The 288,358-nt window shown below is 37.7% G+C and overlaps 2 protein-coding genes and 1 long non-coding RNA gene across 5 annotated transcripts; 2 read left to right on the top strand and 1 right to left on the bottom strand.

Annotated features, from left to right (window-relative positions):
* The first annotated feature begins 28,725 nt into the window (after positions 1 to 28,725).
* On the top strand, positions 28,726 to 46,827 carry LOC145990266 (uncharacterized). The gene is made up of 5 exons (XR_014441956.1): positions 28,726 to 28,748; positions 32,134 to 32,279; positions 34,847 to 34,967; positions 35,516 to 35,657; positions 46,720 to 46,827. It is a non-coding gene; the product is annotated as an uncharacterized LOC145990266 (long non-coding RNA).
* Positions 46,828 to 104,283: 57,456 nt separating this feature from the next.
* Positions 104,284 to 221,368, top strand: LOC145990510 (uncharacterized). Its single transcript, XM_083126206.1, has 18 exons — positions 104,284 to 104,541; positions 119,157 to 119,424; positions 138,931 to 139,065; positions 139,568 to 139,746; positions 140,833 to 140,949; positions 151,430 to 151,580; positions 152,501 to 152,601; positions 153,695 to 153,804; positions 156,039 to 156,461; positions 158,913 to 158,916; positions 168,609 to 168,912; positions 210,762 to 210,890; positions 211,938 to 212,116; positions 214,685 to 214,801; positions 216,164 to 216,314; positions 217,196 to 217,296; positions 218,850 to 218,959; positions 220,219 to 221,368. The coding sequence occupies exons 2-18, from the start codon at positions 119,253 to 119,255 to the stop codon at positions 220,709 to 220,711; spliced, it is 2,976 nt and encodes a 991-aa protein (XP_082982332.1). The 5' UTR covers positions 104,284 to 104,541; positions 119,157 to 119,252; the 3' UTR covers positions 220,712 to 221,368.
* An 11,533-nt stretch (positions 221,369 to 232,901) lies between these two features.
* On the bottom strand, positions 232,902 to 279,918 carry LOC145990265 (multiple inositol polyphosphate phosphatase 1-like). Of its 3 annotated transcripts, XM_083125940.1 has the most exons (9): positions 279,813 to 279,918; positions 271,930 to 272,170; positions 253,790 to 253,927; positions 251,478 to 251,656; positions 250,616 to 250,726; positions 246,537 to 246,684; positions 243,174 to 243,274; positions 235,322 to 235,431; positions 232,902 to 233,336 (listed from the first exon to the last, which is right to left on the bottom strand). In XM_083125940.1, the coding sequence occupies exons 1-9, from the start codon at positions 279,876 to 279,878 to the stop codon at positions 232,988 to 232,990; spliced, it is 1,443 nt and encodes a 480-aa protein (XP_082982066.1). In that variant the 5' UTR covers positions 279,879 to 279,918; the 3' UTR covers positions 232,902 to 232,987. The 3 variants fall into 3 exon arrangements, with proteins under 3 accessions (XP_082982066.1, XP_082982069.1, XP_082982068.1); XM_083125943.1 differs by lacking the exons at positions 271,930 to 272,170; positions 279,813 to 279,918 and adding an exon at positions 255,648 to 255,685; XM_083125942.1 differs by lacking the exons at positions 271,930 to 272,170; positions 279,813 to 279,918 and adding an exon at positions 255,429 to 255,630.
* Positions 279,919 to 288,358: the final 8,440 nt, after the last annotated feature.

Below are 288,358 nucleotides of genomic sequence, written 5' to 3'. Positions count from 1 at the left end.
CCAAATCAATCAATCAAATCAATGGGCAGAATACCACGAAAGAGGCCGCATGTAAATAAGGTGAATCGCAGGAATATACTTTTATTCGCTAAAGAGTACATCCACAAGGGCCAGGAATTTTGGGATAGTGTCATATGGTCAGACGAGTCCAAGATTAATATATACGGGTCAGATGGGATAAATAGGGTCTGGAGAAAATGAAATAAAGACAATGATCACATTAACACAGTTGCGTACCTTGCGTACCCAGAATGCACGCCGCTGGATTTTATGTTCCTAATGATAATAGTTATTGAATTGTAAAGAAACAATTTCAAAAGAGTATATTTCCTTTCAGATATTAAAGCATTTTCTTTGAAAATCCGTTTTGTCGAATAAGAATGTTACATACTGTATATAGTATATATACGAATATATAATTATTATGATATGGATATTCATAATGTTATTAAATATAAAAGTTAACTAATTAGTAAATATTAAAAAAACATTATTATTAAATACACATAAAGGAGATAATTCGTAACTTTTATACATATATATCAGATATTTGTAAAGCAGCAAACTTAATTTCTTTACTAACTGGTTAAAGATGTCAATAAATTACGAAATAGTTTTATTATGTATAAGCTGTATAAGCTTCTGTTTAGTTTTTGCCCTGTATTAATATAAAACTATTAGAATTTATAATTGTATTGACTTGCATTCATGTTTTACTTTTCTTGTACGCATATCGTTAATGTATAAAGTAGATCTATTGAAAGAGAGAGAGAGAGAGAAAGCATTCTGCACTCACAACCACACTATTTTGTGTGTGTTTTCGATATTATCCTTAGTAAAGTAAAATCAAAACTAATTGCTTATATTTTGTTGTTATAACATAAACTCTCCTCCCCCCAAAAAAAATTTGGTGGGGGGATTTTTTATATGAAGATTATTGGTGGAGGGAATCTCCCAGCAACCCCTGGATTTCACACTATACTGTAATGGAAAAGATGTTTACGGTAGCCACGAAACTACAGTATTACGAATATCTAGATCGCAGTGAAAGCAAACCACACAAAGATTCACGTGAATGCTCTAGAAGGAAGCAGTAGTATTTTTTAAAAAAAATTTGGAACATCATAGGTCCCTGGTTCGAATCCCGGCCTGGACATGGATGTTTGTGAGTGACCATTCACCAATTTCATCATATCATCATTCATCCCGATCTTCTCAAATAAGCAAAAAGTGGCACAAAAAGCGAAGTATATAAAGCAAATCAATCAACAAAGGAACGAGACCACCTCTCCATCGTTCGACAAGAGTTTGTGTAATCCCCAGACACAGGGCGATATTGTCTCGAACCCTTGAAAATATCGCTCACATGCACAAGATCGGATTCACGAATCTCTTGACCTAAATCGCTCTAAGTGGCAGCTTACAAATGGTTAGTGGTTATGCACAAAAATAGAAATTCGAAATTAGGTTTCTGTCCGAAATTAGGATTCTCAGGGACCGAGAGCGAGTGAAACACCCTGTATTTCATATACAGTTTTCATTCATTCTCTCATCTGATCATCGTCTAGGTCAACGTGACGGTACAAACATTTTATGTTAAATAAAGAAATATAAGTAAATATCAACATGACTTAACGGTGTTCCAATGGAAGTTAAGAAAATTACAACATGGCTTAAATGGCCAGAATTAAGATATTGAAAACAGTTTTACCTTGTCATCCCAACTGACAATACTAACAGCGACCAGCCTCCAATGCATCACAATATCCATCGAAAAAATATTATCTGATGCTACGCGATGGCCCTCGTAGATACACATTGCACGTTGGTTCGGTTTCCACTTTAAACTGTAGGTCCAGTCCCGATTAGCCTTTCTGTGCATAAAGCGGTGTTATGAACTAACCCAAAAATAAGTAATAAGTCCATGTGATGAAAATTGAAATGTATTTTTTATAAGAATATTTTTTCATTCTACCACAATCTCCCTAAGATACAACTCCATTTATTTTCTTTCACCTTGCGTCGACTAATTGCGCAAGGTAGAAAATGGAAACCGTACGTTCCTTGCCTCGTACCGCTTGCACCGTTACCAAGTCATCCGAAACCAGCTTGTTCCACCCCTTTTGGCGCGGAGAAGCTCTCGCACATTGTTGCAACATATATCCGCATATGTTTTGGTATGGAGGGCGGTATGCAGCGGTGAGGGATGAAACTAACACTTATCTCCAGCAACTCAACAATGAGTCGTTCTTTGTTACCCCAGTAAGTAGCGAACAAGTACGTAAAGTAATAAACAAAATGAAATCAAAAGCGTGCAGTAATGATGGCATAAACCTAACTGTTCTGCAATATTGCATCCCCTTTTGCTTAGAAGCTCTTACGCACATTACTAATTTTTCCCTTTCAAAAGGTTGGTTCCCTCAAGAGTGGAAGAAATGCGAAGTAACACCTATACCTAAAAAACCCAACCCCACTGAAATTAACGATCTAAGGCTTATTAGCATTCTCTCCTTTTTTTTTTTTTACATACTTAGTTGCGTCCTCTTCTACCTGCCGGTGTCGAGGGGTTACAGAGAGTTCTCCAGACGTTTCTGTCCATCGCCTTTTCCTGTGCCCCATTCCATCTTACGCTTCGTTTCTCCAAAATCTCTTTGACACTCATTTTCCATGTCTTTCTTGGTCTTCCTTTTGGTCTTGTTCCTTGTGGACGTGCTTCCCATATCTGCTTTGGCAGTCTCGTCTCACTCATTCTGCTCAAATGGCCGAACCATCTGAGTTGATTACGTTCAACTGTTTCTTGTAGTGGCTGAGCATTTAAAGATTGCCGAATGGTTTGATTTCTTATCCGATCTTTCCTGGTTTTCCCACTTATTCTTCGAAGGTACCTCATTTCCATTGTTTGTACACTTTGCAGGTGTTTTCCAGTGATTGTCCAATTTTCAATGCTATATGTAAGTGTTGGTATATAAATTGTTTCATATACAGTGAATTTTGTTTCGGTAGATATTTCTTTTCTGCCTATAAATCCTCGGTTTATCATTTGATATAGCTTTCCTGTCTTCATGATTCTATCTCTTATTTCTTCCTCTTCTTTTCCTTGACTGTTTATAATTACTCCAAGATACTTGAAATTTGTCACTTGCTCTAAAGGTTTGTTATTCAGTTTTATCTTATGGTTTGTCTTTTCTCTGCTAATTATCATTGTTTTAGTTTTCTCTGTATTTATTTCCATATTCTTTTTCTTTAATTCTTCATTAAGAATATTTAGGTTATATTGTAAACTAGCCTGTGTATTAGCTATTAGTATAATATCAGCAGCGTATATGAGCTCTGTTAGTTTAATTGATTTCATATTCCAGTATCCTACATGAAATTGTTTCATTTCTATATGGCATTCCTTTATTACTTCATCTAATAAAATTATAAATAGATATGGTGATAGTATATCTCCCTGTTTGACTCCTGTTGTTATTTCAAATTCCTCTGACTGGTGGTTTCTCGTCCTCACGTAGCATCTGCATCCTTTGTACCAACTTTGGATTGCTTTTATTAGATTTTTATCCACTCCTTTCTTCTCTAAAGATTTCCATATCTCATTCCAAGGAACTCTGTCAAAAGCCTTTTGTAGATCTACAAAACATACATGTGCCTTTTTATTGTATTCTATTGTCTTGTCTGTTATTTGTTTGAGGGTGAAAATATGGTCTTGTACACTTCTTGCTGGTCTAAAGCCTGCTTGACTTTCTTCTAATTGCTCTTCGACATATTTTCTGAGTCTATTCTCCAGGATTCTTGAATATATCTTCCCTGGCACACTGAGCAATGAGATTCCCCGATGGTTTCTGCATTCACTATTATCCCCTTTCTTGAAGATTGGGATTATTACTGATATCTCCCATTCCTTCGGTACAGTTTTCTTTTCCCATATAACATTCAGTAGGTTCAAAAACAGTTGCTCTCCAGCATTTCCCATGTATTTAAGCATTTCTGGTGTTAAACCATCATGTCCACTAGCCTTAACTAACTTCATTTTCTTTAATGCTGCTTTTAATTCTTCTACTTTGATATAGTTTATTTCCTCTTCTTCATCCTCCATTTCTGTATCTTCTGTTCTTTCGTTTCCTGTTTAAACCTCCGTCCTGTTAGTTTGTGTTTCATCCTTCAGCAATTCTTCAAAGTATTCAATCCATCTTTGCATGATTTCTTCTGGTTTTGTTCTTAGTTTACCATCTTTTCCTTTTATGTATTTTAATGGGCTTTCTTTATCTTTTCTCATGGTCTTTAAAACTTTGTAGAATAGTTTTTGATTTTCTCGGCTGTTCTCTTCCATACTTTCCCCAAATTTTCTCCACGAGTTCTTTTTAGCCTCTAACACTTTCTTTTTAACTATATCCCTCTGCCTGCTATACTCTTCGAAGCTTTCTAAATCATTAACTGATAGGTACTTTTTCCACAGCATTTTCTTGAGCGTGACTTCTTCTTTCAGCTCATCTGTCCACCATGCCGTTCTTTTCATTTTGTTTCCAATGTATGTTGTCCCGCAGCTTTCCTCTGCAGACTGTAGCAAAATCTTCTTAAATTCATCCCACAATTTATCTACATCTCTTTCTTCCTTTTCATGTTTCTCTTGTATCTTTGCTTCTATTAGTTGCTGATATTTTTCTTTAACTTTTGTATCTTTTAATTTGTATGCCTTTATTCTTTTCCCTACTTCTTTGTACTACTCTTTCCTAATAGTTTATGGTCACTTCCAATTTCCGCCCCTCTCTTGACTCTGGCATCTCTTATCTTTCTCATCGTATTTCTCTCTACTATGAAATAGTCAATTATAGATTTTTCCCTTCTTGTTGGTTCTTCCCTAGTGTATTTATGGATTTCTTTATGTGGGAATTTATTATTTACCACTACCATGTCATTTGTTACACATAATTCTAAGATTCGTGTACCATTATCATTTAATGTCTCTTCTCCATGTTGTCCTATTACCTGTCTCCATTCTTCCGTATTGTTTCCTACTCTTCCATTTAGATCTCCAACTATCAGTACTTCTTCCTTTCTTTCATCTATGATTTTTTGTAGTGAATCATAGAACATGTTTTTATTCTCTACTGCATCATATCTTCATTTGGACCATAAACTATTATCATTGTTATATTTGTAGCATGCACGCCGACTACGTGGGTGCTCCGGGGCTAGAGCACCCACATAAATAATCTTGCGGGTGCGCCGCACCCACAAGATTTTTAGTTTGGTAAAAACAAAATAAAATAAATATTTCTCACTTGCCATTATCAAAAAATAATAAGCAATTAAACATTGAGATGGAAGTTAAAATTTCTAACCTCTAAAACATATTGTTTTAAATGTGTTTGTGCAAAGACAACCAAGCAACACATTCCCCCCCTTCCTTGCCTGTCTCTGGCCAAGTCAAAGGCAGTCCCCACAATAACAATAGACGTGTATCGTATTGTGAATAGAATCCCGTCTTCTCGGCTTGCTTTGATGTTTCCTTACAAGTGACACACTACAATATGCCCACTCCATTCGTCAACAATTGTTTTAAAATAACTACTTTCCGATATTGAGCACTAATAAAGAATAAACCGAATGGTGATTCTTCGTGAATTAATATAATTGGTAAGACACTCGCCAAAGAGGCTAGCAGTGTTTCAATCGCTACAAGAAGACAACGAAGATGGTGTTGTAAAAAAACATTCTTAGACTGACTTTGCGACCATTCGGTCCCACAAGGTGGTGTGTGAGGGTAAAATCACTACAATCGTTGGAAAGTAATTATGACGTTCTCTTGAAATTTTTGGAAGATCTGTCAAAAGAAAAAAGTGAAGTCGGTGGGAAGGCTAGTGGATATTTTTCAAACCTACATCAATTCAGATTTCTTATTTTCCTGAAAATGTTAATTTCAGTTTTCGGCAGGATTGAACAACTTCATTCTTCTTTTCAGAAGAAATCATTGTCATACCGAGAAATCAAAACTTTGGTAGAAACTTTGTCTGGAAGTTTAGCTTTACAAAGGATTATATTTTTTGAGTTGTGGAATGAAACCATGAGGAAAGGGAAGGAATTGAACATTGATAAACCAGTTTTGCCTAGAAAAAGCAAGATGCTAGAACGCTACGACGAAGGTAGTGATCCTTATACGTATCAAACGCCGGAGGAAATGTACAGACAAATATTTTTTGAAATAATTGATGTGGCTGTGGATTTGTTAAAACGTAGATTTCAAACAAAGGTTTTGGAACTTATTTCACAACTTGAAGCTTTTGCTATCGGTCAAATTGGTGCTGATCGAATTCTAATTCTGCAGTTCTATGGGACAGACTCTGATAAAGACAAGCTAACATTGCACAGGGACATGTTTCTATATGTGTGCAGAACGAACAAAGAAAAAGTGGCCAACTTGTCAGACGTTACAAATATTTTAAGTAGAGGAAACAGTAGTTGGTCGTATGCGTGAAATGCTCACAGAAATTGTGAAGTTTGTACGGGTGATTTTAACTATACCTGTTATTTCTTGTACCTCTGAGCGGTCATTTTCAGCACTTAGACGATTGAAAACGTTTTTGCAGTCAACAATGACCCAAAAAAGATTGGATGATTTGGCAATTTTGCAAGTTCATAAAGAAATGACTAAAAATATTGACATTACCAAAATTGCAAACAAATTCATAAGTGCAAATGACGTAAGAAGGAATGTGTTTTATATTGAAAGTTAACATGTTATTATTATTATTATTATTTGGTACATAAAATTAGTCATTTTGTAGTTTCTGTTTATAACAATATCCTTACATAGTTCTTTCTGCAATACAATTAAAATTATTTTCATTTATGAGGTTTTTTCATTTTAATTTGTATGAATGTGGTATTTTCTTTTAGTAACGTGTTGATAATATCATTGCCTCTTGCAATCATTGTGCATGTAACTTGTTTAAAGTATAAAATACTTGATAATTACAGATCTAACCGCCATTGATATGCACCCACAGAAATTTTGGAAAGTCGGCGACCTTGATTTGTAGTGTTAGTCGTGCTAGCCAGAGCAAGAGATAAGCGAGGTATACCGGTGTGAGTCGGAGGACGTACTGTCCCAGGCACTGGCATAGTGCAGCTTTGATTGCCTAGGTGGCAGCACCTTACACAACATCCCCCTTCTTTTTTGAAGCTATGTTTGTTTGCATATGCTACATAAATCTTACATCTTATTACAAAACATTTTAAACAAAGTTTATGTCTCTTAACTCAAATTGAAGAACAGTAATGTTTTAACCAAAACATAAAAAATACACATTTAACTATTTTATCCACAACCATTAACAAAGAACGAATAATATCAAATAATATCTTAACCTACGTAATCCTTCATCCATCCTGGAGGGTTTCTTTCCCTTCGAGGATGCATATACACCGAACTTTCAGCTTCTAACTTATTTTCTTTATTATTATTTCGTCCTGGTGTAGTTGGATTTACTCTGGGCTGAGCCCTTTCAGGAAATGTAATATCATCCCTGTCCATTACCTGAGGAGCAGGGATGAGGAGCCATCTGTTTCGACGATAAGTACCTGTATTCGTTTGTATTAAGTATGATCTAGGATATTTCAATTTAGTTTTAAGTGTACCATATTGTTTTAAATCCTTGACCCAGATCCTCTCACCTACCTTTAGGTCTCTTAAATGTCTAACTCTGTGCCTTTTGTTGTAATTGTCAGCTTGTTTGTTCTTTAAATTCTTATTCTTGTACAAAATTTGGCTACGATTCAACACTTCAGGTAGTAATTTTACAGGTAACATCGGTAAATCTGATCTTAATTTCCTGTTCAGAAATAATTCTGCAGGAGAATAACCATTCGCTAATGGAGTATTTCTATAGGCAAGCAAACCTTTATATATGTCATCATTCTTCATTAACAAATGTTTAGCAATTTTAACAGTAGCTTCTACTTGTCCTTGAGACTGACTATGATATGGCGAACCTGTCTGATGAATAAAGTTATACTCCTTAGCAAAACAGCGAAATTTGTACTGAAACTGCGGTCCATTATCAGATCTAATTACATTACAAACACCATATCTAGCAAACATTTGCTTCAATTTTGTGATTATCACATCTTCAGTCATTTGTTTCAACGGAAATATCTCAAAAAACTTTGAGTAGTAATCTGTGGCAATAAGGTAACATACACCTTTACATTTAAACAAATCTACTCCCACCTGTTGCCACGGTCCATCAGGTAAACTTTCTCTTAAAAATGGTTCTTTACAGTTACCTCTCATTTCAATACATTGAGAGCAGTTTTTCACTAAATCATCAAGTTGTGAACTAAGTCCTATCCACCATACTGACATCTGTGCTCGACGTCTACATTTCGTTATACCCTGTTGACCTTGGTGTATGAATTTTAAAACCTCCTCTTGTAGCAAACCTGGTATTACAATACGAGAACCTTTTAACAATATACCATGTAGTATTGAGAAATCTAATTTATATTGATAGTAAGGTAACAGTTCAACTGCAATTTTACTTTTCTCAGGCCAACCATTCAAAGTATAGTACTTAAGTTTCTTGCATATGTTATCATTTACTTGACACTGTTTAATTTTGTCTAAGTAATAATCTTTCACAGGACAGTGTTGAATAACAAAATTTACAAAAGCATGAACTTCTTCACCTAATTCATCTCTCTCCCAGCCATCAATAGGATTTCTGGACAGAAAATCTGCTAATATAAGTTCACGGCCTGGTACATAATTAACTGTATAGTCATACCTCATTAACCTTATTCTAAATCTTTGTAATCTTGGAGTTAACTCATCAATGTTCTTAGAACCCAAAATCTGAATTAATGGTTTATGATCAGTTTCCAAATTCACTTTTAGACCTGAAACATATTCTGCAAATTTTTCCATAACCCACGTTAAAGCTAAAGCTTCCTTTTCAATCTGTGCATACCTTTGTTCTGTAGGTGTTAATTTTCTAGAAACATAAGCAACGATTTCTCTTTTTGCACCTTTCATTTGAAATAACACAGCACCTATGCCATATGAAGATGAATCTGCACTAACAATGCGCTGTTTAATAGGATCAAAATATGCTAATGTTGGGGCTGTAGTTAGAGCTTGCTGTAGCATTTTGTAACTACATTCTTGTTCCGTGCCCCAATTAAATTCTACACCATCTTTAAGCAAACCAGTTAAAGGTGCTAAAATATCGGATTTATTTGGAATAAATTTTCCTGCATAGTTAACCATACCCAAGTATGTTTGAAGCTCTGATTTGCAAGTAGGTCTTTCCATGTTTACAATAGATTTTACCCTCTCCGGGTCTATCGAAATACCTTTCTCAGACAGGATATGACCCAAATACTTAACTTTAGTTACACCAAAAATACTTTTGCTTTTGTTAATTAAGTAATACCTTCTGCTTTCAGTTTATTTAAGACTCTTTTAAGAGCTTCATCATGTTCTTCTATAGTACTCCCAAAGCACAATATATCATCTACATGAAAAATTACATTTTTTTCACCTTGCAATAACATGGAAATTTGTGTTGTGAAACACTCCGGAGCACAAGAAATCCCAAATGGCATTCGCAAAAATTTAAATCTTCCAAATGGACAAATGAAGGTAGTTAACAGTTGACTGTTTTCATCTAACTTTACTTGATAAAACGAGGTATTTAAATCAATTTTACTGAAATTTCTTAATTGTGCAAGAGTTGATTCTACTTTTGGCATAGGTAAATGTGGCCTTAACACCCACTCATTTAACTTTGTATAATCACAACATAGTCTAACCTCATTACCTTTAGGCACACACACAATAGGACTAACCCAGTCTGTTACTACTTCCACTGGTTCAATTATTTTCAGTTTTCTCAAACGGTTAATCTCTACTTCTAGTTTTTTCAACATTGGTATGGGTACTACTCTTGGTACAACCTGTACATATGGTTTTGCATTAGGTTTCATAGTAATAGAAACTGTTTTCTTAAATTCTCCAATGTTTTGAAACAATTTACAATATTCTGGTGAATTAATATCAACTTTTGTGAAAGATCGTAGGTCTTTTTGCAGATTATTTACATTCAGCATTTCCAAAGCAGTGACTGCATTTCGACCAAGCAATGGTTTTTGCAACCCTTCTACTACATATACCCTTGTACAAAATTCCTTGCCTTTAAAGCATAATGTAAAATTCGTAGTACCTAACACCTTTAATTATGTACCATCGGGTCCTTTAAGGCCCGATTGTTTTGCATTTAAATTACACATGTTTGGAAATAACACTTTATCAGGTACACATACACAATCAGCACCTTTATCGATCAAAAAATTAACATTATCGCCAAGTTCCTTAATGAAAATTGAACGACACCAACTGAATTCTGAATTAGAAGTAGATTCTTTAATATTTCCTACAAAATTATCTTCCACACTCGATTTTTCGTTAGTGTTTTGTTCATTCACATTACCAAATTCAAAATGATTGATTGTTTTCGTGTTTCTCTTCCTACAAACTCGAAAAAAATGTCCTACTTTTTTACAGTACCTGCACGCCACTGTTCTAGCTGGGCAATCCTTTAATTTCGGGTGAAATGGTCCTCCACAGAAGGGACAATACTTCGGTTTCTCTAAGTTTGTGTTGTACTTACTCCGAGCTGGTGGTCGAGAATTACCTCCCCTATACGTTGCGCTTCCGGTGCCGGTTCTACTAGCGTAGTCCTTCCCGGTCGTCTGTTCGCGTCGTCTGGTCACTTGTTGTACCTGTCCTTGGTCGGCAATTTCATGTGAATCCTTCTGTTGTTGTTCGTATTGCTTAACCCAATTAACTGCCTCGGAAAGCGTCAATTCTCGCTGCATCTGTAGTTTGTCGGACACACGTTTATCAGCTACACCGACGACGATCCTGTCCCGAATCATGTCGTCCTTGAGATTATCAAACTCGCAATGTTCAGCCAGTCTATGCAGATCCGTGATAAACACGTCAGCTGGTTCCCTCACATTTTGCACTCTGGTATTAAACTTATATCGTTCAAAACTTACGTTACGATGTGGCAGAAACACAGAATCGAACTTGTTCATCAAGTCGCTCACTGAACGTGGTTCCGGGAAACGCAACAAATATTCCTACTTTGTGAACCCATTACGTATAGAAGTAGGTTGAATTTTTCGTTCTCACTTTTGTTAACCAAGCCCGAAACACCTAGATAACGTTCGAACCTTTTTCTCCATAATGGCCACAGTTCTGGTCGAACAAAGTCAAATTGTTCAGGATGATTCACATTCACTAGCGAATGCAAAACGTTGCCGGTTACCGACGAATCACTATTGTTATGCATGTTTAATACTCACGTACCTTGTTTTCGGTTCTCAAAAAAGCCTAGTAGAGCCACGATACCAGGATCCCATGTTCGCTATTCCGTTCTTCCGTTCGACTGAATTCGGATCCCACCGCTGCCACCATGTAGTGTTAGTCGTGCTAGCCAGAGCAAGAGATAAGCGAGGTATACCGGTGTGGGTCGGAGGACGTACTGTCCCAGGCACTGGCATAGTGCAGCTTTGATTGCCTAGGTGGCAGCACCTTACACAACAATATTTTCTTCTTCTTCTTTAATGTTAACAGTCATTATTCTCTCACTTATGAATTCCCAATCTATTATATTGTTTTTCTTTTCTTCGTGGATCAGAAGTGCTACCCCTCCTCTAGCTCTTTCCATTCTCGGCACTCCACTATATATCAGTACATATCCGTCATCTAACTCAATTTCTCCATTTCCTTTTTCTTGGTTTCAGTTAGGGCTAAATATTTTACTTTGGTGTTCTTCATTTCTTTTACTATTTCAACTTCTTTTCCATTAAGGCCTCTGATGTTCCAAGTTCCAAAAGTCGTATACCTTAGTCCTCGCCAATTGTCTTTCCTGTAGATCCGTCCGGCCAACTCTCTGTCTTTTCTTTTAATCATCTTTATTTAAGAAGTGTAGGTGATTGGCCTGCAGCTTCCTAGCATAGTGAAGGGGCTACCTTCTTATTGCTACTATGCCAGCAATGGGGTTTGGATGTTTCTCTCCTTTTCTTTTGTGGGCTCTATGATCCAACCTCCACTTCCTTGGAGGACCTGGGATTTTCGGATAGGGGTTTACTCCCTTAGAAGGATCGGCTTCTCTATGCCTAAGAGTTCCTTCCACCCTTTGGTTTTCTGTTGGGGTGACCTTCCCCTAGCCTTTGGAGATCCCTCTCCTCCCTGCAAGGCAGCAGGGGCAGTGCTTATTTAATGGCGGCACTTTCTCGCCATGTCGTAGTGCTGTTATAGGGCTTTTCTGGGATTTTATGAGGATGATCTTGCCATAATCCTTCCTCCCCAGACCTCAACAGCACTACCGCCTCGGTCCGAGACTGCTTATTTGGTATTTCCTTATTCGCAGCATACCACCATATCTGATGGCCGTTCGCTATCCGCCACCTGCGACCCGCCCAGTAGCTGAGGCTCGCCCTGGGTAGCATTCTATGCACAATGTCGAAAATACTTGAAAAGTAATTTATGAACAAATACTTCCACATATTCTGGTTTTAAAAGTACTTGCACTGCGCTGGTAGATATCGTAGGCAATACAATAAGTAAAGGGATAGATGAAAATAAAGTTACACTTTTAGTCTTGTTGGATTATTCAAGAGCGTTCGAGTCGATCAATCATGAATTGTTATTGGCCAAACTGTATCACTATGGCGTTACCGGAAACGCGTTAAATTGGTTTCGTTCATATAGGCAATAGAAAACAACGTGTGAAATATCGGAAACCGGAAGTTACTTACTCTAAATGGTTGGCTGTTCAACAAGGTGTCCCCCAAGGAAGTATATTAGGTCCACTATATATGATTTACGTATAGCTGATTTCAACCGTGCTGTCCAATATTGCCACTACCATCAGTATGCTGACGATTCTCAAATCTATTTTCAGTGTAATACACAAGACTACGATAATACGATGACCAAACTCGAATTGGATCTAGATGTTATAACAAATTGGTCACGGGGAAACTCCCTTAAATTAAATCCAACAAAATCTAGGTTCATGATCGTAGGAACTCATGGTACACTTAAAAAGTTTCACAAAAACACACCTTCTCCCCCAACTCTCGACAGTATACCGCTAAGCGAAGTGGATACAAGCAAAAACTTAGGGATTGTGTTCGATAGACACTTAAATTGGGAGGCACAAGTAGAACTAACTTACTGTGAAAAACTGTATGGGGAAACTTAAATCCTTGTATCATTTAGAACATACTCTGGACGCTAATGTTAAAGATCGCCTTATGCAAGCACTCGTCCTATCCATTAGACTATTGCGCTCCAGTGTACAGTAATATATCCCAGGGCCTAATATAAACTTCAAAAAATTCAGAACTGTTGTATACGTTTCATATTTAACCTAAAAAGAAAATAACATGTATCCCTCAAGAAACTTTCTTGACTAAACATTAACAATAGAAGAAAATACTTAATACTCACCTTGATGCACAAAATACTTAAGAGTGGCTCCCTAAAATACTTATTCGATTAGATCTGTTCTCGTAGAACATCGGTCGAACATAATATCAGCAAGAAGCACAATCTAAAAATCCCCAAACATAAAACCGCTACCTATCTATAACAAGTCCTTCATTGTTAGAGGAATCAGGAAATGGAACAAACTGCCTGCACCATTGACTAACATTATTTGAAAAAGTTTTAAGAAAAACTAAAGAACTTACTATTGTCCCAAAAACTACATTAACCTTCATTTGTTAACAATTCCACCTGCACTTACACATCATACAATGCATACCTAACACCTCTCCCCCATCGCCAGTGGCGTAACAACATATCACGAGGCCCTGGGCAAGATTAGAATGCGAGGCCCCCATCTGTTCTTACATTTGAAATCTCAATTTGATTCGATACAAAATCTTCAGGGATATTTCAGCAAATTGTCATATTTAAATAATAATAAATTACTGACGAAAATGATATTTCATAATTTCATTCACCCTAAAAAAAGTCTTTCTTTTCCGGGAGCTGAAATCTGAAGCTGTATGAACGAAGGATGATATTATCCATGCCCTCCTTGAGTTGAAAACAACGCAAGCATTTGAATGCCTCACACCTTGCTTCGTGAAAGTTGGAGGCGCTTTATTGTAAACATATTGCAATCGGGAGTGCACAAAATCAAAATAAAGAAGAAAAGACAAGGAATTTTATTCAATAAAAGAATAAATAGGTAAAAATGTCGAAGCAAGTTATCATGAATTTTTGCGTAAATGTTTCACATGAGAAATACAACAATATCTCTTATTTTTCTTACTGGCCACTTCGACTTAGGGGCCGCCCCTGATTTGACGTCTTCATTCAAATTATAACGTTTAACTAGAATTTAAGGCCAGATAAAAACATAATGTTTTAATTTCACTGCTCACAAAAAATAGCCTTTTCCATCTTTTTTCTCGCTTTTATTATTACATTTTTTGTAACAATCCCATGGGTAAGGGACGTAAAGTTTTCGTTATACGATAACACCGAAAACTTGAGGTAAGCAAAATAAAGTGTTAAAAATGTATTTGAGTAGGTAAAGGAAGCAAGTTTTCGGTGTTTCGGAATAATAATACCAAATTTTACACTTTAACTCGAAAAACGCCGCGAAATATGCAATATAAACTGAGGATAACACTTCTTCTGAAAGAAGAACTATCTGAAGCGGAATTCTGTCAGTTGTAGCGTAGTTGGTGATATTTCGATTCAAAAGATATTATCATGCTTCATTTATTTCAGTTTGGCGCAGACATGACTGACAGTATTTAACCTCGTCCTGAAATACAGGGAGGTTATTTCAGTCGTTTACCGCGAGACCGTCGACAGCTCAGCGGCCCCTTCATGCAACAGGTACCGGCAAATTGTGTTACAGGAAGTCCGTAACAGAAACAGCTTGTTTTGTAATGTTTCCACTTTTCACAATTACAGTTACAATTACAATTGAAATAAGCACGTACCTTGTCGCAAGGATGCTGGAAAAGGTGTCCTCCCAAATACAAATATTTCTGGCATCTTATTTCTGACATCTAATCTTAGATTAGACATCGCTACTTTATCCTCAGTTGACAGGAAGACAGTATCCCGGCGCATAAAGCAAACCGAAAGCGTAAAATGATATTTAAAAGTAATAATAATAATGATCACTAACCTTGTGTGTTATAAGAGATATTGAAAATGACCTCCTTCAACAGCAATACAACACGTTTCTTAGGTTCAAGAGATCCTGTCTCTCGTAATTGCCTGACCACTTTTCTGCATAGGGTGACCAGACATACTCTTTTTAAGAGTATTATACTCTTTTAGAGGTTCATATACTCTATACTCTTTTCAATTTGCAAAAATCCCCAAATATACTCTTTTCCTTGCTATTTAATTTCATTCATTATTTTACGCGTAAAAATGCCTTAAAATCCACAGAACGGAAAACGTCAAGATGTCAACAAACTGAAGTATTTACTCCTTGACTCAAGAATTTCCTATGAACAATTTCAAGAGTCATTTTCATATTCCATCAACAAGCAAAACATATTTCAAATTCATTGGAATTTAATGATAATGATTAGGGCTGAGCCGATAGCACTTTGAACCGATACTCTTGCCGATTCCCACCGATACAGATACTTGAAAATTGCAAAAATTAAAATTTGTTCAAAATATTGATCAATATTGGTGTGTAAATATTCTCCTCCAATTATATGCATTAACATACCAAAGAATTTGCTTTAGAATATTCAAAAATTGCATCGGAATATTAAAATAGATATTATGTAGTCACAAAATATAGTTTTATGTGCAAAATTAGTGTAAAATAAAAAGGAAGTTTTAATTTTGCATAATTTCCAGGATAATTAGACTGTCAACAAGTCGAGCGGGATTTTTGAGGACCCCGTGAAAGAGCAAAATGCATTGGCACCATCAACCTATAGACTATACTCTTTTTGGTCAACAAATATCTGGTCACCCTGCAAGAGTTCGTTTTCAAGTAATTATCGTACATAACAACTCTTTGTTCAAGACTATATTTGTTTAGCGGAATAACTAATGAATGAATAACAAATTAACATACAATAAAGCACTGGCACTGAATAGCACAGTAACTCAATAACACAGTATAAACAACACGCGTACTGATAAACGCAAACAGAAGTGAACATGAGGGTAGACTCACTACGTCTGGTAGCCGACAGTGTTGCTAACCATTTTCCGGCAATGTCCCTACAGACGTAGTCAAAATGTCCGTACAACTGACCAAATGTCCCTACGCCAAGTAAAGCGACTAAAAAAACAACACCTCATGAGCATGCAAAACAGAAGATAAAATATACACATTTACTTACCAAATCTTTCTGCTCGGTGCTACCACAATTAATGAAGGAGCTAATTTACAATACAGGACCCCTCCCCGATATTTGTAATATTTCGCATACTAACTATTTTTTTCCCGATCCCGGTCCCGACTTTTCGGGATCCCGCACACCCCTAATGAATAACGTTTGAGTCATTTACTATTTATTATGTTATTTGCAGTCATACATGCTGCTACTGTGAAGAGATAGATGTTGGTTGGTGATATATGCTGTATTTCCTGCAGTCTTTAACAATTCTGGTCCCATTTTATTTCTCTTTTTTATTTTTGTATCACTTAACATTGAAAATATTCTTTCCGTTCCCGCGTTAGAATCTGGCAAAGTTAGCACTTTTTTCGCGAGAGGGGAAATATTTTCAAAAAAGAACTTGCCTTGAAAGTTCTTGGTAATCGATAACATGTTCCAAAATTCTGATGGAGTTAGTTAATTAGTTAGTTATTTTTTCTCCTCCTCGCTAAAGTATTCAGATAAACTAATCCATTCATTCCAAACCGAGCACGAAGAAAGTGCAACTGACTGGCGAGTAAACTTTTTTCAATCTTGGAAAATAGCATTTTATTGTGCAAAGGTGCAAAGTTTACTCGCCAGTCAGTTGCACTTTCTTCGTGCAATAAAATGCTATTTTCCAAGATTGAAAAAAGTCCCTACGTTTTCCCCCATTTGGCAAATTTGTCCCTACGCGGGTGAAATATAGTGAAAAGTCCCTATGTGTAGGGACATGTCCCTACCGTTGGCATCACTGCCGACAGGTGTCGCATTCGTGCAGTATGAAGCGCCCTCTCGGGGCTGACAACTCCCCCGATAAGCTGCCGGCACTCTCGCGACAGCTGAGGATAAAGTAGCGATGTCTGATCTAAGATTAGATGTCAGAAATAAGGTGCCAGAAATATTTGTATTTGGGAGGACACCTTATCCAGCATCCTTGCGACAAAATACGTGCTTATTTCAGTTGTAATTGTAACTGTATTGTGAAAAGTGGAAACATTACAAAACAAGCTGTTTCTGTTACGGACTTCCTGTAACGATATTTGCCGGTACCTGTTGCATGAAGCGGCCGCTGAGCGGCCGACGGTTTTGCGGTAAACGACTGAAATAACCTCCCTGTAGAATTCCCTCAGGGGGTGGGATTTTCCCTGAAGGAAAATTTCGTATGAATGGGGAACTTTTCAGAGAGAAGTACCTGTCGTGTTTCGGAAAAGAAGGAGGCATGTATGTGTGTGTTTACACTGTACACGAAACGGTTACAGAGGGCTTTTTTGGCATTTTGGGGGAAAAGTGATGTGTATGATTGTGTTCAAAGATTTGGGTGATATCATATAATAAACATTTCATATTTAGTGGCTAACTAGATGAAATTTGGTCATTTCTGACAAAGGTAAGCCATATTTTTTTTGTCATTAAAACTAAAATTTGTCCCAACAATGTGAAAATCTTAAGGATAGAAGGAACAGTAAAAATGCATGTAAAAATAAAACCGATTTTAAATTAATATCACCGGATTGCAATAAAAAATAACATTGAAATTAAGGGGAAAATAAAATGAAATCTTCACGTCCCTACCCATGGGACGTAAGGTCCCTTCAGTTGCGAGGCCCCGGGCGGTCGCCCCCTATGCCCTTCACTTGCTACGCCACTGCCCTCCGCACACACACAATGAACTACTGAAGACTTATTACTTATCTTTACTTCACAGTATATATACTAATCAAGTCAATGTGTCATTTTATTATTGTACAGGGTGCGGCAAAACACCCTCCCTAATTTAAAGGTTGAATAAAAACAGAGGGATCAAAATAAAGAAGCTGTGTTACCATGAATGAAATCTACACAGTGGGGAATTTATGGTTACATGTTCACACTTTCATTTTTTAAACAATATATCGTTCAAGTGGTGTGCTTCGTTGTCAAGTCATTTCCGAACGCGGAAGGACGCTGGAGGGAGAGACATTTCCCCGCCATGTTTGCGGCAAAGCTGTTTGTCATCTGCAAGGAAATACCCACCACGCAGCGTTCGTTACACCTGCCCCAAGTGCACGTTTGTTGTTAGTACTGTGTAAAATGTCGGTAACATTGCATAAAAATGCTATGAAAAAGCCAACTCTAGTTCACCTGTGTTTATTTACTTGAACCAGCTACATGGAATCAGTTTGTTTTCGTATTTATTAGTGGTTCGGATTCTGCTTGAAATATTAACATCCAGTAAGTAACCTACGTTTCCCGCTCGGGGTGGGAGGAAGTGGTCATCAACGACCTTGATTACAGATTGACTGACAATTCCAAGACTCAGCCATTATCTCCTATGTTTCCTTTTAACGTTTGTTCAAGCGCAGTAATTTGAAATATTATTGTTCAAAAACAGTAATTTCACTCCTTGCATTAACAATTTGGGATATGCAGGCCTCAGTGACGGAGTGGTTAGCACAGCGCACTCCGATGCTAGTGATCCCGGATTTGAATCTCGGCCTGAGCATGACTGATCTTAACGAGTAGCCAAATATAGCAGAGCAACGAAGTAAAATAAACCAAATAAATAAATCAATTTGAGATACTTTCATATATCATTAACATATTTTAACCAAGCAGTGCTTTTATCTGACAGTACGCAAAACCTACTACCGGCACGTTTCTCATGCATAGGATAACAATTAAGGCCGTACTAAAGGTGATTTTGCGGTAATTATTCGATAACAGATGGCAGCACCATTTGTCATGGCAACCAAGTGCCATGTTGCCAGATCTACGCGCATAATCAAGATAAGCACATACAGGTTTGTCGATCAGGGTATTTACTGATGAAAGATGACAGGTTGATTAGTGGAATTTAGACAAAATTCGTAGGTGTGCAGCAATGTTATTGATTTTTATGAGATCAGTTAGATACTCTTATCAGAAAAAAAGGAGGAGTGTATCAGCAATGGAAAGTAGTAAAAGTTCAAAATAATCCAAAATATTAACAAAAAATAAAAACAATCGTGTGGTTAGTTCATACACCAAACAGAGCAAGTAAGAATAATACAATTACGTTTGAAGCAACTGCTGCTGCATTGACTACGAGGTAATAGGCGTGTTTCACCTATATCACAAACTGTTAAATTATGACTTCGAGCAGCCATGAGTGAGGCCAGTTCTTGTAAGCATACGGAATTCAAGCGGCGGACAGAAGATACTAGCACAGACATTCGTGATTTAAAACAAACGTGCAGTTCATGGAGATGTAATGAACGCTACGTGGTCGATATTTCCTTGCAAACGACAAATAAAATTGGCTGCAAACATGGCGATTGTGCGCATCCTGACGTCACATGAAACCAACCTATTGAAGATACTTACAGATAATCCATTTTGTACAACAGTACTTGACGACAATTCTCGCTTTTATCAGAAATCTTTACCATATTTTCTTCATAAATTTCATGCAGGAAGTTCCGTCTTCAATATATCAATATTTCTCATAGTTACTCTCTAGTAATTCTCCAGTCCTTTGTCTTATAAGTAATTAAAGATTGTGTTCTTGGACTTAATATTTCTGGAGTTATGTTTCATTCTTAAAACAATTTACAGAAAAACAACAATTTTGGAAAAAATTAAAACATAAAGAGTCTAGGGTCTACAATAGAAGTCAGTAAGACGTGTTTGTTCTAGGAATTTCTTCGCTTGCGTTTGATGGTGATCGTTAGTATTACCTCAAAATTTTCTTGGATGGACATTTCAGGTTTGGATGAATTCCCGCAGAGAAGGAGGCCGGGGAGCACTTGCTCCCCTGAGATATCTGGAAAAACTTCATTTAATTCGAATTGTGAAATTGTAGCGTAAAAACATCATCGAGGGGTGCCACGAAAGACTGAAAATTGGGAGGCATCTTATAAAATAATATCTCTAAAAGAAAGTGCAAAGAACAAAGAACTGTTCATTAGCAAAGTGATTGATGTTCATGGAAAGGAAGCAAGGCGAGTTCAGTTTGCAGTTCGATAAGCGGACTCAGGTCTGAAGTTCAACACCATGGTATATTAAATTGAATTCCAATTCTTTGATTTGTAAAACAATAGTAATAATAATAAAACGTAAAATGTGAGCTTTTATAACTGAAGGGCAAGATAAGAAATCTTACTCTGCCCCACCCCAAGAGCTCGAAGTGGGAATTCCTATCTGGGGAGGATGCTTCACCCAGTTTGGGGAAAGGTGAGCTGAAGTTTGTATGGACAGCATGGAGAACATGCAGTGGGTGGTGGGATGCCGAAAAAAATATCCTAGAAGGGGAAGATTTATGAGTATTTTCTTAATTGTAGGATGTCATCACTCCACGTTCTCCCTACTCTGAGCACTACTGCCTCCCTGAGAAAAAATCCTTTAAGCAGCCTTGGCTGATATCCAGTCCTTGGAAGTAACGAATTAATTACATTAACAAGTGACAAGATTTTCAATTAACACTAGTTACTTTTTGAAATTAGTAACTGTAACTCTGTTAATCCTCCAAATAACTAGTAACTACATTTAAATTAAGTGTTAGTTTTTCTTCTTTACTTTTTGCATGGAAAAGAATTTTCTTCAGCCGCAAATTCGCAATATTGTCAAGCAAATGCTGAACTGAAAGAAGGATGATTATTAAAATTGTAATAATAATAATAATAATAATGTTTTTTTTAAATGTTTTTGTTTTAAGTACACTTTATTCAAAGAAAGGCTAATTGGTAACTATATCTACAATTTAATGTTCTTATATTTCCATCACCAAAAACCAACAACTTCACGTGTCCCTACCTTATTTATATTAGTACACCTACGACATGAGTACATACATGCAATCTCCAACAATTATCTTGGGAATACACAACTTCTTGGTTGATCAGCATTCCTACAAAAATATATTTTTCCAAACAAAAATAAAAGCCTGATCTTCATTTTTAAGTAATAGAGAATTAGTTTAAACTTTATTACCCATATATTTTTATGTACAAACATATATTAACTAAATTATAATTTTATGAGACTTAAGATGGTCATCGGTGAAAAGTGTTATCGTTGTTGTGAAACATATTTAACTAGTTTTCTCAAATACAATACAATAGTTTTAGTTTAAAAAGTCAAATGTACGTAGCTACAACAAATTCTGCTTACCGAGACTACTAAAATTAGATACTTAGGATATCATCAAAATTTACGCTAATATTTTGTTTCAATGTATCTTGGTACCTTTTCTCCTCGTAACCTGTAAATCATTATCTGGTTCTCTGAGAGGTATGCTTCTTGCTGTGCGAGACTCTTCCAATTCAGGACGAACTGAATATCCTAGGTTTTGGTTAAAAATATCCCTTAAAATTGCAACTAACAAATATCTCAATGATTATTTGCCATTCATTAGTACACAAGGCAAACAAATCGCACCACAGGTACTGTTTTTTCTTTAAGTTGCTCTAAAATTTAATTCACACTTTCTGTCTAATACATCATCATTTCTTGTGCAGATTATGGACTCTTGATGTCTAGTAAATAATCACCAATGCACCAAGTACTCTGTTATGTAAATTACACACAATCCTCATTGACGATTTGTATTTCGTAGTGTCTTCAAGCCGCGATGGTGGACACCTGCCATTGTCAATCAATTTTGTCGTCCTCGTTTACAAAAGTTCAACTCCCAAATGCTTATCTGAAAAAGAAGAATAAAAATGAAGTTAACATCGTGTATGAGACAACTTATAATGTATTTTAAAAAATGTTTACATTATATTGTTACAACCTTAGACAAGTTAAATATTAATAATGAAATACAAAACTTACGCATCTTCTGTAAATAGATGTAAAAATAATGGGTCTAAATGGTACTACAGTGGTTGACGATATCGTCTTGTAATTAAAGGGTTACTGGTTTGCTTCACGATAGGAGTTCACTTCAGTGCCTCAGATCAAACTTTATAATGTTTGTTAAACATTAATTTGTACCTAACAAGAACATGAAGTAATAAATAATAGCAGCACTTATTGTTACATTCATAGATAGATTGATGTTAAAAGTCCACTTTATGCAAGGCTAGTCGGGACTGGACCTACAGTTTAAAGTGGAATCCGAACCACCATGTGCCTCCACCGGATATCGAACCCAGTCTTCTTGATTACAAATTGACGACGCTACTGCTGCGCCATCGGGGAGGACTTTACATTCACAGAAAATACAAAATAATCGTTGGATATATTTTCATATTATGTGGCAAGTACAACCAACGCTTTATGGAGTCAGGTTCGTTCAGGTTCGAACCCTGGTTTCATTGTGTTTATACTCATCATTAATTTCATAAATTAATGATTCATCTTCATTGTCGAAAGACGTAGAAGATGGAGGTAAAATAACGAAAAAAATAATGAAATGGAAATTCAGTTCTTACTGTTCTTTTTGTAATTGTATTAATATATTTTAGCAACGCTTCACTCGAGTTTGCAAAATCACAAGCTTATGTACATGGTTATTTAGAACAAGAAGTTGGAAATACAAAATTGTTTGACAATAATTATTTGATGTTGTAGTCAAGATACATACTCACACCTAACTGTAATTCAAAGCAAACTGTAAGTACACAGACTTCTTAAATTCAATAGGATATTGAATTAAATGTATATGATCAAAACAAAATATGATTTCTAGGATGCTCTATGCTATCCACAATTATGTGATTGCCCTTGTACTTTTGTCGTATGCTGATTGAACTCGAACGCCAGACCTGATTATTAAATGTTGTTGGTGATTAGTCTGTGCGTCCTTCCTATCAAACATGTCCAATATGATATAGCCGTCCTGTGCGACGCAACTTTGTATCTTCATATCACAATGTAAGTTATTGTGCTGATTATGTTACCGTGTTCCTAAATTATACATTTACGTTCGTGTTGCTGATACTGTTTTATTCCTGACTCCATTTCTTGTGTAATTGAAGAACTGAAAGAACCCGAAACTAAACAATGGCGACGAGGATCTTGGAACATACTTACTTCTCGTAATTCTACACATTTCTCGTTATTGTTCTTCAAGTTGTCTGTTGGAGGTAAGAATCTCTATATACAATACAGAGGTTGTCTCAATTTTCCGAATTCTGCAGGGAGCAGGAAAGTATTAAGCAATATTTTGATAGATTCGAGCATTTCTGCAAAGGTTCAGACATTCCAGATGAAAAGGCTAAGCATATTCTATTAGCAGCAATAGGGCACAGAACGTATGCTGATTTATATAATATCATACAACCAAAATCTATATCAGAACTCAGTCTTGCCCAAATTCAACAAATGTTGATCCGCCATTATGAGCCCAAGAAAAATCTCGTGCTTGAAAGGCATAAGTTCTTTCTTATTAAACAGAAAGAAAATCAGAACATTCCGGATTTCATTGTGCAAATCAAAGAACAAGCTTCAAAATGTGATTTTGGTGATCTCATCGACTCAATGTGTCGCGACGTATTTATTCTTGGTATGAGAAGTGTGCGCGTTAGAAACAGACTGTTATCAGATCCTGATTTGACCTTGAAAAAAGCAATAGATACGGCCATGTATCTCGATGAGCTAGAATTAAATGAGGGAATTATTAATCAAAGTCGCTCAAAGAATGCTGTGGAATATTCTGAAACTCCAACTGAAGTCACTTCGCAAATACAAAACAGGTACAAGGGCAATCTTGGAATGAACATCAGACAAAATAGAGCTGATGCAAGGAATATTAATAACAAATCAAACAATGATTCTGGTAAACCGTGTGGTAATTGTAATTCTTTTCATCCTAACGGGAAATGCCCAGCTTTCGGGGCTACTTGCAGATATTGTAAAAAGAAAAATCATTTCTTGACTGCCTGCAAGAAGAGAGAATTTAACAATTCTAGTAAAAGCAAATTGGTTTCTGGCACTAACATTGTGCTTAACACGGGTATCAATGAAAGATCTATTGATATCCAAGATAATTCGAAACTTTCCATTGTACCTAACAATCACAGCAATTTCAAACATATGGTCCGAGAATCATCCATTGATTTTTCAGATTTTAATGTGCCGTGCATACCCATAGATCACAAATTTGCAGATGATCAAGAAGAAATATCTAAGAGCGAATTTGTTGATTACAGCGCCGCTAGTGTCCAATGTAATGCTCTGTGTCCAAAAATTTTCACTACCTTCATCACTAAAGAGAGTGAATCTGTTTGGCAAACACAGGGATCGTTGTTTGTCGACTTACAAGTCAACAATTCTAAGATTCCATTCCTAGTGGATACAGGTTCTGTTTATACTTTAATTGATAGCAGAAAATTTGAGTCTTCATTGCGAGGTTGCACTATATGCAATTTTCCTATCGTCTTGAAAGCAGCAAATGGCAACAATCTTGGTGTATTAGGAAAAGTTAATGTTGAAGTTATATTTCGAGGAATGAAACATAACTTAGATATGATTGTTGTAAAGACAAAATTGAATCGTTCGATTATGGGTTTGTCTTGGATTGATGTTTTCATGCCTGAATGGCGAAACATCTTTGTTTCACATACTCTTCAGACGGTTTCAAATACTCTTGAATCGTCATCAATAAAGGAACTGGTTGCGAATCTAAAGAAAGATTTCCCTATACCTTTTGATGGTGACATGTCCAAGTCGATCAAGCGTTTTGAGATAGATTTGCCATTAAAGGACGATGCTACACCAGTATTCAAGAGATATTACGACGTCCCGTACTCGCTTAAGGAACCAGTCAAGGATGAATTACAGAAGTTGGTTAGTGACGGAGTCATTGAACCGATCAAATCATCATCGTGGGCTTCTCCTCTTGTTGTTGTTCGTAAGAAAAACGGTGAATTAAGATTATGTGTATCCTACAAGAACACTGTTAATCCGCAACTCAGGAAGATGGGACATCCGTTACCTAGAATAGAGGATCTTTTCAACAAGATGGTTGGTTGTAGTTGGTTCGTTTCATTTGACCTTCGAAGGGCTTACCTTCAGTTACGCCTATCTCTGCAGGCTCAGAAGGTCCTTGTCTTCAACACGGAATTCGGGTTATTCAGACAGTTGAAGCTTCCCTTCGGAGTAAACTCTGCCAGTGCCATTTTCCAAGCCACGATGGAGCAGATATTGATGGGTGTAGACAAGGTTTCCATTTTCCAAGACGACATTTTAGTGGGAGGAGTTACTCTTGAGGAGTGCTATGATAACGCACGAAAGGTGCTAAATCTTTTCTCCGATTATGGCGTCCGCATAAATGAACAAAAGTCTGTGTTCTTTGTACAAAATGTGAAGTATCTGGGACATTCTCTTTCACAGGAGGGAATTCGTCCTCTGAAAGTAAACATTGATAAAATAATTCAATGTAAGCCACCCACTAATGTCGGCGAATTGAAGTCATTTCTCGGTATGGTCACGTATTACGCTTCGTAACTGCCAAACCTAGCTGACTATGTTGCCAGTTTATATGATTTGTTGAAGAATGGGGTGCGCTGGTCATGGACAGATGTTCATCAGAAGGAATTCCAGGATGTTAAGGATCTGCTATCTAAGGACTTAGTACGCACAGTATATGATCCTAGTAAGGACTTATACCTGATGTCGGATGCATCTCCTACAGCTACGGGAGCAGCCATAATGCACAAAATAAACGGAGTCCTAAAGCTTATCATGTGTATGGCCGGTACATTATCCGCTGCGGAAAGGAACTACACTCAATTGGAAAGGGAATCACTTGCATTAGTCCGTGGAGTCAAATACTTTCACAAGTATCTCATTGGACGATATTTTGTTGCATTCACCGACTCGAAACCTTTATATCACCTGTTGGATCCTAGAAGTAACCTGCCTGCTTTAGCCATCAGCAGAATCAACAGATGGAAGTTAGTATTGGAAGAATATGACTTCAAAACTGTTTACACGCCGCATGTTGAGTTGGCTGATGCTCTATCTAGAATTTGTGTTGCAGATGATCCAGTTCGTGATTATTATGATGATTTCGCATGTCAGTTGACAGCTGAGCCGGTTGTCCTTAATCTTATTGAATCTTCGGTGTTGACGCGCATTTCGCTGGAATCACAACGTGATCCTGAGCTTTCTAAAGTCTTCGAATATGTTCAAGGGAGATGGCCACAATTCATCGGGAGAACAAAAGGTCATCCTCTCAGAAAATTATTCGACAGGCGATATGATGTCCACATACAGAAGGGATGTGTTTTCGTGGGCGAAAGACTGGTCGTACCTGAATCTTGTATCCAAAGTGTCCTATCTCTGTTGCACAAATTCCACCAGGGAACATGCAAAATGAAGGAAATGGCTCGTTCATCGTTCTTCTGGAACACGATGAATGAAGATATTGAAAGGGTTACATCTTCGTGTGACACATGTTTGCGATACAATAACAGGCCCAATGTACCAGGTACCGCATTCGAAACGTGGCCTATTGCATCGCAGCCTTTTGAGCGTGTTCATCTTGATTTCTCCCATTTCTCAGACATGGATTTCTTGTTGCTAGTTGACGCTTACTCTCATTGGATATCTGTGTGGAGAGTGAAGAATATGCGATTTGACACCATGATTGGTTACTTAGAGGAATTTTCCTCATGCTTTGGATATCCGAAAACATATGTTACAGATAATGGCCAACCATTTGCATCTTCAGACTTCAATTCTTATTGCTCAAAGAAGAACATCAAGCTTCTTCACTCAGCTCCGTACACCCCTCAATCAAATGGTCTAGCTGAAAGGAATGTTGGGGTGGTGAAGAACTTACTACAAAAGAACTTTTCGAATCGTTCATACATCATGTTGAGAGAGATGGACAAGTTCGTTCTTGAGCTTTTAGGCAGATTAAGGAATACTCCAGTGCACGGATGTAGTCCAGCAGAATGTTTGCTCAAGTTTCGGCCAAGAACGGACATTTCCGCTTTTGACGCACCAAATGGTTTCGACAATCAGCCTATTAGTCCCGTTCCGTTTATGCCGGGGGAAAAGGTGCTTGTTGAACAACGCAAGAAACAATTCAGCCATGGATCCAAATACAAAATCGGAGAAATTGTTAAATTGATGGGCCGGAAGATGGCGAAGGTGATTGTGGAAAATGACACGATTGTTGTTCATCTCTCGAAGATCAAGAAGTATCCCGACAAGGTCGGAAAAGACATCCTTGTCCGAAAAAACCCAGTGCTTGTTGGAGAGGAAGATTATCTCCCAGTGCCTGCTTATCAGGATCCAGTGGTACCTCCGAATGCGGCCTGCGACATCAACCGGTTAGGAGATCACAAAGACCAAGACGACCACCTAACCGATATGGGCAAACTACATGAAACGGGAGTCTCTTCAACCTAAGGGGGGGGGGGGGGGGAGTGTCGTATGCTGATTGAACTCGAACGCCAGACCTGATTATTAAATGTTGTTGGTGATTAGTCTGTGCGTCCTTCCTGTCAAACATGTCCAATATGATATAGCCGTCCTGTGCGACGCAACTTTGTATCTTCATATCACAATGTAAGTTATTGTGCTGATTATGTTACCGTGTTCCTAAATTATACATTTACGTTCGTGTTGCTGATACTGTTTTATTCCTGACTCCATTTCTTGTGTAATTGAAGAACTGAAAGAACCCGAAACTCAACAACTTTCACAATATGAGAGCTAATAATCTTTACTAATATACAAGTATACTAATTTGTAAATTTTCCATGAACATGCAAGCTATGGATTGGTAGATGGTGAGACTTTAGTTTCTTAGCTGTCGTACTTTTACAATTTAAGAACAAACCATATAGCATGAAATTATGATAAACTTTACTTTCTGGCCATAATAAAGGATATTCAGTTCCTTCTTTAATAACATAGCCCTACTTATTATGTTTCAGTTCTATAGTATTCTGGTAAATGTTACGTCAAATAAATATAATATCCAACAATGAAGTTTTACGACTTCATTAAATTTTAATAGCCTATTTCACAAATATATTGTGGATAATATTGTACCTCTTTACTCAATACAAACAATGGATATCATATTATATATACTATCCCTTTGTAGAATATCTCTATCAAAAACAGCAAAATCTTTTTCATTGTTGCGATATAGTTAATGAACTATATAAAAAATATGTACCTCAAAGTAGCATTTAAGGTGTATGGAAAGTGAAAATTTACTATTTAAAGAATAATGATTCATACCTTTGCCCGATTCATTGTGATGGCTTGCAACAATGTACGTACACAATGTTCACATGTTAACCGTTTCTTAGAGCTTGTCTTGTCTTGTAAATGTCTCAAAGAATGGCAGAATTAACTGGCAAATTCAATTAACAAGGGAAAAGAAAGTAAGTATGGCTTACATAATAATTATTCTTAATTGACCGCCCAGAAAGAATTGTAAGTCCTCAATTTGTAAACGTAGCAACATTGCACTTGAGTGCCAGCTGAGGGTAGCCAACTTTGAGTCGGTCATTAAACTAGACGAAAAAAGCTGCTGTGAAAAATTTCTAATTTCGCACATTCCATGATCTTAGAAACTATACACCGCTAATATAACACACACACTCAAACAGAAATAGTAAATTGGATTCTTGAGGAATTTTTACGATTCTGCGTGCTCGACTTGAAATTAGATAAGTTTGAAACACTGAATAGGACTTTTCTCCACCTAAAGGAAATTGCCATCAAGTTTGAGCAGAAAGAGGCAAATTTATGAGGAATTTATGCGACATTTTATTCACAATACCCTGCATGATATCAAACAGTTCTCAAAAAAATATGATTTTCACGACTTGAGGAGAAAAATGTGCTTGGAACACAAGAAAGTGGATGCTTTCACACACGTCAACATGTTTTTAATTGCATGTTCTCAGTAGGTTTTTGTAGAGCAGTTGGTTAGAACGTGGTATCCTTGTTTTTCGTCAAGCATGAAAGGTCGCGGGTTCAAATCCAACCCTCTCCTCTATTTTTTCCTAGATGAAACCACGCCGTTGGTATTAGAACACTGTAAAAGTTAATCCGATGCACACTTCGAGAGATGTCCCTTCTGCGCATTTTTTCTCCTTAACACACACATTATGACCAATTCACATATCGCATGTATTCGGAATGTTGTATGTAATGTTATTTAAGATATGTATTGTATTGTTCTGCACACCTAAAGTGTTCATTATTTCGTTTCAATATACTAACACACACACTGAGAGAATTATGTTAAGCAGTAATGTAGTGCAGTACTGTAACGAAGGGGGATGTTTAAGGATGGCTAAGATTGGTTATGTTATGTCCGTTCCTTCTGACTGATGTTAATACTCTCACCTCCATCTTCCGATGCGTCTTAAACTTATGGCAAATCACCAATTCACGTAAGGAAATGCCTATTGCGACCAAGACTCATGCGATATGCAAAGCAGAGAATGATCGTTAATTCGCCACTGCTTTGTATCCAAAACACTTGTCTTATTTCAACGAAGTATTTGAATTAACAATATTTCCACTAAATTCGCAATATTCAGAACCACCCCCTCAGACCAGACCCTCTACCTATCTTGATTCTGCGCATTCCACGTGACACATGATTGCCTCCTACCATCGAAATAGCTTTAGCAAATGCGGCACCTCTTAATGTTTCCTTTCACCTCGTGAAATGCACAGACCAAAGTTAATTTCCAAGCATGGTGGATAAACTTGACGCCCAACGCTATACTCTTGAAAAAGAAAAGTCATTCCTCCATTAGTGTTGCCCACGAGACGAGACTTTGGCCTGTCTCGTCTCGTGGAAATGCTGTCTCGTCTCGAAAATATTCGTTTGTCTCGGGACACATGATCAATCTCGTCTCGTCTCGAATTTTTAAAAGCCTGTACCGTCTCGTCCCGTGGGCAACACTTCCATAGAGAATCGAACCTACGATCACCCTCTTTATGGTTGGTTGATTTGGTGATTTAAGTCCACTTTATGCACAGTAAGGCTAATCGGGACTGGACCTACAGTATAAAGTGGGATCCGAACCACTATGTGCCTCCACCGGGTATCGAACCCGGTACCCCACCCTCTTTATGAACAATCACGCTATCTCTACTCCAAGTAGATCACGATAAACTTAGCTACCAGTTTAAAGAAGCCAATACATACATGATGTCATGTCTATAATTTCCTCCAGGTGGACAGGTTCTGTTCAGTGTTTCAAACTGTACATGAATTTCCCTACCTTCAATTTCAGAACGAAGAACCGTAAAAATAAATTCAGCACTCTCATATCTACTTACGAGTTTTGTTTAATTAATTATGTATTGTATTACTAGTTTAGGGTTTCTGCCATCATGGAATGTGAAAAAATGAAAATTCACAAGAACCTTTTTTATTTAGAAAGAAGAACTGTTGCAAGTTGGCTCTGAAGTGCTATGTTGCAAAATTTACGAATTCAGGACTGAATTTTTTCAGGGCGTACAATAAGGTGTCGCGAAGAGTACATAGGGATGCACAAGTATTACTTGGTAAATTGTCCATGGCTATTTTTATTAATTTCGCTTGAATCCTATGAGTTTTTAAGGAATATATGTTTATGTATACTGGTGTAGGTTGTGAGCAGCCTGTCTGATACTTTGTTTAAATTCTTGAAGCTCTCATTGGCTAAAACATAAAATAAGCATGGTAATGGACAATTTGCTTGGTAATGCTTATGCAGCCCACTGCACGTCATTTCTCACAACAAACAGTGTCACTAATTCTTGGTTCCCTTGGAGATAGGTCGGGGTTGATCTGAACTCTGTTACTCTTAGAAGGCAACAATACTTGCATGTTGTTTCTATAGAACTTATCATCTTAAAATAAAAGCTGTTTTGTCATGAAACTAAAAAAAAAATAGATCTCAAAATTCAATCAACGAAAAATACATGTAAGTAAGGGTTATATAATAATAATAGAAATTGAACAGGTTTGTTTTTTGTTCACTCAGTAAACTTCAAGTATTCGAAATTTCATTTGCATCAGGAATTTTATTTTGTTATAATGAGGGGGTGCATGGTAAATGCCGTCACAGAAACATGACACGACTATAAAATTCAATCACTAAATCAATACATATTATTATTAATAAGGGACAGCCACTTTGACTGAGCTAATTAGTGATGAACTAAATATCTGTTGATTTTCATTTTCTTTAACAGCAACACATAATATTAGTACCTCCATGAATATTTCCATAAAGATATAAATTAAGACATGTTTGTTAGGCTTGTAAAGGAAGAACATAAACTTATTACATAAATTTTTCGAGCGCTGTATACTGTGTGAAAGTACGTTTTTACTACTCTTTGCTTTAAGCTTCGTTAATTTTGACAATGACGTCAAATCTATTAACATTACTTACACATAAAAACAAGACAAACTTTTGATGAAATGAATATTAAAATATTTATTTAATTAGTTGCTGCCATCAACAGAGATAAACTCCTATTACAGAAGGTAGTTTCACAAATACATTTAGCCTATCAATTATCATAACATAGGATGAATTTCAACATAGTAGTAAAAAGATGTCCTCTGTAATCAAGACAACGGATACGATTCTTGGCGAAGACACAGTGCATTGGTTCGATCCTTACTTCACAGTTCAACTAGCGTATTTGAGGATAAAGAAACAAACTCTTAATTAGCTTTACATATCAGTTGTTACTGGAAGGGCAGGGAACGAATTGAATTGTACACGAAATTCCATTTCTATTTCACAGGCATTGTCACACTTCACCAACCGAGAAATGCTGGATGATGTAACTAAATTCGACTTCCTATCCGAGCTAAGAGGTCAAAGAAGGCAACATGGAGGAAGACATCCCAGCGACAGCACCTGCCAAGAGGAGTGCCTTGTTAGAAGCAGGTAAACTATGATATCAATGAAAATGTTAGCTGCAGTCGCTCTTCTCCTCCACGCAATCCCTTTCCCTCTCACGCGTTTATTGATCGAGCCCTCTTGAGTTACTACTTGCGCAGAGACTTGCTTTCGTTCGCTCACGCACCAGGGATTCCCGAGATACTTTTGGGTGCGAATATTCACTTGCATTACTACGAATGCATGATGGCCTCAACAGTAGAATGGTGCTTCTAGCTATGAAAATAAAGATCTAGATATGACACCAAGGTGGGAAGCACTAACCTCCTCTAAATTCGTGATAAATCGCACACAAACAACTAACTTTTAGGGTAAGCGGGGGAAATTGGGTGGGTGGGTTAACTGGGTGGTATCATGTTATTTTATTTCTATTAACCCATCCGCTTACCTAGTCGTCGAATCGACGGCCTGACTGGACGTTTCCTTCCTGTACCTAGTCGTCGAATCGACGGGTTCCTGATTTTCATCACGTAGTTCCTTTTTCATTCAATAGATGGCAGAGGTTGTATGATCTTTCAAATCTATGACGTGTATGTTTGTGCTGCTAAGTTTTTCATACCATTTCAAGCGTGTTTTGTTCAGTAATTTCTCATGTAAACAAACCTTCAATTGTTACGTCTTGCAAACATGTTGCTTAAGAATGTTGTAGATGATTCTGCAATTGAAAAGTTGCTTTTCGATAGCGATGAAGAGGAAAATGTGGATTTTGGAACGGGAGATGAACACGGGGGTTCATTTTATGTTATTGAAATTGAAGAATGTAGTGAAAGTGAGGAAGAGGTGGCTGTGGCAGGAAAAATATAAAAGGTTGAGGAATGGAAATGGAATGCAAAGATGTGTGTGATCAAATTTATTAGGTGAGTTTCTAATTATCTTTCAAGTAAACTGCATATGTGCATACTTATTACTATACTTCCACTTCAATATATAAAATTTTCACTTAAATTGCTTGGATAGTTTAAACAATATTTGACATCTTGTCTTGCTGTGCAACCTTCACGGGAGATAGCCAAATTTAAATGGTATTTCATGGCAAAAAAATTGGCATTTAAATGGTAAGCGGATAGGTTAATTTCCTGTATTGTCATAAAACAATAACTAGTACATAGAATGATAGCCTCATTCACTGGGCACTAATTGTATTATTTTCAGCATTTTGCTTCAATTCTCTAGCGAGTAAAAAATAATTGTTTCGACTACTGAACTTTTCTGACTTTAAAAGTGAAAAACTATGTTTGTCCTGCCTTAACTAAATGAAAGACTGATCTTTTGTCAAGTGGGAATTGTTTGATTTTTAGCCTTAAAACAAGTAAATATACTCCAAGGAGTATGAAGCATTTTTAAAAATCTTAATACATGCACTTTAAAGGAGGGGTTTAAGAAGGGGAGCAAACTACCTCCCAATTACCCACATGTTTTTCAAAGTTTTGAGATATTCTAAAAAATTCTAAGTTGTACCAAAAAATTTAGTGTATGTATTATCATTTACCTACATATATAAACTGTAAGCAGTAGGTTTTTCAAAGCCCTAGAATACTGAGATAATATTGTTTTATTTAGTTTTAAGAAAATTGCGAAGTTTTCATAAAAAAAATGTAATTTAAAAATATACATTTAATTTTTTTCTTCTATTAAAACTGAGTGTAAAATGTAGTTTTTACTTTCTTTTTTTAACACCCTTTTTTCCACAGACTGTAGCACTAATATCGGTAACACTTTACTATAGGTGAGACGGATTTCTTCAAATTTACAGGAGAAAGTACTTACGAAAAACATTTTCTGTAGCGTTGTTGAAGTTCGGGAATGTAGTTTTGATCCATTTTAATGCGAATGCATGTGGTTTTCTACGAAAATCTATTTCCGACGCGCTATTGCTGCTGCCGCCATTTGCTTTCTGCACGAGAGCACAATGTTCCGTGTGTTAGATAACTTAAACCCCGTAGTCAGTGTTTCAAACCACGCCGTGTTATCGCCACAAGATGACGTGTCGAGGATGCGTCGTGAAGTTGTTGCCGGGTGTGGAAGATGCCGTGGAATTTGTAATTCAACACGGAATCTTGAAGAAAGAAGTGGAATGCAGAACGTGGAAAGTTAAAATTCAAAAGAATTCCTTGTATTTTCTTTTATCGATAAAAACCGATGTTGTCCGTATATGCTAAATTGAACGAAATGAGTGCTAATGGAACCTAACCCAACAGGCCTAACCCCGTGATGGTTCGTGGGGCTATCGTCAATGGTTTTTGAAGCTACCCGTGGATGGTTTGTGCGGCTACCCGTGGATGGTTTTTAGTGTTGCCCACGGGACGAGACGGGACAGGCTTTTAAAAATTCGAGACGAGACGAGATTGACCATGTGCCATAAGACAAACGAATATTTTTGAGACGAGACAGCATTTCCAAGAGACTCCACGAGACGAGACAGGCCAAAGTCTCGTCTCGTGGGCAACACTAAGGGTTTTTGGGGCTAACGTCAATGGTTTCATAATAACTCTTTATGTCAAAAATTGAACTTTAAAAAATTTCGTGAAGTGTTTATATTTTATTTTTAAATTTAGGTATTTTTCGGTGAACAAGGTTGCAACACTGCATGCACACTCCAAATCGACAAAACACTGGCACAACGCGCGATGAACGGGTAAGCTATCGCCATATTGTGTGTGGAAATAAGGAAGAACAGTAAGTATTCGTTAATGTAACAAATAGACATTATTTTCGTTAGAAATTCATTATTTCACATAAAGAAATGTTCCGCAATGCAGAATAGTACGTTAGCAATGTAAAAAAGTGCGAAATAAATGATTTATAGGTGTCTCACCTATAGTAAAGTAGTGCCCTAATATCTTGTTAGTTCTTAGGTATACCTCGAAATTACCCTCATGGGGGTAATTGGGTTGTAAATTACTTTCTAATTTTTTTAATGCATAAAATAAGGAGGTAAAAAAATTAAAGTGTGTTTAAGAGATGGTAATTGAATGTTCTCAAGATAATAAATTGGGTCCAACGTCTTAAAACAAGTATCACAGCTTCGTTTTAAAAACATACCTCCCAATTCCCCCCGCTTACCCTATATCTAAAGCGGGGTTCACTGTAGCGCGGGACCTCGGGCGAGTGCCTGAGTTGCCCCTCTGGTCTCACTGATGTTACTTCTATTTACATTTGGCTTCAGTTGTTACTAAATAACATTACAGTATTTGGTTGTATGTGTTTCACCTTGTACTTTTCAGAGGCATGGACGACTGACTCATGAACGACAGTCAATGGACACTGTGACGACAGTCAGTGGGCACCGTGACAGTCAGTTGGCACTGTGAAGACAGTCAGACTCCAAGTGTTGCATGTTGCGAGAAGAAAAGTCATAAATGGTTGGTAAGTACAATTTACTCCATATTCTCTCTAAAATTGCAAATTTAGTTTACTGTTGATTTTGCAGCAAGCTTAGTGTTAACATGTTCAATAATTTTGTGAAATACAGCAGATTAGATATGGTGTATTAAAAAGAATTAAAAGACATGCTGAGGACATCAACAGAAATTTTTTTCATTGCTTGCATTTGTTTCGTTGACAAGTAATTCTCTTCGCTATATTTTAAACGTTTATGTACGAAATGCAAAATTTTAATACAACGACCCAACAAATTTCTCATATAATATTATAGAGACATTTTTGTTGAGACATCCCTTGACTTATGGAATCAGTCATGCAAATTCCTCTAATTTTGAAAACCCGCTACGCTACGATATACCAAATGGTAACAAGAAAAAAATACATATGTTTAGAATTCATTGTAGAGCATTCAATTGAATAGTTGTGCGGTTTTCTTTCGAAATATGCCCGACCCTGTGGCCGAGTGGTAGGCGGCCCCTGTGGCGGAGTGGTTAACACATCGCGCTACGACGCCAGGGGTCCCGGGTTCGATTCCCGGCTCGGCCATGGATGTTTGTGATTGTCTGTCCTGAAAAGTCTTGAAATTGAAATATGAATGAAATGATATGAGTGAATGAAGTGTGATGGGGGAAGCTTCCGCATAGGGGCTTTCCTTTAAAAAAAAAAAAAAAAAAAAAAAAAAAGTGGTTAGCACATTGCGCTGCAACGCCAAGGGTCCCGGGTTCGAATCCCGGTCGGGCTTGGTTGTTTGTGAATGTCCATTCATCAATTTCATCATTTCATCACTCATCCCCATCTTCGCAAATTAGCCAAGAGGCACAAAACGCGAAGTAAAATAAACTAAATCAATCAATCTTTCGAAATATCTTCATTTATCGCAAACTGTGTTCCAAGTAGCTACAGCTTGAGTACGAGTGAGAACAGTCACAGATGTTTAAATGGATCCTTGAATAATTTGTTTTTGAAATTTTGGGGTTTTTAAACTAAAAGTTAATCGTTGATCTCGAGTTCAGCCTGAACGTTATCGCGTGTGGAATCTGAGTTGGCGCATGTTTTATCTTTTTAAATTACTGAGGCAAGAGATAAGTTGCATCACTTTTCTACCTCAAGAGTAAAAGATGAACGTTTTATTTACAGTTACACTTCTAAAGTAATGGTTAATTTAGCTTCATTTTGAAATTTCTTCCTACGATATCAACGCATGTCGTCGTTTCAATGAGCACGACAGAGCGAGGCATCTCTTATTAGACAAAGGAACAAATGCAACGTTTGAGAGAATGGAGAGGGGCCCCATTAATTTCATGTGGGAAGAGATGTCCCAACTTATTTTGTTTCTAATTTAAGCCCCTATCACACGGAACTGGATTTCTAGTAGGAATGCCCTAGTTGGCGCTGAACTGACTTTCTAAGCCTCGCGACAGGCTAACTTTGCAGCAGGTCTCATGTATTAATCCACGCGGGAACGGGGCTGAGCATCTCCCGTGCAGGTCTTGCCCCAACCGCCGAACTGTTCATATCACAGACAGTGAGATAATCGACAGTATTGCAGCGGAACTATATTATGCGCACACGTTTGGGGCCTAAATATGAGAAAGTTGCTGCAAACTTAACCTGTCGCGGGGCTTAGGTAGAAATCATGGCCGCCTAGATGACTGCTTGACTGGTTTTGAGGAATAGGACATGTTCTAATTGCTACTAACTTTCTTCGACTAGATTCTGTGCAACAGCCAATCAGAGCAAAGTTTGGCCATGTGAAAATAATCTGTGAGTTTGCAAAGTAGCGTTTTTTTGTCTGTGGTTTCCGAGTGCATACAGCACGAAAGGTATGTCGAGTTACACCGTCTATGGTGAGTGTTTACAATTGAAAAAGTTAAAATATTATTCCATACGTGTTTAGTAAACGTTGTAAAGTATGTATTTTATCAGCGCCATTCTTCTCTACCTAAAACCATTTAATACGAAGCGATATTCCTCTCGGTTAAATAGTTATCGTATTTTAAAAGTGTGAAGTGATACGTTGTTTACATCTCGCGCGGCCGCCATTATGGGAACGAAAGACTATCAACAAGTACGGTGTAACAAGTACCGTGTGAGGCGAAAACTAGCAAATGGGTAGCTAGTCCAGCGTCAACTAGAACAGTGTTCCGCAACACTAGTGTGCCGTCACAAGGTGAAAGGTGTGACGCGAACTTTTACCTAATATTGTAATATTGTAAGAAATTAATTGTCGATTTTAAGTAAGAAGGTGCTTGTTTATTCTTGCTGATAACTGTTATATTTTCATAGAAATTAAATGTAATTTATTTACTCAATATTGTTATAGTTTGCTCATCTTATATGTATTCTCGCCTGTAATATTGGGCCGGTTTGGTGGGTTACAGGCGGCAAGCTTTGTGTTCACCGCAAAGAAAGCCGCGTAAGACTTTTAGCAAGCCTTTTAGCGGCCCGCACCAATCATACCAAGCGAGTTATTTGTTTGTAACACTGCATCTTTTGTGTACGGCTGGCTGTTTTGTGCCTGTTTGTCGGCGCTTCTTAAACTTTATTGCTCTTTTCCTTCGCCGAAGGACCTATACATTGTCAGACAACAATTACAGTATTTCAGTTCAGTTCTATCACAGCTGTGCTCTGCAGTAGTGCGAATATTGGATTGCTACACCAGTCTTACTATTTTCTTTTTTCGATATGGATAAGTTCCTTGTACGGAGTGGTCCGTCCTCGAGTGCAAGTAGTGAAACCATCGAACCCGAAAAAAAGAAACAGAAAGTAGTTCACCGGCAATATAGTGATAACTATTTATCTTACGCGTTTTTTTGGTGTGGTGACAAAACATGCCCAATCCCTGAGTGTGTTGTGTGTGGTGAAAAACTCAGTAATGCTGCTATGGTTCCCAGTAAATTGAAGCGTTTAGTATTCTTGAAGCAGACTTTCAAAAAATATTTTGGAGAGAGCGTTGAAGATTTTGACTGGGTTCGTGATCCATTCAGTATGGATTCGAAATATCTTCCGAAAAATTTACGCTTACAAGAGAAACTGGCAGATTTGAAAGCAGACAGAACATTGAAATTAAAATTTTTCGAAGTGCCTTTGGATACATTTTGGTTGTCAATAAGCAGTGAATACCCGGCTATCTCCGAGATAGCAGTTAATGTGTTATTACCATTTTCAACTACTTATTTGTGTGAACTGGGCTTCTCGACGTTGACTGCAATTAAAACATCAAAGAGAGAGAGATTCAAATCCATCGATGAAGAAATGAGGCTTGCTTTGTCAACGATTCCGCCACGAATCAGCCGTCTGTGTGCAGCTAAGCAGGCTCAAGTATCACATTGAAGGTTTGAGTAGAGTTATTTACTTTAAAATTCGTATTAGAAATGTGTAGTGAATTAAAGTTAATAAATTGTTAATAAATGCATGTCTATTCATGTTTTATAATAATAATAATAACAATGATAATAATAATAATTGATTACATAACGACGTAATATTTCGTAATTATATAAAGATTCATATGATTTTGAGGGGACAGACATTTTGGTGTGCCGTGTTGAGTCTAGGTCCATCTGGGGTGTGCCGTGAGTAAAAAAAGGTTGCGGAACACTGAACTAGAACATTCCTACTGGATATCCAGTTCCGTGTGATTCAGACTTTACTGTAAAAGAATAATTGTAATAATTTTTAAGAATGAATAAATGAAGATATTTCATAAAATTTTAGTAAAATCTAAGAAATTCCAGACGAAAGGTAAGGAATCATATATTAAAGGGAAATCTGCATGATGAAGAATACTAGTTGAGCCAATAAGTGATGAATAGGGAAAGGATTTTAAGGTGCAAAATCATGGTCGGGAAGGGAAAAAAGAACGTTCTGAAAATATTTTCAAATAGGCGATGATAAAACGCCTTTATTCAGAGCTTTCGTTTGTCTGCGGCTTCTGAATATAATGCGCGTGGACCGCATAGAGAACTGTGGTTCTGCCGAAAAGGTTTTATCGAAATTTGTTGGTTTTGCTACATTATCTTGGGACCTATTGGGGCTGCAATGATTATATTATACCATTTTATAGCTCTCGTTCTACTATAAAAAAGGAGACTATATGATTTTATGTAGCTGCTCAAGAAGTGAAAATCGTTCATTTTTTTGTCCAATTTTTAACAAAATATAAAAGAAAATTAAGGAAATAGGTGATGAAGCGTCAAAGAGGAGGTAAAAAGGGGAGGTGGCAAAATGGATAGTTTTAAGAAATTCTCAAATTTCAAACTGCTGATTTACATTATTTTTCAGTCTTCCACAAACATGGATAAAATGAATGCTATCTATCTCTTGCAGGTTAATAAAAAAAACTGCCACACACGTTGTCTAAATTTAGAAAACCCTCCCCCGACAAGAGGCCAGTTATTGGGCCAAGGAAAAACTGGAGTACATTTCTTAAGGGTCGACTAGGGGTTAGGGGAAAAGAGTAGGGTGGGGAGGGTTAAAAGGGGCGAGGAACCAGCACTGCGGAGGGGTGAATGGTACGTGGGGGATGTAACCCAGGCCAGGAGGGACGTAGGCAGCAGCGGGTTGCTGAAAATGCAGTCGTTGGTGAAAACTTCATACTTCCACCCTTTGACGGGCCGCGTTTGAATGGGCGTTCCGGAGATCTTGGTCTCGGTACCGGGGTGGTGTGATGGGCTAGTGGGCGTGGGTAAAAGCTTCTCCTCTGTTGGCGTTTGTGAGAGGCGGGCGAGGCAACCCCTTCTCCCTTCGTAGTTGTAATTCCGTAGGGGAAGGGTTGTAGGCAGGGATTTTAGTGGTTACATGGAAACTCGCATGACTCGCTTCTCTACACTTCACACTGCTCAGTCTTCTGTCGCCTGGAAGCAGTTCTATCTCCTTTCCATTATTTTTTTTCTCTTTTCAGTATTCATCCAGTTACTCATGGCCCACAATCAGAAAGCCATTCAAAAGATGGCAACAGTCTCAGACCACTCTATTCTATATAATTTACTGCCCCCTTTTTTACTTCCTCAGTCGAATAACAACAAACAAGGTGAATGATAGGATAGACACAATACAATGGCGACAACTTATATGGGTCTCTGGGGCTCGAGCCCAAAAAATAATGTGCCTGTTTAATATTTCATTTTAGAAATAAAGTCCTCGCTCTTAAAAGAACATGTTTTTCAACATACACTTAAATAAATCTCACAACTTATTTACTTATTAGTGTTATGAAAATACTTAATAATGTGTTACGTCTCCAATGTGATGCTATTCCGTGTCCTATATCATTTATGCATCCGTCGGGCCTCCCCCATGGCGCAGTGGTAGCGCTATTGCCTTGTAATCTAGGGGTCTCGGGTTCGATACCCGGTGGAGGTACAAGTGGTTCGGATCCCACTTTAAACTGTAGGTCCAGTCCCGATTAGCCTTACTGTGCATAATGTGGACTTAAAACAGCAACTCAAACCAAACCAAACCAATGTATCCGTCGTTATATTGTTAAGAAAGTAAGGTAGGAAATGGCTTACAACTAGGATGAGAATCGATAAACACAAATCCCAAATTGTCAGGCAAAAGAGCACTGCATCTATTGCACACAATCTCTCTAATGAATGAGGGGTTAGAGCTTTAAGGTGATGTGATGCAATATGATTAGTTGTTGCAGATGCATTGTCCTTCAACTACAGTGCACTCTGATTGGCTGTTACAAACTAACGCACCATGTGATATATAACGCACTCTTTTTTTCTTTTTATTTATAGCAAAGAGTGATAAAGTTGATGGACATGGGTTGAAAGGAGGAATAGAGACTCAAAATCCAACCAGAATATGTAGATATTAAACTGATTTTTCATCACTTTCTCATTTTAGGTACTCAAGTAGGCAATTATTTTCGAAATAGACAGTATGCGAAAACACCAACTGTAAAATTCACGTATTCCTTTCAGAATGACCTGAAACTATTTTTAAATGTAAAAGCCTACATTTTCCTAGCAAAGGATCAAGAGCGGCATTTCAGGGCAAAACCTCAGCCTAATTACGACATATACTATCCCATAAAAATAAAGCAAATCTACGAGCTCAGCCCATGGCGCCACTGCACTCATACCTTGCACAGAATCCGAACCTAAGAACTCTGTCTTCAGAACGCATTACACTAACCACTCCATCGCCACAGTCAATGGCCCAGAACATATTGTGTAGAAATCCACTTCAAAAGCGACACGTTGTTTCTGCCACGTGCAGTTTTCAAGCAAGAGACGGTATTCAAAACTATTTACAATCTAGATGTCAAAATCTTCTAAAAAGCACAGACAAACATTTAAATTCTATAAATATTCCCTTTATAGCTAAAGATTCAAGTTTTGGAATCAGTATGACTAACATCTTATTGCATGACCTTTACAGTCATTCAACTTTAAAATTTTTAGAGGACACAAAAAAACTTTAAAATATTAAACACTACTATAACAGATAACCTCGAGGGGTGATTTTCTTCCGGAGGCTCCCTCTTCTCCGACTTTCCTTGTACTTCGTAGCCACGCCCATATCGAAAGCCATCTAGTGGCAAACGTATGTAACAATTCTTTAATAAAGGGCCTCCCAGATGGCGCAGTGGTAGCGTCGTCGCCTTTTAATCAAGGGGTCCCAGACTCGATACCCGGTGGAGGCACATAGTAGGTCCAGTCCCGATTAGCCTTACTGTGCACAAAGTGGACTTGAAACACCAACTCAACCAACCAATTATTTAATAAAGCTACACAGTTAGGTAAAGTGAGCTAAGTATGTAGTACGGCTATTTCTCAAAAAAGGTTACAGACAGAGATAACCGAGAATTCTATACTATAGTTTTTGTTTTTTTTAAATGGGGCAAATGACGTACTTTTTTGTTATTTTACGTCGTATTTTTCTTTTCTGAGGTTATTGCGACGATGAAGATGAAGTACATACGGACACAAACTCAACACACATGCCTTCCTCAGGATTCAAATCTAGTCTATGCAAATGGTGTAGCCATCCAAAAGCAACTAGCTGACCACTGAATGTGGACATGAGTCACTGAACCGCGAACACTAATGTCAATTCCATTTTCTTTATTTTCTCTACTCGCTTTACCTTCTTTATTGTGGCATTGTTCTTATTTATAAGATATGTGTGTGTATGTATCAAGATGTGTTCACTAATGCATTGCTTATAATCGAAGTTTGTGGTACGTCACACGTATATCTCTGCATGTTGATCATTATGAACTGCTAAAATATCTTACTGGGGCAAACCCTCACTAAAAAAGGACATCGTACTGAATGAAAGAGCAACATTAGCATGTCCATTTTCATTTTCTGTTTACATTTGACATTAATTCATTCTCAAACTATTTTCATCTTCCCTCGACTTGAACCTGTTCCAAATTTCACACATACATAATACATGGATGCATTGGGTAAAACCACGCCCGTGGTAAGACACTTCATGACTTTTTCAAAAAGAAAAAGTTTTGTTTATAAAGTACAATTTAAAATTTTACTTTCATGACAATATAATATTTATCTCTCGAAAAATAAAGTGAGCAGACTTATGCATTCTTCGTAATTTCCTTGCCGAATTACAGTGTCATTCCCCATGCCAGAATCTTGTGCAATCAATTACGTTTTCCCTGATTTATTTACAAATTTCATTTTGTTGATTCCACGGGGTGGAAACACATGATAAATTTTCATTTGTCCTGAGCTATAAAACGATTTAGAGCACAAAAAAACCTGAACAGTAGACCTTACTCTTTCGCATATTCCCCATGCTTTAAACGACTTCAACACAACGTATCCTACTTAGACTAGTTCCTGAAAGTCCCACCAGATGGCATATCAGTTAATTTTAATCGCGAGTAATATCTGTCTTGGAAGTGTTGCCCATTTTATGTTACTGAAAGGCCGCGTTGACCCAGTCAGTTAAAGTCGGTCCCTCTAGCGTCCAAAATGTTTGAAAGAAGCATGTAGGAAGCCCATCCACACCAGGGGCGGAGAAAGGCTTTGCCGCTTTCACCGCTTTATATACCTCTTAGAATGTGAAATCCTCATCAAGCTTAGTTCTATCATCATTGGAAAGTACTTCCGTAACTGCATCAACAACAGAATCATAATTTCAATTGGCAGGTTGGTGCTGCGAAAACATCCTAACAAAATGCTCATATATTGTATACGTTGTATGTCCTTAGGTGCTATGATTTTATTACCCGCTCCATCTGCGAGTTCAGTAATGAGTTTCCGTTGTGCATTTTGTCGTTCTTGTATCACGTGACTAATCGACACAGCTTCTTCAGGGTCAAACTGAGGGAGTCTACTTCGAATTTTTGCACCCATTTGTGGGCGGTCATGTTTAAGAATATTGCTTGCATACGTTTAATTTCCGTATGAACCGGTCGTCCTGCCGATGCTTCTTCTATTAATTCACGATAATAAAAGTGATATTTATTATTCCAGTCACGAGACCTCTCTTTACAAAATGATATACAGAAACGTTTAACTGCCGGTTTTAGAATTTCATCCCACCAACGAAAGATGTCAGTATGTCGAAGGCGATGCGCCTCCTGAAGTCTCCCCTGCTCATGAAATGCTCGTTTAAATTCATCATCAGACAGGATGTACGTATTCAGTTTCCAATACCCATATCCCCTAGGCACTAAGGGAAGATCAATGTTAATTGCCATTATCACTGCCAGGTGTCCGAAAAACATGTAGGGGTGAGAGAAATCGAAGTAACTTTCTGACTCAGTGCCGGGGTAACATAGAACCGGTCCAGGCGGGACGCACAATCGTCTCTAATATAAGTATACCCCTGCTTATCAAAATATTTCTCTGTCCAAAAGTCCACCAATTTAAAACCAGACACCAATTTTTGGAGGGAATTAGATGTTGCATAACCAGGACGTTGATCTTGTGGAAGCAAGACGCAATAGAAGTCGCCGCCACAAATGATATGTTCCTTTACACCTTGCAGTTTAGCCGCCACATCTGTCGCAAAAAAAAAAAAAATGTTCCTCTGTGGTCTCTGATTTGTACCTGATGGGACATATATATTGCATATCCAAACATTTGCCACTTTCGCACATATAATTCTCCCGTTAGGGTGACACACAACGTTAGTGATTGGCACAGTGTTTTTCACGAGAAGGGCAGTACCCGTTGCCTGACAATTTGCATTATTATACACTACTATAGATGGGGGCAGCTCAAAATTTTTCACTTGAACTTCCTGGAGGAGGGCTATATCGAGAGACGACTGGATAAAAAAAAGTCACCCAACGCCTCTTGTTTATTCCTGTTTTGGAGTTTGTTAATGTTAATCGTGCCTATTCGGAGTTGTAAACATATCTATTGTAATCGTCCTACATGTTATCAGGGACGCTGTATCCCCCTTATTGCCAAGGCTCTCCTTGTAACCATTATACCCGACATTTACACCACAATAAAATAAGACCGATAGATGAAAAAAGTACCACATCAAGGAAATGGAACAGAGTGGTACAAATCGTTGATCTTTTTCAAAAAAAAAAAAAAAAAAAAAGGAACTTATATAAAAAAATGACTCGATCACTCTATCATACCTATCAGTCCCCTATCAAAAGCCCTTCGTATAACCACAATCATTAAAAATTACTTAACCTCCTCAACATTACTACTCTGTCCACGAAATCAGTTTGGGGAAAATTTAGTACTACGAGTATTAGCACTGTTACCTTTAGGTACATTGCCTAAATTTGTTTCTAAGTAACCTGTTTATAATCTAGATTAGTGTTGTCAGTATCTACTCCACTCTCTCGAGGAAATATTGTAGAATGTACACCTGCAGTATTTTTCTTCTTTTTTTCTATGACGCACACGACAAATAACTTTGGATCCTACACTAGAGGTGGTCACTCCTTCCTTTCTTCTGTTAGTGCAGATACCCGTGGATGTTGACTCAGGGCTCCCCAGGTACCTGTGGATGTTGAGGCAGAGCTCCCCCGGTTTTTTTCTTCTTGCTTATTGGCGGGACGAATCGTGGTCTGGATCGCTTGTCCTTTTCTGAGAAGTTGTGTCCCTCCAAATCTTGACCAGAATAAGTTACCCAGTACCTGTCTCCTTGTATGGTAATGTGCAAAGGGATTGCTTTCCGCAGGGCCATTTTAAACACAATGCGCCCCGTTCGTGTTCTATAAATATGTTCTTCTGAATACTTCTCTTCCTTTACGTTCAGCACTTCACCGTATTCACTAATTACATTACGAATCGCAACGTGGCTTAATTCGTCTGGCACTACATGCACACTTACAAAAACACTCTGCTGGTCTGCCCATTCCACATCTATTTTATGCAGTCCGTCTGCATCATAATAGGGCACTTCAGGCTCCATAATCATTTATTAATCGTTCACCCACAACTCTCGTTACAAATTTCACAAATACACAGTTTCGATAGTAATCAATTTCAAAGCTTTGAACTTGGTTCGATGTCACACCTTACGTGTTACGAAACCACTTATGTAAATCCAGCGAAGTAGGTCTAGATTTTACACTACGAAAAATAAATTTCAGCGTATTTTGTCTCTGTACCGGCATGTTTGTATTCCTTCTAGTCTTTCTCAATTAGCATGTACGTACTCCAAAACAGTGCTTGCTCAATTCAACTCAAGAGTATTTTGCCTTACCTGCCACACGGAAAACAGCGAACGCGAAAACACGATCTGCACGCGGCCGCGTGTGCAGCTAGACTACAATCCACTCGGCTACAGGGTCCGGCAGTAGCTATTGCAGTTATCAAGTTTCCTAACCTTTTGCCAGAATTAGACACGCATACTTAGTAGGCGAGCCAAGTAGTAAACCTATGGAAACTTAGGTTGTACCCAGCATCAAAGGGAATATAGTATATATATTTTTTACTATAGATATGTACGGTTGTATATATCTCCAGCCTCTATGCCCTAGAACACTATTTTGTGATTAGAAACTACTTCCTTACAGTTGATTGCTGATTTCAATACACGCTGAATGTAATTTAATACACTTCAATTGTTATTCTTTCAGAATTCTTTCTCACAACAGAAGTCATCCTCGAAAGCCGAAATCTGGACTTACAACAAGATGTTCTTATCAAGACAACAAGAAGTGTGACGTACTTGTCAAGACAACGAGATGTCAAATAAATGCTTTTAAAATACCTAAGTGTTTATGCTTTACTTTCCACATTTATCACCTTGAGCTCTTGAATACTGTAACATATGTGAAGCTCATCTCACTGTGAATTGGCTTGGAAAAGTGTGGCCACCTTCACGATTAGTTGTCCAGGATTTGAAGACAAACAGCTAAGACCAATAAGAAGAGAAGCTTATTCGCTTTCTGTTTGTCGAAAAGCATAATTGATTTGGCCATTAAATAAACTCAGATATCTGAAGCTATATAGGTATAATCTAGTTGCACGTGTGTGCGTTTTCTTAATCTGTGAATTGATTACAAATCGCCCAAATATTCACTTTTATAGGTTAGTATCCATATTAAGACCATACTTAAGGCAATTTTGTGGTAAATTTTCGATAACAGATGGCAGTACCGTTTGCCATGGTAACAGAGTGCCATGTTGCCAGATCTCCGCGTAATCAAGGTAGATAAATACAGGTTGGTCGATTAGGGTTCTCGATGTGAGATGACGCCATATTGGTTAGAGCTGAGTTAGTGGATTAAAAAGAAATAGTAGTAAATCAGGGAAATTTATAATAATCATAAGATTTTAGTTATATGTTCTTATTAGAGAAATAAGTAACATATCATCAGTCGAAGGTAGTAATAGTCGAAATATTAATATAAAATACGTTGTTTTATATTAAGTATTTATTGTAATATTTAGAACGCAGAGAAGAAAGTACAATAATAAGTGTAGTTAATTCAAACGAAACGTGCCAAGTGAGGACAGTAATTGAAATAATTGAAAACATTTTGTGAATTCGTTTGAAGCAAATGCTGCGTTGACTGTACACTTCATTTTGTATGACAGTAGCCTACTTTCTACCTTTGGTCGAAGATTTTATACTCTGTTCCGATTATTTCTATACTGCAGAAAGGCTGCACATAGCGGCAGAGAAGATGGAAAGGGGGGGGGGGGGTGAGAAGAGCGAAGAGCGAAGCAGTACACGATGCTGCGAAAGCTGGTAACTACATCCGCTTTCCCCCGTTCCACGCAATCCCGTTGCGCAGATACTTATTTTAAGTGACCGTTCAAAATATTCTTTGCGTAGAACCCAACGCAACGCAACGCAACGCACAGTGCTTTCATTGCTGAAACGTCATTGCAAGGTATTATTTTCCGCACCCTGTATTAGTAAAATGAAGTTAAAGATAAAATAGATTTTCAATTTTTTGAATTATATACATTGTTGAAAAATGAAAAAGATTACTAATGTTAATTTTTCCACAAGGCCGTAAGTTTCAGTTTCTTAATGTATTTTTCTTGCAGAATTCCAATTTATACAAAAAAGTGTTCCATTTTCTCATGATGACGATAAAACCAAATAATCTTAGTTTATAATATTTTCGGGTATATTAAAATATGCAAAATTTCTTATTCGCAATATTGGAAGAAAACTGAAGATGAAAATTAATGTTCAAATTACTATACCATAAGAAAATTATTTATTTGAGAACTTTGAATTGATGTTTTAAGTCCTTTCTATGCACAGATAGGCTAATCAGGACTGGACCTACAGTTTGAAGTGGGATCCGAACCACTGTGCAATGTGCCTCCACCATGTATCTTGAGTACAAGGCGACGACGTTACCACTACGCCATCGGGGAAGCCTTTTTTTGAAAACCGGAAATAAAGGTAAACAAGCAGCAGAGTGATTATTTGTATATATACTACTTAAGTACAATTTTACACGTTGCCTCCGCACAATGTCCAAAGTCCTGTTTCACAGTTCTTCACGAATTATACTGGTTTGTTCTGCAGCTGTCTTTGGAAGTAAAAGTAACATTTTCGACTTTCGAATAACAGTAACTGTAAACTACCGTGCGTCCATTTCGATCTGCAGCCGAGAGATCGGGAGAAACGTGGCGGGCGGCGCTGACGGAGGTGCCGACATTTGCGGCCTGTAATGCCCGCATATTTTTATGGACATATGCAGACATTTATATAAATATTGCAAAACTAGCACTAACCTGTGTTATAAGAGTTGTTCAAAGTGATGTCCACACATTCCTGGCATCGTTTGATGAAATTTTGATTCACACGCAAAAGTTCTTCTTCCGTAATTCTTCCTAGTTCTGCCCTTATATTGTCTTTTAGTTCGTCGATGCTATGAGGGTTATTTCGGTAGACTATTTTTCAAGGTTCCCCACAAATAATAGTCACGTACGGTAAGATCTGGCGAACGTGAAGGCCATAAACCTCTTGAAATTATTCTGTCATCAAACACCTCCCTTATAGCGTCCAAAGAATCAGCGGCGGTATGGGCTGTGGCCGAATCTTGTTGAAAATACCCATATTGTCTCTCATTATCTGATAACAACTGAAAAAACGGCGCGAGTATTTGTGTGCGGTACCTCTCTGAATTTATTGTGTCTTCAAAAAATATAGGCCCTATTATTCTTTTGGCAGCACACCACACACCAATTTTTGCATCGTGTAACGGAACTTCGTGTATTATTCGGGGATTTTCAGTGCTCCAGTATCTATTGTTCTGTGAACAAACATGACCACGCAAGTGAAACCATGCCTCATCCGAAAAAAATATTAACTGTGGATCAACAATACCATCTACAATATTCTGCAAAACCCAATTACAGAAATTTACTCTACTTACGTTGTCAGGGGGCCGTAATTCTTGCACTATAGAAACTCTGTACGGTTTTAATTTTAGTAGCTTAGTGGCTGTATGTGCTGATGATTTTGACACGCCCATCTCCTGTGAAACACGGCGTAGAGGTTTGTTTGGAGAACGTTCTAACGCTGCACCAATTTCATCGAGTTTTGCTTCGGTTAGAATCCGTCGTTTTTGCTTAGGTGTTTTAAAATTTAACGATCCAGTTTATCGTAATTTAAGGACAAGACGTCTAACCGTATCTCTATGTGGAGGTGAAACGCCTGGGAATTTCTGTAGCCTACAAATTGCCTACACACGTCTCGACACGAGTCTGTTTTCACGTAAGTGTCATACATAAAAATTCTTTGTTCTAACGTGAACCTTGCGGCTGGCATTCCAATCGTCTGACTGACACAACACACATACACACTGCAATAACACAAACAAATAACGGCAAGTAACCAAGAATAACACTCTTACGCACAGTACGAAATTAACACGCTCTTGGTTTACATCTGCCTGCCACTATATTCACAGCTCCGTAGTCGCGAAGGAACAAAAAACTTGAGCTAGGAGATTTCGGATTGCAAGGAAGCTCACGAACACCATTAGCTTTTAACGGTTCGTCTGCAGCGTAATCTTGATACAGTGTTGCACATTCGAAACCTCCAAACGATCCCCATCGACACAAAACTCTTTCAAGGATATAAACTTAAGCAGGACGTTACTGGTCAAAACTATGATTAAAATGTTTTACAGAGTATTATCTGTGGCTCTTAATATAATTTCTAAAGCGTATTTATTTGTGTATATAAGGGTGGAACTTGGAAGAATTACAGAAGAACTTTTGCGTGTTATAACACAGGTTAGTGCTCGTTTTGCAAGATGTCCACAAAAATAAGCGGGCATTACAGGCCTCAAATGTCGGCATCTCCGTCAGCGCCGCCCGCCACGTTTCTCCCGATCTCTCGGCTGCAGATCGAAATGGACGCACTGTACTTACGTTATGAAATTAGTACCTGAATCTCAGTTATTTTTTCACTTAACTAGTAACTAAATTGAAAGTTAGTTGTACACTCCTGTTTACATAAAGTGTCACTCTTTATAAGGTCGAACAGTTAGTTGAAGTATGTTCCACTTGATCTGAACAGAAGAGTACAATTACTATTTTCTCGCAAAGAAATGAATTTTCTTCTGTTCAATTTTTACAATTTGTTGATTCATATGCTCGCCTGAAAGAATGGATGAATTAGTGATTATTGAAATCGTGAGACCATGAGAACTATCTTATTTATTGCCAAGAACAAGAATATATCTATTCCAAGTGTATTTTAATTAGAATAATTTCGACATAGGGCTATATAATCTCCAACAATCCTCATTGGTATACCACAGTTCAACAGTAATTCTGAATAATATATTGTTTGCTCAACAAAAATGCACTAACATTATTTTTTCATCTTTAAGTAAAATATGTGGATTTTATTGCCTCTGTATTTACATAAAATATATTAACTTACTAGTTATAATTATATGGTTGATGCATTTAGTTTATTTTACTACGTTTTCTGCCATTTTGGTCTAATCGCGAAGATGAGAATGGATAATTTGATGAAACTTATGAAGGATCGCATATACAGACACCCATGCCGGGATTCGAACCAGAGACTCCTAGCGCCGTAACGCGCTGTGCTAACCACTCCAACACGGAGACCAGTAGTTATAATTATATATGAAACTTAATACTAAGTTGTTGGTGGTCGGTCATCTGTGATGAAATGAATAGCGCGCTTGCATTTCATGTTTTGAACCATGTCTTACGAGATATAACTAATAATAAAATAATTGTAATTGTAACTAAATTAGATACTTTTTAAAGCAATAGTAGGCTAATTATAACTGAATTAATTTTTCGAGTGATTAACTTTGAATTATTTTTGAAAAGTAAATTTCCAAACACTGTTGATATCTTAGGCCATGTCCGAAAGGTGCAACTAAGATACAATATGGTAATAATTACCATTAGAATAAGATTCAAATCATTCATAAAGTGACTACTAGAACTATACATTTGGAATATACTAATAAATTCAAATTAACGTCTATGTTTCAATGTAGCTTCACTTTCCTTCTTTCTCATCCTGAAAAAAAGCAGTATGTCGTTCTCTCAGAGACCCGTATGCTTCTTGCTGCCGTGGAATCATCATCGCATTCAGAAAGCAATGAATATCCTAAGATTTTGGGCAAATACTCTTAACAATTGGAACTAGAAAAAATTTCAAGGAATGTGTGCTACAACTTGACAGACAAGACAAACAAGTTATACCATTCCCATTATTTTCAGTGTCTCGAATATACCGTTCTCAATTGCTGACTACTTGCAACCAGATATTAAGAAGTCTTGTAATATAATTTCTTGAGTATAGTTTGGACTCTCGATTTCTTGTAAACCATCAACATTCAACCATGTATCTGCAAAATGTGTAAAGTTCAAACAATCCACACAGACGATGTTGATTCCATAGAAGCATATCCACAAAGTTCCACGGTAATGGATTAACATTGTTAGTCAAATCTGTTGTCCCTTTTACAAATTTCAAGGTATTCTTAGAAGAAACATCAAATACGTAGATTCTCAAATGTTCATCTGCAAAAGGAACATATAAAAATATTGTTAATATGGTGTATGAGACTATGAACTGAACAAAGATAAGAAAAACACATTTACGTACAGTATTGGACACAGCTGGCTTGTAACGATCCTATTGAAGAAGCACTGAAGCAAGCCTTCCATGTATGACGACCAAGCGCCTTGTGACTAGACAACCCAAACAGCATTGCAATTCTGCGGCTTGTATACCAGTCACGGGTATACATCTCTGTAAATTGAGTAGTGATGCCAAAGAGAAATACGAGATGAAGATTGTCGATCGTAATGTCTCGTGTTCTCGACATAGAATAATACTCGGTCCACGTTACGTTCCATTATTTAATGTTGTTTGGGAACGAACCTGACAGACTGGGTTTATATTTTCACTCCTTGAATTACAGTAAATTCCATATTTTACAATTACATTAATGCTTTGAACGAAAATAATGCCCAGAAAAACATCGAACACACATGCACGCGAAAACAAACGCACAAAGCTAAGTTTTAACTTCCAAGTGAATGTCCAAATAACAGTAAATGGAGAAGCACGATGTGCGAAACATGGGATTTTTCACAGAAAGAATGCGTCTATTTGTGACATACGTGGTTTCTATTAATAGACAATGAAACAATTATGAGAGAAATTAACATGCATTTTCGTCTTCAGGTGCTGAGGAAGGAAACAGACTGACTGGAAAAAAGAAAGCATGGTGCTATTGATAGGCTGTTGGTTAGCGTACAGAGCTTTCATCAGTGAGGTCCAGGTTCGATCCCCACCAAGGACATTTTTTTTTATTCTTTTCTATTAGTGAAGAAGTATGCAATATTGTTTTCTAGGCATTTTGACGAAAGGATACGCATCAAACTTGTTCGTTTAATCTGTATTTTCATTCTTCTAATAAGTTCTCTATCGCAATGGGATATAGAGATTCTCTATCTAGGCGATGGATATCTTCTCAATGGTTACGTAGCTGCGATTCTCCAGTCCCTTACACCCACTTGTCTTATTTATTTACTTCATTTCATATCTAACGAAAACACACAGATATAGTTAGAACAAGAAACACACCTCGTGTCGAAGGTTCCAGACTCGAGTTCTGGCTTTGTTTTTGCGAGGGTGATTATTCTTGTGTGTCTATTTATCATCTTTGTCAAAAAAAATATTCCTCATTATTGCCGTGATTAACCTAGGGAGAGACCAAAGCGACTGAAATAACAAAAGTACAGAAAATGCAAGACACATCTGCCTAGGCATGTTATACCTTGGGAATTAGCAATCTGAAAATTAACTTGCGTTTCAGTCGACTACTTGCGAAAGAGTTTCGTATTGTCTCGTTTGGAGTGTTGGTTATCGTGTCAGACTAGCATGCGGGCAACCCGAGTTCGAGCCCAGCGAAAGGCAAGTTTTTTTTTTGTCTAATTTCATCCAACCTTATTTATAAAACTGAAGTTTCTGCAAAACCTTTTGAATTGCATGCCACTTCGTATGTTGGTAATCTGAAAGCATGAAAGATGAAAATTTGATGTTTCGAAGCGACGATGTATTGTGTATGTGTTGAAAAAACGCAGTTATTTATTAGTGAAAAACATGCAGCCACGTGATCATTGAGAACGCTTCCTAGTTGTCAGTGCTAATATGGCAGTAACTACAGTCTGTCAACACACACCAACTTTCACGTTTCCCGTAAAATGATTACCTTTTCACGTTTCAAAATCATGAGTGCTGTCTAAAGCAATACTTTGATACTTGCGTTTGCATGTTCGAATCTAAAGTAATACGAAACTTTTTTCCCAACAAATGACATTCAAACCATTAATAACTGTTTGAAATGTGATACTGATATCATATATGGAAAGAATAAAAATGGAGAATTTCGCTTAATACAACTTATAAATAGGGAGCGGAAGTTGATGAAATGTCATCTTTTTTCTGACATCTCGGACGCGATGCCCATTAAATATACACAATATTACACTTCATCTAGAACCCAAAAAAGGTAATTTTAAAGTGCATTTTTTGGCATTTGTTGCCATTTGTCAGGTTTTAGGTCATTTTCCCGGATTTTCGGCATTTACCCGTCATTTTTTGCAATATTCGGTATATTGTTTCATCATATTTTGTCACTTCTTTAATTTTGGTAATATTCTTGAATCTTTTCACCAAGGTATATATATCTCACAGGATTGCAATTTACGAGCAAAAGAAATGCTGAACTGGTGACAGTCTTTGTTGTGTCGGGGGAAACCACCAGGTGCCCGTCTGGGGCAAACTCAGATTTAAGATCAGATAAGGAGAGGCTTGAAATACCATAGCTAGACCCAGTAGCCTACACAGGATTTCATCAAGGGGGGTGTTATTTCGAAAACTTACTACAAATTCGCATTACCATTGTTTTATTATACTTTAATTAATTAATAATAATAATTAATTAATAATTCTTATAATTAATTAATTAATTAGTTTAATTACTATTAATAATTACTACTAATGCAGCTGCTATTTATGAAAGAAATAGAACAAAATTACATTTTTTTTGTTTCTTGGTTACAAAATAATTGTCTAGTCAACGGTTTTTTGTATATGATAAATGAGACATTTTAAGAGTGAAGAAAATCCATAAAAACAAGCAAATATATTAAATTTTTTGAAATAATCGAAATATGAAACTCATTCAAGGAGCCGCGCTGGTCTAGTCTGACAACTTCGTGGGATATCCGGGTTCGATTTTCGGAATTGGTTGGAATTTATCCAGCCTTGTCTCCGTACCCAGCCTCATAGCAGTGGGTACCTGAGAACAACTCTGGGAGATGAAGGCTGCCGGAGCATGGTGCTGATCACATCACCTGCAAAATAGTTCGAGATCGAGAATCTTTGGGGCCCACCTCACCACAACATGTGCCTTCATGGCACGGTGCTATATGCACGGGGGAATTTACATTTATGGAACTCACCCAGGATGATGATGAGGCGCGAGAATAAATGTTGCTAAATTCCACTGAGTCTATGTTTTCGTTGAAAAGTACGTTTATAGACATTCCAACACATTTATCACTTCTAGGTGATTCACAAAGCACTTCAACATTATTTAATGATGTGGATGTAGACTCAGCATCACTTGAGAGTTCACGAGGGGAAGTACCGGGAAGAACGTTGCAATATGGTCGGCACACAGCGACGAAGCAAGGAATTTTCACAATTCTCGCGAAAGTCACTGCGCGATTTTTTGCAAAAAAAAATAATTAAAAATGCAAAATTGAACTTTGTGGCCGCTTAGATTGTGTTTGGAATGTTGTGTTTTTCTTCATGCTGCATGGGAATAATAATTCAAATTATTATTATTATTATTACTGTCGCAGACCTTTGACTGTGATAAATTAGCCATTTTAATTTTTTTTCTACAGCATTTTCCATAATATTTCAAAAGCTCAAAGGGGAGGGTTTAAACCCGGTAACCCCCCCCCTTGCGTACTCCACTGGCTAGACCCCGTTTGCACTGAAAATCCTCGTTGCATATTTTAATTGAATGTGCATGTGCTATCAGTTGGTGCCCTTTTTTATAAAAGAAAGATTGCATTTTGTTTAATTTCATTTTCATTTCAATTTTTAAACTGAAACTAACAAATTTGATGGTCATTTCTTGCATTTTACATCATTTTTTCCCCCATTTTTTAGGATATTCTATAGGTCATATACCTATATTTTTTAGGTCTTCAACTTCCGCTCCCTACTTATAAATATATTAAATTATTTGGATACCTGATGTGAAACGTACGATGCACGATCAGAGAACCTGAATGTTGCATTGAAAACTGCAGAGAACAATGACTGACTTATGAACAGTGAAAGGTTTATCCATGCTCCAATGGGATTTTATTTTCTAACTATAAATAAACAAGGGAGAAGGTCACAGGTTGGTATGATGAACTAAATTGTAATCTAAAAGTTTTAATTGAAGAAACAAAACACGTTCGCGGTTAAAAATAGGGCATTCAATTTCAGGCACATTACACTAACTGAAAGACTATTTTCAAAATTAATAATATTTGGATAACCGGCAAATCCAAACTTGATGTTAACCACGTAATGCACTTGATAATCAAAGAAACATAATTTTTCTTGAGCATGCCCTTTATTTTTGTGTCTTGATTGTTGAAATAACACGTTGAAACGAACAGTAGTATGTTTTAGAGTGTGTTTAGAATCTCTTGTGTACTGCATGTAAATACTGAAGTCATTTTAGTATCCTAATCAAATAACAATTATTCAGTGTAATCCTTTAAAAGGAAAGCCTTTGTTTCTTTGAAGCTGTTCATGACAGAAATTCAATTGCAAGACAAGTTACCAAATTAGCAATAGTTCTCTTACATATTTGTGGTATGTGCTTGTCTGCCTTATACCGGATGATGAAGGAAGCAGATATAAAAGATAGACAATTACTGTTCTTGGGTAGCTCGTCCTGCTTTTGTCAGAAAACCTGATCAGCATACTGAACCAAGCCATCACACGAGATACGACTTCAATAATATAATCCCGTTTCTGTGGCCAAATACCTCCAAAAAAAGGCAATAAAATTGTCAGTGTGAGGAGACGGAGAAATAATTTCCTTTTATCTTACATTATACTCTGTCTGTATGCCTAGTGTGGTTTGTCTGTCCCAAAGCTGAAGACAAACCTCTGTCTGTTGTAACGCGTGGCATGTTTTCTTCCAGTTTACAAATCACGTAAAATACCTTCGTTCCCTTCAGTGTGCTGGTTCTGCAGGCTCAAGGTCATGTCGACTGATAACGAGATAGACCACGTGACTCCGGGGCCAACTGTCAGCACCGAAGACAAGCTTCAGTAACTTTTGCGAGGTTCCTTCTAGTCCTTGACAGAGCGCATGCACCGTAATTATGTGCAGAAAACCCATGTTTTCTGTGTATAAAATTTACGTATGTTTGGATTGTGTGCTCAAATGTTGCAGTAAACATAACTCCGTGACACACAACAACAATTACAAGCGCTTCAAAGAATTGAAACTTAGAAAGCGTTACTCATAAGACGATTAGATTGTCCGACTGACAGAAGACCAGGTGGTGGGTTGGTAGCGTGTAAGTTTGACACACAGGAGATACTGGGTTCAATTCCCCTTTGATTCCTCCAATTTTTTTTCTTAACTCGAGCGACTATATATTTGAATGTATTTATTGCGAACATTCTTATTTTATTTGCTGTGCAAATTGTTGAATTTTGTTTTCCAAACGATTACGATAATTTCTTGTGAATAGTATTATATGTATTTCTGGATCATTTTCTCGAAATAAATGTATACTTTTCGCCAGGCATAATGTTTGTAAAATGATGAGATATGTGGAAAAAAATAATTTTCACAAATAAAATTTAAAACGGTAAGGTAAAGATTTCCACCCAAAAATAAAGTAAAAATGTATTTAACTTTTACTCAAATAAATTATTAAATAAAATGCAATAATTAGTTGCTCGAGTTATATAAAAAAACATAGGGCAATAGAACGGGAATCGAACTCAAAGCCTTCTGTACATGAAACTTATCCGCTAGCACGGGGCCACTTGACCACTTGAAAAGCATGTAATAGCTTCGCCTCATCAAGGCACTTGGAACTCATCGAAACCTTCAAGCGCTTTTCCTCGATTTTTTCCTTCTTTTTAAGTCCACTTTATGCACAGTAAGAAAACTGGATCTATAGTTTAAAGTGGGATTTTAACCACTTGGAACCACTAAACCGCGTATCAAACTTTTCCTCTGGAATTGTTGGCTAGCGTGCGATATTACCAATACTCAGTTCGGGCATGGATGTGGGTGTTTGTCCCAATGAGAATACAGATAATAGAGGAAATTGACATGTGTCATAACTGAGAAAAAGGTGAAGAACGAGGATACTATTAATTTTGAAAATACTCTTTCAGTTAGTGTAATGTGTCTGAAATTGAATGCCCTATTTTTAACCGCGAACGTGTTTTGTTTCTTCAATTAAAACTTTTAGATTACAATTTAGTTCATCATACCCAACTGTGACCTTCTCCCTTGTTTATTTATAGTTAGAAAATAAAATCCCATTGGAGCATGGAAAAACCTTTCACTGTTCATAAGTCAGTCATTGTTCTCTGCAGTTTTCAATGCAACATTCAGGCTCTCTGATCGTGCATCGTACGTTTCACATCAGGTATCCACATAATTTAATATATTTATAAGTAGGGAGCGGAAATTGATGACCTAAAAAATATAGGTATATGACCTATAGAATATCCTAAAGAATGGGGAAAAAATAACGTAAAATGCAAGAAATGACCATCAAATTTGTTAGTTTCAGTTTAAAAATTGAAATGAAAATGAAATTAAACAAAATGCAATCTTGCTTTAAAAAAAAGGGCACCAAATGATAGCACATGCACATTCAATTAAAATATGCAACGAGGATTTTCAGTGCAAACGGGGTCTAGCTATGGTATTTCAAGCCTCTCCTTATCTGATCTAAATCTGAGTTTGCCCCAGACGGGCACCTGGTGGTTTCCCCCGACACAACAAAGACTGTCACCAGTTCAGCATTTCTTTTGCTCGTAAATTGCAATCCTGCGAGATATATATACCTTGGTGAAAAGATTCAAGAATATTACCAAAATTAAAAAAGTGACAAAATATGATGAAACAATATACCGAATATTGCAAAAAATGACGGGTAAATGCCGAAAATCCGGGAAAATGACCTAAAACCTGACAAATGGCAACAAATGCCAAAAAATGCACTTTAAAATTACCTTTTTTGGGTTCTAGATGAAGTGTAATATTGTGTATATTTAATGGGCATCGTGTCCGAGATGTCAGAAAAAAGATGACATTTCATCAACTTCCGCTCCCTATTTATATTATTATATATTAAGGGAAATTCTCCATTTTTATTCTTTCCATATATGATATCAGTATCACATTTCAAACAGTTATTAATGGTTTGAATGTCATTTGTTGGGAAAAAAGTTTCGTATTACTTTAGATTCGAACATGCAAACGTAAGTATCAAAGTATTGCTTTAGACAGCACTCATGATTTTGAAACGTGGAAAGGTAATCATTTTACGGGAAACGTGAAAGTTGGTGTGTGTTGACAGACTGTAGTTACTGCCATATTAGCACTGACAACTAGGAAGCGTTCTCAATGATCACGTGGCTGCATGTTTTTCACTAATAAATAACTGCGTTTTTTCAACACATACACAAATACATCGTCGCTTCGAAACATCAAATTTTCATCTTTCATGCTTTCAGATTACCAATATACGAAGTGGCATGCAATTCAAAAGGTTTTGCAGAAACTTCAGTTTTATAAATAAGGTTGGATGAAATTAGACAAAAAAAAAACTTGCCTTTCGCTGGGCTCGAACTCGGGTTGCCCGCATGCTAGTCCGACAGGATAACCAACACTCCAAACGAGACAATACGAAATTCTTTCGCAAGTAGTCGACTGAAAGGCAAGTTAATTTTCAGATTGGTAATTCCCAAGGTATAACATGCCTAGGCAGATGTGTCTTGCATTTTCTGTACTTTTGTTATTTCAGTCGCTTTGGTCTCTCCCTAGGTTAATCACGGCAATAATGAGGAATATTTTTTTTTGACAAAGATGATAAATAGACACACAAGAATAATCACCCTCGCAAAAACAAAGCCAGAACTCGAGTCTGGAACCCTCGACACGAGGTGTGTTTCTTGTTCTAACTATATCTGTGTGTTTTCGTTAGATATGAAATGAAGTAAATAAATAAGACAAGTGGGTGTAAGGGACTGGAGAATCGCAGCTACGTAACCATTGAGAAGATATCCATCGCCTAGATAGAGAATCTCTATATCCCATTGCGATAGAGAACTTATTAGAAGAATGAAAATACAGATTAAACGAACAAGTTTGATGCGTATCCTTTCGCCAAAATGCCTAGAAAACAATATTGCATACTTCTTCACTAATAGAAAAGAATAAAAAAAAATGTCCTTGGTGGGGATCGAACCTGGACCTCACTGATGAAAGCTCTGTACGCTAACCAACAGCCTATCAATAGCAAGCACCATGCTTTCTTTTTTCCAGTCAGTCTGTTTCCTTCCTCAGCACCTGAAGACGAAAATGCATGTTAATTTCTCTCATAATTGTTTCATTGTCTATTAATAGAAACCACGTATGTCACAAATAGACGCATTCTTTCTGTGAAAATCCCATGTTTCGCACATCGTGCTTCTCCATTTACTGTTATTTGGACATTCACTTGGAAGTTAAAACTTAGCTTTGTGTGTTTGTTTAGACGTGCATGTGTGTGAGAAGAATGGTGTGAACGTGTGTTCGATGTTTTTCTGGGCATTATTTTCGTTCAAAGCATTAATATAATTGTAAAATATGGAATTTACTGTAATGCAAGGATTGAAAATATAAACCTAGTCCGTCAGGTTTATTCCCAAACAACATTAAATAATGGAACGTAACGTGGACTGAGTATTATTCCATGTCGAGAACACGAGACATTACGATCGACAATCTTCATCTCGTATTTCTCTTTGGCATCACTACTCAATTTACAGAGATGTATACCCGTGACTGGTATACAAGCCGCAAAATTGCAATGCTGTTTCGGTTGTCTAGTCACAAGGCGCTTGGTGGTCAGACATGGAAGGCTTGCTTCACTGCTTCTTCAATAGGGTCGTTACAAGCCAGCTGTGTCCAAGACTGTACATTACATTGTTACAACCTCAGACAAGTTGAGTTAATAATAAAATGAAAACAACTGAGGGATGATGTATAAGTGGATGTGAATATAATTGATATAAACGGCACCATAATGGTTAACGAAGTGGTCCTGTTATAACAGAATTATTAAAGGTTTGATTCACGGTATCAGTTCACTTCAGTGACTCAGGTCTACTTTTACAGTGCATGTTAAATATGACTCGGACTTCAGTAGCTTATTGAATCAAATATTCGTAACATAATCAGGACAAATTATTATCTCTCCGAAAATCAATCAATCTTACACACAAATAAATGATTGGCCTTGCACTTGTAAAATATGTGAACTAGTAAGCTTTACTAATCTATACTAATTTGAAAATTCTCAGTAACCCGCGATAGCTCGCGCCTTCGTGTGTCACGCGATAACTCGCGTCTTAGATTTTTTCTAACAACTTGTTTTTTTTTTCAGTTATCACTTAATATTTGCAAAATATATTTTATCAAACATGTTTTATTAAACATTGAAATCATTTTACATTGTTACAGCATTCTTCTTTATGAATATTTAAAACATTAATGCAAATAAGCACATTAAAATACAATTTATTATTGACATAAATTCAAATTCAAAATGTTTTATAATTGAGGATGTTTCTAATCAGATTCAGAGTCAACTTCTTTTGCAGCACATTCACGGCAAACATAAACAGTTGTTTCTGTATGTTCTTTACATATTGGGGAGGAACACTTACTACATGAATGATATGTGAATCGATTCTTTCTTTTGGGACAATAGGCACATCGGGACTTTTCCTCTGATTCAAGAGCTCTCTCAGTTTTCAGCAGACTTTCAATGCTTGCAATACTTTTTATTTTCTCCTTCAGACGAAGTGATACATTTGGAACTGACATCCGTCTCATCATATGTGGTTTTGTAAGCATCATACTAAGTTGCGTAACAAATTTTCTACGAGCCAACAAGTCGAATGTATTTGTTTTGTAAATTATCTGAGCATTTATTACTCCAATGTTGAGAAGGCTGAAAAATATTGTGAGAGGCCAGCGATGGCTTATTCTTGAAACAGAATATTCAGATTTCAGACGATCTACAACATCCACTCCTCCTTTTGTGAGATTGTAGAAAGTAATCACTTCTGGCTTTTTTGCCTCTCCCGAGTCAGGATCAATGCCGTCGTCATTATGCATGGTGGAAATCACCATAACATTTTTTTTCTGTTTCTTCTTTGGCACATAAGAGCAGAGGAGACAATTATTAGATGGTTTCTCTCCAAACGCAAACATGCTGCTGTTTCCAAGCCTTTCCTTGACAGATAAAAATTCCGGTGGAATTTCTCTTTTATTTAATCGAAGAGTTCCTACTAGTGGCAACCTGTGGTTGGTGTACAGTTCATTAGCTAGAGGTATGGAGGTAAAATAATTGTCCATGGTCACGTTCCTTCCGCTGTTGTCAATTGGACGTATTAACCGCAAGACCACGTTTTGTGCATCATTGGGAACTTGGTAATGCCCAGATCGTTGTTTTCCTGCATAAATTTCCATATTTAGAGTGTAGAATGTTCTAGCATCACAGAGTGCATATATTTTTATGCCATATTTTGCAGGTTTATTTGCAATGTATTGTCTGAACTTGCATCGTCCTTTGAATGCTTCTAACATCTCATCAATGGTAGTGTAAGCACTTGGCCTGTAAATATTCATGCAGACACTAACAAAGTCATCAAATATTTCTCTAATTGGAGATAGGTTGTCTTCTTGCTTCCTTTGTGCTCGTGTAGTGAAATCATCAAACCTAACAGCTTGGAGAAGAGTGTGAAATCTTCGTTTGCTCATTGACGCGATGAAAAGTCTGGTGCAGTTCCATCTGTGGCCCACAACTCATCTGTATTTAGGTGCTGTGACTTCTTTACTCCAGCAAGATATAGTACTCCTAGGAATGCTGAAATTTCTTCAAAATCAGTTAGAGGGCAGTCCCGTGTATTACGTGAGTAGGAAGGTGCCATTTCCTTGAGCTTTACGTTTGTGTATTGGACAATACGTGTGATTAGAGAATCCGGAAAGAACAGTTTCCAACAGTCTAGAATTGACTTCAAATTCTTGGCCCCACCTATCACACCTGGTAACTGTGTGACAATATTCTGTCTGGCGATTTTACTTGGTGGGGCTTTTTGCTTGAACCATATTGCTAAACCATCTTTGCCTCGATACGTATCACGATTCACATGTCTTGAAACTGTCACAGAATCATCAGAATCACTAACTGACTGTTCTGTCTCGGTATGCACTTCCTCATGTTCTGATGGACCGTCTGTATCGGTTTCCCAACCTGTGTCTTGAGGTCCAATGTCCACTTCATCTGTGTCTTCTTCTTCCAGCCACATCATGTACTGTTTAGTTTGTTTCTCAGACATTTTACTGCTATTCTCTTCAATAACACAATGCCAAAAACAACAATCATCAGATTGGAAGAACCAATGCACCTTTCCACTACACTGTACACAGACTGAATAATAAATGAAAGCGGTATTTCCCAAAGGAAAACTGTTGTACAATCATTCGCTGGAAATGTGACGCGATAACTCGCATGTTAGAAAAAAATCTAACAATGCGCTCGGCTAGGATCAAAGCCGCTAGTATAAGGTTTCGCTTTCAATTTCAATAACATTTGCTATAGTGTTGACAAGTAGAGACATGGAAGAAGGCATTTTAGCCTTAACGCATTGTTACCTCCAGTAACAATCTAGAAATAACAAAAGTTTTGCAATTGTTAGATTTTATCTAATAGCGCGAGCGATCGCGAACATGTAAACTATTGTTTGGTAGACGGTTAAGATTTTTACTCTTTTAGCTGTTAGGGTGTACTTGTACACTTTAAATACATAAAGCACGAACATATATTTAAAATTATGCACTACCATTACAAGGCGTTCAAATTTATGAAAGAACGAGAAAACCGAAGACTTTTATACAGGTTACGAAACCGGTTTGTTGACCTGATTCTGTGAAAGAAGATAGCAGAACGTTGTCCAGAACTTGTACAAAATTCGGGGATCTCACATAAAATATTTTCCAATCCAATCCAACCTAACTTAATACTTAATGCATTTAACATTTGCGAGCTTTATGAACTTAGTTCAAGTTTTAAAAAACCTAAAGGAGAAAAATCTTATTCAAAACAGGTCAGAAGCGACTCATTCCAACCATGTACAGTGGGATCCATGAGTATTATCGTGCAAGTTGTCCATCACCATGTTCGTGCACTTGATTTGACCAAATAAGAGCTTCATGAATTAAAAGAAAACTCAAAACAAGAAGTTGATAACTTCTACACCAGCATACATACAATTCCATCGCTTAAAATCACATAGGATATAAGAAAAAATTAATGAAAATAGTCATTGACAATTTGCACGGTAATACTCATGGATCCCACTGTACAAGGGCAAAGTTAAACTATAATGAACTACTGATTTGTAGTACAAATTCCGATGTACGTACATTTGAATAGCACCAGTGAAATACGAAAATATCGATTTAATGCCAGAACATAATTAATATCAAGGTATTTCATGCTCTAGTAATAATCACAAAACTGTAATTATCTGCATTATGCCTAATTTAAAATAACATTCTCTTCTGATGTTACAATTGCAAAGAATTATCATCTTCGTTTGTAAGGGAAAATGCGTGCTGCGTTGAAAAGGCAGACAAGTTGAAGCGAGATTCTCACAGAAATTATATCGGATGGTATTTCCTCAACATATAAATAAATCATACATTCTGCATCACTCTTGCATATTGCAAACGTTTTGCTTTTGATGGATTAAGCAACAAGCATTTAAACATGATTTACCTTTCAGTTTGAGTATTTTCCGATGTTCCCTTCTTCCAGCATGTACTGGATTCGTTATTCTCTGGTAACTTGGTTTAACTTTCACGATTTCGAAGCGCTCGCATTGATCATATTTAATCATATCGGTAGAAAACATGGAGTGAAATCTCAGTAACAGTGTTGTCTAAAATCTCCACGTCGGAGTGTATTGCGACGAAACACCACTTCAAAAATTCTAATGATAACCACTACTTTCTGAAGGAACGAAATGTTTTCATTTTTTCACATAGTATTTCAGATACTTGAGGGAAGAGCATGTGATCTTTGTTTCACCACGAAATCTTCCATACTAGTCATAAAAGAAAGAAAATGCACCGGTATTAACAAAACTACCACTTCAGCGCCATCTGTACGCAGCAGTTTGAACATGACGGAGACCTTATATTTTCTGTTATTTACTTAAATTCCTTCACGCGTAACAAAATTATAAGGTTCACATGTTCTAGCGAATAAAACAATCTTTTATATCGGAAAATGTCTTCCTTACCGAATGTATATTAGTTGTGCGGTTATTTTTAGAAATTTGGGTCTATGCTTTAGCATGGCTTTAGAACCCCCTTAATAACGGTTTGTGTTAATGAATGAAATATAAATAATCAAGTACGAGCGTGCAATTATAAAGATGAATTTAACTTTGAATGTTATCATTTTTATCGTCGAACTTATCAACGCCTTTCTACCAAATAAAACAATAATAAAAGAAATGCTACTTGCAAGTATGATAAAAAAACACCAGTTCAATCCATTTGGTCTCACTGCAGAACATGGGCTCCTTTTTTCCTCTAAATAGATGAACAAAATTTATATCCCCTGAAAGTACGTACTTTCTGCTTCCATTTTCCAGTGTTACTTTTCCGATTACTATTATATTATTGCGCGTAAAAAATGTTTTTCCTGCTACTAAAAGCAATGCATTTCTCCATTCGTTCGCGTCCATATTGTTTACGCACAGTTGCTGTCACTTGTTTCAGGGTCTTCCTCTCCGCAGAAGAGTTTTGCTACCTTGTGTTCCGACATCAGACGAGGAATGCCTACGAGGTTAGGTTAGGACTGTTAGGTTTGGTTCCATTAGCATAAATAAAATGAAAAATTATTCTTTGGGATAAGGGAACTAAACCAAGCTTGCCTAAAATAAAAATGTTTTTCCCGTGACGTCAGAACACAAGGTCGCTCAAGTGTTGTGCGATAAGTGAGACCCTTCGTTTCCCTGAATTCGAGTTGATTTGTCGCTCCGGATTCCACCCACACACGCACAGTTTCTTTCATTATTTCAGACGAGGAATGCTTAAAAGGTTAGGTTAGGCCTGTTAGGTTGGGTTCCAATAGCATAAATACAATGAAAAATGTTTTTCCGGCTACTAATAGCAATGCATTTCTCTATTCGTTCGCGTCCATATTGTTTACGCACAGTTACTTTCATTATTTCGACGAGGAATGCCTACAAGGTTAGGTTAGGTTTCATTAGGATAAATACAATGACAAATTATTATTCAGGCTAAGAGAACAAAACCTACCTAGCTACCTAACAACGTAGGCATTTTTTGCTTTCACTAGATTTGTGCAGGAATGTGCGCCACCATGTCACTTTTTCCTTCCAAGAACGCCCAACCTGGATACGTATTTCTCGTTGTTTTTTGTTTTTTTTTAAAAAAATCCACACCTTCAAACTTACTTTTCCCGCTCAATAACTACAAAACATTAACAAAAAAAATTTTGAACCGCGTTCCTCCTAAACAGCCCATATTCTGCAGTCTTACCATCCACATTTGTACTAAAAGTCATAGAGAAATGCGATATATGAACTTTCCTGAAATGAAATGTTCTCTCCACCGCTCTGTACTGTTTGTTTAGTTCATTAATTTTGGCACGATTTATTCTCGCCATGACGGCGCATTCTAATCAACAATCGGAAAATTCTGTGCCGTGAATTGTATCTTCTGTTCCTTCTCGGAAAATTCTAGGATAAACGTGAGTGCATGTTAGACCTAAACAACCTAATATTGCACAAAGTATACCATCGTAAACAAGGTTCAAATCTCCCGCCCGCCCGGTTGAATTCCGAATGTAAACAAGAACCCGCCACAATCATGGCTGCCCGATCCCACAATGCAACAGTTTGTGACGTAGGTAAAACACACATATAGAAGGAATAGAGAGAGCGCATGCGTGTTTTCCGGGCGAGGGGAATGAAGCCGTGAGGGGAAGGGGGTGAGGTAAAACCGCCATCTTGGGATGCGCCACAATGACAGCTGATATAGTGGTGGGAGTAGGGATTTGAGCGTGGAATATTCGTTTGTAGTGCATAATATTTGTACATCTCAGTGTCACTGCGAGTAGATAATAAATAAGAAGCTACGCCTCTGTGCGCAGCTTTCGGATGAAACAATAGAAGTAGCAAGAAATGTTAAAAAAAATAAAGAAGGAATTGAGAGGTCGCCAGATAAACATGCTTACAGCATATTTACGTTTACTATACACGCATTTCTGTTGTGATTTTATTAGTGGTATTGTTATTAACGGTATGTATAAGTAGAGGTTATCCCAGCCGGTGGATGTTGCTGTTTAATATTCATAATTAATTTGCATTCAGTTAGAATTTATTTGCATGTATTTAGAATAAATTTACATATCATTAGAATAATTTACATTTATGTATATACATATTTATAACTTTTATGAATATATAATGATTATATGTGATGAAAAATATGTATATAGAAGGTAATTAGAGGTACTAAATGTTATGCATTTGATTTTATGTTTATTACTGCAAAGTATGTAATGTATAAAACGATAATATTAATGTTTATAGTATTCAAAATAAGTTTTTATGGTTTATGAAACGCTATGAATGTTGGTAATGGGTAATGGTAAAGGTCCAATTACGAATTGGGACGGTTCAAGTACTCGAACCCCCGATATGTAATGGTAATAATCATAGTGTACTATGTAATAATGTTATTATGGTATGAAAGACGATGGTTCGACACGCTAGACCGGCTAGACAGAAGACGGTGAACTCCGCGCAGGTAGACGAGGAAGGAATTTGGGGGATGTGCGGTCAAGGTCAAATGACGTCAGAACGCCAGAACAAAGAAGAACCCGATTGACCAATCAGAACCGGTTTTTCCAAGGTCAATTAGAAGGCAAAAATAAGAGAAAGGTATGCAATGCCGTAGGGCAGGGGAGGGATTGAACCATACACCAAAGGATGTCTGGGACTGCGCGGTCAAGGTCAAATCACTGAAGCTATGCGTCACTTGTAGAACCGGTTTCCGCCGCCAATTAATATTCCGCTCAGGGTTGCCCCAAGGCACAGAATGCTGTAGCGTGGGTTTTAGGGTAAAACACTTGCATGTCAGAACGGATTTCTGTCAAAGTGGTCCAAGGTTACCGAGAACACAAGAAAAAAGGATTTTGAGATACCCAATTAGATTGGAGCGAGAACTTTGCTTTGAACAATGATAACGAAGCGTAAGGGTTTTTTATCTGTACTAGGAAGAAGGGAGAGCTATCTGGAACGGGGCCTAAAGTTTTCACTATTTGCATTTATCACGGGGTGTCGAACCTAGGACCCTTTGATTAATGATTTAGTTAGTAAATTTATGTTACTGAGTGTTCTTAACATAATATTGAGTTTACTTTTACCAAACTTTGACTTCATGTCAAATATTTTACAAGTTTTTATATATTTTTACTCAAATAATGATGATGTTTTAGAATTACAAAGAATTTTTTCAACTTTTAACTTATTATTTTACAAGTTTATGCTTATTTTTACCAAAATAACGCAATTTAATCTATTCAGGAAACATTTTTATGATGTTTTAGGCTCTCAGAGATATTTTTTCAACTTTTAACTTGTTATTTTACAAGTTTATGCTTATTTTTACCAAAATAACGCAATTTCATCTATTCAGGAAACAATTTTTATTATATTTTAGACTTACAAAGAATTTTTTCAACTTTTAACTTATTATTTTACAAGTTTATGGTTTCTTATAAATCAAATAAAACAATTTCAACTATTCAGGCAACATTTTTAGTATGTTTTAGACTCGCAGAGATATTTTTTCAACTTTTAACTTATTATTTTAGAAGTTTATGTTTATTTTAACCAAAATAAAGCAGTTTCATCAATTCAGGAAACATTTTTATTATGTTTTAGACTCACAGAGATATTTTTCAACTTATTATTTTACAAGTTTAGACCTATTTTTACTCAAATAACACAATTTCATCTATTTAGGCAACATTTTTTTATTATATTTTAGACTCACAAAGAAATTTTTCAACATTTAACTTTAACTTATTATTTTACAAGTTTATGTACCTAAAGTTTTCACTATTTACTTATATCACGGGGTGTTGAACTAACAGGATGTTTGTTTAACTAGTGAATCTCTGTTACTGTGTGATTTTTAATATAATATTGAAGGTTTTTTTTTTTTTACCAAACTTTGACTTTATGTCAAACATTTTCCCGTGCATATCCTTATTTTTACTCAAATAACACGATTTGAACGTGTTTCTTATTACATTTGGATGCACAAAGTGTGTCTTGTCAAGCTTTGTCTATTTATTTTACAAACTTATACCTATTTTTACTCAAATAACACAATTTAACCCATTCCGGCAATATCTTTTATTATATTTTGGTCGCACAAAGGTTGTTTTCTCAAATTTTACTTTTTATTTTACAAGTGTTTGTATTATTTTGTATTTATTGCGTTTTGTATCCCACATTTACTAATTTTTAAATTAGAGTTTTGTTTTTTATTTAAATCTTTTCAAAAACACTGAAGAGAAAGTAGTTTTGGCTAAAAGTTATTTTATAGTTTACGGTTTTCAGATTTTTACTATGCTATTTTTAGTTTTGTATTTCTATATGTATTTATTTAGCTCATGTTATGCCTGCTACGTAGGAAAGTTTGTTTATTTTAGAGTTTGCTGAGTATTTTGTTACTCTTATACTAGGTAAAAGTTTTCTAAATATATGCAGTAGGGCTCTATATATTTTGGAGATGATGCGATCAGCACCACTCTCCATCTGTTTCTTATCTCAGGCACCCAATATTATTACGGCTTAGTGAATTCTAGAGCCTATTTATGCAGGAGAGAGGGCTTGAAAATTTCGATCTCAGATAATCCATAACTATCTGTCGGAGTATTTTAAGGATATTTTATATTTATTATGTGCCACTAGAATATCAAAGCTTGCTTAATTTTTATGTCTGTAACGCTGTTATTGTATTTTTAGCTAAGACTTACTGGATAAAGTACAGGAAATGTTTAACATTTCGACTATTTGCCTTTATACGAGACCAAACCTTTACTGTAACGAAAATTATTATGTGTCTATGAGGACTGAAACTCTTTTACCGATGTGTCCATATCTGGACGCTTACTAATATTGTTTCTTTTTTTCCCTTAAATATAACAATTTAACAATATAATAACAATACGAAGTTAACAGACGGCTTAGGGGGCCTAGGTCCATTTTCCAAACTTTTCATACTATCCAAGAAGAATTATTTAGCCTTATATCCCTTTTCAGGGTACTTTTGAAGTATTACTGGCTTTTTTGAGTGACTGAAGAATTACTTTTTATGAGTCAATACCTGGGTTATTTGCATTTGTTATATTATACGAGGTTTATTTTTTACTCTAAGATCACTATATGTCTCCGAGGACTAAAATACACTTACTGAAGATAAAAGCTTAGGCTATAACTAGGGACTTAGCATGTAAGTATATCTACAATTTATAGGACAACATAGAACTTACAGAGGATTGTAGGTGACTTAGGACCACACGCCAGAGCCTTGTTAACCTGCAAGAAGCACTTACAGTTAATTCTACGGGGAAATGAGGTTGATTTTTTACTGTTTCACAAGAATTCTATCTTTTATATACCCAATATTTGCTTTTTCACGTAACCACATGTACCAGAAGCACTTACAGGCCAACTCTAAATAGACTTCGATTTATTCTATATCAGGTGCTAAATTTATAAAGAACTATGATTGTCTATATTTCTGAGAAAGTACGCAGATTACCCGATTAAAGTATCTGAAAAACAGATTTTTCTCTGTAAGTATATATTTATTCATTGGATTATTTAACAGATCAAACAGGAAGACTGCAAAATGCATTAAATGTAGTTCTATAGTTTAGGTGGTTTCAGAGATATAAAAAGAACAAATATAAGATTTCGCTTTTTTTGCTTCTGACTCTAATCGCGACGCCAAGGGTAAATGGCGAGGAAACGTAACGGAGGAGAAACAGTCCCAAAAGTTATGGGCTGCATATAAGTTAATACCACAGAGATATTACAGTAGGTGTAGGTTCTACCACCAGAACATTTCTATCATAAAAATACTTGTTATGCTGTACTGTTAGCTAAAGATGCTGATACTTGAGAAACTTAAAAGCTTATTTGCCAAATTTGAAGATAAATAATAATCTGTTAGACTGTAAACATATTTTATATCCATTCTGCACAAGATCCGATGACAAAATTTAAAAATTGTAATCGCCCAGACAGGGACTCGAACCCTGGACAGATAGGTTAAAAACCTAATGCTATACCAACTAAACTATCTGGGCACAAGGTATTATTTTCTTGAAAAGTTAGTTATGTTAAGAAATATATTGAAACACTTGAGAACACCCTCGGTCGTGTTCGACAGAGGAGACAACATTTCCAAATTTTTACAGACTTGGTGTATTTCACCACTATAGAGGCCTTCACTATATGTAATTCGAAACGCTAAAGTTCAACTAGCTTTCAAAATTGAGGTAAAGATTGTGTTTGGCGAGATTAACAAGTTATACTTATATTCAGTTACGGACAAATAAAGCTAAAACTCTCAGATGTACTGTACTAGCCAAGTTTTAGTAACATTTTCGTTCACTATAGTACAAATACCAAAGAAATAGGTATATTTTATTTATAATTTGACAAAATGTACTAGAATATAATTCACAAAGTTAGGTAAAAAACAGTTTTTAAAAAAAATATATTGTTACTGCCTTCAAATTTTATGTTTTTTATGTTATTTAGCCACTAAGAACTAGTTTACACTGTTTGGCATCCTTTAATCAGCAAACGAAGGAATTATTTGTTTAGTATTTTTACTACCTTATATTTATTTAAGAAAACAAAGCTAATTATTTTTAGTTTAACTTAACTTTTAACAAATTGTTACTACGTAATTTATATATCAAAGTTTTGTTATTTAGACTGTATGAAGGTGTATAAAGTTAATATTTGTACCTTTTAGTGCAACTAACAATTATATTTTACACACAAAAGATAATATTTACAGGTAAATTACTTGAATCAGAGACTAATATTTTATAGTACTTGAATTACTTAGCTCTCCTAGTCAGTACTTTAATGCATCAGAAAATTTCTTAATTTTCTATTACGCATGCTATTTTGCGCTTTTCTTAAAATTTATGTCTAAGGCAAATTGGTTTAATTTTCTGCTTATAATGCAAAGTTCGCAGAATGCAATGTACATTTGTTATATTCACTACTTACAAACCAAAAACTTATGCCTATTTAAGGTATAACTAACTAACTATCTCGCTAGCCTTCTTAAACCCGAAGGTTCATTGCTAGAGCAACACATGCCTTTCATCTGCCCCTGTCCTGAGCAAGATCTATATACTCTTTTCCATCCCTACCAATTTCCTTTTTGTCCATCTCTACATTATCCCTCCATCTTTGTTTTGGTCTTCCTATTGGTCTCTTACCATCACGTTTCCCATCAAGATTCCTGTAAACTCTTTTTTCCTCTCCCATTTGTACCATATGATCTATCCACCTAAGTCTTCTTGATTTAATCATTCTAATAATATCTGGACATGAATACAAATTATGTACTTCTAAATTATGTAACCTTCTCCACTCATCTATCTCCTCATCCCTTTTAGGCCCAAATATTTTCCTAAGGATCTTATTTTCAAATACTCTCAATTTATGTTCCTCTTTCAATGTAAGTGAGCAAGTTTATTTACTGTATTTAACTTCTATTTCTTGTAATTAACAAACGAATCTAATTACTATGATATGTTAAATAGCTTATACTGTAGTTACTATATATTTTTCTATCAGCCTATTTTCAAATTAATATTATTTTAGTCTTTGATTTATAACTATATTGCTACTTTTATCAAATTATCTAAGAGTACACACAGACAAACATATGTGTACACATTTTTACGTACATAGATATATGTCTTTTTCAATATTTTAGTATGAAGATTGCACTTTAGCTATTCAAGCAAGGATAGGAAAGGTAGGATTTGTGAGAATTTGTTGCAGGGTTTTGTTGTCCAAGTGTAGATGAGAACTGAGCTGGGAGACTGTTTTGAGCCTTTCCATGAGAGTTGCATGTGAACTGTATGTAAATTGCACACTATTGACTGTGAATGCTTCTAAGTTTTGCTGTTATTTTCCTTCAATTCTGTGAGACTGTAGAGAGTTTTCTCTTTTCAAGTAGTGTTCTTATTGATTGTATTTGTATATGTTTTGAGACTTAGCAGTTTTATGTTATGAGGCAGTTTGTTGTAGACTATTTGTATCTGATTGTTTTGAGTGCTTGATGTTCTACTTGTAATTATCTTTTCTTCTTGTGTTGTGTATTTGACTATACATTGCCCAAGTTCGTAGTATTTAAAATAATTGTTATTGACTTGTAGATGTATGGAGTTCTCCTTGAAAAATCCTTTGCAAGATGCCATATACTTTAGTCTGAACATTATTCTTAGTGTTCACTTTTGAAGCCTTATTATTGTGGTAGTATTATTAATGTAGAGGTAAATTAATCTGTAATATATGCATTATCTCATAAATTATACTTACTTAGTTGTTTCAGCAGGTATAATTTGCATGACGGTTTAGTGATGCTGAAGCTAATTTGCTCTTCTTATGTACTACGTATGATGTAGCTTACTTGAGTAATTGGAATTTCTATGATGTTGAGTTTCTCCATAAGCAAGCAATGCTTTTTACTCTATCTGATATCTTTATCTGATAACTGATAATTCAAGCAGCAAGAGTAATATACAGAAATCAACATAGCATCCAGAAAGAGAAATCAACAGTCACATCCATAGCACAGTTAATGAACTACATAGCTGAAACCTTAGAGAAACATAAAACTGCAAATACAATATATCTAGATCCTTCCAAGGCATAATTATCAATTATCAGATAAATATATGACATAGAGTAAAAAACATAATAATTGTCGTAACAGTAAAGGTTTGGTCTCGTATAAGGGCAAATAGACGAAATGTTAAACATTTCCTGTACTTTATCCAGTAAGCCTTAGCTAAAAATACAATAACAGCGTTACAGACATAAAAATTAAGCAAGCTTTGATATTCTAGTGGTACATAATAAATATAAAATATCCTTAAAATACTCCGACACATAGTGAAGGGTTATCTGAGATCGAAATTTTCAAGCCCTCTCTCCTGCATAAATAGGCTCTAGAATTCACTAAGCCTCAATAATATTGGGTGCCTGAGATAAGGAACAGATGGAGAGCTCCAATATATATAGAGCCCTACTGCATATATTTAGAAAACTTTTACCTAGTATAAGAGTAACAAAATACTCAGCAAACTCTAAAATAAATAAACTTTCCTACGTAGCAGGCATAACATGAGCTAAATAAATACATATAGAAATACAAAACTAAAAATAGCATAGTAAAAATCTGAAAACCGTAAACTATAAAATAACTTTTAGCCAAAACTACTTTCTCTTCAGTGTTTTTGAAAAGATTTAAATAAAAAACAAAACTCTAATTTAAAAATTAGTAAATGTGGGATACAAAACGCAATAAATACAAAATAATACAAACACTTGTAAAATAAAAGTAAAATTTGAGAAAACACCCTTTGTGCGTCCAAAATATAATAAAAGATATTGCCTGAATGGGTTAAATTGTGTTATTTGAGTAAAAATAGGTATAAAATTGTAAAATAAATAGACAAAGCTTGTCAAGACACACTTTGTGCATCCAAATGTAATAAGAAACACGTTCAAATCGTGTTATTTGAGTAAAAATAAGGATATGCTGGGAAAATGTTTCACATATAGTCAATGTTTGGTAAAAAAAACACTTCAAAATTATATTAAAAATCACACAGTAACAGAGATTCACTAGTTAAACAAACATCCTGTTGGTTATAAACCAATAATCAAATTGCCCGAGGTTCAACGTAAATAGTGAAAACTTTAGGTACATAAACTTGTAAAATAATAAGTTAAAGTTAAAAGCTGAAAAATTTCTTTTTGAGTCTAAAATATAATTTAAAAATGTTGCCTAAATAGATGAAATTGTGTTATTTGAGTAAAAATGGGTCTAAACTTGTAAAATAATAAGTTGAAAAATATATCTGTGAGTCTAAAACATAATAAAAATGTTTCCTGAATAGATGAAACTGCGTTTTTTTGGTTAAAATAAACATAAACTTTTAAAATAATAAGTTAAAAGTTGAAAAAATATCTCTGTGAGTCTAAAACATCATAAAAAGTTTCCTGAATAGATTGAATTGCGTTATTTTGATAAAAATAAGCATAAACTTGTAAAATAATAAGTTAAAAGTAGAAAAAATTCTTTGTAAGTCTAAAACATCATAAAAAAGTTGCCTGAATAGATGAAAGTGTGTTATTTGAGTAAAAATATATAAAAACTTGTAAAATATTTGATATGAAGTCAAAGTTTGGTAAAAAATAAACTCAATATTATGTTAAGAACACTCAGTAACATAAATTTACTAACTAAATCATTAATCAAAGGGTCCTAGGTTCGACACCCCGTGATAAATGCAAATAGTGAAAACTTTAGGCCCCGTCCTAGTACAGATAAAAAAAACCTTACGCTTCGTTATCCTTGTTTAAATTAAAGTTCTCGCTCCAATCTAATTGGGTATCTCAAAATCCTTTTTCTTGTGTTCTCGGTAACCTTGGGCTACTTTGACAGAAACCCGTTCTGACATGTGTAACGCTTGTGTAGGGCGGTGCTAACTGATCCGAATTTGTCTAATAATAATGTAATGGAAGCGCGTGGTAAGGATTACCCTTGTCAGCACCTACACCTAGACAAGAGATACAAAACACAAACTAACGCGACGTTCCTGCTACGTGATTGTTCCCAAACACTAACCAGACAACAGAAAGGTCGCGTCAGGTTCCATTATTCGCTGGAATCCAAGAGAACGGGCGTAATCCTAAAGATTCCGTTCTTTTTCCTTTTTTTAAACAAATAGAGGAAATAAGGTAGAGGCTATATTCCCAGATGTCAATTATATTATAATTGGTCACTTATCCTAATGCATCAAAAGGCCGTTAAAGCTTGTAAACACAAAGGTACACTTGCACAAGTAGACATATAACATATAACAAACGAACTGTTGCGTGTCAATCTACTCAAGGCGTCGCAAAGAAAAAGGACTAATCGCGACGTCTCAACATATACCGTTGATTAATTGACACAATCCAAAAGGAAAGGGGAACAATTGTTAATATGAGGCACCATTCTCTTTCCCCATGTAACTGTCTAATCGAATACGTTCAAAAATGGCTATTCAACAGGGAAAAATTCTAATCAAACAAAGAACAAACCGATTTTTCATATCTTTAACAATTTCTGTTTGATTTATTTCTCAACAACAAAAGTAGTGTAAAATACCCTATTACTGGGGCGAGAAAGTATGAGCCCCCCTCAGGCAGATTTGGCTACACTTAAAACTAGCTCAAGATGTGCATATGAGCTTATTGCTCAAGTGTGGTACTCTGTCTAACCCAAGACTTTTGTAAAAATGCCCTCGGGAATTTCCCGTGAAAGTATGACCCCCCTCAGATTGATTTGCCTACACTTACAAAAGCTGAATCTGTGAGATTGTTGTCCATAAGCTTGTTAAAAATATGGCCTTCTTGATATTGTTTTTGCTACACTTAAAACTAAGCCAAGATGCTCATAAGAGCTTATTGCTTTTAGTGTAACACTCTGTAAAGTGTAATCTTATTAGCTACATCTACACCCACGCACACCCACAACCAACCACACCCACACATATTTACTTCCGGTCACTTCCGGTCCACTTCCGGTCACTTCCGGTCCACTTCCGGTTCACTTGTGGCCTACTTCTGGTTTATTTCTATTGCATCATGTTGTGCAACAAATTATTATCCAATATTATGCAATAAATTATTAGGCATGTGTTGTTTTCTGATTGGTTGGTTATGACATAATGTGATGATGTGGTATATTCTGATTGGCTTATTGTTTCATATGTTTTCAATGCGGTCCGTGCTTAGGCAATATAAAGAGATTTTGTATTACATATCAGCTAGTATTGTGAGAGTGGCTGAGGAGTAAGGGTATGTTGTTGCAGTGCTCCTCATTTTTTTTTAAAAAAAACACAAAAATATAGCAGATTTGTATAAATTGAATTATAGGTTTGTTTGATTTAATATACAGAATTTTTTATTATTCATATCAAACATATTTCTAATATATTGAACAAAGGGTTTATATCTGTCCCAGTTTGTTATACATGACACATGGTATTAGGTTATTGCCTTTCTAAGACATGCCTGTGTAGACATGTATTTGTGGTGGCTTAGTGCGTCTGTAGATTAATACTTATTCTACCTTTGTGCATGTAGGCTATCAGCTTTATACAACCTGTCATAGTTTTATTAAGTATAGAGTTTTGATTTGAACCCCAAGAAATTTTATATAATCAACCAACAACAAAAATACCAAAGCCAAAAATATTAAAACACTAAGTATACACACTAGGTATACAAACCACACTGCTGAACCCAACTGATATGTTTTATTAAGTATAGAATTTTGATTTGAACCCCAAGAAATTTTATATAATAAACCAACAACAAAAATGCCAAATCAAAAATATTGTAATCAATGCAATAAGAATATATCCAGCCCTAATTGGGCTAAGCACCAAAGGAATTGTAATCCAGACAAATGCAGAACACCCACAAAAATATGCCCCAAATGCCATAGAAAATATAGCCTGGAATACTTCACATATAAACATATGGGTACTTGTTCTGCACAGTCATCAATATTGCCCCCACAACCATCTACATCTGATCTGAAAAGGAAGCTTGAAACACCTGTTAATGCTAGACCGGCAAAGCAGCCACGCTATGAACCCATCCATAGCAGTTTTGCTGGCCAACTAAGGGATCACCGTTTTGTATCAGAGCCAAGATGTGACATTAAGAATTTTTTGAACAGTGTAAATCCTGATGTGCAGGCAATTCTAAATGCACAAAATGGCTCTTATAAGCTGTCCCTCAAATTGTTTACACAATATAAGAAACCAAATGGCACAAAATTTACACAGCCCCACATAGAAACTGTAGCTATATATTCAAATACAAATTTAGACAAAATAATAAGCAGTTTGATAGATCAATTGAATATTAAACACTCTGAATTTGCTGCAAAAGAATCAGGATGGAGCCTATGCGGAACTCCACACAAGCTCTATGTTAATATTTCTGAATTCAGCCCATTACAAGGATCTACATATCTGCCATTACCTGCCAATATTAAAAATAAGAAAGCCGTGGTTAACATAGAAAATAAAAAGTTGAGAAATGTTTTCTGTGGTGTATTTTAGCTGCTTTGTATCCAGTTTTAAGGAATCCTGAGAGAATAAACAACATGAACATGATTTTGATGATGCTATGGAGGGCTTAGAATATCCAATGTCTGTTCAGAATATTGATAAATTTGAAAAAAAAAGGCCAGGGATATCAATGGCAAACAATTATCTATTAATGTTTTTATTTGTTCTACTGGCCGTGGCAATTGCTTGATAGCACCTCTCAGAATCAGTACACTTAATAATGATTCTGCTGTTCCGATTGATCTGCTCCTAATTGAAGAGGATGGCACATATCATTACACTCTGATACACAGTCTTGAAGCTTTAGTCAGAAAACAACAAGGCAAATCCAATACAATATTCAAGTTGTGCAGAAGATGTTTGACTGTATTTGATGGTCAAAAAATAATAAATGGGGTTCGGGAAAAAATGCAGAAATTGGTAAAAACAAGTTAATTGAACATTTAAAATACTGTGGCAACCATAAACCTGTTCATATGGTGATGCCTAGTCCAAGTGAAAATGCCAAATTCAAAAAATTTGAAGCCTTGTTGGAACACCCAGCATATATAGTCTGTGGTTTTGAATCAAACCTCAAACCCCTTGCATTATGCAGCCCAGATCCTGATGAATCTTCAATTACATCATACCAGTTACATGAGCCTTCTAGTTTTTATTATGTTGTTGTACAGACGGAATCAAATGAAATGTACTTCCCTTTTCCTACCAACTCAGAAGCGAGTTGGAAACTCTTCATTGCTCGTGCATAGATAAGAAAGTGGGGGAGGGCAGTAGGAGACAAGCAAGACTACTAGAAGGAAAGGCTGGGGTCAGACACGCCTCTTTTCGCGACTGCTGCGGGTGTGACGTCATGGGCGGACAAAACCCAGCTGAGTCTTTACCCCATACGGAAAGAAACGTGGAAAGGCTGATCTGTTTTGTTCTTTTCGCTCCATTTTTCTTGTATTTCTCGATTGTTGGGTTCAGGGTGCGAAATCCTGGAGGGGACGAGGGGGATTTCCCCCCACCAACAATCTTGGCCACAAAAAAAAAACCACCAAAAATTTCCCGTGGGAAAGAGTTTTTGTTATAACAATGAAAAGATAAGCAATTACTTTAAATTTCAAATATACTTTACTAAGAATAATATTGAAAACACACACAAATTAGTGTAGTTGTGAGTGTTGAATGCTTTCTGTCTCAAGAGATCATTAACAAATCTACATCAATATGTATGAAAGTAACAAATTAATTTCTAATTAATAATCACAATAATTATTTTAATTGAGTAATTTATTTTTACTTTTAATAACATTACAAATAAGCACATCGTATAATTCACCATATGTTTCTGGGGAGGGGGGTTGTAGGTTACGAACTTTCTCCCCCTCACCAGTTTTCAATGATTTCGCACCCTGGTGGCTTGTGAGGTGTTGCAGTTCACAATGCCTTCAGTGAGGTGTTGCGACGTGTCGTGATCTCCGATGAAAAAAATAAAAACAGCGGGCGACAATATATAACTGAACACATCGCATCTAACGAGACTTGTTAGTGGATTGCAATACCAGTAGTCTCATTACACAACATCAGGCTACCATACACTTCAAAATACACAACTTGCTATTTATATACGAGTGATGCTTAAATGACAACGTAGTTCAACTTCCGTCCTCCATTGTTCTATTATTTATTCAGTCAAATTTTCATCACAATCCCCCCCCCCCAAAGTTAAGTGGACTCAACCAGCTTTCACATACCCGCCTGTAGGCACCCCTGTTCGACATTCCACTGATTATATATACGTATAAGTATATAAAGTGACCCTCGACTTTCTTCAGTTCTATGTCTCAAGTTTTCGTTCAGTGAAAAGTTTTTTAAAGTGTGTGTTACATAATACACACGGAACTTCCTCACATTCCTCCCTGTGTAGTTCAAAGATTCATAAGACTCAGAATTGTAATCTGAATAAGGAAATTTAATTAAGAAATAAATACCAATAGTCGAAGCAAAGTTACCAAATTTGAAGAAGTTAAGTGAAAACAGCTCCTCTCTCACTCCTAAAAGAGAGCAATAGACGAGATTGTTTTCTTTTACATATAGACCGTGTTAAAAATGTAAACATAAACATTGGTGAGGTCTTGCCCGGTCCCCCCGAAACTTCCGGTTTAGGCGAGTTCCCGTTGTTTCCAGTGCAGATTCACCGGCATATGAAGTAAGAAATGGGCGATTGTTTTCATCAGTTGTGCGACAATAGTCAAGAAAGGTATTTGTTAAAGTTCTATTATGAAGGAGTTGGCGTCTAGAATCCGTCAGAACTATTAAAATATGATCGGGTCTTTGTGGCCGCCAGTTGTATAGCTAAGTATCTCATGTACACGCATGACGAACTCAAAACGTACGAAAGTTTAGATATCTTTTGTAAATGGAAAAGTGAGGGAAAGATAATTCTATAAAACTAGTGTTATGATTATATTATAAAGTATGCTTAAGTGAATCTTTGCCAACATATCTGCAGAAGTAATGACATGACACATAACAAATGCTAGTAAATATATGTGCTTTCAACGTCGCCTTTCCGCCTGAGGGATTTAGAGAAACCCTATGATATGGCATACCACTTTTACTTGCACGAATTTACTTCAAACAACAAGGGAGTTTTCAGACCGAAGCGACAAGCGATATCGGGATTTCGCACAGAAGCATTCGATCTAAAACAAACCATTCACCAGTCACGCTTGCGCAAATAACAGGCCGGCCCAACACAATGCACGGCATTGATAAACCGGTCCATTCCGAGCGACAGGCGACACCTAAAATTTTCCGCTTTAATTCAGAAGGTGTTGTTTATTTTTGAATGTTGTTTCCCAAGAAAAAACATATCGCTGCAGTCTGAAAGCTTCCTTTCGAACCAATTCATCACGAGAAAATGCACCTGTCGCTTGGACTGGACTGTTGTTTTCTCAGTACCATGCATTATGTCGTCTCGGTCTGTTGTACTCGTATGCAAGGTGAATTGTTTCCTTTAGAGTAAACGGGCTGTTGCTTGTCGCTTCGGTATGTAATCTCCGTGCCACTTAAAAGTGAATCATCAGTGATCAATGAAATTTTTCGAACCGAAGCGACACGACAAGCTGCACGTGTCGCTCAGATTTCCAATGGTGTGTATTGTGCAGCCTGAGACTTGATTTCCCATGAGCTGTAAATGCTTATTTATAGACTAAATGGGTCTGTGTCGCTTGTCACTTCGGTACGAACCACTGCTGTAGCATGTCGCTTTGGTTTGAAACCTCACTAAGAGGTGTGCTTTTCACCACAACACAATACGCCGATAAACGATCAACATGTTAGTAACAAAATGCAAGTTGTACAAATCCTTTCCGGGTACCAATCCTTTCTTCGTTCTGCTTGTATCCACAGGTTTCGTCTCTCTACGTCCTTCGGAAACCTACGAAGTGATACTGACTCAATAAATTTGTTCCCAATCGAACTGTACAACCATACCACATGCTACACAGCTGACACCCTATTTCCTTGTAAAAGTATCTCCACTTTGCCCTTTCATATTAACGTCCATAGCACCGTAAGCGTGACCGGATGTTCGAGGGGGACCAGACGAGTGCGCATGCTCCGCAGTAGCTCCGCCTTTAACACCGTCTATTCAACTTATCCATAATTTTGGCTTTCTGCCTTTCTTTATTTAACAAAATTATTTTACGCATTCAACATATATATTTTTCTTTCTGCCCTAACAAAATGCATTACTAGGTGTATTAACCGCAATTTTACATGAAACTAATGTTTCACAGAGGAATGTGACGACATATAAACTACCGATAAAATGTGTGCGTAAATGTCTGTGTAATCCAACTGTAAGGACATACGTTATATCGGATCCTAAGTAAGTCTGTGTATTCACTCCCAATTAGCTTCTGGGCATAATTACGGCTCTTTTTTGTTCATAATTACTGCTTTGATTCGGCTGCGAATAAAGGCCTGCACAAGACCTGGAGCAGACCCGTTCGCGAGACATCGCTCCTGAAATGCCATGCAACCTGCGCAACACCCTCGCTTGAGCAGCTTGTATGCCCACCTGCACAGATCGTTCCTGGCAGGCATTGTAGACCCGGCGGGTACCCGCAGTCTTACGATACCTAGTAGGTCTCAGTTCTTTCTTTCCATCAACTGCAGACCCCTCCCTCTACATGACGTAGTTGCTTCGAGTAGAAACTGCACCGGGCCCACACCGTTCTACAGTGTTGCCAACTGCAATAGATTTTCACTACTTAAAAAAGGGAACTCGAAGCTTCGTAAGCCACATCACCAATGAAATGAGATTTACGAATGTTGCTACCCCCCCCCCACCCACACACACATTGAAATAGGTTTTCCGTGGCACAGGATCCATAAGTATATGTCGTAAACAACCAATATACGTATATATAGTGATATAGGACAGGACTGAAACATGTCACGTTCGACGCTGAGGTCGCGAGTCGAACAACACACTGTTCTACTGCGAACACCAGGGCCGTAGCCAGCCAGGGCCATTGCCGTTACCCTCGTTTGGGGGGTAGGGCCAAGTACTTGGATAAACGTGCCAACAAGAACAATCACAATAATAGTAATAAAGTAGCATGAAAGGCATTATAATCCTCATAAATCACGCAAAAAGGGGGTAGAAGTCTGTTCTCACGCGCATTTGTGTTGAAACAGAGGATTAGAAATATTTTTTTTTCAACACGTCAATTTCACATTAGCTAATAATGGAAAACAAGCACACAAACTGTTTTTGGAAGAAAGAAAGTGCATGATAAATGCATTCCGAATGTACAGACATATGGCATGTAAAATTTCCATCTACAATATTTTCTTTTCACATGGAGCGACGTATTACATAATCAATTCATCCAACTCGTAACAAACCAACATTAATAGCAAATAATATCACGGGCCGCCATAGCATTCTCTGTTTTAAAACTTTTCTCACTTAGATCGTTCGGCGCTCAGGGCCGACTCCCGCTACCCCTTTGCTACGGCATTGAACTTGATGAGACTGGATAATATTTTATAATATATTTCTACTTTCATAAAATTTGAAATCAAGGGGTTGCAATTACCCCTCCATTCCCCCTCTGCAGGTGCCCTTGGCCGTCTGGAAGGAAAATGCAAGAAAAATATGAAAATTAATTCCATCTTGAGTACCCTTGAGCCCTGCTACTCTTAAATTCTGCTAGTCTGTTTTTTCTTGTACTTTAATGTTTGACCCCCACCCTGACCCTTCCGCTAGACTTAATTTCCGTCCAAGGTTGTGAGCAATGCACCCTACCCCCTCTGGTTGCGCCACTGCGTGCCTGGTTAAGGCACCATGCAATGAAAAGCAATTAGTTTTCAGTGAGGAGATTTTTGTTTGCTCGATCATTCATTTAAATAAATGAAGCTGTAATACTGCGTGCATTTCCTGGCAATAAGATAAAAACTGCTTACGCTGAACTGAAATCGCTAAGTATATAAATTCTCCTTGGAGGAGAGAGCTCCTCCTAGGACCTCGTAGGATTTACGAGCTACGTAAGTAGGCAACACTGGCTGAAGCTGTCCACGTGGTGGTGAAACACCTGGAGCGACACGCTGCCGGAGGGCTGTTTCTTTCCAGCAGGTTTTGCAGGCGCCTGGGTCTTGTTGAATGCCCAGTTACCTTGTAAGCGCAGAGCGCCTGGAAGACGAAGAACCCGGGTAAAGACGCAAGTCGACTCGTTGCCGTGGGCAGGCTAGCAGGTATACCTGTCCTCACGGGCAAGCGGGCAGTGGGTAGGTAAAATGCAGACTATGCTGGCCTCTAGCTGCGAAACCGGAGCGTAGAGCGATCTGTCCGCGCGTGACGTCACGCCTGACGTCAAGGACCACGTGATCAGGTATGGCCCCAGCCTTCTACTCTAGTAGTCTTGGGAGACAAGGCCAGCACGCAAACTTGTTTCCAGCAAGCTTTCTGTTGGAGTCTTGGCAGTTTGTGGAAGGATTTTGTGTTCCTACCCCCCCCCCCCCCCCCCGCCTCTCTCTCTCTTTTTGGATTGAAAAACAGGGTGCGACGATTATGCAATGAAATACGGTAATATATAACGATGAAGCTTTATTTGAAGATTGTAATAATAAAAACAACCCGTGGCGCAACAGTCTGTGAGGACCAGGTCCTACCTACCGACTGCCGACCTCACTTCCACCTGCCGAGGTGGGAATTATGGGGTGACGTGTGGTCAGCAAGACAAGCCTTCAGTCGTTGTAGGTTTCCGTGACCGCGTCACGCTACTCATTTGTAGCTCCCCAATTTCCTCACGACGGTGGATGGCCACCGGTCCAATACACAAGACCAGGTGTCCCGGGTTTGAATGCCGGCCTGAGCATGGATGTTTCTGAGTGTCCATTCATCAATGTCATTATATCATCACTTCCCCATCTTCGCAAATTAGCCAAAAGTGGCACAAGAGCGAAGTGAAATTAAAGCAAATCAATCAATCAATTGTTAGGGCAGAACCATATATCACACAATACATTTGAAATTGTTGTTGGTTGACGTGAATTTTTAATATGCCTAAACTCTTAAAATACTCTAATATCAGGTTTTCTGTTGCAATTATTATTTCAATTTTGAGGGCCTCCATGACCGAGTGCTTTGTATACTGCTCTATGAAACCGGAGACCCTATGTTCTATTGATTGATTGACTTGCTTTATTTTAATTCGCTTCTGGTGCCACTTTTTGCTAAACGCCACGATGAGGATGGCAGATGAAATGATGAAATTAATGAAGCGACACTCACAATGAGACACCGAATGAACACAATGCCAAGGCCGGTCATTAAGCAAGCTGTGCTAACCACTCTACCACGGAGGCCGGAATCCTTTTTAATGTATAGGAAAAATCGTTCTTTGACATCGAACTAAGAACAGTTAATATGCGTCACCTCGGAATTATTATATTTTAAATTTCGAACAATCAATTGAGATTTATTCTTAACCATTCTTTTGCCTACATCAAAACTTCCACACAATAAGATCAATTACACTAAGGACAACAGCGTTAGAGTCTATGCTTTAAGGAATGATTAAACACACGATGATGACGGAAAATAATTCACATGATTATAGTGATGCATTACATCAGCGAAACATTAATTTTCGGTCATGGTGATAAATTGAAAAAACGCAGGGACACAATAACCGATTTATTTATTTATTTTCTTTCGCTTTTCTTCCACTTTTAGATAATGAAAGGTGTGTTGAGATGAAAGTTGTGAAAGGACAACTACAAACGTAGATGGATAGGACACAGTCCAAACCCCACAGACCATTATACTGACCTTATGTTTAGACGCCAGATCCTCGTTAGTGTGCAAAATGCACTCCATGGTCACAATGACGTAAGCATTCGTAGAATTGATTTGTATATTTTGTTTTTATTATTATTATTATTATTTTTCGAAAAACGCGAGCCAAACTATTGCGCATTATGTGATATGCTCATTACTTCTCAGGAACACTCGAGGCCTTCAGCCAGTTTTATCCTTAAACAAAATTGCGGGTGAGGATGTTAACAGACACTTCCAAGACAATATCCAAAGAATACTGTCACATACGCGAAATGTAAAACATTTTTATTTTCTCGTTTCAACTACATCCCTGGGGAGTAAAAACGGCTGGAGCGTGATGCTGATCATTGACCTCCAAAATGGCCGAACTCGAGAATATGCGGCGCCCTACTGCCACATCCCCTAAATGTGCCTTCATGGCACGGTTCTATACGGACGACGAACTTTGCCTTACCTTTACTACTACTAACTACTCATGCCATGAATTTTTGTATTTTTGATCCTTCAGTATGTCTCCATTGCTAACCTGGTTCATACCCAGTCACAACAGCAATTAGTCAATGCAATAAAATACGTCAAACTTAAAATGAAACAGGTGTTGGCGCGCGCACACACACACAAACACAAGGAGAGAGAGAGAGAGGCGGGGGGGAGGGGTAGGAACACAAAATCCTTCCATAAACTGCCAAGACTCCAACAGAAAGCTTGCTGGAAACAAGTTTGCGTGCTGGCATTGTCTGCTATTGCCCTCCCCCACTTTCTTATCTATACAGGAGCAATGAAGAGTTTCCAACTCGCTCCTGAGTTGGTAGGAAAAGGGAAGTACATTTCATTTGATCCCGTCTGTACAGGATGGTGTTGTTAGTGAAGAATATTTATACATGGGACCAGATGCCATCAAAGAATTTGCACATAGAATAGAAAATAAATGCCATAACATAGCATCTAATGTCTTATTAAAATCAAAACCTATGTTGCCTTTAACAGAGGATCAGATTGAAGATTTCAACAATGCAGAAAAATGCCCGGTATGTGATTCTGAATTTTCAGATACAAATATCAAGGTGCATCACCATTCTCATACAGATGGTAAATTCAAAATGGCCCTGTGTAATAGCTGTAATATTAAGATCCAGAGACCAAAATTTGTCCCTATATTTTGCCATGGTGCATCCAATTATGATTTTCATCATCTGATCAGGTACGAGGGGTTTGACAAGCAGAATTTAAATATTTTAGCAGAAAATGATGAGAAATATATAGCTATTAGCAAGATAATTAAAGTTAATGGTGTTCCCATTCACTTAAGATTTCTTGATTCCTACAGAATTCTGTCGGCTAGCCTGGCTACACTGGCCAGTCAATTATGTGATGATCAATTCAAAATCACATGTGCTTTGTTTCCAAATCAGAACCTGAAATTAATTAGGCGGAAGGGTGTATACCCATATGACTATGTTACAGATTTTTCTAAATTTGATGAGTGTTCTCTGCCACCACAACAAGCATTCTACAGTAAACTCAGGGCATCTGGAATTACTGATGATGATTATCACCATGCCCAGTTGATGTGGAACAATTTAAAATGCCAGACATTTCGTGATTATCATAAGGCATATTTAAAACTTGATGTGACTCTCTTAGCTGATATACTTCAGGCATTTAGAAAATCATCGATGGAAAATTATAAGCTGGATCCAATGTATTTTTACAGTGCTCCAGGCCTAGCATGGTCTGCAATGTTTTTAAACACTAAAATGCAATTGGATCTGATCCAAGATCAAGATATGTATCTGTTTATGGAACAATGTATAAGAGGAGGCATGGTGCAATGTTCTCAGAGATATGCCAGAGCAAATAACAAGTATATTCCCAATTATGATCCAGCACTGCCATCAAATTATATACTATATGTAGATGCAAAGAGCCTGTATGGTTATGCTATGATGGATAATTTGCCATATGCAGGGCTTGAATGGGTTGAAGATTTCAATATTGAAGATCTTCAGGATTTTGATGACAATAACTATGGCCTGTTCTTAGAAATTGATCTGACAATTCCTGATGATTTACACAACAGATTTTCTGATCTGCCCCCAATTCCCGAGGTTAAGTGCTCACCTGGCTCTAAACAGAAGAAGCTAATTATGACTCTGGAGCCAAAACAGGATTATGTCATATATTACAAAAACCTCCAGTTCCTGATGCATCATGGTGTTCAAGTAACCAAAGTTGGCAAAGTCTTAAGGTTCAGGCACTCAAGATGGTTGAAGCAATACATCGATACAAACATTGAGCTTCGAACACATGCTGTAACCCAATTTGATAAGACCTTGTTCAAATTGATGGTAAATTCAGTGTATGGCAAAACCATAGAAAATGTCAGAAAACATACTGATGTTAAATTAATTACTGACCCCAGCCGGAGCAAAAAATTGATAGCAAAGCCTAATTTCAACTACAGAAGAATTTATGATGAGAATATGGCACTTTTTAATATGAAAAAAACAAAGATTAAGTTTGATAAGCCTATTTATGTAGGGGCTGTGATATTGGAATTGGCCAAATTACACATGCTAGAGCTCTATTATGATGTGCTGAAGCCTATTTATGGTGATTGTGTAAAACTTATGTACATGGACACAGATAGCTTTATTCTTGATATTCAGACAGAAGATGTTTATCAAGATATGTCACAGCCTGCATTGCTTAAATATTTTGATACTAGTGAACATACAAAAATTCAACCCCACAACAAAAAGGTGCCTGGCAAGTTAAAAGATGAGACACTTTGTGATGTTATTGTGGCATTTGCTGGGTTAACATGTAGTGGTGTTGTTGCCAAAAAGGCCAAGGGCATTGGCAGAGTAACTGTGGACAAAGAGCTTGAATTTGAAGATTACAAAAATTGCCTCAAAACCCAGAGTTTAATAAGAACATCAGAATGCAGAATTCAGAGTGTGGATCACTTGTTGACTACAAATGTTGTAAGAAAAGTGGCTCTGGACCCACATGATGATAAGAGATGCATTTTATCATGTGGCATACATACTCTACCATGGGGTCATTGTGATTTGAAAAGTGGTAATCAATGCCCAATTACAGAGCATGATTTGAAATAAATAAACATGCCTATGAACTTATTTGCGTTAAAAAAACAGGCTATTATGGACCTGCCAACACCAGCACCCTCTTCTGATATACAATCTATGATATCTAAACTAAGTGGTATGTTAATTATTCATCTGAACAGCATACTTACAGATGTTGATGATAAAACAGGTAAAATATTATACATATTTAACAATAATTTAAATCATTACCAATTACCTGTAGGTGGTCAATTACAATTTATTACAACCCCCGAAGGTAATGTCAAGGTTTCAGTAGGCAAAAATATTTACAGGATTAAGCACTCAAACATGGTTTTTCTGGCACTGTATATACTGTTTCTGCCGGTGATTGTTTATATATTGAGGTCCCAGGATCCTATGACAAGCTTATACCTTTTTTTATAAAATTAAGAATTAGATATTTTATAATAAATAACCACTAAAACAAAAATGCCTAATGATATATTTGGCCATACAAGGCATGAAGATCACAGTGATGAGATTCTGATGCTTGATGTCAGAGTCAAAAAATTAAGAAGTGATTTACAAGCTTTACAAACCACACTCAATGCCAGTCTTCAGCTAGAAATTACAAATTTACAATCACAATGCATGGATCCTCTTCTTAAAATTGATTCAGAACTCAAATTGCTGCTTCAAAAATATACTGACTTGGCAACATTAGATAATTTTCAAAATTTAGAGGAAGCTGTAGCAGCTCTTCAACCCAAATTTAAGACTCAGGCTACCAACTCTGAGCAATTGAAACAACAATTAGAAGAACAGATTAATAATGTCCAGACACAGCTCCAAACAATTGTCAAAAGCATAAAGTCACAAGAAGATTTTGATCTAGTAATTTCCACTCTAAAGGAACAGATTCAATCACTACAGATACCTAATCTGGACCCCTTGAACAATGCCATAGCTGAGGTTAAAGAAAAAATTGAGACACTTGAAAATTTTATGAACAACCTACCATCTTCTGATGCTCTGAGTGCTATAACTCGTAGTGTTGCCAACATCAAGCTGCAACTTGAAACATATGAAGATTTTGGAAAAATTCAGAGTACCATAATCCATCTTGAGGGTACCATAGCAGCAGTGCAAAGTGATCTGACAAATGTACAAGAATCTCTAGAATCTCGCCTGCCTGGTATTGTAGACACCTTTGTCAGTGTCCAGCAACAAGTCACCAAACTTGAAAACCTCAACACTGAATCTGAGCTATCTCATTTTCATCACTTGATCGATGATATCCAAACAAAACTTGAAATTTTACAACAATCAACACCTACTCAGGCAGACATAACCCTGCTTCAAGATGCTATGCGTAGTGTGGATGATGCTTCTGAATTAAATGATGTGAAATTGGCACTTGAATCTTTGCAGAATACTGTAGCAAATCTGCCTACATCACAGGAACTTAAAAATATTAAGAGAGCTGTGAATCGCATATTGAAATCAGAAGATATCAAGAATATCCAGACAGAGATCAAACAACTTACTCAGACAGTGGCCACTTTACCAACTAATCAACATATTAATGAACTTTATGCTTTGTTTGAGGATATCAGAAGACAAGTCCATGATCTTACTGCTCAAAATTCAAAATTGGCAGTTGTTGAAAATCTACAGCAAATTGTAGCCAACATCAAGCAACAGCTAGGGACCATGGAATCCAACCAAGCAAATGCTCTGTCTGTTTTTGCCACCCAGCTACAAGAGATTGTGCAACAATACAAGAAACTTGCTGTGGACATAAGAATTAAACCAGGGCACGATGAGATTGTTAGGACTATCAATGAGCATCTTGAATCTGTAACAAGTAGATTGCTTACAGCAGAAAAAGAAATAACTGGCCTAATCGAGAATCCTAAACATACAGTAATTCTTGAATTGTACAGTAATCCCAACAAAGAATATGATTCACCATTTACACCAGGTGGCAAAATATATATGCTGTCCCCTGCACAATTTTATTACCAATTTTTTGTTGGGGGCATACTTAGACCAATCAAGATCAAATATTGGCTACAACCACAGGCACACCACTACCCTACCTTATCAATAACTAATGCTGATAACAAACCAAAGGTCACCAGTGTAGAGTTAGAGGATTTTACAGACCCCAATACATTAGAAACATCTTATGCTGAAGATGATGGTTCTCTGGAATTTAATATACAAATAGGAGACAAATTATATTTAGAAAATCCTGTAGTATCAGCTGCTGAACATCCCATAGTTGCAATATTCTTGTTTACATACTATGTCTAGACAAATTATTGTTGATGAATTACACAGACAAGCCAGACATAATTATAAGAGACTGCCAGTGGTTACAAAAGGCATAGATGATTTATGGCAGTGTGACTTGGTTGAGATGGCAAGTGGACAGCTGAAAAATTTAGACAAGATCAACAAGAGCTACAAGTATCTACTCACTGTCATAGACACATTTTCAAAATATGTCTGGGCTGTGCCACTCAAATCCAAGACTGGAGCATGTGTTACAGAAGCCTTCAGGACAATCATCAATCAGAGTGGAAGATCACCGCGCTATCTACAAACAGATAATAGCAAAGAATTCTATAATTCGGTGTTCCAACAATTTATTAAAAGCCAGTCAATACAACATTACTCGAGTTAGAGTGATCTCAAGGCCTCTATTGTAGAAAGATTCAACAAACCCCTAAAAAATCATATGTATAAACAATTTACCCTTCAAGGTAATTATAAATGGCTCAGTATCCTACCAGAACTTTTAGATAGATATAACAACTCGGTCCATTCCACAATCAACATGAAGCCCTCTAAGGTAACTTCATCTGATGAGCCAAAATTGATCAGTACTGTTTATTATCCTAGATACCAGCCAACAACAAGAAAAGCCAAATACAAGGTAGGTGATCAAGTAAGAATCAGCAAATATAAGCACATATTCAAAAGAGGCTTTACCAGAAACTGGAGCACTGAATTGTTTACAGTGGTTCAAGTTAAACCTGGGACCCGATACACATATATAATAAAAGACCATCGAGGAGAAATTCTCAAAGGCAGGTTCTATGAAGAAGAACTCAGCAAAACTAAACAGCCTGACACATATCTCATAGAAAAAATCATCCGCAGAAAAGGCAACAAGATACTGGTCAAATGGCTAGGTCTCCCAGAACACAGCTGGATCGAGGCAGACAAAGTGATACTATGAACACCTGGGATGTTATAAAAAGACTACCAGAGCCTGAACAGCAGATTAAGAGAAATGGAAAGCTGCTGCCTGATAATATTAGATGTCTTATTGTTGGGCCATCGGCTTGTGGTAAAACTACACTAATGATTGATAATTTTTTATTGGCACCCAACTGGTTAGACTGGAGAAACAGGCACTTGTATGTCTTCTCTAAGAGCTTGGAACAATTAAAATATCAGCAGCTGATGAAGCTATATGATGGACTGGATATAGCCACTTTTGAATCAGATGTTAAGCCACTTCATGAATGTCTTGATAACTCTGTTGTTGTGTTTGATGACATTATACTGGATAATCAAAACAAGGTTAGAAATTTTTTTACACAGGGGCGGCACAAAAACATAGATTGCTTCTACCTGGCACAGACTTTTTCTAAAATACCGAAGCAGCTGATCCGAGACAACAGCAATTTTATATGTGTGTTTCATCAAGATCATACCAACCTCAAACACATACATGATGAATATGTAGGTGGGGACTTGAGCTACAATGATTTTTCGAAGTTTTGCAGTAGGTGCTGGAACCAGGACAGTTATGGGTTTGTCACAATTGATATGACAAGGAAACCCAATAGTGGCAAATACAGAAATAAAATCAACAATTTTCTAGACATTGAAACATATATAAATAACCATGAAAAGGTCAATTATTTATGATCTTAAATTAAGAGATTATCTTGTAAAAAGATTTAAGGGATGGAAATCAGAGAACCGAGGAATCTATGAACAACACAGGCAAACAGAACAGCCTATTATTGATGCTATTAGTGAATTAGGTAAAAATATCAAAACTGTTACAGAGCAAAATCAAAATTTGATCACAGAGCTTGTACCTGTAGCTGCTAGGAACATATTAGATTATCCAATCACCCCACTTTCTAGTATTCATACACCTAGTCCTGTTGCTCCTCGAAGAATTGAAGCTACTCAGGATCCTATTGAATTGGGTCTTCTTGCTCAAAAATATTTAAGCACACCTAAAGACAACGAAGATGAGGTCTTTGGCTTATATGCCGACACAGAGCGTGATGGTAGCATCATACATAGAATTGGCAATTTTAGAGTAACATTTATGGGAGATGATCTAATTGTATATTCAGAATCTCATCTTGGAGAAAGAGGTGGTTTTGTTAAGTATCCTGGAACACCTGGATTGTGGGAACTGATGACTAGGAAAAGGCCTGGCAGCTATACAGATCAAGACTATGAGCACTACAAAGAAATATTAATAAAATCAGATGCTCTATACCAGAACAATGATCCCACACAAAAAAGAGTCAAGTCTAGCAGTGGAGCAAAATACAACAACTTAATCAAGCCCATATGGTCACAGATCAAGACTGGTAGTGGAATCAAACATTACAACACCCTGCCTAAAGAATTTGTGTGGGTTGATGATGTCAGGAAACTTGTAGATAGGTTGCTGGTGATAGCTGGGGAGGAAAATGCCGGCAACCACAATTTTTACAATGAAAAAGTTGGAATTATGGACATGATAAGCACAAAATTGTCTAATTTTATAGTGAATGACACTAAGGGGATTGGATATCTTATAAAAATTATTAGTACTCTACCACCTAAATTTTGGAATATCTCTGAGGGTCTGGGGCTGGTTAATGACATCATAAACAAGCTGCCATTTGAACTACACATACCAGTCTATCAGTATTGTGGTCCCGGTACAAAATTGGACCATAGATTAAACAGAGGTGACCCTGGTGTTAATCCCCTAGATGCTGCTTGTAGAGACCATGACATAGCATACAACACACATTCTGATCTTGATAGGCGACATGTTGCAGACAAGAAATTAGAAGAGGCTGCATTTGGTAGATTTGTAAGCAAAGATGCTTCTTTGGGTGAGAGAATAGTAGCATTGGGGACCACCATAGCTATGAACACCAAACAAAAACTGGGGTGGGGGTTGTGATAAATTAAATAAATTTAAGCCACTTAATTAAGCTATGTAAACCCAGAATATGTATATAATAAACCTAGGATGAAGGCCAAGGGTGTTATGTATCAGATACCTTATGCAGGTCTTAAATCTCTTAAAACTATTGACAGTCTTTTAACAAAAAAGCAGCGCAAGAAAAAAATTCTTGTCTTGCCAATGGCCATGGTATGAAATTATTACTTAGTACCCCTCAATTAAAAAAATTACAGCATTCCAGGAAAAAATCACATGTAGGTGGCTTTATATTTAGTATCCCGGCCATCTTAGCAGCTTTGGGGGCTGTGGGGAGCTTGGCTGGGGGATCAGCTGCTATAGCAAAAACAGTAATAGATGCCAAGAAGAATAAGGCAGAATTAGATGAATTGAAGCGCCATAATCTGGCCATGGAGAAACAAGGCAAAGGTGTTAAGAGAGCCATGAATAAGTTTAAAAAAACAAGAGCTACTTACAAACCAAGATATTGAAGCTTTTATCAAGCCACTGGGCATCAAAAATTTTAGAGGTGTGTACATGTCTGATTCTTTACCAGAACAACCACTCAACAAAGAGTGTGGCATAGTTAATTTGGATAAGTACAAAAATCAGGGCACTCACTGGATTTGTTATCTTAAATATTTAAAAGATGAGGCATTTGTGTTTGATTCATTTGGAGGTGTTCCACCTGAAAATTTAGTAAAATATCTAAAATCAACTAATCTTTATTACAATAATCCCCGTGTTCAAAATTTCAAAGATGTTAATTGTGGACATCTGTGTTTATCTGTTCTTAGATATCTGTCTCAAATAAATAAACCATCAATTGAAGATTTTCAAAAGGCCCTGTGGTATCTGAAGCATCATGGGAGTATTCCATCTCACCAGCCAAAATTCAATATTGAAACTCAGATTACATGATGATATAGTGTATCCCAAAACAATAGCTCTCAGAGCATTTTATGGCATGTACTTGATCCCCAATATTACACACCACAACAACACAATTGCAGTTGGTGACCAAAATATTGTCATCACTCCAGGGCAGTATAATCTGTCTACTCTAAATGCTCAGTTACCCAGAGGTATAGTGTTAACTCAAAATTCTGTCACTCACAGAGTAGAGATTGTGTCTGCTACAGAGACAGTAGATCTGGGTACTATAGGAGAGCTATTGGGCTTCCAGAACAACACAAAACTTGAACCAGCCATTAAACACACTGCTATTAATATACCTAAATTCTTAGCCATAGAGACTCTGAATATTCACTGTAATGTGGCCGAGGGTATGATCACTAAATCAAATGGCATAGGCACTCACAAACAAACTGGCATCATTGCAACATTCAAACCTAACTCTGAATTTATGGAACCGATCATCTACACTCCATCACCAACATTATATTTTCCTGTGTGCCATAATAGAATAGATTACATTGAGTTGATGGTCACTAATGAAAAAGAAGAATTAGTTGATTTTGCTGGAGCCACAACAACTGCAATCATAGAAATTATTATTTAAATAAAAATACATACAAAAAAATGGAAAATATTGAGAGTTATGAGCTACAATCATTCTCCCCAAACAGGAGGACCTTTGCAAATTTAAATCAACCCAACACAGAGATTGAGGTTGATCTTGATGTAGGAGATGGCTTTATACACCCCCACAGAGCAGATCTATACATCAAATTTGATGTTGTAAAGCTCGATGGTACAGATTATCCTGCTAACTCAAATATAAGATTGGTAGACAATTTTGTGCCACATCTGTTCTCTGAAATTGAGATCAGAAAAGATGGTGTTGTTATAAACAGAGTAGATTACTCTGGTATTACCTCTACAGCTTTGGCCACACTAAAATTATCCAAAACCCAGGCATCATACTACAAAATAGGTGGATTTGAGACTGGTGATAAAATTATATCTAAAAGCCACACAGTGCTGTTCCCCATGCGCTTGTTGCCAGGATTCTTCTCAGATTACAAAGATATTATGTGGAAGGGTGGTTTAAGAATCACATTTAGAAGAGCTGCTAATGATAATAATGCTTTGATGAGGTACAGTACATTAAATTCTACTGGGGAAGCTCTGCCTAATACCCTACCTGATGAAGGCAAGTGCCTTATTCAGACTATGGAGCTAAGAATTCCAGTAGTTGAATATGAGGCCAGTTATGCTCTTAAATACAAAGCAGATATCCTAAAAAATCCACAGGTGCCTTTACAATTTTATACATATCAATGTGTGCAGAAGCCTGCCACTGGTAGCTATTATGAGTTTGATGCTACAAATTCATTCTCCAGTATACAATATGACATGCCAGATTTTGTGGTGGTACTGTTTCAGACTGGAAGACACAATAATGAGGGGAAAAAATCAAGTAAGTTCGATAGCTGCAACATCAAGAACATATATCTTAAAAATGGCAGAAATGAGGTGTTTCCTAGAGAAAATTATAATTTAAACATGTCCAAGGATGATTTCCTCAAATTATATGAAGCATTTACAGCATACAAAAGGGTCACTACTGGCAATACTGACATGTATTACACACCAGATGAATTCAAAGCACAGAGACCCATGTTTGTCATCAACACCTCAAAAAGGAAACAAGTTGTGGTTAATGACAGGACAAACATTAAAATTATCTGTGAATTCCATGATACACTCCCTGATGACACTATATGTAGTGTTATTCTTATAGGTGAAAAATCATATGTTTATGATGTAAGAAATGAGAGAGTCACAGAGCAATTCTAGAAGGCTTCTGCAAAATGCATTGTCTTAGTACTAGATATGCAAGTTGGGCCTGGTGCCCAATTAAAATATTCGGGTTAACATATTAATACTCTGAACTGACTGTCAAGTATTACACTAGAGGCAATAAGCTCTTATGAGCATCTTGGCTTAGTTTTAAGTGTAGCAAAAACAATATCAAGAAGGCCATATTTTTAACAAGCTTATGGACAACAATCTCACAGATTCAGCTTTTGTAAGTGTAGGCAAATCAATCTGAGGGGGGTCATACTTTCACGGGAAATTCCCGAGGGCATTTTTACAAAAGTCTTGGGTTAGACAGAGTACCACACTTGAGCAATAAGCTCATATGCACATATTGAGCTAGTTTTAAGTGTAGCCAAATCGGCCTGAGGGGGGCTCATACTTTCTCGCCCCAGTAATAGGGTATTTTACACTACTAACAAAATATAAAAAATCCTTCTGGATTTAACATTAACAGTTGTGTCACTCAAAGAGGACAAAATTCAGAACAGGTGCAATATGGCACGCCACGCTATTTGCGTGAAAACTTACAGTTCTAACAATTTACAGTTATTATTTCGTAATGGCATGATTTCTTACGCATGGGTATTGATGCTACTATATTGGTATTTAGGTAAGTTTTAATTCAGGTTGGTAATGCGAGGGTTGCGACGTTCGAATAAAAAAAAAGGGAATATAATTAAGCGCAAGATTCTGACAAGCTCCCCAACGGTTCATAAGCAGCACTCTAAATTTGAAGAGGACTTTTCATCATATGGTAGCTCGCATAGTCAAAAAGGATTCGCGTTTGAGTATCCCATATTACAGTCATTATTCCGCGTGGGTAACGTTCGTATGTCAGACACTTTATGCAGCCTACGTTTAAGTCAATTCCCTTTGGGGGCAATTAGGCTTGGTTACTGTTCATGCAACCAACACACGACACTCGCTTATCACCACAAAAAGGGGGGGGGGGAATGGGACGTCAAATGCGAGTTCGCATATAAAAGTTCTGAAGCAAGCAAACTACAGGATTTCAAGATAGTAGTGTCCGATTTACCTTGTTTATGTTCCTTTGGTGTCTCCTCCTAAATCATTCTCTCTCGTCCGTTCGGGTACCCATTGCTACAGCCGAGAATTCCCACTTGAGTCCGGAACCGTAGCTGGTAAGAAAAGGTCTTCCGTCTCCGTGGTCCTGGCGGGCACTCAAAGGAACAGGCACTCTAGGCGAAGGTTTCCTGTGTTGCTGCTTGGAAGTCTGGTTGCGAACTGAAGGTTACCCCGATCGGAATCATCGGGGAGAAAAAAAAGGAGGGGGGAGAAGTAGTTTTCATTATCACCGCTTGACGGCAAGAAGCTCCAAACACCGTAGTGCTGCCGTCTATTGGGTTTGTTTGAGAGCTCATTTAAACAAATAAGGTCTAAATCCGTACCATATCGTACGTGTAATATTCGCAAGTGAAGGATAGAAATTGTGAATATTACACATGCAAGTGTTCTACCCTAAAACCCACGCTACAGTATCCTGTGCCTTGGGGCAACCCTGAGCGGAATATTAATTGGCGGCGGAAACCGGTTCTACAAGTGACGCATAGCTTCAGGGATTTGACCTTGACCGCGCAGTCCCAGACATCCTTTGGTGTATGGTTCAATCCCTCCCCTGCCCTACGGCGTTGCATACCTTTCTCCTATTCTCGCTGACCGCACATCCCCCAAATTCCTTTCTCGTCTAGCTTTTGTCTAGTCGGTCTAGCGTGTCGGACCATCGTCTTTCATACCATAATAACATTATCACATAGTACACTATAATTATTAACATTACATATCGGGGGTTCGAGTACCGGAACCGTCCCAAATCGTAATTGGACCTTTACCATTGCCCATTACCAACATTCATAGCGTTTCATGTAAAATATAAAAACTTATTTTCAATACTATAAACATTAATATTATCGTTTTATACATTACATACTTTTACTTTTACATATATAAAATCATATGCATAACATTTAGTACCTCTAATTACCTTCTATATACATATTTTTCATAATATAAATAATTATATATTCATAAAGATTATAAATATGCAAATACATAAATGTAAATTATTCTAATGATATGTATTTTTTTCTAAATACATGCAAATAAATCCTAACTGCATGCAAATTAATTATGAATATTTAACAGCAACATCCACTGGCTGTGATAATCTTTACTCGTATAATTTTTTTAATTCAAAATTGTGACGGAATAGCGAAAATCGTTCGCACTTTTCATGAAGGTAACTAATACAAATGTTTATACATGTTGAGAACTCTGTGGAATGTAAATTCATTGAACGAACAAAGAGAGACTTCAGACATGGAAAAAGAGAGACGTGTCGCTTGGAAACCAACCATCAGACAAAAATGAGACCTTCCGAACCGAAGCGACACGCCAAGCTGCACGCGTCGCCCGGACTGGCCCGTTTTCTTAGGCTGTGTCCGAAAGCTGCAAGACCATACTTGAAGCGAGCATACTTCAAGAGCATACTCGCAGTGCGGTCTTGAAGCCTGGAAGCGGAAAGCTTTCGAACTGCACTTCGCCCACCCGATTGCCCACCCAATCAAATTCACTAAGTATATATACTTAGAGATATGTGAATGTTGCAATAAATAAGTGTATTCTGGTGTTCATTACATGTATATTTTACTAATGAATATTATCTATACTAGAAATGCTCGCATATCATCATCCCATAAAAAGCTGATTTAACTTTGTCATTAGAAAGCAAAAGGAATTACTAGAGATCTTGAAACAAGAAAACGTGACCAACTGAATACTTCTATGATTAGAAGCAGCTAGTAGGCTTAGGAGGCGCAAAATTATGCAGGGTATGGTCAAAAGGAGATCAGGGTTTAGGGTGAGCTTGAGGGCTGCCACTCCGGGCCTTCAGTGGGGAAAAAACTGCTTTGAAAAGTACCACATAAAGAAAAAATTAGGTACTTCGGATGTGATGAAAAATGTAGAAATACGTATAACTAACCACCTCATGTAGCTTGGGGAAAAGTTATAAGTGAAGCTGTGGAGGGGTTTGGGAAGGGGTCTTGGTGTTGTAAGCTCCGGGTCTTCACAAAGATAAATCCCGGCCTGCGTATGATAAAAATAATCTCTATAAACAAATAAAAACCTCAGCGTTGCTTCCTCCAGCAACACAATAAATTATTTCGACTTTTTAATTAGGTCTATATTGAAATTCCAGAAGTGTCTTTCTTTTTTTCATTACAATTTTTATATTTATATTTATATTTGACATATCTGTAATTTTCAAATATCTACATGGTATTCAAAATAACAACTTTGTATGCGTTCTACTAAAAAATACTAATAAGAAGCAATCACAATAACCACTACAATTCCGAGGTATATTAATTTTGATGTAACAGTTATGTGGGTTTGGATAAAGCAACAGAATTATTGAATTGATAATGGGAGGCTAATTCTATTTAGAAATCCTAGTTCCACACATAATTTTGCCTATCAGTTACGTAATCATGCGATTTTCTTGTGATTAACTTACTTAGAATTAAATGAAGAAGGTGTTGGAAGGAAAGCTTTGTTTTCAGGGCGTCAGAGAACTAATCAATCACGATGAGAATGGTTTAAACTTTGAAAGCATCAGAAGTTTAGCCGAAAAGGTCAACAGAATCTGTAGATGCAGATGAAGTAAAGAAGAAAAGGTATGTCACGAAGTATCCATGAGAAAATTTTGTTTATTTGTTTTTAAGTCGAATTTTATGCGCAGATAGGCTAATCGGGACTAAACCTACAGTTTAAAGTGGGGTCAGAACCAATGTGCATTGTGCTTCCACCAGGGGAGGGGGCAGTAGAAACAACGTTATGTGCATTGGAGAAAAAATACACAGAAAGAACTCACAGGGAACGTGTTATATTATCACCATAAAATATGTGTTCATTTAAGAGGGTGTATTGCCAGAAACAAATATTTGAGACTTCCGGAAAACAACGTTATTGTTCACGGAGTTAGATGCCTTGATCCAACAATAAAACAATGTGAAATTGAAACTAACACCTCAACTTTGAAGGGGTATGAACTATAATGAAACTACTTTTGGAAGAGCAAGTAGTTACTGATTCGACAGTTTGTTCTATGTGAAGTCACTTTTCTGCTATTTTAGCTAATGGCGACGATGAAGTTCAATGGTGATTAGATGAAAGTGACGAAGGTCGGGGGGGGGGGGGACAAATACATGCAAACACTGAAAATACAACCCCCACAAATTATTAATTTGACTTTGGTTCCAGGTGCCAGAGACTCGTTCGCCTGCAAGATTAAAGTTTCCAGGGTATGCAGAATAGAGGTTGACATTTGAGTGCTTTCGGAAAGATCACGCCATACAACCCAAGTCTGTGAAAAAGAGATGAATTATCGGGTATGGGGATCAAATTCGATTAATTCCTTGTGACCAAAATCACATTCTACAAAATGTAATCTATTTGTTACCTCAGTGCATGTGTTCATCTAACCATACGTGTGTTACTTCTCCCGCATGAGTAACGAACACTTACTTCAGAAAACGAATTACAACTTACCTAACAGATTTTTCAATGTTACTTGATTATTACTTTTGGGCGATATTTTGTCAAAATTGCCTTTCATAAGCCTGGGGATACTTTATGCAGATGAACAAAGAATTGTTTTTTCCGTGTGTGTGTGTGTGTGTTTTTACATTTCCAATAAGACATTAATTTTAATCCAAATATACAGTCAGTAGCGACGATTTGGAGGAGCGAAGGGGGAGTCCCCCGCCACATTTTTCCACTTGTTATACCCGCACTATGGCCTCTTAATGCTAAGACTTTTCTACCAAAAAAGTAAACTTTCCTTGCCCCCAAGTTTTGGCACCCGATAGCAGTTACTGCAAACATTCAGATACAAGGTTTTTACAACTGACAAATGTAAGCCAAGAAAAGTGATCATTAACCCCCACGTTTTAGTCAAAAACTCATATGATTAAAATAATATGATCAGGAACATGCATTTAAATTACGAAAAAGTAATTTAATCCTTTACCTTTGTCTACCATCACAATTTCTATCACTGTCGCCTAATATATAAAGTGGAGTAGGCATAAGCCTTGTATTTATGCACCTGAAGGACAAAATGTGATTTAACCAATTCACATTTATTTCACTACATTGACATGAAGAAAAGAATGTGATTAGAATGTATGGCTGCGCACACACAAACACTTCCTTGAAATAATTGTGTCCATCGGAGACAAAGAAGTGGAACAAGATGTGAGAATAGGTTAGAAAAGAACGAGGGAAGACACCAAACACACACATGTGATGTGTGTGTGCACGGCAGTTAAGAGAAACATTTGAAGAATGGAACTAGAGAAAATGAAAAAGATGGAAAGGGAAAGAAGTGAAGGAAAATCGGGAGTGTAAGAGAGAAGGGGATACATATGTCTGTATGTCGTATGTGTCTTACACTCACTTACACTTACATGGCCTTACATTTATACCTGCCCACCCTAATCTATCAATATACAGCTTTGCCCACCCGGTCAAAAATTTCTGGCGCCGCCCCTGCCCTGTATCCACGTTCCCTAAATGTGCTTTCACGGCATGGTGCTATATGCACGTACATTATATTATTTACATTGCAATTAGTATTATTATTAACATTGTGTACTGGTGAACAACGCGCACAATGTTAATAATAATACTAATTGCAATGTGCACGGGTGAACAACGCGCTTACGCTGTGGAATCATTTTTTTCAAAACGGTAATTCCGTTGTCGCTGCCCAGCGTGCTTTTCGCTAACGCTTCCAGCATGCCCCTCGTGCGGTAGTTCCAGATCGAAAAAGCATTACGTTATGGGTATAGTGGTTCTGTGTTGAAAAAGGGTGGAGGAAGGCCACGAAGCGCTACAACTCCAGAAAACCATGAAGCAGTGAGGCGTTCGTTTCTGCGATCTCCAAAGCGATCTGCTTCCGAACATGCTTCAGCTCTTCAGTTGTCTGATCGGAGTGTGCGTCGAATTTTGCACCAGGACTTGCGATTTCATCCGTACAAGATGCTTGTTGTTCAAGAACTGTGTGAACGTGATTGGGAAAATCGTACGAGGTCATGTGCAACTGCAAGCATCCTTGAAATTGTGCCAGGTGAAGCACATTTTCACTTATCGGTATGTGTGAATAAACAAAACTTTCGTTATTGGAGTGCACACAACCCTCTGGAACTTCATGAAAAGCCTCTGCATAGTGACCGTGTTACTGTTTGGTGTGCGGTTGGAAAAGTCGGGATCAATAGCCCTTACTTTTTTGAAAATGAAGGTGTCACCGTGACCGTAAACTCGGAACGATACTTTCACATGATCAACACTTTTTTTGCACCAAGACTCAATGCCCTGCAGATTGAGCAGGATGGGGCGGGCCACCGCTCACACAGCCAGGATATCTCTCCAAGAGCTGAGACAGCTGTTTCCAGGGCGCTTGATTTCTTTACGTGGTGACATCTCCTGGCCAGCACGATCACCTGTGATTTTTTTTTCCTATGGGGTATCTTAAGGCTGAGGTTTACAAACGTCGGCCGAGGACTCTGTCAGCACTACGAAATGCGATACAAGAAGAGATTGCTCGTATTCCTAAAGAAATGTTGGATAGAGTGATGGAGAACTTCCCACGAGGCCGAAACACGCCTGCTTAAATAAAGACCATTCTAATTCTCCCTATTCTGCCAAATTATACTTTTTTTGTTGAAATATTCACATTTACCCAGAGTTCATTGAATATTTCGGGTGGGCAGGGCCACCCTTGTCACTGTACCTGCTAGGGCGCCAAAATATCTATCAAAGGGCTGTAGTTAGGCATGTCTTTGGGGGAGCGGGTGCACGTGTCCCTGACCCCCTCGATATGATCAATGATAGATAACAGTTATGCATGATAATGTAGGTGAAGTTCTGCATTGTCCATTCAGTCAAATTTCCATCACAAAAAATTCCGCCCAAAAGCTGGATGGGCTGCGTCAACAAACCCGGCTTGTGGACACCCCTGCATCATACATCCTCATCGTTTCGTGATTATAAACAAAATATAAACTAACGAATTATGAGAGAGAGAGAGAGAGAGAGAGAGAGGAGTTATTCCTCTATGGCCAATAACCTCCCTTTGCAACAACCGCAAACCACGCCTCTCACACGCGCTTGGCACTTCCTCTCCCTGCCACCTGTGAAGGCAACGTCGCAACGTTTTCTTGCTCTGATGATGTAACAGGATCGGATCCTCCCCCACAGGTCAGGTTCCCCCACTCCGGGTATACACACCTTGCAGGTATTTGAAACATCCTCGACCACTGCGCCACGTAGCGGCGGTAGCGACATACTAAACTAACGCCCGCCTGTTTTCCGTGAGTCAATCAGCCAGCAAGTTGTTTACCGACAGGAAGTGTTCGTGGTGTCTGCCGCCTTCATTGTTCAAACTTGGCTGAACATTTCTTATCTAAAGCATTCGTTTGGATTGCAGTTTAAAATACCTCGAGTTACAGTTGGTGTGTGTAATCTTTTTTTGTAAACTGAAGATCTTAACATCTGAAAGGAGTCTTACCGCAGGTCAACAGGTTGATTTACGAGGCAAAACACCGCAGCTATTGTGTACAGTGGAAGTTCGGTAAGTTCTTAGTCCGTGAGGTGACAGGTTTTATTTTATTTCGCAGTGACGATTCTTTTTTCTTTAAGTGTAAATTAACGCTTCTTAAAGTTCGCTGCTTTAAGACGCAATTTACTTTCTATACGCGACGTAGATATTTGATGGTGGGAAAATAGCCAAGCAGTAGATACAGAATATCCGGCATTATTTAATATTTTCTGCATCAGACGTTTCTGGCGTGATGTGAACGAAATTAAAATAAGCAAACTTGAAGTTGTATAGTTCTTAGTTGGCTACATACTTTCACTGGTGCTCACCCCGCCCCTTTTCAAAGAGAAATACACAATCATATAGACAGGGGCAACCGATAAGATTTTTACATCCACACAAGTATACTTTGGCGCTCTCCGCCTGTATATTAATAAATATAGTCCTCCTGTTCTTGCAAATATTGTTGTATTGTTTGTTCTCAGAGTTTGGAAGTAGTATAATAGAATGCGATACATTTTCGGTACGTGCGTTCGTAACATGTTACTGGAACTTCTTGAATAGTTGTAACAGAACTTCGTAAATTTGGACGACATCCGTAGCAGAGTGCGCTACGACGCCAGGGCTCCCGGGTTCGAATCCTGGGCTGATCATGGGTGTTCTTTGTGAGTGTCCCTTTATCCTATCATCACTCATCCTCATCGTCGCGATTAGCCAAAAGTGACAGGAAAGCGGCGCTAAATAACATAAAGTCAAATCGTTAGTTTGCTTTACTTGTTTTCCGCTGATAAATTCAGAACGGGAAGATTTATTTGCCAGAACGAAACTTGTTTTGTTGTGTTTTAAACTTGTGCGTGTAAAGTTATACCGGATAAACAAGCACTGCAGAAAACATATGACAGTTGCATGTCCTTATAGTACGACTAAGTACTGTATTTCACAGCAGATTTTGTCATTTTTTATTTGGTAAAAAAAGGGTTGCAAACATTGAGCAAAGCTTTTTTTCTAATTGCTCTAGTATTATCGATACTTAAAAATAATTTATTACTAGTATTTGGTGCAAGATTAGGATGCAGGTAATACTCGTGAATATACGTTAAGATTACATAGTCCAAATCGATGCTCATCATTTCTTCGTGACAATTTAACGAACATTTTTCCGGTCTGGAAAAAAGAAATAACTCGTTGGATGTTCTTGATTTGTGAGGTCGAGGGCGTTTCCAAATCTTACTAGAGTTTGAATGTGATTTTGCGTCTTTATATGTAAATGTCCAAGTGGTATCAAACGGAAGCGGTTCTTTCAAAAAGTGATATGTAATGAATAATCAGGAACAGAATTGAGAGGAAGGGGTGGGCGGTAGCAGTGATCTCTTTCCAGGGGCGGGCCAAGATAAAATTTTCACCCGTGCGAGGTGAATGTTTGGCACCCCCTACTCTCCAGTGCGGGGGCAACACGTAGCCAAATGTGGAGGGCAACTGCCCCCACGCTTCCTTGATCACCGCCACTGTCTCCGACTGTTGCAAGAAGATTGTCCCACCGAGTAGGCCGCACCGTAATTTCACTTCAATTTGTCTGGTTCTGGCATTACGCAGAAAGTTACGGATCGATTTTCCTGAAATTGTGTAAAAGTAAAAGTGGTGAAGATATCTGCGAAAGTAAAAATTCGATTCCTCCTCCTTCTTAACGTGATGCATTTGTTAAACACAAAACGCATTTGTGCATTCTCAAATACGTTGAGTGAGCCGACCTCCGGGGCGGAGTGGTTAGCTACGACGCCAGCGATCCAGGGTTTGAATCCCGCCCTGGGCAGTGTTTTCTTTGTGAGTATTCCTTCATCATATCATCGCTCATAATTATCTTCGCGATAATGTATGCATGCAACCGCGCTGCAAAGTTTTAGGGACCTTTCACACCGAATCGTCAGGCGACAAGCAGCACGTCTTGCTTGGAAGCGAACCCTCAGTAATCAATGGAACATTTCGAACCGAAGCTTGTCGCTTGCATATTGCTCGGACTGGGTCGTTTTTTTTTCAATACCTTGCAATCGTGTCGCCTCGATCTGTTGGTTACGTATGCGCGGTGAATTTTGTGTTAACTGAATTCACACAGAAACGACAAGCGACACGGGCCCCTTCGGTCTTATCCAAAACATTCACCGCGCATGCGCGAACAACAGAACGAGACTGCATGATGCACAGTATTGAGAAAACGGCCTAGTCCGAGCGACACATGCAGCTTCAGCCTTCAGCATAGGCGTGCGCAGACCCTCTGATTAGGGTGGACAAAAGCCTTGATGAAAGTTCGGTCGGGAAAGAAAAATCACATTTTATCTCACTCTTTTAGTTTTATTGCATTGATGGGTATATCTGTGTATGTGTGTGTGTGTGTGTGTGTGTGTGTGTGTGTGTGTGTGTGTGTGTATATATATATATATATATATATATATATATATATATATATAAAGCATATTATTTAAATGCACTACATAATCAATTCATCCGCCACATAACAAACCAAATGCAAATATGATATAAATTGTCTTTGAAATGTACACGCTCCTTTTCCTCCAAACCAAACTGTCATAGCAGCAACTGTCTGAAGTACTTAGTTGTTCTTACTTGTCCCTCTGGTAATTCACAATGCATTACAGAAAAGAAAGAAAATTTTTCGATCAAAATTTATATAAATTGAAAAGAGTATTGATTTAATAGCGAGCAAAAAATGTCATGGGATGCCATGGCATTCTCGTTTACAATTTTTCTCATTCAGATCGTTCGGCGTAGAGGGACAACTCTCGCAGCCCCCTACCTGCTACTGCTCTGAACTTGGCAAGACTGTAAGAAAAGCAGACATTGCAGACGAGCGAGCAAGAAAATTTTACGAAAATAATTTTTATTTGTATAAAATTTTGAAGTCGGGGGGGGGGGCAATTGCCCCTCTGTGCCCCCCTGAAGTTGCTCCTGGCCGTGTGGAAGAAATAATGCAAGAAAGACGTGAAAACTAATTCCATCTTCAATATTCTTTTGTCCTGCTACTCTTAGATTCTACTAGTCTTGCATTTTTTTACTTCAATGTTTGCCCCCCTAGAATTGATTTCCGTCCAAGGTTGGGAAAGGCAATGCCCCCCTGCCCGCTTGTAGTTGTGCCACTGAATCACCTTTCCCCGTAGTTGCTTCGAACTTTCATCGGCTTGAAAATACTTCATTTTCTTTAAGAGTATAATATTGTGTAATAATAGCAATAAGATTCCTCTACACTAAATTTCTAAGTGAAAGTATAATAATATAGGGGCATGGAACGTCTGAAAAGGGGGGCAAGGATGGCCACATCTCCCCCTTCTAAAACAAATGTCAACCTAAAAAGTATATATTTTACACGTATAATTTGATTTCAGTCATAGTAATTTTCATTATTTCAAATTCAAGTGGTGTTTTTTGAGGGGGCAACACTATTATCGGGGTAACATGCCCAATGGAAAAATACCTTGTTTGTCCCTTTGTGGGAAAAAATATTCGAACGTCCGTGATTCAGGGGGGCAACTGCCTTCCCTTGCCCCCCCCGTGCGCACGCTTATGGCAGCTTGTCGTGTCTCTTCGATTCAAATGGTTACATTGCATTGATATACCGAGGGATCGCTTTCAAGCGACACGTGTTACCTGTCGCTGGCCGTTTCGGTCTGAAATCTCCCTTAAATCATTCTTGGATCATCGTCCATATTTCAATACAATCATGATCTCACTTACTCGTGTTCGTTATGTATCACGAACAGACCCGTATAAATTGAACCTTACCCAAAACATCCCGCTACGGAAGTGATTAACGGAACAAATTGAGGCGTGCATTTCCTCCACTTGTTAGCTAAAGGTCGGTCAACAATATGTATGACACAAGCATCATAATTCCAGTAAGTTTTGTTACCCTCCCCGATTTGTTATCTAACAAGTGTCTGAAAGCACCGTAGGTTGAACACGGTCACTTACGCCGGACTGCGGACAAAGAAATTACAACACAACAACCATTAATCAATAAATCTTCGTCTCATAAGCAAAGAATGAGAAAAACAGAAGAGAAAACTGTGTTCCTGACAGTCGGGGCCAATTGTAGTCAAGTGTAGTCTTCTGTGACATGTCAAAACTTGACAATACATATACTACAATAATAGATAATTTATTATGGCCGTGAGTTATCAGTTCACTAATTTGTTAGAGCATAATAATTTTATAATAACCAAAAACAACAATGAATACAAACACCTAGCAGGTTTAGTGTAAAGTAGTAGAACCGACTAAAAAACAAACTAAAATTACAAATGGTAGAATATGAAAATATAAATATGATTCCTGAATTTTACACTCAATTTTTGTTAGATTTGATGTATTTTACTTCGTTATTCTGTTCGAATATCAACCAACTGATTTGTATTTGTTAATAACAAGTTTTCACTTATTTTCATCTTGAAATGAACGATGCAAATTTCCAGGGGGTCGACGAACCGGTTTGCCCCTCCTTTCAAACCCCCATGACGCTACAGCCATATTAACTAACCTCATTATTAGATTTTAGGGCGTGTATGTTGAATTTGTGGTAAAGATGAAACAGTTGACCTTTCAGTAGTAGGCTAGTATTTATTTGGCGATAATGACATGATGGTATTAAACTCATGATCCGATATGTCAACCGTGCCGTATTTACAGCTTCTCTTTGGGAGCGGATAACAATTTTAAAAATCAACTTCTATTATCAGTAACCAAATGTTTGTTTGCCTCCCTTCTAAGTCACGTGATGTATTAGTCAAATTTTTATTAGCGTAGAGCAGCCCAACGTTTGAGCTTGACGTTTTAAGATTGTATTATCACATTTAGATGTCTCAGGTGTATGTAGGGTCTATCTCAGCCTATTTATGTGTATAAATAGACAGTGACGTCATGTTACACATGTACATCAAATAATGTGTCACTTTGCAACTGTTATTGCGAGGCGTGAAGGAAACAAACAAAAGTATTTTTTGGAAATTTCAAATGGCAACGATTTCGTTCCTAATTGTTTAGAGCAAAAAATTCGAAAAGTTTTAGGATCAGCTCGACGAGACCTTTCCAAAAATGAAGATTACTTAAAGTCCACTTATGCACAGATAAGCTAAGCAGGACTGGGTACGGGACGTAGGTTTCTTGTTGCTTCTGTTAATTGAAGAGCTCTGGTGTAAAACATGGTGACATTTTGGTTATTTTTTAGTTACAAAGTAAAATGTGCCATCCTTCAATTTTTCAGTGAAATTGGTAAACACAACACGAAAAGAATTTATCTGCAGTATAGCTTCTAATAACCTTTTTTCTTAATGAACTCAAAAATGACCCAAATGTCGCTTACCATGTTGTACACCCGAGCCCTTCAATTATTATCACAAGACTTATCAGTGGCGGCGGTTAGGGGCGGGCGTGGGGAGCAACTGCACCCTCACTTTTTGCCACTTTAGCCCCCGCACTATGCCAAACCCTATCTACCAAGGGAAAGTAGCTAAATTTATTGTCCTTGCCCCCCCCCCCCCTTAGTTGTTTTGGCACCTTGCCCCGCTGTTTTGGAATCCAATCGCCGCCACTGAGACTTATGATTACTCCAGGTCAATTTCTGGGGCTTCTTTCAAAACTTGTTTTCTACGTGCAAGAATTGATATGTGTGAATAGTAGGTGCCGATTTTACGGAGAGGGGACACGTGGCCGTCCCCCTCCCAATTCCCTAGAAAAGACGGATTGTACCAAACTTGTCACAGAAAGCTGTATGCCTGATAAAGCTTGTCAAATGCAACTGTCAGCTTGATTCAAACTTGCCACATCCAGCTGGCTTGACAAGCTACAACAAGCAATTGCAAGCTTGCCACAAGCTTTCGTGCTATCTGGAATACGTCAGCTTTGTTTGCAGTGCATACATCTTTATTTTCTTCTAGTACAAAGTGAAAATATTGTGCAATAATGAAAATGTTTCTTTGTATGAAAAAACAAAAACAAAACCGTATCATGTCCAATATGTAAAAAGTTCTGTCACGACTGGATGTGGGGATAATATTATCGATTTCGTCAGACAATACACATATATGGTAGGTAGGGAGGCATAGGAGAGGCGGGAATATTTTCTGGGGGGAGGGGTACAGTTATAGCTCAATCGTTAGGGCGTCTGACTACCACTACCCGGGTTCGATCCCTGCGGGGGAGAACCGGGAATTTTCCACCTGCTCAAGCGGCTCCGGCGCTAACCTGCTGATCACATCACCCCCTCCACCTTCTGTCGTGATCAAGAAAGTGTGGAGCCCTAACTCCACACCCCACCATGGCGTGGTGCAAAGCACAGGGGAGCACTTTACTTTGCTTTTTGAATTAACAGAACATGTTTGTTTAAGCATTTTGGTAATCGTACACACAAAATTTGGTAGCCTTTACTATTTTTTTTTGTAATTTTTAACTAAAATTTTTGGCGACTGTAAACAAATGTGCACGATTACTAAAATAATTTGATTCTAGTGAACAGTCATTTGTTTGTCGTCTATTTACACAAATATTTGGTTACGAGAAATTGTTTTTGTTCCTTCCAAGCATACTTTTTCTCTAAACTAAATACACGTTTAAAAATGCATAATTCGGCCAAAGCAGCATTTATTGAGGTAGTTTTTCATGCTCCTTGGATGGTGGGTGCCAGACAGTTGATTTTTTCTTGTTTTAAAGAAAATTAAATTGCAGTTTCATTTTTTTAAAATCTATTACAGTGGACTCTTTAATTCTAATCCGAAGGGGGCACGAAAAAAGTTCGAATTTAAAAGAAAACATAATTAAAGATGATTTCAAAGGAAATAAACTTCTGTTCGATTTATTGAATACTTCGAATTAGTATGTTGCAACTAAATTAGTCAATAATTAGTATTTCGTTAGGGTTTCTTCTTTTAGTATTTTGGTAACTGAAATCTGTAATTTTGTCTGTGACTAGTTTCCACCCATTGTATTATCATTTATCATTCTTCCCCTCGTCACCAAACTTTATTTGTATTCTGCGTCATCGGATGTGTGTATATGTATACATCTACACATGTGACTTACGAAATACAGTTTCATTCGCTTGCCTTTGTACATACTTCCTCTGGTAAAGATGGAATTCGTTGTTTCATTGCAGAAGTGATCGTCTCATTACACCGATAGGCAGGAAATGCTCTCGGATATCTTGATAGCACACTACAACTGACATAAACATTATTTTACCTTATAGCTTGCAAGATACGATATGGACTGACAAACATGCCAATGGAAGGAATGTCCTTTCCGCGTGACAACTCCACAAGACTTGCCAGTGAAAGAAAAAGCAACAACATTCTTTCCCATTGTTATAAGAAATGATCTCAACGTGGTTCCCAGAGATTTAATGGCTGCCTGTACCGACAGAATTACAGTCTTTGTTCGTTGTATCCATTGCGGCATTTTTACGTCTGTTTGCAAGCAACCGATAACCGGAGTCGGCCTCCGTGGCGGAGTGGTCTAGTCGTTTAGCACAGACGCCAGTGGTCCCAGGTTCGATTCCAGACCTGAGCATGGATGTTCTTTGTGATTGTCCCTTCATCAATTTCATCATATCATCCCTCATCCTCATCTTCGGGGTTAGCCAAAAAGTGGCAGAAAAGCGAAGTAAAATAAACCAAATCACTCAATCAATTGATTTGGTTCAAACCGATAACGCGATTACGGTAGAACCACAGGAAAAAGAGCCTGCGCACACCCGCGACTCCTGCGCATAGTACCCTCGCGTGGAGGGGAGGAGCAGATTGGAGCATGCTTCCTTATGGCCCGAGTTGAACCGTTGGAGGGGAAGGTGTTGGTAGACCTTTTAGCCCAAGATTATTTTCCTTGTGGTCGCTCTATAGAATGTGTGTGTGTTGGGAGGGGGCATAAATTGTAGTGCAACCCTGAATATGTCCTGCAAGTAGCATACATACAGGTAGTGTCCACTACACGTTGTAAACGACATCTTTCAAGCCACAAGTTAATATTTATAGTAGGATTCTTAGGAAGCATTGCTGTATGGTGAAGCACTATCATTGGCGTATCCAGGGCCTTTTTTTTTACCTAAAGATGAAGTTTTTACTTTTTATTACCGACAAAATAAAAAAATAAGGGATTACACTTTACCAAGTTTGGCAACTCAGTTTGAAACTATGTACTTCTCTGTATTTTAAGGTGAAAGGATTTTCCTGGAATCGTTAATCAATAATTAGTATTTCGTTAAAGTTTCCTCTTTTGAGTATTTTGGTAACTGAAATAGGTAATTATGACTGTGACTAGTTTCCACCCATTGTATTATCGTTTATCATTCTTCTCCTCGCCGAAGATCGCCTTCGTTACATGTAACGGTATTGCAAAATAGATGATATTCATCGAACAAACTTCCCCCACAATTCATTCCGCGAAATCACACTATATTTCTGGCAAACTGATCACATTCTGCGTTGAAAACATGCCGTGTAAGCATCGTGCGTGTGGTCTTTACCGAAGAGATTCAAGGTATGATTATCATGATCATGTGAGGAACGTGTACGTATAGAATATCGTAAATTTTCTCGCCGTAAGAAAGCTTCTCATGCGCTCTCCTTAACACCCGCGAGGGCCTCCCCGATGGCACACTGGTAGCGTCCTTGCCTTGTAATCAAGGGGTCCTGTGTTCGATACCCAGTGGAGGCACTGTATGTCCAGTCCCGATTAGCCTTACTGTGCATAAAGTGGACTCAAAACATCAAATTAATCAATCAATCAATTAACACCCGCGAATCTATTGCCGGACTTCATGCTGGTTCTTTCCAAAGTGCACTGCGTGATGACGTCAAGTTGAATATCATCCATTCAGGTAGTATTTGAACATGCCTCGTATATTTTACGTCTTTAATTAAAGTCCACAAAATGATGAAGATAAACTGAAGCAGGTTATATAACTGGCATGTAAAGCCTTCAGGCTTCGTCAAATTCTTACATCTGAAAACATACCGGATAGATCTGTTCTGTTAGCTGTTTTTTCAGAATGCAGTACTCGAGGACATTCTTGACCTTGACAAGGCGATTGGAGCATGTGAACTCGAGGAGTGTACCAAGGGCGAAGGTGAGAACAATCTTTCTTTATTGTGGGTAAAGCAGCAGCTACCGTGAGCAATAAAAGAACACGGAAGAATATAAACGAAACTAATGCGGTAAAAACTAATTTTACCCACGTAGCATATACCAAGATGGATACATGCCGGTGAGTTCATCCAGATTTTTTTGTGTGTTCAGAAATTTTCGTGCGATATAAATTTGATTCTTTGAGAAATTATCACATAAAACTCTAGTGTATTTTTTAGATTAGTTTTACAAGGATAAATCAGCGTAAGTTTACCCATATTCTGTTATCAGTTATTCTAAATGCTACTATGAGACTACATTTGTATGTGTAGTAAACGCACACATTTTTTTATTTCTATTTCTGACGTAGCATTCCATCCAATATTTTCTTTGTACAATTATTAGTTTTATTTTTATTTTTGTAATCAGGGTTTGCAAGATCGGCCCGGGATGTAAGGGGTGACCATTTCGAAAGACTGTCAACCTCACCTCCACGTAGTACAGTTGGATGCATAAGAAGTACCAAGCAAACTGTCCATCGCAATGTTCATGCACTTTATTTTGCCCAGTGGGAGCTTCAAGAATTGAAACAAGGGTTGTTAAAGGTCCAGGAACTCATAAGTTCTAATGGGTTCCGCTGCAGGACCGGAACCTTCTCGCAAAATTTAAATTCGGTACAAGTTGCGTATTGTTTCATTCAAAAAAAGGTTCCTGGACCGAATTGAAATACTTTAAACATAAAAAAGGTTCTTTACGGTCTACAACCCATTTAGATTACACTTGCTGATTTTCTCTCCCGAACGGGAATTGAACTTATTTACAATTTCTGGGATTGTTAAATATCCAGGAACCCATACATTCGTAACAGGACCGGAACCTTTTTCCTCTCACAATTTAAATTCGGTCCAAGTTGCGTATTGTTTCATTTCAATACGGAACTTGGATTCCATTTAAACTGATCCGGAGGAAAGGTTCCTGGACTGTATTTAAATTCAACCGGGAAAAAAGGTTCCTGGGCCGAATTGAAATGGTATACAAATAGAAAGGTTCTTTACGGTCCAGAACCCGTTTACGCTTGCTGATTTTCTTCCCTGGACCGGAATTGAAATTATTTAAAATTCCTGGACCTTTACAACCCTGATTGAAACATAACGCCAAGCAAGATGCTGACGAGTTCTGCACCAGCATACGTAAAAATCTATTCCCTAAGCTTAAGAACATAGGATGTAGGAGAAAACATAATTAAAATAGCTATGGAGTATTCGCGGAGCAATACTTCTACATCTTATTGTACACCCTGGACTGCCATTATGCAGACTAACGAGGCTCTGTCTCCGGACATGCAGCAAGGAAATCCTCTGTAGGAATTGTCGTATCTTTTATATGTGTTTGTGATTGTCCCTTCATCAATCACCATTTATCCTCATCGTCGCGATTAGCCACAAAACGGGAGAAAATCGATGTTAAATAACCTAATTCAGTCAATCAATTAATATGATCGGCCCATGAAGCCGAAGTACACTTGCTAAATTGAAACCTTTATAAGCAGGTTTTAGAAACATCCAATTCCGAAAGAGAGACTTCAATCCATTATTTCGCACTCATTTTACGGTACTTCCTCATAACATTTTCCAGCATGACAGATCAAGTTCAGTTTCATGAAACTTAAATTTATAATAGCGGTATTCCTGAGAAAATGCATGGTCTCCACATGACGACATAATCATGTTCATTGAGTATCCCTGACGGGCGCACCTGTATAAAATCCACATTGCCACGAATAAACCTTTGTACATACACTCTTGTTCTAATAAAGTGGATTGCTCTTACCTTTTACTTTAGTGTGTCGCTTCATCCGAACAGGAGGGTACAAAATTAGTTTAGTAGTTTGTTTGCATTTGTTTTTTTGTTTTTTTGTTTTTAACGTCTCTTTCCTACTTTAGGTTAGTCGCGAAGATAAAGTCGTGTCAAGTATATACCGGTACACAGAAAATTCCATCTAAAATCCACCACGGCAATATTTTGAAAGGTAGTGATTTCTCCTAGAACTGTTTCAAGCATTGCCATTGGCTGGTAGCTTTTTGGGGTAGTAAATAATCTGTGGTGGTTAGGCTAGTTGGGTTTGGTTCTCTTAGAAGACGACGTAGCAGCAATACCGACCATTTTGAAAAAGATGTTGATGCAATCACGTGAGGGGCACGGAGGGGTAGAGGAGTTCCCCAAAAATTTGGGAAGAGATGCAATAGATAAACACAAAAAGTGCCTTTTGTCCTTTCCATACCAAAAATAATAAAAACCACCGCGAACCTGTGATATTGATTTGGTTTATTTTACTTGGCTTTTAGCCACTTTTGGCTAACCGCGAAGACGAGAATGAGTGATGAAGTTGATGGACACTCACAAAGAACACCAATGCTTTGGCCGGGATTCGAACTCTGGGCCCCTGGCGTTGTAACGCGTTGCGCCACGGAGATCTGCGAACTTGTATTGGTTTGATCTGTCCTCCCGGATATGAGCAAGTACCGTAATAACTAGGGCCCGGGACTTTTATGTCCTATAAAACTGTAAAATATGTATGTAATTGTCACAGTGGCGTACGCAAGGGGGGGGGGTTACGGGGTTTAAACCCCCCCTTTGAGCTTGTGAAATATTATGAAAAATGCTGTGGAAAAAATTAAATGGCCAATTTTTCACAGTCAAAGATCTGGGACAATAATATTACTATTACTACTTCTACTACTACTACTACTACTAATAATAATAATTTGAATTATTATTTCCATGCAGCATGGAGAAAAGCACAGCATTCCAAACACACGCGTCTTTCAGAGTGATGCCTTGAAAATAAACACGAGTTTCTGAGGTTAGGTTAGGGTAACTATGATTTAAAAGAGAAAAAATTTGTTTTGTATCTCAGTTGCAACAATGTTCAATACACTGGCGTACGCAGGATTTTTTTTTCGGGAGGGCTGGAATAGTAAATGTGGATAGCACATGGCTTCGTTTTGGAGGGCAGGATGCATAATAAAATATTTCGTATTTTTGGAGCTTTTCAGTCTATTAAAATTGTATTCAAAGACAAAAATGGTCATCGGGATTCACTTTAAAAGAGGTTTCGCATTTACACATTTTGATTTTTTAAAGTTCTTAACGGATTTTTATTTGAAAATTCTGATTTTCTCAAAATTTCGGTAGGGGCTGGAACACCATCGGCTATCCCTCTACGTACACCAGTGTTCAACGAACATTTATATTTTTGTGTGTGAACAATGAGAATTAACAAAATAAAGTTATTGGTACGTTGTAAGAGGCTAATGTATAGACAAAGGCTAGGCGGACAAGAATACAGTCACGAATTCGCCTTCCCATTATATTGTTTACCACAGCACGTTTGAATGTCTCTCTTTAAAATGTCTCACCTTGTTGACTAGACAATTATTCAAACGACAATAAGATTAACTATTGTAAAATGTTCTGTTGGTAAGAACAGCGAGATAATCCAAATGTGAATTATCGGGGACATTTATGCAGGGAAAAAGTCGGAAAAATTCCAACGAATTTCGGGAATCGAATCCGGATCTCCCGCGTGATATCACTTGTCAGACGCTCTACCGACCAGATCACCGCAGCTCCTTGGGTGAGTTCCATACTTTGACTATTTCAATTTATTTTAATATATTTTCTTGTATTTATGGATCTTCTTCACTCTTGAAATGTCTCACCTCGTTGACCAGACAATTATTTCGTAACAAAGAAACAAAAAAATGCTCCCAGGATTTGCTAAAAATCGAATGACTAGAAAGTAATTTCGTTCTATTGTTTTCATAAATACTATATTTATGTATATCTCTACTACTTAATAGTATTAGTATTAGTAGTATTATTAGTATTAATTCAGCTAATTAATTAATTATAAGTATTATTAATTAATTGAGATTATTATTATTTAATTAAAGTATAATAAAACAATGGTAATGTGAATTTGGAAAAAAGTTTTAGAAATAACACCCCCCTTGATGAAATCCTGAATACGCTACTGAATTGTCATATAAATTGGAAAATATGTCATGAAAAATTACAAATATGTCAGAAAAATGTAGAAATATTCCCAGTAAAGCCAAAAATATGCACAACAGTACTCTCGAATTTCTCCCATACCCGGTAGAGTAGAGTAGGGGCTGTAATGTACCGAATGTTATTTTTACTTTTGACTGATTTGTTTGAAGAGCGAAAAAGGCAAATAAATGAGAACGAAATACTTCCCGTGCAACAATGAAAGAGAACATTTTTCCTCAATAATGTTTGCATGGCTATCAATTGTCGGCAGGATAAAAAAATGTGGGGTATTATTGTTCTGTACTAAGAAAAGACGGCACCTTTCTTCCTCCGTAATTTCCATATCCTGCCATCGACAATATGAGCTATCCGTTGTGCTAAAGCTACGAAGAAAAAATTATGAAACAACCGATTATGTGCGAGAGAATTACGAAATTATACAGAAATATGTCTTATTACAACAAAATTGAAGAAATATGTTGTAAAAACGCGAAATTGGTGAAATATGTCAAAATATGCTTTGTCAAGTTTGTCTATTTCGGCTGATTTTCATCAGCCGAAATGTAAAGATCTCACTCCCATATTAGATCCAAAGCCAAATGAAAAATATGTTATAACAAAGTTCCGGGCTGTTTAAAATGAGTGCGAAACGATGGAATGAAGTCTGGAACTTTATCTGTTCCGGAATTGTAATGTTTTTAAAACCTGTTAAACCTATCTTGAAAAATAGCCATATATTTTTTAAAATACTATTTTGTGAATACTGCTTTTTTATTGGCAGTACAAGGTTATACACGAACAGAGTTTCATGTGTATGTGTATAGCTATGTGTGTAAGTAAATTAAACTTTATAATCCCCACCGCATGAAAAACATTCCTGCGCCACTGACCATGCCTATCCGCAGAGAAGTTGTTACTAGATCTAAATGTGATATGAAACCAGTGCCGTGCCCAACGGGGGTTGGTGGGTGTCATAACCCCTCCCCCCTTTTCGCCCAGTATTCCTAAATAAAAGATCATTGAAGGGTGCAAAATGGCCTGATGTGCCGACGCACCCAAAACAATTTTAATTCAATCAATCAATCCTAAATAAGAGAACGTCAACGGTAGGAAAAGGTGGCAAAATGAGGAGTGACTACCAGAAAAACTATACATAACCCCCTCCCTTTCGAAAATCCTGAACACGCCAATGTATGAAACCTAACGTCCTAACAACTTGGTTTTATAAGAATTCATTGTGACAAACTTCCACCACGCCCTCTTCTTTGCCCTTTACTTTGTATCGAACCATATTGAGAAGGGCGCATTTTCAAGCACTTCGAAGTTAACAAAACACTAGCGTGCATGTTTACTCGCGTCTCACGCAGTGCGTAGCACGCGCATAACATTTGAAGTGCATACAATTGAAAATGCCAAGAGTTAAGACTTCTGAATAAAAAATGACACGTCGTTTGTAATTTTCTCTGCAGAGGCAGCAGCATCGACCATCAGGGAAGGTGACGTAATCCACCAAACTAGTGGGTAGAAGAAACGAGACTCGCCAATATCTTGTTTACCAGCAGCAGATGCTTCGGGACATGGAACGATTACGCCTTCTCGTGGTTTTCTTCTTCCTGGCCACTGCCTGCGCGCAGAAGTACTGCTATGTCAACGACACCGAGCCGTACCTCTTCTTCGGGACAAAGACTGCTTACGAGTTCGTCAACAATGAGAGGAGTCAGCAAGTAAACATTCCAGGTAAGTCACTGTCCTCATTGTTGCGCTTTGCTAATGGGGTGAATTCGTAAATCAGTTGCTAGTTTCACTGTAGAATTGTTATGTGCCCCTGCGGTGTCTTTCCAGAAGGTACTCAAATGTCAACCTCACTCCGCGTAATGCACCCTGGACTTGCAGACTAATGAAGCTCTGGCGCCTGGATTCACAGCCAGTATAATCCTCTTTGGGGCACGCGTTTGATGCCCAAATTAAGTTTGTGGGCCTCCGCGATGTCGTAGTAGTAACGTTCTCGCCTTATAATCAAAGGGTCCCGGGTTCGATACCTGGTGGAGGCACATAGTTGCTCGGACCACTTTATTGATTGGTTTGGATTATTTTACTTCGCTTTTCTGCCATTTTTAGCTAATCGCGAAGACGAGAATGAGTGATGATATTATGTAATTGATGAAGGGGCACTCGCAAAGAAAAGCCATGCCAAGCCCCCCTCATATCTAGATTCAAACCCAGGACCCCTTGATTAGAAGACGTAACGTAACCACTCATCGCGGAGACCCACACATATAATATGGGCACAGCAAGCGCGTGCCCCAGAGAGGTTATACTGACCCAGTCCAGACGCCAGAGCTTCGTTAGTCTGCAACAATGCAGTCTATGGCGTACTACGTGGAATTGAGATTGGCACTTGAGTGCCTTCCGAGAAGATCCTCTATTACACCCCATTTAGATATTAAAGAACTAGTTATGTAATTGTATGCGCTTTTCCGTAGAATCCGACGTAAAGAAAATTTTGCATTCAAGAAATATGACTAATAAAAGGAAAGTCGGTTGTGCAGCCAACCTCATATTGATTGTAGCGGTGGATGGGACTGTACATGTCTGCAAATTCGATTGAAAATTGTAATATACTAATGGTATGCGGAATATTTTAAACTAAGATTGATGAATTTTTGGGGAGAAAAGGACGCCCAGTTCTTGAATTTAATTTGTTTAGTGATGTGACTAGTAGGGAGGGACAAGAAAAATAGGACATATTAAGAATATATTAGTTTCCTATATGAAATCGTTCTGTGAGAACCAGAGGGACGTAACTCCAATATTCTTAGGAATATGACTTATAAAGGTGTAATTGTGCTTTTAGGCGATTCACAGCTCGCGCCTTCAACATACACACCCATACATTTCAAAACTTTGTCCCTAGGTTCAAAACATGCAGTATCTGAAGTTCTGTGGGTATAACTATTGGCAATAGACAGGTATTTCTTCAAATTATAACTTAATGCCCATTTCCGTTTTGATATATATATATACAGGGTGTCAGGGCGCCCACGGACCACAGATTCGTATAGAGGACATCAAAACAAACAACTTTTCCCAGTAACATTTTTCTCATTGGTGCGTCGATTCGACGCTACAGCCTTTCAAAAAAGACCGTTTTGCCGCCTGGATGCTGGCAACCCAACACAACATTTGATCGATCGTATCTGTGACGTAATTTCCTGCGGCGAAACGGCGCACGGCAGGGTTGCAAGGAACGCACAAATTTTGTGAAAAATGACAAACTACCAACCACATTATTAGCTGTAAAACGAAGCAAGAAACGCGTCCAACAGACCGAACATCACAGCCTACCAGCCAGAAGATTAGCAGTCATCTCAGGGAAAGGGGGAAGTGAACCAACGATATGAGAAATGGTAAAAAAAAAGTATTCAAAATGAAGAGTCAATATCGGATTTTGTCTCAGCCTACATGTCAAATATCAACAACAATAAATTTTATTGGCCTTGCAGCTTACATGTGGCTGTTTACGCCCAGCTACATGTCAAATATTTGCAAATCTAGTTGCAAATTTGATATCTACAGGTTTGTGTCCAGATGCCTTGTGGTGCTTTTGTGCTGATAACGGAAGTATCCGAGGTTCACGTTGTTACATTACGGCTAAAACACGTACAACCACAGTAGCAACGTAATGATGAATCAGTAACGAATATACTGCCCTATTCACAGTTTCAAACTATTACATGTGTATCCGGTGCATGCATAAACACAGTCGTCGGAGAACTTGCATTGCTACTACTTATATCCCTGTATTTTCAACCATTTTTGCCACTTGCCTCATAATGCCCTGAATATACATTATATTATGTGTTGCTTATCTTTGGAATTTCGACTTCTTTCATTTCTATTTTGTCATCTGTTCAGTGTGTCACAGACAACTAGTATCAGAAGGACGAAGTGGATAGACTAAATTGTAGATGCCAACTTGGTAACTAGATTTGCAAATATTTGACATTTAAGCTGAGACAAAATTCGATATGACCACTTCCACTTCAATTCTATTTTCTTTCTAACATTTTTCGTATAGTTTGTCTACTTTCTGTTAGGTTGCAGAACGTGTTTTCTCATTTTGTTTTACGGTACACAATGTGGCTGATTGTAGCTATGTCATTTTTCATAGAATATGTGTGTTCCTGGTAACCCTGGAACGCATCGCTTCACTACGGGATATGACGTCACAAATGCAATCAAATGTTGTGTGTGGTTGCCAGCATTCAGGCGGCAAAACTGTCTTTCTTGAACGACTGTAGCGCCGAAACTACGCACCAACGAGAGAAATGTTACTGAGAAAAGTTGTTTGTTTTCATGTCCTCTATACGTTTCCGTGGTCCGTGGGCGCCATTAAAATGACACCCTGTATAGGTTTATCCATATCATCTTTACATAAGTTAAATCTTGGCCGTTATTCGCAAAATCCACATTTCAGTGTGCCCTGTCCCCCCTTCCCGAAGAGAGTGTGCAAACTCGTGTAGCCACTGGCTTCACGAGTAAAAAAAATAACCCTTCACTACCAAAGAAGGTGGCTGAAGGTATGTGTACGTGTGTACCCGGTTTCCCACATGAAATGTACTTTGTGCCCTGTCCCCCTTCCCGAAGGGAGTGTGTAGACTCGTGTAGCCACTGAAGCAAGTGTGTGTATTAAAAGAAAGAAAGTTACCATCCCTGTCGGTTTACATAGTAAGGAAAGAAAGCTCCCCCCTTAGAGAACATACCTCGTACTTCGCAATACTCCGCCAAACATCTGAGGCCCACTGCTCCCCTACCCTTCCTATTTATAGGCCCCGCTAATGACCTAAGCCATTACTGAAAACTTTCCGCTGGTCGGTTGTCCAGCGACACACCTACCTACCCCAACGGCCAAGAATATAGACATACAGGAATACATAGATATACACAATATTATCAAAACACATGAAACTAAAAACCGACCGACCCAATTAAATTAATTAATAAACATATAAAATAAAAAGGATCAAGTAATGATCGCATCATTACAGACTTAAAGAAAAAGAGTCAGTAAATTGAAGTGACTCCACCTTACTGCTAAGGATTAGAAGTGGAGATATTTCGATCTGACTTCAAATAGATCTCTTCAGAGGAGTTTATTTAAACAAAACTGAAAACCACATTTTGAAGTTAGGTTCCTCAGGTTCTTATACGACGTAATGAACATCTGAATGATAAATGCTTATCGGTAGCTGACGAGAAAGGGAAAAGAAATAATAGGTCGGGCTAATTTGTGTTCCAGGGATTGCTGAGTTCGATATCCTTAGAGATTTATGACTTTAAATTTCTGTTCATTGTGAGGCATGATCGAATGAGAACAAAGGGTTCAATTTTGTGATTAGAACTTTCCAGAAAACAATAAGAAAGCACGTATCTACACTGATCATTGTACTTCGCATTTCTGTCATTTTTGGCTAATCGCGAGGATGAGTGATGGTGTGATGAAATTGATAAAGGGGCACTCACAGAGAACACCCATGCTCAGGCCGGGATTCAAACCTTATACATACCTTAGACAGTGGCGAAGCGTCCTATGAGGCCAGGAGGCCGGGCCTACCCACGACATTTAAAGGTCTTTTAATTAAATTACTTATTTCGTCAAAACATATGTAATGCAATGGAAAAATTTGAAATTTTCATTTATGATAATTACAAAAAAATTCTAACCCTGTCCAGTATACGAACTTTCGACGGAGTGAGGCACATTTGCTGGGACCTCTTCTCTTCACATTCCGACGTACGGTCGTATATGCGGGAAGCCTAATCTTACGAGTACTGTACGTATGCTTATAACGTGCTCGTGAGGCCGGCCTCGCGGTGTTACCCACTAGGACGAACATAATATCAGCAACACTGCATTTCCGCCAGGGTTGGAAATTTGTGGTGTACCAGCATTTTTTATAAACGTTAGCCTGTGTTCGTGCAGAGAGATTTCTCTTTCATTGTACATTCTCCATATTTTGTACGAAACTTGGTTTTCCTTCCTTTCATCGACAAGTGTAAGTGATGGAAATTACGGAGTACTGCAGTTCTGACTTTGGTCAGTGATGGTCTTGTCATCCACCCAACACCGTAGCGTAAACAGAAAGTCTAAAGAACTTATATTTGTAAAGTAAGTCTTCATACCAAATTATGTAAATTAAAATGCTAGTTACGCCTTATATTTACAAAGTAGTTTTACTTTCACTGGAAATAGAATAATTTATTTTTATCGTGAACGGGGATTCCCTCGCTTGTTCTCTCTCTGTGAAAACTTGCCTCCTGCTCAGGACGCTACAAGGGAGAGTGGCTCGGAGCGCGAGGTTTGTGGGGATAGAGCTTTGTTTGTGATTCGTGCAGTGATCAGCAGCGTGCAGTGATCAGATTTATGCAAGAAGTGCTGGACTGAAATGCAAGAACAATTGAGTGAAGATGTAAGGTAGGACCCACTTTTGGTCTTTCATGTTTCCTTCTTATAACAATCCTTTCTAAAATATTTTTCCTTTGCAAGTAGCAGTGGCAAGTGACAGCAAAATATTTAAAGAAATTAAAAGTTGTTGAAACTTTATTTAATGCGTTAACACTGTCCTCGAATAGATATTACAAGCAGACATTTTCTTATGCAGCCGACACAAGCGAAGAGGTAGGCAGTTTCGTTTACCCTGAAGGGATAACAAGAGAAGAGGGCGGTCAATGAGAGTGCAATGCAAGGGAAGACTTTTTTGGGTTTAGGACAAAGAGTGTTATGGGGTTATTGCGCGGGCCATGTCTGTTTCAGGTCAGGCGGAACAGGCCAGTGTTGTCACATTGGATTGGCAGAAATGAGCTAAATTGCGCCTAAAAATTGGGATTCTATTCTCTCAAGCAACTACATTTATTATAACCTGTTTATATGTTACATAATAACCTGTCGTGTTGCCGGGTCCCAAACAAGGATCCTATGTTCTATTATCACGTAAAGGTGTCTACTAACACAAGGGGTATAACAAACTAGGATGCAAAGTATACACACTGAATGAGAGAGGTGACTTTTACTTCTGTTTTTTCTTGAAAGCCCCGTAGTTGTCATCCTAACACGTTACGAAGCCAGGTGACCTAATTGTGGTCATGTCAATGTTTCCTGATCTTCTTTAATTCATTCTCCATACATTCTCATCGTCACGATTAGCATAGATCGGAACAAATGAGACGAAAATATTCAAAATTTAAATTATGTTTACTTGCACATACAGGTGTCAGAAATTCATTTATCTAGAAAGCCAAGACGGGAATTAACTACAACCATTTCTTTAGTTAGACAACAGATAACAATGGTGTTTTCCTCGGTGCGAGGAAGTCTTGCTAAAAACAACTAAGTTGGCAGCAGTAGAACGTACCAAACTGACAGTCGCTGAAAGTGCGGAATTCTGTCGTCTGTTCACGGCACAAACGTCAGACTGACCCGAAAATTATGGGGTTCTTCTAGCCCTTTTCACCTCAATTGCAAAATAAATAAATAAATTTAGAAAAAAAGTGATGAAGAATTGACAACAGGGTCGAGCACTATTCGTTGGATTTTCGCGATGTCTCATGATTAGTAGTTCTTTCTGGAGATGTGTGCATAAATCAGGGGTTGAAAAAATACAAACAAATAAAAAACCCGAAATGAACAAAAATCTAGATCGATGACATCTGGTGGGAGGAAGGAGAACGTCTAAGACATAATTATCGTACTGATGGCCGGTAACAACACTTTTGAAAAGGTCACGCCTCTGTCAAGTAAAGAAGCGACCTGGGGAGACATTGAACACTCTCCATGACATAGCCCCTCCCCCTCCCTTTCTTTTTACAGATTTAAGCAACTAATGGAAATTATCGCACTTTTGTGCCTACCCTGCTAGGAACTCTACGCTTCGCCACTCCTTACAGAGCATAAGGTAAAGAATAACTGGAGTAAGAAATCATGCGCATGTTTAAAGAAAATCGAGCTATTCCGTTTCTGTGTGACGTTACAGCAGACGACGCGCTGGGACTGAGTCTAAACAAATAAACACGTGCTTTTCTTCCTATCCAATTCAATGCTATTTTCCTTCGGAAGGGGTAGCTTTAATTATTGTGACAGCAGTTACGAAACAAAATTGTGATGTGCATCGTACATCAATGTAAAGATGAGATTTCGGGGAATACGTGCATATATAACATATACCTTACAGATGAGAATGTAACGAATAAATGGAGTAGGAAATCTAGTAAAGCGAATGCTCCAAAAGAAATCTCAGCCAATGGGGCGTCATCGGTTTAATCGCCTGAGGCTGTTGGTTTCCCATTATCCATAGCCGAAGCGTGGCCGACTTGAGATCGGGTGAGCTTCGGGTCGACTTCGGCTGTGCTCGGAACTGGAAAGTTATGAAAATGTACGATTTTCTTACTCCGGTTATTCTTTACCTTATTCTCTGCAAGGTATGTGTGATGTATAGTCGTATTCTCCGAAAGCTTATCTTTACATTGAAGTAAGATACGCATCATAATTTTGTTTCATAACTGCTGTCACACCTATCCCTTCCGATGGAAAAGTCAATGTTTTTGAATAGGCTAGAATCACGTGACTACTTTGTTTGAACTCAATCTTCCAAAGTGCTGTCATACTAATATGGTCCAATATTGGTTACTCTTCCCCATTCTTTCGATCAGAAATTAAACTACAGTGCAAACTTGTTTTTTCTATCGGAACAACTTAAAAAAATAGTATATTATTGCAAGAATGTCCGAAATTGGAACAATAAAAGTATTAATATATAAAAAAATAATATGCATTACCGCAAGAGAGATGGGAAGTATGTTCTGAAAACTGAGTTCTAGTTTTGTAAAGTTAGGAGACATTAATAAATCTCTGAATGTTGGTGACAGTGATTCTACATTAGCATGCAATGTTAGTTGCACATTATCCATTGTCTTCTTTAAACTATACTTATTCTAACACTACGTTTCGAGAGAGAACCTCTTCTCTCGTCTTCAGGTGAAAAAAAAAATTGCCGGACTACGACACACGTGTGATTGTATTAAAATCAGTGCTCTAGCCAATTACTTCACGGCGCACCTCGAAATTATGTACTAATTTTGCTCCATGTTAGTGTGATACTATTTCTAATTTTTGAGGAGAGGGGTCCATATTCAAGCACATATGGTCTCCTCTCCTCAACAATTAGAAATTAGCATTGCACTCTTAGGAGACACTGGGTTATGGAGTTCAAGAAATGGCCATCTGTCACACTTACGCAAGAGGCCATGTTGATTGCTCAAGTCCTCTGTGCAGAAGATGTGTAAGTTGAACTGAGTCATGCATTTTGCCTTAACAAATCGACCAACCTACGATCAATTTGTCTCAAGGTCCTGCCCTTTCGTTCGGTAATCAAATTTGCAAGCATTATTATTCTGTTGCGTTCCTTTTCGTGCATATGCAATAGCACTTAGGGATCGTGAAGAGGGCGAGCATTCTTCCATCATCACGACCACGTTGTTGTCAATGCTACATCTAAAAGGGAAAAAACTATTCATTGTTATCTAGGGATATACAGTCAGATATTATACACTTTGGCCAGAGACATGCCTTTTTCTTTTCTATGACCGTAAGAGACATCTTTTGCGGACATGACGTTATTTTCTTATAGTAGAAAGTTGTTCCAAAAGAGGATTTATGATCCCAGATAACCCTCTCCTGGGCACGCCACTGGGTGTGGTAATGCAAATGGGGGCCCTTACACCTTCACTGCTGCCGTAAATCTTTCAGGATTCAGATGCAGATTAAAAGGGATACAGATCTGGCGACTACGGAGGCTACCGTAGTACATCGAAACTATTTTATGTACTAAAAATGTTTCCGCCGGCCACCGTGGCGGAGTGGTTAGCACATCGCGCTACGACGCCAGGGGTCCCGGCCTGGGCCTGGATATGGATGTTTGTGATTGTCCATTCATCAATTTCATCATATCATCACTCATCCCGATCTTCGCAAATTAACCAGAATTGGCACAAAAGCGAAGTAAAATAAAGCAAAAAAATCTAAAAATGTTTCCCCAATAGTATTATACATTATTGTAAAAATTAGGCCTGCACCATGCTGTCTGAGGCGTCATGCTTTGGGCTCCGACAGGACATGTGCAGTTTCGAGTCTCCTGGGGGAAAAGTAACAGATTTTCTCCTGAAGTGGCCAGTGTGTGGGACCGGTGGCCATCCACCATCGTGAGGAAATTGCTTAGCTACGAATGAGTAGCGTAACGCGGTCACGGAAACCTATAACAACGATTGGACATTCGTCGTGCTGACCACACGTCACCCCGTAACTGGTTGGATGATCTCCCACTTCAACAGATGTCCCTCACGGCCACGGGTTATTTCACATATAAAAGATCCCCACCTTCCCTTTGCATTTAGATTAGTCCATTCAAGCTAGGCGCATTTTCCCCGTCGAGCTTCCATGAAGAACTTAAATTTCCACTTTCATAAATCATTCATTCAAGCTAATTCATTGTCCCTTGTATACGGCCTGTAGTGCGACGGATTTCGAAAAACTTGCACAATAACAATAGACGACTGAAGTTCTTTTCTTCTTCTAGCAGCGCTCCACGCGGCAGATATTGACCACAAGAACATGTTTTCCAAGTCTTTCCCAGCCGGAAACCGAAAATTGATTGATTACATTTTCTTACTTAGCACTGCAAGAATGGTTACTTGACAGATGACATCTGTACACATCGACGAAAGTATCGATTGGCCCTACTTCGTGGCAGATCGATTTGTCACATTGCCTGCACTTAAGCACCATTTAATTTCTGAAACACTTTTCTGCATATACAGGGGATGGACAAAAATATGGAAACACCACGACATCGGAACGGGTGATATCGACGTAATTTTTCCACTTGAAATAGAATGCGTTGCTACATTCTTTTGTTTTTCGTTGTGAAATAGGACCCTGCCGGACTGGTAGGAGTCGACAGTTGCGCTGTAAATAGCGTGCAGTGCAGTTGATACTGAATCATGTTCAAGCAGACAGTGTTTGAAAGACGGCAAATTTATGGTGCCCGCCTTGCAGGCGCAAAGTGGCCATGTTATTTGGCTTATCGAGAGGGACTCTATCCAAGATCATGCTGACATAATAGTGTGTCCGGAAAGACATCACCAGATAAACACATGCGTGTATGAAAATGTACACTGAGTGACAGAGACAGCAGGATACTGAGGAGGATTGTGACCATCTTTTGCATGAAGAATGGTGCAAGATCCCATTATCCACCATCCAGGACTTGTATTGGACATTTCCACTCAATTTTTTTTACAACAATTTTAAAAACTACACCCTGGAAAAATGACCCCTGCAAGTTCTCGCGTTTCTCTGCGTCCAGTTTAAGGCAGAAACGAGACTTCCAAAGTTGCGAGGCTAGCGTTGCGCTGAAAAACACGCCCCGCCATGTTAATACGTCACGCCTTAGAGAGAGCTCGTTTGTCGTCTGCTTCAAGCGTCCAGTTTACTGCGGGTTGCCCGCGGTGAGCAAACATGTACAGCAGTTTTACAAATCTGTACAGATTTAAATAATGGAAGAAGGAGCGATAGTGGAAAGAAAAGCTATCCTTTGTAATGATCATTCTTCCATGAAATATCCCTGCTGCTCACGTGCAAGATAAATGAAAGGGTTCTGCTGCGTTCGTGTTCTCAGGTCATGCGAAAAATATTGCTTGTAAAATTGGTTGCTGACCAAACTTTCAAAAATATATATATTTTAAACTTATATTTATCGAAATTTACCGTAACCTATGTAGTGCAAAATAAGAATTTTCACATTCTTCACTTTATTTATAAAGCCTATTTTACTTTATTTTCCATAAAGCAATTTCAGTTTGTGTTTCATTTCTGTTGCGCAAGTTATGATCAAATATTTTTGGGCAATTAAGAGAAAATACACTGAGAAGATTACATCAGTTGCACAGTACATATTAATACTTAGTTTATGTATATTTATTACAAGAAAATAATGTGTATAACTAAAGGCGTATTTAAGGGGAGGTTCAACGGGTCCACCCCCCTTTGCTTCAGTAAAATTGCCAGAGTTACCTGTTCATCCGCTTCTTCATAAAAATTTCTTCGGACTTATTTTATTCTCTTAAATTAGAGACGTAAGACGGGATATGGATGGAAAGGAAATTACGTAATTCCACACACCAGATGGAACTGCAGACTAAATGTCTGCAATTTCCAGATAGTTTCGGAATTTCTGCGATAAGAAACTGCATTGAGACTGTCAAATCAGTTATTTTTTCCCCCTCGAGTCATCTTAAAGATATTTGGTTTTTAAAAACGCAGTGACACAAGATGAACAGAAAAGTATCAATATACTAGCGTGACTTCGTGACTACATACACACAACTTTGTCGGGTCTAGCATCCCCTGCTCCACAACAAGCTTCCGGCCAGCAGTGTCCTGGATTTTCACTTACGAAATAAAGCAACCCTAATCATACCAAAAGTTGATCCCCCCTATATATACGCCCATGTGCATAACAATATCCCATACTGAAATGATACCATATATTTTGAATTTTGTACTGCGAAAAAAGCCGCCTCATCTCGTTACCCCGAACGCATTAATTGGTTGGTTCACAACTTCACCACTAAGGATCCTATCGAGACGAGACATGGCAGCCTTAGTCTCGTTCTCGTTGAGAGTTGTAAATGTCTGTCTCGTGTTTATTTGTAAATATGTCATTGACAGTCTCGTCTCGATTTATAAACATCCGTCTCGGTTTGGGAGGGCAATTCTCGTTCTCGTCTCAAGTCTCGAAAAATATAGAATTAACAACGTATGCAAAGGCTTATCATTATAAATACAAAAAAAACCTTTCTTAATATTTTTTTGGCTCATCGTTTTAACGGTACGAGCCCTCGAAAACTGAATATTATCCTGCTTATATATGCAAACCAAACTGCAGATTCAGAATTACCAGGAATGGACTGGCGTTGTAATTATTATACACATTTTCCGTCTCGTCTCATAAAAGGAGATGGGACAAGAACTAGTGAATGTTTTCGAAATGAGATGGGACAGAAGAAAAAGTTCGTCTAGTATCGTGGCAGGTTGGGTGATACTTAGATTGTGCTTGTTGGTGGTGGTGATAGTGTGTTTGTGTGTGTGTGGGGGGGGGGGTGTCTCCTGCACCCCGACTTCGAATACTGCTTGTAGTCATTCATCTTCATTGTAGCGATTAGCCAAAAGTGAGAAGAAACTTGATGTTAGAGAAGATACATACTAAATTAACCATGCGTTCTCATCGTTGCGGTTAAAGAAAGTGACGGAAAAGCGACGTAAATTAGGCTAAATACAAAAATTTGCAATATGTATATTGACTGAAGAAAACTGTCATTTACTGAAGGAAATTTAAAAACTCCCCGTACCTTTTTATACAGTATAACCTCTTATATTGCAGAAATTGGCGTGTAAACCAGTTTTTTCTAAACGTATTATCTTAAAATTTGCGAAGAAAATATTATGACGAAAATAATTGTAATTCCAGAAAAGGCATTCCTATAACATTAAGTTCTTGCCAGTCAGAAGCAACCTATGTATTCGCAATGAACAAGGCTGTTCACGTGTTCAGCCATTGACTGCTACAAGTTTTGCTTTGTCACCCTAATGGGAAAACCCTCTACCGAGTGGCTGAATTATAGTAAATACTGCTATACTGCTAGGGCATAATTCATCTCCAAGAAATGGAGCACAGATTTTTGCACTGGAAGTTACAAGATACTTGTTTTACACGGTAACAAGTGACTTTGCTGTCGTTTCCGCGGCTCATGCTAAGTTGACGGGACGAGCAGAAGCCCTGCCTGCGCGCATTTCTATGTGATGACGTCAGAGGACCTCGTGTTTGTGGAGAGAACGTTTTCAAATCCGTGACGTAGGAGGTGAATTTCAGCGGTGTTTGAAGGCGTGTTTCTCGAGAACCAAAACAAATATCGCCGAGATATTTTGCTCATATCATGTTTGTGTCATTATCTGTAAAATGAATGGATTTAAATCGTTTTTCATGTCAAAGTGGAAATGTCCATTTGTCCATTCCTCGGAGACTGCAGGCCTGCAGGCCGTTTTGAAAGCTAAAGGCTGTCCTGCACCTTATTAGCTACAGCATTCCGGCTTTTCCTCGCAGGTGTTTCCATATGTTTGTCCATCCCCTGTACGAGTAGAACTCAACCATGGGCGTCGCTAGGAATTTTTATGGGAGGAGGGGGTTTATAATAACCCAACTTCATATTAGTATTAGGTCATTGGAGGGACTATTACTTGAAACAGAGTTGTGAATATAGTGAAATTTAATTCATATAATAATCCATTGCGTAACAGCCGTTGAGGGGCAGGACCTATCTACAGACTGCCAGCCTCACTCGCACCAGGTGGTAGATCATCCAACCAATTACGGGGTGACGTGTGGTCAGCACGCTGAAACCCCAGTGGTTGTTGTAGGTTTTCCACGACCACGTTACGCTACTCACCCGTAGCTCCCCAATTTACTCATGATGGTGGGTGGCCACCGGTCCCATACACAGGCCGAAATCTCAGGAGAAAAGTTGCTAAGCTGCCTCCAGGAGACTCGAACCAGTGCACGTCCCGTAGCCCCAGCCCAAAACCTGACGCTTTAGACCGCACGGTCAGGGTGCGGGACTAAATTTAGTTTAGCATGCAGAAAGTAGGATTTTTTTTGTAATTTGGGATGGGTACAGTGGTTACGCCGTCGCCTTATAATCAAGGGGTCCTGGATTCGATCCCCGGTGGAGATGTTGTTGGTGAAGTCCCGATTGACCTATCTGAGCATAAAAATGACTCTATACTAAGGTGCAACCTATCTTGACAGTGACGTCGTAACAGCATTGCAAACCTACTTTCACTGTCTGCACTCGGAAAAAAGAAAAACAAGGGAATGAAATTAAATAGATTAAGATACAAGGGAAGGAATTTCAAAATGTCACAATGAGAGGATTCTTGCAGAATATAATAACGTATATAGCTACTTGGTTTTGATGAGATATATTATGGAAGGAGGAAATTCATTCCATACTGTGTCGCTGAAATGTGAAAGAGAATTCGAAGAGCACAGCGGTCCCATGTTCAAATCCCGGTCTGAGCATGGGTGTTCTATGTGAGTGCTTCCTTCATCAATTTCATCACTCATCCTCAACGCTGCGATTAGTCAAAGTGGCAGAAAAGCGACGCTAAATAACAAAAATTAAATAGAAGAGCACAGTTTTGATGCTCCTTCTTGTTTCGTATTTTGCATTTCAAACTTGTATAATCGTTTTTACTTTTCTGTCCATTCTATTAGAAATCAGCATTGCGTGTATCGTTGAATATAAGCAACAGGACAATGACGAATTTCCGTATACGTATACAGCTCACCGCTCAGGAGAAGATCGCTGCCGGAAGTCAAGTGACGTGGGGGCAGGCGACTCCACTATTAACGTTGGGGGAGTGCACCCTGGGTCAGAAATAAGCGCTTTGGTCTCGCTGTGAGCTGTAAGGCTTGATTCACATCTACGCTCAAATCACTGTCAGGGGGTATCCACATTATTAGCGGTCAAGGTATGATCATCGTCAATCTGGTGTTGATTTCTTGACAGAGTACACCGATTTTTTCTTCTGATTTTTTTTTTTAAATAAAGAACCTGACGATTGTACTCATGGACGTCCGCAGGATTTTTGCCAGGGAGGGGCAAGAAAGGTATTTTTTCCAGGGGGGGGGGGCAAACGAAGGCAAATTTTCCCCAAAAATAGTGTTGTTCCCTAATAAGCATTGCTTAAATTTGAATTTATGGTGTTCATGCAATAATTAACACATATTATTGTGGCTAAAATGAAATTATATGTGTGAAATACATATTTTTTGGTTGACTTTCATTTTCCAGGGGGGGGCATGGCCCCCCTTGCCCCCCTTCCGGACGCCCATGATTGTACTAACTACAATGTTTAAGATATTTTTGACGACGGAATTGGCTGTTATAGGACTGGCGTTCGAAGAAAATGGCAAAGAAAAATAGGGAACATTTATTTGCACATACAATGTGCAGAGCTACAAATGTCAACAATGGTAAACATTACTTTGTCGATCTAGGTTTGGCATGAACATTTTTGGGCTGATTGATTCATATCGACATCGTTGATAATTTCTTTCCGACACAACACGGCTAAATAATGTACAGGATAAGCAATACAAAAATATTCTGTACATTGAAAAGAAAAAAACAGCAACCAATGAGAAATAAACAAATTCATAATTCAAAACTAATTGAGTTCATGATGACATTCATGTCAAAATCATTGAGTCACATTACGGCGAAGTGGTGTTTTCCTAATCTTTCCGGGGGAAACATGTTTTCTCATCGGTGGACGATCATTCCGTTGAAGCGATTCTTTCCGAATCCTCTTGATTGTTGGCTCCGACAAACCTGTTGCTGCAGACGCACTCATGGTGCTCTGCGTAATTGACAGATTTCTTTTCTTCAGATTCACGATCTCAGAATTCAATAACTTTGCTGATAATCTCACGCGCTTCACTATGCACAGTAGCACCTTTCCTCCTTACACCTGCCATAACTCTTAAAACACCACGAAAACCACGCAAAATCCCCACAAAAAATCACAAATAAACACTCACGCACAAGCACTTCCACAACGACAATGACCTCAGCGGAAGACTTCCTGCTACCCCTAAAATCTGCAAATAGACCGGTCTTCCCCTGTCCCTCCGCACGTCCTCAACCCTCATTTGGGGATCATCTCGTGAGCGGTGAGCTGTACTCTATCCCGGGAATCTGTGGAGCAAGGCCGCGCATGGCGAGAGAAGGGGGATAAATCGAGTGAGCAGACCGAAGCTTCTCGAAGGCTGGTAACTGCAGTCACTTTCTCCCCTCCACGCAATCCCGTTCCCTCTAACTTGTTCATTGGTGGATCCGTCTCGCGTCACTACTTGCGCAGAGACTTGCTTTCGTTCGCTTGCTCCAGATATACGGAGTACAATGCAATATAGTCCAGCGGTTCTTCAACTGTGGTCTGCGGACCCCTCTCAGGGGGTGCGCGAAACCCTCGCAGTGTTCGACAAAGGTTCGGAAAAATACTAAGACAAGAACATTTACTCTTTAATGCTAAGAATTGCGGGCTTTACACTTTGAGTTAATTCTTGGAGGTCCACGATGGCGAGTGATCTCTGAACGGGGTCCGCGGTCTAGAACCGCTGCACTATACTATTTGAATTTCTGTGAACAAAGAAGGGCTTTTATGTTGTTGTATACATTCACATTGCAACAACTGCACTTTATGCTTCAACGATAAACAAGTTTAAAAATGCATGTGCATTTAAGCTTAGGAAATACCTTCTCACGCCTCCCGTATTATTTATTACCGGTACCTGTCAAGAATGATGGAAAATCGAAAGACCTTCTTTCTTAGCGGCAGTGAAGGGAGGGAACAAAAACAGTCGATGGTGAATGTTGCTTGTTCAAGATCCCCGACAGTAATGACTAATGAGAAATGTCCTTACGCCCTCGTTCGGGAACAGACAAGCAGGAAGTCTACAAAAAGGATTGTCTGGTGATAATTTTCTTACCTCATTCTGTACAGAAGTAGGCCGTATGAGTTGGAAACTTGTTAATATTTCACGCTTAGGTGCAAAATATTCTTTTCCTTCTTCTTGCAGAACTTCTTGTGCCACTCTGACCAGAAACAGTGTTGCCAGTTGAAGTGGCCAACAAGAAATTCGCTCACATTACTAGAGATGGTACGGATACTGTATGATAAATATCGAGACGAGACCTAAAGTTGTATGGTACTGAAAATTTTAAATAAAATCAAATTTACTGTTCTATGAGGCTTCTCCAGACATGCCAAGGAAATACGTATCTATAGCCCACGCGTTTACTTCGATAACGTCGAAGAACTGAAGAATGCCGCCGCCACGAACGTGGGTGATAGACAGTGATGTGCCGTAGACTATAAGTTTACGTCTACATGCGTTGTCTACACGTAATCTACGCGTAGATTACATTGGGTTGTAGTTTACATAGACTACGTAGACAATCTAAAGTGCATTAATATTGATTTTCAAGGGTTTCATGAAAGGAAAGTGACATTTTAAACTATATTGGTTCCTAACGAAATGAAAAGAACCCTATTTACAACAAAATTTCTCGTCATTTCTATTATCAACTATGGAAGAAGATAAATAGTATACAAAAAACAACAACAGATGGCAGTCGTGAGCCAAGAGTGGTCTTTTCCCTCTAAAACACTAGAATATTTCCTATGTTAGGTTTCTTCGTAGGTAAGAAATTGTTCGAATTTGGAAGAAAGATTATGAGAAGTACATCAGCAACTGATACGCAGTATAATTTTCTTTTAATTCCACGGCGCCCTTTGCTAAGTTATAACCTTTCGCCATGTTGTTTACATAGATTACGTAATCTACGTGTAGAATGTAGACTATCGTTGTTTACGCGTAGACGCACATCACTGGTGATAGATGTAACATAATATATTTATTATCTAGCGTGTACTTAAGATCGAGATAAAGAATTGAATATTTATCAAATAATAAAAAAAGGATGTTAGATCCAGTTGATGAAAAGTAAAGTTCCTGTGTACTATATACGAGTAATAATAAATATAACAACCCTTGCCTTCTGAGTTCATACGAAATAAATAAACATCGATTATAGTACAATCTGGGACAGTTATGCTGAAAAATACATTTTCATTATTTTAGTTTAGTATTTGGTAACTCTTTCGAGGGGGGGGGGGCCGGACCCAATGGACCTCCCCCCTAAATACGTCCTTGTCCGTTGCATAGCTTATGTGTGGTGAATTTCTAAAATGTTTCACGGACTTAAGAATCATGGTCTATACACTGTCGTTTCCTATGCATTACAACGTCAATCCATAGTGGCAATCGAGAATCCATGCTGCATCTACACATATACATTCTGGATAAAAATCAAGGTTTTCGAGGACTCGTAGCGTCGAAACGAGGCGTCAAACAAAAACGTTAGAAAAATTGTTCGTTTTGATGACCTCTGTACGCCGTGAAAGTTTGTGCAGTGACACGCTGCTTATCTTGTTTATAGCCCTGCTGCAAATTTCTATTGTTTTCAGTAGACCGAATTTACTGTTATCAACTGTACTCTACTGTGTGTTTCGGAAATCTACTGAAATACAATGGTTTCCTACTGTACATGTACAGTAGAAGAAATACAAGTGAAATATTCTCTTCAGTATTACATGTAATATTGTATACAGTGTATGTAACCATGGGCGTCCGGAAGGGGGCCGTGCCCCCCCACTGTAAAATGAAAGTCAAGCAAAAATTATGTATTTCACTCACATAATTTCGTTTTAGCCACAATAATATCCGTTAATTATTGCATGAATGCCATAAATTCAAATTAAGCAATGTGTTTTTAGGGAATAACACTATTTTGCGGGGAAATGTGCATGGTTTGCCCCCTGGAAAAAATACATTCCTTGCCCCCCCCCCCCTGGAAAAAATCCTGCGGACGTCCATGTATGTAACTCAACATGTTGGCTGTAAATATAACTTTTCATACCTCCTGATTTACAATTTGTTTTTATATCTATTTGAAAATCTAAACACAGTAGATGTTTCCAAACACCCAGTGGCATGCTCAGGATTTTCGAAAGGGAGAGGTTATTTGCACATTTTTTAAGTATTCCGTTCTCATTTTGCCATATTTTCCTGCCTTTGACGTTGTTTTCTTTAAATACTGGACCAAAGGGGGGTTATCCCCACCAACCCCCCCCCCCTTGGGCACGCCACTGCAAACACCTATAGATCTACTGAAAACAGTACTGTAGAGAAGTTACAAGTGAAACTAACTTCTTCAGCATCATATTTAATATGTAGTGTTTTTAGCTTAAAAAGGTATTACCACGGTATTACATTTCATTCATCCTTATTAACAATTTTTATTTGTATCTGTTTGAAAATCTGAACACAGTAGATGTTTCAAAACACCTATAGATCTCCTGAAAACAGTAGACAAAATTTTGTACTACATTTTTCGAGACTAAGACAGGCACTTACAACTCGAGACGAGACAGAGACACTCAAGTCTCGTCTCGTCTCAGAGAAAATTGCTGTGCAAACTCAATTCACCGTCCATCAACCTCCAAATTTGGAGGCGGGAAGCAACACGCCTCCCTGTTAGATCGTTTGATCGCCTACCACCACTGTCGTGAAAGCATTTCCTGTTATCGCAGTCCAACTCTAAACCTGAACGAAAGGCCATCTTCACCCATTGTTGTAATTAAAATTTGGGGACTTTACGGGTGACAGTCCCCCGAGCTCACCAGCAATTACACAAAATAATGTCCTCTTATCGCTGCTGAATTCCGAACGAAATGCCATCTTTCCAGGAGGTGGCCAGCTCGGGCTGGGTGTAATTGATGCCAGGGCCCGGTAATGGGCTTTGGCTCGGCGGTTGAGAAACACTGCTTTAGGGCAGCTTACAGGGGGACCGCAAAATGTTCCAATATTTTCACTGAAATAACACTTACTTGTTAATCTACACATGGTTTTAGAATCGGACCATTGGAATAATCCAAATATGTGCTTATTTAGAACTTTTTATATACAAATATACAAATAAAATGTTTCTAAATTTGAAATATTGTTTTTAACTTAAGGCACCCAACCTAACCACACTAACTGATTGTTGCAAGTGTTAGATAGGCCTATATTCTGACTTTGGCACCGTGGAATAATCTTGATTCTTGAAACGCTAAGGGCGCCATGAAACGAAAAAGTTTGGGAACCCCTGCTTTAGGGCATTGTCCACTGTCTTCACATGAAACCTTAACCAGACAAGTTCTTGTCTTAACAGTGGCCAACATTTTCCATCCTTTGATTTGGATCGTAGAGTCGGTGGCCATTGTCACCGACATCTCACTGTCATTACCACCATGCTAAGCCATAGAAGCAACCCCACCCCACCCTCCCCACCTCAATGTAACAGTTTTCACTTCTATTGTTGAACAAGTGTATTACATGCAAAAATCATTTTTGAGGTTTCAACTGTTTGTTATTTAGTTTGTCAATTCATGGAGAATACAAATTGCAAGATTTCAGAATAACGTCAGACTTTTCAAAACTAGCAACCTTTTTTCTTATTTTTCAGATTGCCAGCCAGAACAGTTCTGGCTACTTTCGCGCCATGGAACCCGTTATCCAGGAAAAAATGTTTTGAAGAGTATGGTAAATGATCTTCCACCTCTACGAGATGAAATAGTAAGAAACCATGAAGAAAGACACAGTAAGTTTTATATTTTAAACTTCATATGTTTTTAAAGAATATAATTGACGGTAATTTGAATTAGAACTAAAACTTGCACTGCATTTTGAATAACATCCTTGGATCCCCTATGTTTTTAAGAAGTGGCATTGTGCTGGTGCAGAGGTTTGTGACATGTTCTATTAAATTAACATCTCGTATTGAACAAAAGAAATGAATATGTTGATTGCTGTTTTGCTTAGTATTATATTTACAGCAAACTGTCTCTCTGAAAATGAAATTACATGAAAGCTAGCATTTATTTTAGGAAAAAAAAATTAAGTTGCAAAACTATGATGTCAATGGAATAAAGAACCTGAAAAAAAATGTCTGCAGTATTGGTTCTAAAACAAAAGTTTTTCACACAACAAAATTGAATTCAATTTTCTCATTTCTTTTTTTACTTCCCTTTCATAAATTCAGAATTCTAAACTATGTTTTAACCTTTGTTCAAAACCTATATGATTTTTCTTTATTTCATTAGATGGGAAACTGTGTAATGCTGATTTGGAAATGCTGAAAACATGGAAACTGACTGTAACAGGAGACGAAGTGAATTTACTTACTGATCAAGGAAAAATGGATCTTACATTAATGGCAAAGAGGTTTAAAGGAAGATTTCCAACATTGCTAGGCCAATCGTACAGTCAAGATAAATATGTTGTAAGTAAACTATAATTTTAAAGTATAAATTTAAAAAAAAATAGCAATCTTATATTTCTCATTTGCATATACAGGACACATACTGGATGGGAATGTAAAAACCACCTGTTATGCACTGATACACAATATTAATATGTATTATATCTATATTACATTTACACAATATATAAATAAACGTTTACAGGACATCAAAACACATTGTGAAATACAGGACAGTCCTGCAAAAACAGAGCACCTTACTACGGCAATACGTCAAAAAACTTGATTGAGTTAAAATTTTGGAAATGTTTTTACTTTGATAGAAACTGTGCACAATTTTGTTTCAACATGTGTGATACAATTCCCTAAATTGTAAAATTTCAATTAACATAATAGAAAACTTTCAATACACAATGTTTCTAAAATGTTTATTAATATCTACAACTACATTTGAGAATAATTTGTTCTGTTGAAGGAAAGTTCAGTATGACTGTGCACTTAGTATGATTCCCCTCTCCTTACCCTTCAGGAGACCTCAAGTAAAGATCTTTACTCAAGAATCCACAATTAAGTGTAGAATTTTGCCATGTGTTATGATAAAGACCCTTTTGGACTGAATATCCTCATCGGCTCTATCCCAGTACTGAAGAGCGAACTCAGGGTCATCTCGAGAATGCTGTGTTCATTGAACATGCACTGAGTTCTTGGCAAGGAAAAGGTTATAAAATAACTTTACCTTGCTCAGGAAGTAGAAGTAAGTTATGATAAAGCCACGAACATTTTTGTGCCAAAAATATTAACGAAAAGTTATCAGGATTTCGAATTTTTAAGGGCTTCATCATATCTTTTCACAGAAAGACCGGGGAGATGCACCCCAATAATGTCAATGTAATGAAGTGTATGTATTCTTATTCATTCATTCACTCACATTGTCATGATTTGCATTACATTAGTGTACGGAATAAAGTGAATAGTAAATAGATAAACAAGTTGTTCATGCTGAAAATGATTTACGCAATACAGTAATCTGCATATAAGCAGTTGTAATAAGAAAAAAATGTAAATAGCAATTTCAAAATTTGATTATTATATTTTTATTTCTTGCAGTTTCGACATACAGATAAAGAAAGAACAAAACAAAGTGCAGAAGCATTTGCTGAAGGGCTTTTTGGGAATGTAGAAGTTTTCATGCCTCCAGGAATTGAGAATGATACACTAATCAAGGTATGTATACCAATAGGCAATACTTGCATTAATAAAAATGTTAATTTATTGCTAATTTGTCATGCACCGTGGCCATGAGGTCTAATGTGCGAGCTTTGGGATCCGGCTACGGGATGTGCGCAGGTTCGAGTCTCCTGGAGGAAGTGTCCACAATGTGATACTCATGAGATTTCGGCCTGTGTACAGGATTGGTGGCCACCCACTATCATGAGGAAATTTGGTAGCGTAACCCAGTCATAAAAAACCTACAACAACGACTGGGAGTTAGTCGTGCTGACCACATGTCACCCTGTAACTTGTTGGATGTGAAGCCAGCAGTCGGTAGGTAGGCACTGGTTACACACAACGCTGGTTATCATCATTATTATTATTAATTTGTGATCTGAATATGCATTGTGTGTTAGCATTCACCCAATCCATAAACTCTTTCTTCTAGTTTATTATTGCTGTAAGCATGTAAGCACATTCTTTGAAATAATCTTTTGGGAGAACACATAATTCCTTCATCAGACAAGTATTCTTCTTGTATGTACGTATTGCTTTCATTGCAGAATTATTCTTCTAGTTAACGGTTGTTGCAAGCATTTAAACATGATTTTTGATCTACCATTTTGGGAGGACACACACTCCCTTCATCAGATATTTATTATATTTTAAAATTTATTATAAATATCTGATGAAGGGAGCATGGGTTCTTCTGAAATGTTACATCAAAAAACATGTTTAAATGCTTGAAACAACCATAAACTAGAAGAATTTACAATGAAACAATATGCACATTGTTATATATTAGTTTAAGTTATGAAGCCATGGGCTGAAACAGCCATATATATTATTGTTGTTATAGTTACTTGTTGTTGATTTTTTTGATATACTGGGTTCATGCCGCAGTGGCACAAACCACTACTTATAAATGGTTCATCGATAAATTCCCTATTCGACCCTGGTTTCATCACCTAAAAATGCCTCGTGAAGTGATCACTTGTATCCTACGCCTTAGAACGGGACACGTGACCACAAACGATCATCTGGCAAGAATTCACCAAACTCCCTCTCCCAATTGTACCTGTGGAGAACATAAACAAACCCCCACTCATTTATTTTTTCAATGCCCGCTATGGAATACACAACGTCAGGCACTCTTTAACAGACTCCTTCGAAAAAAGGTTCCTTTTCCTCTCTCCTTGCCCTCTTTACTTTCATCACCTTCCCCCTCTACTATGTGGATTCTCTATGGATTTGCTCGACAGTGTGAACTTCGCTTTTGATATCATCCCTCATCATTGCAGTGTTATAGTGACAGTGAAGTGAAGTGGAACAAAATATTGTGCTGTTTATACTAGTGCGCGAATTTCCAGCCCTCAATGTTTTCAGACCGTTGCCCAAGACTGCTACCATACAAGCGGTGAGGGGCATGAAGAAGAAGAAGAAGAAGAAGAGTTAATATCAAAATGTTCGAACCCAAAGTGTTTCATTAAATAATTTCTTTTAATTCAATACATGATAAGTGGCGACGAGGATGGGATACATTTGTGAGTTGAACAATTATTTAATAAGATTATTGTAGTTGAATAGAAGATTCAAATCTACTGTAAGAAGTTTGAAAAATGAATACGTTGCCATTCTTCGAATCCTATGAGGTAGGAAGTAATATTAAAGCTTATGTGCGAAGATTTGATTCATTTTTAAAAGCACAAGAAGTTAAAGAAGATAAAAAGGTTCATTTATTGTTATCAGTGATTGGAAATAATGCGTATGAGGCATTGTATATTAAATTAGCTCCAAATGATCCTAGTAGTTTTCCTGTCGAGGTTTTGCTGACAGAACTCGTTGATATTTATGAACCTAAAACAAACAAGTTGCTTGAGATATATAAATTTAAAAATGCTAAAAAAGAGCATGGTGAATCAATGGATGACTATATATCACGAATTAAAAAGTTGTCATTAACATGTGGGTTTAAGCCAGAAGATTTTGATGAAAAATTAAAGCAGCAAACCATTTTTGGACTTGAGGAAGGTACATTAAAAAGGAAGTTAATTATGGAGACTCCAAAGACGTACAAAGATGTTTGTGTCTACATTAGGAATCATGAAGTACTAGACAGATTTGGTAGCCGCATTCATCAAGACTCAAACATCCACAAAGTTAACATGTACACTCCAAGAAATATGTACAAGGGCAAATTAGAGGTAAAGAAATGTTATAAAGGACAATTGCAACAGGACAGTCCAAGGAATGTTAACTGGATTTGCTATAGATGTGGTTCGAAAACAAAACACGGAGCTGAAGGTTGTCCAGCTATGGGGAAAGCTTGTAGATTTTGTGGCAAGATAAATCATTTTTCTAATGTTTGTAGATACAAGAATGAAATAAAAGATGTAGATAAAAGATCATCTGGGAAGAAGGCAGATTTCATGCATCAAAAACAACCTAACTACACCTCAAGGGCTGTACAATATTTAAATAAGACTACATCTAATGTAAGATCTTCTACACCCTCAGAGCAGGAAGATGCGATAAACAAAACCCGAGGTAATAATTTTGACTACAGTGGAAGCCAGCACAATATATTCAGTATAAATGTAATAAATACTGTACAGCATAAAAGTGAAGAAAGTAGCAAGGATGTTGAGGAGTTATTATGCAATGAGATTCAACCCTTACATGTTCAGCTATATATCTGCAATGAACCAGTTAAATTCATAGTGGATAGAGGAAGTTATGCTAATATTCTACCTAAGAGTAGTGTATGGAAAAGCAGCGACGTTTTACGATTGAATCCACTCAAAAATGGCTATGGCACTATCACAGGAGAAAAGTTGAAGTTTGAGGGTCAAATTTCCTTACCTGTAAAGTATAACTCACTGAGTTATGAAATGCCGTTTATAGTAGGAGATTTAAATGATTTAAAACCTATACTTGGTCGAGCAGGATTGCGTGTTCTCTTTGGCGATTGGAGAAGAAGTTTGGTAATTGATACTGTAAAAGGGCAAATAGAGGAAAAGGATTGGAATAGTATTACAAGGAGCTTGTACACAGACACATCGAATGGGGAATCAGCGAAGTTGAAATCTGATATTTTAGTAAAATTTAAAATTTTGTTCAATAATGACATTTCAGAACCTATAAGAAATATTAATGTTAGAATTCCATTGAAGCCTGGATTTGTACCTGTGAAAAGGAAAGGTTACAATCTACCTTACTTTATGCGTGATGAAGTAGGCAAGGCAATAAAAGATTTGTGCCAGCAAGGAATCTTAGAAGAAATAGAAAGTTCTGATTGGAGTAGTCCTGTAGTTCCTGTGCGAAAAGCAGATGGAAGTATTCGTGTATGTGCTGACTATAGTAAAACTGTAAATCCAAATGTAGATACTTTACAATATCCACTTCCAACTTTTGACAAACTTTATCATAAGTTAGGTTCACATAAGTGGTATACGAAGATTGATCTACGTTCAGCTTTTCATCAATTATTAGTCGAAGAAAAGTCTCAACGTGTTCTTACCATTGTAAATGAAGGTCATTTATATGTACATAAACGTTTACCATTTGGAACTAAAATAAGTTCTCAAGTATTTCAAAGAGCCATGGACACAATACTTGGTGGTATTGATGGAGTGGTATCATTTATTGATGACATTCTTTTAGGAGCAGATACATTGTATGACTGTTACAAACTAACTGTATTAGTTTTGGAAAGTTTGATGCAGTACAATGTAAAGGTAAATTTGCAGAAGTCTGAATTTTTTGATCATGAAGTAAATTTTCTAGGAAGGAAATTCACGGAACATGGAATTTTACCTACGAATGAACATGTTCAGGCAGTGTTAAAATGTAAGGTGCCTGAGAATAAAAAGGAATTGGCGACATTCATGGGTTTAGTGGCGTATCATGCACGATTTTTGCCTAATTTGAGTTCTAGAATACCTAATCTTTATTTATTGCAAAGGAAGAGTGTACAATGGTTTTGGAACGAAGAATGTGAGAGGGAGTTTCAGCTAGTTAAGCAGCTATTAGTTTCTGCTCCTGTTTTAGTAGCATTTGACACTAGTTTGCCATTAGTTTTAGTCACGGATGCAAGTGGCTATGGGATAGGTTGTCAGTTGACACATGAAATAGAAGGAGTGCTGAAACCTATTGCATGTTTTTCAGCTACTTTAACAGATAGTCAAAAAAGTTACTCTCAAGCTGACAAGGAAAGTTTGGCAGTAGTGGAAGGTATAAAACATTTTCATATATATTTGGCAGGAAACAAATTTAAAATTCTAACAGATTCTTCAACAGGTAAATCGATATTAGATCCGGACAAAGCAATTTCTCCCACAGTATCTATGAGATGGCAAAGATGGAGGTTATTTCTAGCAAATTATGATTATTCCAGAGGCGAAGATATAGTACAAGCAATGCAAGCACTGCTTGCATAATTCGAATATCATTTAATGTACTTAATGTTCTAACCGTATTTAGTTTCCATCGCACTCGATTTCACGAAAAAATGCGGCCGCAAACTCCCCCAGCAGCTCTGTAGCAAGCACCAGCCTCAATGCTTGCAGCCGTTCTGCGGGAAAATAAGGCCTCCGAAGGAGTCACATGGCGAAGCGTGAAATTGTGGTGGAACCCGTCCACAAAGCTTCTACAAAAAGCTGTGCTTTCCGAGCTTGCGTGATTCCCGAAAATAGCCGACTTCAACCGAAAGCAGAAGGATTCATCTATGGGTACGTTACCAGCAAAAACTAGTAACGAATATTTGTCTTCATGAACACGTAAACAAGATCGCAAATATAATAATAATTGTTAGTCATAAAATAACTAAAAGAAGTTATTATCACTGTTCTAAATTCCATATATATCATATTATATTACAAATTATTTTAGATTTCGCGAAATGTAAAACGCGTAAAAAAAGTTGACATTGGGAGTTGGGGCAGTGGAATTTCTGCACCCCCGTCAAGAGTTTTCTCAGGGAGGGAGGGAAGATTGGACGGACCTTGGTCCTGCACCCTGCTTCCTGGTCGGTCCAGCTCAAATTACGCCAGCAGTGTTTGCAACTGCCAAATTATTTACGCAGTAATTCAAGTGAGCTCTTTCACAAATTTTACAATCAATAAATTGACTGCTTTTGAATAAAACTTGGGGTGAAAATAAAGCTATCTGAGAAAGAACTATCTACTGATATTTGTACATGGCATAGAAGTAAATCGTATACATTCTGCATATTATGAGCACAAGAATATGTTTTAATGATTGATTGATTGATTTGTTGTTTTAAGTCCACTTTATGCACAGTAAGGCTAATCGGGACTGGACCTACAGTTTAAAATGGGATCTGAAACACTTGTGCCTCCACCGGGTATCGAACCCGGAACCCCTTGATTACAAGGTGACGACACTACCACTGCGCCATCGGGGAGGCCCGAATATGTTTTAAGTTCTATTATTATGACGCAAGTGGTGTTCCCAGGGTCTTTTTACGGTCCCCATTTTGTCATCTTTTCCTTCCTTTGACGTTTTTTCTTAGATATACTGGGCCAAAAGGGGGTTATGTCTACCATCCACCCCCCCCCCCCCCCCCTTCGCCCTGGGCACGCCATTGAATGACACTTTATTACTTAAATATTAATGTACATACTCGTTCTGCTGAAATGATCTAATTCCTCCGCGTAATTTTTATCTCCAAACTGATATATCTTTTGTGACGGATAAAAAAAATTAAGGAAATAGGTTGGTATCACTTTCTGTTGTTTCAGAGATTTTCAAAGTGATCTTGTGTGGATGCTTGCAGTTGTGGAAAGCGCGTGGGATAGTGTGAGTGTTTGTTGCTTCGTGTTTTGTGCTGTGAATTTATCGGAATGAACGCGTATTTAGGAACGGTTGATGTGAAGTGCGGGTGTATTATTGAGCAATTGAAAATTGCTTCGTTTAGCTCGAGAGAGATACCAACACCGCATTTACCGGACTTAAAAACAAGTTAGCCCAAGGGGCTTTGTGCGACATTTCCAAAGGGTGGCATCCAATGGACCAAGAGTTTGAAATTTATTGTGGTGAGTACATCGTCTATGCATGTGTTTCTTTGCAGCGTAAAATAAAAAATGATTCCCATTTTTTTTTATCTAAATCGGTTTGGTCACCGTTTGACCATATTAAATAATAATGAACAAATAAAGGTACTAATAAGTAAGTAAGAAATTCCGTCTCCCTTTAGTCGTATGCGGAAAGTTCGCATATGCAAAACGTTTAATATAATATGAATAACGTTACCTGGATTTTTTTTAAAAAGTAAATGTGACGTTTGCGGATCATATGGTTTATTTTTAGTACAGTCACTTTATTACGATATTTTGACAAATCCAGCGACTGGGTAAATGAGGCTATAAACCTTGAATCTTTCCCCTCGGCATGTCGTTGTACTACATGTTTTGTTGTACTGAAACATTGCTTGCCTCCTTCGTAAGACTACGCTTCGCTACTGGATTATTCCATTCATTACACGAAGAATGTAGGGATAGCTGATGTCTTGTCCAGATTATCTGTGTCATGTTTAGTGAATGAAGAAGAGGATTTACCTATTTATTTTTTGGGTAATGAGACATTGATGAGTGAAGATCCTTTAAGAGTTGAGGAAGTAATTGAAGCAATGAAACAGGATGAGACATTGTTACTAGCATATGAATACACAGTGAAGGATTGGAGGAATATAGCACGTAACGAAGCTGATGGAGAATTGAAAAAATATTCTCAGAATAAAAATGTCTTAAATTGCAATAATGGAATGTTATGCCATGGTGAGCGAATTGTAGTGCCAAAATTATTGAGAAATAAGTTTCTACAAGACTTGCACAAATTTCATTCTGGAGTTGTGAAGTCCAAACATGTTGCAAGAAAGTACTTTTGGTGGCCGAGCATGAACCAGCATATAGAGAATTATGTTCTGTCGTGCGATGTGTGCAGAAGACATTCAAGAGCACCAAGTAAACAACAGTATGTTTCATGGAAGCCCGAAAATGAACCATTTCACAGAGTACACATAGATCATTTTTTCTTTCATGGATATAAATTTCTTATTTTAGTGGATGCATTTAGTAAATACGTAAATGTTTGGCAAGTTGTTAATTTAACGGCTGAAGAAACTGTTGAGAAGTTGACAAATCATTTTTCCATTTTTGGAATACCAAATACCATATATTCTGATGGTGGCCCTCCATTTGCCAGCAGGGATTTCCAGAGATTTTGTAACAATCATGGAATAAAATTAATTCACAGTCCACCGTATAGACCATGTGCAAATGGAGAAGTTGAAAGGCACGTACAAATCATCAAAAGGTACATGACTTTAACAGGAGAGATAACAAAAGGCAACGTCAACAGACGCAATGCTTCTGTAGATAAATTCTTAAAGAGAATGTTGTTCTATCACAACAATACTGTAAATATGATTATGGGGAAATCACCAAATGAAATTTTATTTTCATACAAAGTAAACGCCAATAAATTAATTCATAATGATAGAACAAGGGTTATTTATGAGGCAGAGCATTATAAGAAAGGATCTAGAGTATATTATTATTGTCCAGAAAAAAAGCAGTATGAAAAAGGCGAGATAGTAGGACAATTATCGCACTCAATTTTCAAAGTTAAGAGGGACAATTACACAAGAAATGTTCATTTTTCGTTTTTGAAGCCAGAGATTTCCAGAAGGAACGAGAGTGGAAGATATGGTAATGGTGAACGCTCGACACGATGTACAGAAGAGTTTGGTGGTGAGCAAAATCAATTTGCTAACTTGGACTATATGGAATTACCTTCTGTGGCTCACAATGAAGAAATGGAGCAGCAGAGACAAGGAGGTATGCAGGGTCTGGAGAAGCCAAGATGTTCGAAACAAGAGTCGACTGCAGCAGCAGCATTTCCACGAAGGTCTGAAAGGATACATAAACCACCTTGCAGATATGAACCAGTTTAGAATGGTTATAATTATTATTATGTTTCATTTTGCAACCAAGGGGAATATTGTTATATATTAGTTTAAGTTATGAAGCCATGGGCTGAAAAAGCCATATATATTATTGTTGTTATAGTTACTTGTTGTTGATTTTTTTGATATACATGTGTTATGGAGTTAATATCAAAATGTTCGAACCCAAAGTGTTTCATTAAATAATTTCTTTTAATTCAATACATGATATGCACATATGAGAGTAATCAGAAAATGTTGGATCATAAAATTTCCACAGTTTGTATAAATTCTTCTTTTACACAGACATTTCAAGACAGTTTATTTACTAAGAAATGTTACATCTGAAACACTCTTTTAGCAGTATATTACAAGATCGTCTAACATTACAAGCAGAAATGAAACAAAGATTATTAATTCTATGTATTTATTAATAGTTCTGGTAAAGCTAACCGGTCTCTCAAGTTGGGTCAGGTTATCATTTGAAATGGAAACAGGCTGAAAAGTGCTCCATGTGCAAACTAATAATCTTACATTTATAGTAGCAGTATATTATCGATAAAACTGTCAAGATCAGTGCTTGAGGTCCTGGGTGCCCCTTCATTATATCATCACTCATCCTTATCATCACAATTAGCCAAAAGTGGAGCTGAATAACAAAAATCAAACCAAAGAAGATCAGTGCTCAAAGTGAGGGGGGGATGTATGAATGCTATCCTCTCAGCTATGAAAATTTAAGCAAAATATCCTCTCATCTGTCTCATTGCCACCCTGTTAAACCCCAGGATCATCCACCAAGCTAGCCTCAAGGTTTGAGCTAACATCCTCCCACCTAACCATTTCCACATCATGCACTGGACAAGATCAATTTTTGAAGATTCAACTGATTCAAGTTTCAATCCCAAATTATGGCTTCATGCAGTTTACAAAGGATGGTTGATCTCTTTAGATTCTGCCTGATACTATCAACAGTATGCAATCCAGCATACAATTTTTAAAACGAAACAAATGGATGTTAACAAGGATAATTCTGGTTTTAGACAAGTAACAGAAGGTTAAGAAATAAACCAACTCTCTTGCATTGCTGGCTAAAAGTAGACGTTCTCTTCATTTTTTGAATAAAACTCATACTTATACAGAATGATGAAAACTTCAATTTCTGTACTTGCTATCCAAACTATTCATCCTGGTGCAGTGACATGCTATGGTGTGAAACGTTGCTGTTGATTGGCCCGTTCCAAACAACTTGTGTACATGTCTCCTGTCTCTTTGGTCTGAAATCTCCCTTCGATCATTTTTATTCATGTTTTGTGGAAAGAAGGATGTGGTAGCAAATTATTACACTAAAAAGAAGTATTCACTTATCCGTGAAATGGTTTTTAAGAAGTTTTATTAATTTCGTGTGAGCCACTTATGCAGTTGACTCTAAGATATAGTTAGTAGACAGATTGGAAAACAATTCTACTTTGGGAATTAAATGATTGGGAATGTTTGAGCACTGGTATAGAATGCTATAGTCTCCTTAATACTTTTTATTCATCTTTATGTAAATATATTAATATTACTTAATATTTCATATATTTTCCTTAATATAATATTTGTATGTGTGTGTAAAATTTTATTCATTAAATCACGATTGGTCGTGAGCAAGCGTTGCGCTCACTTCAAATTTTAATGAAGTGCCATTTTAACAGTATTTAAGATATTGGCCTGTGGTGCTCTCTAGCTGACTTTTTAGAGTTTCACAAGCGACCTGATCACATTTTTATGAGATTACATAAACTGCATTATTAGAGACACCATTGTTGTGGAAATAGTGTTGTCAGAGTGACCGTAGAGCTCACACGCAACCAATTACGTTATATTTTTTTTATTTACATTTGTGCATTATTTAGTCAATAGGTCTATCCTGTTTCTGGTGAGTTTTTGTACCTATATGTTCTTGTTGTGTTAATAGAAAATTCGAAGTGTATATCATATCAGATTTCTGGAGATCAGATGGAACTACCTCAGAGGAACATGCGCTTTCCTTAATGCTGAGACTTGTTGGCTTCGATGATGTATACTATGCTGTTTGAAAACAAATAAACATTTTGAAACAAAAATGTAATGAATAAGAAGGATTATAATAAACAGATCATTACAAGTACAAAAAATAAATTTTAGAAAATAAAATACGGTGAAATATGCCTGAAAAGCAAAGGTGAGCGCCGCGCTCACCTGTGACTGGCGACGTGACCGATCCTGGGTTAACAGCTTTGTTCAACTCTAATGTAAGAGGATTATATATGTAACCTCTATATTTTTCATATTTGAAAATGTTGGGTAAATCTTAAAACGTAGAAAATTTACTGTGCACTAAAAGAGCAGATGCCTGTTGTGTGTAGCATAATAAATAAATAAATAGTTCCAACAAGATTACTGGCAGTAGCCACAGAAATTAATAGAACCTCTTATAAACAAGTTTTGTTGATAAAAGTTCTACTAGTCAGTAAAATAATTATTTATATTCTCTTACAATTTCAGGCTTATGACAATTGTACCAAATATATCCAAGACGTAGAAGATAACCCAGATGCGGTAGAAGAAGTGACGTTATTTGAAAAGGGTGAATTAATGCAGGAAGTTATCCAAAATGTCAGCATGAGGCTTGGTTTTCTTTACAATTTGACCTATGGTAAGTGCCTTAATCTGAACTCTGTTAAAACAGCAGCTGCACAGAGCCATGTATCTACAAGGGCAAGTTAGATTAGAGCTTGGGGGTGCATCTTGTATTTAGAGGATGCCTTTTCTAGTACTTTCAATGTGGGGTTCCACAAAGAAACCTTTATGAATAATTATGCAAATCAAAGAAAAAACAAGTAGTTCATATGAATCTACTTACATCCCCTTATGTGCCGGACCCTGTGGCCAAGTGGTTAGCACATTGCGCTGCAACACCAAGGGTCCTGGGTTCGAATTCCACTCGGGCTTGGTTGTTTGTGAATGTCCATTCATCAATTTCATCATTTCATCACTCATCCCCAACTTCGCAAATTAGCTAAAAGGCACAAAACACGAATTAAAATAAACTAAATCAAAGAGAAAAAAAAACCTTATGTAATTGACTCTTAAGATATAATTAGTAGACAAATGGGGAAAAGAATTCTACTTTGAGGATTACATAATCAGGTATTAGAACAGGTATAGAATGCTAGAGTCCCAGGTTTGAGTTGTGGTCAAGACATATTTTTCACTCAAATTTTCTATGATTGTACATTTTCTATGTGTGCCATAGTTAATGTCATTTGTATATGTACATATATGCTCATAACATATTCATAAGCAATTCACAGCACAGTTGTTGTTTTTAAATTACTGCATTTAATCATTGGGATATTATTTTATATTTATTATGAATTGCTTCTGCTGAAATTTGCAAAAAATATACTGTTTCATGCAAAAAGTTGAAAGAATAGCATATTTAAAAGTATTCTCCTCCTAAACTAGCGTATTTTGATTTGTAAGCTATATGAATCTAGCAAAAAATATTTGAAATAATAAGGTAAAAAAAATGTTTATTTCAATTTACCAATATAATATTTAACATCTTTTCAGAGACTATTGATATTATGTATGAGATGTGCAGATTTGATAAAGCTTGGCGTATTGATGCTGTGTCACCTTGGTGCAGTGTGTTTACAAAATATCAACTGGAGGTTAGTGATAATGAGAGAGAAATCAATTAAATGGATAACTTGAATCACAAAAAGGATGATTTGTGCATAATATCCAGAGTAATGTCTTATATAATAGAGGAAAATGTAACGAGAACAGCAAATCTCTCTTCCTCTGCAATAGAATTGTGATATTTGAAATGTACCAAATTGTGGAATTGTATCTTTGGAGTTTCACTTTGCTAATTGTTATTGTTCATAAGTAGACTAAGGATTTACATGAAAATGTATGTTTTTATTGAAAACTCATATTTCAATTATATTTTTTGGCAAAATACAAGTAAATGAGACCACATTTATGTTGTATGTTTTTACCATAAATGCATATTTAGTTAGGTCTCCCTATTGGCGTACTAGAATGCTATCGCCTTGTAATCAAGGAGTTCAATCTCCACATTGTGGTTTAGATGAAACTTTAAACTGTAGGTCCAGTCCCAATTAGCTTATCTGTGCATAAAATAGACTTTTAACTTTGCATGTTAAATCATTATAGAGTGATCTCCAAAGATATTTAAAAGTCCCTTAGGGATAGCTGGAAAAGTCATGGCAGTGGCATGCCCAAGGGGAGTGGTGGTTGGTGGGAGGTCATACCCCCCCTCTTTGGCCCAGTATTCCCAAAAAAAGAATGCCATAAACACAAAAAGATCAAAAAATGATGGCTCACTACTAAAAAAAAAATATACGTAACCCCTCCCTTTCCAAAATCCTGGGTACGCCACTGAGTCAGGGAATTTGGTTTGGTTAAATGAGTACAAAACCTGGATAGGTTCCACATGGTTTCTCCTTGCTCGTGTGGTTTCTGATTATATCACAGTGCTTTGCAAATCTACTTCCTTTATTACCAGCGTGATTGCAGTCAGTAAACACTCAGCCTATATTCTAGCATAATATTAATAATTTACTTGTAATAACATTTAGGTAGAATACAAATGAGCCAATCTACTGACTGGCAACAGTGAAAATGGAGAGAAGCAAGCACGCAGTCCACCAATTATGATGTAACATGCAATCTCTACTCTCTATTGTAATGTGCATTTAGGATAAAAAATAATTAGCATATGGTAATGTTTTCTAGGTGCTAGAGTACAGGGAAGATCTTAAGAATTTCTACGAATCAGGATATGGACATGACATAAACATCAAACTGGGATGTCCTCCAGTTCGTGATTTCATGAACCGTTTTAGGTACGTATAGCCATCCTCTTTTTTATTATAAACTGCTTACAATAATTTCTGTAATTCTTCTGAGTAAGCAGTCAGCCATACATTTCAAAAGAGTAGTAAATAAGAGGTCTTAACCATTGTCTAACCACAAAAGTTGTAATGGAACAGAGGATATTGAAAAATTAAGTGTGATACATCAAAAATATTCCAATTAAGGCCGAGCTGTTACTATTTTCCATTGATACTCACCGAGACAGATACTTGAATAGTCCACCATTTTAACAGTGATTCGAATAGCTATAACGGTTTTGATGCAAAATTAACCAAGAGTGGTGCACATTTTACACACACACTGTAGGTCATTTGGATGTAGGATGCCCAACGTTTGGCCATGAATTTAAGGAATATTTCAGACTTTCGGCATTGAATTTACAGGAGATTACAGGATATTTAGTTGCAATAAATTTTGCACATTTTTAGCAGTATGGGATCACTCCAGCAAATATTTATGCAATGGATAATATTAAACATTGTTTTGTACGACTCACTGAACTCGGAATGAGTTTACATTTTGCGATCTTGGTTGTTAATGAAAAATACATGAGAAAGAGAATGTCAATATGGGAGCTGGGAGGATTAAATAACAAACAACTAATACAGGAGGTCCCAAGAAATATGGAAGAGTTGGTCACCCTATTTGGATGCTGTGAAACTGGTAGTTTGCATTCCAAATACTCTACAGGATGTCCATTGTCTGGTATATTAAACTATGAGTATTATGGCCAACATCAGTGGTGGAGTGGTTAGCATAGCATGTTAAGATGTCAAAAGTTCAAGGTCCAAATTCCAGTCTAAGCATGGTTGCTCTTTGTAAATGTTTGTTCATCAGTTTCATTGAATCACCCACCACCCATCCTCATCTCCATGATTAACCACAAGTGGCAGAAAAGCAAAGTAAAATAAACCAAACCAATCACTATGCATTATGTTAATGCTCATATAAAGTCTCTTTGCAAGTGTGCCAACATTTGCCATTTTTATGTCACTGTGTACAATGACACGGGTCTTCATTTTTGCCAGTGATTTTAAGGGGCAATTATTTCGGCAATGTCCTGCATGGATTATAGCTCTGGAGTTCATCCAGCATCTAATAAATAAGTAAACGGGGTCGGGGTTAAAGGTGGCCAGGATATGGTTCTGATCACATCATGTCCACAAACGGCAGAGATCATGAATGTGTGAAGTCCTACCTCCACATCTTCCCATATGCCTTCATAGTCTGTTGCAATGTGCAGTGTGTAAATTTGATGATTTGCTTTATTTTACTTTGTTTTTGTGCCACATTTGGCTAATTTGCGAAAATGGGAATTAGTGATGATATGAAAAAATTGATGAAGGTACATTCACAAACATCCATGACCAGCCTGGGATTCGAACCTGGGAGGAGTTGTAGTGTGATGTGCTAACCACTCTGCCATGGGGCAGGGTGTACGTTTATGACAGGATAAGAGTGCCAAAGCTACAAACAGGTGCAAGCAGTGGTGAAAGTGGAGAGGAAACAGTTGAGAAAATTTTCATGAAGCATCCCCCTAGCTAGGATAATTTGTGTAAGCACCTCCCCCCCCCCTATCCTGAAACTTGACCATGCTTCCAAGTTACAAAAAATGCAGAAACATTGTTATTTTTATTGTTATCAACAGAAATGGAGTTCATTTGTTTAATATTCGAACAGAATAAACAAAGTAAAATCGAAAAAATATTGTAAAATACAGCTTATACCATTGGAACCAAATAATGAATGGTTTCACAGTTTCCAAAAATTGGAGCTTTATGTGAGAGATCGCAGAAGATACTTTATGAATAAATTTTTCCCACAACTTTTTAATGCTTTTCTTGAATGAGGTGTGTAAGAGTAAATAACAAAATACAATAACTACGAACTTCAGTACACTAACTGCAGAAAATGTAAAAAATGGAAAATAGTTGTGCTGGATATTTAGTCAACTGATAAATCAAGTAGCAAAGTGTCACCATTTATAAAATAATAATAATAATTTGCAATAATATGTATTTTTATTAGTATATATTAATTATTGTAAAATAACAATTATAACCATGGTAATAATTATTGTTATTATGTCTGCTAATCAAGTTTTATGAATGGCATGAATCTCCTACAAAATTTTCTGGCGACGCCCATGCTTATATGTACCAGTTTCAATGAAAGATTGAATTGTTTTTTTATTTACTTCCAGAAATATTTCTCATCAGCCACTAGGAGTATTTTACTTCACACACTCTACAACATTCCAAATGGTCCTCTCTGCTCTCGGAATAGCAAAAGATGATCAGCCTCTCCGTCATGACAATTTCAACCTATTGCACCAAAGACAATGGAAAACGTCAAAGATTGGACCTTTTGCAACTAACTTGGCTGTTGTGTACTTCAACTGCACAAATGAACCAAAAGTTATGTTTTTCTTGGAAGAAGATAGCTTGCCCTACGAGGGATGCAATGTCGACTTGTGCCCGTGGGATTTCATGCAAAAGAAATTTGGCGAAGTTGCCGACAGTTGCAGTTTAGCATTCTGTGATCCAAACTATAGTTCAGCTCCACACCAGACTGTCACGTCCACAATGATTATATTGTCATTAGTATTGAGTTTTGTGACAGGCTTGCAATAAATTCAATGCACAATGTAAATTCAAGTAGTTTAAATTCATTTTTTTAAGGATAACATATCCAAACATATCCACAAACAATATGGTTGATAGCCTTTTGAAAGTATTTTTATTTTAAAAAATTCACACGAATCTTTGTGATCAAGTGGTACATTAGAAAATATACTGATTCATGTATTCTTCTACTTCTAAATAAATCTGTTTCTCTGGAGTTCATGGATTGTGACCTTTTATATCTTTTCTATATTATACATGTTTATGTGACTGCATTAAATACATATCAAATTTGCTGAAATGCTTTAAGTTTCTCCAGATACAACTGGTTCTGTTCAAAATGCAATGACTGTAATTTTAGTTCAATATTATATCTGTTTATTTATATATAATCTTGCATCTCAGTGATGCAAACACGTTTGTGAAATACATTTTTGTGTGTGCTGTGTACATAAAGATTATATGTAAATAATGTTATTTGGAGAACATAGTCTTTTACTGCATCTGAAACAAATATCTGATGTTTGGAAATTTTCTATGCATTATAATTATTTTTAGAATTTTACTAACAACTGTAAATGTTGCCATATGTTACTTAAAGAGACTAATAATTATAATTCACTAAAGAAATTATTTTGATTCTTTGTTTCAAACTGTAAAAGAATCCAACTTCGTTGTGATGTTCATATTTCTAAGTAGATATAAACATACAGCATTCTGAAGAAAGAGAATGTTCTCATTAGGCAACAAACATTCCTTCTGAAATAATAAAAAGTATCTTTTTACTTTTTAATGTTGGCGTGTGTTATATTTTTGTATGACTTCAACATTATATTATGCACCTAAAGTTGAGCCAGGACAAAAGCCATGAAATCCATATCAGAATGCATTGATTCGAATTTAACCACTGATCGCTGGTTATCTGGATGTTTGGAAAATTTATAATTGTAGTTAATTTGCACCAGTGTAACAGTGAATTCCATGATTGAATCCGAGCTCTTTCAACTTTCAAGACTCCGATTATCTCAAATCATAAGTGCGAGGGGTATTTGGAAAGTACATTCCAGTAGGTTATTACCAGACATTTTGGGCATTTTTCACAAGTTTGCAAAACATAGTCCTGAACTCCCTATAGAAACCTCTTTTGAGTTGATAAATGAATGACATACTGATCTTATGAGAACAAACTTTTTCCTACAATTATATTTTATATATATTTTAAAAGGCTGGGGAGAAAGGGATGCAACAAATGTTTCACCTTTAATCGGTCACTGGTCTTACCAATGATGATGACTACATTGAGAACGATGACAGAAAGGATTGTGACCATAATACAGTTGTAAACTGATATGGTATAGTTGCCATGGAATACAGATATAGAGAGCGATCCATTGGAAAGTAGACTGCCGCTTCGGTGTTCGAGCTATCGGCAAGCGAGGTGCTCACAGCCATTTGTTGGCATCGTAGTGTCAATGAAGCTAGCACACAACAGTTTCAGTAATTATTTAAAAAAATTATTTACTTACCAGATTTATAAAAGGAGGTGTTCAAACTAGTCTCCTTTGATGCACACACACATGATACATCTTTATTAAGACACGCACTAACGTAAGCTGGTGTAGGGGGCTAGAAACTGGTTTCTATGGAGGTTCTGAAAGTAGACGTGAGACTGTGAGGTAATAATTGGGTCTTTGTTTTGTATTGTGTGGCATGTTTATTAGTCTGGCGACTGAGAAGTGATAGGGAGCTTGTTACATATTGTGTTTTTATCATGTGTATTCAACTGCAAAGTGTGTTATGGCTCAGCAAATGTTTTCTACTGCACAGTGTATATTTATTTATGATTCATATGTGTTAACTCAATCAGCACGTGAAGTTCAAATGCAATTTGAAACAAGTTTTTAAGGTGTAAAAGTTCCATGTCGTCAAACAATCTACTAATTTACGGAGACTGGAAGTGTTCAATGCTGCATACAAGTCAAATCCACACACCCTGAAAGAATGTAAACGTAACATCTGCCAATAAATTACCAACATTAATCAACGGGAACTACAGCGAGTTGTGGGTAACTTCATCAAGAAGTGTCAAAAATGTGTGGACAACTGAGACTGCTTGCTAGTCTACATATGACTACAAGTGCCTCGCTTGCCGATAGTGCAAACACAGACACAGCGGTCTACACTTGAATGGATTGCTCTGTTCTATTGACATTTATACATCATCTGAAAAATGTTACTGTTAACAACATTCAAGAATTCAGTATCGGTGGGAATAAATAATAGTATCAGTTCAGTCCTTTATGTGACAACAAACTACAAAGAATGAGTGAATATTTATAGTTTTGCATGTGCTATCATTTCATTTTTATGATTACCATCTTGAAATGCAAAGGTGGACTATGAAAGTAATAATTAAAAGAGTTTTGTATATTATTTTTTACTTAATATTTCAGTGTAGTTTGTAAATCAATTACTGATGATGTGTTACTGTGATAACAATAGTAGTGTATTTTTGTCTCGGAACCAAATTTTGTGTGATCTCCATTGTAGTATGTTAAAAATTTATATCTCAAAATAAAATCAACAGTGTCTTATATTTTTTCTTGCTTTTAAATGATATTCCTGTTCATATTAAGTGTATTGACGTGTTACTTGATTTAATCAGAAGCATGTCTATGAATTTCGTAAAGGTTCTTGGTATCTAGCAAGCAGATTGCATGAATTGTGAAATATATCTTATTATAGCAATAAATTCAACTTTATTATATTAAATGTACAGCATAAAATGAAAAACATTGTAACAGTAATTTACTGTTTATTCTAACTTCTTTTCTCTTAGTCCTGAAAATATGAAATATACCCACAGAATGCTCGAATTTGTATTTTTCTTTGCTTTCCTGACTGCGTTTGGCTGATCATGACGATGAGGATGAATGATGATTAAATTAAATTTGTGAGGAGATACTCGGAAAGCAAAACCCATTTTCTGAGGCACCAGCAGTGAGGAGATCGTGAGCCGAGTACTTAATGCAATCGACCACCTGGGTGGAATAAAATCCTTCAGCCACCAATAATAATACGCAAAGTATATATCACAAAAATTTAGTCTGGGCAGATGAGAGAGACCATCACCCCCTCTTGTCCTTCACATGGACATGCGCCTGCTTTGACAGAAAATCCAAGTTGTGATCCGTTGATCAGAAGGCAGCAAATCAGCATTAGAGACTAATTTCTATATATTGGTGCTGTTTGGCAAAGTGGGTGCTAAATGCCACCCCAAAAATAGAATATTAGGGAGCTTTCAGACTGAAAGGTCACACAACAGGTGACAAGCGACACCAGTAATCATTGCGACCTTCTTAATCGAAGCGACACGACAATTTGCACGTGTCTCTTTTTGCTTGCATGTCACTCGAGGATTTCACCAATCGAGCACAGGCTCTGTCATGCAGCTACGGTGTGAAACGTTGCTATTGATTGGCTTCTTCCCAAGAGACAAGTGTTGCATGTTGGTCTGAAATTTGCTTTAGACTGAAGGGGCCAGTGTCACTTTTTGCCTGCCGGAAGTGACATGGAGAATTCACATCGAAGCATGTCTTAAACCTGCAACAAAACATTCACTGTGTATGCACTGAAACACTATTGAGAAAATGGTCCAGTCTGACGACACGTGTAGCTTATCATGTCCCTTTGGTTTGAAAGATTGCATTTATTGCTGAGAAATAGTTACCAAGAGCATGTTGCTTGGATGCTAACTTTCAGTATTCATGGGTGGTGAAAGTTTTGCCTTGAGCTTTCTCTCATGCCACAATGGCGTGAAACGTTGCTGCTGATTGGTTCATTACAAAGTGGCAAGTGTCATGTGTCACTTCGGTCTGAAATCTTCCTTAAATTGTTGCTTGTCACTTCAGTCGGAAAGTTCCCTTAGGGAGATTTCACACCAAACTGACAAACAGCATGTGACCCATGTCATTTTGGGATGAGCCAATGAACAGCAATGTTTCACACTGTAGTGGCAATGACAAGATGGATTGGTAAAATCCTCAAGTGACACATTTGCATGTCGCTTCGGTGTGAAATCTCTTGAAGTCTCGGTTATGTTGCATTTCCACATCATATGATGTGAGCGCATCAACAACAGCGTGACTTATTGGCAGAATGGCCGGAAGCCATTAGAGTTATTATGCCTAATGCTCTCTAGTAAACAGTGGCGGCGATTAGGGGGGCGTGGGGGGGGGACAGTTGACCCCCACCATTTTTCACTTTTGCCCCCGCACTATGCTAAACCTCATCTACTAAGGGAAAGTAATCTACGAGCGGCTAGAGACTGCATTAGCACCTTGGGAAATACATGCTAACAGCACCAAACCTGACCTGCCTAACCTATCCATGTAGGCAGATAATAGCATTAAAAAGCATGTAAATAGGTTTGGCAAGTTATATTTTGTTTATTTAATCTATTATATGCATTTGTGGGTAGATTAGGCAGGTCAGGTTTGGAGCTGTTAGCATGTATTTCCCAGTGACATGTGGTGATGTCGACACTTGGGGTAGCAATCAGTGGCATGCCCAAAGGAGGTTGGTGTGGTTCATAATCGCCCTCCCCCTTTTAGGGCCCAGTATTCCTAAAAATAGAACGTCAAAGAAAGGAAAGGATTGCAAAATGAGGAAGGACTACTGAAAAGAAGCACACGTTAATCTCACCCTCTTTCGAAAATCCAAAACATGTTGATTTGACTTTTAAGCCAGAGATCCCGGGTTTGAACCCCGACCTGGGCATTGGTGTTATTTGTGTTTTGACCCTTCATCAATTTTATCGTATCATCTTGATGATTAGCCAAAAGTGTAGGAAAAGCAAAGTAAACCAAATCAAACAATCAATCAATGATTTGATTTGATTTATGCTACTTAACGTCGCTGACACATTTGGTTAATCGCAAAGATGATACAATACAATTAATGAAGAGACAAACACGAATAAAACCCATGCCGAGGTCGGGGTTCGAACCCAGAACTCCTGGTGTCATACCGTGCAGTGATAACTACTCCCCCGCGGTTGGTTGATTTGGTGTTTAAGTCCACTTTATGTACATAAAAGCTAATCGGGACTGGACCTACAGTTTAAAGTGGGATCCGAACCACTATATGCCTCCACCGAATGCCGATCCGGGGCCACTTGCACTCCTCCATGGAGGTCGGCCGACAACAAAGATGAGTAGAAAGCTCTAACTATTCGGATATTTGGGTATCGGTAAAGCAAACTTCGTACTTACTCAGTGGTACATAAATTTCAATTGGATTTTTGAAACACCATATTTGTATATGATTGTTTTTCCAAAAATGTCCATTGCTTGATTTCCCTAATTTCTCCATCTCACGATCTAGTTACTGAAGGATCCGGGCTCGAGCCCTGGCCTGTGCATGAGTGTTCCTTTGTAACCAATCTTCATCCGTTTATTTTAATCAACGTTCATCGTCATGGCAGAATTTAGGTAAAGTGATGGAAAAGCAACGTTAAAGAAAGAGGGAAAAATAAAAATAATTTCCTCCCAGTGCATCTGCAGGGCACTGTGAAATCAGGAGTCCAGAGTTCTCTGTTTATGATTGTCCCTCATGACTTCTATAAGCTCATTAGCTACTTATCGCGATTAAATCTATACAGCTAGAAAAAGCGATGGGAGGTGGGAAAAATTCAATATATTAGAAGAAGGTAACAAAACACACTTTTTTCTACTTTCTTCAATGATATTCATTTGGCGTTTTGAGTTCTTGAATACATTTTCCATTTCAAATTATTTCATTATTCACCGAGTACAACACATAGGAACAAGAATGCACGCTCGTCACAGGTTCAAATCCCGGCCTGAATTGATCTTTGTGAGGGTCCTTCATCCATTTCATTATATCATCAATCATCCTCATTTTCGCGATAACCAAATGTGGCAGAAAGGTGAAGTAAAATAAATCGAACCAACAACAACAATTAGAACGTGCGTTTTCTTGCCCAAATTAATACATCCGTATTTATGACTGTTTAGCTTACCCATTTATTTATTGGACGCCAAATTATTGGTATATTTAAATAAAACACTACTAAAACGACAGCAAGAGAGAGTGTGAGCAAATATTTGTTATTTAATCATTATATATTCCATATTTGAAAAAAAGAAAAGAAACCATAACATATTTGTCTGCACATAATACAAGTACGTTCCCATTCATATACAAACAAATTACATCCCATATTATACATACATATTGTACAACGTTTAAAAGGTTGTGTAAATACAGAGAACATAAGTACTGCAGAAAATTTTCCCCCGAGTTCTTTAGAGGATTTACAAAGGAATCGAGGGAAACCAATCCCCTATCTGTTCTATAGGAGATAGACTGGAGGACCTGAAACCACTGGCTTTCAACCATTGGAGCGGGGGGCAAGGGAGGTACAGGCAGAAATCTTCGCTTTCCCTTCGGGCGGTTGTCTATACCTGAAACTGGTAAGGCGGAGGAGGAGCCAGCTAGGGTATCCAGCCTAGCAGAGGCGTGGCGTGCATGTAACCGCTGTTACCGCAGGTAACAACAAAATATAAAGAATTGAAGAACCTGTCTTAAAATATTATTACATACATAAACTGGTAATATTGTCGTAAAGTAAATATTGCAGACTGAGGCCGTGTCCGAAAGGTGCAAGACCGTACTTGAAGCGAGCATCCTCCGAGTATGGTCTTGGAGTGCGGTCTTCAAGTTGTGGACTGGAAGTACACGTCTTTCGAATTGCACTTCGACTGCAGCGCCAAATACGATCAGTAGATAAAACTGAGTACTCGTTGTTTTCCTCGCGTTTTAAACACTTATTTTTCACCATAGAAATCACATAGCATTTTCAAATGTCCGTACACATACATTTCCACACATTAGTAGACCTATAACCAACAACTTGCTGGCACATAACGTATATCTACCTGTGTCGCTGGCTTTCTACCTCCGTGATTTTAAACAAATGAACAACTAGTGCGGAAACCACGTGACCTAGTCACCAACCATCTGCACTGCGAACTGTGCCCTTGCTTACTTCTGATCTTGGCGCTTTCGAACTGTACTAGGTGACGTCACTCCCGCCAAGACCATACTTCAAGTCTGTACTTTGTACCTTTCGGACAGAGCCTGACATTTTTTCTGACACCGGCAAAAGCGAAGAGGGGGACTGATCCGGTACCCTCCTCAGGCAACATGAGGAAAGGGCCCTGAGCCCACGCAAGGAAGACTTCGCGTCGCGGCAAAGACTGTTACGTTTAGCCGCCACAATTGCCGGTTATCCTTACCGGATACAGATCAGTGTTGCCATATTCAATTGACAGAAAAGAGCTAAGTCGCCTAATCGGGTCTATCTTACTCTGAAGGTGTCCACTCACACTGGATAACGATAACGCAGTGGTTGCGTCGCCGCTTTGTAATCAAGGGGTGGAGGCACAAGTGGCTAAGATCCCACTTTAAACTGTAGATCCAGTCCCGATTAGCCTTACTGTGCATAAAGTGGACTTAAAACGCCAAATCAAAAAAAATATCAAATCACACTGGGGAAAAGCAAACTACCAAGTGATATTTTGTATTTACACTAAATATCAGCGATTACGAAAGCCCTTTTTGTCCTTCTTCGGCATCATGGGCGAGAAGGATGGGGATGGTCAAGGGGTCCGCTGTCCTTCTAAAAATGTCAACCTAAAATTCTATATTTCACACATATAATATTATTTCGGTTATAGGAATTTGTGATAATTGTTGAAAGGCCTATTGAGATTGGCATACGTTGTCGCAGGAATGCGATAATTTCGGATTGAAGCAATGTTTTTGAGGTAGCAGCACTGTTTTTGGGTGAAAACATTACTTAGAAGCATAATTTCCCGATTGTTATCTTAGCATGCTCTGAAGTGTCAGGTGTCTCAGGTTCGAATCCTCAGCAAGAAATGGTTATTTCAATGTTTGTTGTTATTCTTTTACTTACATAATTATAAAAACTAGTAATTACATACACAAAATAATAATAATTTTATTTCAATAGTTCACCATGCATCCTCATCGTCACGATTACGATTATCCTATAAAGCGAGCAAGGAACGTAAAATATACGAAATAGTAGTGGTGTGAGAAATTAGATTTCAGTGGATTTTGCGAAACATGGGAGTGGGAGTAGTTAGGAAACAGATGAAGACTAAATCTACTCTACATACGTCTTATTTGAAACGAAAAGTTTCGCGATTTGGGCAAATCTGGTTTCAAAAGAACTAAGATGGCAACAGTAGTAGAACTGGATTTCTTGCAGTGTAAGGTTCCGAAGGAAATATTGTCTATTGGGGAAGCGCCGATGCTGAGAGGGGAGGGGGCAAGGAGGGTGCTTCACATGCTACAAAAGTAAACAACGGTTGGCGGGAGGGACTGTGCAGTGCGAGTTTTGTGAGTGGTGTCTTTCGTCCTTTTGTTATTTTCGGGCATTGTCAATTAATTAACAAGCGGTGTTAATTACTTCGATGTTTCTGTAAGTATCAAATTAAGTATTTCTTTATTAGGCTAATGTTTATCGTATCAACAACCAATGTTTGTGATTTCACTTCAGTGCTTATGCCATTTTTTTTTCCTGATTAATAACTTTACCAAAATCTAGTATTGAATTGCAGCCGTACCATAATAATATTATACGAACTACTTGGAAGACATGGGGGGGGGGGGGTGGCATGAGGTGGGGAGGCGCCCAAGTCTTACGGCTCCTTCCTTAAATGTCCTACTGATAACCGGTAACAATTTTTAAAAATCTCACGCCACGCCACTGCAGCCTTGCCAGTTAATCACATCGAGGGACGAGAAGCGCGTTGAAAGAAGTGTTGCATATGAACTGAGGCTTCAAGACAATAAATATTGTGATTTGAAAATAATTAGAGACGTGAGATTGATTGATCTATCTCTGCTAGACTAGCTACTCGTAAGTGCACGTCACGGGTATGTTCCAAAATGCTAATGCTGTCCCTAGTCGCTCGTAAGTTATCTGTCCTTGACCCCACTTAGTTTTGGCACCTTGCCCCCACCTCCCCCAGTTTTGGAACCAATCGCCGCCATTGATAGTAAAAGAATGTATATCTGGATTGCTATAGTTCTTTGAGGCAGCACCTTAAACATCTGTGGATTTGTACATACATTTTCAAGTATTTTGCCCATTATTTTCTTATTTCACTTGTTTTCAGTGGCGGCGATTAAGGGACAGTTGCCTATGACCTCTTAATGCCAAGCCTTGTCTACAAAGAAAAAGTAAACTGTCCTTTTTCCTTTCAGTTTTCGCACCCGATCGCCGCTACTACATATTTTTTACATGTCAAGTAGAAAGCGTTACGCGTAATTTCCCCACCCTGGCGCACGCAACAAATCCTCTACGACAGCCATACAGCCAATACACACACACAGGGAGAGAGAGAGAGAGAGAGAGAGAGAGAATAAGTCCCAAGAAGAAAGTTATTTTTTCAAGCCGTTGTATTATCATTGTTATTATTTCGAAGATATTTCGGGGAGGCTTAACCCATCATCCCGACAAGCACTTATATATTACCGATAGGCTACTCGAGATAGGATTCACAGTTGAAGTTCAATCTGAACGACTACGTCGCTTATCGGAATCGAACTAGGGGCCTCCATTATGCTATCAGAGATCCTCATACTTTTCCTCTCTTTCAAGCATGTACACAATACATCCCGGCTTCGAATCTCGGGCTGGGAACTGTTCTCCTTTGTTAGTGTCCCTTCATCATTTTCATCATATCATCAATCCTCGTCGTCACGATTAGCCAAAAGTGGCAGAAAACTACGCTAAATAACAAATCAAACACATTCCGGGTTCGAATCCCCGCCTGTGCATGCTTGTTTTTTGTGAGTGTCCATTCATCAAATTTAATCATACCATCACTCACCTTCATCGTCGCGATTAGGCAAAAGTGGCAGAAAAGTGCAGTAAAATAAACCAAACCAAACACTCATTCTCGATCACGATTAGTCAAAAGTGGAAGCAAAGCGACGTAAAATAACGTAATTCAACCAACCATACAGCACATGCCTGTAAATACTCTTTCAACTAAAGTCCTTATATCCTATTAAAACTTACAGTATATAACGTACAATATTCCTTTGCTGACACACTCACATACATTTTAACGGACAAAGAAAACGCAAAACGTGACCGATCTTGCCGAAATGCAGTAGACCAATCTTAAGCGGTATCTAGCTGCTGTAACATTGCGTCTGAGCAGCACTAAATTTACAGCAGCTATCGTTGGCAACTTGCCTTTCTTGGCTACTTAACCACGAGCTATATTTTAAGTCTATCGTCCTTGGGTCGCGGATTCGCACGAATTCGACAGTCGCTTGTATACAAACACGATTGTAACCGTGCGTCCTTTTCCCGCGCATTCGGGCGACACCATAAATCACCAGTGCTCTGTGGTGAAAGGAGCGTGTAAGAATTCTCCCATATACAATGGCGGCGATTGGGTCCCAAAACCGGGGGGGGGGCAGGTGCCAAAACTGGGGGGCCAAGACAGTAAATTTCCCTTCGTAATAAGGTTTAGCATAGTGCGGGGGCAAAAGTAACAAAAAGTGGTGGGGGCAACTGCACCCCTCGCCCCCCTGATCGCCGCCACTTGATTTCTTTATATTCATTAGAAACTTCTATGTTGGAAAGACAATGATTGATATGTTGACACACTAGAGACATACTTTAATTCCCTCATCTTCACACGAATTCCATAGGCCAGTCGTTATTTGGAAGCAGATTGGTGCGAATAAGCCAGTCGCTTGTGTATGCAAAATGAAAACCCGTGTCCAGGGAGGGGTATTTTATTTCGCTTTTCTGCCACGTTCGGCTAATCTCGAAGATGAGGTTGACTGATGAAATTGATGAAGGCACACTCACAATGAACAAGCATGCCCAAGCTGCGATTCGACCCCAGGACACCTGGCGTCAGGGTGCGAAATCATTGAAAACTGGTGGGGGGGGAGAAAGTTCTTGATCTTCAAACCCTCTCCCCACAAACATATGTGTATATTATACAATATACATATTTGTAATGTTATTAAAAGAAAAAAATAAATTACTCAATGAAAATATATTATTATTATTAATAATAATAACAATAATAATAATATAAATTACATAAAGGAAATTAATTTGATACTTTTATACATATCAGATATTGCAAAGAAGCTAATTTCTTTACAAACTGGTTAAAGATATTAGATAAATTATGAAATAGTTCAAGTGGTTTTATTCAAGTGTTGGCCGAGCGGGTGATCTGGGCACCTATTTTTTATATTCGAATACTAGTCTGGGCGTGAGTGTTCTTTCTTATTGTCCCTTCACCAATTTCATCGCTCATCATCATCGTCGCGATTAGCCAAAAGTGGTGGAAAAGCGACGCTAAATAAGAAAAACATTCGGATCAATCGATCAATTACGAACATGTGCGGGAAAAAAATAGATTTTAAACAATTATTTTATTGATTTGCTTTATTTTACTTCGCTTTTTGTGCCACTTTTGGCTAATTTGCGAAGATGGGGATGAATGATGATATGATGAAATTGATGAATGAACAGTCACAAACATCCATGCCCAAGCCGGAATTCGAACCCGGGACCCCTGGCGTCGTAGCGCGATGTGATAACCACTCCGCCACGGGGGCCGGCAAACAATTCTTTCAGGTACATTTCTATTGAGAAGAAGTGCAAATGACACGCTAGAGGCACGGTTTCATTCGCCAATCTTTGTGCGAATCAAAGACATTCGCGCGAATACTCTTCCAATTGACGACCGGTCTTATTCGCGAGGAGCCCCCAAAATGTAGTCCCGACAGAGGGTTGAAAATATCAAACATCGACAAAAGGTGTACGCATATCGGTACTCGGAATATTTTGAGCAGAATAATTCGTGTTCTACATTTCGAGATCGGTGCATATCGCATCGTCCGGGCATCAGATTCCACAATGAGGAACTCTGCCAACTATAAATAGACACTTAGCACAAGTCCGCTTCAGTCAAGAACTGTCGTATTGGGCACCCGAACAATAGTCGTGAGAGGCCACTTTGACAGCACAGTACGTTGTTGATTTCGTATAGGTGGCGCTCGCGATGCAGCTGATTGAAACATCTGAAGTTAATCGGTGGCAAGGGTCAGCAGACTGTCAGTGCTCGCTCGAAGTTCTTATCGTCGTGGGTGGGTGTATGTGTAGTTCCTTCAGTACAATGGTCAAGACTTGGCTGTTTAACCTTTCGTTGCTACTTGTGGTGTTGTGCGAAAAGCCAAAAGACGAACCTGTCCGATACTGCTACGCCGAAGACAACGAACCATATATATTTCTGGGGACGAAGACTGCTTACAACTTTGTCGGAAACGAAAATTCGAAGGAGATTAATATCCCAGGTAAGTGTTAAAAGGGTTGTGAAAATGTAGTTTGGCCAGGGTCAGTTTTAAAATCTCCCCCCCCCCCCAATTTCCCTTCCAGACTGCTTTCCGTAAATGTTTTGTAGATGTGGATTACTAAAGCATTAATTCAGTTGACAATATAATGTAGCTAATTTGTACCAGTTGGTTATCGCGACTGAGATATGGAATGAGTTATAGCGACATGTTAGGAAGTTCCCTATTCCGTCAAATGTTCCCGTTGTAGCAAGAACGATTATCAAGAAACTATAAACTTTATATAAGTTTTATGCAACACAGAATTTTCATACGATTTTAAACGAGCGGTAGCTTTTCTTAGTCTCTGAACTCCTAATAAAACTTACTTTTAGTCTCCCAAACCACAAGCAACGAGATGGAAGCGCACGGCTCTAATTGGTTCTTCTAGCACGATCTTCTAACCGAAACGAGAATGAATTTTGAAAACTGAAACCCAAAAATAATTTGATGAAACTCAACTTCAGCAAGATTTTTTTTTTCTTGTGCTGATACTAACAATAAAATCTCGGATACCATATATTTTTTCAAGGATAAGGACAACTATATTCATCGGTAATGTCCTTAACCACATTTCCACACAAAAATCTATTAACAATGAAGCTAAAATCGAAAGGAGGGTTCCATATTTAAGATTGGGCAATTTTGCTGCCCCTAGGGTAAACGTACGAGGTCTCTGCCTAAATCGGGTCCTGGGGTTGGCCCATTAAATACGAAATTTAACTTTCGTAATAGTTTTTCCCTTAAAACTAAAATAATAAAAATGGGATCGTATTAATAAAAATGAGCATGCGCTCAAATTTTGAATGAAGTGCTCCCTTGCAGTTTCCAATATAGCGACTACTCATGAAAAGCTACACCAACATTTATGGGCTACGCGCGCACGCTCATAGGCACGTTGGTGTTTGCTTGTGCGTCAGTTTGCACTTTTTTTTTAAAAAAAAATATCTTTACATAAAAAATGTGTGCATGTTTACTAGGGTAGGTATTCAAACTTATCTGAAGCAGTTCTCAACATTCTTATTCATACTTTGATTTATTTTACCTTTTCTGCCTATTTGGCTAATCGCGAAGATGATTACGAATAAGATTAAATTGATGAAAGTACAATCCCACACACAGAACGCATGCCCCGCAGAGGATTATACTAAATGTAGGTCCAGACGCCAGAGCTTCGTTACTCTGCAACAATACAGTCCAGGGTGCTTTTTGGTCACCTTCAGTCACCCCTTAATGTTGTATTCACATGATCACTGTTACAAACTAATAGTTAAGTGTGTTGGGGAGGGGAAGTAGATTGCTTGTTTAAAATAGAGAATGGCTTGACTTCGGACTATTACGAGATTCTTTGTATTTAACGTATTTACGTGTTTTTGTCGTATATTGGGTTTTCAAGTACTCTGTACTCACTGCACAATATAAATTTTTATCTTCGGAAGGAATTTTAAAATGCAATAGCGCTAAAATGTGATTAATCCTTTGCAGATATAGTATACAAATGCTGAATTACTGGGGTGTTTTGCAAGAAACTACGAAATTTTATCCAAAGCATTAGCAGCCTCGAGTAAAGGCTGCCTTACAAAAGGTAAACCCATAGTAGTCACACGCGACAGGTTCACTTGCTCGGGTCGGATGCGAGAATTCCTATAACCCCCTATAACAGAGCTTGAGGACTGAAAATAAGATTCTGAATGACCAAGGAATTGCAAAAATTCTTAATTCTAATAGCGGTTGTTGCACAGCAGCGTATATCAAATATATATCCAATATTAAATGTAGCGTGTTGTTGTTAACCATGGTGTAATATTACTTATACGAGCTATTCATGTAAAATCAATTTTGGAGATGTGGTTTCTGCATCCTCAGCCACATTTATTTTTCCACATTGAAAGGAATTTCATTCACTAGATGCGCAAGTGCAGAAACTATTTTAGACAAGTGCAATATCGGGATCTTGACTGTCTGTATTCCATCGAGAATTGTCCAATTCTTTTTCGATAGTTCGAAGTTTTATGTAATATAAAATGTTTCATGGCGCGGAAATCAGATACCCCAAGGTACGTAAGTAAGTAAAAATCTAGGTAACAATATAATCTCGGAATAACCGATTTCTTCATTTTTACAGAAGAAAGTACTTACCGAAATGAGTTTCTCTAGCATTTTGAAAGTTCGTGGAGGTATTTTCTTTCATCGCTGAATCTGTTTGACCGGGAATTCATGTATTTTTTAAGAGAAATATATCTTCGACGCACAATTGCAATTTATTCAATTTGCTTTCTCCAAGTGAATCTGATGTTGCGTACGTTTGATGACTTAACTTCCTGTCAGGGTTTCCAACCAGCAGTTTTTTTTTTGCAAGATGATGAAAAAACTAAATTTACATTCCTGATATTACTACGACCCGAAATTTTAACTGCTTGCCTAACCGAACCGAACCTAACCGTGAATGGTTTGTGGGGCTATGCGGGAATGATTTTTGGGGCTATTCGTGAATGGTGTGTGGGGTATTTTTCGCTTATAACCCCAAATTTTGAGTGTTTGCCTAACCGAACCGAACCTAACCTAACCTTACCTTACCATGAATGGTTTGTAGGGCTATGCGGGAATGGTTCGTGGGACATTTTCCGGTTAAGTGGAAACACTGAATTCAACTACGCAAGTCAAGCTGTACCCGCCATATTGTCTTAAGGAAGTGAAAAAAAGACTAACAATAATTACTGTTAATGTCGGAAATTGAAGTTATTTTCGTGAAAAAAGCAAAATCACACCTTAAAGAATGTTTCGCAATGCACAATAGGTAAGTAAGAATGTAAAGTGACGAAATAAACGAGTGAGAGGTATTCGGCCGAGAAGATGTAAGTAATAAAATCAATTTCGGAGCACCTCCGCAGTTTTTTATTCGCCAAAACTGTTGTATGCATGCTCAAATAGCGAAAAACAAAACAAACAAAAAAAAAAAGTCACGAAACTTAGCACTCTTAACAAAAACGTCGAAACTAAAATTGCTATCAGCGTCAAACCTAACACCAATAAATCTCTCTCCTAACGATAGTTTGGCTTCTATTTTGGTTTCGTGAGTTTTCAGTCCTTCGGGTTTGATTTGCTTTATTTTATAATAACTTTAATGTAAAAGCATTAAATTTTAAATGAATTAACTTTTGTCATTAATATTTTGTTTATACATTCACTTGCGTGAAGTCTTCAGGTTGTATTGTTTCAGGCTAAGTAACTAAACTTCATCATAAAACATCTCCGCGAGTTAAAAAATTCATAAACCATGTAATTTTTTTCACTTTTAGCGGAGGTCAAGGATGTCAAATTTACATTATTATATCACAAATCAAAGCAACTAGTGGTTTTGTTATTAATTAGGGCTGAGCCGATACAGCTTTGAACAGACATCCACCCTTAGATTCCCACAGATGCCGATACAGATGCTTGACAATTGCAACAATTAAGTTGTTCAAAATATTACTGGTTGAGTAGGCTATTCAACTCCAATTACTACTAGGGGTGTGCGGGACAGAATTTTTTGGGTCGGGACTGGAAGAATTCTCAATTTCCCGACAAAGTTTGGAAATTATCGGGACGGGAAATGTTCAAAATTTCCCGAAGCTCTGGAAATATCGAATTCTAAATGTAATTTTCACTTTAAGTGATTGTTAGATTTTGTACCAGAAATTCAAAAACAATTTTCGATACGTTCCAGACATTTACAATGCAGAAAACGTAGAGAATTAACGATTTTTTAAAATGACCATTCGGGATTTCCAGACTGCTCAGGATCCCGAAAAGTCTGGAATTCATTTCCCGAAGTCGGGATCGGGACGGGAAATTTTTTCCCAGATTCCGATCCTGAATTTTCGGGAACTCTCTCACCCCTACAAATTACAAGCATAAATGTATTAATATTAGAAATTACATTAAATATTAAAATACCTGTTATGTTATCAGCACAAGTTTTTCACGTCATATTGGTACAAAATCAATTTTGCATAACTACCAGACAGGTACGTATCCAGAAATTGGTTCGGACCCCCCTCCGAAATATATATCAGAGAAACAATATAAATGTCTAAATATAATTAAATTAAAATATAAAGTATGTAAATTAATTAATATGGTTTTTATTGCATCAATAGGTAAAAAGTCTATACGAATAGATATAACAGCACGTACTAGTTACCTAGCTTAGGTGTAGTTAAGATCGCAAAAATTAAAATAAAAACTGCCCTGGCAAGGATATTAATGTCAAATAGATAAAGAATTTAATATTTATTGAATAACAAAAAAGGATATTAGATCCAATTGGCGAAATGTAAAGTTCCTGATTATTTTCTTATGCATATTTTCATAAGTAGTGGTGTGCAAGCGTAAATCTTTGGTTACTGTCCTTCAAAGCCATATGATCCCAATATAATCCTTGCCTTCCAATAAGTTCAGAGGAAATTAATAAACATCGATTATACAACAATTACTAAAACAAGTAAATTTTCATTTAATTTATGTACTTGCTAAGTCTTTAGGGGGTTCCGGACCCTCTGGGCCCTCCCCCTAAATAAGTCCTTGATACCAGATTAGTCTCCGCGAAAGTATCGCGCGGCATATTTGCGGACCCTATGAATGATCCAAACGCCTGGAAAGTAACTGTCGATATCTGTAAATAAAATCTTAACAGATACTGCTGGCATCGGTATCTGCTCAACCTTGTTACCCTAGTTTTAATCGTTTATTGCGTAAGAGGCGACAGTTTCCAATTTAATGAGACTAGTTCCAAAGCAGTCTCATCGAAGCAACTTGGAGCAACTAGTCGCATGCAACAGATTGCCAGAGTTGCTTGGATGGTATGAGAGGAAAATAGTTGTCAAAAAAGTGGGAGTTTTCACTGGTTTCGTACGTGTAATTTCCAAATTTTGGTCCAATGGTCCAGGAATTTATTAAAAATTTCTATCTGAAGGGTGTAAATTGAAAAAAAAAAAAAAAAAAAAAAAGGGGGGGGAGGGTGATGAAATTTTGACTGTTGGGGGGTTTGAAAAATCAGACTAAAAGTAAGATATGAACGACTGGTGAAGTATAATTCTTTGATTATTGCCAAACAGCGTATATTACTATAAAACTACAAAAATTCACTGTTTTAATATTAATGCATAATTTGCGATTGCTTAGCCACATAACGTTAAAACATGTTCGAAATAATGTTCAGGGCGCAAGTTATTCCCTGTGCATTTGTACTGTACCATGAACGCACATAGCATGTGTGGAGGTAGACTCCAGATTCTCGACCGAGCACGTTGAATGTCACTCACTACTTCGCCAAAGTTTTGAGCATTGCAGTAATCTAAGCGTAGATTACATTGCTTTATACAAGGTCCGCCCATAAAACACCGAACTTTTTTTTTTCTTAGGAAAGAAAAGTAATTATCTTTATCACCTTCAAGTAATCACCAGAGGAGGCAATACACTTTGACCAGCGTTTGTACAGGTTTTGGAAACACTGTTGATAGTCGTTGAGTGTTCGCAAAATACGCGTAACATTTAATTTAATGTCCGCGACGTCGTCAAATCTTCGCCCTTTCATAGCCATCTTAAGCTTGGGGAAAAAGGAAAAAAATCAGCAGGCGATAAGTCCAGAGAATATGGAGGGTGATTGATCACTCACTGAATGGCGGGAGATGAAACAAAAAGACAGTGTGTGCAGTGGAAAGGACAGTTCTCGCCCGTCAAGAAAAAAGCACGGAAGTTTAAATCGAAGACAAAAGTGCTGCTGATCGCATTTGTTGATTCCCAAGGACTGATCCACCATGAATGTGTCCCTGAAAACCAGCCAATCGGTGGTATTACAAGGAAGTGCTTGGTCGACTCAGAAACAGGATGAAGCTGGTTAGGAAGGACCTCTGTGATTCTGGCCAATGGTTTCTGTTACACGATAATGCTCTGCCTCATACCGGATTGTCTGTACGATACCTTGCTAAGCATTCAGTGACAGTGATCAATCACCCTCCACTTATCGCCTGCTGATTTTTTCCTTTTTCCCAAGCTTAAGATGGCTATGAAAGGGCGAAGATTTGACGACGTCGCAGACATTAAATTAAATGCGCGTATTTTGCGAACACTTACTGTCAACAGTGACTATCAACAGTGTTTTCAAGACCTGTACAAACGTTGGTCAAAGTGTATTGCCTCCTCTGGTGATTATTTTGAATGTGATAGTCATTTGAAGGTAATTACTTTTTTCTTAAAAAAAAATCTTATAGGAGAACCTTGTAGTTTACATACTCTAGGTGAAACTTGTCAATTACTAAAGAAATAAGCTAATAATGTTAGTGTGATTTTATTTATGTGCATTCATTGCCAGCTTAAAAAAAGTTTATCTAAAACAGAAAATTCTCGCATTATAGACATTTTTAGGGGCTCAAAATTCGTTCAGAATACTTTTTGTGAAAATAATTGTAATTTTCAGTTATTCGCGCTGAAGGACCTTAAATGTCAAATCTCTTGCACGTAGTACTCTGGGCTGAATTTTTGCAGGCTGATGCTCTGGCGCCTGGACCCACAGCCAGTATAATCCTATGGTGTGTGTGTGAGGGGGGTGGGTTGTCAATGTGTGTTTGTGATTATACTTCCGGTGTCCGAAAGTATAATCCTGTGTTTAAAAAAGGTGATAAAATGAACGGCAATAATTACCGTGGAATTTCTCTACTCTCAACAACATACAAAATATTGTCTAACATTCTTTTAACAAGACTAACCCCATATGCTAATGAAATTATAGGTGATTATCAATGTGGATTTAAACGTAACAGATCAACTACAGATCAGATTTTTCACATCAGACAGACACTTGAAAAAAAGTGGGAATATAATCAAAATGTTCATCAGCTATTCATTGATTTCAAAAAAGCATATGATTCGGTCAAAAGAGATAAATTATATAATATATTAGTAGAGTTTGGAATACCTAAGAAGCTTGTTAGTATGATAAAAATATGCATCAGTGAAACAAAGTAAAATTCGTGTGGGTATTAATATGTCTGACAAATTTACAATTCATGATGGGTTAAAACAAGGAAATGCATTATCTCCATTGCTCTTTAATTTTGCCTTAGAATATGCTGTTAGGAAGGTAAAAGAAACTACAGGACTAAAATTAAATGGTGTGACTCAGTTGTTAGCATATGCAGATGATGTAGACTTACTGGGGGATGATGTGAATACAATTAAGAATAATGCTAAAATATTTTTCAAAACTGCTCAAGAGATAGGTTTGGAAGTTAACAAAGAGAAAACTAAATATATGCTTACAGGGCGAAACCAAGTGTTAGGTAATAATCAAAATCTAATTATTGATAACAACTCGTTTGAATCAGTTTCCAAATTCAAATACTTAGGAGTAATATTAACAAATGAAAATTATATTAAAGAGGAAATAAAAAGTAGGCTTAATTCAGGAAATGCATGTTACTTCTCTCTTCATAAACTTTTGTCTTCTCGTTTAATATCGAAGAAACAAAGTTAAAATATACAAAACAGTAATTTTGCCTGTAGTATTATATGGATGTGAAACTTGGTCCCTTACATTGAAAGAGGAACATAAATTGAGAGTATTTGAAAATAAGATCCTTAGGAAAATCTTTGGACCTAAAAGGGATGAGGAGACAGGTGAGTGGAGAAGGTTACATAATTTAGAACTACATAATTTGTATTCATGTCCAGATATTATTAGAATAATTAAATCAAGAAGACTTAGGTGGGCAGGCCATGTGGCACGAATGGGAGAGGAAAGAGGAGTTTACAGGATTCTTGTTGGGAAACCTGATGGTAAGAGACCTGTAGGAAGGCCAAGACGAAGATGGAGGGACAACGTTGAGATGGACCTAAGGGAAATCGGTAGGGATGGAAAAGAGTATATAGATCTTGCTGAAGATAGGGAAAGATGAAAGGCCTGTGTTGCTGCAGCCATGAACCTTCGGGTTTAAGAAGGCTAGAGAGTTAGTTAGTTAGTGTCCGAATCCTTCGTATCCTGTCACCATTAATTTGTCGTCGCGATTAGCCAAAAGTGACAGACGGATGTAAAATAAACTAAATCTCTCACGTTTATTTAAAAGGTAATATTTTTATTTTATCTTTCGATATATAGGGGTTATTCCAGGGAGTTATTCACATGATACAATTTTCAATCCTAAAATTTTCAAATGTTGCTCAATTTAGAACAGTTTCCTTCCCCACTCCCTAGGGTTCTACATTCCTCTACTTTTAGAACTGATGCCATATAACTATGATACTTTTGTGGCGGCATTTGCAGAAGGGATGAGGAAGCATTGCCCCCGTTTACTTTAGATTTTGGCTCGGGGGGGGGGGGGGCAAGGAGTCGTTGTGTGTATTCCAATTCTTCGGAAAAGTTTTCGGAATAAGCCCCACTGGAAATTTTCAAATACCACGTTGTATAATGCAGTACATATATCGTGTTCAACAGTCGATATTGAGAATTCTAACAAACAAAAAATACCAGTGACTAAGAGTTCTGGGGGGAGAGGGGTGTTCCTTGTATGCATGTTAGTTGACTGGAAAAGTTTTATCACGGAACAATCATCGATATTTCACCACTTCTTTTGCAACCAGCAACCTGGATTGGACAAGCAAATCTTTCCTATACTTGGTTCTTATTTACTTAGGCAGCCCACCATGTTTGAAGGATTGTCTACGTGTTGAAATACTGTAGACGCACGCAAATGTTTGTTAAAGCGATAAATAATGACGTAATGGAAACCTACGTGAAATATCAACTTTAGGTGCAATGGAAAGTTTTTATATAGGTCAGTTCAGTTGTCTATTTTTTTAATACTTTTTCAGAACAATCTTTAGATTAAAATCTTAGTTGGCTTGCATTATATACACTTGCCTCAGGGCCCATTTTTTTTTTTTAAATGTTGCGTAGGTGGTGTCCACTGTTGGTGTTTACTGTCTGTACACTGAATACATAGCAACAGAGGCATGATCTACCCGCCGACCTCAGAAGCGAAGTGGTTAGCACAGCGCGCTACGACGTCAGGGGTCCCGGGTTCGAATTCTGGGTGTTCTTCGTGTCTCATAAATTTCATCATTCATCCTCATCGTAGCGATTATCCAAAAATGGCAGCAAAACTTAAAATAACCCAATTCAATTAAGTCATACAAGTAGCATAGAAAAATGGGAATTTTGACGAAAGCTTAGTTTATAAATTCGGAGAAATGACTGTTTTAAAAAATAGATCTTCAGCTTGACCAAGGAGAAAAACCCTCTTGCGTTTTGAACCCTAAGGGAGCGTGAGTGATGCAATCAGCTGCTTACCATGTAATTTTGGAGATCAACACGTTCTCACCTTTATTCAGTGCAAAGTGATTGTATAATCGTGAAAGGGGAAACTGTACACGACGAAAGGAGACATGATATTTAACGTTCTTGAGTATTTGTCGAAGTAACTGACAGATGCACATAACACGCAATAAGGTTATTAGGAGGGGGCCCGGACCCTCTCCGAAAGACTAACAAAGTTGAAATTAGAGAAATACTTAATTTCTTTAGATAGCTGTTTTTACTGTTCTTAACTACACATTAGTCAGATAAAGAAGACGTGTCTTTTATCTGTTCATGCAATAATAATAATAATAATAGTAGTAATAAATTTACGTATTTAAATATAATTATTTGTATTGATTGATATTCCGTGGCGTAACAGCCTGTGCCCACATAGTGTCTGCCTCGCTCTCACATGTCTCCGAAGAGGTGGGAGACCATCCAACCAGTTACGAGGTGACGTGTGATCAGCACGACGAACCCCTAGTCGTTGTTGTATGTTTCCCTGACCGGGTTAAGCTACTCCTTTGTATCTTCCCAATTTGCTAACGGTGGTGGGTGGTTACCGGTCCCATACACAAGCCGAAATCTCGGGAGAAAAGTTGTTACGCTTTCCCCGGGTAACTCGAACCTGCGCGCGTCGCGTAGCCGGAGTTCAAAGCTTGCGAGAGCACTGCTACGGTGCAGGACATCTACTGACTACAACAGTATTCTTTTATATATTATTTACATAATACTGGCAGAGGCGAAGCGTCCGGTCATCGGGAGATGCGGCGATGACCAAGCAAGATAATAAAAATATTGCATCTTAAATATTTTAGAGAAGTAAAAATAATAAGTCAGAATACTCGCATATTTGTTCGAACTAAGCCAAGCGACAGCATGAAACAGCTCGAAATACGCAAGAGATTCGCTAATCTTAGCGCATCGAAATGAGGGCCCAGTACTACCGCTCGCGCCGAACTCTCCCGTCAAGTTTCCTATTGAAGGCAATGGTGTTTACCGTAGAAGCCTCGGCTCATCGCAGAAATGGTGCGAATCCCTGGTCTCTGCCCGTGCCAAGAACAGCCGACCCTCAACTCAGGGAGGTGCAGTCTGGCGTTCGGAACCATTCATGAACCTCCACGGATGACGTCAGTCACGGGACATCTCAAAGACGAGCACCAGCAACGGTATAGGAATTCACACTTCTTCCGTGTTTTTGAAAAGAAATTTATTTTATAAATCGAATGAATGTGTGTGGCGTGTGTGTAAGTAAATCTATATGTATAGAGCAGAGTATATCTAGTAAACTGTATCGCTGAAGGTTAACTATCAATATAATTAACATGTAATGAAAAGCCGGTTCGGGGGGTGGAGCAGAGGTTTATTCAGAATTTTCTATTTGAGGCGTGTATGAGGGTGAAAAGGTATACTTAGAGCCAAAATGACCACAAATTTGTCCATTTTTTTAAAAAAATGTGGGGTGTTAGGGCGGAGTTGGTGGGGCAGAGACATTACAACTTACTGTTTCATAATCCAAAAGTTGCAGAAAAGCGGTGCTACATACCAAAATGTAAATACAAACTAGAGAAAATGTACTACCCTGCATAAGTTAAAATTAATTGATAAATGTGACTTACCATGCCCAAGAAAGATGCATTAACATGACGCCAGAAAAGACAAAGTACACATGTAGCAGAAATAAATAATCCAAATACTATTCTTTCACTTCACATACTGTTCACGCTTCATTGAGAGCCTGGATAGATGCATTTTTATATCCCGTGAAGCGCCAACACACAAAAAATATTGTACATGTTTCTCATTGGTTCTGTCAAATATACATTAATGTAAACTAGATCACAAGCTTTCCCCTCCAAAGACAGTCCTGCCTGACTACAGGTTCAGTTTGGCATTAATTAGACAACAATTTTTTACCTTTCTTGACCTGACTCCGATTATGTTTAATTTTCGAATTCAAATTCCTGATACGAATTTGTCAGTTTTGACAAAGATATCTATAATTTTCTTCATCCTAGGAAACCTGGAAACTAATAATGATCTCATTGTTTCAATTACTCAACATTTCCTGCTTAAATCGCCAGGAGGATTGTATAAACAAAATGAATTTTCCATTTGCTAAACAATTTGAAAAATCTTCAGTAGGTTTATACATGTAGGTGTAAGCTTTTCTTGTGCTAATGCACTTACAATATCACTTCCCGACAACAGTTTCGGTCTGTTTTTGTGACTAAGAATACATTCGATTTGGTTGGAGGAAAACACTGGTCCCTTACATTCTTAGTCACGTTGAAAGCAGATTGCTTTGATTTGTGAAGTTTTACTAACTGTTGCCTCAAACTTTTATTACTAATTTGTAAATTCTTCACTTTATGTAATAAACGATTGCATTGTTTTACTTTTTTAGCACTTTCATCCTGTAGTTTCTTTATTTGATCTTCAGCACATTTTTTTTCAGTTTCAAACTCACTTTCTTGTTGGAGATTGGGTGTATTGAATATATTTCCAGTACTCAGTCTATGAATTATGTACAGTCATGTTCAAAAAATCTGTCGCATGGATTTTTTCTAAGTCCAACGTCTTACGAAATTATGTTGGTAGCTCTGAAACAAGGAAGTGTTGTGAAATATACGATCCTCCAATCAGAGTGAAGTTCGATTCGGAGGAGCAGGAGGCGTGACTCACGGTCTTGTCCACAGGAAGTTCAACCAATGCATCATTTCCAAATATGAGATAACGTCCCCATTGGTTAAATATTGTTTCAATAATGCGAATCGGCAGAAAGATTGCGCAAAAGTTTACTTTGTCGTTTTAATTGCCTTTAATCGTTTCAAATTAGTATTAAATTGTTCCAATTATAGTTCACGAGCTTAATATAATGTATTCATGTATGTGTTTGACAATCATATATCACTCCTTAGAACAATTTTCACATTGTTTTCACTACGTGAGATGACATTTCATTTACATTTACGATAAAATAGTGGTTTGGGTGTAATAACAGTTTTCATTAATTTAGAGATGAATTTTTATTTGTTGAGTTAATGATTAGGTTAATTCGTTATTTCTCGCGAAAAGAGGGAACCACAGCTGAAAGAAAATACACAACTTGTATTATTGAGGTCAAGAGTTCGTTTTAACATCACTTTTTGCACACATAGGCTAATCACGACTCGGGATACATTTAAATTGGAATCTTAAACATTATGCGACCTGACTGGAACTCTGAAAAGGACACACTGATTACAAGACGTCGATACATTACCACTTGGTCTGGCGAACGCCAATAATAATGAGGGGTTGTGGGAGATGGGTGACGGAAAGTAGAAAATAAATAGTATTTTTGGGGGTATTTAATGTTATATTTATACACATACAAACCTAAGAAAATATTTATTTTGATACATGTGTGGGGGGGGAAGGGGGAAAAGAGAGGGACAGAAAGATATTGGGAGAGATGGGACGAAGAGGTGATTGTGGAAAATGTTTTATTTGACGTTCAGTAATAAAAACAATCAAATCAATGATGATTATCTTATAAATACCATATTTAATGTAAATTTGTTTTAAAAATGGGGGCGGGAAGCTTGTTTTACGTTCAGTGCAGGATAACAAGTGGAGACACATAGTGGTTCGTATCTCACTTTAAACTTTAGGTCCAGGCCCCATTAGACTATCTGTGTATAACGTGGATTTATAATTCAGTAGAAAATAACGTCGATCTAGTATTTTGGAATTTAGATGCGTTAAGACCACTAAAATTTCGAATTCTTATAATAAGAAACCTGTCCTCATATTACCATTTTGTAAGAGACAGTTAATTGTATAATCTTTCGTTGTTAGTTTCAAAGAAGACTAATTCAAATAGTAACAATGGAAACGAATAAAGCTTACGAAAAGTTTTTGCCACCGTGGGGATTTGAACCTACGACCATTGGAGGGACAACCCAGTGCGATAACCACTATCCCACGAGTTTGTTCCTTCTTACGGCATGATTATGAGTTAAGACCAATTCATTCAATATGCATTAGAAATATAATCCCCACCCGCCTCTTTATAAACAACACACCCAAACGCTCCTTTGTAGCAAATGAAATAAAGGTGGTATGAATGTCACAAAACATTTGAGCAAAATCTACTATATTTACGACGCAATCGTTTTACATGGAGAGGCTACAGGTTCGAAAATTGAGGTTGGGACGTGGCTTCTTGTAGTGGTAGGGTAGATATTCGTATGGCAAGGTTCCAGCGTGCACTAGCCAGTAATTTCAGAGGAAAAAAACTTCAAAGATGTTGATCTCAATAATACAAGTTGTGTATTTTCTTTCAGCTGTGGTTCCCTCTTTTCGCGAGAAATAACGAATTAACCTAATCATTAACTCAACAAATAAAAATGCATCTCTAAATTAATTAATGAAAACTGTTATTACACCCAAACCACTATTTTATCGTAAATGTAAATGAAATGTCATCTCACGTAGTGAAAACAATGTGAAAATTGTTCTAATGAGAGATATATGATTGTCACACATACATGAATACATTATATTAAGCTCATGAACTATAATTGGAACAATTTAATACTAATTTGAAACGATTAAAGGCATTAAAACGACAAAGTAAACTTTTGCGCAATCTTTCTGCCGATTCGCATTATTGAAACAATATTTAACCAATGGGGACGTTATCTCATATTTGGAAATGATGCATTGGTTGAACTTCCTGTGGACAAGACCGTGAGTCACGCCTCCTGCTCCTCCGAATCGAACTTCACTCTGATTGGAGGATCGTATATTTCACAACACTTCCTTGTTTCAGAGCTACCAACATAATTTCGTAAGACGTTGGACTTAGAAAAAATCCATGCGACAGATTTTTTGAACATGACTGTACCATGCAAATTATTTTGCGAGGAGATAACTCAAGTATTTCAACTGCTCGCTTTCGAATCTGACGTTTATTGGCACGTCCACTTCGATCAATTATGTAATTTGGCTGTTGCACACTACAATTCACCACACAACCAGACAAATTTAAACTTGGTACAGCGTTTTTATTAAGCTGCGGTCTACAGGTAATGCTCAGCAGTCCTGCTTTTAAGTTTCGTGTAATCGGCATCCAGCAGTTTTGGTGTTAATAGGATCTAGTCTCTTACACTTTCAAACCCACATCTTGCACGTAATCGGATCCTTTGTGAACGAAAAATAGCTTACACCTACTGTATTTTTGCCGGCCCTCGTGGCGAAGTGGTTAACACATCTCTCTACGACGCCAGAGGTCCTGGGTTGGAATCTCGGCCTGGGCATGGATGTTTGCGAGTGTCAATTCATCAATTTCATCATGTCATCACTCATCCCCATCTTCGCAAATTAGCCAAAAGTGGCACAAAAAGCGAAGTAAAATAAAGCAGATCAATCAATCTACTGCATTTCTTGCGTTGTTCGGACACAAAGCAACAGCACAATTGCGCGGCATCTTCCTGAAGTGTTACTGTTGTTGAAAAAACCCTCCACTATCACAGAAGCTACAGAGAAATGAAACGCAAGGTACTTTCACGCTCCCTCCCACAAATGCAGATCCTATGGGAGTTATTCCTGAGTAAACAAAAAATAATCGATCATACAATTCGATTATAGATGGCGGGGAAAGAACTTCCGGTTTGGGCAATTTTCCAATGTAAACAAGTGGAATACAGATCGTCACAGAGCTTATTTTCTTATAAAAGATCGAATACAAAATGGATGAAGGGCAATTTTCTTGTTAATACGTTCTATGTATTTGTTCCACGTAACATGTCTAGTAAACTTACGATTTCAGGCTTTTCCAAAAACTGTTAGAAAGAGGCCCAATTCACGAAGAAATTAGTTGTTGGTGATAGTGCGGCAGAAGGGATTTTAACGAAGGCGAACTTGCTGTGGACTTCGCGTTTCGTCCTGAAGTGGCAGGCGGAAGGTACCCACACAGCACACTGTTGTGCGATGGAAACACATATGTTAACAAGATTAACTGCATTTATTACACAAACTCACAAACAACGTAACACTTTACATTATAACGAAACTACGTTCACCATTCCCGGTCCTGTTTGCACAGACTCATGTCTAGTAACAGTAGCTTGTTTCTTCTTCTTCTAGGAGGCAGCACTACATTCCTCCCAGAGTTACAAAAAAAAATTAACAAGGGTACCCGTATCTGTCAGGGGGTACCTTAATCCTGGTCGATCTTCTAGGCACATGAGGAGTGGATATTGGTCGTGGAGCAGCGTCAGCGTCTTGGGGTTGATGGTCATCAACGTGGGGTTGAGGTGGGGTAATTTTGGAACCTGAATTTCGATTCTCCGCCGCGCCTTCTGGTCCGGGTGGACTATCATCATCACAGGTTTCTGGATGGTTTTGTTGACTGTGTGTCCTGTGACGAATCCAACGTGAATGTACCACTCTTTGAGTTCCATCGGCAAAGCGCACTTTGTATAGGTGAGTTCCACCCAACCTTTCTACAATATCTCCCTCCTTGAAGTTAGGTGACAAGTGCTTCGGTGATTGAATCCATACGGTTTCGGTAGGTGAAAATGTCCTGTATGGTTTGTTGTGGTTGCTCCTAGGTTTCAAGAAAGGAGGAGCTTCTGTCCTCTCGGAATCTCTATTATGAACACCACGTATACAGTTCCACCATGTTCTTGGACTGAAGGTGAGGACTGAGGCTGCAGGAAGACTACGTTCCTCTCCCAACCGGGAATTCCTCAAGAACAGCAGGTACTCCGCTAACTTTGCATCGAACTGTAAAGAAGTCAGATGTGGATGTTCATGTAACACCTTCAACATGCCAGCCTTCACCGTGCGTACATACCTCTCTGCAAGCCCGTTGCTAGGACTGTGGTACGGCGGTATTGTGATGTGTTCAATCCCGAACTGTTGGCAAAAAGAACGGAACGTGATGCTGCTGAAAGTTGGACCATTGTCGGAAACTATTGTCTGTGGAATTCCGAGAGTCGAGCATGACTGAAGAATCCAGCGTATGGTCTCTGGTGTATCTAACGACGATACTGACCAGACATCTATCCAGTGACTGTAAGCATCCACAAGCAACAGAAACTTTCTCCCAGCCAAGAAGAAATGGTCTACGTGGAGTCTTTGTCCTACGGATCTAGCTTCTGACCACCTATTACCTGAACCTTTCTTGACTTTCGGACTTGAGGATCGACAAGTTTCCTCTTCAACTGATCTTTCCTTGATAGAAGACAATCCGCTATCTGATGTATGTGCAGCATCTTCACTTAACGGCACGTGCATGGTGTTCGACATCGGCTTCATTACGACTACGCCAGTGTTAGAAGAAATGACTGGATCTGAATTCGACTGCGAGTGTTGAAGTTGCTCAATCTCTGTAGATATCTCTACCATAGAACTTGCCGACTCTGTGCGTAACAGTAGCGTTCTCCAATCCGGAGTAACGATATCTAACCAGGTACGACCTATGAGTGGATAATTTAGATGTTCCTTGCACAAAATAACAGGAAGTAAGTAAGTCGATCCGGAGTGTGTAAGTTCCAGTTCAGCCTGTCCTTGCACTGAAAGAGCATATTTCCCTACGCCATATATTTTTATAGAGGAATGGTTAATATCAGTCATTGGAAACCAGTTCCTGAATGAATCGGCTTGGAACAGAGTTACGGCAGAGCCTGTATCGAGCTCACATTGAATAAACTTGCCGTTAATAAGTAAATCCTTTAACATTGGATTCTTTGATAAAGAATAATTGGATGTAGGTGACCCGGTGATGTGTGAGTCACAACTGTATGAAACGACACTAGGTAACCATGCTGTTTGCTCACCAAGTGAACTTTGAGATGTTGACATCTGTAAATTTGTGTGTTTCGTAGTTTGCCCTACGTTATTACTACTATTGGGCTTCTGTTTAAGCTTCTCTCTCTTCCTACACCGCTTTTGCCAGTGACCACGTTTCCTACAGAATGAACAAACAGAATCCTTGGCTGGACAGTTGTATTTAGAATCATGTTTGTACGTACAGTTAGGACAGCTGTAATCAGTATATTTCATTCCGTGAATCGTTGGATTAGACGAACTATAAGTATGTTGTTTTGTATGTTTGTCCCCTTGCACTGTTCTTCTTGGAAATTGGGTTGAGGTGCGTGAAACTGCTGACTCTTGCTTTACACTTTCTGATTGTATTAACAATCGGGTTTCTTTCTCTAACATTTCATTTTGTAATGTCAGTTCCTGACATCGCTGAAAGGTTAGGGACTGTACTGAAAGTAACTTTCTCCTAGTAACTTCAGATCGTATGCCCAATACTATCTGTTCAACTAAAGCTTCGTCCAGATAATTGCCGTAGTTACATTTTGTGGCTTGTTGCTTCAGCCTTATGACATAATCAGAAACGGTTTCACCTTCCTCTTGTACACAACGTCGAAACTTATATCGTTCAACAAACTTATTAGTTACAGGTTTGTAGTGTGACGAAAGACTATCCTTTAGACAAGAATACGACAGATTCTGTACAAGGTCTGGTGCGACTACATTTTTCAAGACTTTAAATGCCTTTTCACCTATAAAGGCGATGAATATAGGAACTCTCTGATCATCACTGAACTTTTGAATGATACACAACTGTTCGAAACGTAAGAGATAATCTTCAATGTCCTCTGAATCTTCGTCGAAAGCGTTAAATGTCAAGTTTGTGTACATATTTATGACTGTAAATCCAAACGTTTAACCTAACAAATATGAAAAGTGAGTTTTCACTTATAATTATACTTGATCTGCATCGGATCACAATGTATCTATGAACGTGACAAAGCCTTTGTACGTTTCATGATTATTACTTGTTTCCACATTAGAAGGAATCTTGATATATATATTTACACCACACTATTTTTTTATAAGACTTAGACGGTTTATGCTTACCGCGTTATGACAAATTGCGTCAAACCGACACGTTTATGATTGTTAAAAGAGTTTGTTGTACGAATGAGGACAGTCAGTCCGAATAGAATAAACTTACGGAAATGTAAGGTTCTTGCAAATCCTGCAATCCATGAAGAGTAAAGTTCTTTTATACCGACTGCGCCATAATGTTGTGCGATGGAAACACATATGTTAACAAGATTAACTGCATTTTATTACACAAACTCACAAACAACGTAACACTTTACATTATAACGAAACTACGTTCACCATTCCCGGTCCTGTTTGCACAGACTCATGTCTAGTAACAGTAGCTTGTTTCTTCTTCTTCTAGGAGGCAGCACTACACACACAAATGTCCAAAATATATCTACTGGATATCTTTTGGAAATTTGTCTGAAGTTCTGGATATCCAATATATATCCAGGAATGTACAATTGACATCCACGGGATATCTGCTGGATATCAATTTGTCCGCATACGTGATATCCAATAGATATCCCGAAATGGATATGCATGGACATTTTTTTATTACTTTTGGACATAAAGTGGGACGTAATCTGTAAATTATGCTTTGGTTTACTTTTTTGTACGTACTTTGGATAATGTATGAACAAGACAAGTAATGTTTGTTGTTAATTTTCTTGCTCCCCTTTAAAATAGGCACTAGTCAAGTTGGATAGTTCAATGAACTGGATAATAAAACTTTTCTTCGAGCAAGGACTCATCTCCAGGAAGCTATCAACTCGCGGTAAGCCAGGCACCTAGCGACCTGTTGGGTGAGATGAGATGAGTAAAGGCAAAATGGATAATAAACCTTTTCCTGCTCCCACAAAAATAGGCAATAATTAGGCTGGGGAGTTCAATGAACTAACAGATCTCTAACTACGCACTGGTAATGATCAGGCTGGAAAGTTCATACGAACTAACCAATCACTGAAAGCTCGTTCAATGAACTAACTTTTTCTTTCTTTCCCTTGCTAGACAAGCTAGCTACCTGTTAAGAGGGTTACGCCCTCTGTAAGGGAAGTGATATTTAACGATTTTGTGTTTGAAAATACGATTGTTGATCTGTGTATTTTGAATAATACGTGGTTGAGTGAAAAAATAAATAAAACTGCATCGTAAGTTAATGTGGAATTTTATATATTTGAGTCAGGAAAAATAATAAGCCTGTCAGGTTTGAAGACAGGGTCGTATGGAATATTAGGCGAGTGTGGGGTATATATGCCGAAGAGGTGCATCAACATTATATATCTCGAAGCGGTCTCTATCAGGATGATTTGGAGGTAAGGTATTAATATAAAGCGTGAGGAGCAGTGATAACGGAGATGGTAATAACGGGGTGGAGTGTCGTGAAGAGCATCATAATAGGCCGCATTCTGCAGTAGTGGATGTTCCTGTGCAACCCGTGAGGTTATGTAGCTGATGCGAAGTGTTTCTAGATGGAAAAGGATGTGTGGAAAAGTCATCCTGGCATACAATAATCTGGTGAGGCTGGGTAAGGATATCCTATAGGCAGTGCGAAGAGTATTTTGAAGTTTTTCGTAGGATGGTGCTGCAGATGTTCAGGCTGTGAAACCATAGGTAAGAATTGGACGGAGCATAGCTTTTGTATGTCATGATAACCAGTTCAGCCTTCAAGCCTCAGGTTGTCCCACACACTAGTTTCATTAGGTTTAGTCTTACTTTGGCTTGACTGGTTAAAATGTCAAGGTGAGCTTTCCAAGTAGTGTTGATCAAAAACAACACCGAGGTACGTTAATGTTTTGGAAGATCTTATTATGGAGTTTTGAACCTTGATAGCTTGCAAATCTGGATTTCTATGGACCCGTGAACGGCAACCCTTTGGCAGTAATACTATTGCTTTTGTCTTGCTACAATTTATTAGGAGTCTCTAACGGCGGCACCAGGAAACTGACATCGACTGTTCTTTGTAGGTGCTGATTCAATTGGACTGTTCGCCCTAACGCCACAAAGGCTGTATCGTCAGCATATTGGAATGTATGAACATCAGGTGGATGACAAGGTAAATCTGCCACATACAGTAAATATAACAACTGTGAGAGTACTGAACCTTGGACTCCCGAGTGGAGAAATATTGTGTGTGATAAGCTATTGTAGATAGATACATAGGATATTAGATTTGATAGAAGTTATAAATCAAACTAATATTACAGGAAGGTAACTGAAATTTGGTTAGTTTATACGAGGGCCACTATTTATATTTTGAGCTTTGGCAACACTGATTGAAGTTAGGCGCGATTTGACGTTTGAACGGAATCCTCTGGCATTATTGACCATAACGTACTTCAAATGTTTTGTCAATAGCTTGATTTGTGTTGTTTATGTTGCCTTGGAGATTGCGCGACAACAATAAAATGGAATTAACTCGAATATTTTCGTGCGATGATTTTTTACGATTGTCGACGTGGATTATCAAGAGTGCATCGATCAACTTACTTCCACATTTGGCGATGAAGCCCCATCCTTTGCCACTGTGAAACGCTGGTATAACGAATTTAATCGTGGCCGCCATTCGCTCACCGACGAGATTCGCGAAGCAGGGGCGGCGCCAGAAATTTTCGACCGGGTGGGCAGAAGCTCCATAGTGATAGATTAGGGTGGGCAGTATAAATGTAAGACCATGTATGTGTATGTAAGACTTATGTATCCCCCTCTCTCTTACACTCCCGATTTTCCTCTTACTTCTTTTCCCTTTCCTTTTCTTGTTTTCCTCTTTATTCTTTTCTAATCTATTCTCGCATCTTGTTCCATTTCCTTTCGTTTTTTCTCTGATGGACACAATTATTTCAAGGAACTGTTTACACATGCGCAGCCATACATTCTAATCACATTCTTTCATGCATGTTAATACAGTGAAATAAATGTGAAGTAGGTTTAAGCTTGTTTTGCAAATACAAGGCACATACTTGATTTTATGTATTCGGCGACAATGATAGAAAGTGCGACGGTAGACAATCGTCAAGTTTCTCGTAATTTAAATGCATGTTCCTGAGCATAGTATTGTCATCGTATGAGTTTTTGACTGAAAGAGTTATCTTACTCCTTGGGGGTTACTTTTCTTAGCTTACAAGGTTTGTACAACTGACAAATTTATCTGAATGTTTGTAGTAGCAGCAATTGGGTGCCAGCATTTGAGAGGCAAGGGCAATATACGCAGGGGTGCCCATCCCCCCAAGGTCAATGGCGCATCCCCACAAAAACATGTCCATGTCATCCGCCCCCCCTCCCCCAAATCATATCATTTGCGCGCTGAAACTATATCGTAATCCCTACACCGAAGCTGTTTCCCTAGCCTTTTGTTACAAATGATGCACCTGCTTTAAAATAAGCAGTATACCAACACTAAGCACTATATTTTAAGAAGTGATGTTACTCATGAATATGGAGAATATCGCTCATGTCTTGTAATGCAGCTATAGCATAAAAATTCACATCCACCTCAGTAAAGCGCCAAACACGCATTGTTGTAACAAACACATTATTGCGAGCGAAGCAAGCAAGAACATTTTTACATCCATTTCTTTGCAGGCTTTCAAGAATATTAATTTAACTTTAATACTTTCTTAGGATCCCGGGATATTTAGTCTTTACCAACTTCTGTTTTGGCACGTTCGGGGTCGAAAACGTGTGGATACCATATCGCTAAATAGTCTCCAAAATTTAAATTCAAACTCTCTTCACTACAGAAATCCCTTGACAATCTAAGATTTAACACTTTATCAAAAGCTTCCTATCTCCCCCTTTAAATTTAATACTCAATCCTCCCACAAAAATGTCCATGTCAATTTTAGACTTACTGTTGATATTGAAGACTGGATATTGCCTCCTCCAAATAATTAATTGTCGGTCTCCACACCAGAATTTCTGAAACATTCTAAGACAATAGTAATACACAAGAATTGGATACCTTAATGCTCAATGCCACTCTAACTATGTAAAATACCTGCCATAATCTAAGACTTAGAGTTGAATACTGTCCCCGCCAACGTTTAATTCAGAATTCCCCCCAGAACCCACGTGTCAATTAAGGCCTAATATATGAGAGTTGGATATTTACCCCCCCCCCATTCCTCGCACCTTCAATAATGACCTTAAACGCTTTCTTTTCTTCATCTAATGGATTAAATATGGTGAATTTAATGTGTAAAATTTTTACCGGTATTTTGGAAAAATCTATAAATGTTCAATTTTACATTATTTGAAGGGAAAATCCCTCAAAGAATCTCGATGGCGCAGCCTGCGCCATAATCCCCCCCTGTGGGCACCCCTGAATATAAGTTTTCTTGGTAGAAAAGGCTTAGCATAAAGAGGCCATAGTGCGGGGGAAAAAGTGGTAAAATGTGGCTGGGGAACTGCATCCCCCACTTCCCGCTCCTCCTAATCGCCACCACTGAATATTTGGATTAAAACGAACGTCTTATTAGGAATGATTTAAAACACACACGGGAAACAAATTATTTGTTCATTGTCCATTAAGTATCCCTAGGCTAATGAAAGGTTATTTTGACAAAATATCACTCGTCATAAGTAATAAACAAGTAAGATTGAGAAATCTGTTCAGAATTTAAGAGATTATTAGCTAAGTTGCTATTCGTTTTCTGAAGAACTGTCATATTACTAATGCGGGAGAAGCAATACACGTATGGTTACATGAACATATTTTTTGAGGTAACAATGATTTAGGACACAAGAAATTCATCGAACTTGATCATCGTACCAGTAATACTTCATCTATTTTTCATTGGATTGTATGGCGTGACCATTTCGAACACACTAGAATGTCAACCTCTATCCTGTGCAGCATACCCTGCAAACTTTATTCTTTCAGGGCAACGAGTCCCTGGCACCTGGAACCACTGTCAAAGTAATAATATATGAGGGTTTGTATTTTGAGTGTCAGCGTGTGTTTGTTTTCGCCCCTTCGTTACTTTCATCTAATCACCATTGAACCTTATAACATCGTCATTATTAAAATTAGCAGAAAAATGACTTACAATAAAACAAATCAACCAGAACTTACTCTTCCAAAAATGGAGTTTCATTAGCTCGTACCTCTTAGAAAGTTGAGGTGGTAATTTCAATCGCACAGGCAGCTAATTCCGTGAACAATGACGTTGTTTTCCGAAAGTCTCAAATACTCTGTATTTGTCTCAGGCAATCACCCCCTTAAAATAAACGCATCTTCTGTGGTGATAAAATGCCACGTTTGGTGCGGGTTCTTTCTGTATATTTTTCACCAATGGCATAACGCTGTCGCATTATAATGAAGAGGTCCTGTGTTTGACTCCCCCCTCCTGGTGGAAGCACAATGCACACTGGTTTGGACTACACGTTAAACTGTAGGTTTAGTCCCGATTAGCCTATCTGAGCATAAAAGTGGGCTTAGAAACAAACTAACAAAATCTCTTCTGGATACTTCGTGACATAACTTGTTTTTCTTTACTTCAGCTGTATCTACAGATTCTGTTGACTTTTTCGGCTGATTCATGTGGCAAAATTTATGTGTGGAACGAGGATTTCTAAATAGGATAAGCCACTCATTAGCAATTGAATAATTCTGTAGCTTTTTCCATATATAACTGATTTATTAAAATGTATTCACTTCGGTATTGTAGTGATTGTTGTGATTCCTTCTTATTAGTAGAACGAATATAAAGTTGATATTTCGTATACCATATTGATATTTGAAGATGACAGGTATATAAAAATTGTAATGAAAAAAGGGACACTTCTGGAATTTCAATGCAGAGCTAATTAAAATTATATTATACTCTATAGCAGGCATGTCCAACTTCAATCAAGCAGTGATCTACTTTTTATTTTCACAACAGGCAGTGAGCTACTATTAATATTTCATCTTTGCAAAAATTTGTACCTACTCAGCCACTATACATTATAGAATTTGAATTCAAATAACGTGTATTCGTATAATTACAATAGATAACTGCGATCGACCAACAAACGCCCCGCGATCGACGCGTAGGACATGCCTGGTCTATAGTATACTTAAACCCGAAGGTTTATGGCTGCAGCAACACAAGCCTTCCATCTGTCCCTATCCTGGGCAAGATCAATCCAATCTTTCCCATCCTTACCGATTTATTTTAGGTCCATCTCAACGTTGTCCCTCCATCCTCGTCTTAGCCTTCCTACTGGTCCCTTACCATCAGGTTTCCCAACAAGAATCCTGTAAACTATTCTTTCCTCTGCCATTCGTGTCACATGGCCTGCCCATCTAACTAAGTCTTCTTGATTAAATCATTCTAATATTAATTAAAAAGTCGAAATAATTTATTGTGTTGCTGGTGGAAGTAACGCTAAGATGTTTAGATTTGTTTATTTGGAGATTATTTTAACCATAGCCGGGCCGGAATATATATACGTAGTGGAGGCCCGGAGCTGCAGCCCTCAAGTTCAGCCGCAATTCTGATTTAATCTTGATCATGCCCTGCATAATTTTGAGGCTCCTAAGCCTACTAGCTGCTTTTAAACATAGAAGTATTCATTTGATCAGTTTTTGTTTCAACAATGACAAAAGTGGCTTTTTATGGGTTGATAATATGTGAACATTTCCAGCATAGATAATATTCACAAGTAAAATATACATGCTATGAACACCAGGTTACACTTAAATATTTAATCATTCATATATCCCAGAGTATATATACTTATTGAATTTGATTGGGTGGGCACAGGAATTTTTGGGTGGACCCACCCGTGCCCACCCCTGTCGCCGTCCCTGTCGCAAAGGTCGTCCAAAAATCAGTTGTTCAAGAAAACATTGATGCTGTGCAAAACCTAATACTGCAAGATCGTCATGTGACATACTGTGAGATTGAGGCAACCATAGGCATTAGTTCCACCAGCATATATAAAATATTACATGATCATTTAGCTGTGAGAAAGGTATGTTCTCGTTGGATCCCACACAATTTGACAAACTCAAAAAGACGCTCGCGACAATTGGTGCAAACAAATGCTCAATAAATACAATCGTGGTGCTTCAAAAGACGTATATAAGATTGTAACAGGTGACGAATCATGGATATATGCATATGAGCCGGAACGTAAACAGCAGTCGACTGTATGGGTGTTTCAAGATGAACCCAATCCAACAAAAGTTGTTCGCGCTCGAAGCACATCGAAACAAATGGTCGCCTGTTTTTTCGGGAAAACTCGTCATGTGGCAACTGTGCCTTTAGAGGAACGTAGAACGGTCAACTCTGAATGGTACACAACAATTTGTTTGCCAGAGGTCTTCGGTCAAATACGGAAAACAAACAAACGCCGTCGGATCATTCTTCAAGACAATGCCAGCTGTCACACATCTCGTCTAACAACCGACTTTATGAACAGTCAAAAAATCGAATTGATGGGTCATCCGCCGTACAGTCCTGATTTGGCACCCAATGACTTCTTCTTGTTCCCGAATGTCAAGAATAAATTGCGTGGACAATGATTTTCGTCGGCGGAAGACGCCGTTGACGCGTTCAAAAACCATATTATGGAGGTGTCTCAAGAAGATTGGAAAAACTGCTTTGACAAATGGTTCGAACAAATGCAAAAGTGTATTGACCATAAAGGAGAATACTTCGAAAAACAATAAAGCAGTTTTCAATGCCAAATTCCTGTTTTTTCATTGTTAGGCTCAAAATATAAATAGTGACCCTCGTAGATAAGGCCTGGATGCCATACCTTATCAAATGCGTTTTCTATGTCGAATAATAATAAGCAGGATGGTTTTAAGGCATTGTATTGATTGGTAATCATAGTAGTAAGCCGAAGGAGTTGATCGTTATTACAAAAGGAAGGTCTAAATCCTGCTTGTTGGAGAGGAAGTAAGTTTTTGTAGTAAAGTGTGCGTGGAGTGTGTCTACCAGAATATTTTCGAGAATTTTACTGGACAGAGGTAAGTTGTATTGGTCGATAGGAGTTTATCGATTGTGGGGATTTGTTGGGTTTGAGAACAAGTTTTTTGATGCTTTCCATGCTATAGGAAAAAACCCAGTGCGAAGGATGAATGTGTATATCCCTGCCAAGATGGTAAGGACAGCAATGGGGCATTCTTTAATAAGTTGGTAAGAAAGAGAATCTAATCCAGGGGCAGTATTTCGTCTGTTGTAACGTCAGTTGTATATCTCCGGCGCTGATGGGGTTGGTTAATATATTATCGTCTGGTAGTGTGTAAGTATTTTCAGGTTTTAAATCATCAACATTGAAATTAAAGGAATCCACCGGGTGACGGCGTATTGGTGTTTCTGGAGAAATCTGAGTGAATATGTCTTGCAGATTGCCAGCGAATGCGTCAGCTTTTTCTTAATCAGTTTGTAGAGGTGTTTCTTAAAGAAATACAGGGTATGAGGTGGATGATTTTTGCCCAGTTAGACCTTTGAGTCTATACCAGAATTGGGTTGTATTTGAAGATCTATTCAGCTGGTTGCAAGCATGAGCCCAGTTTAACATTTTGTAAACAACGATGTAATTGTGCACAGTGCGCTGTAATTGACGATGTCGCAGGGAATCAAGGTTACCGGTTCGAATATAGTCCCTGTACAGATGACGGGAACGAGTTGTTATGGTTAGATATCGAGGAGGAAGATTTGGTTTGTTGGGAAGAACTTTAGTCCGTGGCACATGTAGAGAAGTTGCGGTTTGAATTTCTTTAGTAATCGATCGACCACAGTAGTAAGGTCGTCTTCTGTGGTAGGAATTATTAAATCCGATGTCGCTTCTTGGATATGATCTCTGTAGGCTGGCCAATTCGCTTTATCGTAATGGAGAACACATCGAGAGTGCGATGGACCAGTGGTTACATTGTTTCTGCAGCGAAGTGTAAGTTTTATTGGCAGGTGGTCACTACCTAGTGTACCAAGAACTTGAATAGTGCATTTCTGTGCGAGATTTGCAGAAGTGATAACAATATCTGGAGTTGACTGAGAGATGGGTCTTGTATGCTCTGGAATATGTTTTATTCCAGTGGTTTGAGTGGTAATGAACTGAGAGAATTGCGTTCGTTCTAGGAGAGGTCGACTATGTATATTGATGTCCGCCCATTATGATATAATTCCGAAATTTTTGTGATACATGCTGCATAAAGTCGTAAGGAATTGGATGTTTTGGTCGCACGTAAATTGTGACAAAGGTAATACTCGTACTTTTTAGATACAATGTAGTTACATTATGTTCTGGTATATTCATAAGTGGAATTTGGTGATGTCGAAAGGGGATTTTTGGGGAGAAACCTATTGCTGTACCTCACTTGCCCTCAGTCCTGGTTATGGATTATCACATCGATGTAGCGTATGATATGGTATACGACATGGTGTCCATGGTGTGAGGAAGGTTTCATTCAAAAGAAACTGTTATCCCTTCCTCTACTAATAGTTGTTCAAATAGAATTTTATGGAATGGAAGTGAATGGATATTCAAAAATAAAATCTTCAAATCCATTATCAATGTATTATAAACAGCTTCAAACTGTAGTTTCATGTTGGTTCGAGTAAAAGTGCACATACGGACCAGAATAGGTAGCATGAAATTGAACATTAAATATGCTCTTAGCGGCATAGGTGATTTGTTGTAATATAATTGAACTACCCGATCTGTAAATACCCGGTCATGAATCAGAATGGTTGGTCATGGGAGATTCAATTTTATTCACTGCATTAAGTTTTCTTCTCATCCTTGTATCTTAACAGTTGGACTGAAAAGTTCGTAGGCTGACTCATAGATGGCGTTACTAGAATTAAATCCATGTGATTTTTACTTAGTACCAACCTTCAAAAGATACGTGTATAAATTTCACAGCTGCCGGATAATTAGTTCGTGAGATATAGCATTGTGAGTGAAGCAGCTTTTGTTATTGTGATAAAAAAGAATTTCGTGTGTTAATAAAGCATTGCTTTTTGGCGAAAAAAAATACTGTTGAAGCCAAGGCTTGGCTTGATAAACATTATTCGGACTCTGCACCAGGAAAATCAACCGTTGAGAAATGGTTTGCTAAATTTAAACGAGGCGAAATGAGCATCGAAGACGATGCACGCAGTGGACGCCCCAAAGAGGCTGTTACCGACGAAAACATAAAAAAAGTCCACAAAATAATTTTAAATGATCGTAAAGTGAAGTTGATCGAGATAGCTGAGACTTTAAAAATATCAAAGGAACGTGTTGGACATATTGTGCATGAATATTTGAACATGCGAAAGCTGTGTGCAAAATGGGTGCCGCGCGTGCTCACAATCGACAATGCACCGTGTCACAAATCAATGAAAACGATGGAAAAATTATATGAATTAGACTACGAATTGCTTCCCCATCCACCATATTCTCCAGATCTTGCCCCCAGTGACTTTTTCCTGTTTGCAGACCTTAAAAGAATGCTCGCTGGAAAGAAATTTAGCACTGATGAAGAGGTAATCGCCGAAACTGAGGCCTATTTTGAGGCTAAAGAGAAATCGTACTATAAAAATTGAATCGAAAAATTGTATGACCGCTATAATCGTTGTATCGCCCTCGAAGGCAACTATATTGAATAATAAAATCGAATTTTGTCAAATATTTTTTACTATGTTAGCCTACGAACTTTTCAGCCCAACTGTTATTGTTCACACATCTTTCGAAGGGTATTAAAACACAATTTCTCATATTTATAACCAAATATACCATTATTTGTCACAAAAAATTAAGTTTATTTTATAAATTTTGCGAGTGCCATCTAGGGACTGCAGGTAACATCAACATCATAATGTATCCACATTTCACTTCATAACACTTTCGGTTTTTATTTCATGTCATTGTTTTTGTCTAATGAGTATCTCTATTGTTATATATTTTTTTAAATGTACGGTAAGTACCACATAATTACTTCAAGCTTGCTATCGTAAGCTTTCCGCAAGCTTGTGTGCTCTCTGGGTATATTCCTTGGAGATTTGTGATGCTATAAGCGAGCATTGGCCCGATTCTTGTATGCAGTGTATTGTAGCGTTTCGGATTCTAAGATTTTAAAAAGTTTCAATCGCTAATAGTAGCAAATAACAAGACTCACAAACAAGGAAAACAGTCACAAGCTTCTGATTCACTCAGGCCTCAGGCGTAAAACACAAACTGAAATTGATTTGTATAGCTACTGTCTATGCTAAATATATATAAGGAACGGGTTTTCCCGGTTGAGCTAAGTAGGATTTACTACTAAATCGAAATTTTCTGATTCTAAGAAGAAAAATATTAAATCGCTAAATATAACAAGTAAATAAGTTTAGAAACTCTAATGCTTCAATGCAATTATTGTTTCAATTCCAAAATAAAGTATAAAGAAGTATACACAAAGGGAACACTATGACAATTTCCTACGGGTGTGTGATACAGAATTTTTTGGGTCGGGACGGGAAATTTTTTAAATCCCGACATTCGGGACGGGAAAAATTCGCAATTTCCCGACAAAGTCAGTCCAAAAGTTAAATATTTCACACACATGATTTCATTTGAGAGTAATTTATGTTAATCAGTGGCGGCAATTAGGGGAGCAGTTGCCCCCGCTTTTTCCTACTTTTGCCCCGCACTATCTATACCTTATCTACCAAGGGAAAGCAAACTGCCCTTGCCTCCCCCCCCCTCCCCCAGTTTGGAAAGGTTGCATGCGTTTTTTAACGTTTTTCTTACTTTCAGCATCGCATCCCCTAAATTTATTCCGCACCTCTAGATGATTAATCCTGGCGCCGCCGCTGGTTTACAGCCACGACAGAGTTTCTCTGGAGCCATCAAGATTATTCCGCGTGTCCAGTGGCATGCTCGAGAAGGGGTTGGCGAGTGTTATAATCCGAAATCTGCTTTTCTGGAGGCGAACCATAAAGGCTCTTGCCTTTAAACGCGACAATTGAGGTGTTTGCATTTGAGTTTCAATCATATTTATTAATTCTCGTCGTATGGGACATAATTGTCTTTTGTAGTCGTAAGGTCTGTGGTATGAGCTTTTACATTGAATTGGCAATGACCTTGGCGTTTATCGCAGAGATTTATTGTCCCCCCCCCCCCTGTTAAAAAATCGACCCTGACGTTTAGCAAATCTTGCGATGACTACGTACGCATGTTCGCTTCGCCACTGATTACGTGTTTGGATTCTCCACTAAATATAATTCCAGATACGTGCCTGGCAAATACGGCTGCACTCTGGCACAGGCGAGAGGAGAAAACAAAGGACTCCACTTTAGTTCGTGAGATTTATGTAACTGTGCTGTTAAAATCTACCAATTAGTACATTTCAACTTTTAGTTTGAAAAATCTGTTGTAGCAGAAAGGAGTTCCTGCGTACCAGAAAGTTTTCTTCTATGATCTTTGATGCAAGGGTCCCGGGCATCGTGATGGGAGGCATTTGGGTCAGACTAAAAAGATGCTAGATGCTTACATGAATAGTTAGGCCAATTTATTAGCATCTTATAACTTCAGAATTTTAGTTCACTTAAGCTTATCGCCCACTAACCAAAACGCGCCACCAAGGGGAAAATTTTTCTGCTTACGAAATAATGTTACGCCTACTTGTACAGTGGGATCCATGAGTATTACCGTGCAAATTGTCCATCAGCATGTTCGTGCACTTCATTTGATCCAATAAGAGCTTGAAGAATTAAAAGAACTCAAAACAAGCTGTTCATAACTTCTGCACCAGCATACATAACAATCCATGGCTTAAAAACACATAGGATGCAAGAGAAAAATTAATGAAAATAGTCATGGACAATTTGCAAGGTAATACTCATGGATCCCACTGTACTAGGTAATTCTCTCGCTGAAACGTGCGGAATTCCCTTGCTTGTGAGAGATCCGGAGCAAGGACGTATTTATGAAAGGTCCAGAGGGACCGACCCCCCCCCCCCCCAGACTTAACCACGTACTAAAATGAAATGAACTTTGCTTTTCGTCAACTACACCTAACATCCTTGGGTATTCAATGAATATTCAATTCTTTGACATAATTTCCTTGCCAGAACAGTTTTTATAAAGTTTTGGCGATCTTAACTATACGTAAGCCAGGTAATGAATAAGTGCTGTTCTTTATTCTTTTTTTATCTATTCATGTAATACAATATCAATACATATGAATAGACCTATAATTTATATTAGCATATTAAAATATTTACCATTGACGTCTGGTTTTAATAAAATGGATATTTAGATTTTCATGCTCCCAATTTCTTCATCACTAAAGACACTAGGTTCAGATCCTGCCTCTGAAATATTTCTAGATATCTTGTCCGGAGATTATGGTTGTAGCATCTCCAGGCGCGGTTAGCCCTATAGTGCACAGGATCAGTGAACCCCCAGTAATGTCATTTACCTCGAGAATGGACAATAAACAATGTCTTTACCTTTTGACAATTTTTCGCTAAAATTTCTACGCAACAAGTCATGTATTTGTGTCCGTAACACGGCAAATTCTTTTGCTGAGAAAGAGAAACCGCGAGTCGGCCGCCCTCGTGCAGACCCTCAGCTGAACCCGGTGAAGGTTCGGGGGTAGGCAGAAGCTCGGGGTAAGCTATACGGGCAAAATACATGGCAGAGGATACTGAGAAACCTCGATCTCCAACCAACGGTCATGCGCAGTTCGTGCTCTCGGAAACCGCAGCAGAAGGCACAGTCCTCGCTGCGCGCTGCGAGTGAGGCCCAGCTGGTTCCTTACTTCCAGTGTTGCCCTGTGAGGTTTTAGTTTGAAGCGCATTCGTTACATATTCAATCTTCTCTGTTGAATAATTTTTGTGCCGAACTTCTTGGCATAAATGCAAAATTGGGCAGAGAAGGATGAGTAGAAATGAATGAAAGCTGGAAATAGACGCGATGAATTAAAATAAAAGAAATACATTACTAAAATAATTCGAGCATGCATTCAGACTTTTTCCTTAAAGATGGAAACACTTCGGATATGTGAAAGTAAAATAATGCCGCGATCTTAGACAAGAAAGGAAGAAGTGACAAATCCTGTCGGTGTCAGTTTCAAGTGTGTAAGTTTTCGAAGTGCTTTCATAGTTGTTGCAAAGTATAGATGCTCCGAAGGATGGACTATGTTACGTCATTTGATGCAGTGTAGGTGTTGTCGTCTGCGCAGCTAAGAAATGACCGCTAAAATGCATACAATTAATGGAAACAAATTTTCTCGTCTGTTGAAAGAAAATTAGAGATAGTGTTCTGGTCGACCAACTCCAAATTTGAAGATAGAAAAAAAGCTGTAGCGATTCAATGAAAGGGTCTCAGGTTTCTAGTATGCACATGCCATTGATTGTCATTTCCCTTTAATAATTGTAGGTAGTGTTGCCCACGGGACGAGACGGGACAAGCTTTTAAAAATTCGAGACGAGACGAGATTGACCATGTGTCATAAGACAAACGAATATTTTCGAGACGAGACAGCATTTCCACGAGACGAGACAGGCCAAAGTCTCGTCTCGTGGGCAACACTAATTGTAGGACCATTGTGTTTAGTCGTTTTATAATTGCAGGCATGGACGTCCGAAGGGGAAAGGGGCCACACCCCCCTGGAAAATTGTCAACCTAAAACTATTTATTACACACACATAATTTCATTTCAGTCGCAGTAATTTATAATAAATATTATAAAGGCGTTGCAGGGACTGAAGGAGTGTTTTTTGAGAGAACAACACTATTACAGGGAAAAATGTGCCTAGTTTGTCCCCCTGGAAAAAAAAATATCTTGCTTCCCATTCCTAATGACCCGAAATTTCTTTCATCGAGACACAATTTATTGTACTTAGTTTTAGTCCTAAAAATATTCGCACACCTCTATGAAACCTCATTCTATGAAAAAATTATGTGCCAAACTTTTAACCCCCCCCCCCCCCGATCCCTTTGTTTCGCGATGTGAAAGTGTCGGCCCCCCTATCCCTCGTTTCTATCCGGCCCTCTGGATTACTTCCTACTTTCATCCCTCAATCTCTCCTTTCACCTCACACTGGGTGCCAAGCGAGCAGATTATATTTGCGCCGGAATTACAAAAGGGGGGTTTCACATAACAATTTATATTTTTATGTCCCTGGTTCGTTTACACATATACAGCAAGTGAATATACAACTGGTTAAATGGACAGTACCGTAGTTCTTGAAATTATAACATTCTCGTAGGATATATTGGTTTATTATACGTAGTTATATATATACATATTTTACAGAGCGTTTCCATGAGTGTCTTGCATAGACCAAATTACCAATTCTCTAAATCAATATATTTTGCGTACCTATGGCATAACCATCGGCACTTCCCTTACCACCGAGTTAGCAAAACTATCTCGGTGGGCCTATCCTCAGCTTAAATGATATTCCGTTACAAATGCGTTTCCTTACGCCTTCACTCCTTCTTTTGGGCATCAATTAATCAAATACGGAAATATCCACATAATCAAAGCTTTTTCTAAAATGGGACTTGGGACAGCAACAGGGGCTGGCATAACCAGATGCTACATTGTTATATCCAGTTTAGCCACCATAAGTGGACTAAACTTGAGGAGACGTTCCTCTTTCGTCGATCAATGGGGAAACACTGTTTTTCTGCTAAAGCCCACTGGCTCTTTTTATAGTCGGGGTAAACGTCCGTGGACGTGGACCCCGTAGCGTTGGAAAATTCCACTGCCAACGGTCTTTTGTAAGACAGCTAGCTCCCCCAACCGGGGAGGTAAAAAACAGGGGAATCTAACATCCAGCAAAGCACAATCCAATAATATACACTTACATGCAATAATAACATAAAAGTACACTCATGGAAACATATTACTTAACCCTACACCTTGTAGCTGGCCAGCAATTAATTATTACAATATACCAAAACCAGTAATGGTCAATCCGACCGTTACATAGTTCCCCCCTTCAAGAGGAACAAGAAAAAACAATACACTCAAAAACAAAATCACCATATTTACAAAATCATCCTACACAATTACCCAACACACATTAAAGATATTCAACTGTTCTCAGAGTATCTGATAAATGAAATAGTCACTAGTTCATTCACTTTATCACATTGTCCACAATGTCCACAGATTCACCAAGCTTCCTCTTCCTTGTGAAGTCCGCCACTGAAGTATCCTCTCTAAACTCTGGTGCAACCTATCTTGACAGTGACGTAGTACCAGCATTGCAAACTTCCATCGTTGATACTTTCACTGTCTGCACTAAGAAAAAAGACAAACAAGGGAAAGAATTTCAATAGTTTGAAATGCAAGGGAAGGAAGTCCAACATGTCGCAATGCGAGGTTTCTTTTAGAATGGAATCATGTAAAATAAAGAGCAATTAAAACGAGCACGATGTATAAATACAAAAAAATGAACGGAATCTGATAAAGAATACGAGATGGCAACGCACCTTTGAACGGAAAGTTCGCGAGGCTTGAGCACAAAAATATAGTTCCTTAATGAAAACACGTTACAGCGTAAACAGAGCATATAAATGTGTTAAAAATATTAGATACTTAAAATCTTGTTGAAATGTAGAGTATTCGGCACGATTATTTTGTTACAAGTCAAAGTTAAAATTATATATACTGCTCAGCAAAGAAGAAAAAAAAAACTGAAAATATGCGAACTAAAATCCACCCCCACTTGTTTCTGTCGCGGTAAACGGCAGCAGGCCAGAATCTGGGGGAAGTCCTCCTCTTCCTCTGCTCTCAAATGGCACGCTGTTGCCACGATGCCTCACAGCTGTTCTCTGACAGATGAAATTCTGGCGGACCTGCCGCAAAACGCGATGTTCAGTGTGGCGCGGTCAGTGGTTGAAGAAGAATGGATAACGTTCGTGACGATTCCCGATTTAAATAATTAATGACAATAAAATCTATTGTCATGGTTGTGATTCTTACTATGCGATAGTAAATATTACCATCTAAGAAACGGATTTTATCTTCAATTTAATTAATAATTATAATTATATCCTCAGAGACAGTGGCGGCGATTGGGTATACCAGGCCAGAGGCGCTAACTTGTTTCGCCTTTACTTTTCGCAAGACCTTTTCCATTCTTCTTTGGTAAAGTTCTGAAATTCTTCTCTTGCGACTTCCAGTACTCTGCCCAAATTACGATCCACATTTTGTGATGCAATACGACCCTTTATGATACCCCAAACATACTCAATAGGCTTTAGATCGCAATGATAAGGTGGAAGACGAAGTACGGTGTGGCAGTTTTCTGCTGCACGAGTGTCGACCCGATATTGCGGGGGCTTTTGTTGGTTTTGATTAGTTGATATAACTAATATATAATACTATATATTAGTATATAGTATTAGTACTATATAATCCTAAGTCATTACAAATAATGTTGCGAAGAGTTTCACGACTACCCCGAAAATTAATTTCTTTCTTTAATTTCGAAAGCACTTCATGTTCAACCGTATAAAAATTACCAATAGTTCTTCTAATCAAACACTTGTCAAAGTCGTCTACAACAATTCTACGCTTTTCGGCAGACCTGTGCTTACCTGGTGTCGTAAATTTCCCCCCTGAATTTCCTTCCTTTCTAATTTTCTTAATGAAAGTGTCCGACATTTGAACTGCAGCCGCCGCACGCTTTGTAGTTTCATTTACCGGAAACTTGTAACATCCTTCTCTCGCTTCGTTGTCAAAAAATTTAACAACATTCGAAATCACCTCTCGGCTCTCACTATGTACGGTTTTGCCCTTCATTTCGGTATAAACAACATACACAACAGACGCACTCGAACTCAATTGACCTTTTGTCCATGTAAGTTTGGCAACATTGAAAGGGTGTCAGAAGTCGAGCAGTCCTTGCTACCCCCCCACCTCCCACCCGACCCAACCCTCGATCAGCTGTACACAAAAACGTTCCCTTCCTCCTGTGTGCTTTCTCTGCGGACTCTGAGACACAACTGTGACGGAGAGAATCTTTCATGCTTTGCGCGGAGTGATACAATGGTTTCGCATCAACCTGTAGTGCGGTCCCAGCTGACGTCACTGTCAAGATAGCTTGCACTTTAGTATAGGATGAAGTGTTCCTGACAGCATCTTCCTTGAATTTGGTTTTTCTCTGGTTCCTGGTTCGACTGTCCACCGAGTCCCTGGTTTGATTCTTCACCGAGTCCTTGGCTTAGACTCCTGACAGAGTCCTTGGTTCGACTCTCATCCGAGGCTCTGGTTTCGACTCCTGACAGTCCTTGGCTTCGACTCTCAACTCAACTGAGTCCTGGTTCGACTCTCGAACCTAAATCTGCAATGTGTCTTTCTGTTTACAACTTGGAGACACGCAAATGAATAAACAGTGTTGTGTGAATGAAGAAAATGGGGGTAAGTTATATACAAATGAAAACTAAATAAAAAAAAATAAAAAAATAAAAAGAAGATCCGCGGTCGACTATTATGACAGCTTGGATTGCTGGCTAGGCGGCCAGATGGTAGTCTTCCTAACCCTCATTAGGAGTTGTCGCGTGGCTCCCCTTGGCTGTTTTCTGTCCCTCCACCTCACAGCAAAAGCTGGTGGTTTATGGCTGGGCAACTGGCCTGGTTCACCTTCCACAATCGGACAATCCTTTCCATTCCTTGCCCTGAAAGTATCTTCTTTAATCCTTCCAGACATTAAACATGGACCTGAGTGTTCCGTTTCAAGTTCACCATTCACGCCACGCAATCTGCCAGATATAGTGTGCTCTTTCAGTCACACCTCGTCTCCAATGCGAAATTTACATGGCCTACGTTTGATCTCGTTCTCTTCATCCGGGAACACCTGTAAGGCTGGGCTCGTTTTCTTGTATTTCAGTCTCACTTCTTCTTTCTTCCCTTTGCTGGAAACAGTACAGGGAACGCAACTTCTAACGTAGCGAGCGATATCTCGTGTCATTCCAAGCCACGAATATTTCTCCTTGATTTTCGACAAAGTTTTCTGCTTTCCATTGTGTCCTGCAAATTCAGAATCGTGATGCGACGTCAATATTTGAGATTTCAAACTCAACGGGACCCATATCTTGGCTGTTCCCTTAGAATCTTGCTTGCAGTCTATCCTCCTGCACAAAACTCCCTCCTCATCCAAAAACGACTGATTGGCCAACCTAGAAACTTTCTCCTTGTACTTCCTACTCCCAGAGAAATGCTTTCCCTTCAGTTGTTTCATTATTTGAGATAACAAACTGTCTCTCATTTGCTCTGAAACAATCGATGAAGTTTCTTGTAGCCTCTCAGAAACCAGTAATTCATCATTTTCATTGTCCTCTAAAGCAAAAGGCAACAATGATAATGAATGGTTCTCCTCGTTCGTAGAAATGGAATTTCTTCGAGGAAATTTGCATTTCCTTTTTATTCCCTTCCTCCGTTTTCTCTTTACCTCTTTCGAGATTTTCAGAGAGCATAATGCACCAGCGTTTGCAGTCTTCTGAACTTCGAGTCCTTGGGAATCCACTAATTGGCCCGTATCCTCATTCGTCGACTTCCCGCTATTCTCATGTGCATGTGTGTTGCATCCATCCAGGCTCGAGGGATCTGACGAGTTATTCCTTTCCTGTACCACGTTATTTCTCTGCATAACTGTAACAGCGAATTCTCGTTTACATGCACGCTTCGAGAACGTGTAAATCACGTCGCTATCCTTGAACGACCAACCGTTCTCCTCAATGTGCAAAATTATCCCACTCTGCCTCAAAAAATCCCTTCCAACGATTATGTCACGGAAACAATTCTCAAGGATGATAAATGTATGCTTAAATTTCATGTTATTAATACAAACAGTAGCATACATCTCGCCCTTCGACGTAACGCTGCCCACGGCTAATGAAATGTTCCATTTTCTCGTCTTCATGAATTTATTTCCATCCCTCTCTAACAACTTGGCTGTCTCCAAACTTAGCGTAGAAGCTGAAGCTCCCGTATCTGCAAATAATACAAAGCGTTTGTTGTTTATCTTACATTGAATGAGAGGTTCGAGGTCTTGCTGAAAACAGCCTTCTCCATTCAAAAAACGGCCTTTGTTTCTGCGTTTTCTCCCAGCGGGCGACAGAATGTTTATTTGGGGACGCTGCTGACCTCCCTTTCCTGCGGGTTGGTTCCCTTTATTGGCCTGTTGACATTCTTGAAGTTTATGGCCCTCACAACGGCATCCCCAACAAATTAACTTTGCAGAATTTTTATTGGCCCTCGCTTGTCCAAAAGTTGCATCAAAAGAGGGTCTCTTTTGCCCTACGGTCGCGTCACCGCCAATGCCCCTTCTTGGTAAAACGGTTGTTTCAAAGCACTTGATCCTTTTTCCTAAACCTGGATTGAGAGAGCATAAGGGTAGCTGGTCACTCTCGGTTCTCCCTTCGCTTATCCTCGCGGACAAAGCCAAATGTTTTCCTCCTGTTCTTCGTGAGGTGTCCTCTTCAGTGTTGCAAACTTCAGAAAAAGATAATTCCGTCTCACCGGCGAGCGGTGAATAATAAAGCCTTTCTGAATACAACCTTCTCTGAACAATGGCTGCTTCAGATTCCAATTCCTTCAAAGTCTGAAATTGCATTCCATACAAATGCCTTCGGAAACTAGGGTGTGCATGAGATAGAATATGTTCTATTACTTCACATTCGTCTGTCTCTTTTTGCCTCATAGAAAACAGTTTTCTCATTCGACGAATAAACAATACCAAAGGTTCATTAATAATCTGAAATCGATTCGGAATCAATCTCTCAATCTCATTCTTATAATCTACAGAATAATATTCTTCTAAGAAAGCATTTTCAAAGCTCTTGAAATCTTCAAACGGGCGTGAAAATCTAAACCAATCCCCTGCAGCCTTCCTTAGCGAAAACGGAAGAATCTTGTCAAACAACGACCTCTCCGAAATGTCCATGACATCTTTATAATTCCGCAATTCCTGCAAATAATCATGCGGCGAAATCTTGTCATCGCTCCCTGTGAAGACTGGAATCGGTAAATTTGACTTATCGAGAATTTTCTGAACTTTTTTCTCCTCTTCCTTAGCACTCCGCTGTTCAGTGCGCGATAAAGCAAGATTATTTAATTCCCTAATAATTTCCTCCTGAGATTTATCGCTTATATCCTGATTACCCAATAGCTGTCCAAGCAAATCTCTATCAATTTGTACTGCCATTTTTTCTACTTTACTTTTTCCACTTCGTAATAACATTCACTTCTGTACGATCTTCGTTGTAAAAATTAAAAAATCTATCCGTCCGTCAGTCCGTCTATCTTTCAAACCTATAGACCTGACGACAATTTATACAACAAGATATATCCTGGACAATAGAGCCCCCATATGTGAAAGTGTCGGCCCCCCTATCCCTCGTTTCTATCCGGCCCTCTGGATTACTTCCTACTTTCATCCCTCAATCTCTCCTTTCACCTCACACTGGGTGCCAAGCGAGCAGATTATATTTGCGCCGGAATTACAAAAGGGGGGGTTTCACATAACAATTTATATTTTTATGTCCCTGGTTCGTTTACACATATACAGCAAGTGAATATACAACTGGTTAAATGGACAGTACCGTAGTTCTTGAAATTATAACATTCTCGTAGGATATATTGGTTTATTATACGTAGTTATATATATACATATTTTACAGAGCGTTTCCATGAGTGTCTTGCATAGACCAAATTACCAATTCTCTAAATCAATATATTTTGCGTACCTATGGCATAACCATCGGCACTTCCCTTACCACCGAGTTAGCAAAACTATCTCGGTGGGCCTATCCTCAGCTTAAATGATATTCCGTTACAAATGCGTTTCCTTATGCCTTCACTCCTTCTTTTGGGCATCAATTAATCAAATACGGAAATATCCACATAATCAAAGCTTTTTCTAAAATGGGACTTGGGACAGCAACAGGGGCTGGCATAACCAGATGCTACATTGTTATATCCAGTTTAGCCACCATAAGTGGACTAAACTTGAGGAGACGTTCCTCTTTCGTCGATCAATGGGGAAACACTGTTTTTCTGCTAAAGCCCACTGGCTCTTTTTATAGTCGGGGTAAACGTCCGTGGACGTGGACCCCGTAGCGTTGGAAAATTCCACTGCCAACGGTCTTTTGTAAGACAGCTAGCTCCCCCAACCGGGGAGGTAAAAAACAGGGGAATCTAACATCCAGCAAAGCACAATCCAATAATATACACTTACATGCAATAATAACATAAAAGTACACTCATGGAAACATATTACTTAACCCTACACCTTGTAGCTGGCCAGCAATTAATTATTACAATATACCAAAACCAGTAATGGTCAATCCGACCGTTACAGCGAAAAAAGTTTTTTGCGGAAACTGAATGTGTCATATGACTTTGGTGAACCCCCAAGAAAGTAATGCACGAGCCGCGCCTGAGCATCTCTGAATTCTCTCCTGTAATTTCATCTGTGTTCAACATTCCTTGTAAGTTAAAAAAATGCAAATCCCATGATTTCCAAAACACATGGCAAACACCTTGATTTCTTACAGCAATGTCATTGAAGTCTTATACAGGAAAAAAAAATGTATTGTACGTTCAGCGCTTGAAGTGGAATGTTTGGTCGACATGGAGTTAGCTGGGGGGAAGCTCCTATAATAATATAACATGGTGACAATGAGACAGCTGGGAAGATGCTTTGCTAAAATTTTGCTAGCTGGAGGGATACCATTCCCCCTTCACTTCGAGCACTGTGAACACTGAATATGGAAGCATAGCTCTTTATGAAAATTTTATTTCAAACTCCATAATTTGAGATTATATCTTTATAAATGCTAGGAATTTACAGAACAAAGGTCCCTTAATGACTGGTTTAAAACCAGTTTGAGGGACCCTTTTAAAACTCAGCCCCCACCACAACCTGCAGCACAGGGTCTGCAAGGCCCTTATCACAGCTACTGGAATGTCAAGTGTTACTTTACACTGTATCAATGGTGTATTTATTCTAGCTTTGATATGCTTTGAATTGCTCTTGACAATGCATAACTCATCTGAAATAAATTTCCACAAATTTCCACAAGACTTTTCTTATAACAAAAGTTATACTTAATTTCGTATTAAGGGCTACCACCGTGTATCAGGTCAAGGTTGCAAATAGGTTCAATGTTCAGATGTATCTATATTTTATAATAGAATCAAGATAAATTATGGGCTTAATGAATGTTTTGTTCTTCAGCCAGCTTTGACATTGTGTCATAGCCTTTGACAAAGCCTAAGGAGTACAGAGCAGACAGATATGGTGATGGGACTTGTGCACTAACCACACATCAATTAAAACAAGTTTGGTAGACCCTGGCTCTTAAGAAGCGTGCAAAGAAGTTTTCTTTAAAATTTAATACATCAATTTTTAATCCTTTTAGTAGCTGAAATAAACTTCATAAAAGCCACGGATATCATAGCTCTATTGAGCACATTTTTGTCCATTGCTATGATTAATCAGGTCAGATAGGTTTTGATATCTCAACCAATATATGTTATTAGACTTGTTGCAGCACCTTACAGTTGAGATCTACATAGAACAGGAAAGGAATTGCAAATATGTTAATGCAGACAATCATGTGTAACATTTGTCAACTTGAATACTTTCAGGGTGCATAGCATCTAAATTTTGGTTGATGAGCAGGCATGGAACCAGATATCCCAGTGAAAAGGACTACGGCCAACTGAAGGAACTACCTCACTTCAGGGACCAGGTGTTGCAAAATCACAAAGAAATGAGTAAGTCTATTCTATTTTTAGTTTCATGCGCAAATGAAATTAACTATTGGTACATAATATAAATGGTTGAAGGTCACAATTGGCTTGTTTAGTTTTGACCTAACTCCCAAATGAAGTAATTTTGGAAAGTAGATCTTTACATAGAAACAAAGAATATCCAATCAGTGCTGGATAGTTGTTTTAAGTGTAGACTGTCAACGAGCTGTAGACTTGATGTGGCAGGAAGTAGGAGGTCCAGAAAGGTTTGTAACATCAGAGGTTTAAGTTCCACAGGTGTCCAGAGTATCACCAAATGGGAAAAGGACTGGTTGGGATATAGACAACTCCTATGCATGCCACTGGCCCTTTGTGTGATAGGCATCTAGAAAAGCAGTGTAATAGTGGAAGATAGGAAACCCATGCTGCATGATTTTTTTAAATTTTTTTTTTGCTCTGCTGCTTAGTTTGTTTTTAATAAATGGTACCAGATAGCCTTCCTTATCACAAAATGCTAGATATGGTGAACCTGGAACTATGAAGGCCATGCCTGCATGACTAAACCCTCGAAATCAATTTATTTCCCTATATTTATGGTTTACATCTATCCTAATGGAAAGGAAAGAAAAAAATTAAGACCTTTTGTTTTGAATTTTTTATCCTGTTCATATCCTGCTGGATGAAGTTATCATTGTCAAATAACTGATGAATTGTAACAGAATTGCCTTGAAATATGGCAATAAACCCCTTGCGAGGAAATTTATCTTCAGCTTTTGACCCCATATTAACTTATCAGGAAAATGGACAAACTAGTTGGAAGAGGAAAACACACCTCTCCATCAGAGATGAGGTCGAAAGCTACGAATTGATTTAAATTATTGTGCTGTTTCGAACTTACTGGCTCCAAACTGTCACATGAAAATTCAGGATTGATCATGGGTTGTGTGAATTTATCAATCTAGAGTAGCAGATATTTAACAGATAATGTTTCCTGTACTATGTCAATAAATTAACTAAAATTTCAAAACTCATTATATTCGAATATGTAACTACAATCATGTGCTATTGCAGGAGGACAAATGTGTGCCCAAGACTTGCAGAATCTTAAACGCTGGAGTTTAGATGTTACAGATGAAGAGATCACCACGCTGACTGACAAGGGGAAGTGGGAACTGGCTCAAATTGCTAACCGGTACCAGAAGAGGTTTCCCACTGTTCTGATGAAAAACTTCAGTGAAGATCTTTTTGTGGTAAGTTTACAATGCTTGCAAAACTTAAATGATATTCAGTAACAAAATTTTTGCAGAATGATTTGATATTAGTGACCTACACACATGCTGTTGAACAAAAGATTCTTCATGAGCTTGGTGCATGGTGTTAAAACTATACATGTGAACCAGTCTGTAGGCAATTGATTGAAAATCTATTTCCAACACTCCACAAGCCACGAACATGTTCACAGTTGTTTTCTTAGACTACATAACTTTCTTTAATCAGTTTCATATTTTCTTATTTCTCTCAATTTTTCTCTTTTCAGTTACTTTCTGCTTTTTATTTCAAAATTCTTTTTCCTCTTTTAGAAAGCTTTCAGACCGAAGTGACAAGTATCGAACCCTCGTAATCATCAATGCAAAATTTCAAAACTGAAGCAACATGAAAAGCTGCACGTATCACTTGGACTGGGCCATTTTCTCAATACTGTGCAGTCTCTCCTCGATCTGTTGATCATGCATGCATGAATCAATTGTTATAAGCTTGAAGTGGCTAGTGTTGCTTGCATGGGTGTCCAGAAAGGGGGGGGGGGGGATGGCCCCCCTGGAAAATGAGTCAATCAAAAATTATGTATTTCACACATATTGTTTCATTTTAGCCACAATAATATGTGTTAATTATTGCATGAACACCATAAATTCAAATTTAAGCAATTTTTTTTAGGGAACAACACTATTTTTGGGGAAAATGTGCCTTGTTTGCCCCCCCCCCGGAAAAAAATACCTTCCTTGCCCCTCCCTGGAAAAAATCCTGCGGACGTCCATGGTTGCTTGTTGCATTTTAGGTATGAAATACCAGCGTCATTTATCGCTAGTTGCTTTGGTCTAAAAGCTCCCTTAATATTTGGTTTCCTTATTCACTTAGTTTCTAGTCTGTATTCTTTTATAGATTCTCCTCTTCTATCTTTTCTCTAATTTTTTCAGTGTCTAGGGCTTTGACATGTTATTTCTTACTTATGATTGAATAAACTTTATGTATTTGATGTAATACCAAAATGTATGTATGAGGATCATTTTAAAAAAAAGTGATTACTCAAAAATATATCCACTGTTTGTCAGGTAGCAACAATGGTGGATCCAGATAATGACCTGCCTCTAATCGTAACGTGTGGCAGCAGCACTGCTCTGAATGTTGCCTTATTGAGTAGTGCACTTTAAAACAAGGTTCTCATGAAAGGAGAATTTGTGTTAATCAAAATTCAAGTTGCATGTGAAAGAAATTATGTTAAATGTCAGAATTTGTGCAAGTTTGTGGTGATGAGGCACTTCCATATCCAAAAGTGGTTCGGTGGTACACCATACTGATTCACACAGACTGAAAGTTCAAGCTCCCAGCAACATTGAGGTAATGCTGCTTGTGACTAGGTTGTTCTCCTTTGTCACACAGTGCCAAAGGGAGTTAACATAAACAGTGAGTATTACAGTAACTTTCTGGAGACTCACCTTCGTCCAACTGTTTGTTGAAACTGATCAAAACTTCTGGCAAGAAATCAGATTTTGCTGCACTAAAACTCAAGGTGCAATGTTGCAAATTCAATGGGGGATATCCTTGAACAGTAGGATTGGAAAAGTCCAGACATGAATTCTTGCGACTGACGTGTTTCAGAAGCTAAAAGGTTGTCAATGGGGATGTCGCTTCAAGACTCCATTGATGACATAATGTAAGTTTTTAGACCAGTCAGTCAGTGATGTATGAAAAAAGGATTCCACTGACTGAGAAAATTGCCAGAAATTTGGCAACATGTGCTATACTCTACCAGAGACTATTACGAAGGAATACAGTAACGGTTCTCCACAATAATATAAGCAGACAGTTATGAGCATGTATTATTTTTTTTTTAACTGTCCTCTTATGTGCGTTGTTTGGGGGGTCTGTGGAGAGAATAAGTATGAGGGCAAATTGAAAAGTCTTTCCCAAATTTCTTTCAGCTGAAATAATAAACATGCAGGGGAATCAAAATATAGGAATTGTTCTATGTACCTTGCACTATTTTTCCACATAGTGACCAGAGCAGTTCAGCCATTTTGTCTCATCGCACCACTAGTTTGGAGATGCCACTGTTGTAGAATTGAGCCGGTTGATCGTGGAATCACCGCTGGACAGCGGTCTTCGCATCATCATTGCAAGGGAACCTCTGTCCTGCCAGGAACTTCTTCAGTGGACCAAACACATGGGAATCACTGGGGGTGAGGTCTGGACTATACAGCTGCATTTCCCTATGGATCTCAAAGTGCGTTCGTCCCTTGCTCCATAGAAAATGAATAACAATTCGCTGCTCATACAACATGGGCATGTTGAGTACTACAGCCATCTATGCAAACTGACAGCAGTGTCGTGCCGTGGAGCAGCCGAGGGTTAACTCTGGGCCTTTCCAAGAAAAACCTACTGCACTCAATGCATATCTCGGTTTCTCAATCACACTTAATATTTCGGCTGAAAAAAAAAAATGGGGCAAATACTTTTTGATTTGCCCTTGTACATTTCAAGTTCATAAATTTTAGGCACTTTTTCTCAATCTAGTAATGAACAACTTTTTAATTTTTCAGTTCAGACATACAAATGAGGAAAGGACAAGCAGCAGTGCATATGCATTTGCAAAAGGATTATTTCAAGACGCTCCATTTGTTATTCCTCCTGGAAATGTCAGGGATCTGGTTATAAAGGTATAGAATATTCTATTTAATTGAAACGCACAAGCCACAAATTTATTGTGTAATAATGAATGCTAACTAAAGACAAAAATGCATTAGGTGAAGAAATAGTGCACTTTACTATTTGCATTTTCTATTTCTTGCCTCTTTAAATAGATCACAATGAGAATGATCAGATGAGAAATAAATGAACTTGAGAATGCTCATCTTTAGTAGTGAAATTTCAAAATACATATCCTGAGTGCAAACTGGAATGTTAGTAGCTCATAAGTGTTCAGATTTTTAGACACATAAGCATGAAATGTACTGGCTGTGTGTGAATAGCTTCTTGGCATAACTAGTAGACGAAGGCACGGAAATTAACTTTAATAGACTGAAACTAGTTAGGATCTATTAATTTCATAAAAACTAGTTTTGTGGGTAAGTGTACTTCATTTCTGTATATCAATTTGCTACTGCATCTTTTTCCTGAAACATGGGTAGCTGTAATCTTAGAAAATCTTCAATAGGTATAAAAACAGTATGCAAAAGTTGCATTTGACACTATGCATCAGCAGATAAGACTATATGAAATACAAAATGTAGTAAAAATACAAAGTTTGCCATAAAGAAACTTTACTATAAGAAGCATCTTAAATTTCATATTAAATGTAACTGAACTCTTAGAAAATTTCATAGTGTAAGAATTTGAATTGTTGGTGGGTATACTTAGCATTGTTCAGGAAGGCTGGATAAAGGGAATGCTTATTCCCCAGCTAGGAAAAAAATTAAAAATGTATGTAAAAATCCAATCTGTTTGTTCTCTGCTATACTGTTAAACTATATAAGCATCCTTCCACATATTACTAAAGAAAACATTCCACACTTAACAATTTCCACTTCAAACATTGCATTACAACTATTTAATCCTAAATATTTTGTTCTTATCGCAATAAAAATAGCATTAAACTAAATGTCAGTATTAAAGTTTCTGACAAATGCATATTAATCATGTAAAAAAAAAAATAACCTAAGTGAATATTAATGCTTTGACCATGAAAAGTATAGTTTGATTTATTTATCCAGTCTAAAAACAAAATCAGCACTTAATTTGTGCAATGTCTTGAATTGTTAATATCAATGCGACTGAATTGCTAACAAAGCACCATACTGTAAGAAGTATTGTGTGTGTAAATTTTTAAAGAAATGGTAGAGGAATGAAAATTGATTCTAGAATACAAATTACAATACATAACTTCAATGACTGAAGAATTATCACAATTTTGTATGTACTTTAAATGTTTTTATCTGTCCATGAATTAATATCGACACTAAGAGGAATAATTAATTGTGCTCGTAAAATTAAGACTATTATAATGTAAACTATCTTTCTAGTCTCACAACAACTGCACAAAGTGGATAGAGGGCATTGAACAGAATCCAGAAGCTTTTAGTGAAGCAAAGAAATTCGAGGAAGGAGAAATTATGCAATCGTTAATCAGAAATGTGACCAAAAGACTTGGATTCGATGAGAATTTAAAATACAGTGAGTAAATTTTATATTTTTTAGGGTAGTCATGTCTTATTGTTGTAACAATCACACTGAAAACAATGTAGAAGTGTTCAGGGCTCTAAATATAGTGCTTGAAATTGGCTAGATTTTAGATATACCGGGTGATCAGTTTGAGATGTCAGAAAAGTAAAGTGTTGTGTACACTAGATTAATGTACATATCTCTGAGCAGTTTGTTGTAATATATGCAGAAAGGATGTAAGTTTTGAGCGATTGCAGGTTTACAGACTTCAGCCATATGGCTGTACTATAGAGCGACCACAAGGAAAAAAAACCTTGGACGAAAAGTCCCTGTGCAGCTTTCCCTTCCTCTGTTCCACTCTGGCCATAAGAAAGCATGGTCCACTCTCCCCTCCCATCCTCAAATTTGTTAAGGTAGACAATTTTAAATACTTGCATTCATTGGTAACTGTAAAAACAATGTTTCGAGGGAAGCAATGGTCAAATGAGGGTGATATGCTAAAGACAGGCTTTTATCATTTTGACCCCCACACCACCCCATATCCACTAAGGAATAATAATAATAGAGTAAGTTCTGTTCCTAAGCTAAATAGTTAGATTAACTACCTAAATAGTACATTCTAAGACAGTCCCTCATGATAAAAACAATCAAAGATCCCATGAAACCAGTGTCTTCTGTAGGAGACTTATAGATAAAAAGTAAAATGAAGTGATGGAAGATATGTAACTAATAGTAATAACTGATCTTATACCCAATTGTCTTCTAGTTATGACACCTTTCTATCACTATTTTTATTAATTTACGGTTTTTCTTGGGTTCTGCTTTATTCTTAATCTTGGAGGGAAATATCTCAATCTGTTCCAGGAAGGCATTTTAAGTCTTTTTCTTTCCAGTTAAAATCCTTGCTATGTTCGACATGTGCAGATATAACAAGGCATGGGATAGCACTGCCCTCTCACCTTGGTGTGCAGTATTTAGTAAGGAAGAACTAAAGGTAAGTAGTCTTAGAGTATCAATGTGAATCTTCAGATTATTTTTAGTTTCCTGCCTGAATCGCAGGTCTCAATTTTCTGGTTACAAGATTGAGTTACAAAAATCATGAAAAATTTGCATATTAACTTGATTCTTTTAAATGCAGCAGGATGGACTGTTTGATATTTTCAGATTTGACAATGTGCACTTTAAACTCCTTTGGCTAATCAGTTTGGTATTTCATTAGCTTCATGACCATAGTGTCATGAGAAAATAATCACACAACAATTTGAATTTGAATCTAGGACATTTAGCTTTGTATTAATCAATTGGTATTTCTCCCACTCTTGAACAATGAAGTGGCATCAACAGATTTTCAAAGCATTATGCTGACCAAAAAGTTATGCCTTATAAGTTACAATTCACTGTGAAAATAAATTCGGATCTTATAAATGTTATTAATAATGGTGTGGTCCTGAAAATGGTAGGAATCTGAGGCGAGGTGTCCGGTTATCGGGAGATGCGACGATGACCAAGCTAAATAATAAAAATATTGCATTTTATATATTTTAGAGAAGCAGTAAAAATAAGTCAGAATACTCTCATATTTGTGCGAAATAAGCAAAGCGACAGCATGAAACAGCTCGAAATATGAAAGAGATTCGCTAATCTTAGCACATCGAAATGAGGCCTCAGTACTACCTCTCGCACCGAACCCTCGGTCCAGCTCATCGCAGAATGGTGCCAATCTCTCTGGTCTCTGCCGGTGCAGAGAACAGCCGAACGTTTCCGAACAGGCAGACAGGTCCAACAACCTGTACTTTCACCCACTCTTGAAGGTCTGGGTCATAACAGGCCCATCCCCATGTTTACAGCCACGGCAGGGTTTGTCTGGAGTCAAGATTCTTCAGTGTGTCCAGTGGCGTGTTCAAGGAGGAGTGGTGAGGATCATAATTCTGCTTAAGCTCAATATTATTTGAAAAAAAAAAAAAAAAAAGTCAGGAAAAGATGGCAAAATGAGGACTTCAGGAATGACTACTAAAAAGTACACATAACCCCCGCTCCCCCCCTCTTCGAAAATCCTAGGCACTCCACTCGAATGTCTGCTATTTCCACTTGTTAAGAGGAAAAGCACACATTGAACGATATGAATCTGCTTTTCATTATGAAAACAACAATTGGAGGCGAACCATAAAAGTTCTTCTTACCTTTAAACGCGACAATTGAGGTGTTTGCATTTCAGTTTCCATCATATTTAATAATTTTCGTCGTATGGGATAGTCTTAAGGTCTGTGGTATGAGCTTTTGCATTGAATTGGCAGTGACCTTGGCATTTATCGCAGATAAATATTGTGCCCCCCACCCCTCTCTCTCCGTTGAAAGATCGACCCTGATGTTTGGCAAATCTTGCGATGAGTACGTAAAAATGTCATGCTTCGCCACTGGTAGGAATGTTTTGCGTAGACTAATTTTGGCATCTTTGAACTATTGAATCTCATTGTGGTGACAATCTATTTTGGCACATGAATATAAAAGTGGTTTCAAATCCTTTCAAACTACATTTTTTGTGTACAGGTGATGGAATACATGGAGGATATAATCAATTACTATGAATCTGGATATGGACATAATGTGAACTTGGAGCTTGGATGTTCTCCAATAAAAGACTTCATTCAACACTTCCGGTAAGTGAGACTGTGAATTACAACGAAGTACAGGGCAAGGCAGTGAACTGAGAAAAATTTTAATGTATTAATACAAAATATAGATTTTTGTAACCGGTTTCAGATAGAGGTTGAAAATAACATTTACTTTCCTGAAATCTTGTTCAGCTCTGTAAACATACTGTCTCAGGAATTTGGAGAAAGAGCAACAGTTTTTTAATTCAAAGATATTTTGCAATTATATTTTATTTTCTGTTGTCATAATCCGAAAAGAATGAAGAAAATTATTATTAAAACTTTATTGAATGTTCTTTTGTCTTGTTATTAGTTACAATGGTGATTTATAGTTAAATGGTATGATACTCATTAGTCAATTTATTTTACTTATATTGCAACAAAACTGCCTCTTACTGGGAACAGATGCAAAAGGCTATGCATAATTGTAGAGGAGAAGAAAGAGTGGGCACAGCAAAGCAGTGTACACCGCTGCAAATGTTGGTGCCTGTACTCCTGTCTCTCCCTCTCTCTAGTAACTTCTTGCACGGACTTTTTTTAGTTTTCTTGCTCCAGAAATTCCTGGGACAGTGTTAAGTTTGTAGGTGCACTTTGGTTGAAATACTATTGATGATCCACCCCTAGAAAAAGTGTCAAATTTTCTCTAGTAAAAAGCTTCTTAAACTTTACAGAATAAAATTACGGATTCAATTTTCATTAATGTAATTTTTAGTAAATACAGCAAAATTCCAAACAAATTCAAATTTCGGGTTCAAAAGCTGTAAATAAAATAACATTTTGGTTTTAAAATTGTGAATTAAACCCCTAATTTGATTTAAAAACTAAATTTATTACACAAAATAAACATATCCCTTCTAATAGAAGATTATGTAGTTAAGTCTTAAGTTTATTCCTGTATAAAGGGGTCTATTTTCTCTACTCAAATATTTACAGCAGAATTAATCAAATTTTCCATGAACTGCATAACTCCCAGTATAATTCAAACTTCAGAAAGTGTTGTCTGGAAGTAAACCCTAAATTTCATGTTTGAGTCTATTTCACATTTTGCAGTTCATTTTGGATCATTTTGTAACCAAACAAGGTAGGAAAACTAATCTCACTTTGCAGAAATATGAAAAAATGAACATTAATTACACTTTTCTTGTCAACAAAACTAAATATGCATGCATCTAACAATAGGATATTTGGTGGTAATTTGGGTAGAATAGTCTCCTTTTTTTATTACTTTCAAAGAGTGTAGTCTCAATTTGTTTGCTTCACCCTAGGAACAAGGAAGAGAACGCTCCAAACGGATTCTTCTACTTCTCACACTCGACAACGCTTCGCACGCTGCTGTCCCGCTTAGAATTTGCCAAAGACAACATAAGACTCCTCCACAACAATTACGAAGCATTGAGGGACCGGAAATGGAGGACTTCTTTTATCGGCCCATTTTCCACAAATTTAGCCCTTGTGTACTTTAAATGTCCAAAGAGTGAATCTAAAGTGATGTTTTTCTTCCAAGAACATCTTGTGAATTACGATGGCTGCTCGAAGGGTATATGCACGTTTTCGCATCTTGAAGAGAAATTTAGTGATGCTGTTAATAATTGTGACCTTGCTAAATATTGTACAAGTACAACTAAAGTTAGTCCACCATATCACATCATATCTCATTCTATTACAGCAGTTGCAATTACGGTAACTCTTCATTACTTTGGTACAAGGTATGAGAGCCTATACTCAAAAATAACACAACTGTATCACGGTCAGAAATGACATTCAACATAATGGTATTAATAAAATAAAATCTCAAGTCATGCAAAATGTAAGCAAAGTCCAGTGTTCAAAGTCAATATAACTGCATTTAACGTTAGTCCAAAATAAATTCAAAATGAATTTTCAATAATATAAATCTTAATGTTATAGTAATTATTAATGTATGAGTATGGCAATTGGCTATGTTGTCCCTCCAATAGTAGAGCAATTATATATAATATACAAATTTAAACAAAATTTTGATTTCAATGTTGTGAAGGCTATATATATTGGCATGATTTTTTAAATACTTCTTACTCTCAATTATCTGAATTGCCAATCCAGATTTTCATTTATAAAATGTACTGGAGGTGTTAGCTTCAATACCATATTGTTCTATCTTGTACAGGGATACCTAATATTTAAATGTTTTTATTATATTTAAAAATTATAGAATCAAATTGTACATATAATTCAGTATTATTTAATTATTTCTAAAGATTGTATTAATGGTGTACATGTGATTGTTGATTATAAATTATGCTTAAAAGATCCGATAATTCAGATGGGATTTTTTACACATTAGTGTACTTTTATTATATGTTAATATTTTACAAACATATAGTGGTTATTTTTATTGTTAATTGTGAATAATTAAAACTTGGTTCACTCACTAAAATAAACAATTTTGAAGCAATATCAGTGTACTTACTAGTTTTGATAAGTTAACCTAAGAATTGATGAATTTCGAACGAAGTGTTCTTGTCTGGAAATTTTAATGAAGCAAATTTTTGTAAGAACATGCTGTTCAAATCATACCTTGCACATTTCCTTAAAATTTCAACAAGGACAGTACATAAAGTTAAAAAAAAATGTATGTTTGAATACTGAACAAATGCTTTACTTTCTCACTAGGACATGAATCATCTTGAACTTATACCTATCTGCACACCAGTCTTGTCATGGTCTAGTCTCATTTAAAAGCTTTTCCAGTTTTTAAAATTAACAAATTTAAACAAAATTTTGATTTCAATGTTGTGAAGGCTAGTGTACGGAAGAGGGATAAGACAGGAATGGTATGCCACGGGAAAGTTTACATAACTTTTCCCAAAAATGTACTGCCTGACATTAAAATTGAAACCCCCCCCCCCGGCAGTACAATCAGCCCCCTTGACATTAGGTAATACTATTTTGTGTAATTTGTTTGCAGTGAAAAGTTAAAATGTAGACAGCGGAAATTATTTTGCTCACAACTTGGATGAATGATGAATTCAGGTAGCATGAACAGCAGCTATTACATTCGTTCATCTTATTTATAGGGAGAAGTCTTAAGTAGTGGCAAGTATTTAGGAGATTCTCTTCTAGACTTCAGAAAGTTTCTTCACAGGGAAGCTTCTTTATCTGTGCCTTTGGGGTTCAAGGGGTGATTCTTCCCCTAAGTACACCAAATTGTCAACCTCACCCTGGACTGCTTTTTGCAGACTGAGGCTTTGGTTACTGGCCCTATTCTGTATGTTGTCCTTGTGTGTGCAGAGTGCCACTTTACAGCCTCAGGTTTTAGCTGGTCAGAATATTATAAGATTTTAGTTATGCAACACTATAGTTTTGTTATGGTATGGGACTGAACTCCGCATAACATGACTGGTGCAAAATAGCCTAAGTGCTGATGAACCCAAAATTTCAAATTCAATCAAATTTTCTGTACTTTAGTTGCGCCTGTAGCTACCTCCCATTTATACAGAAATCTGAGACTTTGATGTCATTATGCAAATTCCCTTCGCATCTGCATCAAAGGTTAACGGCTCCCAAGTTTTGGGAACGAAGGGAGTTTTATTGTTTTGGCCAGAGAGTGGAATGTACAGTAGGCAATATGATCGAATATTGTCCATTTTTTCTTGTGTAATATACGTAAATATCTGTATCATCAAACGTAGTGTGTAGTAAGATGATTTCAGTAGCAGCCAATTAACACCTCAAGTGATATTTTAGATATATATATAGAAAAATTTAGTATTTGTGATATTTCTAAACTTTATGTAACTTAATGACTCCCTCTCCCCCACACACATAATTTACCTTTATTTAACATGGTTAAAAACTTTTGAAAAATGGACTTTATTTACAAAGCCCCTCCTGATAACCTGTGATCCCCCCCTGGAGATCAATTCTGGTTACGGGCCTGTCGTGAATGTCACCAATTAGCTTAGAGACTCCGAAAACTATGGATTAGACAAATCTAGGTCATTTGTGGCATTTTATTTTTCACCCCCTCTCACCCCCATGCCAATAGGTGATGTACTTGGAGTTGAATGGCATTGGAAGCAACTCCGTAAACTATGGATTCCACACTAATATCTGGCATTTTCGAAAGTCATATCAGCCTGAATGTTAGACAACCCAAGAAACACTTATAGTTTTGCAGGATTGCATAGTCACGGATGTGTGTGCGGAATTTAATATCTGCAGTTTTTCATTATTTTTACATGTCACCACTTCCCACCCCACCCCTAGGGGGTCTTACCCCCAAAGTATCCTTTCCAGATTGCAAATGATAAGTGTACAAAGTTTGGTTGAAATTGCTCCAGGCATGCATACACACCCACACATACATTTTTATATACAGCATTATTAAAAAAGAATGGTACAAAAGTAAGGTTAATTTATTTTTAAGTGAAAAGAGATACAAAAGCAATTCTGGTGGGAAAGGAAGGAAGGTTGTAAATTTATAGCCTGTGGTTGTAGTTGACGTAAAATCCGCTAGAGCCGCTACTTCTTGTTGATAGCTAAAATGGCAACAACGAAGGTAGAGCAAGCATATTGCATAATGGAATTTGAACGAACAGGGGCGGTTGTTAAAATTCACACAGACACTTTTGTGCGAAATTCAAGAAACTACCACCACATAGACACTGCATTACATGCTGGGTGCAGAAGTTTGAATCAACTGAATGTCTGTGCAGTAGAAAAATTCCCGATCAACCAGGAACGTCGAGGGAGACAGTGGATAGGATTCGTGCTACTTTTCAAAGGATACCCAGAAAATCGACAAACCAAGCAAGTAAAGAACTTAATGTGACAATGTGACTCCATTACCACAGGACTAGATAATTTAAAGTAACGCATCTCTCGTGCAGTGGAGCTGATATGTTGGAACACGTCTGGCAAGAAATGGATTATAGTATTGACATCTGCAGTGTTACCCAGGGTGCTCATATCCAACATTTGTAATTGCCCAGGTAAATTTACAACCTTCCTTTCTTCTTTCCCACCAGAATTGCTTTTGTATCTCTTTTCACTTAAAAATAAATTAACTTTACTTTTGTACCATTCTTTTTTAATAACCCTGTATATATATATATATATATATATATATATATATATATATATATATATATATATATATATAGATAGATATAGATAGATAGATATATATATATATATATATAGATAGATATAGATAGATATATATATATATATATAGATAGATATAGATAGATAGATATAGATAGATAGATAGATAGATAGATTGATTTTGAATGTTACACTAAACAATCAATACCAGTTTTCAGTTGCTTGGGGGTACAATGCTAAATACAATAGACAAATTATCCATTGCTATTTCTATTTTTTATTCTATGTTTAAGGGATGGAATTCTGTTGATGCAAAGCAGATGTTGTCCTCTCATTATTGATGGTATTTCAATTTATAATCACATTGTTAAAATAACCCATGGTGCAACATCCCATGAGGGTCATGACCTACTTAACGCACTTGTCAGCCTCACTCCCAGGGCTGGACTGGGACTGCCAAGAGGGCACCCCAAGAAATCTGATTGTAATGGCCTATCATTACAGTAAAGGCTGAATTGACACATACAATTATTTTATGTATAGTTTATTAAAATTAGACAAGAAATTCTAGCGGTTGTTTGTTACCAACACAGATAGCAAAAGAACAAGTGTCACGCTGTTTCACTAAAGTTTAAACGTACATCAATTTAACCCCAATAATAAAATGCAAATATACGTATTTTCAAATTTTTAAAATTATCAGTAAAAATAAAGTAAAAATTAAGGCTGAGCCTATACCGATGTATCTGTATCAGCCAATACCATAGGTATCTGTTGATATTTTTGCAACGATACTGGCTGATACCATTGTTTTTGGGTCTCTTGAAGCACGGCCAAAACGAAAATAAGTTTTCAAAGGTTCGTTCAGCTTTTCCAACTTACCTTTGGTTTTGAAAATTATATATATATAGTTGTGCATTTGTTAAGTGAACCTGTACTCAAGTTTCCGTGAACAGCAAGTACGTGACACAAAGATCCTCATGCAGATAAGACTTGTGGTCAAGTATCTTTCAAATCAAGGGTAACTTGAAATTATTCCCATAGGATTTCCTTCGAAGTATACCAAGCTTTTTCCTACAGATGTGGTCTCCTGTAACAATAATCCAAATGAGGTTCTGGTAGCCAATGAGGCACCTGGTGTATTGTGGAAATATCTCTTTTTACAGACCTCCCGCAGTCAAAACAGTCCTCGCCCACGTGAGTGGTGGACATGTCTCAGACATAGTACATAGCATATTCCTGGAAATTCAAATACCTGGGCTAACCCCCTTTTCCTTTCCAACTTTAGACTTTTGTTTGTCCAGACCTGGATAACTGGGTTTCAACAGGCATGTTTTGGTGGCACAGGGAACGCGACAAGGGAATAATTTTCTTTGAACGACAGTTGATGGCACTTACTTTCTGGAAAGTGTAGTGATGTGTTTCGATTTCTTTCCATGCCAAGCAATAGAACTTTGAATTTATTTTTTTAGGAATAATTTTCCGATAGTATATTATATCGAAAGCAAAGTCATGTCAGAATATCACTGTACTGAAGTCGATCGCCTGATATAGAAGCAAGAGACTGGATGTTTTCATTCTCTCCTTACTATGTCTGATAGGAGGACAAAAAAGACAGGATTGGTTTCACATTACAGGTTTCCTGTTAGTTTTAGACAGTGTCCAGGGATGGTAAATCACCAATTATTCTTGTATTCACGGATGATTTAATGTTAGTTTGGTAAGGGTGATCCCTTATTTTTAGAGGAGGTTGAAGAGGCATGATCTCATTTTTCAAAATTGGGGGAGAGGGGGATGATTGTCTCGCTCTTAGCTGCACTTAATATTTGTCACATATTTGAAACATCTGATCGATTGTCACTTATCTAAAAAAAATACTGGAAAGTTGAGATGCATCGTTGGAAGAGAGGATAGTTTGATGGGTTAATTTATTCATCGCCCCTCATCAGAAATGCACATGTATAAAATGTAATAATAAAATTACACGTGCACGCACACATATATAATTATCCTTTATTTTAAATTGAAATTATGCACGTATCGGTATTGGTTCAAAGTGTTATCGGCTCAGCCCTAGTAAAAGTTCAGCATTTTTAATGCCTGAATTTACATATATAGTGATTCATGAATGTACTGTACAAATTTGCAACATGCATCACAAGTTATTTTCTGGTATCATCTTTCCCCTTAAAATACAATTACTTCTGTTAAGTATGTACAGCTATGCAGACAGGTTTCTTAATATCATTTTGCTATTAAACAAACCAGAAGTGAAATAATATTTTACAGTGAATAAACGAGTTTCATTTCAGAACTTGCACAGCATAATTTATTGATAATATTGTCATTATCACAGCAATGAAAATACAGTGATCAGAACGTTACATTTTAAAAGTAGCTTAGCTACAGCTACTCTTCGAAAATGTAGCTTCGCTACAGCTACTTTACCAAAAAGTAGCTCGCAACGCTACTCCTGTTCACTACTCGCTACTTTGCTACTTCTGCATATAAAACTTAAAACCACCATATGGATATTCAAAAGAAGCCCCTAGTACGATAGTTGTACTTAGTGGAGAATAGATTCGGTTATTTATTATCGTGATTCCAGTCATTCGATAATTTTGATAGCAGTGCTACTTCAGATTGCAAAGTTTACATTTGCCATTTCACATACTCAGATTCGAAATACATCTGCAAACCCAAATGTGTATGAGTATTGCAATTACTATGATACCCAAATTAATGATTACGAGAGACAAATAAAATTTGGTAGGAGATATCCGCGACCAGATTACGCTACTCACTCGTAGCTCCTCAATTTCCTTACAATGGTGGGTTGCCACCAGCCTTATACACCGGTCAAGAACCCAGGTGGACTCGAACCCATGCCATCCCACAGTCTGAGCTCAAAGCACAGTGCCTTAGACCGCACGGCCACGGAGGAGGACTATTCAGATACTAATTAAATAAATTAAGTGGATATCTATATCATCAAGGTATTTATAATCTATTTATCCATATTTCCATGTAATATACTGTCTTTATGAACCTCCTGCAAAAGTAAGCGTTATTGTCGATTTTTTTAACGCTGTTGCCACATTCAAAATTTCTCAAAATGCTGTAGCGAAATTTTTTCTACAACTACAGGAATTTTGTAGCTTCGCTACCGCTACAACTACAACTTTCAAAATGTAGGGCCGGTACAGCCACAAATTTTGTAGCTAACTACAGTAGCACCGCTACAAGTAGCATGCTACTTAAGACCACTGTGAAAATATCTCGTTCACACTGCAGGAGGAAGTGCTTCAAGATTAACACTGCATAGACTATTATGTACAGGGTGGCTCAATAAGTCACTTAACACCCTCAGTACAAGGCCACTGCTGCATGGAACATGAAAATGGCGATAACCATTCGTTGCATGGCCAAAGGGGAACCACAAAGGGGAACCACAGTGACATCACCCGCATGGTCGGCAGCCATCTTGAAATCAACTTCAGAAATTTAAATGGGAAGGGGGTCGTGGGACATATCAAAATGGGCTAGAATTTCACCAGGGAAACAACCGTGACATTTGTTTTCACCTAACTTTAAATTTAAGGGCGATTCCCACATGGGAGAGTGACGCATCCTTTCATTTTTACTTAAATGTTTATTGTTCAAATTACCGTTAGTATGTGATTATGTGGTATTTATTGTTTAGACCAATCACTGAAAATGTCCGGATATTGACTTACCGGTATGTACATATCTTGTAGTATTGGTTGACATGGGAATTACGATTGCGTTTTGTCTTTACATAAAAGTTTAAGAGTGATGATGTGAATTAATAGTGTCTAGAGTAGCACATTTCCTTTTTCACTGATCTGAACGAAAATGCCACTAACACATGAGGAACAAATTGCCATCATATTGATGTCAGAAGAGAGAAGTATGCGTGACATTGCCGCAGACTTCAATAACCACAATCCTGCAAGACAACCGGTGTCACATGTTGCCGTCAGCCAGTTGCTGGCAAAGTTTCAAGATACTGGATCTGTGGACGACAAGCCGTGACATTGGACGTACGAAAACAGCCACGGATGAGGGTACTGCTGTAGATGTGTTGGCATCATTTGCAAAGTCCCCAACCCGTAGCACACGGAGACTAGCGGTGTCAGCAGGGGTTCAATTCAAAGGATTGTACATGACCACCACTGGCATCCATATAAGATACACCTGCAGCAGCACCTTAGTGAGGACGATCCAGACAGGCGTTTGCAGTTTTGTGAGTGGGCTATAGCACAACTGCAACGTGACCCTGCCGTAGGTAGCAAGATTCTGTTCAGTGATGAGGCTAATTTTTGAGTGTCGGGGGAGGTGAGTAAGCAAAATCTGCGGTACTGGTCACCTGAAAATCCACATTGGACAGATCCCAGCAAGGTGACGGGAGGCGGGAAGCTAATGGTGTGGTGTGGTACTTGGGGTTCCCGACTTGTTGGTCCACTTTTCATTGAGGGCAACTTAAATGCAGAGGGCTACTTGCTTCCGCTACGGGAGCAGATCTTACCATCCTTACTGTCCGAAGATGGGAGCTATCCTGAATGGTTCCAGCAAGATGGTGCTCCATCGCACTATGGGATGATAGTCCTTCAGTACCTGGATCGACAATTCCCTCACCACTGGATTGGTCGCCGAGGGACTGTGGAATGACCTGCACGCTCACCTGACCTGACACCATTGTACTTTTACCTCTGGGGACACCTGAAAGCCATGGTGTATGCTACAAAAATCAGGGATCTGGCCCATTTGCGCACACGCATTGTGGATGCCTGTACTGCAATAACTCCTGAAATTCTTCAGAATGTGGTAAGGTCATGGGAGAGATGATTATATGTGTGTGTTGCGCAAAACAGATGTCATATTGAGCATGTGTTATAACTTTGTGGTATTGTTAACTCTGCAACAATTAAAGTTAGGTGAAAACAAATGTCACAGTTGTTTTCCTGGTGAAATTCTAGCCCATTTTGATATGTCACACGACCCCCTTCCCATTTAAATTTCTGAAGTTGATTTCAAGATGGCGGACATCAAGATGGCTGCCGATCATGAGGGAGACGTCAATGTGGTTTCCCCTTGGCCAGGCAACGATTGGTCATCGCCATTTTCACGTTCCATGCTGCAGTGGCCTTGTACTTGGGGTGTTAAGTGACTTATTGAGCCACCCTGTAGTATTTTTTTTCTTTAATTTGAAAAAAGCTCTTTTGCAGCTTACTTGCGTAAGTGGGATTGTAAGATTGTTATAAACTTTATACAATTCTGTGCATTGTAAGGAATACACATTGTACTGGCGAATGTATGCACACTTGATGCAGCTGTTGCAACCTTGACTTGCACACTTCCTCTTACCATTAGTCGTAACTTCTACCTGATACTTCAAATTTGCAAGCTTATGTAATCAGAAATAAGTTTTTTTTGGTGTTAATCAAAGGGGGAATTTCCAGTTTGGCATCCCCCAGAGAGTGGTGCCCAGGTCACACACTCCTTAAGCTGCCCCTGTGTAAGTCCATGATGGAACAGAAACAGCAGTGGTGAATCGACCTTTCCTTATCTGTGACCGATTGCAAGCAGAAGAAAAAAAAAGGCACGTAATTTGTGTTCTCGGAAGGATGCCAAGATGAGAGGGTGCACCGGCATTTGGTCCGGTGGGCCAGTCTTGCCCTGCTCACTCCCACCTGCCGAGGTTTCAGTGACCAGGTTCTCCTCATGATGGTAGGTGGTCACCGTGCACAGGTCAAAATCTCTGGTGAAAAGTTGTTACACTTCCTCTTCAAAAGATTTGAACCTGCATGCATCCCAAAGCATGAGGCCTTGAACCATAGGCCATGGTGGGGGATACATTGTTGAAACACTGGATGAAAATGGTGGAAGATTCGACTATTGCTGAATGTACAGGGACTTAACGGATCACTGTATGTGCAGTATATCTTTCAAAATAGGCAACGTGTTTAATGTGCAGTGTCTGAGAAGTCATAATACCTCTAAATTATATTCAAATGTTTTAAGAAATGAAACTATTAAATTACTTCATGTATGTGCCACATTTAATTGTCTAACCATGATTTTCTTGACGTTTCTATGGAAGTGCCTTGCATTTATGTGAGAATTATCTTGGTCGCCCTACACGTAGTACACATGTTGAAATGACAGATGTGAGTTTTTCTGTGCACGAGAAGTTGATTGCAGGTTGACAAATTTCCTTACTCAGGAGAATTAGCCAAAAGCAAGATGCCTTTCAGGAATGATTTAGTAAGCTTAACAAATGAACTCTCAACAGAAAAACCTTGTACCAGTTCAACATTCACGCTAACAATCATGATCATGCCACAACTCTTCCCACAAAACATCAAGATACTGGTGCCTGGACAATGGTTATGTCCTGCTGCTACATTAAGTAAATTTATCCCAAGTGACCAGAATTGTTGGGCTAACTAGTTTTTGTGAGACAGGTTGGGCTTACATTGGTTGGCAAATTGGGCATGTTGTTCCCAAGCTTGCCCAACCATGGAAAAGTTTCATTGATTTGGCTTATTTTTGCAAAGATGACGATGAGTGATATGATTAAGTTGATGAAGGGACTCTCAAAGAACACCCATGCCACGATACGAACCCAGAACCTCTGGCATCTTAGCATGCTGTGCTAACAATGTCACCACAAAGATTGGTCCCAAACATTTGTCACAGCACATACTAAAAATATTTCATTAATGAAAGAAGAAGCTATTTGAGCAGCTCAGGGGTAAAACTTGATAACACACACTCCGTTCAAAATTTAGTTAACATTGGATCCAGTTGCTGTATGATAGTGAGTGATGTTCTTTCAGTAGCTGCTGATAGCCAGGAACACCTGGTTAACTCAAGCCACACTGTAATGGACGAACTTTCACCTGCATTTCTCTTGGTCTCGTACTTTTGTGGGTTATAGAGTTTTACTCTCGAGCTGCTCATTTGTAATATGGTGCTGAATAGTACTGTTGTGTGGTAGTTAGAAGACGTTAAAGTGGAGTGTCTCCATAATATCGCCCTGAACAATGTTCATGTGTGAAGAACAGCAAATATTCATCAAATTTCAGGTTGCACGTGGAAGGAATGCGCAGCAAATTCACAAGGGCTTACGCAAGGCATGTGGGGACCACGCTTTACCGTATCATATCGTTGCCAGATGGGCCAAGGAATTTCAAAGTGGTCGTGAATCAGCCACAAAAGAACATGGTGGCAGGAATTCTTGCACGGCAACAGACCAACAGATCCACACCAACTTGATGCACTTCGCAGATTGCTGGCATGACGATGAAGGGGTTATCCTTGCACACAGTGTTCGACAAGGTGTTACAGTGAATGCAGACTATTACGTTACCTTTGTGCCCTGATCTTAAACACAAAAGACCACTTCTCCTGCAATTAGGACCCATTATTCTCCACGATAATGCTAACGCAAGATGACATACAGCACAAGAGGTGCAGAATGTATTGCAACAAAGGGGTTGGGAGGTTTTGGAGCATCCACCTTATTCTCCTGACATGAGTTCCTGGGACTTGGATTTGTTCCCCAGATGAAGGAACTGCTGAGGGGGAAACGCTTTCCAGATCATCATTTCGGCCACAGGGCAGTCTCTGCACACACTGGCACGAACGGGAGCTATCAATGGCATCCAACTACTTCCAGATGTTTGGAAACGTGTTCACGCAGCAGCAGGAGATTACATTGAAGGATTGTAAATGATTCCAGGTATGTATCTTCTTTCATGTCTCTTTCTCACACATGTTCCCACTACAAGAAAAATGGCCCTCGTATAAAATAAACACTGGTACATGCAGATTTCATTCATGCATTCAGATTTTCTGGTAAAAACTAATATAACACGTCAATTGTAGGAGTCATCAAATACTGACAGTTAAGTTGTTTAGGAGACCAAAAAAAAAAAACCCTGTTCTGAAAAAAGTCCTTAATCAGTCACTGAATTTGTACAGGGAAGATGTGTATATTTTCAACTGAAAAGCATTACAGAAAGGCTGTGATGGAGAGTCAAGTTGACACAGGGTCTCGAAACATCAGAAGAAAAAAAAGTGCAGGCGCTATTTTGATTTTGATCATTAGTTTTGAGGGAACTGTAGGTCAAAGTAGCTTACAACTTACTGAATATTGATGGAAACTTGTAAAATTCTCTATTTTGCCGACCTCCATGGTAGAACAGTTAGCCTCTAGCATCATGCTGTGCTTCGAATCCAAGCCTGGACATGGGGTTCCATTTGAATGTCCTTTATCAATTTCATATCATCACTAATCCTCATCATTGCAATTAGGCATAAGTGGAAGAAAAGCAACATTAAATAACAAAAATCATACAAATCTTTATAATTTATTTTGGACTAGGAAATTATATTGTTGTTCACTATATAAAAAAAACTTGAAATATTGAATTTTCTGTTTGTCATTACACTTAAAAAATCTGGTATTTTCTTATCTTTTTCATATTTTGATGTGGGCCACGGGAACAGAAATGCCACATCAGAATTTTGCTCAGTCCAAAATTGTACAGAAATATTAAATTGTGTACAAGAGTTTGAATATTAGGTTTTTGTTGTGCCGTTTTTGTGTTTTCGTGTCTATTATGTCTTCCAAATTTTTAGTGCCTTTTTGCCTGCTTGTGTGTGCAGTTCTAGCACCTACAAATCCACATAGTGTACAATAATGAAGGATGAAAGACTAAAGGAAACTACATTGCCATTATCTAGTTCCATGTAATTGTATACACACTGCACTTGCAAAAATCAATGCGCTTCTGCAATGAAAACAGGTATTAATATTGAGTGTTTTTTATTTCACCTGATGTTAACAGGTTTAAATATTTACACGTGAAATTTAACACATAAGCAACCCTCTTTTGGGTGGTCAGCGCTAAAGACTTAGGTGCAGAGCTCCGTTAGATCACATGTGTTAACTATATCAGCCAGTTGCTTCTGTACTGTAATCCACGAGCAGAGCGTGTCCTCGCATCCTTCAAGTAGAAAAGGCTTTTCCTGGAAATAGAACTCCACTTTCGGCTCGTCTTCGCATTCATAAAATATAGCAGCCATGTTTGCGGAGAAGGGGCAGATGAGCGAGGTTCTCCACTGTCTGTCCTTCATTGCATCGTAATTATCATGCCGCAGCGTTTCGTTGTCCTTGCCTATTCCCAGGCGAGACGCAAAGAACTGGACAATGGTCGAGTGAGTGAAATATATAATTCCAAGCGGACTGCTTCCGTCAATCCCTCTGTGAAAATACATAACTATGTCACTGTTGGTGTAAATACAGTCACAACCCTTTTAGTATTCTTGGGTGCTACACAACAGTGTATGGGTAAGGGATGCTTGCAGGAAATCTAACAGGAAGTCAAATGCTTTCAATAATTAATACTTTGTCTGAAATATAGTTCATTATTGTATCTGAGGTTGATGCTTATTCCATCTTTATATTTAGTAGTTGATCCCCCCCCCTCATTTTGTTGATTCATTAATTGTTCCCAGTATTAGCAGATAAATTTCCAAACCATTTTGGGCAGTTTTAACTTGTTTCATCAGGATTTACTATATTAGAGTGAAAATATGGTATTGGTTCTAATTAATAGAAAAAAAAACAATAATTGTATTTCTTTTTACATAAAATTGAACAAAACAAATATGTAAAAAAAAATCTACTTACAGCATGTGTACAGCAAATACACCTAACTTTTCCGGGTCCGTAATTGATTCATATGAAAATGTTGGATGCATGAGTACTTGGGCACATCACCCCCACACCCCCTATATGCCTTCATGGCATGGTGCTAAGCACAGGGGAGCACTTTACCTTTTTTTATGAGTACTTGGGCTATTTGCCCCATCACATTAAAGGAGCCGAGCCCCTTAACATAACTAAAATCAACATGTGTCTCTGAGGACTAACCTCCTTACCTAGGTTAAAAGCTGAGGCTGTTAAGGGCCACTCAGCACATACACTATCTGGCCATTCGTCACCGGACACCTGGAACGAGTACTTTAATCCGGTTTCAGGCGTCCGTCAGTATCGTGTGGGGCCACCTTTCGCAGCAAGTACAGCCGCAACCCTCTGAGGAAGACTGTCCACCAAATTGCGATAGGTTTCGACGGGAATCCTGCTCCATTCCTCTTGCAAAGTGGCGAACAACTCTTTAGTGTTTTTTGAGCGGTGTGGCCTGGCTCTCAACCGGCGCTCCAACTCGTCCCAAAGATGCTCAATCGGGTTGAGATCAGGACTTTGAGTGGGCCAATCAAGTTTTTGCACACCCATATCCTCGAACCACGTGTTGATCACACCTGCCGTATGACATGGAGCATTGTCGTGCTGAAACAGATAAGGACCACTACCGAATTGTGCCCACAATGTCGGTAGTGCAGAATTGTCCAGGATCGTTAGGTATGCATCTGCATTCATGTTTCCACGCACTAACACAAGGCGACCAAGACCATACCAGGAGAAGCACGACCACATCATGATGCTTCCACATGCCTTTGGTTGGGTGTCCGGTGATGAATGGCCAGATAGTGTATAAGGACAATACACAGCCCAACAGAGGATTATACAGATTGTAGTTCCAGATGCAAGAGCCTTGTTGGCCTGCAAATTGTAGTTACCTACATGTTCCAGGTCAATAACCCTGATTAGGGTTAGATCGATTGAATCATTACTTCTTTTGTATGAGCTGAAAATTTCACATTGTGTCATCAGTTAAATGACCATGCCTCACAGGAAATGCTGGTTGAGATTTTGAGCAAGGCCAAGGTCCACAGTGCACTGTACTGTCTAATGCAAAGTAAAATAAACCAAATGAATGACTGTAGTGCCAATAAAGAAGATAAAAGTTTATATTGGTCCATCATCGGCATCATCAAAAATTTTCATGTAGGTTCATCCCAAATAATTATGGAACAAACATGTTCAAATTAATTTTTTAGAAATAAGTGGAAATCCAAAGTTAGGGACTCATAGAAGTCCCCAAGAAATGCCAATTGAGGGAGAACATTTTACAGTTGAATCTCGATTTTGTTTCTCAGAGCACCAAGGTGAAAAAATCTTAAAATGTGGGAAAATGTAAAATCCAGGAAAATTTTGTAACATTTCGCAGTATTGGGACCATGAAGATTGATTATATAATAAAGTTAAAAGTAAAATTTGGGTTTTACTGTTTATTTTTTTCTGCTAGAGCTGTTGAGAAAAATCACCAAAGCAAATAGACTTACCTAAAGTGTTCCACCATATCCTTAACAAGAGGACATCCTAACTGCACATTTAAATCATGGCCATATCCTGATTCATAATAGTTCTTCAGGTCCTCTGCATACTCTAAGATCTGAAATAATAACAAATTACCCATTAAAATTTTTGCCTCAATTGATTTACGTTCTAATTTGTTATAAGGGTTCTTTGATAATTAAGTGGGCTGGGCCTGTGGTTTCGGTGTATGTAGAAACTAGGAAAGATCGATTGTGTTTATTGATCCACTTGTCTATTGCACATGTTACATGCACATTGTCAGTCATCTGTTTTATTCACAGGTAGACGTTCGACCCTCAAACGTGAATGAGTGCAGGGATGGATTCCTCCAGATAAGCACAATGGTGTGATTCTTCTCCCTTCTCAGAATTCCTTGCACCAATTAAACACTGCTGTATGCTGCAATATTCGTCCCCGTACACCTAATTTAATTTGAGTACAATTTCTGCTGGCTGCACACCTTCAGCACACAGGAACTGAATCACACACTGTGACACGCACCTTCTGCCTTTTGGACTTTGTTAGTCGGTTACAACCCTTTTATCAGACTTCTCAAAAGGCTTATTAGGGTTAGTAGGACCAAGCCCTTGCATGGTGTCTGGTGCAGGATTTATTTTTTAATTATCCTATATTAGTTATGATCTCTTACTAGGAGATTTATTTAAACTTCCGACGATATACAAACACTTTTCAAAAAGACAATTCACCCGACACAACTTGTAGGCCTTAACCTATTAGTTGTACCGAAGTTTATAACCTTGGTCTTTTGATGATGCAGGAGAACATCTTATTCAGAGTTGGGTTGTGAAATATCTGCCAACCTGGAGTACACCAGCCAAACCAAAGAACGAAGCTAGATATTTCCCCAAGGTTCCCTGAACCATCAGCCTTTTGGCAACCAGGAGAAAGTCCGGCTGGCTTACAAAAGTCTTGCTCTTTTATATCAAAAATGTGTTCACATTTTTCCAAGGTAACTACATGGTTGTTTACATATCCATAGTTTCAGCATCTCTGCAAGAATTAAGTTAAACAATCCTTTATCTACAATAACCTACTTTTTAAAGAAATAAATCTAACAATTTTAAAAGAAAAGATTTCTACACTAATTCGTATAAGATAGATTATTGCAACACAGACTGAACAGTTTTGTGCTCAAAAAGCATGTGTTGACTGGGGCGATACATAGTGTTCCCCCAGAAGAAAATAAAATTGAACATAAGTTAATGTTTTTTAATTTTGTTTGAAACAGCTTAAACGTAAACAATCACCAATTCAAGTTTTTAACTTCGATAACTTGGATCTGTGTTATATCTTCTTTGAACCTTCATCAAGATTAGTTAATAAAGAACCTTATAAATTTACATTTTATGTATTTTTAGAAATTGTTCCAGCTATTCTCAACAAGTATGGTCAGCCGTTGATATCCACAATTTGATTAGTCTTGAAACTTCTCACATTGTAGCTTAATTTGAACAAAATCCTTAAGGCTGGAGTTAATCCTTCAATGCTTCTCAAAAATGATACATACTAAAAATCTCTTTCTAAGTTGTACTTTACCCTCTTTCTGGTAAGTAAAGGCTCAGAATACTTTTCGGGTCAGATTAACGTCCTTCTTGAAAATTTGAGATAATTCTTGAATTATTTCGATCACACTCTTCTTACTTCTTATTACATTATTCATGCACTTTACACAAATTACATCATTCCTGCTGTTAAGTACATAACCTTCATTCCATTGTTCCCCAATAGATTTTGTTTCCTTTAGTAAGTGGTCTGATATCTATCTTCAGCCTCCTCTGGCAAGGGAGACATTAGATCTGGTACCCCAAAAGATCTCAGGATCTGATGTACTTCGGGAGTTTCTTCCTTCTTTTTTTTTTTTTTTTAGGAACATTCCAGGATATTCTGACATTGTTTTAAAGTGGAACTTAAGAAGTGATAATGTTTATCTGCCTGTTTGCAATTATTTCATGCTTCTTTCTCTACCTGTCTTTGCATCCCCTGTTCAACTTCACGTTCTTCTAGCTTCTCGATTAAACGTGCGAATTTCTGATCATCTTCTTCCTTCATGATGGATGCGGTAAACGTGGTTTAAAATTACTTACGTGAAATTTAGAAAATTTCGCACTTACGCATTGCACAATTTAACTGTTAAATCCTATTAATTTTGAAGCACCACTGTCTTCATTCACAAAAGAGTACGCCGTTTGAAGCGTAGATGGTACCGTGTCACTGCATTGTTTGTTTCCGGACAGCAGTAGTTGCAATTTCTCCTGTTCAGCGGCGCTGGCATGCTCCTCCTGGTTTGCGTCGTCTGCTTCCTGTTGTCAGGTGGTGCTGCCAGGTGGTGGTTGAGGAGCTGGGCTGTGCTGCTCGGTATGGTGCAGTTCCTGTTCCCCGCATGGCTGGAGGTGGGTCGAGTATGTGCAGGTCAGGGATCTTTCTGAGGACGGGGTGCCAAGTCGGGTGTGCCTGTCCATTGTCCAGGTTCAGTGCTGGTTTCTGTTGGATGATAGCATGGGTTTCTTTGACAGCATTTTCTATGACAGAGCAGGTTGGGTGAAGTATGGAGATGGAGGAGATGGTGTGGTTAGTGGAGTGGAGGTGTTGGGAAAGGCCTGATTTTGGTGTGTCTTTTTTGGCATCTTTTTCGTGTTCATTAATCCGTTCTTGGACAGTGCGAATGGTTCTGCCAATGTAGGTGTTGTGGCATTGGCATGTGGCCTTGTAGACACCAGGGGATGCAAGTTTGGGTAGGTAGTATCTCTTGAAGTTGGGTAGTGCTCTTCCAATTTGGGATATAGGTTTGTGTACCACTCGGATGTTGAAATTGAAATGTTGGAGGGCCTTGGCAAATTTTCCAGATATGGTGGGGTGGTATGGGAAAGCAATCCATTTGGGTTTGGGATTTTGGTTCGGGTTATCTCTGTCTTTTGGGTGTCTGAGCAGGGCTTCTGCTTTTGCACACCACATGGATAGCTGGCACTCAGTGTAACCGTTGTTTAGTCCTATTTCAGTTACGCATACTATTTCATCATGGAGGTCATCTTCTGTGCAGCTGAGTATGAAGGCTCTTCTGTAAAAGTTCATCCATACTCCAGCTTTCTGTTTTGGTGGGTGGTTGGATTTTGCATGGATGTACTGGTTGCCTGAAACTGGTTTCCTGTATACGGACGTGATGAATTTGTCTTGGTGTCGTCAGATGCTGAGGTCGAAAAAGTTCAGGTGGCCATTTTGTTCCCTTTCAACGGTGAATTTTATGTTGGGGTGTATGTTGTTGAGGGCAGCTAGGAGATGGTTTAGGTCCTCTTCCTCTTTGTAAATGACTAGGGTGTCATCGGCATATCTTCTGTATCTTATGTGAGCAAACTCTGGTTGGGTGAGTATTGACATCTCAGCCACATGCAGTACAATGTTGGATAGGGGTGCAGAAAGGGGGTTACCCATCGCTAGGCCTCCTGTCTGGTGGAAGAAACTGTCTTCGAACTGGAAATAGTTGTGGGTGAGGCAGGCTTGTAGAAGGTTGCAAATTTCATCTGTTACAAATGGGGGCGTGCTATTGTTGAGGAGCCATGTTCTGGTGGAGTCAAGTGCAAGGCTGATTGGAATGGAGGAGTACATATCCACTACATCTATGCTGGCTAGTTTGCAGTTGTTGGCTTTGACGAAAGAGGTGACATTTTTTTTTGCTTCAAGGCCGTTTTTTAGGCTGTAGGTAAGTTTGTCATTGTGAGCGGTCAGTTTCTGGAGGAGCCATTTGGTCAGGTGAAGCCGGCCACTATGATTCTTAGAGGGGTTACTGGTTTATGAGTTTTGGGCATGCCGTATGCACAGGGAAGGCTGGGGTGGGTGCTCCTTAGTTTCTTACTTTCACTTTCTTGGAGGAGAGCACAGTTCTCTATGGCTCGGTGGATGGCTGTATTGTATCTGCTTGTGGGGTCATGTTTCAGTTTTTTGTAGCCATCAGAGTTTAGTTTTGCATGCATTTTGTCACTGTATTGGCCTTTTCCCATAATGACATATTGATTACCCTTGTCCAATTTTATGCACCAACATTTGTTGTCCTGTAGCCACTTTCGGAATTCCTGTGTTGTGTGATTCAAATATTTTCCTTAATTTTTAGAATTAGCGTAAAAGTTGGTTTCTGACACAAAAAACAGCAAATATATAAGAAACTATGTAATTTACATCCTAAAGTCACTGAACCAAATTCATAACATATGATTTCCTCTAGATATTTGTTTTTGTTTCATGCCTTTAGAGTCAGGGGTTGAGGAGATATGTAGTTTAATGCGACTCATGTGTTTCCCTAAATTTACATGTTCCGTTTCCTATGATATTGGTTGATTGATTGATTGATTTGCTTTACTTCACTTCAATTTTGTGCCACTTTTGGCTAATTTGCGAAGATGGGAATGAGTAATGATATGATGAAATTGATGAATGGACACTCACAAACATCCATGCCCAGGCAGGCGTTTGTTACTTACATGTTGTTTTTGTTGTTTAAGAATGTATGCACATAGTGGCGGCGATTAGGTGTCTTAAGTGAGCAGGGGGGGGGGGGGGCAAGGATAGTTTACTTTGTACTGACTGTAATTAGAGAGAAGTATATTGAAAATAGAATTCGGGCAGATGATTTTGGGTCAAATCCACTGGTAGACAAAGCTTAGCATTAAGAGACCATAGTGCGGGGACAAAAAATATGTTAAGGGGGGACTGCTCCCTTGCCCCCCATCCCTAATCACCGTCACTGTCAATACATTGAACTAATATGATATGGTAAAATACTGTTCTAAACCGGTCACTTTTCCTTAGAGTCCATTGCAGAATTGCAGATACCTAGTGTTAACATGTTAAATTTTATCATTTCCTCTACATACAGATGTGCACTTGTAGCACAGGTGTTTTCCCCTGATGCAGCAAAAGGAGAACATTTGCGTAACTGATTCATGATGTAAACCCCACTTCCCAATATGCTTGGCTTTAATGAAATTCTGATGAATATCGAGCATATTAATAATGTATTGCAGCCACAGAGCAGCAGTGTCCTGTTATCTTTCAGCGTTGAACCAAATGTAGATAATGATTTTTCAGCACTTCAGAGGTTGAACTTACATTACAGTCTACTTCTGAATTTAGCAGGCCAACGATTTGTTGAACGTATGTTAGAAATATGTTCATTTGCAATGCACTTTGTTTCTTTAAGTAGCGTGAAGAGTGTTGCATAAACTATGAAATGAGCCCTTGTTCCTCTGGCTATGGCTTTTTTTGGACCAACTTTTACGCTAATTCTAAAAATTAAGGAAAACATTTGAATCTTTCTAATTCAATTAATATTTATGGTATCTCTATGAAACAAAACCCATAATTTAGCAAATTTTCTGTTCTTTCAATTTGGTTATCTTCAGTTTTTGTGTACAATGCACCATTTTCGAGATATTATTTTTTTAAATTGAATTTTTGCCGCCATTTTCCAAGATGGCAGATTTTCCCCAAACATTTGGATGGCAGATTTTTAATATATTATTCACTATACCATTCTGCACAATCTGGTACAAAAAACATTTGTGTTTCAATTATTTCCAGGCGAAACCGTATATTTCCTCTACTACAACTATCATCTCCAGTGACAATACAATGGAAGAAATGTCTCACAGTCAGCTTCATATAGGTGCAAAAGCTCCATGCACACACTTTTCTGAACCTCAGTATGTAATGACTGATATGGTGGGCTGATCCTACACTTATTTCCGTCTGTGAAGTAATTTCACTGACATTTATACGCCGGTTCTCCCATATCAAGTCCTCCACTTGAGCAATGTCGCTTTCCGTGACTGCAGTGACAGAGCAACCTGGGCACGGGGAATCTTCAACACTAGTTATACCCTGTTTGAACTTCTCAGCCCACTCGTACACTTGTGATTGACTCATACAGTTGTCACCATACTGAACTGTCATGTGGCGATGAATTTCTATTGGTTTCATGCCTTCACTCAACACAAATCTCACAACACTTTGCTGCTCCAGTTGGAACACTCCTGTAATTATGTAATTGTTTCCCAGCATCCCATGTGCGAGGCAGGTGTGCCAGCCCCAGCTATGAATAGCTTACAGATGCCTTCACAAAATAACAAACATATAACAATCACGGTCGTATTTTAGATTTTTTATACTACTTTTCCGGTTATTTATTGAATGCACCTTGCATATTACTTTGACAATTACTACACAAATTCTGGGAACAAAGTTATATACCTAAATTGTCTTATACACAAATGATAGCACTACAATATCACATAATTACACCAATTACATATTATATTGCCAACTTCACCATGTGATCCATAACTATTATTTGTTGAAAATCTTAGTCGTTGCAATTACATCACAAATGTAATGGCATGGTGTACGAACTTTATCCATGCTAAACAGGGCCATGACAAGACAAGAAATTTACTAATTATGATGTATCTGCCGAATTTTTGGGGGGAACTGATTCTAATGCTGATATTTAACAGCTTCTAACTGGAAAAAATTCAGTTTATTATAATTATCTTTATACCTTTTACCCTAAAACAGATAAGCTTTCACACATTTATAAGAAGGAATCAAGCTAAAAGATTGGATATCACTACAAGTAAACAGAGCTTCAAAAACACATTAACACACTAAACTTGCCAAAACTACATCAATGAATGTATCCTCTATGATCAAAATTTGGAAATAAGAAATTGAATATTGTAATTGGTTTAAAAATTGAAATAATATTGATTACGATGTGTCATTTTTGGACAATATTCATATATTAGAAATTGGATCCCTGAAACTGAACACCCTCCCCCTTCTTTTTAGACACAAAAAAAGTGTATCTGTTTATCCCTTCAGACTTAACACTAACTTCTCCAAGAAAAACAGGTGGTTGAATGACTTAGCGTAAACTATAATGCCAAAAGTAAGCAATATTTATGAACAATAATAATAAATTCAACAAAAGCACATTTTAAGTAATAATCATAATAATAATTGAAATCCCCTTCCCACACCATTGCTATGCACTCTAAAGCATCAGGCTTTGTGCTCGGGCTACAGGACACACACTGGTTCGAGTCTCCTGGGAGTAACTAAACAACTTTTCTCCGGAGATTTCAGAAAGTGTATGGAACCTGTGGCCACCCACCTTCATGAGGAAATTGGGGAGCTACGAATGAGTAGCATAACCCGGTCATGGAAATCTACAACAATGACTGGAGGTTCATCATTTTCTTGAATTTGAATTGTTGTTTCATGGCCACTTTATGCATAGATAGGCTAATTGGGACTGAACCTACAGTTTAAAGTTTGATCCGAACCATTGTGCAATGTGCCATCACCAGGTATCAAACCCGGGATCCCTTGATTACAAGGTGTTCAGGTTTGTCCTGCTGACCATACATCACCCCATAACTGTTGGATGAATGCACACCTCTTGGCAGTCAGTAGGTAGATATTGGCCCTCAGCATTAATCTTCACACATTTCATGTGGAAAAGCACAGCTTTGGTAAAGAGAAAAAATATTTTTAAAATTATGAAGTGTTATTAATCAACACAAATTTGTTTCAAGGACTCTGGCTAGAGGCTTTCAACCCAGTTGCAGTCTGGCAATTAATTTAATTGAGGTTTTGAGAGGTGCTTGAGTGCAGTTCAACTTAGTTGATCACAGAATTAATAAATCTGTACTGAAGAACAAATCATGACTTCAAAGCAAGACAGTGTAAATCTAAAAAATTTCAAACCACCTGCAGTTAGTAACTGTATTCCAAAAATTCATGACATACCAAAAATTCTTCCTCGACAAAAGCTCCACACCATGGAGAAACTAAGTTCATATCCCAGGCTTTATTGTATCTGCACATGTCATATATCACTTTTACAGTGTCTGTAAAAGAACACAACATTAAGCTTCTTCCTAAATCTTTACAGGTTATAAAATTCCCATAATTTTGGAGTATTTCAAACACAATAGTTACTACAGATGCACCAGCATGAAATTTTTGCAAATAGCAATGAAATCTTAATATAAAATTAACTGATACCAATAGCTGAATTCTACTGATCCAATATAAAATTAGGAATGTTCCATGGACAACCTAAATAACTCACTAACCTTAATTAATGTACATAACCAAATGACTGTAATGGGTTTTGCCTTATGAAACAATCTGCACATTCAGACATTTAGATTACAAAACGAGAGGACAGCAGAGAAGGACAGGATACGCAGGAGCTTGAACGTTGCCCGAAATTTTTGTCGAGAAGGTCAGGCCGGCCAGCAATATGTAATTGAATAGTAAATAATAATAAGTATAATAAGAATAAAATAATAATAATAATTGATAATATATTATTATTATTATTATATCTTTGGGGAAAGACTCCTACTTGAATGAATATCTTGCACCACTGGCTTTCCCTAGTTATCATACTGTCAATATACCGAAATTCATAATTATTCTATTTTAGTAACTTTTTCGCGCCTCTTCTGTAAGTAGACAAATCTTTGAAAGTTAAGGAGGAAATAAAAATTTCATTTTGTAATTTTGGAAACTCATATAACCATTTATTTGGCTGTACATGTACTGCTCAGCACAGTACTGCTCAGCAAAGATGAGAAAGTCTCTCTGGCGCTGCTGTCCTGTAAGCAACTTGTTTGTTCGAGGGTTGGGTGGGGTGGAAGGTAGCAAGGACTGCTCGACTTCTGACACCCTCTCAATGTTGCCAAACTTACATGGACGAAAGGTCATTGAGTTTGGGTGTGTCTGTTGTGTATGTTGTTTGTACCGAAATGAAGGGCAAAACCGTACGTAGTGAGAGCCGAGAGGTGATTTCGAATGTTGTTAAATTTCTTGACAACGAAGCAAGAGAAGGATGTTACATGTTTCCAGTCAATCATGCTACAAAGCATGCAGCGGGTGCAGTTCGAATGTCAGAAACTTTCATAAAGAGAATTCAATTGAATTTTCAGATAACCTTCGAAAGGCTGAATTATATCAGCTAATCAAAACCAACAAAAAGCCCCCGCAATATCGGGTCGACACTCTTGCAGCAGAAAACGGCCACACAGTAGTTCATCTTCCACCTTATCATTGTGATCTAAACCCTATTGAGTATGTTTGGGGTATCGTAAAGGGTCGTATTGCATCACAAAATGTGGATCGTAATTTGGGCAGAGTACTGGAAGACTTTCAGAACTTTCCCAAAGAAGAATGGTAAAGGTCTTTCGAAAAAGTAAAGGGGAAACAAGAGGAATATTGGGTCCAGGATGGAATTATTGAAGTAGAAGTTGACAAGTTGGTAATCGAAGACTGCTCGGAGAATGAGTCATATGATGGGTGAGGATTCGGATTCAGATGAGAATGGTTCGGATTTAGACGAGAGTGGAAGTGCCATTGAGGTTGACAAACTGTGCGATAATGACAGTCAGGTGAATGTTAGTGATGAGTCGGATTTGCGTTGCACTCCACTGTAAATAGTAACTTTACAAAACAAATCATTCTTTAATAATTCTTGAAGATTTCCTGGCCGCGAATGTTGAAGAGGATTTCTCGGGCAATCAGCCAGGTGATTTCCGGATAGGCTTCCGAGCTTTCGAGAGCTAATGTCACTCACATCTTAAGGGATTCACTTCAATCCCTGAAGATGAGAGTGACATTAGCTCTCGAAAGCCTATCCGGAAATCACCTAGCTGATTGCCTGAGAAAACATCTTCAAATCATTCTTTCTTTTAAAAATGTAAGCTGTGTGTGTGTGTGTGTATATTTGATGGGTTATTTATTTACATAAATATTGTTTATGCGAACCTTGCCCCCCAAATTTATCTTAAGTTAGCGCCTCTGGCCTTTTCCCCCCAATCGCCGCCACTGTCTCTAAGGATAAAATTATAATTAATAATTAAATTGAAGATAAAATCTGTTTCTTAGATGGTAATATTTACTATCGCATAGTAAGAATCACAACCATGACAATGGATTTTATTGTTATTAATTATTTAATCAGGAATCGTCACAAACGCTATCCATTCTTCTTCAATCACTGACCACGCCACCCTGAACGCCGCGTTTTCTGTCAGAGAACAGTTGTGACGCAACATGGCAACAGCATGCCATTTGAGAGCAGAGGAAAGGAAGGATTTCCCCCAGATTCTCGTCTGCTGCCGTTCACCATGACAGAAACAAGTGGGGGTGGATTTTAGTTCGCATATTTTCCGGGGGTTTTCTCTTCTTTGCTGAGCAGTTCCTTGATTATTCTGAAGTGTATTTATTAATTAACAGAACATTCTGAGTCAATGATCAAAATAAAAAGCTTCATTGTTTTTCATTGGAAAAAAATTATGCAAATTTCCAGCATAGTTGTCTGACTCAGTCGAACCTCCCCAACTGACAATGCCCACATGCCTCCCCCTACCAACGTATACACACACAAAATAAGATAAACTTGGTAATTAAATAAATATTTTCAACAAATAGTCAACCTCCATGGCAGAGAGGTTAGCACAGCATGCTACAACGGCAAGGGACCCAGGTTTGAATCCAGGCTATTACACAGGTTTTCTCTGTGAGTGTCCCTTCATTAATTTCATATCATCACTTGTCCTCATTGTTGCGATTAGCCAAAAGTGGCACAAAGTGACGCTAAATAACAAAAATACAAAATTTTACCACAAACTGCATTCTTAGTAGAGTATCTGGGGGTATATTAAATGTAACTGGTAGGTGAGCTAAGTTCCCAGGGGAATGTAGAGGTAGGGCTCCACATAATCATGACCTGGGCCATTTGTTTGGAGGTTCTGTGGCCAGCACCACACTCTGGCTACCTTTATCGTCACCTTGGAAGACATTTATTAGAGGTGGATGAATTTCAGAGCTGCCAGGTCTTATGTATTACAGTTGGATGCCCTTCCGACTGGGACACCATGACTCTAAATGTGACTATCCTCACAAAATATTCGCATCTACTCTAACTCCCAATTATTTTTTCCCCTACCTCAATGTTACTGAAATCAAATAAGCTAATCAAGACTAGACCTACAGTTTAAAATATAATCTGAACCATTGAAATGGTCATCTATTGGGAATGAAATCCAAAACTTTTTGATTTGAGGATTATTTATGGCATAATGAAAAATTGAAGGGATGACTTACCATAAGAAAGATCTTCCTGAAAACCTAATCTTATGCTGATGTTATGCAGTACAGATTGCATCAACACGCCTTCCAAGAATAATGTGTATTCTATTTTACTGTTTGGATCTTCGTCTTGTCTTACATAAGAATCACATTCCTTGTAATACTGAAAGTACAGAAAAAAACAACACTTTATTGTAAATAACAAATATATTATCCCAGGTAGTACATTCGACTTGCTTCGAAGTTGAAACGTGCTTGTTATGTCAAGTGAAGAAGCTTGCTTGGAGCTTGTTTCTGCATGTTATAAGCTTGTGGCAACCTTGAATCAAGTGAACTAGTTTCCATGCATCACACGTGCAGCAAGTTTGCCGTGCAAGCTAAAATCTCATTTAGCGAAGAATATGACAAACAAGCTGCCACCAAGCATGCTGTGTCAAGTTACTTTGAAGATATTGAAGGCATATGAACATTGTAATGTGAGCTATTTAAAAAAAAATGTATATACGAGGGTTGGACAAAATAGAGAAGATGAAAGGACTTTAGAAGACATCATCTCTCCTTTTAGTCCATTTAATGTCTCTTTGGAAGAGACATTAGATGGACTGATTGTTACTACAGTGGAGCCCCATTTTACATTTTCCTCATTATACATTCAATCTTGGTCCCAACATAGCAAAAAGCAATAAAATTTTCCTCAATTTTACATTTTCTTACATTTCAAATCTCTTCAGCTTGGTCCCCTGAAAAACGTAAAATTGAGGTTCCGCTGTACATGCAAGTTATGGTAAACTTGACACAAGCTCACATACTATCCGAGATAATGCTTGCTGTGCTTTACTTGAATTTCTCGCACACAATATTTGATTTTTGTATAATATTTTGTTTGTTTCTATCAGTCATCATCAGGTGTGTAATAACAAAACTTCTAAGTCTCGTGTTCAGCTGATCACAGGTTAATGTTGAATATTTCTTTTCCTCATTATCTTTTATTGCATTGCAATGTCTCAATTTACCTCAAAAGTGCAAATTATAAATTTTGTTACATAATAATAGAGTTAATAAACTTATGATTTATCCAGTTTCAATTTCAAATACAGAAGTGCAGCACTGCACTATTACAATTTTTCGTAACAATAATTGGTCCACCATTCATGGGTTCTTCTAAATGGGCACATATCTTTTCTTTCATAAGACAATCAAAGTATTTGGCACTTTTCACCCTCCACAATTACAAAATAATTTTATACAGTTCCACAACATCAATAAAGAATACTTCTGAATAAAGCCCGACAGGCCAAAGAACAAACTTCAGGAAACCAAGACTCCTCGCCTCCAGTTGTCGGAGTTTAAGGGGGGGGGGGGGGGTAGTGGTGTTGCTACATGCCTGATTTTTGTCCAGTTGTACAAGAATTTTGATGTTTGTTCTTTTATTGTAAAAATTACATTAAATGGACACACACTCATAAAAAAAAGCAACTGATATTCAGTACTTTAAAATTGAGTAAATGAATGATGGGCTGGCAGATTAGATTAGAGACAATTTTTACAAATATAAAAATTTAAAAAACATAGGATATAATAAATCAAAACTAAAGGTTTACCATAAAAAAAATGTTCACAGAAACTATGCACAGTGATGCAGTCTTGAATTAACATTTAGAGAAACTGGTGTGAAGAGATTAAAACAGACACTTAATATTAAGAATAATAATTATGTTTATTGGGGCAGTAACAAGTTGTTCAAATTTTTTAAATGTCATGCTGCAAGTGGAACTCGTCTTTCAATAAAAAATGTCCTTTCTTATTATGGTGCTGTAGCTAAATGATCATATTCACCACAAAAGTACTTCTATTCTCTGCTGTAAGAACAAAGTCAATGTACTGGGTGGCCATCTGGAGACTGGTCGAAGCAATTTCTGATGGAAAAATAGTTCAAACTTTTACCACCAGGTTGAAATGTGGCACTGAAGTAACACCAACAACCAGTAATTTGAGTTTGTCAGTACAACAGTGTTCAATATGTACCCTGTAAACGTGAATGACCCTTTGGAAGAGTAAGGCAGTGTGGTCAATGGTCAATCAATCACCTCCCCCCCAAATGCACTAATAATGACTTCCTACTTATCTTTACTCCACAGTATACATACAAATCAATTCAATGTATTACTTTATCATTGTATAATCTTTACTTTATTTTTATTGTATTAACATGATCATTATGTTCTTTTCTCTTTCTTTGTTTTTATTCATTTATTGTATCTCTGACAAGGGTTGGTTGTAAGAACGGCCCATGAGGCCGAAACACTCGTACTTAAATAAAAACCATTCTATTCTAATCCAAGCGTTTTCCCGGATGTTGTTCATCACGCACCAGATTTTAGCGCCACATTTTGATCTGGTGGTGAAAATTTGAACTATTTGTTTCACCAGCATTCCCTTCCCCATAGTCTCCTTAGCCTCTATACGAAGTTTCACTTCAATCTGTTGTTTCAAACAGGCTCCAGAGTGCTCTGAGTAGGGCAACTTTAATTGTGGCCACCCAAGAAGCAAAAACACAAACTTCTGAGAAATACTATTGCAGGGTGGCCATTCTAGGACAATGATAAAATTCACGTATAATTTCCGGTTTTCAAGGCAAACTTTCCAAAAATTCAAGAAGATGGTTTCTCTACTTCAACCTTACGCATTATTGCCTCTCACTACCCACACACAAATACAGACAAATAAATTCACAATATACAGGGACTGTGCGATTCCAATGTATCCAAAAATTCTAATTCCATTCAATTAAATGGTATATAACGGGTGACCACGAGGAGCATTGTTATTTCTGATTGGATGGTACTCGCTGAAGGGGAGTGGTGGAGGGGTGGGTGTGCGGTATTTCACCCTTCGCAGGGATGGCCATTTCAGTCTAACCTTGGTATTCAGTAGCAATGGAACAGTGGTCAGTCGAACACCGCATGTTCACATACGACGCGTATGTTAGAAACGGTGACTCAGTGGTAGCGGCTCAACGAGCATTTAGTCTTCATTTTTGAAAAATTAACTATGTTTAGCTTTTTTGATGTGATTTTTGGTACGTAAGGTAAATGGCATATCCCCACAACCAAGTTACATTCATTCAATAAAATTGATTTTGAAAAATTAACTTTTTTTAGCTTCTTTCAAAATGACAATGCTCCTCGTGGTCACACTCTGTATGTATGTATATATATGTGTGTGTGTGTGTGTGTGTGTATATATATATATATATATATATATATATATATATATATATATATATATATATATATATTTAAAATATTCAATTTAAGGTGAGGAGCTTACATTTGCCATTTCACATACTCAGACTCGAAATACATCTACAAACACAAGTCACAAATGTTACGGGATATATTAACCTATGAAAAATTGTTAAATGTATAAGAATTTCAAACCCAAATTTACCTAATCAACTTCAAGATATCTTGTCTTGCAATAATCTTCCATCTGTCGGATAGATTGTTCAGCAAAGGACACTAACAAAGTAAACGGATTCAGAGAATTATGTCCTATTTTCCTGACAGCTCTCTTTTCTTTTCCTTCCTTGATAAAAATAATAGCTAAACTGCGAAAAACTTGCCTCAGGGCATTAATAAATATGTATAAATTCAATGGGATTTGGATTAATAAAAGTTGCAATTTTTCACGTCTAAAGAGAAAAATTCACAAATAACTCCCGGAGCCACTAATTCATGCATAATTCCCAGAATTCAAGGAATTCCCGATGAGTAGCCACCCTGTAATGGTTATTCCAATACCAGATGTGCAGGAATCTTGAAAATAGGAATATATAAATAAATAAATATTGTATGTGATGAAGCCATACACTCAACGTAGTAAATGTATTGAAGTTGTGTGACCTTTTATTGAGATGTACAGGTACAACCAATATATTCTTGAGTAAAATAACACCAGAACTTACACACGGGAATGGAGCTATTTCTCAAAGCCACGTGGTTTTGTTACATTAACTGAAATATCGCAGTGAATGGAGAATAACAATAACATTTGAAGGAGTAAACACAAAAAGCACACAGCAAACAACATACCTTGAGAAACGTGTTGTTTTCAGTTATTGCTGGCTTTATAGAGTCACCAAACAGACCACTACTAAAAGCCTCAGCACTCTGCTTTGTTCTTTTCTTCTTTGTAACAACAAACTGTAAATGAAAAAAAAATATATCATAACAAATACAAAATTTCTGATCCATATTCAAGTTTCAGTGATAATTGTGTTTTGACTTACTATTTTTTATGAGTTATACATATGTATAACACATGTCTGATTTCATCTCTTTTAACACACAAGGCACGTTTAAGTATGTCATTCATTACCTACATTTTCTTTATTTGAGAAATAATGAATCCATTTTATATCACATATCAACAATGAAATGAAAATAACATAATAAAATGCAAACAACACATAACAAAATAACCAAGCATATCTCTGTGTGAGAGAGAGAGAAAGATAGAGAAGAAACAGACTTGGACTTGAATCTGGAGCCTTTGGTGGCTAGATTGTATATTGGAATTTCAATACATTGGGCTGCCAATGTGCCTTGAGCTACAGAATTGATTTGGTTTATTTTACTTCGCATTTTTGCCACTTTTGGCTAATCGCGAAGATGAGGATAATATGATGAAAGGACACACAAAGAACATGCAAGCCCAGAATGGGATTCGAACCCAGGACCCCTAGCATCTTAGCATGCAGTGCTACCCACATCACCACGGAGGCAGGATGCAAAATTGGAGGTGTTCATTATGTGTAAAAATGGCATAATTCTTTTCTTAGAAAATATATTCCATTCCATTTTTAATAAATTACGAATAAAAAATATAATTTATGAATATTTATGGTGCATTTTGTTTGTATTGTAATATGAACTGGTAGATCATGAAACTCACAGTATAAAGACTTTCATCATATTCTCTTCCAAGCAAAGATGGGAATCTTCCTTTGTAACGAGTTGCCAAATGGAACAGTTCTTCCTGGCCACTGGGCGTAATATCAGCATTGACTCCATCATCTATGTTCAGTTTCCATGCTTTCAAATTAAGCAAATCAGCTTCACACAGTTGTCCATCTGCAATAAAGTAAATCACTTTATAGCTTCAAGTTCTCAATTTTGCGAAGATACAAAGTTGTCAGGTCAATCCCATTTGCTTCTGGGAAATAACATGCAGGCCTTAATACTGTAATATTAAAATTGTGCAAAATTCTGCCACTTTACAATTTTTTATACATGTAAAGGTGTAATTCGTATTCCCTGGTTTTGTAAACTACATGGCACATGTAGTATTTTCTCAAGTAAAGCCTCTTGCATTCATCTATTAACCCTTTGTAGGGCATGCGAGAAAAATGATGTCATTTATTAGACCTAGTGACAGAGACCAGGTTCTTAAAATATGTTCAATTACAGGTCTAAATCCCTAAAACCTCAATTATTACAATTAAATCTTTTTTTTTTTTGCAAACAACTGAGATTGAATGAAACTATGAAATGTACATTTTAGTTAATTAATAAATACACACACAGGAGTCATATTCAGCAAAATGAAAATTTCAGCATTGCGTGTGCAATCATAAAATTGGAAAATGAGTTTTTGTTTAAGTCAACTTTATGCACTTTAAAGGTTAATCAAGACTAGGCCCTACAGTTTAAAGTTGGATCCGAACCACTATGTGCCTCCACCGGATATCGAACTCAGGGCCCCTTGATTACAAGGTGCAGACATTACAACTCTGGCATCAGGGAGGCAATTGGAAAAAAGTTTCTCTTGCAAATTAAATAACTGGTAATTGAAATTATTTTTTCATGTCTCACAGCACTTTTACAATTGTTAGGTTGATGGATCTCAATGGTCATCTGAATCAACCTGTCCATCAATTGAGTCACTTTCCCTTGGAATTTGCAAGAATAACTGTCTTATTTACTCTAATTGCCTTTTGTCCATCCTATTACACCATCTGTATTGCACAAATATCAATCAAAGTTTAATAGAAATCATACACAAATAAACAAAAAAGGTACTTTTCGTTAGTTGCGCACTGAATGGCAGACTGGGTTTTCACTAAAGATGAGGTAAACCGTTAGTCGCGCATGGACTCAAAAACCAGGGCTTCCATGAAAAATTTCCCCTTCTAGTGGCTCAAAGATCTGACTAACACTGAAAACAAAACTGTGGAGTAAAGGAGGAAGGTCAGAAACTCAGCTAGACAGAGGGAGGGTGTTCACAAAACAATCATTGATAAATGGCAACATTAAAACCACACACCCGCAACTAGAGATCGTGCGCGACCTACACAGAGTTAAGGTTCTTCACAGAACACTTGCAAATTTATAAGTTTCATAGAATATTGGTTATCAGAGAGTATCCGTAATTTTTTATTGGTACTTTGTCAGTATCAGTTAAATTTACATATTGGTCCAACCCAAATAATTAGTAATCAAATGCAGTTGTACAATCATATTCACAATATTATTATTTCGACCATTACAGTTCTACAGCATTTTATGTATCGGCCTAGCCTGGATGAAAATATTTGTCAGTCAGTTATGGTTCCTCAGGCCCAATTTCTATCTTGTGTATTAATATTATTACTTATTTATCTTTATCTTGTGATGTGACAAGAATCAATACGAAGTAAAGTAGAACTTCAGAAATAAAGGTAAAAATCTATTTGTAATTGTTTGTTTTCACTACTTTCAGCTCAAGAAAAAATATATATCCTATCGTTATCTCATACAAGGAGTCCCATATTGTATCTACCAATTCCATGAAAAGTGGAATGTAAATACCAAAATGAATCAATCAGAAAATTATTATTGTTTTTAATTGCCTTAAGGTTTAAATGTTTGTGAATGCATACAATTTGCATATTTCACCAACAAAAAATATAAGCACCTGCACTCTATATCCTTCACAAATAAATGAAGTCAAACTTTGTAAAACGTTTAAAGCATAACACACGTACACAGTTTTGTTACTGCTTTTCATGCATTCAGGCTACGTCATCATACTCAAGCTTTTTACATTTGTTAGTAGATCCCACAAAGAACTTCGTAATTCTATGAAACCAGTTCATTATGAATATCTTAATCCAATCTCATGTCTATAACCTTACATTTTTGTGCATAAAATGCCACACACATAATACTGGAATGACCCATAATTATGCTCATAAAATCATAAAGTACAAATTATAAGCTACTTACGGTGTTCGTTGTGATTAGTAAGAATAGAATCCCGAAGAGGAGGTAATATTTCGTTGAAGACAGGAATGTCTTCTTCCTCTGGATAGCGAGTTCCATGCCGACTTAAGAACCAGAATTGGGCAGGGTGACAACTTGAAGCTGAAAACAAGAATAATTGTTTAGAAGGGAAGATCATTTTTATTTGCTGTCATAAAAATTATGGTATGATTTTACAATACCAGGCACTTCCCCAATTTCTTCCATATTTCGCATACTCAATAATTTAGACCTCCTAATCACGAATCTGCAGTTAAAATATGGCGCTCACGGGTAGAAGTTGTAAAATAACCTTGTCAATTAGCCTTAGGACCCTCGAACGATGCACGGGTAGCCCCACGAACCATGCACAGGTAGCCCTACAAACCATTCACGGATAGCCCCACAAACCATGCACAGTTAGGCCACTTAGGTTAGGCTAAAATAGTTAAAATTTGGGGTCATAGTAATATCAGGAATATATATTTCGTTATTTAGGTATTCTAAATACAAAAATCTTGTGATAAACATCGGTTTTCTTGAGAAATCGAGGGTGTCTGTTGCGATCACGGACCCGCTTATTTTGCAAGTTCTACACGTGAGTGCTAAATTTTAACTGCACATTCGTGATTAGGAGGCCTAAGTTATTGAGTACGCAAAATATGAAAGAAATTGGGAAAGTGTCCGGTATAGTAAAATCACTCCAAAATTATCTAATGGTTCCATGATACATGTGTCCACCCTAATATTTTTTTTCCAGAGTTCTTTTTAGTTTTTTTGGGATGAGCAAACATGTTTTTATCAATATTCTAAAGATGGAGAGTTTCCGACGGTAAAAATTTACTATCCATAAACATGCGTAACTTCCTTGTTTCATCATTTTAAACACTCATACTTACGTATCTGCTTTCTCGGAACTTTCTTTAAGGTGTATTCACGTTTTTTTGATCAAAGTAATTGCAATTTTTCACATTACGAGTACTTCTTTATGCATTGTCTCGCTTCCGTACGACACAGTATGGTGCCTACACCTTCCTTGATAATCGCGCATCGTGCATGTGTTTTGTCGATTTTCATTCGTTATGCAGTATTTCAACCTTCGGAACCGAAGAAATACCTGTGAACAAGGCTGGTGTAATCTAATTTTTTTAAAAACTTTTTCGCATTGTTTTACGAAGAAAATTGTAATGGTTCGTGGGGCTATTCGTGAATGGTTTTTGGGGATATCTGTCAATGGTTTGTGGGGCTTCACTTTGTTTTACGAACATAATTTTAACTATACTTGCCTAACCTCACCTAACCTTGCCGGAAATGGTTTGTGGGGCTATCCGGGAATGGTTTTTGGGGCTATCCATCAATGGTTTGTGGGGCTCCTGGTATGAATTTTACCACGCATCCACGACACGTCATGTTTGTATTTTTTGTTGGAAACACAGAAGTTTGGAAACACTGCATTCCAATGAACATCAACAAAACACAAGCACGACACATGATGATGTACGAAGGTGTATGCGCCAAAGGCTATTGTGCATCTGAGAATTAATTTTCAAGAAAAGTAATGAATTAGTAAAATTTTCGTATCCGCAAAACGTATTTCTTCAATTTTACAGGAGAAAGTACTTACCGAACTGACTTTCCGTACACTTTTGAAAGGTCGTGGAAGTGTTTTTCCCATTGGTTAATTTATTTTGCCGGTAAATCATGTATTTTTGAAGATTAATGTCTCTCCAATGCACGAAAGCTGTTGCCTCTATGTCCTTCCACTACGTGAATCAAATGTTGCATGCGTTTGATGATGGCAATTTTAACTATGTCTGCCTAGCCTAAATGAACTTAACCTAACCTTGCCGTGCATGGTTCATGGGGCTATCCGTGAATGGTTCGTGGGGCTATCTGTGCATGGTTCGTGGGGTTTTCGAACCTGAAAAAAATACAAAATCAGTAACACGAAAGTAGGTATTTTTCGATGAAGAAGGTTGCAACACGGAGCGATTTTACAATACAGGGAATTTCTCCATTTTGTTTGAAATTCGGCATACTCACTAATTTTGGCCCCCTAATCACGAATCTGCAGTCAAAATTTGGCGCTCACACGTGGAAATAGCAAAATAATCGAAATTAAGTTCTTATTTCCACACCCTCGATTTCCGAATTTCCCGCCGGTTCCGGGCTCCGCCCCTGGGGTAATCGACCTACCGCCCCCAACCGCTATCGCGGCCCCGCCTATATCTATAGACTCCCTGTTAAGGGCATGTTAGAAAGTGGCCGGATTCACCTGCCCCAAATAAGCGCCAAATTTATACGTGAGCGCCAAATTTTAAGTGCAGATTCGTGATTAGGAGACCCAAATTAGTAAGTAACCGAAAATTCAAACAAATTGGAGAAATTCCCTGTATTGTTAAATTATACCAGCCAAGCAATCGAAATACAAATCAATACAGTACCTTTACCAAAGTTAATGTAAATTTTTAAAATACATGGCTAAAATTAAAAGTTTTAAAAATGTAATGCTGTCAATAGGAATTTGCCTATTGCATTTATTGATTGAACTGGGATGAAATTAATCACGAAGGTACGTATTTTTATTTATATAAATGGAGATATATTTTAACAGCAACCGAAATAAACAAGAAGAAAAGCTGAATAATAGTGCAAAAAAGTGGGAAACATACAGTAACAGACCTAAGATCCATAATAAACTTGCACTTCTTCCACGGACCCATGATCATATTAAGTTTCGCGCGTCCCAGTGTTGCCAAGTACAGTAACAAAAACTAGCTAAAACTTAACATAAAAAAAGTTGCTAAATCGAATTTGCTTGTAATAACACGTAAAATGTGATGTAATACTAATTGCAGAAACAATGTAATTAACAAACAAGCTGCTCGGAATGTTCCTCAAAATTTACGTAGGTGGACGGATACAATAGCTTTCTATTGAAAGGCAGATATCGATCGCTATGCTATATGCCTCCTTCACGAAAAAATAATGCACAGGACCAAAATGCCTTTGATGCACACACACACAGATGATTATATAATCATGGGAAGATGTTTCTGGCTTCTTTCGAGGCATCAATTCGCCAGAAACCAGACTGCACCTGGAGTGTGGTTTGCTACTACCCAGGCGCGGAGCGTCCATGTAAGCCGCATAAGCCGGGCTTACACTTCATTAGTTCTAGTAAAATGTATGTAATTATCTGGCAAAAAAATTCGTAAACAATTTCAAAGTTCAAATCGGGTCGACACCAGTATTCGAGATCCTGTTTGTTAGATTGCAACACTTCAGCGGCATATGGGATCTCCCGCCTTCTGCTTCTGGAAAGCTGTAAGCCTTCTGAATTTTGCCTTACAAATTTCTGACCGCGAACGAGCAGTGCCTACCGTATCTGGATGGAGAAGAGCAAGGAATATAGGAAGAAGAGCGGCCAAAACCTTAGGTACAGCGCCTTGAATAACGTAGTGTGGAAAACGACCCAAGAAACTGGTTCCCCGAGACGATGACAAGTAGATGGCAGTGCGATCGACCCAGGTGCTAATTATGTTATGAAAGTAATGCGGCTTAGTTAGTTTTTGGAATATATTGTGTAGATTTGTTTCTCTAGAAAGGCGGTAAGTGAATTGATGGAAACAGTTATATTTGTGGAGTGATTTGCAGTCACGAAATGGCATTAATTTGGAAAGAAAAGTAAAATAAAATTAATAAATAAATAGCATGCGTAACACAAGAAGAAACATCGCAAAGTGATTCCGGACGTCAGGTCTTGGACTGTGTATTAGAGTTTATTTTTCTATGTTATTAGTAGGGAACGGAAGTTTAGGTAAATAAATGTTTTTTCTGCGATAAGACAGAGACCCTCGTTTTTGCCAAAATTCTGATCATAGCCTTATATGTCAACTCAGCAAATTTTATTTTACATAAAAACACATATTTTCCAGTTTTCCGTATGTAAATACATATTTTGCGAATTTTTATTTTACATACATAAAATCGCTCATTGACTTCAGCTACCTCGAAATCCTCCAAGGAAAAATGTTTATTATCCGCACCTCTTTCATATCGAGAGTGCTAGGTTTGTTTTGTCTTTGAACAAGCTCGCTGGCAGACTTTTGGCGCCTCGTCTACGATCCTACTGGGGGAAAATATTACCCAGATGAGGCAAACGCACAACGTAATGCAGAGCTTCGAGAGTGTTTCTGCTTTTGTCATGTTCTGATTCGGTGCTTGTGCAGCAGTAGGTGTTTTCTCGTACGATATGCCAAAAGTTAAGGCAAGTGTTTCATCTCGTTTGCAACAGTTCTGTAAAGAATATAAGGATGTGTTTTCAACTGATGGCAAAGTGTTATTTTGCCAACCGTGTGGTAAATCTATCGCAGCTGACCAACGTTCGCAAATTACGCAGCATTTAGGTAGCAACAAGCATGTTGTTGCTTCTTCACGTTTGAGCGGCAGACAGGCACTTATCGGGCAACAAACTCCATCTACTTCTGGGGAACCGTCGAAATTGTCCGCGTTTTCAATGAACTTGTGCAGAGCTTTTGTGTCCGCAGATATTCCACTGTTCAAATTAAAGAACCCTGATTTACGAAACTTTCTCTCGAAATATACGAACTTCGAACCGCCTGACGAATCAACGTTGCGAAAAACGTATCTGCACAGGTGTTACGAGCAAACCTTACAACATATTCGCTCACAATGTGCGAATCAAAATATTTGGGTATGTATTGACGAAACTACAGACTCCACCGGTAGAAAAGTGGGAAATGTGATTGTGGAAGTGCTACATAAAGACGTAAATGTCTCAACGATAAATTATTTGCTAGTGTGTAGAGAGCTAGCTGGGGCTACACATGTAACGATAGCAAGGCTTTTTAACGAAGCAATGCAGCTATTGTGGCCGGAAGGCATAAAATTTGACAATGTTCTTCTCCTAGTGACAGATGCTGCAGCTTACATGAAAAAAGCTGCAGTAGGCCTTGCCGTTAGCTACCCCAAAATGGTGCACGTTACATGTGTGGCTCATGCGTTGCATAGAATATGTGAAAAGATAAGAGCTCTTTATCCCAACGTCGATAAACTGGTTTCAAATGGGAAGAAAGTTTTTATCAAGTCGCCTAGAAGAATAGACATTTTTAAACAAAAATGTCCTGAGGTTCCCCTTCCCCCTACACCTGTAGTTACGCGGTGGGGCACTTGGTTGGATGCAGCTGTATATTATGCCCAGAACTTTGAAAATTTTGTATCTGTTGTAAACGATCTCGACAAAGAAGACGCATCGTCTATAGAAATTCTGCAAGAACTGTTGAAGGATCCCTCCTTAAAAGTCGAATTGACATACATCTCAACAAACCTATCCTTTCTCTCTAATTCCATACGAAAGCTTGAATCGTCCGCGAACACTTTGGCAGCTTCCGTGGGTGAAGTCCGTATAGTAGAAACGAAACTGGAAGAACTCACTGGATCTAACTCACAAGTGCTAATGTCTAAATGTACGGAAATTTTTGGGAAAAACCAAGGTTTTCAAACTTTGTGCCAAATTGCACGTGTTTTGGAAGGTGAAGTAGAGGAAGAAGAAGCTTTGGAAAACTTCAGCGTTAGTGACATTTCGTGCTTCAAATATGCAAGAATTGTTTCTTGTGACGTGGAGCGATCTTTCTCACAATATAAGATGCTGTTTAGAGATAATCGCCACAGATTTACAATGGAGAATTTGGAGAAAACTATGGTGATTCACTGCAACTCTTCCAAAAAATAGCTCGCTAAGAGGTAAGCATTTAGAAACTGATTTTAGGTGTTTAAAATGCATGTAATATTTTGTTTTTGTTACCAAATGTTTTTCATTTTTGTCACATATTTTCCTGTTTTTATCACATATTTTCAACATTTATGACACATAAAAAATAAATATTTCTGAGTTTTTTAGCACATAAAGTTCCGTTCCCTAGTTATTAGAATATAAATAATTAGTATCCTGAGAGATATTTCATACCGAGGCGACAAACCACAAGTGTCGCTTGAAAGCGAGCAGTCGGAAATCAATGCAGCCTTTCGAACCGTAGGGACAAAAGCTCTGACTGCACCGTTTCCTCAAGGAGATTTTACACCAAAGCGACACGCGACAAACGATACGAGGATTTCACACCAAAGCGACACGGGTCATTCGGTCCAAGGCAACTTTCACACCGAAGCGACACATGTTGCTTGGAAAGGAGCCAATCAAGAGCAACATTTCACATCGTAGCGGCATGACGGGAAGCACAGGCCAGCGTTCGGTTGGTGAAATCCTCAAGCGATAAGTGTCGCGTGCCGCTTGTCGCTTTGGTGCGCAATCTCACTAAAGCAAGACACTCATTGCATTGCGTATGCGCGAACAACAAACCACGGCAACATGTTGCAAGCTATTGAGGAAATGGCACAGTTTGAGCGACGCACAAGCGACAAAGCGACATGTGTGGCTTATCGTGTCGCCTAGATCTGTTGTTGTAATGTGCGGTTTATCGTGTCGCCTATCTGTTGTTCGCAAGCAACGCTTGCTAATAGACTGAAGGCACCATGTCGCTTGTAACTTAGTTGGGAACTCCCCCTGTAGCGCGTCGCTTCGGTCTCAGCACCCTTCCTTTAAGGAGCTTTCCGACCGAAGTAACAAGTAGCACGCGAATACGCCATATGAACGTGTCGTTTGCTGTTTGGACTGTCATGTGCAATGAATGTTATTTTACAGTCTGGAAGTGTGTGTCACTAGTGTGACAGTGTGAACATTCCGTGTCGCTTGTCCCATTGGTTTGAAAGTTTCCTTACACTCATGTCGACGGCACTAAGAAAGTTTTGTGGGGTTCCCCTTGTCGTTTCATCATTATCATTATCGCCGCGATTAGTTTAAAGCAGAAAAAAGAGACAGTAAATATCCAAAATACAAATGCTTCAGTGTGTATATCTTTAAATGAAATGATGATGATGATAATAATAATGAACCTAATTCATGCACAAAATTTAGTTGCCAAGAACATTCCACGCGTATTTTTTCTCCCGTATTATTAACGAAAGTATGACGATAACAGGACGTGGTCCACTGTCTAGAATGTTCGTTAATATCTTCGCGACCACTGTACAGTCATGGAAAGTAGTTCTTGGGCCACGAGACCTACGATATCGTAACATCTTAAAGCCTGTTGTCTAAGCAACCCAAATAACAAAATTGTCGCTTGGGTTTGCCTGGCGGACCTGGATTCTCGGGAATGATTGAGTATTGACAGCAGCGTGAGTCATACCCCCAAGCCCAGCCATAACAAATAACAGCTGGGTGCCGTGAGACCACCAGAAAAAGTTTCAGGAATTGGTTTCTTAACAACAGCTATTCGTAAGAAAATGTTCTCTTTATTGATATTAGAGTCATTGTCAAGAAAGTTCACTGAAATGGTGGTTTTCGTCGAATCATCATCGCGCAACACACATGCTGTCAACCCAGAAGTCCTTGAAAAAGATTGGAGTTAAAAACAACGTCTTGACAAATGATAAGACGAATCGATATTCATTAGTCCCAACTTAGAATTTTGTGTAAGACATGGATCATCATGTCCTATCATCCTTTTCATAACTTCGTTAATCATCCTCATCGCCTTTGTTGACGCCAAGTCTAGAAATGCAATATAAAATAAGCAAAATTAAGAAATTAATAAATGACATTATCAGCGATTTCACGCAGCGACTCAGTTGCATGTCGAAAAAGTTTCATTAATCGGGAACCAAGGGCCCCCTCGTTGTGCTTCATTGTCATTTTCCCTCCACTTTGCCTGGCCCGATTAACCTGATGTTGATTAATGCACAATCCACAAAGTGCACCAAAGCGGCGCATATTATGAATAGTTAAACTATGTGATATTATGCTAATTTAGAATTTAGTAATAAAATGTGAATTTTGGGGGCTTCAGTTAAGTGGCTGCACATCCATTACGTAATCGCGATATCATCAAATTGTACGAAGCGTGTCTACACCTACGTAAAGTGTCAGTCCCCGTCATAGTCGTGCGTAGACCCTCTGATTAGGGGGGGGGGGATAGCCTTGATGATATTTCAGGCCGGAAAAGAATAACGTAATTTCATCTCACTTGTTTAAATTTTATTGCATTGATGGGTGCGTTTATATATACACCCCTCCCCCCGCCCCACACACACATATAAATACATATATATATATATATATATATATATATATATATATATATATATATATATATATATATATATACACAACACACACACACACACACACACACACACACACACACACACACACACACATATATACCAACAGTAAAAATCATATAAATTGTCTCTCAAATCTGCGCGTTCCTTTTCCTCCCAACAATTGTTCATGCACTTAAGAGAAAACCTTTTAGCAGCAGTACTTCTCTCCTCGGTAATATAAAATGCATTACAGAAAACAAATTGCGAGCGAAGCGACCAATAAATTTTCAGATCCAAATTTTTGCAAAATGAAAACAATGTCTATTTAATACGGGGGAAAATATCATGGAGCGCCATATTATTCTCTTTTACATTTTTTTTTTTTTTTCATTTATATCGTTTGGCGTCCAGGGTTAACTCCCGCCGACCCCTAGCTACTGCTCTGAACTTGACTAGACTGCAAGAAAAGCAGACATTGCGAGCGAAGCAAGCAAGAACATTTTACAAAAGGTATTTATATTTGTATAAAATTTGAAATCAAGGGGGCAATTGCAGCTCTGTCCCCCCCCCCCCCCGCAGGTGCTCTTGGCAGTCTGGAAGAAATAATGCAAGAAAGACGTGAAAACAAAATCCATCTTGAGTATTCTTTTGTCCTGCTACTCTTAGATTCTGCTACTCTTGCTTTCCTTTACTTCCATGTTTGCCCCCTAAAATTGATTTCCGTTCAAGGTTGTGGGGGGCTGTGGTTTCGCCACTGCACCCCCTTCCCCCGTAGTTGCCTTGAACTTTCATCGGCTTTAAAATAATTAATTTTCTTTAAGAGTATAATATAGTTTAATAACGGCGATAGGATTCATCTATCCTAAATTTCTAGATGAAAATATAATAATATAGGGCATAGATGTCTGGAAGGGAGGCAAGGATTGCCACATCTTCCCCTTAGAAAACGAATGTCAACCAAAAAGTACGTTTTCACATGTATAATTTGATTTCAGTCATAATAATTTACATTAATTATTATAATGAGGATGCAGGAATGCGATAATGCAACACTATTATCGGGGTAATATGCCCCATGGAAAAATACCTTGCTTGTCTCTTCGTGGAAAAAATCTGCAGACGTCCATGATTAGGGGTGCATTTGCCCTCCCCCTGGCCCCATGGGCGCACGCCTATGATCCCCGTGATGGAATATGTAGCGCAAATCCAGGGCTTTAAGATCAAATTTGTTTTGTTATTGTTTTTATTAGTAATTACCTCAGTTTTCTTCCTCTGAAGTTAAATTATTCATGACGACGATTTATGATTACATTAAAGACATGAATGAACATACACAATGAACCCATTTTGGTCGGAACTCGAACTCGGAACCTTGTTCGGCAAGAAATAAAAATATCCTTATGGCATGAGTGTTTCATTGGAGATGTTCCTCTAGTTCCGTCATTTTATCACTAATATATTTCTTTAATATACAATAATAAATCACAACTACCTAAAAATAAATATTATTTTGCATTTTCACATGCATATGTTTTTTTACGGTTAGAGTGTGAACTGGCACCTGTTTATTTAGATTGTTCTTTATGTTTCGTGTGTAGTTAAAGCTAGGAAAAATGCATGAGGAACGATTAGGGCTATAAGAATTCCGTCCGTGACAGAGTGGTTAGCACAGTGCGCTACGATGTCTGATGTCCTGGGTTCGAATCCCGTCGTGCGTATGGGTGTTCTTTGTGAGTGCCCCTTCATCAATTTAATTATATCACTCATCCTCGTCGTCGCGATTAGCAAGAGGTGGAAGAAAAACGACGCTAAATAAGAAAATAAAAATACTTATAAGAATCATTATTTCCGGACGTGTCCTACATTTTATATTTATGTCTGGCCTCTGGAAGGAATTTGAAAGAAATCTCAAATGTCTTATACGTATTTTGGGCATCACGTAACTTCAAATTAGATAGAAAAACTGAGGGGAGTCTAAGATAACGTGGTTCCTTGGAGAAGTATGCTTAAATCAAAGAGTGTACATGGTTGCTACTGGATGTTCGGAAAAACAATTACAATCCCAGCTCAGAAATTACTTCACGATTTTCTAGATCCGGAAAAGTCCGGATATATGTATAAAAATGCTTACTTTGTGAAGTTTTATCGATATAAGTGTCGGTATTTTGTTCGAAGTAACAAGTAATTATTCTCCTTATTGGAGAAAGAAGGCACACAATTCTGTTTTTTCCCAGTGTATACTAGTTTTTTTACATATTAATAAACAAGAACTTCCAGACTTTGTTTACGAAATTGTGAATTTTTTCCTTCCCGAATTCATGGATTGTTTTCTCTTCCTGGACCCACATCGACGAAAAACGTTCTGTCTTACATACACAAGTTGAAATCACATACAGCCGTGCTATTATTTAGCAGTTGAGGAATTTTGAACTCAACCGTTCACTTCAACATTAATTTTTCATCTGAAGATGTGTCATATTCTCGTTATATGCTAAGATGTCCTAGTAACCTATTATATTTACTGCAAATGCGTTCGTGTCCAACATTTTGAGACAATTTGTCCTACTTTCCGCTGAAGAGTGATCTGATAGCCCTATGTGTGATGAAAACTGTTTTTACTCAATTTCTGATATAATTTATTCCAGCATTTCCTTCAACTTCTATTACCTTGTTATTACCTCCAATGCTTACACGACTTTTCCTTTGTGCTCGACCTTTGGGTTCAGAAATGTTTACAACACCCCCATCTCCCGTGTGTAAATAGCAGGCAACAAAACTCTGGAAGACCATAATGTATACAATTTGTTTACTACATATTTTACGAAAATATTAGAATGTTAGCTTGATATAACTGTGGATTGGAACGAACGAAATAAAATACCTGTTTTATACGCACACTGGAACGAGCGCAGGCCAGCTGTGAGTCACTCTGGAAGTGAAGGTCACTGATCGAAGCAGTTAGTGCTTGCTTACTACAAGCAGGCGCCTTATCTTTCCTCAAGGAAACACGGAAATCTTAGTTACTTTCTTTCGCCAGACTAATGGTGAACATTTACAGGAACGTAAGGAGTAGTATCGTATTCTATTGGAATTAGATTTCGTGGTGTTTAAAAGATATCATAACAATATGTAAATCTCTTTTGTGACCTACACAGAACTTATTTTAAAGTTTCATTGACATGTGAAAGCGGAAATTTAGAGATCGTTCTTCCTTACGATTTCTAAACAACCGAAGAGTGTGGTGAACGTAAAACTACTTATTGTTCGCAACAACGATATGCATTATACAAATGGTCCTTAATCAAAAACCCTATTACATCACAGGAAGTGATATTTAAAACAATTCTACCACGTATCCAACGTAACCAATATTCAGATTGATTCCAAGCTTCTGTTTGGGTTATTTTGTGTCGCATTTTTACCTCTTGCGATAATCGCGACGACGAAGATGATGGGCAATGATACGAATGCAATGCTACATCTAAGCCTCAACAGGTTTCAAAAATGGATCCTCTGGCTTTGTAGAGAGTTACGGTGATTTTGATTTTTATTTTCATTTGGTATTTTAAGTCCACTTTATGCACACAAAGGCTAATCGAGACTGCATCTACAGTTTAAAGTGGGATCCTAACCACTGTGTCTCCACCGGGTATCGAACCGGGGACTCCTTGATTACAAGGCGACTCCTCTACTACAGCGCCATCGGGAAGGATGAGAGAGAGAGAGAGGGGGGGGGGGGAAGAGAGAGGGAGAGAGAGAGAGAAAGTTACGGTGACTACGATAATGAAGAATTGAAAGTAGCAGAACGCCTAAGCTATTCTTTTGTCAATATTGGGATTGTTAATGAATGTTATGAATGTCATTTCAAATTGAAAAAAAATAAACTAAAAGATTTCCAGACTGCCATTACAAGTCGTTAATTTTTCTCTTTCCACACATTACTTTGCTACTATGTAGATATTTGCATGCTAAGATGTAGAAAGTGCTGCATTTTCAGTGTTTGGAATTAAGATTTATTTCTGAGAATGGAGTGAGTAGTGGGAAAAGGATCACCTCACATGTTTGGATTATACCTCCCCGCCAAAAAAAGGCACAAAATATATATCGGCTGTTGTTCTTATAAGGAAATATAACATGTATGAATTGTGCCAAGAAATATTGGAGCCTATTCACATCCCTACGGAACTTGGAAGAAAGCCCACGTAGAGATTGGGAAGTTTTGTTACGACAAAATTGGGATGTATAGTAAATTAAAATGCAAAGTTCTACCTTGTGCTTTGCACCAAGCCATGAAGGCGTATAGGGGGTGTGGAGTTAGTGGAGTTAGGGCCCCACGCTTTCTTCATCAGGCCGAAGGTGGGAATGATGTGATCAGCACCACGCCCCTGGCCGCCTTACCCCCTCCCCTTCCCCAGAGTATCCTCCAGGTACCCACTTTATACGACGCTGGGTGGGCACTGAAGCAGCTTGAACAGGTGGACAAAATCCCGATTACCCCCCGTCGGGGATCGAACCCAGATCTCTCGCATGGTAATAAAACGCCCTAACGACTGTGCTACTGCGGCACATACAGTAATTAAGGCAAGAATTGTTTTAGCGTTTCGTTCAACGTTTTTAGGGAAATCATTTTCGGAGATATAACGTTTAGCTCTTGTCGGTTCTGCGACCTGGCTTGAGAAAAGGCGATTTTCTGACGAACAACATTCCACCTGACAAGTCACGTGACTTTCCTACATTTCCTGTGCCTCTTGGCTTTTGCATGAAAGACGAGTTGCTCTTGAGACAGACAGAATCACCCGATCACCTAATGGTGCAATGTGTGTTGCCTACCCTTCCGGCATTATTTACTGCCATTAAAGTCTTATGGGGAAGAACTTTTTTCCACCACTGTACCAAATATCATAGCAATTATCAGATTCATAGAAATGCTTCATGTAAAAGAATCAGACGTTGCAGCGAAAACTCCATTTACTTCCATTATAAGCAGTCGAACACCAAGCACCGGGGTCAACACCAGCGCCTCTAGCGGATCATTTTCGAGTGGAACCACCCAGAGAGCGCAGAAGCATGCCGTTTTCCACACTACGTTATTCTAGGCGCTGTACCCTAGGTCTGTAAACCTACGGCCAGAGGCTTACAGCAGTGTTGCTAACCTCATGTTTAGAAAAAGTGTTGTTCATGGATGTCCACAGTATTTCTTCCACGAGGGAGGATTAAGCATAATACTTTTTCCAGGGTTGGGGGTAGCTAGGTATATTCCCCCATAATAAAGTTGCCTCCTCAAAAGATACAAATTCAACATTTTTATCCAACGCCCTTAAAATAATTAACATAATTTGATGTGACTGAAATGAAATTATATGTGTGAAATATATTATTTTATGATTGACATTCATTTTCCAGGAAGGGCTTCCTCCCCTTGCCCCTTCTGGACATCCAGGTGTCGTTTAAACTCCGTAATTATGCTACATACTAGTAAATTATTCTGCGATCTACATATTATTAATTAAATAGGGCCTCCCCGATGGCGCAGTGGTAGCGTCCTCGCCTTGTAATCAAGGGGTCCCGGGTTCGATACCCGGTGGAGGCACAAGTGGTTCGGATCCCACTTTAAACTGTAGGTCCAGTCCCGATTAGCCTTACTGTGCATAAAGTGGACTTAAAACAACAAATCAATCAATCAATCAATACATATTATTAATATTAATTTGTAACAAAACATAAATATAACTTCGAATGGTTCAACCAACGGGATGAGTTTGACGTTATACGTGAAAAGTTTGAGAAAATTCAACTACCACGAACAGCGGATCCTCTTGTTTTATTTACATCCCCAACTTCCAAACGACTTTTTAAACTTGTACGAGATTTAGCACCATTATGCTTGGGTTGGCTTCACTGGCTAACCGTGAATACGCGCCAGCGAGACCCCGGTCCTGCAAGAGGAGGGAGCTCCAGCGTTCAGCGTTGTCGGGTATGAATGAATGGTTGTTGCCTGCAAAGGAAATTTGAGCCAGTGGTGTTTGAAGGAAGGTTTTTTCAAGGAACAGGGAATTCTGAAGCAAGAAACTAACAGGAAGGGGAAAATGGAGAAACACCTAAAATTGAGCGAGAAACGGTAAAATTAGATATACATTATATGCCAAACGCTTGTTTCTGTTTTTCGCTTGTAGGAGAGCATAAACATTGGAAATATTAAGATCTCTGTTTTTCGTTTATATTTGAACTCAGCTGGTAGTAATTGAGCTAAAAAGTGCAATAACTTTTTCAAAAATTAAAATGTTAGATCAAAACTGAATATGAACCAATTTTACAAATCCCATGTCAAATGTGAAGAAAATATTATTAATTACATTTAATTACATAGTCCGTGGTTTAAACACTCTTCGAACAACGTACGAAAAGCCTGTTTATGGTCTTTCAGGTGCAAGATTTTCTTTTACACTACCCTAAGAAAGCACATCTCACAGAAATTTCTGGATAAATCCTTGGAATTAGCGAGCATTTGTTTTATATTTTATCTTGTCGTTCCTTTTTTACGAAATATAAGGGAATTTTAAGGCAAGAGAAGGAATTCATTTATGTGCGAAAGGGATATTCCCCTCTGAGTCCGAAACATCAGTGCTTTGAGCAGTGACCGCTTTTGGATATGATTTTTTTTCCCTCTTTCATGTGTTGTGTGCGTGGTTAAAGTCTCGCGGTATTTCTTTGCGACTTCCATCCATTGAAAAGCGGGCTGTCGTCCCTCTGATGTGGTGTGATAGTGAACATCAACAACAACTGCATTACGAAAGAAAACGAGTGTGATTGTGTGGTGGGGTGGAGAACTTGTTGAAGACGCCGTTTTCCAGCAAAGGATTTTGCTGCCAAGAAGAAACTTGTGGATGTAGGTAGGCCCACGACTTCTCTAGCAGGCACGGTAACAGAAACGAAAAATAAAGTGCGCCGATTTTGTGATTCGTGGTACGAGCTGATACTTGGTTATGCTGTTGTTGGTTGGTTGGTTGATTTGGTGTTTTAAGTCCACTTTATGCATAGTAAGGCTAATCGGGACTGGACCTACATTTTAAAGTGGAATCCGAACCACTACGTTCCTCCACCGGGTATCGAACCCGGGACCGGTTATGCTGTTGTAAAAAGTATTCAGATCTTTTCTGTTTCTTTCTGTTTTCGTTTCTTTATTTTTCATTATTCTTCATTTTATCTAACTTTGCATTTTTTTATGGTTACGTTACTCATTGTGATAGGAATAAAACTGACGTAATTATCAGTTGAAATGTAGGAGATATACAGCCTAGCAAAGAAAACACCAGGCTCAGGGATTTATTCAGAATATTTAATCTGATGTAGTGTAACTTCGTTTTTATGGAGTGTAAGGTTAAATTTAGTGCCAAAATTAGGGTTTTGTGAAAAAGTTCAGGGAAGTGTTCTGAAAAAAAATGGGGGGGGGGGGTCGATGTGTGTGGATAAATCACTGACCCAGCCAAAAAATAAGCACAACGGGAAGTAGTCTTCATAGGCTTACACTGTTGGAAATGTCACGCTCCGCCACTGCTACTACCTATGCTAATACGGTAATACCGTCTGTGCTACTACATAACTACGTTGCATTCTAGGGAGTGAGGACGTGATGCCCTATAAATAATTTCGTAATTAGCATTTATAGCCTTCGTTTTTAAAAGTTGTTCGAAGAAAAAAAAATAGTAATCGTGGGTCATTCTAAAGGTGGGTTGCATATAACACTTTCGTTTTTCCAGATTTCTGAACTGCATTAATTTGAAACTTTTTATTTTCTCAAACTTTCTGAAAGGGCTGCAGCAACTCAGTTTCCCTTGCGTACGCCGGTGCACGAAACTATAGAGAATATCTAAGGAACAGGGAAAGCAAATCACACGAAGGAATTCTAAGCAGATGTAATTTTCCAGAATCTAGAATATCAAAGCGGTTTTCGAAAGGAGAGGAAATTTCTAAAACAACTTCCCTGGTGTCGGCCAAAGATACAGCCGAGCCTTGATATCAATTAAATGTCTTGAGGGGCCATCTCTCCCTCTCAGAGAGGGCGCCCAAAGGGGGGTTTGTAAAGGTCATAACCCCTCTTTGGCTCAGTATTCCTTATAAAAATAGAAATAAAGAATAAAAAAAACAACTTAAAAGTAGAAGATGGCAAATGGTGGCTGACTACAAAAGAAGTATACCGTAACCCCATTTCGAAAATCCTGGGCACGCAACTGCTCCCTTTACTCCCTTTTCAATAATCTCACGCGCGCGTGTGTATAGAGGTGCGCATCCCCCAAATTATCTTACATTTTCAAGATTATGCCAAATTTTTAGCGGGAGTTATTTTCGGTGGACAAAAGTTCTCGGAAAATTTATATGTAAAATAAAAACATTAGCCCTTTTCACACGCATACGCTTGTTGGGAATGGATCTACAGTTTTGCGTGAAATCTGAACCACTGCACTAGTCCCCAAACTGATTCTCTCTATAATTAGGGTAGAAATAGCCAAATGCGGTTTAGCCCCATAGTCTTCTCTATTCTACTGGAAATCTATTGTGATACCTGTAAACCCAGAACCCCCTCCCCTACAAAAGCATGGCCCCTGTCTCGAATCATGCATAAAACATACCTATTAACGATTCCCTTTATTTTCTGATCGTACACTTGGCCCCACGTTCGCGATTAGCCTACATGTAGAAAAGCAGCTCGAAATAATTTAAAATATTAATAAAACATAAAAATTAGTCGATCAACTTCCCTTATTTTCGTGTGAAGGCAAATAGAAGTAGCAGACAAATAAAAAAGTTTTAAAAATCTTTTATCATTTATTGTGTTATGAAGATTAAATTATTTTTTCCCACCCAAATAATCCTATGACGTAGCACACGTCATAGTACTGCTCCTCCTCTATGAGCACCCCAATTTCCTGCATTTGTGTGTGTCGGGGCACTATGCGAATTAAGCATTTTGCTTTGGGGGAGGTGCCCATTCAATGGTATATTTGTGATTTCATTTCTTTTCTTTTTTTCTTTTTCTATATGTTGACCAGTCAGTAAACTAAACTATTGCCTCGCGGCTCTATGTACCTTAGAATATTGGTTTTAACCTAGGACATTAAATCTTATGATAACATGTAGTACACGTTACATTCTAAGAAAACCCACATTCATACAACAAGCAGTAACACCGAAAACTTGACAACATTTATGTTGTTCATTTAACCTACCTACAAGTTTCTTGGGATTGCTTTAATACACGTAAAATATCAGCAGTATGCCATGAAAACTCAAGTGGAAAACAGCTTGCTGGTGGCTCAGTGAGGATGGCCAGTTGCAGTTCTTTAATACACAAGGCTGCATACTTTTCGGCAGGGAAATCTTTGTTGACTGGACCATTAATGGACACGATTGATCTTTTTAATTGTGTTTGTTACGTAATTAGGAAATGGTATACTATATATTTTCAATTCAATTTTCTTTGAAGGAGAAGAAAACATCCCTCGTAGGGATAAAAATCATTTTCTTTTGCCGGGATTTTGTTACTCTTGTGGTACGGAAATCCCAAGCACGCACCCACGTTAATTCGCACATTCTCAATGTGAGTGTCGTTGTGGGTGGGTGCGAGAGAGAATGGATTTCAGAACATGAGAATGAGAATGAGAAATGCTTGTTGAGTTCTTTCTCTAATAGTTCACAGAAAACGGGGGGGGGGGGAATGTTATTTTTAGTAAGTCCGCCTTTTGAACAGATATCTTGATCGACACTAGACCTACAGCTTAAAGTTGGTTCCGAACCACTATGTACCTCCACCGGGTATCGAAACCGGCACCCCTTGATTACAAGGCGACAACGTTACCACTACCATTGGGGAGGCCCCTAAAAAAATCAAGTTTTCATTTGGAGTTCGCAAAGCATTTTCGAACATATCCCACGCAGCCACATACCATCACGTCTTGGAGTATCATCATGGCCTCTTGCTACTTCATAAGAAGTCTTCGTGCCGAAGAACAAAAATGGCGTGAAATCTTCCGCGTAGCAGACGGTCTCCTCCGATGGTAGAGCAAACTGGCGACAAAGTACATAGCACACTGCGAGGGAGAGCACGAGCAGGTGTGAGAGCGACATTTTGTATGAAGGAAGGAACGGAGCTTTTTCCTCGGTTTTCTGCTTTGCCGCTTTGTGCTCCTGCAACAAAGACGTAAGATATAATTCAATTTTAATAAATCGGGTAGTGAATACAGGTCTGGATTTAAACAGGACTGTGAGCTTCAGTAGGGGGTGCTCATCCCCACCAGATCATGTCATAAACCCCAAATAAAAGTATTTAATTACGTATATAGATTTAAAATTATGGATGTGAAAATCGATACCTAATATAACTCGAACAAATATTGAGTCTGATGTCTCTGGAATTTGATATTTTCATCGACTTTTATTTTTCCCTTTTCGCTTACATTTCAATCCGAATTTCCCTGTAAAGCAAGAAATTTCAAATCATGGGGCAACACTCTGTCAAGGGGCGCTTCGGTAACCCGTGGCAACTGTTGTGACTGATTCGCTGACCCCACTGGTGTTCGGGGACACATCCCTGATGTCTGCAGTTTGAGACAGTTGCATTAGGTTCTCTCTCTCTCTCCGTGGTGCCTAGTAGGTTGGCAACCCAAATTACACCTAAGATGTGCGGGTTTGCATATACTGTAAGGATAAAACGCTCTGTAGACTTGGAGCTTCATTTTACTTCGCTTCTTGTGCCACTTTTGGCTAATTTGCGAAGATGAATGGACGCTCACAAACATCCATGCCCAAGCAATGATTCGAACCCGGGAACCCTGGCATCGTAGCGCGATGTGCTAACCACTCCGCCAAGGGGCTGGCAAGAGAAACGATACAAATACCTTGATGTTAACCACCTTTTGTATCGATATTGAATAAACAGAATTCCTAAAAGTACGTTATAAGATTTTAAAAAACGAGTCACCGAGTTAATAGAACCAGTGCTCGAAGTTTGAGGATGCTAACCCCAGCTACGAAAATTTAGGTCCCCTCATTATCACCATGTTAAACACATGTCTGCAAGGCTCGAACAAATATCACTCGCCTAACAATTTCCAATTCAAATGGCTTTATCCAGACTTTTCCCTCTGAGGACGTAAGTTCGTATTTAGGAGTGAGTAAGGGTAAATTTAGAGAAGTGACCATAAATTGAGCCTTTGAGAAAAATTTTAGGGGGTGTTGTGGGTGTGTGGATAAATTACCGGCAGGTTTAACGGGCAGATTTAGACGCAAATGCAAATAAAGCTCGATTTTCAATTGTTTACACTTCTTATTGTATGTCGCTTTTCTCCCTCTTTAGGCTAATCGCGACAATTAAGATTAATGATGTATATATGAAGTTGACGAGGGACATTCGTAAAGAAATACCTATGTCGATGTCGAGATTGTGAATCGGCCAATCAACACGCTCAGTCACCAGAGTGCAGCACTGTCTAAGAATGAGTTCAAATTCTTAAAGGCTACCTACTTCACTCGGATCTTCCTTGTTGCACAACAGTTTTGCTACATTGTGTTCTGACGTCAGACGAGGAATGCCTACGAGGTTAGGTTAGGCCTGTTAGGTTAGGTTCCATTAGCATAAATACAATGCAAAATTATTATTTAGGCTGAGAGACCTAACCTTGCTAGCCTAACCTAACAACGTAGGCATTTAGCCTAAAATTGAAAAAGCTTTCTCCCGTGACGTCAGAACACAAGGTTGCTCAAGTGTTGTGCGATAATTGAGACCTACTTTACTCACCGTCACCTCTGGATCTTAAAACCGCTCTCTAACATACATATTATAATATATATATATAGTTTATCTTATGTAACGCATTCAAGATATAATTCTTGAAGAGGTTATAGATAACTTTTATCTAGAGGTAGTATTATTTTCCAGACATTTTATCTTGTGTAACTTTCACAAAATAAAGAATACGATTGTTTTATTTATCTTGTTTTCCGTTTTCAATTTCTCAGATGTTCAAGTACAAAGACCGTTTGATTAAAAATAATCTCGTGTACTTTGTGCCTCCGTCTAACACAGTACTTCAACACTGACGTAACTGTCAGGTGGACAGCTGAATACCTGATTACAATAGCCCAGTCAGTGAAGGCCAGATGGACTTGTCGTAATACGAGGGTTGGGGCATAAGTCATGGTAACTATTTTTTTCGCGAGGATGCAGGACAGGCGCAAACATTCAAAATATACAAATGGAAGAACCAGGCAGATCATGTAGCACATCGCGCTACGACGCTAGGGGCCCCGGGTTCGAATCCCGGCCTGGGCGTGGATGCTTGTGAGTGTCCATTCATCAATTTCATCATGTCATCACTTATTTCCATCTTCGCAAATTAGCCAAAAGTGGCACAAAAAGCGAAGCAAAATAAAGCAAATCAAAATAAAAAAAATAAAAAATGTGTACAAATGGTTACTATGAAAGTGCCAAAAAAGAGGAAACATAAACAAAAAAAGTTTCGTTCTACATGCATGTATTAGTCACAAGGCTACATTGGCAGTACAAAAATGAAAAGAAAAGCGAAAACAAAGCACCCTATGAGCCCTCAAATTAGTCGTCCCCGAGTGTGTCCACAACACGTTTCACGGGGTGGTATATAATTAAATATATAATTTTGGACTGCAATTTCAAGGTAATACATACAATGTATTAAGGCCTAAAAGATTGCCCTTTATTTATGACTTTGAAGGTCAGTAGTTTAAAATTAACTTAAAACCTTAGAAAGACATATAAATTGGTTGAACTAGTGGGATTCCATAAATTGATATAAAAATTGTGATTACTGATAATACTTGTTCTTTTAGATTTAGCGGCTTGTTATTAATAGTTCATATATTAGTTTTGTAATTTATTAAAATTGAGGTGAGGGAGGTTCGTAAGTAATAATATAAGGTCAATAGTGACATACTGATTAAAATGGCAATTATAAATAATTGTTTAAAGTTGGTTATTTGGATAATAACCATTCATTTTGGTAAAAACCCTAATAACGGTGGAAGACCCCCAAGCGAGAGTATTGAAATAAAGAGGGATATATCTTTTATAGACGGAAGCTTTAGTATAAAGAGTTGGTGGGTATAATATGATTTGTTTATTGAAAATAGCATGATAGCTGAGGAGGTTATAAGAATGTGTAGGAGTAAGTATGTTAATCAGGTATTATCTTCTGATGTTATTCTCAGGATGATTCATGATATGGTTAATTGATGAAAAGGCTATAATTTTTCATAATAAAGTTTGATTTAACCCTCCAATTGCCCCAATAATTGCTGATATCCCGATTGTGATAGTTAAAATTATGTTTAAGTTATCAACTACATATCTAAGTAGCGTTGATGGAGCAATTTTTTGAATAGTTGTTATCACCAAACAATTAATTCATATTATTCCTTCCATAACTTCGGGTATTCAGATGTGGAATGGACCCGCTCCTATTTTTATTAATAATGCTAAGATTAGAAGTTGAATTTGTAAATTGAAATTTATGAGTTAATTATAATTAGTGCTGCTGTCAGAATTATTGATGATGCTAGCGCTTGAATTAAGAAGTACCTAAGTGACGCTTCTGTATTTCGTTGATTATTTGGTGTAGAAATTAATGGAATAAAGGATATTAGATTAATTTCTAAACCTATTCAGGCTCCATATCATGAGGTGGAAGAAATGGAAGGTTCCTATTGTGAGGGTCAATAGGAATATTATTTTTTTTAGGGATTGTGAGCATTAAAAAGGGAAGGATTGATTATGAACCTTCATATGTGGGGTATGAGCCCTCTAGCTTAATTAGCTTACCTTTTTATTATATTTTGGTGTATGGTGCACTATGGGATTTGATACCAACGGTGAAACTTTAATTCTTTCAGTTATAAGACATACAGGATAATAAGAACATGTTAGGTTTCATGTACCCTATCATGGTAATCCTTTTTCAGGCATCTTATTTATATGTTAATCAAAGTAGTGGGTTAAGAAAGTTATTTATTGGGTTTTTATTTTTATGGTTAATAAGTAGAATCTATTTATTAAATAATATAAAATATTTCAGTATTATTTTTAATTTTATTTAATTTTGGAAGTGTTTGTATCTAACTTAAAGTAATTGTCTTACTTCATATGTAATTTTAATGCTTATTGAGTTTAGAGAAAAAAGAAGTGAACATATTTATATAGAACACAATTTTGAGGGGGAAAAAATTGTGTTCTATATTATATGGGAGAGTGAGAATAATTAATTTGGGGGGGATATTTTCGTGAGATAGTTTCTAATTATAATCTAATTTAATATAATTCATCTTATGTAATAATAAGAACCTCTCTTCATAATTTAAATTAAAGTTTTATTCTGGCTTAAATCTCCTTAATTAAATTTCACATAAGTATTTACTAAAGAGAGGTAAAATATTCCGTCGATTTCTGGTGGGTTGAGACGGTTGCAGAGTTAAGGTTTGGTGGTTTGCAGAGAAGTGCATTGAATTTAGGATTCAAAAATGAAGATAATTATATCCTTTTTATAGTAAATGATATTAGATTTATTTATTGGAATTATTTCTTTTATTTTTTTGGTTGTATGTGTTTTGGTTAGAGTTGCTTTTTTTACTTTGTTTGAACGCAGGATTTTAGGATATATTCAAATTCGTAGGGGCCCTAATAGGGTTGGGGTTTGTGGTATTTTTCAACCTTTTGCTGATGCAATTAGGTTGTTTACTAGGGAACAGACATTACCTATTTTGATAAATTATTATCCTTATTATATATCTCCAGTTTTTAGTTTGTTTTTGTCTTTATTTATTTGGGTTGTTTTTCCTTACCATACCTTATTATTTAATTTTTATTTGGGGGTCTTTGTCTTTTTATGCTGTATAAGAATGGGAGTGTATACAGTAATATCTGCTGGGTGATCATCTAACTCTAATTATGCGTTGCTTGGGGGTCTTTGGGCAGTTGCTCAGACTATCTCCTATGAGGTGAGCTTGGATTTAATTCTATTATCTTTTATTTTTTTAATTGGTGGTTATAACTTACTTTTATTTAGTATTTTCCAACATTATTTGTGATCTATTTTTATTGCTTTTTCATTAGCTTTAACTTGATTAAGTTCTTGTTTAGCTGAAACTAATCGAACTCCCTTTGATTTTGCTGAGGGAGAATCTGAACTTGTTTCTGGATTTAATGTTGAATATATTGCTGGTGGGTTTGCCCTAATTTTTATGTCCGAATATGCTAGCATCTTATTTATGAGTATTTTATTTATAATTTTATTGTTGGGGTATACCTTTTCTTACTTGTTTTATTTAAGGGTTATTTTTTAGGGGTTTATTTATATTTGGGTTCGTGGGATTTTACCACAATTTCGTTATGATAAACTAATATATTTGGCTTGGAGGAGTTTTCTTCCAATTTCTTTGAATTACTTGTTTTTTTCGTTGGTTTTAAGGGGTTAATTATATCAATTTATGTTTAATTGCATAATAGTTAGAATGTATAGACTTCTAGAATATTTATATTCTATTTTATGTTTTCAAGACATATGCTTAAAGTTTCGGCCAAGAAGCCATTTTTTTTATATTTTATCTCCTATTAGTAATGTTGCTGGAGATATGATGAAGTATATAAAATATATGATTGTTAATACTTGTCCAGTAGTGATGTATGGGGTTTCTACTGGCCAGGTTCCAATTCAAGTTAATAGGATAGAGGTTGCAAATATTATTCACAATAATATTTGGTTTATTGGGTAGAATTGTAAACCTTGGAATTTTCTTTTATGATGTATTGGTATAATTAGTAGAATTATAATGGATAATATTAGTGCTATTACCCCCCCCCCCCCCCCGCCTAATTTCCTCTCAGTCAGAAATCGTCTCCCGCAACGTTGGCAGCATGTTGTGGACACTCTCGGGGACTACATTGAGGGTTCATCAGGCACTTTGTTTGCGCCTCTTTTGTTTCTGTACTGCCAATGTAGCCTTGAGACTAATGCATGCTTGTAGAATGAAACTATTTTTTTTTTAGCACTTCTGCATCAACACCTGGTACACATGATCTGCCTTGTTTATACATTCTTCAATTTCATTTGCATATTTCGAAATTTTGTGCCGGTTCTGCATTCTTACAAAAAAAAAAATAGTTACCATGGCTTATGTCCCAACCCTCGTATTAGTAGAAAGCAGAGTATCGGCTGATGTTTAGATCCCTTTTAGCACAACATTTTTACGAATTTCCCAAATGACTCTTCTTGCTCCCCAACCAAATATCTAATTTTCATGTTCTCACAAATTCGATCAACTTCCGAATTAATAACTTCGGAATATTTTAGTTTTTTCATTTCTAATAGACTGAGGTTTATCCAGAATTTTCCATGTGGGGAATGTAAGTTAGTGTTTAGGGGACTGTAAGGGTAAATTTAGAGCCAAAAATTACAAAAAATTGGGGATTTATGAATTTTTTTAGGAGGGTGTTGGATAGATCAGTGAACATACCACGTCAATATAGACTGCTTGAGATATTACATAGCACTTAATTTCTGTGATGCTTTCTTATTAGAATTTTTGGGGGACATTTTACTCTCTTCTTCCTTTTAATCAACGCATGAAAAGTTAAAAATAATTTGTTCCGTTGTTACATTGGCGTGCCCAAGGGGGTGTTGGTATAGTTTTATACCCCCTCCTTTGACCCAGTATTCCTAAAAGAAGAACGTCAAAGGTTGGAAAAGATAGTTCACTACTAAAAAGAAAAGTATAAGTAACAGGCCCCCTCTTTCCTGGCACGTCACTGCATTTGCATGTTCTATTAGTCTTAAATTGTGTTTTAATCATGAAGTTGTAAACAAGCGAACAATTTCAAATATCAACAAAATGTGACTGTTAGCTAATAACTTAATTCGTCAAATGCAACTGTACTATTTATATTTATAATAATAAAATCAAGAATTTCAGAAAATTATATGTATAATATATCATATGTATATTTTGAAAGTTAAAACCTTTTTTTATGGAGGGAAAAGTATTAATACATATTCAAAAGATAATTATAAAAGCAACCATAATGTTACTGTTATAATGTTAGAATTACAATGTTGCTCCCAGAAACTCCATAATATACATATTACGATGAATTAAAGGATGAAAATATGTCTTTGTAACAGTTCTGAATTGGCAGAGTAGACACTAAAACGTGACCCTTCAAGCCATTCCCACAAAAAAATCAAGATTCTTGTTTGTGGCTTTAATCACATAATACACATTTTATCTAATAATGGGTTGTGTGGTCAGGAAGAGAGGAGAGGAAGAAGGCAGCAGTGATTCCCAACTGGGGTGCCGCGAGATATTCTAGGGATAAAGGAAATAATATATTATTAAAAATTAGCCAAAATTCTGATCCTATTCTATTCTGATGTTTGTTCCTTATATTATATTTCAATAAATGGATAACATTAGTACTGGAGCAGGTATTTATTTGACAATAAATTTAACTTGCTCCTGACACATATTCTACTTCGATTTAAGATTAAAAATCGGAAAAAAAAATTCTAACAAGGGTGCCCCAAGTTTTTAATCTCATCCCCAAGGATACGGCGACAGTAAAAAGGTTGGCAAACCCTGCCCTACAGAGAGAGAGAGAAAGAAAAAGAAAGAGAGGGGGGATGGAAGAATGAGAGAGAGAGGAAGGTGCAAATCAATAGGATGAGAAGTAATAAATCGTTTGTAACAACTAATAATGATCTAATTAAGTTCTACAAAATAACAGCAATGCAGAAATATGATAACGAACAATACAAGGATACTTGTCTTCATTTTCTTGAAACTTGGGAGCTGCTTTAGTTGAAATCTTCTCCATCTTTCACCTAAGACAATTCAATCAAATGGACATTTTTGCAAATGTTGCCTCAATAAATAGTATACCTTCACTGGGGCCTAGAGACAGGCATGGAAATAAAGCCACAAGAGTGGAGGCCCCAAGAGAGAATACGATCAAATTTTACAAAACTGTGCTGTCGACAGTGAGCCCAAGTTGAATACATACAGGTTAAACCATCAAGCACAGTCACAAGGAAAGATTCAAGTTAGGCTTGCCACCTTTAAAAAATAAAATTCTGGGAGATTTCGTTACAGGCTTCAAACTCTTTAGACTAAAATGCTGTCCTGAATATCAGCTGTTATACGTTTGTGATCTTGCTATTGTGACTACATACTATGAACTAAATCTATATAATTAAGAAAAAAAATAGTGGTGGGTAAAAGAAAAAAAAGTCTCTCAAGGCTTGGACCAACAATGCATTTATTTTAGTTTTCTACAGTTCTGGCATAGATGCTTTGGTGCAACAACATGTTTAAACTTTCTATTTCTCCCTTCTTCCATTTACTTAAAAATAATATTGTGAGTTGAAATAACAAATTTCTTTGCTCGGCAAATACATACCAAAAAATATAAGAAGACAATAAAAAAATATATTAAATCTAATAATTCTGGGAGATAATAAAGTTTGTCCAGGAGAGAGAGTTTGATTCCGGTAGACTCCTGGCCACTCCGGGAGAGTTGGCAAGCCTAATTCCAGTAGGCAAATAGTCCACTGCTATTTTCATTCACTTTTATATTCCACGTGACTTTAAGGGATGGGATTATATTGATACCAATGCAAGAGTTGTCTTCCTGCTGTGTTGGCATTTTTATTCCAATTCTGGAATCTTGTGCTATGTAAAACTATAAAAAAATCTTTGAACATAGTGAGATAATCTTAGTCACAAAGTTTAGATTATCATAAAATGACCAAGTTTGAAATCTGGAAAAGACCCCCACACACACACACGCACACAATTCTTTTTTTTTTACTTTTTTTTTTAATGTGACAGCAGTTTTTCGAGATCAAGTCACGCTGGGATGTTCTTCAGTAAGTAAAGGTAGATTCTATGTAGCTTGGGACTCGCTGGCTATCTCTCCCCTGATCTGTTAGGTCTAATAAAGGACATTGGGAAGCCAAGATATTTACACTAGTTCAGTTCCCTCACCTTTTGCTGATGTTTATCTCTCGCTACAGTGAGCGATGTTATGATCATTGCACATTGGTGACAGGCAGGGCATGGAGACGGAGGTGTCAGTAAAGTTAGTTCAGCACTGTATTCTGCATCTCACTATACTCATTCTGGTAGGTAAGTTGTCAACTACTTTGCCATTGTCTCCAAACAAAATTAATAGTGAAGGTCACATTGCTTAGTAATCATGTATTCTAGTCTACAGCTCCATACAAGGAGATTCAAATGAACTAGGTTATGGAATATGAAAAACATTAAGTTCTCATACAGTTTCACACTTCTACTGCAGGACAAAAAAGCTGCTTGTTCACCTTTAAATACCACACTATTGTCAAGGAAAAATGTATAACTAAGCCAATGCATGTCACGAAACAAACTTGTACATTTCCCCTACCCATTGGCATGCTTTCATCTCATGTACTGCATGGCCAAACTTCAAAATCCCAAAGGAACTTATGAAACAATGTGTATATTTTGCAAGGCCCACAATTGCCCTCAGAATGATGTTTATAAATTGAGACAAACATTTACAACTAGGAACTACAACTAAGAACGAGATGTGACTGACAAAGTACCAAGTCTTGTCTCATCTCGATATGATCCCTAACAAGTAGTTTTCAATTTAAATTATACATAGCGGGAAGTTGAACGATTCCACATTCTGGTTCAAATGTTTATTGAAAATTCAGCACCTAAGAGAATTTTCATGGTTTAATAGTTTTCATAGTGTTAAAGCTTATTCAAAAAAATATTGAGGAAGCTCATTTAACCTGCCCATTAACTATTTTCATTGTAACACTTGTGTTAAAATGTTTTCAACAGTATACAAGAACAAGTGCAATAAAGAGCTAATTCTATATCCACCCCAAAACAACCAATTCAAAACTCTTAGATCACTCCACTTGTTGTAACCAAATTGCATTACATTCAAGAAAATATTCCCGATCGTTTCTTTTGAGTTGCTGGTTCTGTTTTGAAAAAAATCCCACCATGAATTTATTCTACCAAAAAACTTATTTCATCCCATAACATTGTCACTGTTGTAAAATATGACTGGTAACAGAATGTTGAGTTACAATGAGAAACATGTATTAACATGAAGAATCTATGTGAAACAAGTTCATTTTTATTTCATCTAAAATTTAGTAGTACCTATATCATAATACCAAACATAATGCCACTTTCTTACATTGAAATAACGTTACTTGACATGACTTTCAACAATCATTCGCATGGTATTGTTAATATTCACTTATTTTTAACAATGCTTCAACCAGTAAGACCTATTTTTACACAATTATGTAGTTTTGTTTGCATTTACCGGTGGCTGTAACTGTACAGGGATAAAAATTAAAACATAAAAACCTGTGATATCGTATTTTCTCACCAACAGGTTAAAAGACAGGCATACATAAAATGGATTTTAGTGTTTTTTATGGTGCTGTGTGAAAATATTAGGCAACTATATTGTGATTGTTCTTACACAAACTTATCCCATAAAAACACCTTGCATAGTCACAGCACAAAAGAGTAATAATACATCACAGGTAGAATGGATGTCTTTGGTACAAGATTATATTACCTTTAGTTACAAACTTTCTTAAAATTTTATTTACAGATACCAGCTGATACTTTCCCAGTGTTTTGATCTTTCACGGCTCCACAAAAATGTTCCATGACACTTTTGCAGTGTCTAATTAATCCGGATCTTATGCACAATTCTAAGTTTCTTTATGTTTTGCTCCAGTTTGCATGAAAAACTGGATGTTGTTATAATGTAACAGATATTTTAATGTATCTGATGTAATTCTTGAATATTTTAAAGCAAAACTCTTGGAAAAAATAATGCAGACAATTGGAATGGAATATTTACATTCTAATATTAATCAATAGAGCCTGGAAGTTTGGCAAAATGCCTCTTTTTATCTACTGCATATATTGATAAAAATTTTCCGGATATACGTTTTTTATGTTGTTTCGAATGTTTTAGAAGCCTTTTCATTTTGCCTATTTTGCCTATTTGGGACCCCACTGCCTATTTTTAATTATAATGCCTTTTTTTGCCTTTTTCAATGAAATTTGACCATTTTTTAAAAAAATATGTTGGCATTTATTTTTCTTCCGTTTATTATGTGAATAATTTTCGCTTTATTTAAGTAATATTGAACTCACGCATGTTTCAACATTGCTGAAGGAGAAAAGTGTGAGAAAAAAGTATTTCATGCTCAGTTAGGATATTGCCTTTCGGTTAACATTTCCTTGTGCATGATTGACTGCTGAAGTGGACAGGTTGATTTCGAACACAAAGAAGATATTTCTGAAATCTCCCTCTCGAACCCGAAAATTTCAGGAAGTCTAAGCCTGAGCTTAGTTTACCTCCGCAACCAGTCTTGACAAGATGGGGAACCTGGATATCAGCAGCTATACATTATGCTAACAACCTTGAAAAAATCAGTGAGGTGATCGATGCTCTTCCAGAAAATGAAGCGGCTTCAATTCGTGAAGTGAAAAACTCCTGTGCTATTCAGAACTGAAGAATTAACTGTCGTTTATTTTTGCACATTATGCTGCATTGCCAGAGACAATTACAAAGCTAGAAAAAAGAGGTGAGAGACTTATAGCATCCATGAAAATCTTCGAGGAATCTATGCAGCAGATGATGGAAGTGCCAGGAGAAAAGGGGTCAGCTGTTGCGGAAAAGTGCAAACGTGTAGTGAGCGCAAATAAGGACTTGAAACAATTGAAAACAACTTGTGATATTCTAAAAGGTGAAAATGCTGTTACCAAAATGAGTCCAGCTACATTAGCTTGTTTTATGTATGCTCCAATAACTTCTGTCGAAGTAGAAAGATCATTTTCTATTATGAAAAACATTCTCTCTGACAGACGACTATCAATGAATGTTGAGAACTTAAAAAAACAGCTTGTAGTTATGTGTAATCAAGATGGAGAAAATTGAAATGCTCTTTCCAATGTAGATTTTAACATTTTGCCAGAGATTATAGATAAAAGTAAGTGACTTCCAAATGTGCTTTTCTTCGCTTTATTTTGCCTTTTTTTCATTTTTAGTGCCTATTTTCCACATTATAAATGCCTTTTTGCCTGCCTATTTTAACAAAAATAAATGCCTGAACTTCCGGGCTCTATTAATCAATATATTGAACAACATTTAATTCTTACAATTCTACCGCTTGGTGCAAGATAATCGTAACTCACAATGACCAAAATTGGGTCAATTGTTTCACGAGCCTACATATGTTTATCTTCCTACCTGCTTTGTCAGAGTTCACATGATGCGATCTACGTTTCTTTGACATAAGCAAAATTATACCATCAGAACCTTTTCATAGCAACATAGTGGCCACCATGTGGGGAAGTCTGCACATCCATAGGAGCAATTGGAAAGTGAACTTATTGGAGATATAATTGATCTTTGTACAAGCCATCAAGCAGTGGAAGTTCCTCAGATACTGATGAAAGTGTAAGTATTTGCTTCTAACATTTTCATTCATTATGTTGAACCGGAAAAAAAAGTATTGTGTTGAATACCATTATCTTGCTCCTAAATTCTCTGAAAATTGTTTCGGTGTCGTCATTACAGATTGCTTTCATGACCTCAGATGAGAAAGTCACTTTTACATCAGATCTCAAGTTTACTCTCTAAAGAAAATCACCTAGAAAATGACAAGGAAATGCAACCAGTGGGTGCAGTACCAACGGAAGAATTTGCGAAACAGTGGCCATGAATACATGTCAACTGCAAAGAAAAAGATGAAAGCAGCTGCTCCTGGTGAAGACTGTGTGTGTGCCCTAAGCAAAGTTTCAAAGAACTGCCTGCTAATCAAAGACAAAAGCTGTTTACAGAGTTTTGGAAGCTTGGCAATTTTCATCTCCAAAATTCATATCTTTGTTCCTGCATGAGACTGAATCCTGTTAAGATTCACTACAGAAGATAGAATTTCATTGCCTATTCTTTTAAAGGGTCCGATGGAATATGTGAAGTGTAAAAAAAAGTTTTTAGGTTTACAGCAACACCGTGGAAGAGAGGAAAAAAGGAAAATGAAGAAACCATACCCCCTCTCAAGATAAGCGAGAATAGCATTCATCCCAGCTGAATAAAATTCCAGAGGAAGAAATGGAATTTCTGAAGAAGCATATGGAATAATTTCCTGTATACCACTCTCCATTTTTCCAGCACAGTGGTGAAAAACAAAGAAAAATAATTGGGACCTGAATTAAATGTATGTAAAATGTACGAACTGTACGTTGCAGAATTGAAGAACAATATAAACATCCAGTGTCAGCTGACAAGTATCAAAGAATGTTATGTAGCTGTCATAACAGTGGATTTAAGGAACCAGCCATGACACATGCAATTTTTGACAACATTCTGATGAAACTTGAAGCTGTTAATAAAACCGAAATTATTAATTTGTGTACTGAATTTAACATTACCATGCATAATCCTTCTTAAAAGTTATAACAAAACAATGGTAAACAACAGTTGGGTGCAATATGATGGTACGCCACATTCATTATTTCCCGCAACTTGTCTCCAAAATTATTTTATTGTGAAAGTATTTAGTTACTCTAATACACAGATTATTTGTTATGTGATCAATGAATGTCTGTTTTATACATAATCATAGTTTCAAGACATTTAAAAGATATCTGAAATTAATGAATATCCCAAATATTCAATTGCCTTTTTCTCACAAGTCTCTTCTTGTGGGTTGATACTTTCTTGCTCCGAGGGGCAGAATTCTCAGGTCTATCCTTAACATGTTGACCTGATAAGAGAGGGTTCCATCCTATTTCCCCCACCCATTACATTCAAATTAAAAACTTAAAAAGATCAAAGCACTGACAGCTGATTCTAATCCCAACAATGATGTAATATCACTAGAGCTCGGAAGTTGATGACCTAAAAAATCTCAAAAATGACCTGTAGTACGAACTTAAAATTATTAAAAAATTACCTAAAAATAATTTTGCTCTTAAAAATGAAAGCTTCATTTTTTCATACATTACAACAGAGTAGTTGAATAATTAGACAAAACCTGTTGATTTGTGTTTTAAACTACTACAGCAAAGGGAGGGGGGGGGGGACAATTAATGTAGTTTTCTTCATTTTTACTTCAAGATTTTTCTGTGTAAGTCATTAACCTCCTTTCAGACTGGGCCTTGTACAATACACAGTAATCGGTCAACATCTGAAAATACACTTGTGTTCCACGTACATCAGATTATATTTTTTTTACATTGTGACTAAAACCCAAGACTAAAGTGACTATAGTGACCAGCAAGGGAACCTCAAAAGTAGGCTTCACACAAAATATTTTAAGTGCTGGAGGAAAAATAAATGTACCACAATTAATTTAATCCATTGCCAAACTTTCAGTTAAAAATAATATTGTGCATTTCCATTGACCGTATTTTCAATTAATGGCAAACTTGCTAAAAGACCATGTCAGGAAATTTCAATACATAGATTATGCTAGCAAATGAATTTAAAATTCACGGATCAACAGGGGAGAAGAAAATTAAACCTAAAAAATGAAGCAATCAAGACAGCAAAAAATATGCCAAAAAAGGCCAAAAAATACAAAATAAAAACGATGTTTTCTGGTTTTAACTTATGGGAAACAGACTGATATCAGGTTTAGCATCGTTTTCAAGGCTCAGACAGACAAAAGATGATTTTTCATCAACTTCTGTGCCTTAGTTACCACCTGCTTCATCAAGCTACTCAATTAAATAAAATATTATGTCTGAGGCAAGAGGAACCCTCTTCTATCATGTTCACCAAGTTTTTGTCAATAAAAAGAGGAATTTGTTTCGCTGATCATGGCAACCAAGTCTTCCACCCCATCCTCTTGAGAGTCCTCAATGTCAAACTGGGCAAAAACCTAATTCAAAAAAGAGCAGCTAGGTTCTTCAAATTTCCTCTTCCCTTGTTGTTTTCTGTATCTTCAGGTTAACCGATGAAGGGAAACTCTAGAAGGAACATCCATGAAAAGGTCTCAACTCCAATCTGAGACCTTTGGTGGTGAGATCATGACTTATCATTTCTATGATTGTGGCCATTGAGAAACAGAATATGTTCAGTTCATACCAGTGCAACCAGAAAATAAGAAATGTTTGCATATACTGTCAGATTAAAAATTATAGATACTAGAGATCAGACTCTCATAAAAAAAGAATTACATCAAAATTTAGCTTATTCAATTCTGCTTTAACCTATGCTAACCATTTTTTTTCAAGTATGACTTCAATTTTTTATCGTAAGAACCAAAAAATGGTTTTTTAAAGTTTTGCAAACAATCGCTCTCTCTGGAATTCTATAAATAAAAAATGGGTGGTCAGATCATGATGAAATTTTGATACGGTGCAGGCAGAAAGGTTTTAAACAATTCTTGATTTTCAGATTTTAAAAATTTGTCAAAAAACCATACTTATCAATTTTGCAAAACAAGTTTCTCTTAGTATTGGGTAGTCCTACAAATACAATATTGATCTTGTTTTGAAGCTCGAAAGTCATACTAAAAACAAAGAAATTGGTTAGCATAGATTAATGCTGAATTGAATAAGCTAAATTTTTATGTAACTCGTTTTCATGTAGACCTACTGGTTAATTTTTAATTAAAGTACAAGCTCGAGTATAATTTTTAATCCGACAGTAGTGACTGCATTGGCAATACTTTCACACATGTTCATTCATTTGCTTGGCATCAACTGTGCATAATATTTTTCAACAAAAGTGGTCAGTTTTGCTGTGTTCATTTAAATGAATATGAAAATAGACCACCAGCAACTTGGGCTCGATGGAAATTTCCATGCACACTGTTCAAGTTTATAGGGTCATTCCATGCCAAATCATCATAGCTTCCAGGATATTAATTACATAGTTTGTTACATATTTGTTGTTATTTCTGTCAGAAGCCAACTTTTACATTAATTCGAAAAATTAAAGTAAATAATTGGAGCTTTCTAATTCAATTCAGATTTAAGGTAGCTTCATCTTAACAGAAAGCATAATTTATAAAATTTTCTGCTCTTTTGGTTATCTTCACTCTTAGTGCACAATTCACCATTTTGAGATATTAATTTTTTTTCAATTACAAGGGGAATTTTTGGTGCAATTTTTTCAAGATGGCGGTGAAACTACAGGTCAGAGAATGGTAAACTTTTCAGAATCAGATTCGTCACATTTTTTTTTACTATAGTGGCAGTTAGTTTCATTTATGTTGCAATCAGTTCACCAGGAGAGATTATTTTACTAGACCA

This window comes from Lepisma saccharinum, chromosome 7, assembly GCF_977018435.1.
Source record: "Lepisma saccharinum chromosome 7, izLepSacc3.1, whole genome shotgun sequence".
NCBI lineage: Eukaryota > Metazoa > Arthropoda > Insecta > Zygentoma > Lepismatidae > Lepisma > Lepisma saccharinum.
This window is presented reverse-complemented; position numbering and strand designations above follow the sequence as displayed.

What these genes read in the sequence shown, in the direction of transcription:
- LOC145990265 (XM_083125940.1), bottom strand. Translation starts at nt 279,878, where the DNA reads ATGGAGAAGATTTCAACTAAAGCAGCTCCCAAGTTTCAAGAAAATGAA. An exon ending in TTGTCGAGGAAGAATTTTTG is followed by an intron (nt 235,432 to 243,173) that starts GTATGTCATGAA and finishes TTATTATTTCAG; the next exon opens with ATCTTAGAGTATGCAGAGGA. An exon ending in GATATGGTGGAACACTTTAG is followed by an intron (nt 233,337 to 235,321) that starts GTAAGTCTATTT and finishes GTATTTTCACAG; the next exon opens with AGGGATTGACGGAAGCAGTC.
- LOC145990510 (XM_083126206.1), top strand. Translation starts at nt 119,253, where the DNA reads ATGCTTCGGGACATGGAACGATTACGCCTTCTCGTGGTTTTCTTCTTC. An exon ending in ACAGTCAAGATAAATATGTT is followed by an intron (nt 139,747 to 140,832) that starts GTAAGTAAACTA and finishes TATTTCTTGCAG; the next exon opens with TTTCGACATACAGATAAAGA. An exon ending in GACTTCATTCAACACTTCCG is followed by an intron (nt 218,960 to 220,218) that starts GTAAGTGAGACT and finishes GCTTCACCCTAG; the next exon opens with GAACAAGGAAGAGAACGCTC.